This window comes from Ursus arctos, unplaced genomic scaffold (assembly GCF_023065955.2).
Source record: "Ursus arctos isolate Adak ecotype North America unplaced genomic scaffold, UrsArc2.0 scaffold_21, whole genome shotgun sequence".
In the NCBI taxonomy this organism is placed as follows: domain Eukaryota; kingdom Metazoa; phylum Chordata; class Mammalia; order Carnivora; family Ursidae; genus Ursus; species Ursus arctos.
Genome location: NW_026622886.1, coordinates 23,016,330 through 23,225,243, shown reverse-complemented (window position 1 = coordinate 23,225,243; position 208,914 = coordinate 23,016,330). Strand labels below are relative to the sequence as shown.

General features: G+C 39.6%; 1 protein-coding gene across 9 annotated transcripts; it reads right to left on the bottom strand.

The window, feature by feature from the left end:
* Positions 1-53,899: 53,899 nt before the first annotated feature.
* ATP2B1 (ATPase plasma membrane Ca2+ transporting 1) lies at positions 53,900-179,257 on the bottom strand. 9 transcript variants are annotated; one of them, XM_048217792.2, is made up of 23 exons: positions 179,104-179,257; positions 172,991-173,099; positions 123,118-123,543; positions 104,982-105,179; positions 99,119-99,373; positions 98,903-99,028; positions 94,966-95,106; positions 92,440-92,478; positions 91,524-91,685; positions 89,383-89,597; positions 86,709-86,951; positions 85,099-85,340; positions 82,373-82,610; positions 77,723-77,902; positions 76,984-77,071; positions 76,458-76,564; positions 69,578-69,769; positions 69,108-69,321; positions 68,454-68,665; positions 64,638-64,745; positions 62,524-62,706; positions 62,051-62,137; positions 53,900-57,170 (listed from the first exon to the last, which is right to left on the bottom strand). In XM_048217792.2, the coding sequence occupies exons 3-23, from the start codon at positions 123,323-123,325 to the stop codon at positions 56,859-56,861; spliced, it is 3,750 nt and encodes a 1,249-aa protein (XP_048073749.1). In that variant the 5' UTR covers positions 123,326-123,543; positions 172,991-173,099; positions 179,104-179,257; the 3' UTR covers positions 53,900-56,858. The 9 variants fall into 9 exon arrangements, with proteins under 9 accessions (XP_048073749.1, XP_048073750.1, XP_044240478.1 ...); XM_048217793.2 differs by lacking the exon at positions 179,104-179,257 and adding an exon at positions 178,489-178,756; XM_044384543.3 differs by lacking the exon at positions 172,991-173,099.
* Between the last annotated feature and the right edge of the window lie 29,657 nt (positions 179,258-208,914).

The following is a 208,914-nucleotide window of genomic DNA, read 5'->3' as shown; positions in this document are numbered from 1 at the left end:
AAGGAGGTTAGATTGTAGGGCTTCCAGACACACGATGAGGTGCCCTAAATGAATTGCATGAATTACATGGGACATACGTACACTAAAAACGATACAATAAAACCAATGTTTATCTGAACTTCAGCTTTAAATTAGACATCTTGCATTTTTATTTGCTATATCTAGCAACCCTAGCTACCTGGGAATTAGGGAAAATGGGAAATGCAGACCTCAGCTAAAGGGGGAGTCGCTACGCAGTATCTCAGGAATTGTTTCCATGAGGAATGCAGCCCCAGGGTTACCAAATCATTGAAATTATCATGGTAAGCTGGAAATCTAGAATTTCAGTTAAAATCTCCCTGATTTTAAAAGTTGTATGCCGATTTGGAAATTTTTAAAGACTCATGTGGGCAAAAAAAAAAAAAAATCTCTACAGCTTGAGATGGTGTTTAAGTGAGCCTCAAATAAGACCTCTCTTTCTCACCCAAATGGAGAAGCCTCTGAGTCCTTCCAGACAGATGCAAGTCAAAGTGTCAGCTATGATACTGGTGATATAACAATGAAGAATTTGGCTGAAGTGTACAACCAAGCAGACCTGCTAGCAGGCTCCTGAATTGATCTAACCCTCCTCTCCCCCAACTCAGCTTTTCATCCCGAAAAAACTGAGTTTACTCTACAGCCAAGAGAGCAAACCAGGATATTCCCCCTTTGCAGACAGAAGGAAGTGAAGAGAGGGGAGGGTGGCAGAGGCTGAGCTGAGTGGGCCCCATTTCAATTACCTTTTCTTCTCAACTCTCCAGGAAACTCCACCCCCACCCTTCCCAGCCCCCCTCAAACCCACCCCCATCCCAGGACCGGGAAAGCAGAAGAAGAGAGTCCAGAAGTGTTCCCCCAGGGCGGTCCCTCCTTGTACGGAAACATGAGCTGGAGAATAAGGTCCCCAGTTCCCTCAGCCAGTTGGATTTGGTCCACGAGTCTCCAGTTCTGTTCACCTGACTCAGTCACTGACTTTCAAAGTTTATAGCTCAGTAGGAGAATTGATGTAATCAAGTACATTGGTGGACGACCAGCACTTCAGCGAACATCTGTACAGCACCTGTCTCTACAGCAACGGATTCTAGAATTCTACCTGGGGTAAAGTGCGTGTAAAGGTTAGGATGTTACAGAGGTATACTTCCCACCCTTTCCGTCTCCGTTTCTGCTGAGGCCTCAAGACAATAGGTGGTAAGCACCCCACATTCTAATGGGACGGGCTGGAACACCTGTGCAGGACTTGCAAAGAGGATGCAGTTAACCAGTTGAGTGACTTTCAACAAACATCCCTCTCCAGGTTGAGTTTGGAAATAAGAGGATTTTTGTGGAGAGAATATCAGTGTGATTGTTCCTTAGCCCCCCTTCCCACGCCTATGGGGGAAGGGTAGGGGATATCTCTCCCTACCCTCAAACCTGCCTAGAGGAGATTAGGCTCTCTTCCAGATATGTTAACTCTTGGGGGCTGCTGAGCACAGTGATGCGATGTGACACATGCCTGTAAAATCAAAGGGCAAGAGGCCATGGTTGGCTGGCTGCTCTGAGGGCAGAGACCAGGCTGCCCTGAGCAATTTTCCCACTGTGGGCAGGGATACAAGAGTATCTTTCTAGGACAGGACATGACCTGCGTGGGGGAGGGAGGGGGTGGGCAGAACTGCAACCCAAGAAAGCCTGAAGTTTTGCCATAAACCCAGTAAGAGGACAGACTGCCAGAGTCCTGGGAGCTGGAGAGGACCCGAAAGTGACACACAGAGAACAATGCATTGCTCACATCACAGGGAGTCCAGCCCAATGTGTCAGTGAGGTCCTCAGAGAACCCGCAGAAGTGCCCATGAGGATAGTTTTTTTTGGGCTCAAACCCAGGGAAAATTAGTTTTAAACATCTGAAGAGCAGGAACCATCACCATATTACTTTGGAGTGTCCATACAGGTGATATCTTCCTCGTTGCGCCCCTTACCTCTCTCCCGCACTACAACCCAGGAGCCAGAAACCTCTTAGCGAATGTGAAGGAAGGGGAAACAGAAAAAAATCCACCATTCCCAATGTTGGATGGGGGAAATAGAAACATTCCCCTCCCTCATCCGGCACCCACTGCAGCTTCTAGGGGTTGGAGTTTGGGGAGCGGAGAAACTTTATATTGAATGAATCACAGAGGTTTAACTAGCATATAGAAATGGGTATTTTAATTACTGAAATAAAACTATTTTGTAATTAGAAGTGGCTAGAAGATATGTTGTTATCAGTAAAAGAACAAATAAGTCATAGAGCCTCCCCCACCTTGCGCCCCACCAATATTTCATCCAGGGACAGGTGAAGAAGTAGCCCTTAGGGTGGGTTTGCATGAGCAGAAGAAGAAACAAATTGTTTTCTAATTGCACCCTGTGAATTTTGCTTTTTTGTTAACACAAATGCTACAGATATTTTTAGTTTGTATAACTGAAACCCCCTTTCAAGCTGGCATAACAGATTTGGGCACAGTTTGATCAAAGCTACAGCTCTGTTTCTCAGTGGTTCTCTTGACCCTGCCCTCCCTCCATGGTAGCTTCTTGCTCAGAATAGCATTCTCCTCGGTTACAAGATGGCTGCCAGTAGCAGATGTAACTACAGGCTCCCTGTTCACTCTGATGCGGAAAGCATCACTTCCGGAAACAAACAAACAAAAACTCCTCAGTTTCCTGCTGAGTAGAACACCTGTGAAGACATCCCTATGGCCAGGGAAGTGTCATGTACTGGGTGGATCAGATCTATATGAATCAATTCAGTCAATGCCTTGTAATTACCCAGGATCCTCCACAGACACTAGAGAAAAGTAAATCCAACCAAAGTGGAACGCTGTTACCCAGTAGGATAGAAATGGCGGGATGCCAGTGAGATGGCGGGGGGGGGGGGGGGGGGGGATGGGGGGGTAACCATGCGCTACAGGAGATAAGGAAGGACCGAATAGAAGACAAGGCCATTGAACCATGGCCTTTAGAGAAGAAGAGCCCCTGGGATCGCATAGGAGGCAGGGTGGAGAGTGAACGGTAAGGGGGGTGGACAAGGAGTATGTGGGGGCACTGCAAATGGATGAGTTAATGTGAGCATCCTGTGGCCGAAGCCACGTGATTATATCACAGAAACCCGAAGAAGCTGGTTTGTCGGAATGCAGCGGTCGGGAAAGTGAGGCAGAGATGAGACCACCAAGCCAAAGAATCTGGACACAGTATGAGTAGAATGTGGCAGAAAACAGATGGCACACTCAACTGAGGAGACCTTAATAAAGGGAGTATTTACAAAGATGTGGGCAGGATTAAGGGAAGCGGGTGAGATGGTGCTGTGTCCTGGGGCTCGCGACAGCGGGGAGCCATTTCCACCCTTGGTCTGAAGAGATAAAGAGGCCAACACCAATACCCAGAGATCTAAGAGTCTGCTTGATAGGAGCTAAAGTCTTTGGTAGAAGGATATTGTCAACTCTAAGCAAACTCAGCTGGGAGGGTTCTGAGGAAATAATAATATCCCAGTCTCTCTCTCTTCTTCCTCAGTGCTGGTGATTTCCACTGGTTAAAATAACCTGGAAGTCAGTGGGCAAGGGAGCCCCCGGATGCAGTCCATAGAAGTCAGCATCATGGGACCCAGAGCAGAGTGGAAAGGAAGGGAGAGTAGATCCGGAGGGACAAAGAGAAACACCCAGCACAGAAGGAGGGACTTGGGGGAAAAAAGAGTATCAGAAAAATCCTCTGGGTCCTGGGATGTCATTGGAAGTCTCAAAGTTGGAGCTCCTCTGGCCTCTAGAGGGAGCCCAAGGATTTCTTTTCTTCCACCCCCTCTGCTGAGAAGGAATAGATGCAGAGGCTGAGGGCAAAACAGACCCCAAGACAAGAGCCCTCCACTAGGAATGGAACTAGCAGGTGTCACGAGATTGCTCCTGGGATGAGAAATTTCCCCGTTGCACTTAGATTTCTACACTTGATTGATTTCTTTTTAAGTAGCCTCCATGCCCAGTGTGTAACCCAATTCGAGCCTTGAACTCATGACCCTGAGATCAAGACCTGAGCTGAGATCAAGAATCTGCTGTTTAACCGACTGAGCCACCCAGGCACCCCTGGATTGATTTCTAATAATAACAGTCAAAATAACCAAAGCTAACACTAAATATTCACTGTGTGCCAAGTTCTTGGCTGTCATTAGTACACAATCTCATTGGGATAAATTCCATTGTCACGGCCATTTTATAGATTAGGAGACTGAAAGAGTCTGGATTTGAACCCACATGACATTGGATGGGTCTCTGCTCTTCTGTCTTCTGTCCTTCTGGTTTAGCCAGCTGGGTCAAAGGTTGCCCTTACTTAGAAGACCCAGGGCAGGGTCCACGAACAAGGAGACCTGAAAAGAGAGGAAACTTACCATGTTAGGATTTGTCTGTATTTAACAACTTTAAGCACATATTTAACGATGAGCACTGGCTAGCTGCCAAGCATTGAGCCAGGTGCCAGGATCCCCAGTGGCCAAGACGAGAGGCACTACAGTGCAGTGCCTAAGAAACTTCCGAGCCAGACTGAGCAGACTTGAGTCCCGTGCCTACTCCACACTACCTGGAGCACCCAGGGCAAGTCGCTTAGGTCCCTTCACTTTGTTCCCTGCTCCCTAGAGTATAAGTCATGAATAAACACAAAGCACTTGGAGCAAATCCAGGCATGTTGTTAATGTTATAAAGGTATGATGTGCTGTTCTTACAGCCCACACTGTCAGTCTTCGAAGCTGTTACATTAGATGGAGAGACACCAAGAGACACAAGGTCAGGTTCTTGGTCAAGTACGAAGGAGCCAGAAAGTCCACACTGTTGGCAGGATCCAAGGTTATAAGGGCAAAAGGAGTTCCAGAGGCTCTCCTTGGTCCGGCTCAGCCGTTAGGTTCAGAGTCAAAGCTCTAAATCAGAGCTGACAGGTTCTTTGGCATTCCGACTCTGATCAGTTCATACTGGCTGCCTGAACCGCTGTGTTAAGGGGGATTCTCAGACTGCCTGCACAATTAATGAGAAAATGTCATGAGAGATAAAAGTATCTGCCATTGATAGAAGATTGAGAGGAGTCAGCACATGGTTCTAGAACACTGGAATGTCTCTCCAACAGGAGCGTCTGAGCAGGACTCAGAGGTCCTAAGTATAGTCACAGACTAAGGTAACCAGTGTCAGTTTGTTCAGGATGGTCCCGATTGTAGCATCAAGGCCCCACATCCCAGGAAACCCCTCAATCTTGGGCACCCCCCAATTTGTTTCACAAGCTTTTCTACCTTATGACACCTTTTTAAAAATAAACAAATTAAGTAGACTATGAACTCTGACCAGTAGAGATTATTGTTTGCTTTTTAATCTCAGCCAATTTCAGCCTGTGAAAATGCCTTGTATTCCGTCCCCTTGCCGTATGCCAGCCCGAAACCCTCCAGTTTCCCCCCACCTCACAAGAGCAGATGGCATAGCCCTCTCCTTTCTCAGCACTGTTCCCTGCTATATCCATCGAAGTCTCCCCAGGGAACAGATGGCACCCCAAAAGGTTTTAACAGAAAAGCATTTCATGCAGGGATTATTTACAGAGGCATGATCAAGGTTAATGGAAGCAACAAGCTCTAGGGAGAAACCCAGGGATTAGCCCTCAGCCCTGGAGACCTGCAGGGACAGGTGAGCAAATGCTGTTCCCAGGCTGCTCAGACGCGGAGCTGAGCCAGACAGGCCTGTGGCTGGGATTCGCCTGGGATTTGGGGCCTGTGCTCAACTGTGGGGAGGCCAGGAAGAGAGAAGAGGGAAGAGGAAAAAATCCCTGACCTTGCTCTCTTCCTGCCCGCCGGCCTCTTGCCAGGGCCTCCCTGCCAGAGGACAAGGCAAAGCAAGTGAAATGGCATGTTTAGGAGGCGTCAGCCTACCAGGCCACAGCGTGTGGCGAGGAAAGGCAGAGAAGAGAGCTGAGAATAACCAGCCCCGGCCACCCTGTTGTCACCCAGCTTCCATTCCACTCCTTTGCTTAGCTGAAGAAACTCAGCTCCCCAGCACAGGAAAAACAACATGTCATCCACCACAGCGTCACTGAGGGGTGTCAGAGTTCAGTCATTCTCCTTCCTGGAACCTCAGCTGTACACGGCAGCCACTCCCAGGATGTAAATCAGCAAGGACAGGGAGAAAGAGAAACGCTGCGTAAAATAGGTCTAAGTCGACCATTCTGACTTCCTTCTTCCACCACTCATCCCGTGACTCCCTCACGTTCAGCCAGCACCCCAGCAGGGAAGATGTTCTTACCTCTTGGGCTGAGCCCAACCTTCGCTCCCACGGGACGCAGGTGCTTTGTGGCTCTTTATCGAGTTGCTGTTGTTTTCCATTGCCCATTGCTATTGGACACGAGAGTACGATCAATCCCATGGGCTGTAGACAATGTTGTCCCCATTCTGCAGCATCAATCCAGTTTCTCCTCGATTAGCAGAATCAATCAGGCTGCCCCATAGGCATACCCAATGCACTGTCCTTGGTTAGTGGCAAGAACAGCCCGAAATGTCCAGGGGGCATTCTCAGTGTTGTCTGGTGGAAATAATCCTCTGTTTGGCAGGAGGACCTCAGACTCACTAGATACAACGTTTCAGGGACAGGAAGAAAATATCCTTGAAGCATGTTATTAAGTATAACTGAGAGAAGCCGCTTCCACCTTCACTCCTGGGTTTCCAGAACAATGTATTCAACACCCTATAGTAACCACTGACCTGATCATTTAAAGAACAATGTCCCAACCTCACCAGATGTTGTCTCCCAGCTGGCACTGTAACTGAGACTTCAGGAGGTCATTCCATCAAGCCAGCTTCTTTCAAGTGATGAAGAACAAGGAATTCCATCACTTGAGCCCAAAGCCATAGTTGTTTCACTGCAAAGGAGTTCCTCAGTCAGAGGCAACAACGTGTGTGATAGTGTTAGAAAGCAAGAACGTCCTGTCCCCTTTAAGGTCCTTCCAGCTGGACTGGGAATCAAATCGGCATGAGACAGATTAACAGGAGAAAAGTAACTTCAATTTCATATGTACAGGGAATCCACGCAGACACTGAAATTCAAAGACAGTCAGGCAAAATGAGATATATATGTCATTGTGCACGAAGGAGAAAGAGGCAGGGATCTGGGACTTCAGAGAGAAGAAATGCAATTCACAGGGAGATGAAAAAGAGTAAATATTTAGTAAACCATTGTTTGCTGGGCCACTCTTGCTAGATTTCTCCCTTTCCACCATAACTAGCTCATAGTATAATGTAGTTATTCATTGCGATATCTCTCTTCTTGGAGCAGGTCCTCTATCGAAATACTTTTTAGGCCATTGTGGGGGACATAAAGAGCTTTTCCTGAAACTGCTGGGTTTTAATGGCTTTTTAACTCAAAATAGTCTTCATGTCAAAATAGTCCATCTTGGGGCAGCCTGCCCGTGGTCGCTACAATACCTGGATATGATGAGACAGTTTATCAACCATATCTGGTGGTGTTGGCAGAAGCATCATGGGCAGTAAAGGGAAATCACTCTCCAGAACATGCAGCTATTCCCATGAAGGCAAAGTGTTGCCCCTTCTCTAATGGAGCCGTCCAAAACAATTAACCTGGAGGGCTGTGTCCCTGGGAAATGGTACCAAGTAAGGGCTCAGTGTGGGCTGCTGTCTTAGAAAACTGGGCACTCAGCACCAGTAGAAGTCAGAGTAACTGTGATAAGAGGAAGTCTACATTTTTATTCACATTTATTGCTTCGATCTCTGTTTCCATGGCCATTTTGTACATGGGCCATTTGTGCAAGCGTAGAGATGGCCAGAAAGGATGCTCACTGATAAGCAATATGGGTCATGTTGACTACCTCATTCTATCCTTCTACACAGTGGATGTACCCTGGGGAAATATTTCCATGGAGCTCAAATAGCTTCAAAGACTGTTGGCCTTCTCAGAAGTCCGTGATATAATTTGTCTTTAGGTGATCTTGGCAAACATCTTCCAATCATGTTTAAAAACTTCCAAGTCCCTGGTAAGTTGACCAACACGTTAGCTTATGGCCCATGAATCTGTATATTTCAGATAAATATAAACTCAGTTATCTCTTCTTTCACGTCAAGTGGCCAACCGGATGTAGCACCTGAAAGTCTGTCCACTGGGAGATTTTCCTCTGACTTGCACAGCCCACCCCATACAGATACATCTTTCAACCAGACAGTGTCCCTGGTCTTCTCATTCATTGGTCATGGGGAATTCCCTGGGAGGCCAGAGGGCTGGTTTGAGGGAAAGGCGGGAAGCAGTAGGAAGTCTGAGTCATCCACTTCTGCAGGGAAGAGAAGTGCTGAGAATAGAGCTGGCTTATGAGGGAGAAAGAATAACAGCTCACCCACGCACGTTAAAGTTCTTCACCCTGAAGTTTAAATGGAGTGATTCTTCAGCAAGCTCCTCACTTTCTGTGAGAAAATCCTTACTGTTATAACAGCATCAATATTACAAGCCAGTAAGGCAATAAAGAAATATCTTAGTGCTTGACATATATTTCTGGCAAATGTCATATTTCACAGTCCTTCTTTTTTTTTTTTTTTAAAGATTTTATTTATTTATTTGACAGAGATGGAGACAGCCAGTGAGAGAGGGAACTCAAGCAGGGGGAGTGGGAGAGGAAGAAGCAGGCTCATAGTGGAGGAGCCTGATGTGGGGCTCGATCCCATAACCCCGGGATCACGCCCTGAGCAGAAGGCAGACGCTTAACCGCTGTGCCACCCAGGCGCCCCTCACAGTCCTTCTTAAATGTGCATGAGGTAAAGGAAGATGCATCTAACATCTATGTTTAATTGATTTTTCCCAGAAAGTCTATTTTGAAATGTGAGCCTCTGATAATTCCTTATGGGTGTGCTTTTTTTTTTTTTTTTTTAAGATTTATTTATTTATTTGAGAGAGGGACAGAGAGAATGCGGGAAAGAGGAGCAGAGGGAGAGGGAGAGACAGTCTCAAGCAGACTCCACACTGAGCGTGGAGCCCGATGTGGGGCCCCATCCCAGGATACTGGGATTATGACCTGAGCTGAAACCAAGAGTCAGCTGCTGACCTGACTGTGACCCAGGCTTTGCCACCCCATGAGTGTGCTTTTTAAAACAAGTTCCAGGGGCACCTGGGTGGCTCAATCAGTGAAGCCTCTGCCTTTGGCTCAGGTCATGATCTCAGGGTCCTGGGGTCGGGTCCCACATTGGGCTCCCTGCTCAGTGGGGAGTCTGCTTCTCTCTCTCCCTCTGCCTGCTGCTCTGCCTACTTGTGCTATCTCTGTGTCAAATAAATAAGTAAAATATTTTTAAAAATAAAACAAGTTCCATTTTTATCTTTTCTTTGTCAGTGAGGGGAGAAATCAGATTAATTCTAGTTTTAGCCTCGGGGCACCTGGGTGTCTCCATTGGTTAAGCATCTGACTCTTGATTTTCGCTCAGGTCATGATCTCAGAGTCCTGAGATCGGGCTCCTCACTGGGTATGGAGCCTGCTTAAGATTCTCTCTCCCCCTCTTTACCCTCCCTAGTCTCCCCACCCCCCATCCCCGCTCATGCTCATATGCTCTCTCTCTCTAAAAAAAAAAAAAAAAAAAAAAGATTAGTTTTATCCAAGCATTATTGAAATCATTGAAATCCCAATATGGAGTCTTTAAAATGTGTTCAAACTAACCTACAAAGTTAGAATTCAGGAAGGGAAGGAAGGGAAGCATGAGGGAGCATCTAAGGGCTGCTATTGTTGTGTCTTCCTCTGGGTATCGGTCCCATGGGAGACTTCATTTTGTGAAATTACAATAAGCTGTGCCTTTATGATAGATGTATTTTTCTATCTGTATCTTATATTTCAATAAGAAGAAAAAAGTGAAATGTGTTTTATATAATAATGACCTTCTTGCAAGTTTCCGTGAACTAGAAACTGTATTAGAAAATTTCATGAACTACTGCACAATTCAGGCTAAATAGTCAGCCCTTCCAAAGCCGTTATTAAAGGCCTGCAATGCAAGGAATTGCATTAGATACAGATTGTAGTCTTGTAGTCACAAAGCCAAGATTTATTGAGCATCTATGACATGCCAGTCACTAGCCTAGATGCCTGAGATGCTATGAGTGACCAAAACAGGCAGAAGTCCTCTCCTGGTGGAACTGAGGCCTGCTAAGAGGAGACTGCCAGCAATAAGTAAGTTGCAGAAGCCTTGAAACTGAGTCGAAGTCACCCTTTTGTAAGAGAGTTTCCTAGTATAAGGGGAACCCCCTTTGTAAGGGTGTCTCCTTCTCTGCACCAGGAAGACAAGGATGACCAAATCCCCAGAAACTCTTATCAGTGGAGAAGGTGTGGACTTAAATCTGCATAACAACCGTGTGCTTGTTTACTTGGCTTTGCCTGAAAACCTAGTTCATCTGCCCAACAACATCTTCCGTCCTTAGCTAGAGATGTATTTAAGGTGGTGGCTGGGGCCATTTTAAGGAGTTACTTAGTTTTCCTGGATATCTATCAAATACACAGTATATCTACACGTTGTTAAACTTCGGTTTGTTTTTCTCCTGTTAATCTGTCTCTTATGACTGGGGGTTTCAGACAAGAACCTACAAGGGTAGAAGGAAAATTATTTTCCCTCATCTGTGACAGCAAAGAAGCCATTGTGATTAGGAGAGCAAAGGGGAAAGGGGAAAGGAGGTCAGGGAATTAATGAAGGGAAAGATAATTGGTTAATTGTAAGATTTTGATTTTTACTTTCAATGAAATGCGGCACTGTTGCAGGAATTTGAGCAGGGGTGGGATAAGCTAACTTATATTTTCAAAGACTCTGGCTGTCATTTTGAGACTAGACTGCTGAGGATGAAGCGTAGTAGCAGGGAGATCAGCCAGGAGGCTACTGCAACGATCCAGGTGAAAAATGACAGTGGCCTGGACCAGGCTGGTGGCAGTGGATGTGAAAATAATTGTCAGAATATGGGTATATTTTGAAGATTGAGCCAACAGAACTTGTGGAAGGATTGGTTATGAGAGTCTAGAAAAGACAGGAGTCAAGCACAATTTTGAGGCTTGGGGCCCCAACAAGGGTTAAGCTGTCATCAGCTCAGATGAAGAAGACTGTGGGTAGAGCAGGATGGGGAGGAAGATTAGCAGTCCAGGGTCAGGCACATTAGATTTGAGGTGTCTATTAAACATCCTAATGGAGAGTCAAGTAGGCATTTAAGCATATATGAATTTAGAGTCCAAGATGAATGTGAAGATGCAAATATAAATTTCAGATTAATAGGCATAGAGATTGTATTTATAAGGCTGGATGAAGTAACCAAAAAGAAAGCATAAGATAAAGAAGAGAACCAATGATTAAAGCCCGGAGCCCTCTAAGAGAAAGACCCAGTAGTAGAGAAAAAAGGAACAGCGCATTCTGTCCTAGGATATTCCAAGCCTGGAACAGGACTAGTTGACTTAACACCACTTCACCACTGTAATAGTTACCTCCCAGGAAAATAAGTCCAAGGACATTTTTCCAGTTTCTATGTCAAGACATGATCATGAAGAATTGCACAGTGCCTGGCACATAGTACGGGCTTCCTAATTATTGCAAATTGTTGAATGAATTATTTCAGGGCTCCAGAGATTGGCCAAATCCCTTGAGACTTGACTCTTTATTAGAAAAACCTGGTATTATAAATACATTTAGACTTCCTTCCCTTATATACCCTCTAGGCAAATTGGGTGCTAGATGGGTAAAGGTGGTTCCTACTGGGGACTTAGCTAGAAACCTATAGGCTATTCCACGCAAAGCGTCTGCTGTTCATCCCTGATCAAGTCTACCTGGATCCATTTTTTTTTTTTTTTTTTTTTGTCCTTAAACATCTATCCTGCTGCAACCAAGCCTCTTTCTGCCCCAGAGCCTCTGTCTCACTGGGTCTCTCAGTCTGGCCCATCACAACATTGAACAGCATACTTCACTGAAGCCTCTGCTTAGAGTCACCTCTTCAGAGAAGTCTGCTGTCACCTTTCCACCTCAAACTCACTAGTCTCTTCCACTTCTCACTCTCTTTATACCACTCATTATTCATTGCCATTATATAATACAATGATTTTGACTTTTTTGGTTGGTGCTATGGATTGAATTGTGCCCCACCCCCACTAAAATTTGTATGTTGAAGCCCTGACCCCCAGGGAGCTATATTTAAAGTAAGAAAGGTTAAACAAGGTCATGGGGGTGAAGCCCTGATCCAATAAGATTAGTGTCCTTATAAGAAGAGACACCAGAAAGTCAGCTCATTCTCTGCCATATATGGACACAGTGAGAAAGTGGCCATGTGTAAGCCAGAAGGAGAGCCCTTGCTAGAAACCGAATCAGCTGGCACCTCAATCTTAGACTTCCCAGCCTCCAAAACAGTGAGAAATAAACATCTATTGTTTCACCACCTTGTCTATGGTATTTTGTTACGGCAGTCCAAGGTGACTAAGACAGTTGTTACCTTCTACCTCTCCCACTAAAACAGTCTCTTTAAAGCAGGTAAAGTCTTTTGTTCTTTCTTTTTCCCCAGTGTATAGATCTAGAACAAAGCCGTGCCCATAGCAGGCAACCCATTAAATGTTGATGAATGAATCCACTCTCTCAGATCTGGTCAAGATACCACTTAATTAAATAATTATATGGATTACCCACCATGTGGAAAGATCTATGCTCAGCATTAGTGAAAGTGAAGAACATGTGATCTCCAGCCCTAGAAAAGTCTGCAATCTGGTTGCTCTGGGTGAGGTTGTTCTCTTGGGGTGACAGCAACTCACTTTCTTAACTCCAAATTTTGTTTCCCGCCAGGCTCCTGAGAAGAGGGGCAGCTCTTTGGGGAATAACAACCCTCATGGTAGCCGAGATTCCAGGGTGTTTTCCGTGACAGTCATCTCCGGACAAACAGAGCAGGTTTTCAAAGTAAATTTAGCTTCTCATTTGAGATGAATCGTCTGTATTTTGTCTTATAAATCATGCCCAGCAATCCTCTTCTCAACCTCAGTCCTTGAAGAGTGGAAGAAATGGTGTTTCTGACCAAACGAGTTACAAGACGGGAATCTATTATAAAGCCACTCGCAGGGAAGGGTTTGGAGGAAAACCTATGATTCCCTTGTCAGAAGACTCTCAGGATCTTATATCCTTGGTTCAACTCTGCGTTTGAAAAGTTCCCAAAGTACACACACACACACACACACACACACACACACACATTACTGTGTTCAGGCTGAAACCAGCTCACACAGTGGCACATTGTGTAGAGGTTGATCTTTATTGTGCCCTAAGTCCATGGATGTGGCTATAGAGCCCAAACTAGCTATTTGTGTGGGAAAAGGTAATGATATTATGGATCCAAGAACGCATAAAAGAACAAGAAGAAGAAGAAGAAGAAGAAGAAGAAGAAGAAGAAGAGGAAAAGCAGTAAGAAAATCTTTCAGAGTCTCACAGCTCAGTCCCCTGTGAGGAGGTAAAGGGTTTTATTTCTGTCTCAAGCGTAGGCTTAGGCAAACCCAAGTCTTGCTCTTTGTGGTGGGCTTCTAAGCAGGGTAAATGGAAAAAGGGAAATTCCTGGCAAGCCCTGGCTTGGAGATGGTACAAAAAAACCTCAGTAAGTATAGTGTATTTTCTTCTTTCCTGAATCCATACTAACTTGCCCAGCAAAACTTTCTTTAGTCCTTTACTGATTCCAAAACTTATTTTAATTCTTGCCTTTCACTTCTTATTTCCTTCCCCACAGATGGTACTGGGTAAAATATATGCCTGTAAAAAAGTAAAGCTTAAAAGACTTTCTTTTCTTTTTTTGGCTTTGAAATGTTTCACATGACTACGAGATAGTCCCACCTCATCCACCCCCACTTACATTTTTCCTCTTCCTAGCATTAATAGGTCTAAACATTTAGTTAGGCAGGAAATTCAGAATAAGGAGCTCTGCCTTATTCTCTTGCCTCTCGAAGGAGTTTTTAGAAATATCGAAGAGTTTCAATCCTAGGTACGGTGGAGTAAACACATTCATTCCGCCCTGTCCCTCCTGCTAACTGCAGCTATAAAGCCTGGACAGAACACATGGGTCATCTGAGGACTCTGAAAGTAAATAGTAGTAGGCAGATTGGAAGAGACAAAATGGTGAGTTTTTCACTTTTCCCCCTCTGATATCCCTTGAAATGAACTCAGGGCTGCGAAAGCCCAGAGTGGGCACCAAGGCACAATCAGAGAGAGCTTCTGGAGAAGTCCTCTAATTCTGGCTCAAAGAGTCAGAAAGGGATTTCCTAGTATTCAGAGATACTAGAGGAAACCATTGTTATATATATTTTTTCTTTTCTACCTTTTTGCTCATTTACTTGTGCCTCCAAGAAATCCTGCAGTAGTGACAGTAACAGGACCATGCAGGAACCAAAACTCTGAGAAAGGAGCACATTCCTCTCCAGTTAGAGGAGCTGTGATCCCAAGGGGATGAGGCAAACTACTGTGGCTTTGTCTGTCTCTGTGTTCTCTCATCAGTTGGCCTTAGATGTGGGTCATTTGCAGGAAGTGAACAACAGAGTAGAGTTACCAGAATCCCAGCTTTCTGGCCAAAGACCAAAGAAGAGAGCCCCAGGAATCCAGAAGGTACCAAGGAGATCACAAAGAGAAAAGAGTTCAGGACTGCAACTCCTTAAAGTTGTTTATGAACTTCTGAGCTTACTCCTGATTTGCGTGTGGATCTGACTCTAAACTACAGGAACATTGAGAACCAAGCAACAGGATTGACTGCCCAGATCCTGGACTGGAAACCAGGTGGCACATACATGGGACAGTTCTGAAGAGTACTGAAAGGTTTTATAAACTGGACTGACATTGGAATCATAAAACACACATGGCTGGTTGGAATTTGCCACTTAAACCCAACTGTATCATTTGCCGGCTAAAATAAAAATATCAATATTCTTTGTAAGATTTATCCAGAATCTCATAACGTAGTAATCAAAATATCTAGAATACAATTCAAAAGTATGCAGCATATAAAGAACCAAGAAGATCGTGACTCATTCAGGAAGAGACAGTTAAGAGATGCCAACTCCAAGATGACATAGATGTTGGAATTATAGAAAACTCACTAGTGGAGCTCTTGCGAAAATGCTCTACCAAGTAAGGATGTAAACTCTTATATAAATGGAATGATAGAACGTCTCAGCCAAGAAATAGAATATATAAAGAAGAACCATTTGAAAATGTCAGCACCGAAAAATATAACAACTCAAAAATAAAAATTTACTGGATAGGCCCAACAGCAAAAGAAATTAACAAAGAGAAAAGTGAACGTGAAGATAGATCAATAGAAAGTATCCAGTTTGAACAACAACAACAAAAAGATTGAAAAAAAAAAAGAAGAAGACTTTTTTTCATTGAAAAAAAATGAAGAGATTCAGGGGTCTGTAGAACAAAACTCAAAAGCCTCACATTTGTATCGTCAGAGTCTCAGAAGGAAAGCATGCTGTGCAGAAAAATATTAGAAGAAATAATAGCTGAAAACTTCCTCAATTTAGCAAGAGATGAAAGTTTACAGATGCAAGAGCCTCAGCACACCTGCAAAGAGATAACCTCCAAGAAATCCACCGCCAGACCCAGTAGAATCAAAAAGCTAAAGCTTTTGAAAAATCATAAAAGCTAAAGACGACGAAAAAATATTGAAGGAGATCAACGGAAAATTGATATACATTACTTCTAGGGCAATCATGATTTGAACGACTACAGATTTCTCACCAGAAATCACGGCGGGGGGCGGGGAATGGAACATTTTTAAAGTGCTGAGGGAAAAGAACTGTCAACCCAGAATTCCATAACTGGTGAAAATATTCTTCAGTAATTAAGGGGGGGGGAGACATTTTCAGATGAAGAAAAAAATATGAGAATTCCCTGAGTGCAGGCTGGTTCTAAAATGACTGCAAGAGGAAGTTCTTCAGACAGAGTGGAACGATACTTGAAGAAAACTTATAACATCAATCATGAAAAAAGACCAACACAGATGGTAAATATCTTGAAAAATATATACTATTCTTTTACTGCATATTTCAAAATATGCTTGATGGTAGAGAGCAAAAATGATAATGCTGTCCGATGGAGTTTTAGTGTACATAAATGTAATATATAAGACAGCTGCAACATGAAGCAGGAAAAAAAAGGGATCTATACAGTGGAAAATGTTTTATATTCCACATCAAGTAGTAAAATATCGATTCTAAGTACATTTTGAAAAGTTAAGTATGTGTATTGAAATTTATGAGGCTCAGCAAAAGCAGTGCTTACAGGGAAACTTGTAGTAGTAAATATTTATATTAGAAAAACAGAAAGGTTTCAAATCAATCATCTAAATGGCTAATTCATGAAACTAGAGAGAAGAAAAGCAAAATAAACCCAAACCAATCAGAAGGATGAACATAAAAATAATAAAATTGAAAACAGAGAAACAATAGAAAAGCCAATAAAAACAAAACTTTTTTTACAAAGACTATATATATGTATATATATGTATTTAGGTTTATATATATTTTTTAATTTTTATATATTTTATACACACATACAAACACACACACACACACACAAACACACACACACACACACACACCCTCTAGCAAGACTGAAAAATGACACAATTTACCATGATGAAGTATGAAAAGGTGTAACGCCAGACTCAGCACACATTAGAAGGATAATAAGGGAATCATATGAGCAACTCTACATGTATAAATTCAGCAGCTTGTAAAAATGGACTAATTCATAGAACAACAATGAGAAAAACACAAAACAAAACCCAATACTCAGCCAAGAAGAACTAGGTAACTTGAATATTCCTATAACTATTTAAGAACATAATGCCTAGCTAAAAACCATCCAAAAAGGAAATTTTCAGGTGCAGATAGTTTCACTGGTGAAGCTGCCAAACATTTAAGGAAGAGCTAGCACACAACAATCACACAAAAATCTCCTCTGGAAAACAGAGGAGGAAATAATACTGCCTAATCGATTTTATGAGGTCAGCATTACTCTGATTGAAAAAGAGAGACAGTTCATGAAAAGAATACCAGAGACCAATATTCCTCATGAAAACAGATACAAAAATCCTCAACAAAATCAAATTCAACAATAAGTAAAAACAATAATATACCATGCCAAGTGGAATTTATCCTGCAGATGCAAGACTGGCTCAAGGTGAATATCAGTCAATACGATCCACCAGTCCACCACATTAACAGTCTAAAGAGTAAAACACACACACACACACACACAACACACACACGACACCAAAACTATGATCCATAGAGAAAGAAATCGATAAATTGGACTTTATCAAAATTAAAAGCTTTTTCTCTGCAAAGAACATTAAAAACATGAAGAGACAAACCACAAATTTGGAGAAAATATTTGCAAATCATGGTTCTAACAAAAAAATTTATCCAAAATATATAAAGAACCCTCAAATACCAACAATAAGAAAACAATCCAATTTAGAAATGGACAAAAGACTTGAATAGATATTTACCAAAGAGGATATATGCATGGCAAATAAGCCCATGAAAAGATGTGAACATAATTAGCCATTAAAGAAATACAAATTAAAACCACAATTACACATCTATTAGAGTGGCTAAAATAAAAATAAAATACCAAGTGGTGACAAGGACATAGAGCAACTGAAACTCTTCTTCTTTGCTGATGGGAATGCAAAATGATACGAGGAGCCTGGAAAAGAGTTTGGAAGTGTCTAATAAAAGTAAACATATTTACACCCACTATATCCAGCAATCCCACCCCTAAGTATTTACCATAGAGAAATAAATACGTTTCCAAAACAAAAACAAAAACAAACCCCTTTGTACATCATTGTTTGTATAGTGGCTCTAGTCATAATCATCCCAAATTGGAAACAACCCGAATGTCCTCCAACTGATAACCAGATAAACTGTAGCACGTTTAAATAACGTAAGACTACACAACAATCTAACTCAACCCGCTGCTGAATCAGGCAGCAACTGGGATGGATCTCAAAGGCATTAAGCTGAGCGAGAGGTGCTGGTCTCAAAAGTTACCTACTAAATAGTTCCATTTATGTGAAATTCTCTAAAGGACAAAATCATCCATGATGGACAACAGATAAATGATTAGTGATCTTTTAGGGATGAGGGGTTGGGGGAGACAGTGATGGCAAAGGGATAACACGAGGGAGGTTTTGTGTGGTGATACAACTGTTCCGTATCTTGATCCTGGTGGTGGTTGCATGAATTTATACATGAGTTAAAATTTATGGAGTTACACATATAGAAAAGGTAAATTTTATTGTGTGGTAATTAAAAATAAAACTAGAAAAAAATACAGATTAGACACCTATTAAAAAACAGGCAGAAAATCATCATTTTACTCAATTTCCCTTTTCCATTTCTCCTGAATAGAAAACAGTTTAGGCAACGTACTTTCAGATTTAATACTCTACGTGTTTGTTCATCCCCAACTTCCGTCAAAGTATCCATGCAACTTGAGTCACCAAGTACAATCTGGAGCAGATAGCTGGGGGAAAGGACAGGCTATCAGAAAGTTAATGACTTGGCCTAATGCCATCTTTTAAAGGAATAAGAAGGACATTCAAACTTAATGGAAGTATTCAGTCCATGAGACAAGGAGACATGCTTTAGCTTTAATCAGCCTTCCTGCAATACGTTCCAAGAGATTGCTGGGTCTGCAAATGACCAACTTCAAGTTCTTAAGCTCACAAGGAAGAAACTATTACCTTTCCATGTTCCTCAAAGCAAAACTCTGTATGCAACAGAGCTGTGCCACCGGACGAAAATAAGACTAGAAGTTCAGTGATTGGTTTTGATAGACAAATGCTCCCTGAGATCTTATCTGCCTTATGCGTAGTTGGTCCCATATCCAGCACATAATAGATGTTCACTTAGTGTTTATTGGATTCAGTTGAATATTAGATGGTGGTTTTAACTTGCTAGGATTATCTTAGGATCCTTAGTTACAGATTAGGTTAGTGGTCACAGTAAAAATAAGAGCAAGATACTTGGTAGAAAAAAGAGGGTTTGGGTGAAATGCTTTTCGCACCTTCCAGGTCAGAAAAGGGAGGCATCATGTAGAACCCCACTGATGTAAGTCTGGGGAATTGGCCTTGACTCCGGCCTGGGGTCTGCTCTCCAGCACACACAGAGCAGACAGCCCCGGGGCTAGCACAGGCTGGAGGAGACGGAGACTCGCCTGTGCCGTGGGGAGCAGTGGTAGCTTTTTTGAACACGTGGAGAGTGGCCTGAGAACTTGCTTTATCTTGGCTTGACTGGTGTTTAAGTCACTTCAGGCGGGGACACTTTTGTAAGAGCACATTGCGTTAGCTCAGAGAGCAGTCAGCTAGGCATGGAGGCAGCTCCAGCCTGGACCAGCCCTGTGCCGGCATCCCCGCTGTGCCTGGCTCTTTGCCCCCTCTCTCTACCCAACAGCGTCCTCTGCTCACGCATTTGCTCCTGTTCACGTTACTGTCAAACAGATCTCTTCGAATGGTCTAGTCCCCGTGGGTTACAGAATATATCTCTATATTACAGAATGTTATATAGAGATATATACTGCTACCGCAGTATATCGCAGCCTGGCCAGTGGATGGGCTAGCCTTGGGTCATGGATGCCTGTATCTGGGATCACAGGGTGCGGACGTGGCACCAAAAATCAGTGGCTGGGAGCGAAGCTGTTTCCTTCACCAAGTGTGTGTGGGCGGCAGGAGTTGACATTTCAAGGACAGTTTCCTCCACAGTTTGGGGCTGGGGCTGACGGTGCTTTGGTGCCATTCTTATTCCTTTGTATTACCCAGCAGGTAGAGGGGTGGGCAATGGAAGTGGTTCCCCTCAGGCTGGAAGGACACACTCACAAAGAAAGATGCTAGCGCATAGTTCCTGTTGACTCTCAGATCCCACAAAGAGAGAGACTGTTGCTCTCCTGGTGACTGAGGCGCCCGATGCTGTATGCATCCTCGGGGGGGAGACAGCGCATGTGTTGACTGAGAATACAAATGTAGGCTGTCCTGGGTTCCAATCCCGGGATGGCCACTTGCTCTGTGATTATGAATAAATAACCTTGCCCTCTGAACTTCAGTTTTCTTAGTTCTAAAATGAAGATAGTTATCTCTCAGCTTGTTTAAAACGAAATCCTGACCATCTTACTCTACTACCTACAAAGCTGCCCGGTTTTCCATTGCTTGGAATCACATCCCAAGTGCTTACTAGCTGCCAGGGCCCTGAACAGTGTCTGCAACCTTCCCATTTCCAGGCCATCTTGCCGTCTTGCCTCCTGGCTATTCCTCATACGCTGCGAGTGTGCCTCTGCCTCCGGCCCCTTGCAATCGCTGTACCTTCTATCTAAGAAAAGCCTCACCCTCAGAGCTTCAATGCACTCCACGACCAACTTCCAGTCTGTGCCGGAACAGGACGATCTCCGTCAAGTCTCCCCTGACGACTCAGTTTACAATTGTAACCTCTCATTCTTTCCCCTGCATTCTAGATGCCGCTTGCCCAGCTCTAGTTTTCCTTTCTAACACAGCGCATAATTAATTATTGATCTTGCTTGTTTTCTCTCTCCCTCAGTAGAATAGAAACCCTGGAGAATGCAACTTTTGTCTGTTTTCTTCATTGATCCGTCTCCGGCACCTTGAACAGAGTAGGCACAGGGTAGGCACTCAAGCAATCATTTTGAATGAATGAATGTGTGTATGTCAACTGCTTTCCAGCTTCATTTCCTTCCACTGCAAACTTAACCACTGATAATTACTCCAATCACCCCCTTCATTTATTCATTTGTTTGTCCGACAATTATTTATGCGTCCGTTCTGTACCAGACATTGGAGCTAGAACAAGGAGCACAACGAAGGAACTGCCTCCTTACTTGCCAGGAAGGCAGGCAGAAAACAAACAAGTAAAAATGTACTAAAATGGTAGGGCTGTAGGATACCGGAATATGCCATCCCAAAATATGACTTTAGGTGACCAGAATATGCCCCCAAATGTGCCTTTTTGGCATAAGGATTATCTTGCATTTTGAAAAACAGCAGATACAGAAGAAGCTTTAAAAACAGAATAGAAGCTATCTTCTTGTAAGAGAAATTTGCCTTTGTAAAATACATCGCCATTTGTAAGGTGTCTTCCTCTCTGATCCAGAAAGAGAAGGATGAAATCACAAGATTCTACTCTCATCCAGGCAGAGAGCACCAACAGAACGTGCATAACAAAACCTACCCTTGTTTACCATACTTCTCCTGGTCACTTTCCCATAACTTGCCTCCCCCGCCTCCACACCTTTCTTCCTTTGTGTTAGCTGAGGATGGTGTTTAAGCCGAAATTCCAAACCACCTCTTTGAGTTACTCTTCCCTGAGTTTCTCTCGTGTCTGTGTGAGAATACATGTTAATAAACTTCTGTTTGTTTTCCTCTCACTAATCTGTCTTTTGTTACCGGACCTAGAAGGGTAGAAGTAAGATTTTTTTTTCTCCCCTGGTGCCATCGTGTGCTAAAGGAAATATCAAGCAGGGTGGGGTGGAGAGTGCTACTCGGGGTCCGGCGGTCACGGAGGCATTCCTGGAGAAGCGACATTTGAGGAAGAGTCTGAGTGAAGTGAGAAGGTGAGCTATGTGGCTACGGGGAAAAGGCGTTCCTGGCAAGAGAACAGGAAAGGCAAAGGCCCAGCAGCGGCGGCATGAATGGCATGTTGCTGATGTCACCCAGCCCAACATCAGGCGCTACAACCTGCCGTCGCCACACCTATACCTGTTCAGTTGAATTCTGCTGGAGGAACTTCCGCCAACAGGCCGACTATAGATCTCTTGTCTCACCTCCCAAGTGGGTTCTCAGCACTGCCATGGCAGCTATTCCAAACATTCACACCTCACTGAACCAAAAATAATATGAACAACAATAGCAACAACTAACCTTTATTCACACATTCTATAGCCCAGGCCCACGTGCTAAGTTATTTTTCTTTTTTTCCCCCTACATTCACTTCACTTAATCTTTACCTCAAACACAGGAGTAAGGTACTGTTCTTTTATAGACAAGAAAACTGAAGCTGAGAGAGAGAGAAAGCAACTTGACCCAGCACCCTGCTGGTCACTGATGAGCTAAGAGTCAATCCACAGCCACGAGTGTACTGACTGAGCCCAAGTTCCAGCCCCACCCCAACTAGCAAACTATGTCATCTCATCCCCTATTTCATTTGCTCAGAAAACTGAGAGCAAGGATGTGCTCAAGCATGAAAGCCCTCAGATTATGGGCATAATGACTGGCCACATTTCATCAGCTCGAGGAGATGATGGATTGCAAGAAGCATCATTATTTCGCGCGACCCTAAGAAAAAAACATTGCAATTAAATTGTGAGACAATATGAAGACAATTCCTACAGAAGAGATGTTTCAAGGCAAAAATAAACCTTTTCCAAGGTTCAACACATCCACACCCATCAAAACCTCTTTCCTTCCCATGTCGAAAGATGAGCTGCTTCTCCCCAAGACTAAAACCCTCTTCCTACATTCTTTATTCTTTCTTCCTTGACTTTTTCCATTGATTTTTCCTTTCTCTCTGGTATTTTTAACTCTACCTCTACCCCATTAAAAACATCTTCAGGTCTCTCGTCCTGAAAATCGTCTTCTTGACTCATACTGTGTCATCCTCCAACTTTTATTCCATTTTTCTTATTCTCTTCATATTTCTTTTTCCTTCCTGTCTTGTATTTATGTTGATCATGAGAGAGACATCAGATATTTGGGTCTTAATTATAGAGCCTAATATTTATTTGCAACATCTTTGGTGCGGGAATATGTTGCTGTGGTTCTCTGCCCAGCAAACGTTCCAGTGGGATCCAAATTTCTCCCACATCAACCAATAGAAACGCTGTTGAGGGTATATGTTTCCAGAGGACTGACCCCCTCCCCCCAGTTTCTTCCTCTAGGAGGGGGCACATGATCCAGACCTGGCCAGAATATTATATCAAGGTTGGCATTGGCCTCAGCTTGCAAGGATAAGCAGATCACCTAAGCTAGGCCTAACAGAATTCTATCCTGAACTTTCTCCTCAGAGTTCTATGAAAGATGGACTCTTTCTGCAAGATCGCTCTTGCACTGCTTGTGGCCATGTTGTTTTCACGAGGAAGTAGCCTGTCTAAGAAATGGGCAGGGTCCCTGTCCTAAGATATGGGTCCCTGATGTCATTGCTTGATCTCCTAGATCCAAAAATGCCAAAAACCAGGCTATTCCTAGACTTTTCAGGTTCATAAGCTAATAAATTATACATACAAATAAATTTTTGTTCAAGCCATTTGACTTGTGTTTCCATCACTTGAAATCAAGAGTGCTAACGCGGTGGTCTGTGCTCTTTTATGCAATGGTCAGTCAAGTACAGCCACAAAAGGAAACACAGGAAAGGCGCAAGAAAATGAAATTTATTAGAGTAGAGTATAGCAAGGTCACCTCTTGCCACATAGGGTCACAGAGTGATCCAGGTTTGGGTCAGGTGGCGGAAGACAGGAGCAAAGGGAAAGCTGAGGCTCGAGCCCTTTTGGGCTTTTCATGAGAAAGGAAAGGCAGGGGAAAGTGAACAGTCTAGGATCGGCTACAATGTTTGAATAACTTCAGCAGGCTCTAAACTATTTGGGTGGTCTCTAGCTGCCTAACATCTGGCCCTAGGATGATTGAGGCAAAAGAATATTGTCTCCTACGGTGTAGGGCCAGATAGAGGAGGTGTGGCTCTGGCTTGGTTAGTCTGTGTATCAAAGGCATGCTCCCAGCTGGGTCCTTTGCTATCTCTAAGAACTGGCAGGCCTCAGAGGGGAGAGGCTGTCCCCAGAAAGGTGTTGTTTTTGTTTTTAACATGTCAAAACATCACAATAGACAGAAAATTAAAAATACATACAACAGCTAAAGCTTTACAGTTTTCAAAGAGCTTTGATATGCACCACTTTACTTGATCCTATGTTTTGGGGGACAGAGTATATGCTTGTCTGGCTCGTGAGTAAATTCCTGGGACTTAGGACATGCTGGGCATATAACAGGTATTCAAAACTATTTATTGAATGAAGTGAGCAGCATATGTGCTAACACTTAGCCCATTTTATAGAGCAGGATACTGCGAGGAGAGAGCCAGGTGGATTGTAGATCTGGGTTGGTGTGGACTAAGTTAAGAAGCTATGGAGGAAGCCTAAATGGGGAGGGGCAATGTAAACAGGATATATTTGAATTACAATAAGGGTGTCAAATCCACTTTAGTCTTTTTTTTTTTCTGGAGTCTTATAGCACTTCTTAGCCATGTCTCCCATCAACTTTTGCTCCCCTACAATCCACTATCCACTCAACAGCCGGAGTGATCTTGTTAAGGCATCAAATCAGAACAGATCACTTTTCTGCCTTAAGCCTTCCAGTGGTTTCCCTTTACTTTCAGGGACTCAAGTCCAAATCCTCAACATATCATGCCAGGTCCTTATGGTCTGACTGACCTCCCACCCCCGCCCCCCGCCCTGATCCCAGGGGTTCGTTTCCTCCTATCCTTCACTCTAGCCGTAATAGACTTCCTTCCATTGTAGAAAAATACAGCTCTCTCCCAACTCAAGGCCTTTGCCTACAACACTCTTCCTCCTCTAATCTTTGTCCAGTTACTTCCTCCTCAATATTAAGTTCTTAATTCCAATATCATTTCCTCCGGAGCCTTCCCTGCGTTCTCTTTCCCCACTCATTCTAGATCAAGCTCCTTGTTATCCACTCTTGTTCCTGTGTTTTTATTTCATGGTACCTCTTCAGTTTTCAGTGATTATTGACTGTAAACTTTCCAAAAGACCACAGCATAAGCTGCTGATCAAGTAAAACTTAGAAATATCTCAGAAATCAGGAGCTGATATTTACAGGGTTTTGAGGTCTAGACTCAACTCTGTTTTAAGGGCATCTGACTGAGATTAGGCAAAGTTCTTGATACAATAATTTAGGATTGGTGAATTTAGGGTAAGATAAGTCTTGAAGCAAATCTTGGTAAGTAAACAGGTGTTTGATGACTGAGCAGTTTGCCAGTTAAGTGATCTATTGTCCTAAGAAACTGTTGGAACAGCTAAAGTTCAGATACATAGGTTTTAAAAAGTTCCTAAAGCAAACAATAAGAGTCTTTACTAGTAAATAGCCTTGGCTCCCTGGACAAGCATTCCTGGAACAAATAATGAAGCCATGTTGACATAAGTGATCTTAGTTCTTAGTCCCCATTGAAGGTGCATGGATGCAAGCAATCTCAGATCTCACGATATACCTATATTATGTCACCCCTTCCCCAGTACCACTTGGGCCAATGCACTTTACATCTGATTAATGTCCATTTCTGCCAGTAGACTGTGTGCTCTCTGAGGGAAGATTCCATGCCTGTTTTGCTCACCATTTTATTCCCTGTGCTGATTACAGCACCTGGAACGCAAATGTATTCAACAAATATTTGCTGAATGAATGAGACCTTGGACAGGAGCCTGGGTGAGAGGATGGAGAAGAAATCATAGATTACAGTTGACTCTTGAACAACGTGGGGGTCAGGGGCATGACACTCCCGCACAGTTGAAAACCCACATATAAATTTTGACCATCCCAAATGTAACTACTCATAGAAGCTATTATTGATCAGAATCCTTACCAATATAAACATTCAAAGAACACATATTATTATAGATACATACCGTATCTATAATAAGCTAGAGACAGGATAATCATTAGAAAGAGAAAATGCATTTATGGTATTGTGCAGTATTTATTTTTTAAAAATCTGCATATGAGTAGACAGTGCAGTTCAAACCCACACTGTTCAAGGGTCAACTGCATTTTGTCTTCAGTCCTGTTAGAGTGGGAAAGATGAGTAGGAAAACTAAGTTTCAACAGGAAATACATATCTGGAATTCAGGAGAGATAAAAGCTAGGGCAAGATACGTACATTTTGTGAATTTAGTTTAGTCAGAATGACTTCAAAATCAAAGTAATGCAGAGCTGTTGCATGACTATTATTACTATAAAGCTGACTTTATTAGAGTAACATCCTCAAAAATCCATTTAGATTGAAAGTCTGCCTCAGTCTGGCAAGAGCAAGACTAAATAAAATGTCCTAGGTTGTAAACATGATGATAAATACATACGTAGCGCCTTCTGTGGGCCAGGCACCCTTCTAAGTCCTTTACCGCCATTAATTCATTAAACCTCGTAATAGCCCAGTGAGGTAAGTGTTATAATCATCTCTATTTACAGATAGGAGACATAAAGACCTGAGCAAAAGCTGCTTGCAACTACATGAAATAGGACTGGCTACCTTAGCATAACTTTCTATGATGGGAAGTTCTTGCCCAGGAGGATAAAGTTGCAAAATATTTGTTTCAAGAACATCTTGAGAATTCATTTATCTGAAGAATAGACTGTTCAACTGTGAAAACCAGATTGCTTATCAAAGTGTTGTTTACTTACCAAGAGTTCCTTCAAAATCCAAGCTTTGCTGAGTTCACCAATCTTAAGCTATTATATCAAAAGTTGGCCCAGTCACAATCAGGCCCCCCACACTGAAAATCCCACCTTAAACCAGATCGCCTAAACCTTATATCCATCCTTGAAGTCTCCCTTCTGAGACACACTAAAACTTTATCAAGATGGTACTCTCCCTTACTGCAATAAGCAATGAACTTGGCTTTGCTTGACCAACACGTGATCTTGGTGGGCTTTTCAGGGAGTTAGTAGTTAACAGAACCAAGGGATTAATGCTTCATGCCCGGTGCTTTACTAAGGTGTCCACTAATTTTGTATGGAGAAGGAAGTAAGGCCGGGATTTACTGTCCAAATGGACACCCATCTCACTTGGTGAAAGAAAGTTAACTTTTTAAGTTTTAAGTCAAACTAAGAGCAGAATTCTTTGTGTCTATTACATAGCTCAGCATAGCATTAAACTGAACTAAATATGAATGTAGACTAAAAGACAGAAGCATATACTTAAATGAGGATAGCCAAAGACATCCTCCAAACCGGCCGGGTGACAATGAAGGTTCGGGCGGAGGAAGGTCCCAGGCAGTGTTAGGTACAGAGATTAACTGGCTTTGGATTCAGAGATGGGTTTAAGTTCTGGCTTCACCATTTGCCAGTGAATTGATGAATGACATTAACTTCCCTGACCCTCAGAAGCTCACCTGTAAAATAGGAATAATATTCGTACCTACACCATCGAGTTAATGTGAGGACTGAACGGGACAATGCATGCCCAGAGTTTATCCCAGTGTAATTGGTGGTGCTTATTGTTATTAAACCCACTGCAGGATTTTAGGGCTTGGGGAGAGGGAAGATTAGGTCAGTGGTATACCTGAAAGAGAGTGGAGAATTCAAAGAGAAGAAACAAAATGTCTTACAAGCTGGGGATTCAGGATTGGGTTTTTCTGTCGTTGTCTGGTATTTTTCCAGGACGATTGGCTACCGAGGCCAGCAGGGCAGTGTCCCCACTAAACTGTCTCTCCGTTTATGAAAGCACTGTTTCCCTCTCCATAGGGCTGCCTAGGCAGAGTTTAGGACTGTAGCAGAAGCTTGACCCTAAAAGTTTAAGAATTTAGAACCCTGAGAGAGAGATGAAATCTGTCCGTGAGAAACATCTAAGTGTTTTCGCGGGGATATGTAGGAGGTGACTACTGTTGTTTTTTAGATGTTATCACGGGTGATGCGAAAGAACATGAGCTTACTGAGTCCAAGGTTATTCTTTTCCAGACTTGCTTATTCACCAACCAAGCCAGTCCTGCCCAGAGGTATAGAGGGAGGTGTTAAGTGATCCCAGGGCTTACTGCTTGCCATGACAATTTTATGTCTGCTCTCCACTGATACATGCTCTTGGGGAAGGAGGCCATATTTCTCATTATTTGTAGAACTACAGAGCTACTCTTTATTTTGTATTTACCTTGTATCCCTAGGGGCTGCTGCTTCTCATACCTCACCGTATTTTATTTATGCATTTATGCATGTATTTATTTACTTACTGAGGAAAAAGAACCAAGTTTTTTATTTCTTCGTCTCTCGCATCGGAAGTATTCCTCAATGACATCCTTGGCCTGAGACTCTTTGCCATCGTCTTTAACCACCACACAACTGGGTTTTCCCTCTCAGTCAGTTTTATGGAGGCCTGCCCATTGCCCTGGTTTCTTGTCATCAACTTCATTAGCTTGATCTGCTGTCAGCACAAAGGGCCTCCACCAACTTGCTCTACAGGGCCTCATCACAGCTGGGTGCAAGCACTCGAAGAGGGGCTGGGCGTTGTCTGATGCTAGGCCGTCATGGCTGAGGGCGGTCTTCCTCACCTCTTGTAAAGCAGTGTTGATGTCCATGACACCCCCAACAGCAGTGCCTTCCTTGGCCATGGCGGGGGGGGGGGGGGGGGGGATGGGTGGAGCCGAATCTTGACTGCTCCCAGCCTCTGCCGGTGCATGACCCGGGGCAGCAGGGAAAGAGTGCATCATCTCATTTAAGCCTTCTCACAAAACTTTCCAGGTATTATTACCCCCATCACTGAACTCCTACCTGATGTCCTTGTGGTTTCTTATTAAGTACTCCCAACTTGGTGAAAGAGACCTGGGGTCAAGACAGTTCAATAGCTTGTAACTGGACAGGAGAGACGTGTGTGGTGTTTGATTGAATGCGGGAGCAGAGAAGAGCAGAGAGAATCAACACCACTGAATTCAAAGCAGAAGTAACAGAAAGATGGCCCGTTGGACAAGAAAGGCTAAGGGCTTCTATTTTAATAGTGTGGCCTTAAATCCTAACTACACATTCAGGGAAGGGTCTGTAAGTATAAAGACGGAGGTCTCGAGGGTGACCTTGAGACTATGAGACTGGAAAGGGTGAACTACTGTCTGATTCTAATGTCCCACTTGGAAAGCTGGGCAGTTTTCCGACCCTAAATGAATGATTGGAATAAGGTTAAAAGGTGTAAAATAGAGTATTTTTATATTCATCTTCAATTTTATCCTGGGTGACTTGACTTTTAAGTTCATACCATCTTAAGATGTCATTAACACAGGTTTTAATAATTTAAATTCCATCTCTTATCTCTTTATAAGAAACAGAAGAGTGATTCATTTCTGTGTTACTTAATATCCATCCTTTCTCAGTAGTAGTTAAAATGTAAATAATAGTTCTTCAAGAGTAACCCAAGGATAACAGCTGAACTGTGCCAGCGTCCTGAGGTAAACATAAATCCTTTCACAAATGTTCTAACTTGCTGAACTGTGTATTTCCAAGTTTCAAACTTAAAGGATCCAGTAAGCAATCTTAAAAGAAGGGATGCCGCCCTAGAAAAAATAAGATTTGCCAAACTCTTCATACCTCTTTCAACAACTCACCTGACATTCCTGAACGTCTTCTATGGGCAAAGGTCTGTGCAAGTCTCCATAGGGATACAGAAATGAACAAACACGAACCTGCACAAAAATTATAACACAGATTAGGGAATGAGTCAGTGCCAAGCTATGCAGAGTTTAAAAAAATCAGAGAAGGTTAGAGAGTGTTAGTTGGAAGGCCTTAGAAAGTGGGCGGGATTCGAATCTAGTCTTGGATGGGTAAGTGGGGTGAGGTGGTGGGGGAGGGGCTCAAGGGGTAGGGGTTTGGAGTAAGTAGAATGGTCAATAGCCTATTTTGACGGAAGTGGAAATTACAGCCGTCTGGCCTCGATGATAGAGTGACGCTATAAACTCAGTGGTTTGCTTTCTACAGAGAGCCGTTGAAAATCAGGTAGAGTGATTTTCCTTGCTGCCACTGAATAATGTGAAAAGTATCAGTGCCAGACATATCCTCTGCCCCCAGACACACCCTGCACCTTTCTTCTCCTCCTCTCCGCCCTGGCAGGAAGGCCCGTAGAGACTATCTTTCCTTACCTATTGGTTTGCCCAGTGGGGTGACCTATAAGAGACCCAAGGAAAAGGGTGCACGAAGCGAGGGAATTTATTTGCCAGGCTCCCTTCTTGGAGGGTCCTCCCATGCGATTGCAGCCCACACCAGAATTTCACAAGGCCTTTCAGCCTGTGGGTTCTGATCTCCTTCTCCTCTTCTGGTGGGGTCTATGGGTGCAAATAGCCTGGCTTGGGTATGACTTTGACCCTATTTGACTCTCTTCCCTACACCCCGTCATGCCTTTGTAAAGAATCCTTTTATTATATTTTCCTCAAGTTATCCGAAAATGAGAATACTCTCTCTTCCCTGGTGAGACCTCCACCAGACCTGAGCTAGGGATGTACCCGTGATCTGCTCACCTCTGTCCCAGAAGGGGCACCAAGGGCCTCTCTTTATGCTATGGGGTTCCACACTGTAAGCCAAAGTTTATTAGAAAGATGTTTAGACACCTGAGCAAAGTTAGACCAGTCAGATAGTCTGGAGGAGTCTGCATTAAGAAATTGTTCGTATGGACCAGAAGAGGTGAACTCGGGAGTTGTGGTGCGCCATTTTTGCGCAGTAAGTAGACTGCGAAGCAGAGAAAGTTCGTCTGTGGAGACGTTCACTTATCGAAGTTGTGTGAGTTTAATGGTTTTTCAGTCCTTGGGTCCAGTGCCTCCTGAGAGCCAAGTAATTCTTGTCCTCAAGTCCTGTGAGGTAACTCGGTTTTCTTAAATAAGCAGCACATACACACGCACGCCGGCATGCACAAGCGCACAGTTTTGTCGGTTTAAGCATGTTCAAGCTATTTTCTGTTACTTACATCCAAAGACGCCCAGCTAATAGAAGACCCAGTACCCATAATCCCAGGTACCACCGAGAGTCGTGGTGTGTGTGTCCGACTCCGCAGGACTTAGCTTGTTTAATGTTCTCAACTACACTGAGAAGTTGTTTTCTTGTGACCCAGATTTTTCTTGGCTTTAAAATTCTTTCCAGTAACTCCCTCTAAGTGTCCCTCAATTTCTTTCTGGGTGTTCCCCCAAGGGGGTGTCTCAATAAAGAGTTTCTGATTGCCAACTTCCTACAGGGGAGGTTTCCCATATCACTAACAAGCCCTTCTGGGACACGGGCTGGGTGTCCTACAGTGGAACTCAATTCTGACACTACCTACCCCCAGAGATAGCAGCGGATCTCACAGGTAAAGGCAACCTGCAAGATCGCTCTCTACCTCAGAGCCCCATAGCAAGTCCGGGTAGTTCACCCGTACTTCTGACCGACCAGCTATAAATCAGAGGTTCCCACTGCTCCCTCCTTGGGTTTGATTAATTCGTTGGAGCAGCTCAAAGAACTCAGGAAGCCCATTTACTCACCATATTACCAATTTATTGCAAAGGATTTTAAGAGGGGCAGATGAACACGAAGAGAGGCACGAGGCAAAGTTTGGGCAGAGACCACAGAGCTTCCGTGTTCTCTCCAACTGCACCACGTCCTCAGTCTCGTGCTCGCCGACGCCGAAGCCCTCTGAACCCTGGCCTTTGGGGTTTTGTGGAGGCCTCATTACACAGGCGTGATTGATTAAATCGTTGGTCATTGGTGAGGAACTCAATCTCCAGCCCTTCTCCCCTCCCCTAGGTGCTTTTCAAAAGTCACCTTATTAACATAAACCCAGCAGTGGTGGAAAGGGGCTTCTTAGGAATAACAAGACACCCATTTCACCTTTACTGTCGGAAGCAGTTTCAGGAACTAAGGACAAAAGGCCGAATATTATGACAAAAGATGCTCCCACTGCTCTTATCACTCAGGAAGTTCCAAGGATCTTGGTGGTTGTGAGCCAGCAACCATGGACAAAGACCAAATATATATTTCTCGCATGAGAAATATATATTTGGTCATTCAGATGACCGAATTGTATTTCTTATGAATCACAACATTGCACTCATTTTTCCTCATTACTCAGTCTGTCGGCCCTGGTCATCGCACAGTCTATTCTGTTCTTTTTCTTCATCACAGATGTCACTGCACACTGTGAAATGACAACAGCTACTTCCAACATTCCATCTGCCGATGCTTCCAAACCTTCTAGTCCTCGGGGTGCTCAAACATCTCTAAGTTTGATGAAAAGACAGAGTCTCCTCTCCCTCCGTGTCAGCTTGGCTCTTCAGCAGCTCTCCATGTGGCCAAAGGCTCCGAAAGTCTCCTGAGGAGATTCAGGAGCTAACGACAGAGCTTCCCAACTGTGCCCCGTGGCACAGGTTATGTGGCACATTGATGCCCCTGGCATCAGCCTGGAACAGCCTGCTGGGGCCCGGATGACCAGAGCCCTAGCTCTGCCATGCAACATTGAGCAGTCTTATGTCATCATCCCCAGTGTGGCCTACAGCCAGTACCATTTTCTGTAAATACCACATCATGGGTCTTGCCATGGCCATGAACCCCTGACCCCATGCAATCACGGGAGATACAAATCCAGTCTGGACCAGGTCAACAATAGCCATTATGCTGTTACTCAGTGCTTGCCTTTTCTGTTTTCTGGTTTGTCTTCCCTGCTAGAAAATGAAACTTACATCCAAATGAAGAAGCCCTGGGGCGCCTGGGTGGCTCAGTCCTTAAGCCGCTGCCTTTGGCTCAGGGCGTGATCCCAGTGTCCTTGGCATTCTTTTTTTTTTTTTTTTTTTTTAATAAGTAAGCAGTTTCACATGGTGGCAATGAGCAGTCTTCTTATACTAGTTCTGGGGAAACACTGGGCCCAAAGGCCCAGAATGCTATCGGTTAGGAAGGCTTCAGAGCATCAAGCCATCCGCAGAGTTTAAATGAGGATTTCGGGGTCTCCTGCTCAGATTTTGCCTCAGTGGTACGTAGGGCAGGACACTTCAGTTTTAGCAAGCACCCCCAGTGTGTTTAGAGTGAGGCGTCCTCAGAACTTACTTGAGAAACATCATTTTTGAGAGTGACTACACAACTCTAAAGTTCTCCCCTTTCCCCACCACCACCATGTTCGGTGGCATCGGTGTCCCCATGAATTTGGGAGACTCATGGCATAGTCCAGGATCAGGGCTTTTCTTAGCCACTGGATATGTTCCAGGCTCCATTAAAACCTGAATAGGTCCCCAAGGGTGGAGTGTAAAATTGCCTTGAACCTGGAAGAGACGTGAATTGTCAGTACTAGCAGCTGGCATCTGGGTGTGCGAGCTGGGACCGTGAAAGGTAAGCAAAGCAGTTAGCCTCAGGCTAGGTACCTCGCGGCTCCCTGACGTGTGAGTCACTACGGATGGAGGAGTTCAGTCCAAGCCCACTTGTTATCAAAGCAGAATGTCTTCTGTTCATCTCTATCCCTCCTTCAGAGGCAACCTCAAATGGCCTTTTCTGACTCCTCCAAGAGCGTACCTCCTTCCAAAATCCCCTGCCTCTCCTACTTCCTTCCACAGCACCACGTTATATTTAAGTTGCTTACTTTATGTGTCTTTCCCACCCATTCACCTGGAAGTTTTTTGGGATTGAAGTACGTTTCTTTTCATCTCTTCATTCCAGTGCCTACCCCAGTACCTAGAAACAGGACGAGTTCAACTGACGGGATGGATGGAGGGAGAGCGGATGAGAAAAAGCAAAGATGGGAGGATCAAGCAGGAATGACCTCGATGACCAGAGGCTTCATCTCAGCACTTCATCTGACTCTGCATCCTACGCCCATACCCGATATCTCATTAACTTCAAAAACAAATGACTGTGAAATATAGATTTATTTTCTTTGTGGTTTCAACTGATTTAAATTTACTTTAACTGACAATAGTTGTGAGGACATTTTTAAAAAGTAAAATAAAAAAATGTCTAGTCAGGATGAAACTTTGGATTATAGGAGGTAGTGTGATACGGCAGGCTTTGCAGTCGGGTAGTCTGAGGTTAAAATCCCACTCGGTTCCTTACTTACATAGCTTCAGTATCCTCATCAAGAATGTTTATGCCACAATAGTCAGGGAACCCTAGCAAAGTGCCTGACACGTAGTAAGGACTCAATAAATATTAATTACTTTCTTTTTCTTGGCAGTACTTAATAGAATCCTTGAATTTGGAGATCAAATCCATTTCGTCATTTTCAAAAAATTTCTAAATGCATACCCATAGATTGGGTGCTCATAAGTACATGTTACATGAATGAGAAAATTGTTGCATTGCTTCTGCCTTATCTCGAATTCTAATTTTAGTTCACTTCAGTGTTAGGAAGCGAATTTAAAAGGATGGCAACATGACTCAAAAGATTAAGATTTTCTATCCAGAAATCTTGATTTAAATCTTTAGCGGTTGACTCTTGAGAAGAGTGCAAATGTTGGCATTATCTTCTTTATTAGCAATTTGTAAAGAACCAGGATCTCACACAGCTGTGTGCAGCTCAAAGATGTACCAAGCGAAGAATAAATTTCCTGCCCACGCCAGCTCAAGGCAAAAACCCACACGCTGTCTTATATTATTCTGACAGCCTGAGCAAGGTTTCTTATTTTTCTCATAAAGGAACTCAACAAAATTACAAGAATTTTCCACTATGTAGAATTTTTACCTTGTGGGATTGTTCGAGCTGATGATATATTTGTTTTAGGAGAGACTAAAGGGTTGGAGTTACAGAAATATATAGATTTCACTCTAGCAATTTAGCAAATAAAAATTCTCCTTTTAAGCCTCAAGGTGACCAGTGGTATGCTCTGGACGAGGTCCAGTCATGCCCTCTCCAAGTTGCATTCCAAAGGATACAAGTGTTTCGTACTCACAATAGTAGTGTACTCAACATTTTGGCCCGGGTCAAAGGGGGCCAGGCTTCCTTGAAATCCTGCCAGAGCCCACCCTTTCTTTCTTTCTTTCTTTCTTTCTTTCTTTCTTTCTTTCTTTATTTATTTAAAAGATTTTATTTATTTATTTATTTGACAGAGAGAGAGACAGCCAGCGAGAGAGGGAACACAAGCAAGGGGAGTGGGAGAGGAAGAAATGAGCTTCCAGCGGAGGAGCCTGATGTGGGGCTCGATCCCGTAATACTGGGATGATGTCCTGAGCCAAAGGCAGACACTTGGCAATTAAGCCACCCAGGTGCCCACCACCTCTTCTTTAAAATGGACACCACTGGAAACAGGGGATACAACAGTGGTCATTCTGTTTACAGCGCCATTTACTGGAATCCATCCGTGTAGAACACAGAGAGGACTGCTGACATCTAATATTCTCAGTAAAAGTAAGTACCAGGCAAAGACCAAGGTAACTCATCTACTAGCCACTAATTCTCTGAGAAGCTCCTAATGTTGTTATGTATTTGTGTATCTATTTCATTTATACTTCTTACATTCTGAAATAGATGTCTCCAGGACCACTTGTATTTTCCCTACCCTATACCCTAATATCAGTCATTCCCATAAGGAGCCTGGTTCCTTTTATTGGACAATGTATCACTTTTTATGACCTAGCCTCAAGTCACATAGTTTTCTCTTTGCTGGTTGAGTCACAAAGGTCTACCCAGGTTGAAAGCGGAAGGGACATAGACACCATATCTTAATGGAGGAGTAGAAAGGTGGCACCGTAAGAATTTCAGGATGAAAGTATTGTTATGGCCATATTTGGAAAATACAAGCTGCTACAGGTGCTCAGGTAATGAGAAGGTAAAATTTGAACAAGAACTTAGAGGAGGTGAGGAAGTCAGCCTGTGGGAGCAATGTTTCAGAGGGAGGTAACAGTTGTGCAAATGAAAAAGCCTTACAATGAGACCATACTTGCTGGTTCAAAGGCACAGCAAAGGGGCCATCATAGCTAATGGAGGAGTGGTTTGGGCAGTCATAGAAGAGGAGGATGGTGAGGTAAAGGGAGGATAGATGGGATCGATTAAAAAGAAACCTGGAGGACTTGGTGAGGATTTGAATGAGCAACCATTGCCAAGTATAGAGTGATGGCAGGATCTGACTTATATTTTAAAACAATCACCCTTAACAGCAATACCCTGTTGAGAATGGACTTCAGAGGACCAAGGCAGAAGGAAGTAAACCAGTCAGGACGCTGTTGCAGTAATCTGCTACCCAGAGGTGATGGTGGTTTGGACCAGGGTGGTCGCCGTGGAGGTAGTATGGAGTGGCTGGCTTCGGAACATCTTCTGAAGCCAGAGCTAACAACATTTCCTGCTGGGATGAAGATGGAGTGTCAGAGAAAGAGGAAAACCAATAACGACTTCAAAGTCTGGCCTGTAAAACCGCAAGGATAAAGCTGTCATCAGTTGAGATGACTATGGATGGGGGAACGATCGGGAGCTTATTTTTGGAAATGCTGACTTCCAGATGTCTATTAGACACCTAAGTAGAGATGTCAAGAAAGCCTTGGGTATACACATCTGGAGTTCAGTAAAGGAGTCTGGGCTGGAAATACACATTGGGATGTGATTGCATGTAGATTTGTATTTCAGGTCATAATGACATTGCCAAGAAAGTGAATAAAGATAGAGGAGAGAATTAGGGACTGTTCCCTTGGGTACTCCCACATTAAGAAGGAACCATCAAAAGAGACACAGAGGAAGTAACTAACAAAAGGGAAGGCAATGGAAAAAGCATGCCATGGAGGAAAGAGTCATCAGTTGTCAAATGATGTCACTCAGTTCAGCAAAATAAGGATCCAGAATCTGACTACTGGATTAAACAATACGGAGGTCATTGTTTTTTCTTGACAAGAGCAGTTTAGATGGAATCATAGAGCCAGGGTAGTGGTTTTAAGAAAGAACGGGAGGAGAGGGTTTAGAGATGGTATAGATATCTCTTTGAGGATTTTTAGTGCAAAAAGGAATAAAAAGAATTTTGTGGTGGGGTGCCTAGGTGGCACAGCGGTTAAGCGTCTGCCTTTGGCTCAGGATGTGATCCCGGCGTTAAGGGATCAAGCCCCACGTCAGGCTCCTCCGCTAGGAGCCTGCTTCTTCCTCTCCCACTCCCCCTGCTTGTGTTCCCTCTCTCGCTGGCTGTCTTTCTCTCTGTCAAATAAATAAATAAAATCTTAAAAAAAAAAAAAGAATTTTGTGGTAACTATCAAGGGAAATGAATTCAAGAGAAAATTTACATGCCAAGGGAATAAGCCAGTAAAAAGTAAAAGACTGATGATTTAGGAGGGAAGTGGCAAACTGCTGGAGTCCTGGCCTTGGGTAGGTGAGGGGGACGGAGTCTGGCGCACAGGGGTTTCCACAGGAGCGCATGTAATTCCTCTGATTCCAGGCGGAAAGGCGCAGTGTGTGGGTTGCAGATGCTGGTAAGTCAACGCAGGGCAGGCGGTCAGTTGAAATTCTCTTCCAGTTGATTCGATATTTCCAGTGAAGTAGGAAGCCAGGTCATCAGCGAAGAGTGAAAGTGTGGGTGGGTGTGTTAGAGGTTTGAGGAAAAGGAAAAGCTGTAGAACAAGCACTTTACAGCATGGGAGAATGAATGGATTGGGGACACACAGTGTGAATTCCTGGCGGCACCTTGCGGCCCTTTGAGGGTTGTTGTCTTACATTCAGCGACCTGCGCTACAGTCAGCACCACCTGTCTGATGGTTCCCAGCCTGCTTCAAGGGCAGGCGTGCGTCGTCGGCAGAGAGGTGGATTTAACCAGGGTATGATGGAGAGAGAGATGGTAACGTGGACGAAGATGTAAGCAAGGGGGTGATTACGACGACTGGCCGTGGAATTCAAGCTGAGCAGGGGGGATAGTGAGGACACATCAGGGGGGTGAAAGTGCAAACGTTGTAGGGTCATGGTACTGAACGTTTAAGCGGGTGAAAAGCAGAAGAGTGTTATGCCTGCGGGCTAACGTTTACACTCCAGTGACCCTGCCCACTAGTCAACTTCAGCTTAATAAATACAGTAATCAATAACTAATTCCTACTTTGTTGAGCTGGAAAACTTCCTAGGGAAAAACAGAAATTAGCCTGAAGTGGGAAGGAAGACAGAACTACCTCCCTTGACAATAATATTCACAAAAATTAGACAACGAGATAAATGAATTTCTCTGTGTGTGCAGTAAATGCAACAAGGAGTTTCATATAGTCTTTTTTTTTTTTCTTTTTCTTTTTAGAAGAGCGTTTCATGAAGCCTCCTGGCTTCACACCCTAGGGCTCAGTGCTGACATTTCATACTGGACTGTGGTCGTCCCATGAAGGGTGGGATCCACACCACCTGCCCCAAAATTTGTTTGGATGAGATGATGCCACACGAACACCGAAATATGAAGAGATTTACTACTCACACGCTGAGCCCTTCTAGGGGGGTCAAGGCAGCCACTCAAGCTGGGCTAAAACTGGCTGGAGAGAAGCAAGGACGGAGTGGCTTTCGGGTGTGTGATTACGAGGTCGGGTTGGGGCGAGGGGAGCTCCCCGCTGGCACCGAGAGAGGAAAGGGGCACACTTCCACATGGGACTTGCCCAGATGTGAGGCAAAAAGAAGCAGGAAGGCGGCGCCTGGGTGGCACAGCGGTTAGGCATCTGCCTTCGGCTCAGGGTGTGATCCTGGCGTTATGGGATCGAGCCCCACATCAGGCTCCTCCGCTATGAGCCTGCTTCTTCCTCTCCCACTCCCCCTGCTTGTGTTCCCTCTCTCGCTGGCTGTCTCTATCTCTGTCAAATAAATAAATAAAATCTTAAAAAAAAAAAAAAAAAGAAGCAGGAGGGGTGGCAACCTGAAATTGGCCAGGTGTCAAACATCAAAAATGAAGCCAAAGTCTTTATTACAAATACATGCCACAAAGCTATAGGCAACATGGTTCGCATGTGCTGAAAATCTTAAGCCTGGAGTCAGGCTGGCATTTAAATCCCGGCTCTTTGTGTGATTCTTAGTTAGCTCTTTGACTTTAGGCGAATTAGGCAAATTGCTTAGCTTCTCTGCTGTGTCTCAGTTTCCTCACCTGGCAAAGGGCCACAGAAGTACGTAACTCCGGTTGTTGCGAAGCATAATGATGTCGGTGAACTGCTTAGCGTGGCTTTGTGATTTAGCAGACCACAAACCAATTTCTGAAAATTCTGTGATTGACGTATCTATTTCAGGTATGTGTAATCTTCATAGTTGAACCACGTCTTCTTGCCAGTGGCTCTGAATGTGTTATTTTTTGATAATTTATTTCCTTTAATTTTGAAAACATTACATATTCACCACGCAAAAACTTTCCCCTCTGTGCTCTCTTCTGTTGAAGTTCCTCTAATAGTTTCTAGTTAGAAAGCAAAACTTAACAGTAGAAAAATAAGGGAAGGAATCTTGGGTGAGTCCGTTGGTGAAGGAAAGGGCTCTTTAATTTAGATATCATTATTCATTTATCTCCGAAGTTCAGTTTTTCCTAGATCGATTCTCGTAAATTAGAATTAAAATTAGAATACGTTAAGCTTGTTTTGAGAAAGTGCCGTATGACGTTTCAGGCACTGTTGATTGGCATCTCCTATCTGCTCAATACTCATTCATTCATCGAATAACTTTTGAGCACCGAGCTTGCTTGAAACAACGGGACAGGCCCCAGGATTGCGCCGTGTGAACGACAGCACGCAGGCTCTCTGTGGCGGGACTTGGTAGTTGGGTGGGTTCGAGGGATAATCAAATAATCCCATTGTAACAGTCAGGGGTTTTATTTGTAAAAGACAAAAACCACCTCTGGTTGCCCCAAAGGGACGAGGCAGTGTCGGAAGCAGGCCGTGTAACCCGGGTGACCCCAGGCGCCGGGGAGAGCAAGCCAGGGAGCCTCAGCTCCTGAGCCGGCTCCAAGCCTGGCCAGGGCCGTCCTGCGAGCCCTCCGCGGCCCCGGCTTCCTCGCGGCCCCCGCCCCCCGTTCACCCCCAGCAGAGCAGACGCCTCCACCGGCCGCCCTCGCGGCCACAGCCTTGCCGTGGACCTGAGCAGCTCGGAAGAAGACCTGTTGTTTTCTGTGCTGGGAAGTAGGAAATGCGGGGCAACCGATCAAATAAACAAATCCTCTTCCCATCGACGGCACATGTAAGTAAAAGGGCGTTAACAGTTGTTCAAGTGCTTTATACAAGCTCACACGACATTCTGGGGGCTTCCGGTCGGCGCGAGGGCTAGAGCTGCTGGGGAAGCCCCTCATCCAGAGCGGCTCCCGCACCTGTCAGTCCTCGGCCTCCCTCCCCACGTGGTCGTGTCTGGGTGCCACCGGCGTTTGTAACCACTTCCTGTTCCTGAAGCACATCTACTTTATGTATTACTCCTGTAAATGGAAGGTCAGCCTCATTTGCCATCAAGAGAAGGTTAAAGTAAGAATAAATACAATGAAATGGAACAAAGCTACGAGGATCTGGCTGGACATTTTGCTGGAGGTTCGGCTGTGGCTCCCTTCACCAAGTGTTGGGTATTCAACGTGTGGTAGCACCAGTCAGAGACGTCATACTTGACCTTATTAGGAAAATTAAAAGAGGGTAGAAAAGGGACACATCTTTAAACTTTGTATTTGTGTGTGTGTGTGTGTGTGTGTGTGTGTGTGTTTTACAATGCTCTCTGGGTGCCATTTAAAATTAACTTCCAGGGGCGCCTGGGTGGCTCAGTCGTTAAGCGTCTGCCTTGGGCCCAGGGTGTGATCCCAGCGTTATGGGATCGAGCCCCACATCAGGCTCCTCCGCTGGGAGCCTGCTTCTTCCTCTTCCATTCCCCCTGCTTGTGTTCCCTCTCTCGCTGGCTGCCTATCTCTCTGTCAAATAAATAAGTAAAATCTTTTAAAAATAAAATAAAATTAAATTAACTTCCACAAATTCATAATCTATGCTTTGGGTGATTAATATTAGAAAGAGTGTGGGCTTAAAAATGGGCAAGGTGTGAATTTGAATTTCAGCTTCTGCACTTGTTAGTCCTGTGATTTTAGGCACATTTATAACCTCTCTGAGCTTCAGTATATCCATCTGTAAAATGCATGCAGTAATACCAAATTTCTTGGTTGTGTTAAATAGATCAGTGCTTTCCAAACTATACTGTGCATACAGGTTACCTGGGGATCTTGTTAAAATGGAGATTCTGATTTGGTAGGTCTGGGATGAGGCCGGAAATTCTGCATTTCTAGTAAAATCTCAGGTGCTGCTGCCGCCGTCATTCTGTGGACCACACTTTAGCAAGGTTATCGTGCGGTGCTGTCGGTATGGTCGCCCTTGCAATGTGGGCTAGTGAGCCTAAGGAGTGGAAGGAATATTTTTATTTAATTTCAACTAACTTTTGAACACGGATACTTGGTTAGTTATTGGAAAACGATGTCTACTATACTTGGAACAGCTTGTAAATCTATCTTTTCAACTGTTAATTTTATGAAACGTACTTAACTGGATACTTATTTCCAATGGGAAGTTAATGTCTGAATTGAGATAGGCTCCGAGTGTAAAATAAACGACAAATTTTGAAGACTTAGTTAAGAAAAAGTAAAATATCTTGTTAATAAATTTGCAATTGATTTCATGTCAAACCGGATAATATTTTGGATAAGCTGGGATAAAACATATTAAAATTAATTTCATCTGTTTCTTTTTATTTGTTTTGGACGTAGCTACTAGGAAATTTAAATTTACCAAAGTGGCTCATGTTTCATGCCTATTGGATAGTGCAGCCGCGGAGCAGGGAGCACAAGGCCCGGCTCATCAGCTCCCTTCCTCCGTCTCAACTGGGCGGGTGACCTCTGGATGGAAAGAGGAAGTGAGGTGGTGGAACGAGACAAGGTTTCTTCCTTCCTAGCAGGAGGCTGTAGCAAAAAGCCAACATTCACAGCAAGGTTTTAGGCTCACAGACTATTTCTTCTGCGGTGGGTTATTTCCACTACGTTCCAAAGCAGGCTTTGCTTTTTGCGGAGGTGAACAAGGAACATGTCAGCAGTGCACAGTAAGCGGCTCAAAGCCGGCTCTCATAAGAAGATGCTCACTTTTCAAGAGTGAAGGGTCACGGCTAAGGGCTCACTTGACCCAGCATCCTCTGTGACATTAAGGGGAGTTAATTAAAACAGCGTGGGCTCCTGTTAATGTGCTGTGTTACTTCCTGGTTGACTCAGCAGTTCCAAAGAGGCTACAAGTTTAACGAAAAGCAGTAACGAAGACATCTGCAAATTTGACGACAACCAAGAAATTAGCATAAAGAAGTGGGTAGAAATGAAAGTTAGTTTTCTCATATCATAAATGACATTATGGTAACCTCCCTTCCCCACTCTTGTGAAAAAAAATTTTTTTTAAAACTAATTCAGGTAAATATTTACATGTAGAATCAGACCTGGCAGCAAATTCAAAGAAAACTATTAAGGCCAGAAAAAGCTGCTTCTGTATCAGAGGCTTAGAGACTCCAAGTCTCAATTAACCTTTCTAAATAGGAACTGACAGCCGTGGATGGAAAATGTCGGGGGGGCAGGGGGAGACTAAAATGTTTCTGAAGAATGTTTGACTACAAAGTAAACAGCCTGAATAGAAAATATTAAATCAGATGTTGTCTCCACATTCCATAAAGCTGCGTGTGCAGTAAAATGTACTGTATAGTTAAACTCCTGGATAAAAGAAGTCATGGAACAGTTTTAGTCTAGTGATAATTCACTTCATGGAACCAGTTCTGTTGGCAGAAGACAGAGAATTTATGTTTTGTATTTATGTTAGATCTCAGCACGAAGTCGTACGGTTGGCAGTGGAGGAATAACTTTAAAGATGTTTATCTTTAAGCCTTCTTGTCCTTTCTGTCACCAGATCAAACCACGAGAGAATATTTACTAGGTAGATTATTCGCTAAGAAGCAGAATGTCCTTTTTGTAACCCCCCAAATTTATTGTTTTCCACAAAATTGTACAATAAGTATTTATTATTCCGACCCAGGATTTATTTTGCTTTAGATGGTAGCAAAGGAAGGTGGGTTTAGCAAATTCATAGTATAATCAAGATTGTCAGGGGAAAGGTTTAAATAGTAGAAAAGAACACATTAGAAGCACACATTTATAAGCCAATGTTTCATTGTCAGTTTCTTAAAAAATCTATTATCCAACAGTTATTCTCATCTGAATGCCTTTATATATTTAAAAGCAATACAATCCCACATCTCGAAGAGTCTAGTTAATCACGATAAGCCTTCCCCATTAGCCTGTCCTAGGGAGATTCTTAGTGTATTTTAAACATCTATAATTCAGTGACTCTTAACGGGTGGTGAATTGAGAACTACTGCTTACCTGATGAGCTTACAGATCATGGAGAAAGTGTCTGTCTCCCCTGCTCCTTTGCCCCCAGCTGTCTTCTCTGGATGGCCTGTCTCTCTGGCAGAGCCCTGTGCATCTCTCAAGTTCCCTCCCAGTGGTGTCTCTGCTCAGCCTTCTAAGCCTGGATTAACCCATTCTTGCCGGAGTCCATGCTCCAACAGACCCTGCCTGGCATGGCTCCTGCACTTCCTGCGTTATTATAATCATTTCCGGGTCAGTTGCAGGTACTGGGGATGGTGTCTTTTTCATTTTGGTACCCGATCTGCCTAGTAGAGTCCTTGCAGAGGGTAGACGCCCAGTGAGGTTTCTCGACCAGAATTGAAAGCATGACTTCGGCTGATTCCTGTGACAAGCCTGCTTATTGCTGTAAGCACTGCTCTGCTCTGCTCTGTTCTCCCACTGTTGCTCAGACTGGGTCTTCCACACTTGCCCCTTGGGACTATGACCACTTGAATCTTTCCCTATAAGCCTTCCTCCATTTCCCTCTCTCTGACTGAGGGAGAAATGGCTCTTTTGTTTATGTCCTTCTCTCAACTTCTGAAGGTCTCACAGAAGAGCAGCTTGGGCCATCGCTGTTTGACTCTACCGTCCTGAGGGATGCCCTTTATTGCTTCATTGCCGGGCCTTTGATGACACAGCTCTTTGCACTTTTACTTCCTTTTTCCTCAGGGGACCCTCCTGTGAACCGAAATCCTCTGCTCCCTTCCCCTCAGCTGGCCTGGTCAGTGAGACTGATGGGCCATGCCTCACACCTTCCTCTATGGGGACTGTTTTTCTTTTTAAATCTGGGTGATGGGATTAAGGATAGTTTTCCTTGTCACTACATACTTCCCTTATTTAATAATGAGAGTGGATTATTCTCGGAATCTAAAAAGAAAACCAAAGCTATTTATATTTGGGGATGTTTCATAACAAATACCATCCAAAATCTCCCATATACGTTTGTTTCCAATCCAGTGATAAAAGGTAATGTTCCAAAGGGAAAAGTCTAAGTGCTGTTTTCTTACTAACACTACCAGCCGTCATTCTTTTGTTCTGCCTTCAAATTAACTGAATGAGTCACATGATAAATCAAAAAAGATCTTTATATTTTTATACATACTAATAATGCCTCATTTATTTAGTATAGATCTGACTGCGAATTACCCATGTCATCTGCTTTCCAACTCCTTTGTGTTATCTCCCTTTCCAGAAACTGGAGAGGAGAAGAAAAGAGCATCAAAGTATAATGATTTAATTCAGCCATTTGTTATTTATATTAAGTAATGTTTTGGAGAAGCTTGAAATTAATAGTTAAAATAAATTTTACATATATCCGTGGCTCTATTATTCGTGGGTCTTCCAGTTGCACAGGTAATCAAGAGCCCCCTCAGGCTTTTCTGGATAGACTTGCATGTTTCCAGGTTGTGTGGGCTTCAAGGGACAAGCTCTGTCCACGTTCTCCATTCTTTAAAAAAGGAAAACCAGTATGCAAAACACAATACCTTTCAACTGGTCTCTTTAAATAGGCTACAAGCATTGTAGCAAAACTTAAGCTTATGAAGACAAAAAGTTGTTTGAGGCCAACAGGATATGCTAAAAGTCTGCATTTAGAAAGCTGTGAATTACATGTTTTGTAGAAAGGAAGAGGTTTTGAGGGTTTGTTTACTCTACAGGTAATTAATTTACACTCATTTCCATTATTTAAAAATTAAGACAAAAATAAAACTTTTAAGAGCCCAATATTAGAGAGAGAACACTTTACAGCTAGATTCAGCCTCAACTTTGTTTTCAGCCAGAACCTTGGACAAGTCTCCATCTCCTGGGGGTCTTAACTCACTCACGTACACAATGAAGAAGAGATACAATCGTCCGGCCCAACGTGCCGTTCCCTTATAGCTCTAGAAGTTGAGAGAGGCTATGGGTCCCACACCAATGCCTCTGGAGCAAGGCAGGTAACACACAGGAGTGAAAAAGACTGGAGTGAGAATTTTTCTTGCAAGTGACTCCTGATAGTATCAAGCTTTCATTATTTCACACTTGATAGCAATAAAAATATTTCACTTTCTTCTTAGTTTGGCTGTAAGAGAAACAGTAATAAATGGTCACCAGTACTAGTAAATGACAGGGGTGTAGAGACCATAGGGATTGGTGGGGACTGTGGCAAACTAGAGAGGGTAAAGCACCAAACTATTATCATATGGGATGGAGGGTCTAATGTTGCCCGATGCCAACAATTTGGGTGTTTTTAGTGAAATCCAACGGTCAATGCAGGTTATCAATTAAAAACATTAAACAAAACAAAATACCCTGTGGGCCATTACCATTGGTCAAACAAAACGCTTTGATGGGTCAAATGGGGCTGACAGGCTACCAGTTTACAATCCCTGATCTACTTTGCCTTCCTCATTGTACTGGGATCAGCCCATACTGCATAATTTGCTAATAACACCACTTCAATGAAAGTTCTTACTATTATAACCCACAGAGTATTCACCAAATTCTTTTCTACAGGTGGTGCTCTGTGCCCAGGACTTTTTGACTTTTCATCTTACTTGACTGTCACAATAACCCTGAGGGATAGGTAAATATACTGCTATCCCAATTTTACAGAATGAAGTAAGGCATATAGAGACCAAATAACATGTCCTACTCACACAACTTACTTTTTTACAGAATTGAGTCTAAAATATGGACATGGAAACATTTACAGTATTAGGCTGAATGAAAAAAAGGCATATATATGTAATTTATATTAAATATTTTTAATTTTAATTTTAAATATATAAATGTTAAATATATTTATATTAAGTAAATATATATAAAATGTGTATGATTTTTAAACTTTTTAGAAACATGTTTAATGATTGAATATTCTATCCTGAAGGTATTTTATAATATACATAAAGAAGCCTCTATTATTAAACACTTGAATTGCTATTAAAATCATGTAGGGAAATATATTTTTTTAATAACATGATTTCATTCATTTATTTAGGATCATCAATTGACAGCCTATATGTCAGTCACTTTAGTAGATGCTGTCCTCAAAGGGGAGTCTGATTCATAATGTGTCTGGTAAGCAAGTTTTACTATATATATATATAAATATATATAAAATATATATAAATATATATATAAATATAAAAATATATATATATATTTTTTAAGCCACAGATCTTCTTTGAACTTTATGTAGGCATTCAGATCAGCTATGTGAATTTTGACTATATTTAAGCAATCACCCCTGCATCAGCAGTTAGGTCCCAAATGACACTCTCAGCCTCCCAGGTGGAAATAAGTCAGCCCCCCCCCCCCCGTAGCTTCGTTTGAAGAACCGCATGATGCAGAACAGAGGGCTCTTCAGCTAGAAACTAGAGACTTGGGGATCTATGAACTGAACCTTGAGAGCTGTCCTGTTAGCGGGATATACTTCGGAGTCCCTTTGTGATCTCTGCAGATGACAAAAGATGGCTCTGCATCTTTTCTCAATCGTCTACTTGTCATAGCAGCCGAATCCCAAATAACCCAATTTCTAAATAACAGCAGCCATGCTGCAGACCCAGACGGATGTAAACATTAGAGGGAAAGGACCAAGATGATGATGTGCCTTGAAAATGTATAATTTTTGATCGTTCAAGCCAGAACACTTTTGAGTGAGAGGGGGAGCTCTTAACACCGACCCTGGGAAGGCGAGCTCATGCACAGACTGACCCTGGTAAAGGGGGGTGTACACGTGGTCACCCTACTGTGAAGAACACTGCTGGAAACTGGGGACGGTTGAGCAGGGAAAGGCTGGGGAAGGAGTTTGGAGGTGAGGGGCATGCAAGCCGCCTTCAGGCATCTGAAAAGCTCATGAAGAACTGAGGTGATAGGATCCTAATTCCTTGACCCTCAGAGTGACTGGACCCTGCTGAAGAGGCTTTACAGTCTCTGTAATGGTTTGTGCCTGGTTGTCAGCGGTTCTGCATTCAAAACCCAGATGATGCTAAGTAGCTGTGTGGCCACTGCCAAGTTTCTTAACCTCTTTCTTATACAAGGGGGAATAGAGTTGTAATGATTTACTGAGGTAAATAGGAAAGTGAGTGACCCAGAAGACGGGCTCAGTAAATGTTCAAGTGTATGCATTGTAACGAATGCTGGAAAGACTCAAGCATAGGAACAGACCACCAGTTGGGTAATGTTATGGGATCTTTTAGGCATTAACGAAATGATGGTTAGAGGCAACCTTTTTTGACTAATTTAACTTAGAAATTGTTTTTAGAAATAGAAAAAAGATCAATTAGTAATTTTTCCAGATATGAGATAAGGTGATTTTATGTAAATCTGAAAAACGTATACTCCTAAATATTGTATTATAAATTTAATATTCATCATAAATGACATTTACCTGTCAAGTGATACATGCTGTTTACTTTCAACTATGTAAAAAAAAAAAAAAGCATAATGCGGGAGAAATACATTTTAAAATGACATATTGCTTGATTTTGAGACTATCTACAAATATAGACTAGAAATTTCAAGAACAGGTAAGCAATATGACCTAATATTTGAAATCCTTCACGTGGCTTTCACAAAACCAACTAGATTATTTTCGAATCTGTTATAATTTGTTTTTCAAATAATGAGATAAAGAGGTTTTAGCTTATTAGTAAGCACATTTCCAAAAAAATACATTTTATGATAGTTTTTAATCAAACTAAATTTAAAAAACTAAACTGAATATAATCTATACATTCTTTTCTAAACGTTGACTTCCAAAGTATTAGAGACAACTTGACTTTTTAAGTCCAAGGAAACAGACTCTGGTACCGAATATCATCTTAATAGGCCAATTTACAAAATTATTATGTTTTTCATTAACTACTTGCATTTTAGTATCATCGTTCTCAATGCTTCCCTCTGCTTGACCAGCAGTTCCCAAACTTTGGGCTGCATATTAGAATCATCTGGGAAGTTTAAAAAAAAACCCTATGGCCGGGCCACATTCTTGTCCATACTGCCTGGGGTTGGAGTCTGGTGCTGGTGTGTTTTGAAGCTCCTCACGTGACTCCAATGTGCAGCCCTTTGGGAAATAAGCATTCCTCCCACGGTCCAGTCTAGGGGTACAGATATGACCAGGAACACAGAGAGCAATTAAAACGAGGTCATAGTCCTGCACCCTCGGAACATCTAGCGGTGTTGCTGAATGACCACATAGCTTCAAAAACCTGAGCGACTGGGTCACTAGCTCACTCATCTGGGCTCCACTTCCCAGATGTGCAAGAGGCAAGCAAGCTGCTTCTCTTTAAAAGGAAAAATGTTTCTATTGACTGAAAACACAGGGAAACAAGGGAACCAGAAGCAAACACTTCTTTCTAATGAGATGAATCTCCAGGGTAATCTTCATAAAGCCTTGGGTGTTTACAAATCAGCTGGGGCTTAAGCGTCCTTTTGACTTGAAAATTGTCTACTTCAACCAATTGATCGGGGAGGGCAGGAACAGGTGTTGCCAGGATTGTTTCTGTTGTTATCGTGTGAATAGTACCATTTTGCATTGCCCTTTGTAATTGTTAAAGTGCTTTTACTGTTTCCAAGTTCACCTGAACATCGAAAGCTAGGCAGGAATTGTAATACAATTCTGTTGAGGAAAATGAAATTTCCAAGTATTAAAACCTGGTACAAGGTGGAGTTGGGACCAGAACCCACGTCTGCTGACTCACAGGCAAATGCCTTTGGACATAACACTGCCTCTACCTAAAGGGAGACCCACTGTTGGAGCCTCAGCACTCGGTCCTGGAGAGGCGATTTTCCTCTGAAAATAGCGCATCACCCTTTCTCCCTTCCATGTCGGGTGTGTAGAGGGAGGCTGCACGGTGCATGCCCCGTGAAGAGGGAGCAAGTGCAAGCAGGAACAGGGGAGCTTCAAGGAGGAATTTACAGGAGAGGGAAGAACGGAGAGCATGCTCATGGCGGAGGAGAGAGGGGCGGGCGACAACTAGCTGAGGCCGAAGAGTTTGTAAGAAGCAAATAAAAAGCCATTCAGAAGTTTATTATTTACTCATCTATTTTTTTGGGGGGGGATGATGTGGGCAAGTGGTGATTTAGGAAGGCTTGGATTATGGACTGGTGATGGGCGAGGTGGAAGGAGGGATGTAGAGAGAACCACTGAGAAACCAAAGTGCATCTGAGGTAAAGAGGGAAGAGACTAGGATAGTAAGAGTGAAAAAGAAAGGAAAAGAAAAAAAGACAGCAAAAGAGCACCTGAAACCAAGGAAGAACTGTGTATAGCAAAATAGGAAAGGCAGTAGGCAGCATTTCAACAAGACCTGTTTCTGGATCTGATGGCCATTTGTGTGTAGAGTGAACATTTTAAGTAGACTCCATGCCCAATGTGGGGCTCAAGCTACGACCCTGAGTTACAACACTTACTTAGTGATCCCTACTTGGTTGACTAGATTAAATGTACATTGTTATATATTAGTAGGTAGTACAAAGTGCAAAGTAAGGCAAAGGGTGGTTGGCAGACTGTCCTGTTTATGTCTTTCAGTTTTGTTGTGAAATAGTGGTTTCCATAGAGGGGGAGAAGAAAAGCGAATCACTGTCTTGGGCAACATGAAGCTGGGAGGAGTTGAGAATAAACTAGATGATAAAATTATTAGTCAAATAGGGGCTAAGACAATAGTTTAATATATATATAAACTCTTGTTCTTTGGGACCCAAAACCAGTAATAAAAGCACAAGGAGAGGCAGGTGTCTCCTATAAAACATGGGAAAAAAACACGGGACTGATTGACCGTGAGAGGTGGAATGGAAAAGGTGTGTCCTACAGAGTCAGACAAACCATCTCTCGAATCCTGGTTCTGAGAAAAATGCAAAGGTTTAGAATAAATGCAATGAAGAATGACCCTGAAGAGAATGAGAGACAAATTAAAGGTTTGGCTTGAACATCCCTGAGGAAAGCCAGCAAACGAGTGTGGATTTTGGTCACCAGCAAGTTTGTGAGCACACTCTGACGCTAAGGATATGAAGTTAAAGGTGATTCCGATTTAGGTACCAAGGTAGTGAAACACTCAGGAGGCAAAGCCATCAATGACAGAGCGGAAGTGAGGGGGCCAGCTCGAGTGCCTTGGTTAGGATGGAATCGGTGAAGGGTAGTAGGCTGAAAGACTGGAAGATGATGGAGGAAACCAAGAGACTAGCAATCGTGCCGATCAGTATAAAGAATAAATTAGGATGTGTAGAGAGCTTTTCAAGGTAAGGAAAATTTAGAGTGCCAACTATACTCCTAGAGAGCAAATAGCTGAGAAATGGCCATCTTCTATTTGTGACCATCGCTGCTGAGTAACACAGAGCAGAAACAGCGGCTATTGTGATCCACGTGGGAAACTGCATAGAGCCTGAAGCAAATGAGAATATATAGGTTCTTCAGGGCTGACTGTAAAAATGATGTCAGTCTTGTGTCATCTCAAAGAGCAGGACGAGCATAAAGTTAGAGCAGATAAAGGGGTCCAAAAGCTCTTTAGAAACGGGCTACGAAAAACACAGAAGAGACTAAATTGCACGAAATGAGTCTGGAAAGGTTAGCTTCCTAACTGGTTTCCTAACCTCCAATTTCTCTGTCTCTCCACAGCAGCCACGATCCTTCCGGAGGCCCGATTATGTGGCCGCTCTGTTCAAACCCCCCCCACTGGGCTCCCACTTCACTCGGCATAAAAGCCAGAGTTAGGCGAAGTCTCCCATTACGTCTCTGAGCTGTCTCCTACTACTCTCCCACCGGTTCACTACCCTCCAGCTACAATGGCCTCCTTGTGTCCCTCAAACGTGCTAAACATTATTTACGGGAACCTCTCTCTGGAAAGATCTTCCAGACAACCGAGCAGTTGGCTCCTTCACTTCTTTCAGGCGTCTACTGAAATGTCACCTTATGTAAGAGAACCTCCCTCACCGCATTATGTAACATTGCATCGTTCCCTACCAGGTGACTATGGCTCTTACTAGAACATGAACTCCATGAGAGGAAGGACTTTGCTTGGTTCTCCCGAGTCCAGAACAGCATGAATTCCCTAGGCCAGGTACCAAGCATTTGTTGAACGAATTAATGGGGAACAGGAGATGGAGGACAGACGCTAGGGTAGTGTTCATTGGAGTCTCAGACTCCAGCAACTTGTGTGGCTGCACCTGTTACCGTTCTCCCTCTCGCCCATCACACCTCAGAAGTTGAGAACTACGACCCAGTCTAAGTCTATAGAAGTGAGAAAGTAAAGATTAACACTTTCAGATAGTACATACCGTCCTCAGAGGGTCTGAAGCTAAATGAAACGGCAGGCTTATGGTTAAAAGATTTAGAATACTAGTTAAAGTAGAAGCATCGTTATTTGAATTGCTAACCTCAGATACCACAGGTCTCCCTAAGGTCCCACTCTTACTTTTTTACACTCATTCTCAAGCTATTCATGAAGGTATGACTTAGGCTAAATATTAATGGTCTCAAAAGTAGCCTTACAGAAAAAGATTGCTTTAATATATTTTATCTTCATTCACTAAGATAAATGTTACCTTAAAGATCAGCAGGCATCTCATTTTTAAGACTATGAGGCCAGTTGACTATTCATAAACCATAAACAACATCAATGTAAAATGGTACTAAAACAGTAGTGAAATATTGGCTGCAATTTTTATTTTAAAGATTGCACATTTAAAAAGGACAAAATAATTTTTCAAAAAATACAAAACTAGGTAGGTCATATTCTTTCACAAATTTCAACAAAAATGCAGATTATATCCTCAATGTGATAAATTTATTTTCATTCCAAATTATTCAGGAAATAAAGCAATGACCTGTTAAATTAATAGGTTATCTATAGAACTTAGAATAAATATATCTATCTTAAAAGTAATGAACCACAGAATTCTCTAATCAACATACGCTAGTAAAAACGCCCTTCTACTGAGTTTCACCGTGGCTCTTCAGTTACGGGAGGTCTAACGAAAGCATGGGTTACACGACTTAGTCAGGGACCCTCTGCCTCAGTCTCTGGTCTTGAGCTATCCTCCAGGAACCTCATGAAGATTCTTCAGATTCTCTCTGAAGCATTTGGTATCAGAAAAGGACAACAAAGGAGACTTCAAGGTTAAGCACAGATTTTTAGGTATTGGGCCCTGACTCAGGATGGCGAGGTGCTTGTACTGCAGAAAAGACCAGCAGCTACCAGCCTGGGCTCTTGAGAAGGTCAGCCGTAAGTGTGACTCCCCAGCTTGCCACGTGACCTACAGCAAGCTACGTAAACTTACGCCAGTTTCCCTGTATGTAAAATGGCAGCAGTAGTAACAGAGAGCTAGTCACATTATCTACACAAAGTGCTTAGCATACAGCAAGTACTCTGTAAATATTAATTTACGTGTGACGATATTCCTCTTAATGCCTAAGAAAAGCATCAGTGCTTACACTTAATTATCTGAAAAGCAATTCGGAAATTGTGTGGTCCTTGTAACTCTGACTTAAAGAGAATCTCAGGGTCTTCCTGCGTGGAACCCATACCCGGACTTGGGTTACTGATTTTGGAACTAGTTCTCCTCGGATACAGTGGTTAAGAAAGCTGCGCCAAAGACGGATACCGTATAAGCACATATGCACGTTTCCTACTTTAATGCCCGGTTTGCAGCTACTCATATGATGAAGCTCGACACGGCCGCTTTGAATTCAGAGAATACAGATCAAACATGCCGACAGTTAGTAGGACATCCGTAGGCCGAAGTGCTTTTCTAACAAAAGGGGAAAATGTTAAAGTAGTTAAGACAAAAAGCACAAACGTGAACTCCCAATTGAGAGTCTAAGGGACAAAATTATCAGTCTGTTGAAAAGGAAATTACATTATAAGGATAAAGACAATTTCCTTTTTGACATGTACTGATGGGAGAAATACAGGAATACAGTCACAACTTCCCTTCCTGCATGAAACACTCTTTATGGGATTATAATGCTTATTCTTTAGAAGATTATTTTTCAAGAATGGTTCAAAGATTATTTTTAGTTAGATGGTATTAATTATGCCAATAAAAGGTTGTGTTTTTTTTTTTTTTTTTTTTTTTGTCTATGAGCACAACATCGTACTTTGAAAACATAAAGGTTGATATGGGATTTGGGCAACAGAGTCTGGACAGAAGAAAGCAGCAGCTGCAATGGGACAGTTCTCTAACCACACGGGGAAGGAAAAATGTCAACGAGCAAAGACTTACAGAAACTCTCCTCTTCTTATTCAGTTAATTTTACAAAGGGAACTTCATTCAAAATTTAATCCTAATACATAATACGTATATATAAAATCTAATGTGAAATGTGGTACTTACACAGACTCAATAACTTACTAATAATTTTTACGAAATGGAAAAATACGGTACTCATAATCACTTAAAAGTTCAGTCAGTATTTCAACAAAGTTGCTAATTTATGTTAATAATTTATTATAAAAACCAACTAAGGGTAATCTAATTCTGTTACCACAGAGTTCAGATAATTGCTATTGACAAGTTTGGATCATTTGATGAAAAAAAAAAAAGAAGTTCTAACAGTTATTGTGAAAAACTAATCTTTTCTAAGACCAAAATATTACATGCTCATCAGACTGCTGAAATGATCTAGGGTTGCTGTACAGATCGAAGACTGTGGGTAGGAGAGTGAGGACAATATACCCACTTTCAGTCTAGGGGCAGGATCATGCATATTAGAACACCAAGTCACTGTAACACAGCCATAGCATTTCAAGTACATTATAGAATTTTCATCAACCGGATTTTTAAAATTTCAAGTAGAAAAAACTAATTCCGAAATATGATGCTCTGATCAACTTCAATATTCAAGAAGTTCAGTCCCCATTCAGAAACAGATAAACAGGATATTTATTAAATGAGTTAAGACAAATAAACTTTACAAATAGACAAATAATAAAAGGCTCAGTGGCTAAAAGAGATGGTAAGCATCATTGAAAGAAATCAACACCATCACGGTATCTCAGTTGGCTTACACGTGTAAAAAGAAATTTTCAAAGAGCAATTTCACAGAAATGAAGCCAGTTTTTTTTTTCTTATAAACAAATCACCATTTCTTGGTTCAAAACTGACATCTGTTATGAAAATTACCATATCACATATTTGTAAGATGACAAGGAGTAACTCATCTTCAAAGTGCAAGTAAGTCTATTTACAACCACAAAAAAGGCAATGATGAGGAGAAAAGGATTTTTAAAAAATATACAAAGATTAAAAACATTTGGGATGCAAAATTAAACAATTTTTTGGTTAGAGGATAAAAGAGAAAAAGTGATTGAATTACAGATGCTGATTTCAGCTATACATACTATATCATGGGGTCCAAGATCTTTAACAGCTTGCTTGCATTTTTTTCTACTTACATAATGCTCTGGAAATTTCTGGTAGAAATTACAGTGTCTCAAAGAGAGAAATACACACTAAGCATGTCTTGCTACTACTTCATGGACGTCGTAAGACCCGTTTATGGATTAGAGTTGGTGTAAAAAGCCATTGCCTTGAGTTGAAAAATGAATACTGTAAAAGCTCGATACAAACCCTCCAAAGCACATGCACGTCTAAATCTTTTGGAAATTACATTCATATTTAAGCATAACCAAAATAAAAAAGAAAACTGAAAACATTTCCCTTTTCTCTATTCCCTATGCCTTGTAGGCTTCTCCAGTTGCTAGGGTCAACTTTTAGAGTTGAAAGGGTTCTTCAAGATAGTCTAGTCCACCACCCTCATGAAGGGTAAATGATTTTTCCAAGGTCATGCAGCACGTTAATGGCAAAACCAAGACTAGAAACCAGGTCATGACTCCTAGCCTCGTATGCTTTCGAGCATATCATGCTACCTCTTTTTACAGTATGATTTGCTCTAAATACCTGATGAATAAATGTACAATTACCAACGCTGACAGAGCCCATGTGTTCCTAAGACTTGCAGAGGATTACTGCAAAGGATCGATGGAGAGAAAAAGATCTTCCCCCACCCACCAAAAATATCAAGCACCATCGACTGAACGTTTCTCTGCTAGGTCAGCGTGCTCAGATGTCGTAGTCCGCGTAAACTTTATGTCAGCCTGAGGAGCGTATGCCTGGTGAAATCTGGGCCCTACACATTGCCAGTTCCTAAAAGGTAAAGACAGGGCAAAAAAGGGGAGAAGTTCGACAAAAGAAAGAAACAAAGACTTAAATAATCCAAATCGCTTAGAGATGGGCATTCCGAAAGCATACGGCTAATTATTATATCTAAATGTACGTATTTTAGGACCGTTTCCACCTTTTCATAGGATCTCATTTTACCTAATTTGTTATTCGGCCACTTACAAATTAAAATAAATGTTATCAAAGATAATGGTGATTATTATTTTTTAGACTGTGAGACTATTTTAGACAAACCAAATTCTGTGAAGAATATGTCAAATGGTGAAATTGCAACGATTTTCTTAATGTGATTCTATTGGGTTTACCCCCGGGGGATTAAAGCGGTACCTCATGGGGCTGTTACCATCTTGAAACTTATTCCAATGGTGGTTAAAGAGAACAGACTGATGTACCGTATATGCAGAATTAAGTAAAGAAGCTGAAATTTCTTTTTAAAAAAAAACATTGCCGTGTATTTATTTAATAAAAGGGCATATTTATGTTTACAAACAAGTTTCAAAAACAAAAGGAAAACATGTATGCTTCTACCTGTTAACCTTTTTCAAAATGCCAACAGCCCTCATGCTGTATGGAGGTTTCTAAGGATTTATTAGAAAAATCAATACAGTTCACTCACAGTTCACCAAGACATCACTGAGCTAACATGTTTAGACAAAAACAAAAAGGACTAAGGTTCTCTTGTAGTTTGATAGTTTGATTTAATTTGATTTGCCTGAAATAACAAAAGCATTTCAAGCATCTTTCATTATGTAGTTGATGTCCCACATTAAACAGTCTACTAAATTCTGAACAAAGGTTATTAGCAAGTTTTCAAAAATTTTAAAAATTAAACAGTTGTTTCAAAACCATTAAGTAGTAAATGTATTTAAGAAACTAATTAGGACAGATGCCATAACTTCATTAAACACCACTGCTCATGTTTTTTTGTTTTGTTTTGTTTTTTGTTTTTTTTTTTTTAAACAAAGCATTAGTGTTATCTATTTGGCTATTAGTATTAGCAATTTATCTACAGTATTTAACAAGGTAAATTGTAGGCAAAAATTTAGTACAGTTTCAATAGAAACACCCCTTTTTGTTTTCCTGAAAATACAGCAGTATTTGAAGGACTAATTTTTCTCTGCATCAGTTATAAGGAAGCTTCCCATCTATGAACAGGAACAAAAAAAGTATCTACAAACCTTGTAAACAGATCTGTATCATTTATAAACATAAATAATCCAAATTATTAACAGCCAACAGCAGAAATTAAAGTATCAATTCAATGATCCAGGGCTCTTCGCTTGCTTGCCCAGCTGTCCTCCTCCCCCTCTCCCATCAAGGACTGAGATAAACTACAGCTCCGCTAATACACTGTTCAGGACCATTCTTAGTACTACTGATGATCCACAGGTCAGCATACGCTGAGTTACTGTTTATCTGTCAGTTCATTTCTCCCACCCCCCAAAAAGCACCCTCAGTCTGGCAGAAAGCTTTGCTTTTTTTTTTTTTTAAAAAAATAAATCTACATTCGTACAAGTGTGTCTTCTGTTGAAGTCCAAAGACAAGAATACGATCTTGTCCATCACAATATGTGAAAAGACCCAGTTTCAATTTGTTTCTTTACAATGCAGCTAGTGTGTTAACATTCGGCTTACAATCAGAGTGATGTTTCCAAACTATGTAGTGGGCTTCCTGGGGATGAAGAGGTAGCAGACTTGTTCATTTCTATTGTAAGGTGAATCCCGCTGTCCACAGCGTTGTTATTTTTGTTGGGAGAGGGGGGAGGGCTGGAGTTACGTTTCGTAGGAGCGTCATCTTCAGCATCAGTGTCATCAATAAGGGGGATGTGAGGCTCTGAATCTTCTATCCTAAACTCAGGATGTGTCATAAAGTTGTGAATCGAACTTCTTGATTCCGGTTTCTCTAACCCTTCATACAAAGAACTACGAAATGCATTCACCACTCGAATCTGTAAATATCAGAAAACACAGAAAGATGTCAGTATACTGTTAGCTTAATTTTAAAATGGTTCACTTATGAGTTTGAATCCACAAACAGCTAGGTATGAGTGAATCATATTTGCATGTAATGCAGTGGAACTTGCAATACACTGTAAAAAAAATGAATATTTTTAGTAGGACACTACAGAACAACAAAACCACATACTCTAAGAATTAGGAGTTATAGAATTCAAAGTAATACTGAAAAAAATCTCATTGTCACTGGCTAAAAATTTAATAGCCATTTTCTAGGACATTTTTCCCTAAGAAAACAAAAACAAACAAACAAAACAAAAACTTAATCATACACAAGCTTTAGCTGATTTTTAAAATAAAAAAATGTAATTTTTGAAAACAATTCAAATAAGTTAAACAAAGTCAAGCACAGAGGGTTACTATTTATCATGCTAGGAATTAGGGTGTCACCAACTATGAAAAAGCCAAGCAAATATAAGCTGAATGCCACAATGAACTCACATCTACCCCACTATTCCCTTGATTAAAAAATAAAAAAAGACAAAACCCAAATAAATATCTATAAAATGCCATTAAACAGCTATAAATATTTGAGTATATGCCACTTGTCTATAAAGCATTAGTGTTTTTCTCTATAACACATTACAACTTAAATCACTTTATATACTAGGAAGTATATCGTTCACTGGGAAGAACAGATTTAAAACAAAAAACCCAAACCCTCTGGGATTCTTCTGTCAACAATTTCGCAAAACACAAGGTTTTTTGGTATTTTTGCCCTTAAACATACAGCCCAACAAATCACCCCCCTATACAGAAATCTGCTGTATAGATGAAAAGAGGTTAATGGGTAATGAACGCAAAAACACTGCTGCACACATTGACATTAGGTCTTATTAACCCAGTGTCGTACAGGCTTTCAAAACAAAAAAGGGGACAAAATCCAGATAGTTGAGCATCTACTCGATATCAATTCAAACATAGTATCTGCTTCTGCATTGATCCTAATGAATCCTGTTTAGTAATGAAGATACCATTTATCATACTGTTAAGAGAAATCACGAATACTGACATTACAGGAAAAAAGAGTCACCAAAATCATCTCGTACAACAATGATAATGAAAAAATTAATAAATCTTCAAATGGAAATCTGAATGTATTTTTAAAAAAGGTAACATTCATGCCCACTTCTTTAACTGTATACATCTAAGATGTGCAAGCTGATGATCTGGTACACACATACACACTGTGAAATAATCATGACAGTCAAGCTAATTAACATAATGCATCACCACGCACTGTCACATTTGCGTGTGTGTGGTAAGAATAGTTAGGATTCTACCCTCTTAGCAAATTTCAGGTATATAAGTACAGTACTGTTACCTAAAGTCATCATGCTATGCATTACACCTCCAGAACTTCTTGCATTAACTGAAACTTTGTACCCCTTCACAAACATTTCCCTATTTCTCCCTACCCCTAACCACCATTCTACTCTCCATTCTAGGAGTCTATTTTAGACTCCCACTTCTGGGAATTTATCCAGAGGATTAAAATCAGGATCTTGAAGAGATACCTGCACTCCTTTATTCCTTCCGGCATTATAAATAGCCAAGATATGGAAACGAGGTTAATAGTCCACTGACAGATGAACAAAGAAAATGTGGCATATATACATATGAGGAATTTTTTTAAAATTTTTATTTATTTGTCAGAGACAGAGCACACCAGCAGGGAGAACAGCACAGAGGGAGAAGCAGGCTCTCCACTGCGCAAAGAGCCTGATGCGGGACTTGATCCCAGGACCCTGGGGATCACAACCTGGGCCGAAGGCAGATGCTTAACCGACTGAGCCACCCAGGTGTCTCTGCATACAAGGAAATATTATTCAGCCTTAAGAAGAAGGGAATTCTGCCATTTGCAACAACATATGCTCAGTTCTGATGAAAGCTGATTAAAATCTCTCTCCTCAAAGCTGTCTTCCTGCACTTACCAAGCCCTGCCTGCTGTAGGCTGCTTTACTTCTGGCTCACTTAGCTCTGTAAGAGTATAGCATGGTGAAGTCAGGAAGACACAGGTTAAAGGTCTGGGTGTGAATTCCAGCTCTGCCACCTGCTAGCTGAGGAACCCTAGACAAACCAATCTCCTCAACTATAAACTGGGAAATCACAGTGGTGCCTGCCTTATAGGATTGTTATGCGAGATTCATTAGTGAGTTAATACATGTGCAAACTTAAAACAGTGTTAGTTCACAAGTATCAATGTCATGCCAGGGCTTGTCACACTTTAATGTGCATGCAAAGCACCTGGGGATCTTGTTAAACTGCAGATTCTGAGTCAGGAGGGGCCTTCAGTGGATCTGATATTTAATGTAAAGTCTGGAACACAATTATACAGAAATATAGTAAAGATAGCATACCGAAGGTCATATGACAACCTCCAAATGAAGAGTCAATTATTCAAAATTTTGCTGAAATAAAAATGAATACACACCACCCACGATATACATCTGTCTAGAAAGTTTAACATGAAACTAATCATGAGGAAACAAGTAGACAGATCCATAAAGTAAAATGAGACAACTGGCCTGTTTTTTTTGTTTGTTTTGGAAGTCAACGTCATAACATAATAAATAACTGTAGCAAAAATGGATCAAAAATGCTATAATACAGGACATTTTGGGGGCAACTGGAGAACCAAATAGGGACTGTATACAATAGAATATCAATATTAAACTTCTTGGATGTGATGATACGGTATGATTATATAGGAAACTTATTTTTAGGAGGTACGTGAAGTATTAAGAGATGAAATGTCAGGATATTCGTCACTTTCAAATGGAAGAGAAAAAATGTATATACTAATATAAACATATAGAGGGAGATAAAGCAGACATCATAAACTATTAAGAAGTGGTAAATCCAGGTGAAGGGTATTCTCATTTGCATCCTTCTTACAGGATACAGAGAGCCTCCTATCCCTACCTGCCACTCCAGACTCATCAACACCTGACGTTTTATTACTTTTAGTACCTGTCACTGAGGCCTGCTTTCCTCAACTGGTAAACTTCTATCAAAGGTCAGCTTGAGAGTTACTTCCTTTGGATAATTTTTCCTGACTTCCCAGAGTGGGTTAAGGACTCTGTTGTAATATCCCATGCTTCGTTACCATGTATAAATTTGCAACTACTTGTTTGTTTCCTGAACTAGACTGCGAAGTCTGGAGCTTCTAGCACAGTCCTGCATACGGAAGGTCTTCCTCAAGTGTTTACAGATCGCTACTAAAGAAACATTAATTAATATAGGAGATGAAAGGATGAGTGGTAATAAGACCTCAAGAGCCAGGAATGATGCAAAATCCATAGATACAGGGAGGAAGGGATGTAACTGACATTAGCTGTCCTAGGTATAATGCCAGGCAATTTACATACACCATTTCATTTAGGTAGGTGCAGAACCAGGGTAATTTTTAAATGAAAGATTCCTATCTGTCCATGTATGTAAATTTAACATCCTGTCTAACTTAACAAGAGTTGTTTTGTCCTTACAGTACTTGTTTACTCTTCGCTCTATATCATGCTGCCTCTGCTTATTAGCCGTGGACAAGTCATTTAAACTTCAAGTCAGTTTTCACACCTGCAAAATGGGATACTTCCTGTTCTGCCTGTTTTACAACACTGTCAAAAATGACAAATGAAAATTACTTAAGCAAACAGTGAACAAACAGGCACTGAGTAAACTGTCCTCCTTAAAATAGCACTGTTTTCTTCTTCAGTTCATCCTCTCTCCAGCTTTCTCATGTTGCCTAGACCTTAACTGGGAGAGGACCAAATGGGTAAGATGGGTCTCTGCCCAAATATAAGATTAAGCACAGGTATTCCAGCCGATTTCGGGGATGGGCTGAATGATGGGGTGGGTTTATATCGTTAGTACCTCCAATATTCTGAGAGTCCACCATGAAATCAAGACTGTAACGTACAGTAAGGATGACAAGAGGTTAAAAGGCTTTTGGGGAATTTACCATTTACTAAAAACCTGAAAGAAAATGTATTATTCTAGCCAATTAATAGAAACTACGACATGTAATGGTGTAAGAACTAATCAATGGTACACTTTCCCTACTTCCCTAGAAAACTTAATAGAACATTTCTTATTGAGGATGCAATTTTACACTCATTATAGAAATGGAAAAAAAAAACCATAAATACCACAGAACTTTGAAGTTTACACGGGACCCCTTCTCAAAAATAAATAAGTAAATAAATAAATTCGAAGCAAGGCCACAAAATCTAGGCTAAGAAGGCAAACAACTGGCTATATACTAAGCTCTTTTCTTCATGGTACAAACTTAACTTTGCCAACCGAACAAGATAAACGTCAAAATGTTAGATTCGTTTTCAGCTTTAAAAATGTAATTTCTTGGTTCTGTTAGATCAGTTTCAAATCACATGCTTTTGGAAACCATGCACTATGAACATGTTTAAAGGCATATACTCAAAAATTTATAGTAGTTTCACAGATTCTAAGCTACAATTTTATTCCCCGTATTAGCTATCAGAGTTAGCACAGAGACAAGCTCACGTATCTCCTATCTAATCTTTGGTTGCAATTGTTCCACCTGTTATCTAGCCCTCTCAGAAATAAAACAACAACAACGACAACACTTTGAGGTCTCAATCCACTTTACGAAAAGAAAGCTTTATGAAAAGCCTGAACAATGAATTTAAACATTAAGGAGAAAATGAGAAACGTTAGGTGTGTGAAGTAGGAAATGTTAATTTCATGCACTTAGGAACACACACTCACACCCCACAGTAGTAGAAGCAGTAGAAGAGGAAAACACTACATGTGTAGGGGTAGAAATATTTGTTACATCATGATGCTGGCTGGCGATGGAGGGTTGCCGCCTTAGAGCCCCCTGAATGGAACTTCCACTCTGGAAAGCATTCACTACATCCATCTGCAAGGAATCAGAGATTGTGACAGCTTGCTCAGCAAGAGAGAGAGAGAACAAGAGAAAGGACCATTCCATCTATCAACATACAAAAAGTAAAGAAAAAGGCACTTTTTACAGAGCAGATAAATAGGCAAGAGTAGCATTTTGAGATGAAGGGGGGGAAAGCTAGGAAAAAAGGAGCTGAGGGGCATATAGACATTCCTTCACCATCAGTTAAAACCTTCACTCATTCCAGGCACCGGTATTATTTTTCAAAAGAGTAAGTTTTGTGGGTTGGGAAGGCTAGAAAGGAAGTTAAGGAGCGCATTCAAACCTCCTGCCCAGGTCCCAGAGCCCTCGGCCCCCCCCCCCCCCCCATCACGGCTCCTACCTCTCTAGCAGGTGCATACCTGCGTTTGGATTCTGTTCAGACCTCTAAACCACAAGATCTGGCCGCGGCGCAGCTCCCTCTCCGCGTGGTCAATCTCCTCCACGTCCTCCGCGAGCTCCTCCTCCGGGATCTCCTCCTTTTGTGTTCCATGACCAGCTTCTTTCAGGAATTTTAAACGGCTAGTTGGAATTGTTGAAATAAGCTACAACACAGGGGAAAGAGCTCAGAAATAAATCAAAACCGAGTAAAATTAAACCAATCAACTGTCATACAAAAGGTAAGGAGTCACGAGTGTGCCCGACTATCGTCACCAACGAAGCAATGAGATCCTGTCCGTCAGGCTTCCTTTCTCAGAACAACAACAACAACAACAACAACAACAAAAATATGCTCTTTCCTTAGCTACAGAAAATATTTTAAGTTTGAATGGTAAAAAAGTTCTCCTGAGGGGAAATAACCTGATTACGGCTTTCATATTTTAAGTAAGACATTCAAGACTGTAAAGTACACGAACATGCTCTGATAAGACATATTAACTTAAACTCACACTAATTACATTTATTTAAAATAAAACAAAAATGGCAGGTGGTCTTATTGGATGCAAAACAAGTTCAAGTTTCATTAGTGCTGCAAGAGTTCAATGAGAAAAAACATACCAAAATCCAAAAAATCGTCAAGGTTAAACTGAAAATAGTTTTTCGTTTATTAAATGTATTTATTTTTACAAAATGAAACTCTTTAAAACTGGATTAATACTGCCTGATTATGACACCAAACAGGAACAGATGCCCCAGGAAACACAAAGAGGACAAAAAAATAGGAATAAATATGTATTAAACTACAAGTGTTAACAGCCGTTCCTTCTGGAAGTCAGGCTTATAAAGGAGGAAACAAGCATGCGGTCAGTCAGAACTGCTTAAGGACCTTCTAGTCCAACCACCTCATTTCACAGAGGTGGGACAAGTCTGACAACCGAAATCAGTGCTCCTTCTACCAGGGCACACGTAAAATCAATAGAGAATGTCAACCAAAGCCAGGAGCTGGTCCTCGTTGGGTATGTTGGCTGTACTGAATTTCCTCTTCCTGAAATTAGCCAGATGGTCTGGGAGGTTGTGGGGTTCTGTTTTGCCTATGAGGGAACATCAGGAAATAACTAGAATGGTAATCAATAAAGAAACGTGGCCCGAGTATGGATCCTAATACTTAAAAGAAGATCTGTATTAATGAGTCATGCAACAGGAGTAAGAGAAACCTCAGAACCTAGAAACACAATTAAGAAAAAGGTAAGATAAAGACTGAGTTAAGTTTCAGTAAAACCTGGACTTTTGCTTAGACTAACTTGTGGAACGACAGTACATTAGCTCGCACTGGTTACACATCATAACATATGTTAACTTTCATTCATGAAAATGTTAGTACAGACTATTAGTTACTTTTACAGTAATGGTAACGGACTTAAAATGAACAGTGCACACACCATCACCACTTATCTTTTTAAATTAATGACACGCCTTTGTTAAGTCAGCTGCCTATACCAAACATGAAATCTATCTCATTCTTCAGGCATTGTATTTTATACATACATTGTTAAAGCCAATCATAGAACTGAAAATGTCATTTTGTGGCCCATTTATCCTGGTACCATGATTTTTTATGGAAACATTCTCAAAGTGAACTGAAACTTGAGCTTTTTTTCTTAGCTATACTTTCAATTAAAGTACATAATAAAATGATGAAATGTCTAAAGTACATAATTCTGTAATATTTTTGTAAAAACATTTAATCTGAAAATGCAAAAACAGGTCATAGAGCAAAAGATACAGATACCAGCGTCTCAACCAGTTAAAAATGTATCCTCTTAATAACTGCTGTAAAACTTGTTTTAAAAAAACAAATTAGAAAACTATGTAAGAAATTTAAAGTGTTTTATCACATAGGCATAACCATAACAAACAATAACATGAGAATACTACATTTTAAAAAACCCCCATATCCCTGAACGCCCTTTCTTGACCCAGAATGGCAACGACTTAGAATTGAGTAAGAGAACTGATGAAGGAAAATAAACACTGGAAATTAAACAAAAAAAAAAAAATCACTTTAGGTTTGAACAAAAAATGATGAGCTTTTTACCTGGCCCCAGAGTAACGTTCCCATTCCTAGGAATATTGACCATAGCCACTGTTCTATTGAAAGTTCTGAACAACTGAAAGGTTTTCCACCAAACTGCACAATTATTATCTGGAGGAATAATCAAGAGTAAATTTATTTAAATCTTTTAAACTTTACATTTCATACAATTCAAAAATTACCCAAATCTGTATCCTTTAAAACTCAAGCTGAATAACGATTATCCTGGTGTGATGTGTATTATCATATTCACAGCTGAAAATGAGACAAGTGAACACAAACTGACATCTCTGCTCAAAATGTAAAATGCATGTCTATTTCAAGTTTAAATTATCTTCAGTAAAACCAAAAAAAAAAAAAAAATTTCTCCTGATCAGGAATATAACTTAACACTGTTTCCAATATGATCCAAGTAACTATATTCCCTTGTATTTAGTATCACTCTTTGAGTAATTTATGCCTTTCCAGAAGAGATAGTGTACTTTTGTGGAAAAGACCATATATTATGAAAAGTGAACATAATATTCAATCCTTCTTGTTTTCCTCCTACACAGGTGTTTGTTCTTAGTTCACATTTACATGTCAGGACGAGTATGAACAGTAACAGAAGACAAGGAATTTGCCAAGTTTTATGAGATACGGTGCTGACTTAGGCGATACACCCTCACGAATTCGCTCTCCTGTATAAATAGAGAAAAGTCCAATGACCGGCATAAATAAAATCCAGTGCTCATGCTTCTCTCCTGTCTTTCAAGGACCTAAAACCGTACATAGGAATATTAGGAATTAAATATCAATATTCACCTTCTTGTGAGTCTGAAAGGTTTCTCTTTGATATGGCAGTCAGTAGCTGCCCAATACTGAAGTTAAAGAGAATCAATGTGTATTAACATTTTAAAACTTTTTAAGGTATGAACTCTGTTCTTTGTAGCTGTACTAGGTTCAAATTCAAGTGAAATGTATTTGTCAATTCCACTGTTCTTCAAAGTCGAGATTACTTGTACACTTGTACAGATGGAATCCCAACTGTGTTTTCAGTAACCTAACCAGTCAATTGTAACTAATTTGGCAGTCTTGCTTAGATTTTAATAAAGATATTGAACTAAAATAATTTTCTTTGGTAAACCAAGAAAACAAACATGAAAACTCAACATTTATTTCTGTGAACGTTTTCCTTTTTTTTTTTTTAAATTTAAATTTAAACTTTATATTTTGGTATAATAAGAATGTGAAAGGCATATTAAGATGCTGGGCGAACAATCAATGATTAACATGATTGGACTGATTCAGTTTTGTAAGAAATGATCATCTTTCACTTTACAGTTGGGAGGAATAAAACTGTCTAATGACTTGCGGCATTTACTTCTAAGAACAAGAGACCAAGTTTCCACATACCCTTTAATAGATACCTTAGAGCAACATGCTACTACGGAACCGTGTACCTGCACACATGCATTTCCAAAACGTGTGCTGAGGGAACCCTGAATTAGGTGCTATCTTCTAAAATTTAGAAGTAGCTGCATTAAATAGGGTTCAGCAAATTTCTTAATTCTAGGATTTCCCAAAGCCTTTGAGTTGTTAATTAAAAAAAAAAAAGAAAAAAGAAAGAGAAAAAAGAAAAAGAAAAAGAGAGAGAGAGGAAAAAAAAAGAAAAGCAGCATTTGAGTACTTCCCTTCCAGGGAGTGAGCTTGGAGCTTCAGATGCATGGTCCCTCTTAATGCTTCAGTAATTCTGTGATGTGACCTCGTATTATAATGTCACAGATGAAGAAACTGCAGCTTGTCAGAGTCACACAACTACTAGAGGCAATGGTTTGACCCCATGATGACTGAGTCCTAAGTTTATACTTGTAACTATGATGTTATGTTGCTTTAAGAATCTCCCAGAGGTAGTAAAAGAGGCAGTACTTCCTATACTTATCTGAGGGTGTAAGAGCAAGTGAGGGGACCGATGTTTCATGAAACATTATTTTGAAAACACTGATGCTGTGTTAATTGCTACAAAGTAGAAGAGAGGTAAAATATTTACAAAGAATTAAGGATTATTATGTACTTCATGATCTGTCCAAAAAAAAAAAAAAAAAAAAAAAAGGTAAGAAGAAAAAACAGCTAATAAGTGAAAGAGACAGAAATTAAATTTAACACAATTTATACCCTTCAGGTACTCCTGCTCTACAATCAAGACTTCAGCTAGACTGCTTTAGAAACAAACAAAATGCGATACGTGTAAATCAAGGGCCATGGTTTCCTACCCAGCTGAAACGGTCTATAGAAGTGCTATTCCAAGCGCTGCTCCGTGATGAGAAGGTACGGAGCAGGTACCAGGGTACAAATCAATGCACGTGTGCACAGCAGAATCACCACTGCTACGACTACACACACACACGCCTCCAGCAACAACACAAAAACCCTCCCCGGAAACAGTGTGACTAATGACGCTGTTGATTTATATCCTGACACGTGCTCCTTATCTCACCGTGGACTCGCAATAAATGGACCAGAAGCTGGTCCACAGACCACACTTGGAGCAGTACTGGCTTATTTATTAGGCACTGAAGAACGATACCTGACATTAAACTGTTTCGGGTGTATCAATCTCTGCTGGGAACCAAGTTACCAGATTTGCTTGATAGAGAGCAGTTAAGTTTTCTGCAGTCTTCGTATATTAAAAAGATAAAATAAATCCAATTTTATAGCAAGTAAAAGCTAAAATTTTAACATGTCATGAACGATGCTTTTTTATAAACCTGAATAAAATATTTCTAGAAATACTTGTTGCAAGTAAGCAACCTTTCTCCTAAAGTTTATGGAAACTGAGAGCTAAAACAGAAACAATGATTACAGAAACAATTAGGTCTAGGGTTTTGGTACCTAGAGTACACTAGCTATGGCTGAATAAGCTGTTTAAAATTCTTCAGTCTTCACTTCGAAACAAGCTCCATCACTGTCTGATTCCTTTGTTGAAAAAGCTCACTGTTTAATTTTACATCTTGTTTTGATGGTACAGGTGACTCCTGAACAACATGACTTGAATTGGGTCCACCTATACATGAATTTTTTTCAGTAAACACCGTACAGTACTGTAAATGTATTTTCTCCTTATGATTTCTTAGTAACATTTTTTTCTCTAGCTTACATTATTGTCAGAATATATATAACATGCAAAATACGTGTGACTATGTCACTGGTAAGGCTTCTGGTCTAGAGTAGGCTATTAGAGTATTGGGGGGAGTTCAAAAGTTATACTCAGATCTTCGGCTGTGCAGGGGTGGGCTGGGGCGGGGAGAGGGTGAAGTTGGTGCCCCTATCTTCTGTGTTGTTCAAGAGTCAACTGTATTACAAAATCAAAAACTGGCATGTACCAACTCAGGAAGCAGCATCCAGAATCACGTGAATTTTAGAATATTCACGTCACGGACTATTATTTTTAATAACATTAACCACAGACATACAATTACTATCAACTGCTTGAAGCCATTAAAGTGATCACTCTAGCTAGACTAGAAACTGGTCAACAGGAAGATTTACCTTAAATAACATTAAAATTATAATAGTTTTGGTAATGATATAGAATGAACAATCAGTAGTGCAATTAAAATAGTACTAGCTGAATGTACTCTGCTCATATGTGGACCTTCAGAATAGAGCGTATTTTCACTTGAGGTATGGTATTTAAAACTCTTTTTTTAGGTGTCATTGAGGCAGCACACAGAAGACCCACACACGTAGCAGTCGAACAATTTCTGGAACAAGCTAACTGTTTATCTAATATCTCCTACATGAGTGTCAAATTTGAAACTATCTTTTCCAATTACCCACCTGTACCACAAAAGTGCCTAAAACAATTGTGCAGAAGATGGCATTATTAAAGATTCCTTCGAACACATTTCTTTCACCGTGAATTTTCCGGGCATTTATTTCGTTGAAAAGTTGCATCAGCACAAAGGTATTAAAAACAATAGTATAATGTTCCGAAGGAGGAGCGTGCAAAGGAGCATTTCTTCCACTATCAATATCAAAAAACTTTTCTCCTGAAAGAATGAAAAAGTATTACTTTGTACTTATCATACAAAATAATTGAACATTTCTAAAAAAAAAGTATGCAATAGTACAACCTAGCCAGACCTTTATTTGATCGCGAATGACAGCATAGGAAAAGTTGGAAGAAACCTGGGGTTATCAAGTACGACTTTCTTCTTTTATAGACATAGACACTGAAACCCCAAAATTACGATATCTAAGTCAGTGGCCGAGCCAGGACAAAAAAATCAGGACTCTTTTGACTTCCTCCCACTATCTATCACAGTGCTTCCCTAAGCCACATCCACTGACAAACAGGAGAAAGTAAAGATAAATGGGCAGTCAGAAACAGAACAACTTATGTTCTTGGAGAATTTGCAACATTACAACATCTGGGATGATACTAGCTTGGAACAAAAACAACCGAAGCTTTATCAGGCATTGAATTCTTACCAGCAAATAAGAGTGTAAAGACTACTACAAGTTGATAGAATGCATGACCCAAAATATTCTTCATCATCGTGCGTGAGATGAGAGGCTTATTTCTACCATAAGGCTTCCGAAGCAAGAGAGATTCAGTGGGGGGTTCGGTTGCCAGAGCCAGGGAAGCGAGCGTATCCATTATGAGGTTTACCCACAGCATCTGCACAGCCTTAAGCGGTGAATCCTAGAAAAGATAGGTTTCCTAATAGACATTCACAACTATTCAGGGACTCAGCAATTCTCAGGAAGCCCTTTGTATTTAAAAACTCAAAAAGCAGAACAGGATTACATTTTCATATTAATTAACCTACAATTTTAAGCTTCAGGTTAAATATCTAAGTACTTTAAAACAGCAGATTATACACACATTTTTGCTTTAAAACAAAACATTATTAAAACAAACATGTTTTAATACAAAAAAAACAAAACTGTGAACCTACTTGAGTAATACAGGCGCCCGTGAAAGCAACTATCACTGCTACCACATTAACAGTGAGCTGGAACTGAAGAAATTTTGAGATGCTGTCGTAGACATTTCGTCCCCACATAACTGCTTTAACAATGCTTGTAAAGTTGTCGTCTGTGAGAATGATATCAGATGCCTCTTTAGCTACGTCAGTTCCAGCGATACCCTAATAAAAGAAAGTCTGTGAGTTAGACTAAACGTTTAAAATATAATTTTTTTTGAAAGATTTTATTTATTTATTTGACAGAGAGAGACAGCCAGCGAGAGAGGGAACACAAGCAGGGGAGAGGGAGAGGAAGAAGCAGGCTCCCAGCGGAGGCCCGATGTGGGACTCGATCCCCGAACGCCGGGATCACGCCCTGAGCTGAAGGCAGACGCTTAACGACTGAGCCACCCAGGCGCCCCTAAAATACAACTTTTAAGTATCCAAAAGGGTAGTATACGATCAACCAAAATTTACCATTATACTTAATGACTAATGACGTAAATCTACTGTAAAAGAAGGAAATAGCTATCCTACAATATCTCTCAGAGAGATAACTCCATCAAAGCAAAAATCAAAGAATAAGGGACTGAAAATAAAGTTCAAATTGGGTTTAACAAAAGGAAGAATGCACACAGGCATAACCCAACTTCCTCCCCAAAAGTCACACACAAAGATATATTAAAATAAAAACTCACAAAATCAAAGTTAGTGGCAAAGGAGATACTGCAAGGAAATCTTAAGAGGCTGGAAAGGAGACAACCAAATAGTAAGTAGGCTGGCAGATCCCAGAGTGCTGAATCCTAAGCTAACAGTAGGGAAAGCAGAGAATTAGCTTCTTTTGCACAACAGACTCTCCTACATAAGGCTCAGGACTTGGCAGCACCAGGTAGCACTGGAAGGAGGGGTAAAGGTGTAAACGAAAATAGAAGGATTTCTTGGAAGTCTACCAAAGACACTTAAAGAAGTACCTAGAAGGTCCAAACCAAAAACAACTATGTCCATGAAGAGTAGAATGGGATGGATTAACAAGTTGTGGATTAGCAAAAATGAGTGAACTAGATACACAACAACACAGATGAATCTCATAAGCATAATGATGAGTAAAGGATGCTGGACTCAAAATACATATGTAAGATTCGTATGTTCACAGTTTGGAAACAGACAAAAGTAATCTTCAAAATACTAGTTATCTTTGCAGAGAGACAGGGCAATGATTAGAAGACAGTGTGACTGAAGCATCTGGGGGTACAGGTAAATATCTATTTCTCGCCTTGCATAGAACAGGTCTGCTAACTTGTGATAATCCATTCAGTTGTACATTTATGGCTTAGGCGCTTTTCTGTATGTGTGTTATATGTTAATAACAAAATTAAAAGAAAAGGCAACTAGGGGCGCCTGGGTAGTGCAGTCGTTAAGCGTCTGCCTTCGGCTCAGGGCGTCATCCCGGCGTTCTGGGATCGAGCCCCGCATCAGGCTCCTCCGCTGGGAGTCTGCTTCTTCCTCTCCCACTCCCCCTGCTTGTGTTCCCTCTCTCGCTGGCTGTCTCTCTCTCTCTGTCAAATAAATCAACAAAATCTTAAAAAAAAAAAAAAGGCAGCTAGATCCTGAAGGCCTCTTCCCAAGTCCATGCAACCAAGTGGCAATTTGCCATGCTCTCTGACCTGGCAGCAGACTGCCTGCTAATTTATCAAAGACGATATGACAAAGACAGTCCAGACTGGGGGGGTACCAAGCACTGCTGAGTATAGGGGTGCTATACTGAAAAAAAGGGATTAAGAGTAACTCTGTTTAATGAGTGTTGAGACCACCACCCTCTTTTCTCTACTTGTTTCTCAGAACACCAGTATTCAGGAGTGCCCTCTAGGTAGCAGATATGAAGGTTCTTTTCTGGGAAATCTGATCATCTGAAAAGACCTAAAAATCCTTCAATTCAAGGTACACTAAGGAAGTAAAATAGCCAAGCCAGGTCACTTTACTGAGAAGCTTCTGATTGACAAAATCCCACCCAAAGGCCCAAGGCTTTCCAGCTTTCCACCGGTAGATACGCAGAGGCAACCAAGAATCAATCCCCTGACATCTGAGGAAAGACTAAACCAAAAGGCAGATGGAGACACAGACTCTGCAGAGACGAAAGCTTATTTTAAAAAGTCAAATCCTTAGAGAGGTAAAAAAGGTGCATCAATGAAACATGAATAGAATGTTACAACAAGACAAAGAAGTTGGAGATCTTAGAAAAAACAAAACAAAACACCCAAACCCCAGAAACTGAGGGAACATCCCTGAAAATAAAGCAAGATGACAAAGATATGGTAAATTGGAAAAAAAGAGACAAGATAATAAGTCCAAGCAGTTCAAGAACTGGGATGGGGGGTGGATGTTCCAAAAGAAACGGAGGAGATGAAATAAGACTAGTATAAAAAAATAAGAGTATGAGTTTATTTCATAGTACAGAGTTGTTCGACGACAAAACATCATTACACTTCAGAAGACTGGAAACTAAGGAAAGACGTTATTTATCTCCAGAAAGGGAAAAAACAGACACACACACACCACAAGAGGTTCACAATCCAAAATGGTATGGAGGAATAAGGAGGAATGAATTGAAAATTCTCAGTGAAAAACTGATTTTCAAATGAGACTTTTGTACCAAGTCAGATTAAGACTCAAGAGTGAGAAGAGGGTGGAGATTTCAGTCATAAAAGTCATGAAACAGCTTAACTCTCATAAACTTTTTTTCTCAGAAAGCTGCTGGAGAAGACAGTGTTACTCCACGAGGGAGTAAACCAAACAGACGATGACATCGAGTCCAGGAAATACCAGGTCCAACATGAGAGAGGAAAAGGAACTCCTTAGGTATGGAGAACGAGACAGCTGGGTAGCAGGCCTGGCAGAGTCCACACTCAGGCACGTCGGAAGGTCTGGGAAAAGGTATCTCTAAGAAGGTGAAAATGTCAAAGTGCCAGGGGATTCTGATGTAAAGGACAGAGAATCTGGTGATGAATTTGTTATTAAGTACCTAGAAAAACTAAGCACAAACGTGAACGCATTTTAAAAAAATAGATTTAAAATTAAAAAAAAGACTTAAAAAGTGAATGAAAAAGACAATTTATAAGGAATACAAAAAGTTGTTCAAGGAAGTAAGAGTCATGATGGCAGACTACACAGCTCAGCTGAGAACAAAAGTCACAATAAGGACTGTATACTGGTCTACCCGAAATTATGACCTAATTCTGGGGGGAAGAATGACAGGACAGGTAGCGTGCAGTATGCATTATGGAGGTGACAGTGGTGTGCGTCGGGTGTGCCTGTAAAAGTGTGAAATCCTTATCTTTCTCAGCGAGAAGTCAGTAGCAAGTGCTTTACATCAAACAAATAAAAAAGCACCATATCATTTAGATATATAGAGGCAAACAAGTAAGGGAAACAAACAGCTAAAACAGCTGGTTTCCTTTTGTCAAAAAAAAAAAAAAGAGCTGGAAGATGTAATTTGTGGTAGGGGACTTTAGTAAGTCATGTAAAATGACATGACTTTTTAAATGCATTTACTGTGTTGATAAACACAAAAACAAAATTCCAATCAAGTTTTTCTCAAAAATATTCAACAAGAGAACAATCTTAATTTAAAATTTTAGCCTCTAGCTTCTAATCGGAATATTTTACTTTTAATGTGCACCACATTTAACACATCTAAGCCTCACAGGTTTTCCTGCCTCTAATCATTCCCCGTCTTTTTCAAATGCAAATCTCATTGCTCCCTTGTTCAAAATCCTTCAAAATTTAAAAAGTAATTTTGAGACGTTAATTGGTGTCCAAATAAAAATGAGTTCCACTGTCAAGTAAGTTTGGGGAACTTCCAACAGAAAAAGTTAAACAGCTTTTTTATGAGCTGCTCTGAGTTGGATGCTGCCATGCGTGTGAGTCTCCAAACTTCTTTTCACGCCCTCGGAAGTCAGCTTGGGAAGGGCTGATCTACTGGATGGAGGAAGAAGGCCTCGGTATTCAAGGCCCTTTGCAGGTGCCCCCTACCAATACTCCCTGCTCCATAGCCCATTCTCCTCCAACAGCACACCCTCTTCCAGACAAGTTCAACTTCTTGTCGCTCATGAGGGTCCCTGCACTGTCCTTCCCCACCTCCTCTTCTCCGTCCCGCAACTCAAATGGCCATTTCTTTCAGAAAACCTTTCCTAGTCTCTCCAGGCAGTCTTCCTCCTTGATACACACCTTGTGTAGTGTTTGGTCCTTCACTGGTGGCCACTACGCTCTGATTATTTACTTCCCTGTGTGCCGAACCTTTAGGAGACAACTACTCACTTCTAATGTTTCTGGACCAGAATACTGAAAACAGCCTCTTAATATTTGGAGAATAAACAAACAAATCCTTTATTAACCTAAAGTTTTTTTTTTTTTTAAAAAGGCAGTATCTTAATTATCTTAGGGAAGATTTGACTACCAAAGATGTATTTGGTTATAGAAATCCATCATGGCATTCAGGCTTTGAAGACAGAGATATCTGTATGTTATGATTTGCTGAATTTTGGTACGAATAATGTAATATCATAAGATAATATTATATTTTAAATGTACCATGGAGGCTTGCAATCGAAAGGACTCTATGGACAGTGGCTATATAGAGAGAAAGCCAGACCTCTTCGCAAGCTAATAATGTACTTAGAGTCCTTTTGTAAATCTTATTTTATTGTTGTAAATTTTATTTTAATGTTGACTTTTCTAAATAGAGTGTGTATAAACACACACACACACACACACATATATATATATAGAGAGAGAGAATAGAGAATATATAGATAGTATTCTAAAATGCTATTTCTGCCTGCAAAGTAAGAGACAAATTTAACAAGGACTAATCAATAGCAATTTCTTGCAGGTATCTATTAAAAACTCAAGCCAAATAATTTTTTCAGTTTTAAAATACGAAATTGGAAAACTGAATACATAAACAAAGCAAACTCAAGCCTGACTGAACAAAAGTGCTTTGAAATTCAAATCATTCTTTGGTCTTTTAAAACAGATTTAGATTTTTGATGTGTACCTTAAAAAAAAGGTGGTACAATGGGCCTAAAACCTTCAGGACTTAAAAATGAAACAAAGCAGCCACTGTACTGTGCCTCTATCTGTGATACTATGTTTACCTGTGTGTACTGAGAGCCCTTGGCATCTGCCTTAAACACTGAAGTCTTGGGAAGCAAGCTTTTTATTTTTTAAAATGCACTGTAAGTAAACGCCTTCCTGGTCTGCTGTCTGATGAAAGTCACAGTCAGAGTCCTGCTAATGCTCAGAGCAGCAGAGAGTGATCTTGTGTTCCTCCAGGAACAACCATCCTATTTGCCCACAGCCAAAGGAACAGGACTTAAATATTCCTTCTCCCTTCAGCTACTTTTCACAAGTCTTCAGAAGTTCAGACAAGTGTGCTGCCAACCATAATGAGTCTGGAATAGGGTAGGGCGGGGATCTCTGGGTTCACAGCTATTGGCTGGGAGCACTTCACCGACCTAATTTCCTCTTTCCATCCCTCTCATGCCTGCTGAAAGGCTGCCACCATGGCGGTTCTGCTAAACCCCTATTTTAGCAGCACAATATCAAGGGGACAAATTATACGAACAAACATTGGTATACATAAGTATTCTTGTATCTGAAACCTGTGGGGCCAGACTATGTTTCAGAATTCAAGTCTCCCACATTTTAGAAAGATAATGAGGCACTTATCTTCCATCACAGATTTTCCCAGAGGGGTTAGCACCATAAAAACATATTAATATCTATGCAATGTCTATGATTGTTCATGTTGAGTGGGACAAATAACTTCCTCACATCCGTTCGGAATAAGTTTTGGAGTCAAATGAGTCTGTTGCAAATTTAGGAAAGAAATTTCAGTTTTCAGATTTTTAGATTTCAAATTGTGATTATGGACCTGTGTTTTCAAAAAATTAAAGTAAGTGAAAATTAAATAGAAGACTTAAGTTTTCTATGGCACTGAAGGTACAAAGATTCATTCCAACACTGAAAAGCTGTAAGGAATCGATTCAGAGATATAAAACAATCTAATTTCAATCATTAAACATTTATGTAGCATCTGTATTTCATGGTATCAATTTTATAGTAAATACTTCATTAGTACTATGGCTAGAGTTTAAGAATATAATAATGAAATGCTGACATTTTCTAGCACTTTAAGTAATCAAATCTAAACTGAAGAATTGTGGGGGAGGGAGTAGATTTTTTTTCCAATCAGAAAAGGATTACAGCTATTATATACGAAATGATGACTTTCAGTTCACTCTTAACAGACACCTTCAGTTGAAAGAAGATTCTCAATTATATTTTTAACTAAACACACACACACACACACACACACGTGTACATTTTCTCTCCCGTTCAAAAGACTGTCTCCTGCTTAAGAGGACTGTTGTAAGGTTCAGATCAGATGACAGATATTTATATATTCTGTGGCGTACAAAGTAAATGTATGATGTTCTAGTTCTTCAGGAGTCATCTTCTAGCCAGATTTCACTGCATCAAACGAACATGGTTACAAACTACTCAGACTTACAAACCGATTTAGCACATATATTTTCACTCAAATCTTGAAGGACAGTGTTTAAAATCAATAGTGGGGCGCCTGGGTGGTTCAGTTGGTTAAGTGCCTGACTTCGGCTCAGGTCATCATCTCAGGGTCCTGGGATCCAGCCTAGTGTCAGGCTCCTTGCTCAGCAGGGAGTCTGCCTCTCCCTCTCCCTCTGCTCCTCCCCCCCCACGCTGGCTCTCAAATAAAAAAAAGCCAATAGCAATCTAGTAACAAACAATTCAGCCAGTAAATGACATCTGAATGCTTAACAGGTTAAGTTCCTACCATCGCAAATCCAACATCAGCTTTCTTTAGTGCTGGGCCATCATTTGTACCATCACCAGTTACAGCTACAACCTGGCGTTGTTCTGACACAGTGCTATCAATTATACCTGAAACAAAAGTAAATATTTGTGCTGTAAAAATATCCCCTTTAATTAATAAGGTGATTCTGCAGAGTATCCTGACCAGCCAGTTTTACAGACTTGAGGTTAAAAATAAACAAACAAATATAGAGAAATGGAAACTGCTGAGATGTTGGATAAGGACCAAGTCCAGAAACTAAGGCTACCCTAGGAACAATATCCTGTTTTAATGAAGATAAACACAGTTCACGGAAGGTGTCAAAAGGAAATGTATTTAGATTTTATAGGAAAAGATAATATCCAAGATCAAAAGGAAATGTATTTAGATTTTATTGGAAAAGATAATATCCAAGATCCAATCTATTATTTAATATCTATTACTACTTCAGATAACAGAACACATTTCTGTATCAACAAATTGTGAAGTAACTGTAAAATCGACTCACCTTTAACCAGTGTATGTTTGTCAGTAGGAGATGATCTTGCAAGTACTCGAAGCTTTGGCCAAATCTTGTCTATCCGCTCTTGCTCAATCTATAAATGTTTGTGAAAGTTAAAATATATCCAAACCTAGTTTTATAATTCCCAAAGTAGCTATCTGGCATATGTATCAGCAGTTCTCAAGAGCGTGGTGAACAGACCAGCACCATCAGCAATTCGAGGGAACTTGTCAGAAATGCAAATTTTTTTTAGCAAGGCCCCAAGCCTATCATCTTATCAAGTCCTCTGGGTTGGGGGCCTAGCAATCAACGGTTTTAAAAGGCTCTTTAGGTTACTCTAATGCATACTCAAGGTTGAGAACCACTATTATATACACATATCATTATAAGATCAAATTTTAAAAATCTTCCCACTGCCTATGAAAATAAAAACTCCTTAACGTAGTATAAAAAGCGCAGTTTGAGTAGCCCTAAAATATGGTCTGTATCAGCCTTTTCAAACTTCCTCCCACACTCACTTGTACGTATTCTACTGCTGAAACCGGCCAAGACGAGGGGAAAAAAAAGAAGTGCTCACTCCCTATAGAACACATTTCTTGATCACTAGTCTCTTTCACTTCCATAACGTTAGTGCTTCTGCTTCTTAGCTGCAGGCGCATTTCTTCATGTGCGATGCCTAACGCACAGGGCATATTCTAAATGTTATACAAAAAATAGATCAACAAAAAACTAAAGAAACCCTTACCTCTCCTTTTTCATTTCGTATTCTTCTGTTGAAATCTTTACCTTCGAGGCACAGAAAATCTTCACCGGGATGTAAAATACCACATTTGGTGGCAATCGCCCGAGCAGTATTAATATTATCACCAGTGACCATCCGCACAGTAATTCCAGCCCTCTGACATTTCTTTATGGCCTCTGGTACCTGGTTTACAAAGAAAAATTCATATTACGAAAGAAAGAAAGAATTTCCAAAGGGGGAAAAAACCTCCACTGAACAAATAACGCATTACTGCACAGTCCCACAAATAATGACAATTTTATTTCATCTAAAGATATTCAATATTTAATTACTCCCAATAATCTCTTCTTTCCTCTCCCACAGCCACAGTCCTAGTTCAGGCTTCATTTTCAGTTGTGATCCTACTTAATTTGTTTGCATTATTTATATACCAAAGGCTTCTTAAAATGCCCCCCTCCCCAACCATTATGCAATTCTTTTCTGGTTGGCTTTCTACCCTTCTGGGTTCACCGACCAGACAACACGGGAGTAAAATGTTGGTGTGTTCCTTAGGATTATAGGTGGCTCACTTTTTCTTTCCCCCGACTCCGTATCTTTTAAGGATTACTTCACTTATTCTTGTACTTTTAACTGTCATGTAAGTGCTAATAATTTTCAAACCTACATCTTTCTCCTACCTCATTGTGAGTGCTGGATTCATAATTCCATCAGAGAAGTGGACAGTGGAATCTGGGTGTCCAAAAGGGGGACTATGTTTTTTAAAACCTACCTAACAGAAACCTAGGGGTCATCTGTCCTCTTCCAATCTCTCTTACTCTATCCATCTTTAAAGGACAATGAGTCCTGTGCATCCTACCTCAAACCTTCCCTGCACCTTGTCTCCCCTGCTTGTTGCCTGACTACTGAAATAGCTTTGTAATTGGTATCCCTGTCTTTACGTTTGTTCCTCCTGTAAAACATCTGAAATACCTGATGGTAGAATTATTTTTCTAATAGATTTTCTTATGAATACATGACGATTCCTCTACTGTTACACTATAAGCCGCAACATTCTTAGTATAATAGAGTATCACACCTGAACTTCAAAATAGTTTTCTAGATTTATGAGAAATTTTTCTCTATGACACAACTTGATGGATGAATAATCTATATATTGTTTCTGTGTCTCTGCTTCTGGCAATTCCCTTTGCCTAGAAAATACTCCCTGCTCTTTTCTAACCAGGAAATCCTTACTGATTTTGCCGGAGCAGAGGTTGCAAACACAAATGCCTTTAGGGCCATGCAGGTAACATAAATGAGAAAAACACTGACAGTTACAAACCCAACACTAATGGAGAAAGCTATTTGGCTTCAGCCTATTTTTTTTTTTTTACTATGGTGGAATAAATGCCCAATGTTGACAGAACCGACCACTTTAAGATTTAGAAAGCAGAAGTCTACATTTGTGTATGTGCTCTCAATACATAATGCTTTAAACACACACCCCCCCCCCCAGGGTCCAAGGAAAATTTGACTGAAGGCTAAATTTGGCCTTGCAGGCTGATGGTTTATAACTTCTACTGTAAATACAGTTTAAACGTAATGTCTCTGGAAGCAGCTTTCATGGCGTATCTAGACAAAACTGTGTCTTCATATAGGTGTCTATTATTAAAAAAATCAGTATTTGATTTTGAAAACATTGGTTTGCTGTATAAATGTAATATATATCCTGGTATCTCATTTGAGATTAAAAGTAACCCAAAATTGTCCACCCACGCATTGTCTGGGTGGTATCTGAGATCATTTGGTAGAGAGACGATGAGTAACAGGGGGAAACTGGTCTCAGGTTCAAACCATGTGGCAAATAATATTTAAGAAGGACAAACTAAAAGGATGTACTGTATGGTGACTAACATAACATACTAAAAAATTATTATTAAAAAAAGGGCAACTTAACATTTATTAATGGCCCACTAACCCCATCAAATACCTCCAGATAAAGCTCACAAACCGCCCCCCCTCTTACAGATGAGAAATTGAGGAGAACCCAATTACCTTGTTCAAGTACCTATGCAGATTCCATAAAGCTGGATTTGTTCTAGATATCTAATTAATCAAAATTCTCTATATCAGAAATGCACAGTCCAGAATACCGACTCAGAGAAAGCTGCTTTGTATTACATTATCTCACATTAGTCTCAAGGCATCCATCTCATTTTGTGATAGTAAAAAAATTAAGTGCCACTTTCATGTTTAAAAAAAGACAAAACTCTCCATCAATCTCAATGCCAAGAACATGGTAACAGCAATCTATTTTCCAAAGGACAAAGGTGTAGACACCCTGACCTAATGCTACATTTAGGTAAGAGTTAAGCCATAAATCAATGTATAAAACTTTGGCTTCCTTTTGACCAAAGGTTGGCAAACAGTACCCACCTGGCTATTTCATCATTTCTAAATAGGCTGCAGCTTCTGATTCTCTTATTCCATTGGTAGTATCCTCTACCACTCACCTAGTGATGCAAGGAGACTGACTGTCCCTCCTCTGTAAGACATCTAATTGTGGAGCTATTCTTTCCTCAAGAGCTCTCCTGGGGCCCCTTGGGTGAGTATGCCAGCCTAGGCCACTTTCAGGCTACTAAGTCCAAATGCCTACATGACACACATTTGGATGTTTCAGACACTTCAACAATGTCAAGAATAGTTATTTCCAAACCCAACAGATTCATTCCTATTGGTTCTGCCTCCATTTACTTTGAAATCATTCCCTCCTTTTCATCTTCCCTGCCACACTATATGTAGGGCTAAGACCTGGGATCACTGCAATCACCTCCTGGCTTCCCTGCTTTACTTCCTCTTTCTATTTCTTACACAGTACCCAAAACAGTAGTTTAACAACACAAATTGTTACTTCCCAGCCTGAATTTGTTTAATTACTTCCCACTGAGTTTTAGAATAAAATTCAGAACCCTTATTGTTTTGTAAGACCAAAGATAATCTTATCTGCTGCCCCTTCTTGTCCACACCATACTGGCCTCCTTTTTATCTTTGAAATAGCTAATACTTTCTCACCCTCAGCCTTCTCTCTGAATTTTTTGTTCCATTTGCCTGGAATATTCTCTTGTAACTGTTATATGGCTGGCTCCCTTTTAGCCATCAGATCTCAGCTCAAATGTCATATCCTTGGAGTTCTCCTAATATGGTCTAAGTTACCTAATTTCATCACCCTGAGCATATCCTTCATAGCCCTTTTCACGCTTGTAACTGTCGTATCTGGTATCACCCTCCCAACTCCCCCCATATGCCAGCCAGAATGTAAAGCCCCTGAGGGCAGGGACCAAGTCTTATTCCTTACAGAATATATTTTCACTTGGCATACTGTCCAAGTACCTATCATTTTGTCAGTTTGGTTGTCTTACTTCTCTAGAAGATAAGCTTCATGACGATTTTGTCTACTGCAGTATTTCCAGTTCCTTAAAAAAGTACCTGGTACCACACATTGGGTGTTGAATCAATTAGCTGATAGTCATTGAACAAAAGCTGCTTTTGCCTTTGTGCTTTTACTCATGTTGCTTCTTTGCTCAGAATGTGCTTACAACTGCCCCTTGAGGTCCAGCTAACATTGCATCCATTAAGACTCAGATCAGGTAATTAACCTCCCAGAAGTCTTACTTGACCCATTCAGTGGTTAACAGAGCATAGCAGTCTTTTAAGTACACATGTTTTAGACAAAGCCGGATTTGAACACACTAGTTTAGTTCTTTGGTCTAGAGCTAACCTCTATACATCTCGATTTTTTTTTTCATCTGTTAAGTGAGAGTAGTAAGTCGCAGAGGTGAACATTAAATGAAATAACAGATGAGGGCAGTTGGCATAGTAACCGGCACACAGTAAGAATTCAAAAAAAAGATGCTACTGCTTTAAACTAAGTTGGGGGCTCATGTTCTGTGCCCATATAACATCCTCTGGATCAATCTAACAACATACTAACATCCGGGGTTATATTTACATGTTTGTCCATTCCCACCCAAGAGTGACCTCTTTGAGGCCAGGGAATAGATTTCAAAAATCTTTAGGTCTATGGTATCCTAGTATAATGCCTGGCACATAGCAGTTGCTAAATAAACTTTAAAAATTTAAAGAAAACAACCAAAGTGTATAGATGCACACTGTTAAATATGGGAACAGGATGTTTAAATTCAAATTAAGTAAAATTTAAAAATTTCATTTTTCAGTTGTACTAGCCACGCTTAACAACTCAGTAGTCACACGTGGTGAGGAGCTACTGTGGTGAGCAACATACAGAAAACTTCTATCATCACAAGAAAGGTCTACTGAACAGTGCTGCTCTAGAGATCATGAAAATGAGTAACTTAATACACCTATTATTTAATATAAACATCAACTGAAAAATCCACCCAGCTCAAGGCACTGTGCTAGTTATGGTGCTATCAGGACACAAGATCCCAAAGAAAAGCGGCCTAATTAAAAACCACCAATAAATAGCATATACATCCCAAGCACGATTTTTTCACCTGTTTTAGATTCACCCAGGGGGGGAAAAACACAAAACCCACAGCCACCAAGAATGTTACTAGAAAGCTGGCTCCAGTCAGTGCCTGGATCCTGTAGGGTTAAGATTCTGCACATGCAGAGCACAGAACGTTTCACCACCTCAGGTCTCACAGGGTCTTCGATCCCCACAACAGCAATGCACGTAAGGCCGGTGACAATATCATTTTCATTATCCCACTCTGGTTCGGGCTCTCCTGCTGGGAAATCTCTGAATGCAAGACATATGGTTCTCAAGCCTTCTGATGCCATCGGTTCAATCACCGTTTTTACAATATCATCACGGTCCCTTGGTCTGAATACTTTTGCCTCACCATTAGCACTCAAGATTTTGAAACACCTAAAAGGAAATGTTGAATCCAAACATCAATAATTAACAAAAATAATGGGTAATGCCATTTAAGTGATCTGGAAGGGCTAGAAATCATGGGCTCTGACATCCGGAATTTAGTGAATTACATGCATCTCCACAGACCTAAATCACAGTGGCTTTTACCCTTCCCTTTACACAACAGTTCTAATTTTTCTGGTTCTCATTTGATACCTCTCCACTTTATCAGTTACTCTAGATATTCTCTAAACCTTCTCTTTCGGAAATGCAATGTTCTTAAATTTTCACAAAGAACCCCCAATGGCAGAGGAGAATAAACTACACACCTGTCCATTCTGGTACAGAATTAGGCATTAACTTTCACACAAAATTCTTCTTTTCAAGTAAAAAGTCAAGTGCAATCAACCCCTTACCTGAGATGCTGTTTCATCACCTATATATTGTTTTAACCATGAAAGAAAAAACGTAACTTCTTGTTAAAATTAGCATTCTACTGAAATGAGAGAGATAATGCCAAAATAGTTTTGTTTTCAGTGACACTAACTACAAAATTTTAATTATGTGGTAAATGAAAGTCACACTGTGTACTTCCCTATTTAAAGTTTACTTTTCATGACTCCTTTCTCTGCTCCTCTCCCTTGGTGAGGCCAGCTCCTCCTGCTTCTAGGCAGGTGATGGCCAAATCCACATCTCCTGTTTTGATGCCTTTCCCAAGCTCTCCATCACTGCTGAGGAGCTCCACTGGATGCTGCAGCAACGCCTGAGACCTACTGCGTGCAACTCTGAACGCTGCCCCCTTGGCCTCAGCGTCAGCATCAGCCCCAGTAATTTCAATGGCAATCTAACAATCTCACCTGAACACTTCCTTGTCCCACACCACCTGTACGGTATCAGCTCCTAGGTCCCACAGAGTGGTCCTCTTAACAGTCTCCTGCCTCTCCTTTCTGTTCCCCTGCTACTGCCTTCTCCTGGCTTACTTCAAGCCAGAGCTACTGTAACAGCTTTTTTAATTATTATGTCTCCAGTCCATCCTTTCTTTCCCTCCAACCCACCTTGCTTCCTGATGGAAGAATGATCTTCAATCACAGATTTGATCATTCTACTACCTGATGAAAAAAATACTCCAGTTACAGCCTCTGGCCCACTTAATTTTTCCTGCTTAGCCTAACGTGTAAGAACCCCTACAACAAAATGTAAATATTACTGTGGGACTATTATCTATCCGACTCCAAGCTCGATGTTTCACGTGCATCATTTTATTTCACTGTCGCAGAGTTCGTGGTCAAAAACCTTGATTGGTTTAATTCAAAAATCTTTCCTGTATCACCTATCTGCTATTCAGCAAGAGGTGGATGAGGCGGATTTCTAATCTTTCACACTGACATCAGATAAGCAAGTTTTCAATACAAGGAAGAAGGCTCTATGTGGCCTGTGTACCCCAAAGGCCCATTACTACCCAGCTAAGCTATGCAACTAGCTACCTCCCCGATAGGGCCCGTGAATTCCCATCTCCTTTCCTTTCATGTGGCTTCCTTCACCTTGATGTTCTTACTTTATACCAAAACCTATCTGAAGTGCCACATCTTTCATGTGACAATGATCTCATCTTAAAACTCTGTAACCATCTGTCATGTGCTGCCGTTTCAGTAATTTATTTATAGACCTGTCTCTTAAAGCTGTTAGAATATAATCTGTCAAGTGTTCATTAAGATAACACTGGATTATAATCTACATGTAAGCAAATTAAAAGTAAAAATACTTTAAATGTTAGAAATTCAAACGAGCTCTAATTCTCCAAGGCTGCTCTTAAATTGTGTTTTTAAATTCTCTACTGGAATTAAGGAAACCAAAATAATTTCAGCACCTATAATAACATAAACATTAGGGAAATTATACATAAGTGTGTAATGTCAAAATTGAAACTACCTGTCTGTAAGAGGACAGTAAAAGAGAAAGACGACCATTCAAAATGACAGGAGATATTTAAATACCACAATGCTGCAGCATAGACATAAAACCTCACTCTGATATAAAAGGAGAATTCTTAAGACCTAGTGTTAATGCTCTGCTAGTCTAAAAACTTATCTATAATTCATTCATCACATTTTTCGAGCTCACTATCTACAACGTAGTGTTGAAGATCTAGACTTGAGCTTTTCTTCCCAGGAGGCCTTTATTTTTCACGATCCTCTGTAACAACGGAATCAACATGTCTAAAAGCAAAGATCAAGGTTTACTTTATTAAGTCTACCAGATTGAATGTAATGGGCACATTTTCCCTACAGCAAAACACTTGAAATAAAAGCAGCGGAAGTACAAAAATGGCAGAATACCATGGGTAAATATCTAGATACCATTAAAATATACCGAAAAGCTCTGAGGTCCTATCAGATGCCTGATGTTCACAAAAAAGGAAATAGCAACAATAACAACATAGTAGGTATTCCGTAAAGCAACTATAGTGAGCAATTTATTCATCTAAGCATTTTACTCTTACTTTTTCAGAATTATCTCAGATGCACCCTTGCTGAATATTCGATAACTTCCATCTGAATTTTTCAGGACAGTACTCATGGATTTCCTAACAGAATTGAAGGTGTAGACTTTGTACAGTGCTTCTTCTGGTATTTCATTTCTAACATCCTGATAATCTCGTTTTAAATCCAAAAGAAGTCCCAACAAGGCACATTCAGTTTTATTACCAACATGACGAGGTAATCCACCCTCTTTCTCTGGTGGCTATAAGAGAAAAAGGTTTAGAAGCTAGTATCATCTTGTTTCTCTATGACAGTTTAACTTATACTGTAAAATAGAATGCGACATTCTAAAACAAAACTATATAGGAAACTTCTAGTAATATCAGCATTTCAAAGAAGGACACAAAAAGGTATGGTAGGAAGGATCTCTGGGGGCGAGAATGACATGGATTCCAATCTCAGCCCTGCCAGTTACTAGCTACGTGAATTTCTGGCAAGTTACCCCACCGCTGTGGTCCTTGGTTTCAGCATCTGGAAAACAGGTGCATTTATGACCCAAGAATTAAGTGAGATAAGGCATGTAAAGTTTAAAGTTGGTTCCTAACACATAGTGAGATTTAATAAATTTTAATTCCTTTCCTTTGCTCTTCCTGTTTTCACTGAACATTTATGTTAAGTTAATTCAAAATTAAATCTACTATACAAGTTTTTAAACTTAAAGGTGTATGTATTAAAATAAAGCACTGTTGCCTTAAATATATATAAAAGCTTTATTTCCTTCATCATATCTTCACAAATACCATCTTATATATAATTATCACTACAGTAATAAGGCCAGATGTGATCATCTTTACTTAACAATTGAAGAAAGTAAAGCTCAGACTTTCAGCTAGTAAAAGGCAAAGCTAGATCTAGAACCAGGATCCCATAACTTTTCAGTCTAATAATCCAATTCATGCATACTTTCACTAGACAACCTGTTAATATTAATTCTGTTCATGGTCTTCATCCATAAATCACTAGAACACATACCAATTCCAGCAATTCTATACTTTATGTTGCAAATAAGACTTTTAACTTACAAAGTTAAAAATATTTTATTCTAAGGCAGCACAAAGTCTAGAATTACTTTACTGAGTTAGTTTCAAAAGGTCTAAGGATGACCTCATTGGTAGGATCTACTGAGAAACCAAACAGAGCATATAGCAAGCATATATAAGAACACATTCATTTAAGTTGAAATGTGGCTTCAAAATTTTCTCTAGAAAATGGAGAGTTGACTTTCTACAGTAAGATAGCCTGGTCTTTCACAAAATAAGCTTAATAAGAATTTAAAATTAAGAACTTGTTATAAGGCTTGAGAGTTTCTAAACATGGGAAATTCAAAATATAGGAGGAGGAAAATGCAAGTCAACAAGGTATTAGTTGATCAACAGGTCGTACTTGTTGACACAAATTGTATTAAAGAAACTTACATACATTATCTAACTATATGACTTTTAAAAACTTAACACATCCAGTTCTCCAATTTACATATAATAAAGGTAGGTCTGAAGAGCTATGTATAGTCTATCATTACACATGTAAAAATTAACTTTCATATATAAATTAATTATTAAAGAAACCTTACCAATATTTTTGATGTATAAGCACAATTCACAGAAATTCCTGTTACAAGATAGGATAAAATATTTGGTGGAATAGCTTCTGGTTCAGGAATCTTTTTATAGTGTTTTTCATTTATGTAAGCTTGAACCACCGTCATTCTGTTCATTGTCAATGTCCCTGTTTTATCTGAACAAATAGCTGTAGCGTTTCCCATGGTTTCACAAGCGTCCAGATGCCTTACTAAGTTATTATCTTTCATCATTTTCTATGGTGCAAAAAAAAAAAAACAAAACAAAAACCAAGTAGTTAAACTACGTACAAAACCAATCACCTCATTATATAAAATTGTAAGTGCTTTAAATTAAGAATTAAACTCCCAACTATATACAGATACATAGTATAAAGCACCAATTTAATACTGGAAGAATTTTAGTATATTTGAACCTATTTGAATAAGCGAAAGAACATACTAGCTTTCTGTGGTTACATTTTTTTTTTTTTTTACCAATGCATCACATAACCCAGTAAATGAACAGAGATACCTGCACTCATCTGCAAATCATGTTGACTATATGCCTCCAACAGACTCCGTAAGTGTCTTCAAATTATATAAGAGCAATGACAATCTGTATTCTAAGTACAGAGGAACTGACAGCATTGTAAAAGTATATGACATTTAAGGATTAAGTCTCCTTATAAAGTGGAAAACAAATCACCAAGGAAAAAGTAGCTTTTATCAGTGAAAATACAGAGCTTGTGGGCATACAGTTGTCTGATTTTTTTTTTTTTTTTGACTGATAAACAGATAACGTACCAAAACCAGAATGGGTCATTTTTATCTTTTCCACATGCTGGTACACCTGGCATTCTCATCCTTAGGATAATCTCTTTCTCTTAATTACAAGAACGAAAACAGTTTCTTAAAAACAAAGAGTTTTCACAATAGCCCCAAAAGGCATTTGAGTTAAAATGCTTGATAAATCAAAAAAGTTGAATGGGTTAAAAACTACACAGAGCTTTTTTATAAAGTGTTCTGTGACTACTAATATGAAAATTACTGCAAAAATTGGTTCCTTGAAGAAATAAATATGAGGAAGAGGTTACCCACCAACTTACTTGCAATTTGCACGAATATTGAAGATTAAAAGAATGAAGTTCTACAGTGAAAAAAAAAGGTGCTCAATTTCGCAAAGTACTAGAAAAGGATCCGAAAGACTATACACCTCCATGAAAAAGAACAGTAACTGGTAACATCTGGCCAAAACATTTAATAAAAGCTTAAAGAACAGTAGTTAAAATGCTCTTAATCATTTTCCATTAACGTAAATTAATTCTGCCTCTATCTTTTTGATCAACTGAAAAATTAATGTTACTGATGACTATTCAAGATGAACTGACAGTATTGATAAAATGATCAGTGTCTAAAACTTGTTTACCCCAATTATTTCTAATTATTTCAAAACATAAAAAAAAGACAGGTGATTACACTGTATTTCATCACACTGAAACATTCACCATTAGAAATGAAAGATGTTAAATGCCTGAAAAGAAAATACACTCAAACAGCAATCAAAAAATATTCTTATCATGATAGGTTAATTGTAAAATCCGTTGGAATACTGAGGATCAGAAGGCTCCAGCAGGAAGTATGACTATATTGCTCACCACCATCAGCAATACTACTTAAGAACAGCTAATTTACTTAACACCAGAAAACTGACAAGAGCCACACTCTTGCCATTAAGTACAATTTTATCTGCAAAGCCATTTTTGAAAGATCAAAACCGCCCAAGCTAAACCTTTTTAAAAATCCAATTCGCCTTTTCCATATAACGTATAAAATTAATTAAAGTAAATTAATAATCTTCAACCAGATTACAACTTTAGGTAAACAGTAGTGAGCAAAGGCATCGAAGCTCATTTTTAGCATTCTACTCCAAAACCGGGAACTGAGCTACTTACAGGTGACACTGGAAAAGACTGAGTAGAGTAAGAGCAGATGACTCACAGGAAGGAGGGAGTGGGCCCTGGATTAGGTGACAAGCTACAGGGGGCCTGGTGAGGCTGGACCAGAAGAGCACCGAGAGGTCAGCAGGGCCACACTGGCCGCGCCCTGCAGACCATGGGGAGCTTGGATTTTTTCTGAGTGTGATGAGAGGCCACTGGTGTTTTACACAAGGAAATAAGACAGCCAGATTCTATTTCAGGAACAGGAGTCTGCCCACTGTATGGAAGCTCGGCTGTGCTGCCATGAGGGTAGAAAAGTGGAAACAAGGAGGCCCGAGAAGACTGCACTTGAGAGAAGCCTCTCTGCGGTCTTCCCACGGGTCAATGACAAACGTTCCTGCTTTAATTTAACAGATGGGGAAAATGGAGGTGATGTGACTTGTCACCTAATGACCATACAACAAAACTTCAGCCAGAACTTTGCCTGGCGGGGCTGTGCTTGGTTTTGTGTCAAGGCTGCCCCGTGAAAGGTATACGTCTTGACGTACAGAGACCTGCAACTTTGAGGGGGGTGGGTGTGGGAAGAGGAGGAGGAAACCTGTGACAGCATTTCTAAAGGAAACTAGGAATTTCTGGAAAAAACTCCTACTTTTAGAACCAGAAAGAAAAGAGTAAAACCACGGGTGTGAATTTTCTCCACCAACGAAAGCTTTACACTTTGTACATCGGTTTGACCCTTTCCCGCTTACCTTGACTGAGTAAGCCAGGGAGATCGTGACGGCAAGGGGAAGACCCTCTGGTACGGCAACCACCAGAACCGTGACTCCAATGATGAAGAACTTCACAAAATATTGTATGTAAATCGGGGTGCACTCCGCAAGCCACGGTCTCTTCTGAACCCAGAATGTATCAATGACAAAATACAATACTAGAATGATAACTGTGATGGCAGACATCAACAAACCTTTCCGTATATAAAAAAAAAGAAAAAATGTCATTACTTCAGTAGTCCAGACACTACCCACTGTCAGTTACATATTAGCCACCGAAGAAGTTACCACTGGTTTGAGAATACTTACTTTCATTTTTAATTTCTCTGAGAAACTGTTACCTTTTTTTTTTTTTTTTTGCACCTAGCTCATCATTTGGCATTGTCACATTTAACTTCTGCTTCCGAGTATAGCCCTGTACCCAGGAGAACTGGTAGAAAAGTGTTTATGATTCTTTCCTAGACTTAATTGTATCTTCAGCCTTCTACTAAAACTAAGACAAAATAACAGGCAACGACAAGGAAATACGAGAAGCTTAGAATAAGTGGGTACTTTATACGTTGGCAACTGCTTACTGCTGAAAGAGAAGCTGGTAAAAATCTGATCAATGGGGAGACTTGGAATTAAATACTCAAGCCTATGTTTTTTATTAAAAAAATAATTCTCTCAATTGTTATTTTTTTCATCTTTCCTTAGTGCTTCCTGTTTTACAAACCATTTACCTATTCTGTCGACTAGTCAGCCTTTTACAAATGAGTATTGAAAAATAAGACGAATCCACATGTCTGCACCTAGTAATCTAACCATCTTAAATCCACCCCTTCCCCAACACGGAGGCAGTATTACCCTCCGGCTACATATTACAAAAAGCAAATAAGTTTATCCAATAGCAAATAAACTTATTCAGAACAGAAGCAAAAACCTCACTTTTTCCAACATACTCCTAAGAAGTAGAATTACATAATTTAAGTGATTTTAACAGTATATGCTGATTCACCCATGTGTTCTTTCACACAGATGATACTGCTGGAGGGCACGCTCTTTTTAGCTAAGACCTCTGCTTCTTTTCTCCACGCTGAAGTGGTTGCATTAACAGGTGTTTTCTAGTGAGAAGAGCAACTTAGTAACTTCCGCTCACCAGGACGGTGCTCCAACTGATCCATTCAATTCAAGTAAACTGTAAGTTTTAGAAAAACATATACCTAATTTTCTTCAGAGTCAGTAAAAAGATGAGCAAAATGTGTGGTGAAATTTTTATATTAAAATATAGCTGGGGGGGGGTGCCTGGGTGGCTTAGTTGATTAAGTGCCCGGCTCTTGATTTCAGCTCCAGTCCTGATCTCAGCGTCCGGAAATGGAGCCCAGGGCAGGCTCTGCACTCAGCAGGGAGTCCGCTCAGGGATTCCCTCCCTCCTCCACGTCCTCTGCCCCTCCCCCTCACTTGCACGCACTCTCTCTCTCCTTCTCTCTCTCCCTAAAATAAATAAATCTTTCAAAAAAATAAAATAAAATAAAATATAGTTGGGTAATCTGCTCTGAGTAACCACACTGCTGGCACTCTCTCTACTGCTCCCAGAAATCCTGAGAAATTCAGAGATGAGAGTATGGGCTTGTGAACTGGGCGGTCTTTTTTTTTTTTTTTTTTTTTTTTAAGATTTTATTTATTTATTTGACAGAGACAGAGATAGCCAGCGAGAGAGGGAACACAAGCAGGGGGAGTGGGAGAGGAAGAAGCAGGCTCATAGCGGAAGAGCCTGATGTGGGGCTCGATCCCATAACGCCGGGATCACGCCCTGAGCTGAAGGCAGACACTTAACCGCTGTGCCACCCAAGCGCCCCCCCTGAACTGGGCAGTCTTTAGCACCAATTCTAACCTGACCACTTACTAGCTAGTTCCTTCCATGTACAATGGGGATAAGAGCCCCTAAGCTGCAACGATATCATGAGGATCTGCAATAACTCAAAGACCTGGTATACTGTGGATAAAACTGAAAATATTTTTAAACCCCCTTCCACTCACAAAGCAACAATTTGCAGCCTTAAGTGGGTCAAAGGCCATTTCAAGCAGAAGATTAGCATATTTTAAAAGCAAAACACCTTACTTTCTTCTGTATGTCATACCTGCTTTGCCAATTTGAACAGCCAGCTTTGTGAGTTTCCCTTGTAAGACAGATTTTTCCTTTTTTGGCAAATTTGCTTTCTTTTTGTCTTTTTCATCACCATCTCCACCGTCTTCACTCTTCAAAGGCTGCATTTCCATGGCTGCACCATCCTGGGCTTTTGCTACATATAAGAGCAAATAAAACCTCACTACATTTTTAAAGGCACACAAAACTATTAGTATTTTGAAACGGTTTTTGACACAAATCAGTTTCTTATAGAAACTAGAAAAGATTTAAACACTCAGCTTTGTGTGAGCACTGGTCTATGTCTAGCCAAAGAATAAGACAATAGTGACACTAGGTTGTGAATCTTTGTACCAGATTTGAGAATGTTGTGCCAGGTAATAGGGATGAGGCAGAAGAAACACGGGATCTTAAACTAAGAACTAAATACCAAATCATTTCTCTCCCCCCATGTTGTGTGTGATAATATCCATTTCCAAACACTATAAATTCCTCCCGCATGTGACCATAATGTAGTCCATTATGTGTAAACCATACATATAGAAAAATGTACATATGTTTACAGACCTAAATAAATGCAAAAAACCACTTAAAGTGTATATTGTGTCTTACACATTTTTCCTAGCAATAATATAGTAACCAGTGTTAAAAAACGTGACGTGCTTAAGCTGAAAGTTACCTATCTGGATTTTTCTTAGCTTACTAGCACAAATCGTAGTTCAAATCTTATTGCCATTGTAAAGGCAGCATGACTAAGGCACTGGCAGGAAGAGAGGCTAACCCAAGTTAACATAAACTGTTGATTTCCCCTGCTACATGTATCCTACTTTTGGATGAATACAGTACATAGGAGATATATTTTTGGATATAATGAAAACAAGCTAACTGTACGTTTATCCTTGTGAACTTACCTTTGTTGCGATTCTCAATAGCTCCATCTTGTTTCTTATCTGTAGGAACAAAATAGGAATTAAAGCTTTCCAAAAGAAACAGACGGCCATGCTAAATCATGCAGACGTAGCTCACATTTCTGTAACAGAACTGTTCCACAATGGTGTGTGCCTGTGTAGATGAGAAAGCATCTGGCCTGTAACGACCTGCTGGGTCAATCATTCCCTAGGTCTTCACCAGGGGCAATACTCCAAAATAATCTGGGGCGTCTATACTTATTTGATTTCTCCATAAGACTTTACTCTTTTATATGCTGTAATGAGCCCAAATATGGTACAAGAGGTTCTCAAACTAAATACACATGTAATTCTAAGAAAGGAGAAAGGGGCAGGGGTAGGGAGGGGGGGAGAAATGTCATAAAAACAACAGGCACACAGGAGAGCTGTGTTGGGAAGGAGCAAAACCCACGTAGAGAAGACAGGAGGCGAGTGACTAAAATTAGAATTAGAATGGGCCAGTAGGACTACCAGTTAAGATAACTCACCAAATTAGTTTCAATTTGGAGAAAACAAAGATGAGAATGTCTAAAGCAATAAAGTAATCAAGGAGGGACTAAGTCTATTGTTTGGAGCAGGCAGTATAATTCTGCAAATGAGAAAGCGGGGGCAGAGCCATACAGCAAATTTTTCTTCCACCTTCTCTATCTAGAAGACCTATCTTCAAACTGGGAAACGTGGAACAGAGTCAAGAAGGAACAGATGCTCAAGACAGATGAGGAGAGAGTAAAAAGAGTATCTAGCTACTTTCAACAGGCTCTGAGTTCAGAGGCATCAGACAGCTACATTCTAGGCTAGGAAGGAAATGAGAAAGATTACCCTGAACTGCTTCTGGGTAACGGCCAAAGCAGTCAAGGGAATGAGAGAAGGGCTGAAATCCACAGATGGAAAAATGCCCCATTCTACAAAGAAAAAACAAACAAACAAAAAACAAAACAAAAACATAACCCCGGAATAAAAAATGAGAGACAATGAGCTAGATGTTCATTCCGGGGAATATTTTTGACTGGAATAATAAAAACAGAGGTATAAGGTTTTAGAAAAAACAGTGCTTGTTAGAAAAGACACTGTGGGGTCAACAAGAATAAAGTCATGATGCAAACTTCCCTTCCTTTTTACATAGGGTCCACTGACCTTGGACTCCTATAAATTAGAATGCAGCACAGTGTATGGTTAAGACCATAGACTCTTGAGTCAGACAAGCAGGTCTGATCTGCCACTTACTAGATCTTTGACCTGGAGCAAATATATAATCTCCATAAGCCTCAAGTTACTCATCTTTATGTCCTAAGATTTTAAGGATTAAGGGGCTAATTCACCTAGCATTCAATAAGGGCATCATTATTATTGGTTTTCAAACTGCCTTCCACTCCACCTTAAGAAACCTAAGAAAGCATGGGGAGGGAGGAGGACAGGGACAGGAGAACTTAGAATGGGGGTCTTGCTACCTTCACTTACAGTCAGAACTTTTCAAGTATGTTTTTGGTTGAACTAAAACAACTGAAGACAAAACCCCAAAAATAAAACAACCAAATATTAAAAACATGGTGGTTGTTACAGCAAACCAAGATTTTAGCAAGGTTTTTATTTTAGAAGATCTCAAAATACTTACAGGTAAGAGAGAAATACAGGCTTACTCTCCTAAGTAAAATTAGGTAAATCCAAGCGGTTAAACCACAGTAAACTACTGTCACCCTAAAAAGAAAGAACTGCGGAGCGGCAAACCCCAGCGAGAGAAAAGGGTGGTACAGCGGATACTGAGAAACAGGGTGGAGAGGGCTTTTTTAAAAAGTAACATGCTTCCAGCTAAGTAATTCTGAGCTGTCTCCCTACCTATGACAGTTTCTGGTAAGATCCTTGTGGATAAACTACGGTCAGCAATTTTTGCTGAGGATAGATCACTTCTAGGGACAGCAGATACAATGGGTCAAGATCAAATTTCTAAAATCTTGATATTGAATACTCTGGGCTAAATGTAATAGACAGAATAGCTGTCAACGGAAAGTCTTCATCTTATGTCCAGAAACCAACTACTTAAGTACAGACTGGGAAATGTGACTAGTAGAAAACCTGAAGGAGATGGAAAGCTCAATGAGACCAAAATGTAGACCAAAGTGTGAAATGCTGAACAAAGAAAGCTACGACTGGAGCAGCAGAAGAGATAAGCAAACAGGAAGTGAGAGTTTCATTCACTTTGCTGGCCAGATAACGGAAGGATGCTAAAACTAAAGAATTAACAGAGTAAGTAAAGCCACTGCAAGCGCTCAAGTAGATGCTGGATTTGGCTACAGTGGACTGTGACCTCCACAAAAACTGGGAAATGGAAGGGACTCCATTAATTTCACCACCTGAAAGTACCATACTGAGTAACTTTCTGTAGAACGTTTCATATCAGAACCTCATAAAAGAAGTGCATTTTTCTGTGTCAGTTCTTTTAACCAGGTGCCAAATTTGCAAATGCCAATTCTCACAGACAGTTGCTGATCTTACTTTTCTTTTCCTTTTTCTTTTCATCTTTCTTTTCTTCCTCTTCACCTCCAGCTCCAAGTAAGGTAAAAATAATTCCAGTTTGAGAATTAACACCTACAGCAGTAACGACCATTCTTCCGGAGCCTTCCATTACATGGGTACCTACAACAGAAAATATGTTTTTTAAAATTGTTATGGCTTTTTCCTCCTACCTTCAAATTTCAATCTTCAGCCATATTGTCTTTAATATCCAGTACTTAATAAGACAAATTCAGTAAGACATTAAATAACCTAAATTCTTATCCTTAAGGTTTTAATTCTGTAATCTATCTCATCTGAATTCAAAGCTCACTCCACTACTCATTTATCATGTGATATTGGGCAAATTATAACATCTCAATTCCTCACCCATAAAATGAGGATAACAGTACCTACCCTTAATAAAAACAATGAGACTCAAATAAAGGTACAAATGTAAAGTGCCTTTGCACACTGCCTGGAATTTGTGGGGGTTCGAGGAATGCACATTAATTTTAATTAAAAAATTACTATCATGACCATTTATTGACATTTCTGAGAAACACATGGCTTAAAAAAAAAGAAATGTGCTTTATAACCAAAAGGATTCCACAGCAACAAACGCCCCACTTACCACACCCAAACCCAAATTTCTACCTCACCCAGGGTTCATCCCAGCCGGCCTAGATTACTGCGACGCCTCCTAGCCAGTCTCTCTTTCCAGTTTGTCCTTCCTAAAATGTGAATTTTCTCACAAGTGCCTCATGGCTCAAAAACCTCTGATTCTCTGCTCCTGCCGCCTTGGATCAAGTCTAACATCTTCACCTCGAGATCAACCAACCCTTCACACTTTTCGTCCACTACCCCAACATAATATTCCATGACAGAAAGCTATGGAACAGAAATGGGAACGCTCATTGTATTCTGACTGTCCCTTACAACAATCGTGCAAGTTGGTAGGCATTATTTTTTCTTATTTTCTAAAAATATGCCCAAGGTTACACAACAATTAAGTGGCAAGACGAAGACTCAATCCAGCTTGGTCAGGGGACAAGGGGCATATTTTTCTTTAAATACAAAGTCAGTAAGTTTGCTGACTGTTCTCCAACTTGTACATACGTATCTCTGCACCTTTCCTGATTAAAAGGCTTCCCATCTCTCTACTGTAATATTTTTGTGAATTTTAAGTGGCTTTCAAAAGCAACTCTTTTTTTCTGAACTCTCAATAAAATCTTCTTTACAGTTATCATGTTTATTCAATCTCTTAGTTTACAACCATATGGGGGACACGTTCTGTTGCCCCTACCATCTTATATACCAAGTCAATGCACAAAGGTTAGGTGCTAAATAAAATCATAAAGCATCTGTACTTATTCCAGTAGTTAAAAGCTTATATTTGTCTACTAATTACTGGGGAACTTATCCAATGTGAATATTTGAGGCCTTTAATTTTCTTGCTTTTATTCTTCATTTTGTTGTTGTTGTTGTAAGTAGGCCCTGGCCCCAGCATGGAGCCCAACGCGGAGCTTGAACTCATGACCCTGAGATCAAGACCTAAGCTGAGATCAAGAGACGGATGCTTAACCAAATGAACTACCCAGCTGCCCCTGATTTTCTTGCTTTTAAAAAATCTATATTCTGAATATTTCACTAATTGTTAGCTTCTCTGTCAGTGAAAAAGCAAAGAAAACAAGAAATGAAATTCAGGAGAGTGAAACAGTCTTTACTGAGCAACTTCTACAGATAAAAGGCAATTTCTTTAATGATTCTGGCTTTTGGTAAATTCCAATTTTTTTTATGTTCTATTCCTCCCCACCACAGGTAATCAGATGCTGGCGGTTAATGTGCTCAGGCAAACCAAACAGTTTTTGTTCTGGTCACATCCCCACTGCTAACTGAATAACTGCTTTTAAAAATCTAAATTTAAAAAGCCAAGAACAGCAGTGAGAGATGGCATCATGAGAATACATTTAAAAATAAATGCATTTTATGTTTTTTAGTACATTTTTGGAATAGGGAAATAAATGCAGAAAAACTTTCCCACCCACATTACGATAAGGGACACTGCAAAGTTATTTCAGTCTTTTCTTAACCATGGAAAATTTAGAGTTCTTGCGGTACACTTGGTGTGTTAGGGACCTGAGTCTACATAAAGCTTACTAGCAATCTCTGTTAAAATAGAAAAGGACCAAAGTTCAGTGAAAGGACATCAACCTGAAGAGCGAAGCACTAGGTAAAGCAGCTAGATGTACGCAGGAGTCCATGCAGCATACACGGCAAAGAGGCAAGAGAATACCACCTCAGTCGGCCAAATATCGTGGCCCAGACAGTCTGTGGTGGTTAAGGTATGATTAGACTCCTTCCCCTCCTCAGAAAGACTACAGATTTTATCCGGTTAACAATTACGGTTTCTCAGAAGTATGGCAAGGAATAAGTAAAGTTAAGTATACGTTGTACTTAAACATATCATACTTCTTTATCTAACATATGTCTATTTGGAATGAATTACAAGTACATCCATGTAAAGAAAAAACCAAACAGGATGTTCTTGGTAGTGTAGAATTTTGAAGGTGTATAGATCCCAAGATTTTTCTGAAGAACTAAGTCTGTATTATTTTTGGGACCTCCACCCTTTAATAATGGTGTTTATAAATGCATACATACGTAATTACTCTGATCTTTAGTGGTGCGATGTTTTGCAAGCAGCTTTTTAGCCACACATTTGCAAATCTTAAAAAGGTAATAGTTACACTGAAGTATATGCCCGGAAGTTGTGACTCTCAACTGACTTGTCACACGTTTGACTTTGGTTTCAGTAAAACCATATTCAATCAGTTAAAATATAAAGTTCACAGAGAAGAACTGAACAATTAAAACCACCAAGTTATTACATAGTTAAATCAGCAGAAATGTCCTTACAATGTGTAAAATGTTAGCATTCCATTACCATCTGAAAATGCTAACAGAAGACGAACAGGCAACATTATGCTTGCTCCAAGCTCTGGTATAATTCAGTCTAACAAACATATGTAAACAATGGTCTTAGAGGCAATTTTGTAAATTCTATAAAGAATACTAGAAAATTAAGAGTAAAAACCTGGAACTCAAACATGAAAGAACTGGCATGCTTTTGGAGTCAAGTTGTGGTACTCTGGCTTCGTCTCATTCAGCATTTTAGAAGGCCGCGTGTAAACTTTCCCATCATCCCTTCCCTTTTATTTCCAATTAACCTCAGGTCAAGCTACCCCAGTTATTGTTACAAGAGCCTCCCAGGTAGACAGCCAGCTCCCCATGTCCAACAGTCCCCTCACCCGAACAAATCCTGCTCTTCATTCTCAGAACATGTCTCACCTGTGCGCAAATCCAATCCTCCCTAGCAGATGTGGTGCCAGTGCTAGGCCTCCCGCTGATTAGTCATGTAATCTTTGATAAATAATTTAGGTCCCAGATTTATTCCTCAGCAGTTAAATGAGGGAGTTGGATTAGATCAATTTTAAGGATTCTATCAGTTCTTAAAAAAAAACACAACAAAACCCAAAAACCTATCCTTGGTACTTCATCATAGAGAATCATTCTTTAATTTTATACATCAACAGGCCTTAAGAATAAACGTAAGACAGAAAAATAGAAAAGTAGCAATCATTAGGCATATATTTTGGTTTTACCATTACACTAACACTGACTCTCAAAAAAAATTTTTTTTTTTTTTTTTTTTTTGACTGAGGCTCCTCATTTGTAAAATAGGGCTCTGGATTCAAAGATCTCTAGTCTCTCTGCCAACTTAAAAAAAAAAAAAAAGTCCCTAAGGATTGTAAGGGTAGAAGCTAACATAAAATACAGAATCCTTCACACTGTAGGCTCTTAGGGAAACTGTGTTTGCTGACCACGGTATACAGTCGTGGAAGAGAAAAGAGTGCAAAGATAAGAAAGAAGTTCATACCTGATAGCAGTAAGGGATCCTTATCTAACGACTTCTTAACATGATCAGATTCACCAGTCAATGAGCTTTCATCAATTTTAAGATCATTGCCTTGAATCAGAATGCCATCAGCTGGAAGAAGATCACCTAAAACAGAAAGCAATGGTACGCTCAACGGTAACCACAATGACCGTAACTCTGCCTCTGGCCCAAGAGGTATTGCTCCTTTCTACTTACCGTATTTCACCTGAGCAATATCTCCAACGGTGATGTCAGCTACAGGTATCTGAATGACCTGACCGCCCCTGATGACTGTGAACTTCTGTTCTTGTTCAATTCGACTCTGCAAACCTCGAAACTGTTTCTCTTTACTCCAGTCATTGAAAGCTGTTACTAATACCACACACACTACTGACAACAGGATGGCAGCGCCTTCAATCCAACCGGTTTCACCTTCACCTTCTTCCTCTCCAACAGAAACTTCTCCACAAACTACATGGAAAGAAAGAAAATGCTTATCCAAAAAAAAAAAAAAAAAGATTCTGAATTGATGACAATGGACATTCGATAAGTTAATTATGATGTTTACATACCTTGTTAATTTTAGTCTAAATACCTTCCTGAATGCAAAGCATTCCGCAATGGGAAGAATGCTTACTAGGTCAAGTTCCCTGCCACTGAAGATTCGCACCCTCAGGACAGGGAGGCAGTCTAGGGTTCTAGTTAAGAGTAAGGACACTAGAGAAGACAGCACAGCCTCCAGGCAAGTTACTTGTTTTTGAGACTCCGTTTCTTAATCTGCCAAATTAGGATAACATCACCTAGTCCACCAGAGTTGTGAGGATTAAATGAGAGAACACTGTAACATAGGCAGAGCAGTGGCTGAGAATTCCTTTGCATTTGACCAATGGTTAATGCTATTATTACATATATTAGACAAGATATACATGAAAACTTAAATGCTATGTGCTACCCATGAATCATGAATTTACTGTATCAATTTTACAGGAGTACAAGCAAAACTTGGTTTCCATAACATGAAGAGGTAAGCCAAGTGCTACTCATTAATCCAACTATTGGGGCACCTGCTCCAGGTGCCAGACACTACTTTAGGAGCTGGGGATATAGCAGTAAATAAGACACACAAGCTCTCTCTTCGCATGAAACCCATACTCAGATTGGTAGGTGCAGATGGTGTATGAAGGATTCAGATAATAAAACAAATAATTAATTTCAGATATAGTAAATGGCATAAAGAATATAAAGAATGGTGATGTGCTATCAAGTGAAGAAAGGGCTGACTGCCGTTTGTGTGAATACAGAAGGCCCCGCTGAGGTGTCCATGACACTTAGGCCAGCAGCCAAATGATAAAAAGGGAACTAGCCATACAGTGGCTTTAGAGCATTCCAGGGAAAGATTAACATCAGGACAAAGGCTCTATGGCACAGGAAAGTTATAAAAGAATGAGGGAGGAAAGAACCCCAAAAGCTCAAAATTGAAGGTCAACAATATTGAAGAAAAAACAACGAAACAGTACTGTTTAGACTTTGGGCTATAATCTATTTGTGAGCCTAAAATCAATTCCGTGGCTCATGACCAGCATTTTAGAAAAACGAAACACAACAAAATAAAAAGGATATACACAGAGTAAAAGTAAACATTGTTTCTTAAAAGTTTACTTTGGTTATTTATAAATTCACATGAAGGAATATGTTCTTCTGTATATTCCTATATAAATTCCTTCCTTCTAAGAGTTGAATTGAAAAATCTGAAAAAAATCAATGGTTCTCTTAGGACAGGTAAAGCAGGAAAAAGATTATTCAAAGAAAAGAATGAGTAAATGAATGATACTAGCAATGATTAAAGCATATTCCAGAATAGAGAGCATGAACCAAAGATATGATTTGAAGTATAAAGATGCTGAATAAAAATTAATCCTGGAGAGGTATGTGGGACAGATGAAGAGAGAGAACACAGAGACTGTAATGAAATCAACTGGTGGTGGTGAAATAGAAGAGATGATGTGAAGAATTAAAAAAAAAAAAATCCCAAGGACCATCGACAGGATTCAGCCACCAATGGGTACAAAAGCATGTTCTCCAAAGGTGATGGCAGGACAATCCATCGAGAGTGCTGGCTTCCCCATCCAAATATTAAGACTACTCTTTGAATTACATTTGAGCTGAAGAAATGACCCTGTATCACTGTACACAGTAACTAGTTAAATGAATTTATGGTTAACAATGTTCAAAACAGTAGAAGCAGTAGGACAGCTTCTCCTGCCCCTTCCCCTTGTCCAGAAGATAGATTTGCTCTCTGAATTAGGTGGAACAAGTCTGGACTCAAGAACAGATGAAGGTTGAAATACAATGTTGACCACTTTTCCCAACTTGAAATACAGGTAAAATATTATCTTCCAAATGAAGCATTTCAATGGATTTTTATCTCATTGGTTAAAAATGTAAAAATGCAATATGTTATTAATAGTGTGCAAGAACAACAGACTGAAAGCAGAAGATGGAATTTACCAGTCAAATGTCAACAGAAACGTTTATGTAACTGGTAGATGGGAGTGAAAATAAATACCATTAGTGAGTACACTTCCTGCATTTGGATTTACATAATACTGTAAGTTTCTTTTCAGCTGTGAGAAACATTAAAACCAAGTTCTGAAATAAACCAAACTCAGACCCAAATCAAGGGAAATCAAGGTTAAATCAAAATTACAAAATACAATAATGCATACTCAATCATGCTATCAATAATGGTATTTTATGGTTATTAAGTAACATCAAAATTTTAAACCTCATTTCATCTTTTTAATATATCAATGTATATTTTTGCACATGCTTAAGACTATGCACATTATAAAAATACAGTATACACATTATAAATATACACATTCTGTAGACAGCTCTAAATACATATAATTCACAAATGCATCATTTGGAGATATATGTTCAGAGATCTTCCCAATAAGGTATGTAACCAAAAAGTTTAAAGATCAACACGCCAGAGATTAAGAGGAAAGGAATTATGAGACAATTATATCATTCTCAGCTTTAAATCTCACATGCATACTTAGAACTAGATGACTGAATATTTCAAAAGAGAACATGAAACAAGTTCGTGCCATATTTCATTTCATATATAGTTCTACTTTAGATTATATAGATAAAGTTAGAATGATCTTAAAACAGATGGTAGTAAAATACTTCTAGAAAATAAATCCTTTTCCTACTGATGATCATAACAAATTTTTAGAGCAGCTGCAATGAAAAGAATAATTACAAAATCAAAGTTACAAAAGGATTGTAGTTTACCAGTTATATATATATAAAAGTATTTTAATAGTGCTTTCAGTAAGGTCCAAGTACAAATATAATTATAAAAATCTATTTCACCAAAAGTGTTTCCCTATAAACATATTCACTAGAGAGAGATGTACAGTCTAAATTCCGTCTTCGCTCTCTACTGCAAGGCAAATACTCCATTCTTAAAAATTCTCCACTTGAGCTACTTCTTGGGTGGTGCATCAGGTGTTTACATTAACAGTCTAAAGAAGCAGTTCTCAAAAGTGTGGTCTAGGAACCCCAGGAGGAACCCCCAAGGTCAGAACTATGTTTATAATAATACTAAGATGTAATGTGCCTTATACTTCAGAATGCATAGTGGAATTTCCCAAAGACTACATTACATGTGCTAACACAACACACTAAGTGCAGAAGCAGAAGACAATCCCGTTATCTTCAATTATGCCAGACATTAAAGAGATACAAGGACATGAAGAACACTACTACTAGTCTTTTCGTTATTTCATTTAACATCTCATTAATAATAATTTCAGTAATTATAATTTTCTATTATAACAACATAGCACTTAGTTATAATTTTTAAATGCAATAATATTTCTAAATTTCTCAATTTTAATTAAGAATACAGTAAATTTCCACAGACATAAGTCATATAATCAAAAGCTCTTTGGAGTTCTTAATACTATGAGTGTGTAAAGAGGCCCTGAGACCAAAAAGTTTGAGAACCATCGGTATTACACTAGTGACTAAAGATTTGTCTACAGTACGGGTTATAGTGCTTATTTTCACACCAAACAGCACTAGTAAGAAATTTTCAGAATTTGGATTTCTAGGACTGTAGATTTACAATTAATGGATTTCCTAACTTAGTGTTAAAACATAACATGATGAAAAGATACAGGAGTACACTAATAAATGTTAAAAAAATGCAAACACTAACATTTCACCACCTTCTAGTAGATTTTAACTCTTTTTTTTTTTGAAGTGTCTTATGACACCAACAACTCTAGAGTATCTTCCAAGTTGGACCTAATGCCAGTATTCTTCTTAAGCAAATTTGGGAAAGGCTTGTCACTAATATCCTACAAATGAAAGCAGTCCAAGTTCCAAAAAGATTTGTCCTTGTAACAAAATCCACTCCCACTGAAAATATTTTTCTTTATTCTTCTTATAATTTTGAGGTAAAAAATGTTAAAAGTAAAAAAATAATCTGCCGACTCACTGAATTCTAGAATACCAATTCCCAATATTCTATAATGCTAAGTGGGTAAACTGAGCACTCCAGAACTCAGCTATATGTTGCTGAATATGGTACAACCTTTCTTTGTCATATAAAAAGATACACACATTTACACACCTTCAGGCCTACCCACACATGCACACACATACCTTCAAGAGTAACCCACACAAAACATACTTTTAAAATCTGGGAGAACACATATCAAAATGGTATAGCAGTAATCTCTAAGAAGTGAGATTTTGGGTGAATGTTATTTCCTATGAATTGTCACTTTTCCCTCTTCCTCTTTCTACAGCAAAATATGTATTATTTATTTAATAAAAATAAATACAAGTCTCAAAAATAATTTGGCTCAATGTTGACAAGAATATTGCCTAAATATTTTATTTAGATCAGTGATTCTCAGTCACAGGCAATTTTGCCTCCTAAGAGAAACCTGGCAATATCTAGAGGCACTTTGGTTGCTTCAACTAGAAGGTGGTATGATGCAGGGCAACAAAGAATGTTCTCGTGAAAAACAAAAACAGTACTGCTGCTGAAAATTCCTGATCTATACTGGTCTCAGATAAACTGACCTATTCTGTGACCAACTGTCCCAAACAAACAAAAAACCTAAAAAACCAACACAACTCTCACATAAGCTCCAGGCATACGTTTAATGGAATTAAATCATTGCCTAAGCCAATGTTTAGAGAATTAGCAAATATTTATCAAACTCTTCCTAACTTAAAAGGCATAAGAATAAAGTTTTACAAACAGAAATATTGGTGCATCACTCTTCTGATATATAAACTACTATTGGTTCACTCAATAGTTATTTAAATATAGTGAATTTAAATATAATGAGCAAAACCCAAGCTAGATTTCTTAGCACTTATAGAATGTACTGTCAACGAATATCCATTTTACAATAAACTTATTAAAGAGAGAATAAGAAATTTAAAAAAGAAATGAAGAACATACAAAGGTGGGAGAAAAACAAAACCATTTGTAGCTACAAGTTAAAGTAGATATACCATAGTACAATGTATTTTCCACTGATCAAGATACACTGTAGTAGAAACATTTCTGGAATGGCAAGGCAATTACCAAATCATGCATATAATGACACAATTTAAGAACTTGAAAAATAATGGATTAGGGAGAAGAACAGAATTATGCTTTCATAATGCTTTCCAAAATAATAAAAAAACCCAAAATTAAAACTGTAATTATTTCAATATAGTGTTAAAAGACCTTAAGAACTGTGATGGCACAAACCCCATTGTATATATGGCTTAGCTCCTTGCCAACACATGGTATGCACATTTTGGCAGGTTTTTTCACCTCTGTATTTCACTTGGAGGTGCCACTATCTCATAGGGTTACTGTGAAATTACCCGAGATGGTATATGGAAAGAACTATTAAAAGCCTTACTAGAATGATGTCTAGCATGGTCAATAAATGCCAACCTATTATTATTACATTTTAAATAAGCGAATGAGCTGAACTTACTAACATCACACATAAAAGTCTTTTTTCTCCCCCCTCCCCAATTTACTTACGTGCATTATCCCCTTCTGGAGGTTGATAAAAAGAAAGGCCCAATGATACTATGGCTGCGATTTCTAGTATAATTAAAGTGACATCTTGTAATGCTTCCCATACTAACTGAAGAAAGGTTTTTGGCTTTTTAGGAGGTATAAAATTCTTTCCAAACACTGCTTCTCTTCTCTCTATATCTGCAGGGTTTCCACTTAAACCTAGTGGAAAGAAACAAATTTCAGTGAAAAGTTTCACTATTTACAAATGAAAATACCTATTTTATTCAAAACATATTCATTACACTTTAGATTTCAATTCGTAAAATCCTTTTGATAGGATTTTTATGCATTAGACCAAATGTGCAGAATTTAAATCACTGAAAACTGTGTATAGTACTTTGAAAGGACATTTCAGGTCGATAGCTCAAGACCGGATGAAGAATTTTCACTTTCCCGCACTGCTTATTTTTGATCTTACTACCTTATACCATCTTGTAGACTGCCAGAGACCAGAACTGATAGGACAGCGGGATGGGTTTTACATTGGCACTGAACATTTCCCTGACCTTTATTTATGTGTTTTCCCTCCAAAAATGGGGAATTATGTATTTATTTGATTTACTTACAGCATCTTGGTTTGAGTGAAAATCTTTGATTTCCCTCCTGTTTACCGAAGAACAATGAAAAGTTACTTTATCACAAACTCTAACACGTCTCTACTAAAATGTCTGTTCTATTTGGACTGATAAAAGACTTGAAAGTCACAAAAACCAGGACACTGAGGATGACTTTTCTTTTGAATTTTATTTTTAGGGTTTAGTTCCAGCTTGGGAAACAGGTAGTGCTACTGACTGCACCCACTGTCACCGCAAGGGAAAAGGCGCAGTGCAGGACTTAGCATTTATCGCCTGGAGTGTGGAAGCGGACAGCCGCGTGAGAGGAGGTTAAGAGATGAACATCAATTTCGCCTTGCCTTCACCCCATCTAGCAGGTCCTCCTCTCATTTAACCCTGCCAATCCTATCAAACCTAGATATGTTCCCATTAGCGAAAGCAAAGTATCTACACATTTACATTTTTGGGGGGGGGGGGGCGTATGAAAACACAGGTAGCGGTGACAAATGACTGGTTTCCTTAGTCTGTTTAAAAATATCAAAAAAGAAGACAAAGGTGCCAGAATGATACAACTTTCAATTTATCATCATAAATTTAAATTTATAATTAATTTAGTTAATTTCTCTCGCGGGTGGGTGGGGAAAGAGCTCATTCTAAGAGAACAACAAAGAAGCAAGACAGGAAAACAGCCAAGCTCTCGGTTTTTAGTGTTTCAGCTAGGAATCTCAATGTGGAGGGAGGCAGAGAGCAGAAGACAGAACAAAGTAAGTATACTGCTAGAATAAACAACAAGGAATGAATATAAATTTTTTAAAGTAATTATTTACTTTGTTAAAGGTATCAAGAAGATTCCAGAGACGTTTTCATTAGCAACTGTTAAACAAGATCAGTCCATTCTGGGCAGAAAGCATTTTAGATTTTCTGATGACAAAACTCACCACCTGAAAGCTTCCACAGAGCTCCAGGCTTTGAGACAGAGTTTAACAGAAAGAAAGGAATCAAAGGATTGTACTAATTGTGACCAGGGGAAAAACAGTATGAGAGAAGAAACTTGCAAATTATAATTTAGGATCTACACAGTTTCTTCAGACTAGGGCAATACTCCCCAATCACAGCTGGCTGCAAGCAGTTAGCGCTGGTCCATGGTTTAACTGAGGGACAGGACAAGCCATGTAGTGACGTTTTCCACAAAACAAAATTTGTTTTGAAGAACTAAACCTTGCAATGTTCTGAGATTATATGCTTGCTGCTTTTTGAACTAAGTGTCCCTTCTTTTATAAAAAGATATTAAACAGTAAGTTTGTTTTGTCATGTATTTTAGTGATCTTACTAGCAAGAACCAAAGATTGCATTTCTTCCCTGCGTCAGTCTCCAATTTTTTTTTCTAAGAAATCGTCTGAAGATATTGGCTCTATCAGTTTAACTCACACTTACAGAACCTATCATTAATTACATATATCTAACAACTAGTAGTTTTAAAGATCACCATTATTAACTATAAAAATAACTGATCAAAACTTACATTGGTTAGAACAAAGGCCAATATTTTATGTTAATGCTGATAAAAATGGCCATAGAGCCAAAGACAGCTTAAAAATGTAATTGGAGGGAATTTAGAAAATAAAAAAGCAGCTGGTCCTAAGGGTTACTGTAATTCTTCTATACCACCACCAAGCACACACCTAGGACGCAACATCAATAAAGTCATCTGGTTTAGGAACCAGAAGACTTAGATTCCAGTTCACCTACTGAAATTTTGCACAGGTGACTTAACTTCTGTGGCAGTTGGGGAGGGGCATTAATATTTGTTGGTGTAACTTATGAAGTTGTTTGGAAGGGCCTAAGAAGGCACAAAATATCAAATCATAAACTATAGAGTACTAGCTGTTAAGTAAGGGGATAAGTTACAAACTGAACACTATAGGTTTTACTTCTATTTGAGGGGCAATTAATTTCCATTAACATAAAACAGTAAACTTACATAACCTACATATAATGAAGTCAAGAGTTTTGTAACAACAGACAGTTCCCCACCAGGTATTTACTACTTCAAGGGACTACTCTACATCTGCGGAATCACTGTGAATACAAGTTATACATTCAGCAAGCTTATCGTATACTGGAAGGTAACAAAGAAACAAAGTAACATAAAGAAGATTAGTATTTATTCTAAGGGTAACAGAAACCTGTCTAAAACAGAATGGTTTTAAAGCACTGCAGTAACTGATCTCATTTTAATTGTTCTGTGAAGTATAAACTGAAGAGTTCAAGAGTGGAGGGAAAAGACCATTAGGAAGGCCATTACAGTACAAAGTAAGAGGACGGTGGCTTGTTTCTGAGTTTTTAAGTGGCTCTGCCAATTAACTTGTAAAAAGATCAGACAGAACTTGCTAAAGGACTGGACTTGGATGAAAGAAAAAGAATAAAGAACAGTATCAGATTGGGGGGGGGCATATACATTTAAATGGATGGATAGTAAAGACATTTACCAAGATAGAGCAGGCTTTGGGAATTACAGAGTTAAGTGGGAAAAAAGAGGCAAGAATTAATGGTTTTCATTTTCTAGATTTACACAAGAGATGCCCATTAAATAACTAAGTGGAGTTGTCTGTAGACAGCTGGCTAGCCATATTCGGAACTCAGAGAGAGGTCTATACATCATCAATGTATAGATGATTCTGGAGCCATGGGCCCAATGAGAGCTCAAAGAAAACAGACAAGAGAGAAGGGCTGAGGCTAGAGCCTTGGAACCCTCCCAACATTTGAAGGTCAGACAGGGGAAGCAAAGGCAACCCAAAAGAAATAGGCAGGGATTGGGGGGGGGTGCTCAAAAACAGGCTCATATAATACTATGAAAGCCTAGAAAAGGAGAGCTTTGTTTTGTTTTAAAGATGAAGAAAATGTGGATCATTATATCAAATGATTAGGATGAAGACAGAGAATGGACAACTGGCTTTCACTAGATGGAGGCTGATGACCTTGATAAGAAATCTTACAGTGGAGTATTGTGAAGAAAGTCTGATCAGAAAGAACTGAAGCGAGAGTAAGAATTAGAAAGTGAGTGGAAACTATGATCATAGAACTTCTTCTAGGAGTATGACAGAGCAGAGAAAAATAAAGCAGTGAAAGTGAATTAAAGTGGGTAAATAAAACCCATTACCCTTTTTAAAAGATGACTGATAGATACTAAGGCAAGTAATTCACCAGTGGAAATAATTAAATAGAGAAGACAACACAGGAAACATAGGCTAACACTAGAGTAAAGCCTTTGAAGAGCCAAGGGGAATGGAACCCAGGGTGTAAGTTTTAACCTGCTGTTAAGTGCAGGAAGAGGCTTCCACTGTTGGGAGAGAGAAAGCAAAGCTCTTGGGGGAAGGGAGATAGCTAAGCTGATGAAACTGGTAATGAGACTACATGGTCCCAGTTTCAAAAATAGAGTACATATGACATGAAATCATTAAGTATAACTTATGAATAAATATAATGACAGATCTTCTGCCTAGGCCCATTGGCTCAGTTGATGGTAGTGTAGTGGCAAAGAGGCAAAGGGAATATATAGCTTTGATCTCCTCATGGCCTAGTTAGCTTCACGAACAGAAAATACATTTTTAAAAACCATCAAAAGTAGCTATAAAAATGAATCAAGAAAACCTGATTTTAAATGGAGCTGGGAAGCTACAAAGGGAGAATTCTCATACATGTAGCACTCATGTCAACTTAAATGACCAACAGGAAGACGATTTCTACATGCCTCGGTAACAACAGACTGCCCACCATTTGCAGCCAATGAGAAAATGCCACAGCCTTGAGTTCTTGCTCTTCTTCAATGAAGCTATATTCAAAACAACTCGCCCCATCTCATCTCAGAACCTAATAAAAGCTAGCCTCCCCACTGTCTCTTCATACTTGCCTATGGTTCACCATAGTCTGCCTGCCCTGACTTGCAATGCCACTGTTATTCCTGAATAAACTTATCTTTGTTTAATTAAATTACCATTTGTTTCATTTAAGGTTGATATTACCTAGTGTCAGAAGTGGGATTGGAAGGCGCTGAACCCCTAGGGAACTAATGACCCTCACAACTGTTTTGTGGGTCCCACTTGAGCCCCTTGCACTCTTCATTTCTGTAAGTTGTCTTTTTTCCTTTTGGCTTAGTGAGTTTCCTCTGGGATTCAAGCTCCCTCCTTTTGGTTCAACTCCCTGACTTTATCTGGGTTCTGCTTTTAAGGCATTACCCCTTCTTGGTGAGTATTCTTTTGTTTTCTGTACTTCTACTTTGAGTAATGGGATCCTTAAAATCCAAAAAGTTAAGCAAGCCACCTTCTGGGATACCTGCCTATTTTCTGTCTAAAAATTATGGTTCCAGAAGCTATAAATATCTGTAAAAATGGCAAAATCTCACTAAAAGACAACCCAGAATCACAAATGGCCATTATGAGAAATGTTACAGTTAGATAAGATCATTTAAGAAATGAACTTAAAAGCAAGGACTATCAAATCAGAGAGATACCTATTTTTATTGGCATGCAGACGCCTCCAAACTTCAGATCTGTTTTAAAAGGCTAATGAAAAAGTGAAGCTATAAGAGGTACCTAAAACAAAAGGCTGTAAGACTGACATAATACTCATACTGCTCCCTCTTTCTTCCTTTGAGTACTCATTCTAGTAATCCTCTGTCTCAACTGCCTTTCCAGTCTGAAGAGACTATTAAACAATTACCTTTTCAAATAAGACCACCTGAAGCTACAGGCAATTCTCCTCAGGTATTTTTCATTTCTTGGTTGAAGGCCACACTAAAGACCAAACTAAAGGCTATAGTTATTTACCTTCTTAAACTCCGAGAAAATCCTCTAACATTTTAATAACTGGATTAACTCCAGAGATTAGTGGATACAGAAAAGGGCAGAAAATAAGACCAGAGGCACTGGTCAATGCCTGATAGGAAATTTTGTTAAGGCGCTCTCCTCTATGCTAAGGAAAATGTAGCTGGATGGGTGGATCAAGCTATGATGTCATTTAAGTTGCAACCCAATTCTCTGAGGAACTGAGAGCAACTATCCTTATCTTACAAATCTTTGTAAAACTAGAAATTCAACTCTAAAAGCAACTCGAAAGTTTGCCCAATTCTTTTTACCAATCCCAAAACCTCCCCTATTAATCTTTAAAGGCTTGTAACTTGCATCTTACAAATCTTTGTAAAACTAGAAATTCAACTCTAGAAGCGACTCTAGAGAAAGTTTGCCCAATTCTTTTTACCAATTCCCAAACCTCCCCTATTAATCTTTAAAGGCTTGTAACTTGCATTCTTCCTTGTGCCTCTGAGGGTGTAAACGCTAAAGTGCAAACTTCAGGGAAGTAATTCTTATCAGAAGAAAAACAAAAGGGGGAAAGGCTGTTTAAAACTTAGCTTTAGCCATCTGAGCGGGTAGCCTTAACTTACTCCATCTACCAGAAAACTTAGATCTGACTTCTACAATGAGTAAAGTAGAAACCGTGAGGTCTCTGTTTATGTCTGTTTATGTTTCAGCATATCTATATTATATGTGTGTTGTATATATGTAGCATTTTCTACCTCCAATAGTACTACTAAAATTAATTTGTAAAGGAGTTTTATTTAACTGACTCAAATGTGAATTAAGTATTCGTAGAAATTCTCAAAAATGTAACAGAAAGTAACCCATATGCTTCTCAGGTTTCCATGATTTGGGACAATCTGTGGCAAATAAAAGCTAGCTTAAGTTTGGTTTCACTAAACCAGGCATGTCTTCAGAGTTACCAGCATTAAATATAATGTAGACATACAACTTCTATTCCACTGGTTTTACTAATCGAATAAATTCATGTTATGTCTGTTACAAAATTTGTCAACAAGAATAATAGCTTGGGAAAATGGCTGATTCTGTCTACTGTCTCATGAAGCTTTTGAGGGTAATCTATACGTAAGTGTTAAGAATGAGTAAACTAAATAGATGTATGTAGGATAAAAAGGTTTTAGGTGAACTTCTCAAATACTCTCCCCAAATCTTTTGGTAACCTGAAACCTTAAAGTTTTACTAAGTTATGTGATGAGTTAAGCTAAATTCATTAAACAGATCATTTCCAAATAAGATAAAATATTGAAACACAGATTACTGAACATATAGGCTTTTTTGCTTCATTTTACAGAGAAACTAAAGATATTTGGGTCTAATAACAAACATGTTTTAGGCATGCTTAAAAATATTCTATGAAAAAAAAAAGTTTCCAGCAATCATAAAAAGTATTTTAAGTCTGCCAATTCACAGAATGCTAATGTAAAGGCCAGTTCAGAGTTGCTTACTTCTTAATTAAGGGTTAAGGGTTTACTTCTTGCTAAGGGTTAAAAATTCTAATTCATATGTGTGCTTAAAGCTACTAGAACTAATAAGGGAAACATCTCCATATGGAAAAGAATTCGGATGTGGGCTTTTGGTAAAGGAAGGTAGAAAGGAACAGACATGAACTTTTTTTAAAAAAGATTTTTATTTATTTATTTGACAGAGAGTAAAAGAGTGAACAAGGGGGGTGGGGGGCACAGGGAGAAGGAGAAACAGCCAGATGGCAGGCCTAGATCCCAGGACCCTGGGATAATGACCTGAGCCCAAGGCAGACATTTAACAGACTTAGCCACCCAGGTGCCCAGACATGCACTTCTGTTGAGGGAAAGTTTGTTATAAAGTGAGACCGGTTTTTTAAAAAGAGAGAAGAGGCTGGTTATTTGAAAAGAGCAAAGACAGGATAAAATCTGAATGTAACAAAGAAAGTTGTACGTTTTTGTTAAAGGAATCTTTGAATGGAGATTTTAATGTGTGGTCAAGGTGGTTAAGATTAAAATAAATTTACTTAAAAATGAGTTTCAGGAGCGCCTGGGTGGCGCAGCCATTAAGCATCTGCCTTCAGCTCAGGGCGTGATCCCAGTCTCCTGGGATCGAGCCCCACATCAGGCTCCTCCGCTAGGAGCCTGCTGCTTCTTCTCCCACTCCCCTTGCTTGTGTTCTCTCTCTTGCTGGCTGTCTCAGTCTCTGTCAAATAAATAAATAAAATCTTAAAAAAAAAAAACAATGAGTTTTAGCATGGGGCGCCCGGGTGGCTCAGTTAAGCATCTGACTTCCGCTCAGGTCATGATCTCAGGGTCCTGGGATCCAGCCCTGCGTCAGGCCCCTGCTCATTAGAGAGTCTGCTTGTCCCTCTCCCTTTGCCCCTCCCCTCCGCTTGTGCTCACTCCTCTCTCAAATAAATCTTTTAAAAAAATGAGTTTTATTTTTTTTAAGATTTTATTTATTTATTCAACAGAGATGGAGACAGCCAGCGAGAGAGGGAACACAAGCAGGGGGAGTGGGAGAGGAAGAAGCAGGCTCATAGCGAAGGAGCCTGATGTGGGGCTCGATCCCATAACGCTGGGATCACGCCCTAAGCCAAAGGCAGACGCTTAACCGCTGTGCCACCCAGGCGCCCCTAAAAAAATGAGTTTTAATATCAAAAGTACAGTGGTACGAAATTAGATTTTTTCCTCTGTTAAAAGAAAAATGTTTCCTTACATTATTGATCTGCCTTGAATAAGATATTGTAAACAAAGGTTTTTTAAAATTTTCAATGTAATCTGCCTAGACAAAGAAAGATTGTGTGCTTTGCCCTCATCAGGTCTTTGATTACATTTTAAAAAAAGTTGACTCTTTTCAATATTAAAGAAGCTACGGCTTTTTACAACTATTTAACTTTCTGTATTTTCCTGCAAAGTCTTTGTCACTTTGGTTAAATCGATACCTAAGTATTGTTTCACAGTGACCTATCATCCTAAGTGTCCATGCCTTTTGATATTTTTAACAAACTTCCCAAAAATCAAATTCTAAAGGAAGTATTTTGAGACCTTGAATTAACTTAAGGTTTTTACAGATGGCCCTGGAACATGTCAAAGAATTTGTTCTCCTTATAAAGACAGAGATGTTAAACTAATTAGACTTATTTGTCATGTTAAATTACATGGGAAGTATTGTCAAACAGATGATATTAAACCTTCTTAGAATATATTTGTGTGGAAATATGTTATTAACGTAAGCAAAAATAGCGTGAAATTTCTAAAGATCTCATATGTCCGTATATCACGTTAACACTTGTAATTCTAGTTACTACCTTAAAGTGTATGTCACAAAAATAACCAACTTTCTTTCTCTGTCTGCATTATAATGAACTCTCACCAGGTCTTTAGCCATGACCATTTTTAAGTCTTTTGGTCATTTACAGACAGTTACAGTTTTACTCTCTGATGCTTTTAAAGAGTTCCTGCGAAAGTACTTTATCTTCAAAGAGATTCAGGAAAGGATAACTTTAAGACAATAAAACTGAACTGGGTAAGAACTTCCAGAACTAGTGGCAAACTGAATTCAACCAGAACAAGAACTAAAAACATGAGACTGGATGAACTGAGAAGGATGATTATAATTTTTATGACTTCTTGTTTAAAATATTATTGGTTCTCCTAATGTTTTGTTTCTTCAGATTTTAGGAAACCTTTTTCTCTTTCTCTTAAGCTATCAACAATTTGGTGATTCGCACCTTTGTCAATAAAGATAAAACACTTAGCTTTTTCTCTTCACATGATCCCTCCAGAATTTGGAAACTCTTACTGAGTATTTTTATCTTCATGACAATTATCTGCATAAATTCAGTAAGAATCTGTTCTCCTTGTATCAGGACAGAGAAACATTTGTTATATTACCAAAGCTTTGACTGGAATATCATGTTTGAGAAATGGGCACAGATTCGGATAGAAGAAGAGAGTTTTAAGGAGCGAAGTCTCACTTTACAGAGCCAATAAAGTCCTTCGAAAGAAAAAACCCAGTACCTTGCTTACAAAATTCCAGCAAAGCAGTCTTAAAAAGAGCTTTGATGGTTAAACACTATTCTTGCACGCTAATGTAAATAATCAAAGTTTAATGCAAAGAAATAGTTCTATTATAAAAAATGAGGGTACTCGCTGAGAGAAGAAATTATGTTTACCCCTTTGTCTACTTTAGATTCTAATCCTGCTAACTGTCTTTGAGTTTCTGTTATAAACCTGTAAATTGGACTGGATCCTGAATTCTGGTTTCCTCAAAAATCTGGCTACAATTCTCCAAAGTACCATCTCCAATCTTCTCTCACGCTTTTGATTTGGAATCAGTAAGAACAAAGACTGCCCATGAATGTACTTGGAAGGGACTACACCAGGTCCTCCTCGCTACCCAGATGGCAGCCAAACTTCAGGGACTTCAACCTTGAATATGTATGTCACAGGTGAAGAAGGCTCCATCTGACATCTGGTCCTGCAGAGACGCTAGAGACCTCTGAATCAAACAGACTAGAAAAAGAAGTAGCTGACAGAAAGGCTAACTGTGTCCTCCCCTGATGCCGAATCAAGACTTCACAGTTTAAACATGAAACTTTCCCCCCCTTCTCTTTATTTTACTCTGGCACTGGCCTGGAAAGAGAACACCTTCATCCATTTCTCCAAGGCCACTGCTGAAGGAGGGGTTTGCCTTTCAGACTGGTGGACTTACCATTAAAATCTCTTACCTGTTAACGGTGTCACCTGAGTAAGAGTGATTTGTGCCCCAACTGGATTTATATTTGTCTGTGGTGGTTATCATTGTCCTTGGGCCTACAAATGCCTCAGCATCTGGTGCATATCAGGGCAAGGCCTTTTAAGTTCTCTGACCCAGCGGCTAACTTTCCGCAAACCAACTAAGGCACCTTCTTTGGCCAGATCCCCTGTATTGACATCGTCAAATGAGGAAGGACCTAGCAGGAGGCTTTCATGATTCAGGATTCACTTCCTTTGGCAGGGCCATACTTCCCCAGTCAGGAGTAAATGTAAACAAGAATAGGATCAGAAACTTCTTCTTCACTCTTGGAGATATTGCAGAATCAGTAGCCAAGACAAAATTTGCCCAAAAAAGAGACTCTCTGGCCAAAGTTGATAATAGGACAGTCCCTGATTATCTTTTAGCTGAGCAAGGAGGTGTCTGTGCTGTGGCCAACACCACCTGCTGCACCTGGATTAACACTTCTAGGGAAGTTAAAACTCAGTTACGTAAGATCATTGAGCAACCCACTTGGCTTAAAAAGCAAGTTGACCAGCCAACCTGGAATTTCCTAGTCAGCACTAGGAGATTTGGTGGCAACAGAAGGACCAAAGGAGATTTCCAACAGCTCTGGGGACAATGAAAAATACAGGTGTGGTACCCGCAAACCCCTTTCTGAGTTCAGTCCTTCCTGCTATTTCTGAAGGCCATGAAAATAATGTAGCAAACAGAACATTAGCTCAAGGCTTTGAGATGATCCAATGTCTATAGTCGTGATAAGATATGAATTTATGAATGGGAAATACCTGAGAGCCCCTCCTTCTACCTTCCCTGTTACTCAAATGTGGCCTCCATGGTTTCCACTTGCTACTTAGTCCCCACTCCTCCACTCCCATATGGGACATGATGCCTGGAAATGGTCCTTCCAAGCACCAAAAGACACAAACAGACAAAAATATTTCAGTCAAAAAGAACAACCTGATGCTTAATCAGTGACGCTTTCTGAGAAAGATCTTAATCAAAAGGGGAAACATGAAAATGAATCAAAGAAATCTAATTTAAAATGTAGTCGGGAAGCCATGAAAGGAGAGTTCTCATGCACGTAGCACTCATCTCAACTTACACGACCAGCAGGAAGGAGGAAGATTTCCACATGCCTCAGGAACAGCAAACTGTCCACCACTTGCAGCCAGTGAGAAACCACCACAACCTCGAACTCCTGTTCTTCTCCAATGAAGTTATATTCAAAACAACCCTCCTCAATTTCCTCCCAGAACCTAGTATCAGCTAGCCTTCCCCTTCTGCCTCTCAGACTTGGCTATGGGTTGCCATAGTTTGGTTGTCCAAAATTGCAGTTCTCCTGCCACTCTCAAATAGACTCATCTTTGTTTAATTAAACTACCATTTGTTTTATTTAAGGCTGACAGTCTCAGAATTATGTGCTTTTGGGGTCTGGATTCACCACTGTAGGTAGTAAGGGGGAGGGGAGCCTATTTTCATTCTATGAATAGACAATGGCTTAAGAGTAGTGTCTATATATTTGAAAAAGACATAAAATTCAAATGTTACCAATAACTTGATGCTGTGTAAGAAAATGTAGCACCACAACTGCTGCAACTAATAAAATCACGTCTCAGTTGAGGAAATAAAGAGGGGAAAATATTGGAATGAAGGAAGCAGGAGGGCTTAACGGAAAATCAAGGCTATGACACAGCAAATGCAGTCTTACCAAGTTCTGTACCTCTGTCTGCATGTGTGGGTGTGGGCAAGAGAGGGCGAGAGTGCTGGTGGTACTACAGCCACCCTAAATGCTCTACGTGAAGGCTGCGGGAACACATGCAGACCTAGAAAGCATGTGAAAATTTATGTTTCTGTACATTCTTCTTGGGAAACAAACTAACACTCTCAATTTCAAAAGGGGAGGGTCCTCCTCAATTTAGGGATCACTGGTCTAAAGGGATCACTTACGCATTCATTTCCATGGCCAGTGTGATGGGCACTTAGTAAGCGTACAAAGGCAATGAGTCAGACAGCATGCCTTTCTCTGGCACTTGCCCTCAAAGGACTCATAGTTTAGTGGGGCAAGCTGACAGGGAACCAGTTAATCATGGCTCGGTGTGTTAAGTATTATGATGGGGGTGGTGAGGTATTATGGGAATATACAAAGGGAACTGGAATCCAAAATTTAGGGGGTGAGGGTAGATGAGGAAATTCTAAGGTATCTAATTTGAGGTCTTAAGAATGATTAAGAGATAAGGCACCTGGCTGGCTCAGTGGGTAGAGCATGCGACTCTTGATCTCAGAGTCATGAGTTCAAGCCCCCCACTGGATGTAAGCCTACTTAAAAAAAATAATAATAAATAAAATTAAATAAATGGAGTAGTAAGAACCCCACTAGGCTACTCTGCACCTCTGTTCTTAAAAAAAAAAAAAAGAAAAGAATGATTAAGAGATAAAGAGTCATAGGAAGGATGAGGTACAGTGTTTTAGGTGAAGAGATAATATAAAGAGACCCAGAAGTAAGAGTGACCTTGGCACAATAGTATTTAAGAAAACTGAAAATTCTGCCATGCCTCAAATATTGAAGAGTTGGAAAGAAGAAACGAGATAAGAGAAGTAAGCAGGGGTCAGATCCCCAAAAGATTTGTTAACCTACGCAAGAGGTCAGAACTTCACTCTAAAGCCAATGCAAAAACACTGCCAACTTTAAGCAGGAAAAGTGACAGGCAACATACAGGGAGACAGGAAAAAAACACCAGCGAGTATGCTGTTACCTCAATTACTATAAAAGAAGTCAGCGGCCTCAAACAGGGCAGTGGGGATGCCGAGAGGCAGATACCCTTGGGCGAAGACCAATTGGGAGTTAGAATCTCCAGGTGAATAAGAGCAGGTGAAAGCTTCCTTTCAAAGTCCCAGGCCACCCAAAAGATAGATAAGGGTTTCAATGGAAACAGGAAAAAGAGAGTATGCGTTCAGAACGGAAAAGTCTGGAAAAGTTGAGAAAATAAGATGTCTATAACCAATCAAGTTTTCAGACCCAAAGTTTGTGGTAAGAATCTGGACTGGAGCTACAAATCTGGAAACCACCAGCATCCAGACGACGTGTGCAGTCTTAGGAGTACATGGCATCACCCAAGGAGCACAGATGAAGAGGAGCGTGTGGAGACGAACTGAAACCTGAGGCCCACCAACATCTAACGGCAAGCACCGAAGGCCGATACACAACTGTCCAGATAGGAAGAAAGAAAGCCCTAAGAATCTAGTACTACGAAAGGCAGAGCGGAATAGTTTAAAGAGGAATCACAGGGGTGCCTGGCTGGCTCAGTCGGAAGAGCATGCAACTCTTGATCTTGGGGTCATGTGTTTAAGCCCCACATCGGGTACAGAGATTACTAAAATAAATAAGCTTTTAAAAAATAAAATAAAAAGGAAATATGTCTACTGCACTCAGAAAACCAAACTTCAACTCTAACGTTATGCTACTTCAGATTCCATCAAGTACAACTTTAAGTATATGCAACAAAGTTAGGAGAAGCAGTCAGTGTTAACAACCATCTTCAAAAAATTCATAAGCAACGAAAACTAGTGACCTGAACAGGTACTAAATTAAATGTGTAATTCTCTATTACAGCACAATAAATTTCTAGGACAAGGTCATGCAGGATTATCAATATAAAACCCTTGTTGGTGACTCTATACAAGTATTAAAATATACGTGGCCGGCATACGGTGGCGATGGAAATCCTTGCTGAGTGCCTGAAAGATCTGTGCCAACCTGTATAACCAAGCACATCCATCAGGACATCAGAGGATTCTTGCGGTAGCCTTTAAGTCAACAATGATTCACGCTGGGCGAAGGGCTGTTTTTTTTTTTGTTTTTTTTTTTTTTTTTTTACAGAGTCAAAATATATTTCCATGTGTGAATATTAGTTTTCTTATAGTACATCATGAAGACCTGGTCAAGGCACACCATTACTAACAGCCTTACTTCCAGGAGTGCAAATATAAACTGAAACACTATGGAAACATTAGTCAGCCAGGGACAATTACTGTTGACTTTACCCTGCTTCCTACCACATAACTCTTGTTTCTTTCTACCACTGTTTCCTTTTCTTATTCCCTTTGCTTTTTTTCCTCTTGCACCTAATTTTAGCAACTACCACTTAAAAAGCTTGGTGTCTCATTTACTTTCCTGCCCCTTTAGAAGGCCATGAAGCCATCCATGCCTCTTCCAGAATACCACTCGGTACCTGTCTTTAATTGGTATGCATTCATGGTTATCCCTTATTTAGTGCAATACTACTGAATGATAAACATGATACCAGTGTAGAGATCTGCATTCTAGAAATCTCATTATTAGACAGTCGGCTCTACCATCCAATATAAAACATAATATAGATAACACAGGAACACATTAAAATGGAAAAGATACCAAAAGCTAGTTTAGAAATAAAAGGATCAAGAAATACGATTTACAACAGGAATAAGGAAGTCAATATAGGAAAACAATAAAGATAATGAAGAAAAAAACCACAGGGAAAATTGCATGCAGTTAGGATGTTATAAGTAATTTTGCCATGGATTCTGACATGGATACTCTTGGATTCTGAGGACTCGAAGATAGGTGCTTGCTCTAACAGATAAAGATGAAATATGAAGTGACAAGTCTCGATTTCAGTTAACCCCAAAATTTAGACTTCCAGTTCTTTTAAGAGTAAAGATGGTTAAGTTTTTAATATGAAAATCACATGTGGCTTAAAACACTTCTATTGATCAGTACACATAAAGTATACTTCAAATCCACTTAAGGGAGTACTCTGTGGGAAGACGAGCAGCACATAACACAGGTACCTTTTTCTCAATATTCTCAACTTTTTTGCAAGTTGCATGAACTGAACTTTTCTAACAGGCAGTACTATATAAGGGTTAAAAGTATGTTCTCTGCAGCTGGAATGTCAAGGTCTGAATCCCTACTCTGGCCCTTAAGAGCTGTGACACTCTGGGTAAGCCGATTAACCTTCCTGTGTTGTGGATTCTTCGGTTGTAAAAAAGGGTAAGGTTGTTGTGAGGATAAAATGAGTTAATATTTGTAAGTGCTAGCCAACAACCAATCGGACCCAAAAAGTGTTACCTATGTGTTACCTTATTTTTGTTGTAGCTGCTTTTAAGAACTGTCCTAAGTTGTTCTTCCTCCAGACTTCACAGCAATCTAACAGCCACATCCCCAATATTTCTGATTTCCCTTTCTGCTCATTTTTCTCTTCAGCACACATCACTAATATTTTACACATTTCATTTAGTTGTCCTGTAAATTTGTCTCCCCCTTGTAAAAATAAGTCAGGGGTTGTTTTACTCACTAAAGTACATGCCCTTCTGAGAAAAGTAACCGCTGCTGAGCAGAGAGAATATCCCCGCAATTCTAAGGTGCACATGTTCTTACGCTGTATTAACGCTGTTGAAATCGGGATGTAATTTAATTATACACTTACAATTATCTTACAATTAAAACTGCCAACACTAATTCTTTTTTTTTTAGAGGGTATATACAACATATGGCAATTCACAACCTAGATCTGATGAAAGACTATATGTCAATGCATGAATTAATGAATGAAAGAATTAAAGAGACAGATGAACTTCAGTTTTAATCAAAATGTACATTTGTTAAAGAATCATTTCAATCTCACTTTCCCTGGCTATAAGCAGGTTATACTAACAAAAGAGTACTTATTGTCTGGATCATTTTCTTGGGCATACAAATTCCTAGCTGATTATCCCTGATGATGATTTATTTATTATCATTTGCCTAGTTGATCAGTGACAAAATGTTCATTAGCTTTCTGAGTAAATTATTTCTAAATTAAACTAAAACTATTCCTCTGGTAACAATATTCCTACGAAGACTGTGGCTGTTTTTATTTAATCTTACAATTGTAAAGACAAATATAATGCTTAAAACGGCTTTATTGCATTCTTTAAAGGAATATTTCAAAATGACAAACTGTTCACCTATAACCAGTGAAGACAAAAGTTTGTACAAATTTCAACAAAAATTCATAATACGAGGAAGAAGATGAGCAAGAATTTTCTAAGAATAAAAGAGAGAAAAATACTTCATGTATTTATTTGATAGCTCAAAGCAGCAACAATGAATATCAAGTTTTGAGCAGTAAGAGAATATTTCTAAAGATTATCCGCAGCTTCCATCATGCTGTAACTAAGGTTCAAACCATCCCCTCCCCCAATTTTAAAAGTGTACTGTAGTAAATGCAAAAATTTTCAGTTAACTTAATAAACTTCACTAATTAAACCAAAATCAGTGTAAGCAGTACTGCCCAACACAAAAGAAACTGCAGCGCAAACTAATGAGAATCATGTCTATTAAAAATAAGAACAGATCATAGGGGTATTTAGTTATTAGAAGATAAGAATTTTGAATAACTAGTACCAAAGCAATACAAAGACACGGTTGAGGGAAACGCAGTTAAGTGATTTGAAGCTGAAGTTCAGTATCACTTTTTATGAACGAACTATGTTGTTATTTTGAGGGCTTTTTAATGGTACTGTTTCCTAACAATTTGGTGAGCATGAAACATCCAACAATTAGGTTTTAGGTTAAATGTAGAAAGTACACACAGTTGAATTAATGAATCTACCAGCTGAGAAAAGCCTATCAAAGTACAAATCTCTAAAAGGGATACAAAGTGAGCTAATTATTTCAAAAGGGGTTTGCATAATGAGCAAGCTACAAATTTTGTCAAATTACTATCTGTTAAAAGATACTATATATATACATATATGTATATATATATATAAGTTTACAGAATTTCTGATGTGATTTAAAAATTTTTAACGATTTCAGAAGTAACTCTTTGCTGTTACTTTAAATTTTATCAGAAGTAGTATGGCATGGTATAAGATGTTTCAAAAAAAATTTAAGAAAAACATTTTTGGGGGCAGCTGGCTGGCTTGGTTAAAAGAGCAGGCAAACTCTTGATCTCGGGGTTTTCAGTTCAAGCCACACGTTCGGTGTAAAGATTACTTAAAAATAAATAAATAAACTTAAAAAAAACCCATCTCTGCATAATTTCTCTGGAACTCACTTTGGAATATATACTAATATATTTTAACTTTTAACATTAATAATTTCCCATCCTTTTAAAATAAAGTATAATCACCAAACATTCATCATCATGGATCCCCCTCCTTCCTTTGTAATTTGGAAAAGCCTTTCTGAAATTTCCTAACCGTAATTTTCTATTCAACATGATGAATGTATAAAAGGTCATCTATCTCAAACCATTTCAAAGACCATAATGCAATGAAGTTATAATGACTTTTCCTTTCTTGATTCTCAAAAAGAAACTTACTACAAATTGAGAATTATGAAACCAAAGACTTCTTTGAACACAGGGAAATTGAACATAATTCTAAGACTGAAAATTAGTTTTAATCAAAGGAAATGTCTGCTAGGTAAAAAAAAAAAAAAAATTGCCATCTAATCTACTCCATTTGCTTTAGGACCTTCTGAACTAATTATTAAAGTTTAGGCTAAAAAGAACTTGGTCAGCTACTGGCACTGACAACTATTTCAAGCCACCTTATAAAAATGAAGGATAAGTGAGCAGGGTTTAGTTCCACTGAATCCCCTGGGGGCTACCCAGCCTGGTTCCATTCTCTATACCTCCAGTGGAAAAGCAATCTTGTTACTGTAAACAAGCAGCAACAATATGCACCACAGTACAAAGTATTTCCTCCCACCAACCTAAAATACATAAATTTGCAATATTATTTCTTGATCTGGAGTTACTTGAAGTGCACCAATCTGATAGCTACCCCACCTTAATGTCACTAAAATTATGATATAATCATACAATAACCAAGACAATACATACAGCTTTCTTTATAGCCAAATTTACAGCGCTCTTCATAGAAGGAGCTAAAAACAAACATAATACAACTCACCTTCATTGGGAGATGTTTTCAACCTGCTGCAAATTCCATAGACGTCTCCATAGCTTTCCTGTATTTTTCGTAATGCATCCGTAGACCTGAGCTCCATGAGAGCCCGCAGCTCTGCGAGCGTGATTCCAAAGTCTCCGTCATGATTAGCTTCCTTCAAAGAGTTTTTTACTCCACTATATGCAAGTGAGTTGTTTGCCATGTCGCCCATTACAAGTATAATTTATTAGGAGGAAAATGTTTCCCAAAAGACTCTAATTTTCACTTGATGTGTTTCCAAGATGAAAATCTTTTAAATATGCAAATCTCTCTTCAACGAGACACTCATTGTACGACTTTGTGGAGCAGCGTCAGCAGCATTTCCCGGAGAAGTATCTTGACCTTTGGCCCATGACTAGTTTCTTCCTATCAGTCGTGAGAGGTACACATCTGTAAGAAAATATTTACAAGTTAATAAAATCCCTCTTTTCTAGCATTAGGCATACAAGCGTATTTTTTAAATATCGTTTAGTAGCGAATCCAAGTACATCATTTAATTATAAAAATATTTTTAACGGTAGTCTCATGCTTTAAAGTGTTTTGCATGACAAAAGAACAAAGTATAATTCCTAAATAAAATTGTATTTCAAGACATCAGATCTCACCATTATTAAATGAAACTGCATTTCACATGACTGAATTTTATGTTCCATTCAGTATCACTGTTATTAATAGTTATCACTAAGCACTTATAGTCCAACCACTATTTCTTTAAATTCATTCTCTCATTTAATCATCACAATTTAATCCCATGAGGTATTATTACTCCTTACTCTACTGAGAATAAGCCTCAGAGAATTTGAGGAGCTTCTGCACAGCTAACAAATGCCTAAAAAATGGATGAGCTGGGATATCTCCAAACCCATGTTCCTTTGAATGCACAGACCCTTCTCTCCAAACCTTTCATACGATAGACCCTGAAAGGGCAAAAAACACAGCAAACAATATGCTTTCCTGTAATTCTCCTTGGCCACTCTGTAGCACCACCACCTTTCTGGCTTTCTAAAACTATCTTCCACCATGACTTCTGTCATATGTCATTACCTAAGGTCTTCCCTTGACCACTGATCCCAAGAAATTCTCTACCCCTTATCACTCTTTGTCATTACCCTATTTCTTTGCTGGCCTTTAGTATTATCTAAAATTACCTTGTTCATTTATTTGCCAGGTTTGCCTGTTAGTATATTCTGGGAATCTAGAACCGTGCCAGGCACATGGTAGACATTCAGTGTTTAAGAAAAGCAAATAATGGAACCCATCCTAATCCTACTGAATTGAAACTGGAGGTGAGACCCAGCCGTCTGTATTTGAATCACATATAGGTGATCATTACTTTAATAAATGGATGCATTAATTTTCCCAGGTTCTCCTTGTGCTCTGAGCCACCTAAAGATGAATGTTTTCAACTCTCACCTCCATCTATGTCCTTTAATCACCTCAATGTTAACACGCCCAACACTGGTTTCATCTTCTTTTCAAAGATTTTATTTATTTGACAGAGAGAACGCGAAAGAGCACACATGTTTACATGTGGGAGTGACAGAGGAAGGGAGAAGCAGGCTTCCCCTGAGCAGTGAGCCGGATGCGGGGGCTCAATCCCAGGACCCGGTATTACGACGTAAGCCGAAGGCAGACGCTTAACCAACTGAGCCACCCAGGTGCCCCAGCAACACTGGATTCATCTTATCCCCTAAGTAGAGAACCCTCTTCCTCAATCACCATTATTCTAATCACCTGGGCTTGAAATTCTACGTTACCTCTGATTCCATCCACTTCAGCTTCAATCATTTGAGTTTATTCTTCCTTTGAAAATATATAACGTTCTTCTTTCTGATCTTCGAGTCCCTCCTCCACAAGTTATAATCACTACCCCCAGGTTCTCTCTCATTCTAATTTCTCCCTTATCCAAAGGTGTGCATTTTGCTGTTACAGTTAGTTTTTAAAACAGGCATCATGCTACGACACCTGAACTTACAGGGTGAAAAAACAGTCCTATTGCTCATGCCTGTTTAGCACTCAAACCCAAGCTCTATTTTACCTACTCAACCTCTCTCCTTCCCCAAATACCCCAGTCCCCCATATTTAATAAAACGTTCAATGACTGGAAACTAGAATAGATTACTGGCAAGCACAATTAATCTTCATCTATTAAACTGTCACGAGGATGTTTGCACATCATGGTATGTGGTTCTCATACTTCAATATGCATCAAGATCAACTATATGTGATTCAAATACAGACGGCTGGGTCTCACCTCCAGTTTCAATTCAGTAGGATTAGGATGGGTTCCATTATTTGCTTTTCTAACAAATTCCCAGGTGATACAGATGCTATCAGTCCAGAGAGCACACTGTGAGAATCAGTGGATAGGAAAATGGGTTAAAAACTCTGAATTCATACCAGGTGGTTGAGGAAAATTTGCGTGCCTTGGGTTAAACGTGCAAGGATGTGATAGCTATAGATTCTGTAATTTTTTTTTCATTGCCTGCTTCCTCCCACTTCACAAATTCCTCTTACTTGCCCAATTATTACCAATTTTACTCATCTCCGAGGCAAAGTGGGCTCCCTCCTACTCACACATCAATTATTATAATAACCTAACTCCAAAAACCAGAGAGGGTGGTTATTTGATAATTTCCCTGAGTTTCCACATCCAAAATTTGCTAGCATCTGAGTATCTCACCAATCCTAAAATAAGTTATTATTGTTCAAGAGAAAAAATAATTAAGATTCCTAACTAAGTCTTTGTGTATGTCATCAGTCTTCTGGTTTCCTCCAGAAAGAGGAATTTTCCTCAATGGTAGCTTCCTATCCCATCAATTACCACTGAGGTAAAATAAGCAACATCCCAGATTTTCCAAGAGCGACTAGACACATGTAGTTTCTTCACCTTTCTGCCTTCTTTTGGGAACCAGATTTCTACAAAACTCGTACATTCTGGTCTGAGTTATTAGGGTGGGAGAAGACCCCCGGGTTAACAACAACAACCACCTGCTACTGTTCAAAGTGCCTGGGGTGGGGGTAAAGAACCAATTGGTTTTGGGTCCAACTGTAGAGCTTCACTGTTGTCACACAAAAAACCCAAATCCTCCATTTCAGCTTCTGTCAATATTAAAACTCGTATTTTTATTCCTCTCTGCCAGTCATTGTCTCTTCATAGAATGCAAGCAGGAGAAACGGGTGTTACTTATGGAGTTCTCTTCAATTTCTCAACATAGGATACATAACAGAGCTAGGATCTGAATTTCTGTTTGTGACTCAAAAGCCATGCTCCTTCCACTGTACTGCCTCTACTTGATGTCTTCATGTTTATTAGGTTCAAACAGAAAGTGCCATAGGTCAGAAAACAGTCAAATAATACCAAATGTGCCAATTTATACAGTAAAAGCAGAATTCAAGACACTCTAGTGGATATTTGTTATTTGCCAACTCAGCATCCCTTCCCCCACTTTTCAGCAACGGCCCCCAGTTTTTGTTTAGGGACCTGCCCTTCTCTGACTCTCAATGTAGTCCACGTGAGGTTCCCTCCACATCCAAGCATTCCCCTGGCCATAATGATAACTGGTTCAGGAATGTGCATATGACCCAACAAAGGCCAAGAGGCAGGAAGGTGGCTCCCGCTGTGACTCTGGGGCAGAGACCTGTCTCTTCTTACTGAATTTAAATCTGAGATGTGGAAATCCTCTGCGAATGGATCCAAAAGGGAAGGAGAGACAGAGGGAGGAAAGGAGAGAGGCAAGGAATGTGTCGTCAGTGCTGGATCACTTGAGTCCCTTGGTAAATCGGAGTCTCAAGTCTGTCCTATCCCTTGATTTTCTTGGTAATTTTTCGATAAATTCCCTTTTGGGGCTGAGTTTTCTACCACTTTGCAAGCCACACAGTTCTGATAAGCACATGATTACCAATTATGTTCAGTTGCCCCACTGTTTAAAGAAAGAGAAGTCCAAGCAAAAGCACCAAATGCAAACGAGCCACTTTCCAAAAGTGGACTATTTGAATTTACAATTACCTACAAGTTATACATCAGGCTGTTGTGTGTTTCTGGATTGTCTATGGCCTCCTCCACTATTTTCCTCCCTATCCACTTTCACCCCTCCATTCACTGAACTAGTGGATTTACAAAAATGCTTAGGACAATAAAAGGTTTTGTTTTTTATTTGTTAGCCACAGAATGACAATCAAGATGGGGACACACTATTTGGGACTGAAATATAACAGAAAGTGGATGTTTTTGCTTCTCTGTGTTGTCGAAAAGATTTGGATCTTCCATTTGAAAAGTTTAGAATTAATCTTGTTATGTAGAAGCTGAGCCCCCCTGAAGAGGGGGATTTAAAAAAAAAACACACAGCTATTCTATGGAGGCCTCTTGGTCTACGTAACATACCCCTGAATCCCTACATGACATCTCTGGTAGTCTTTGAGGGATTACAGAAAAACAAAGAGGTAGTTTCAGACTGGAGTTAGGCAAAAACAGTTACAGTCTTCCAGAAGAAGGATTAAGATGGATTCCAATGGACACATTAGCTTTACTAGGAATGAGCCCTCCACAGAAGACCAAAAAATGACTGCAAGGTCCCAGCAATGAGTGAAGCTCCTAACAAGACAGTCTGGTTAATTACAATTTCAATTCCTTCTTTCACAAGAACACATGACTTGTAGATCATGAAATGGTTGTATGGACGTTATCTAGACTCAACAATGATAACCACAAAAAACTGCATATCAGAAAAACTCAAAGAAATGCAGGGCAACAGTTAAGTAAATTATGGGATGAAATACGAAGCTGGATGAAATTCAGAGTTCTAAAAATATTACATAGTAACATGAGATTCTTGCGGACAAGATACAAAATATACGCTCCTATAACTAAACATATTATAACAAAGAACGACAACCTGGAAGACATTACTTGGTTCCTAATTCCTGACTTCTAACCACTGTTGGTGATTTATAAACACAGAGGTTATGTTTCTCCAATCTGTAGATGGCTTGTAGCTAGGTAAGCCAGCAAATGTTAAGATGACAGAATCAGGGTCCAGAAAGACAGGTAGGAATGAGAGGATACACTTAATTGTTACAAAATGCACTAACCTGATGCTAACATGATATAAGTGCTTTCCACTGAGCCTGCAAAGAGAGTATGTTCTTAGGCAGCAGTGACAGGAGTCTAACACCTATAAAGATAGGTAACAAGACTACTCTGCTTTGCCTTGGACAAACACAGCAAAAAGATTACCGGCTCATCTATAAATACAGATACAAAACAGTACCCACCTCTGTAAGTGTGTTAATCTATGTGAAACCATTTGAACTTAGCCTGGCACACAGTTAATGGTAAACACTTTAGCCGTTTTTTATTGTAAGAATATTTGCAGATACATTCTGCGGAGAATAACCCTACTCTCCTCAGATAAGGACTGCCCAGCCATTTCAGATGAGGAATCTTTAAAGAAGTTTTCTAAGCCTGGAGGAAAAGAGGATTCTGATCATAGTCTAATATAAAAGAAGCTCTGCTATACAGATAAAACATATGATGACTGAATGTATCAAAGAGAGTGATGAATGAAATACTTTTATTTGCATTACACATAACAGTCCTACTAGGCTTTGCATTGGTCTGGTGTGAACCACACGGACTATGTACTGCAAACAGTTAATAATAGAATGTTGAAGAGCCCTGAAACGAATACATTGAAGGAATGGAGGAAATTTAGTCTGGGGGAGGAATGACTTGGGATAGCAAACTTAAGACATTTGAAGTTTTATAGTGTAGACAAAGCACTAGATGTATTTTGTGGTGTACTGAAGGACACAAGTAGAATGAAAGGAAAGAAAGCTGCAGAGAGGTAGTTTTGGCTACATAAAGCAGACTCTGTAACAAGTTATCAAAATTTGGAATAGGTGTGTAACAGTTAATTTTAAGGTAACATGACTGGATCACAGGGCGCTCAGATATCTGGTTAAACATTATTTCTGTGTGTACCTGGGAGGGTGTTTCTGAATGAGATTAGCATTGGAACAGGTGAACTAAGTGAAGCCGACTGCCCTCCCCAGGGTGGGCATTGCCCAATCCATACAGGACCTGAACAGAACAAAACACGAAGAGGGAATTCATACCACCTCTGGGCTGAGACATCAATCTTCTGCCCCCAGACTGAAAAAGTGACACCATTGGCTTTCCAGGGGCTTTAGTTTGCAGAAGGCAGACTGTGGGACCTCTCAGCCTCCATAAATGCCTGAGAAAATTCCTCATAATAAATCACTGTATGTATCTTATTTCCGATTGGTTCTGTGTCTCTGGAGAACCCTGACTAATAAAGGGCCTCTGGGTCAGCGAGAACTGCTTAGCTCTGGAGTTGATCACGCAAGATACTAAAGGAATTATAAGGAAGAGTGCTCAATACCTGAAGACAGTCCATGCCCTTTTTGTGACAACAGCAATCTTTAAAATCCCATTCCTACTTTAAAAGGTGACTCCACTGGTCTAATGCAGTAAGCATGCTTTATACACATACACAACTGACTTCCGGTTCAGCACTCCATTCTCCATTGACTCTGTTTAGCTTTTAAAAATAAAGACTCCTTTTAGGCAAGATTACTTCAAAGACAACAAACCCCGGGGGGGGGGGGGTTCTTCCTTGTATGTAACTTATGAAAGATACCATCTAATTTGAAGATCTGCTAACTGTGGTCATAAGCTTAGGAAAGTCATGTGATTAATTTCAACCCTAAATTTAAACAAATTGGTTATAAATCAAAAGAAACGTATTTGTTCGTAGCCAATCCTTTTGTTTAAACTTTCATTCGTCTCTTAAAATGTCCTTTGAATCAACTAGCTACAGATTCCCAAGTAATCTTAATTTTTTTCAAATCACTCTCAATTCACAATGATATTTCAAAACATAAAAAGTCGCAGTCCTAAATCTTACTCTTTTCTAATACTTACAGATTTTGTAACTACTTCAGTACATGAAGTTACTTTTGATTTCATATACTCTTTCCCCAACATACTCAGTTTTCTTAAGGTATCCATACTGAAATGGCTCAATGAAATGTCTTTGCGTTTTCATTTGATATACTAAAATAACTTAAATGTTAAGTCAAATTTCTGTTTACTAGCTCTAATACATCTCAGTAAATTTTGAAAAATAAATATTTACAAAGGTTCTTAACAGCTGGTTTTATAGGAACATAAATTATGGATCTGGGGTTTAAAAAAAAAAACTAAAGCTGAAAACATTATTTTCATTCACTTAGAATAACTGTTTAAAAATTTCTAAGTCAAAAAAAAAAAAACTAACCATAAATAAATTTTAAAAAGCTAACATTCTGTTAAAAAATGGTTACAAAGGAAAGAATCATAGAACTGAATGGCTGAAAGGGAAGTCGATCAAATCCAATTGCTCATTTTATAGCCAATGAAACCAAACATACATAATCACCTACTTCCAAAAAGAATAAAGATGCTTATAATAAAAGAAAGCAAATATTAAATACTTACAAAATCATTAAAAAGAAGAGGAGAAGACCAAAATTTAAGTCATGGGATAAATCATAACGTACAGGTTGTAAAGAGGCTACTAATCCAAAGATGTCACTGCACTTCAAAGTAGACAACATCGGACTGTCAAAAAGCTAAAAAATTGCTTTTAACTGCAGCCTTTCACAAAACAACACTCAAGAATCTCTATTTTCTTAGTTTCTTTTTTTCTTTTAACATAAAAATTAACCCAACTTCCTTTGTACACAAGTAGTCGTGAGGCGAGGGATAACTAACTTTCATAGCTGTTTCTCACTGTGGCTGCTATTAGCCTTCTATTGTCAGCACTATCTCATAAATTAAGAAATCCAGCCGGGCCCACACTGCCCCACCCTACCCCATTAGATAATAGCAGTGACCTTCAGTCCTCAGGCAGGACAACCTAAAACTCGCCACCTTAAATGTCCCCTGGAAGGTTCAACAGTGTAACCACTACATAACTAAGCCTAAATTTAGGCCCATTAAACTTAAATTTACTTAAAGACAAAAACCGTGCCTTATTCATCTTTGATCCCTGTAGCTTACCAAGAGGTGCTATGATCATTCAAAACAGTCACTTTCTACAGAAAAAAAAGAAAGAAAGAAAAACATTATCCTAATTCACATCCCACAAATGTAAAGTCTTCCAACAATTAAAACAATTTTTAATTAGAAATGATAAAAATGTAAGCTACTAAACATTAAAGTGCTGACGTGTAATATCAGATTAATGGCAGAGAAAGAGGATGGGCTCTCAATACCATGCATGTCAAAGAGCAGATACCTCAAGATATGACTGGTCAGGTTTCTTTCACAAAGTTTTGTTATGCTCAAGTTATTTCGTTAAAACGCTCCGAAGAACCAAGGGATAACTCAATTTGAATATTCTCTGAACTCACATTTTTTATTTTTTAAGAGGCTTAAAGAAAGCATACACACTACACAAAGGAACATAAAGACTATAAAGCCTGTTTAGAAAAGTAATTTATATCAGGTGAGTAAAGAATGATACATAAACAAGACTAAATTCACCAAACATGATTTCAGTTTTATAGAGCTGATAAAACAGAAAATAAACATCGTCTACAATATCTGATTTATTAGTCTCACAGGATTCATAAATACCGTCGCTGTATCTATCTGCATTGACTAAAATTAGTCTCTCTCCCCTCAGTAAATGACTTACCATCTACTAGACTCTTGCACAGGCAGAGACTCAGTACAGCACTTTGAAGGGCGAGCCACAGCTGCTGCCCGTGATAAATGCAGCACCACCACCGTGGCAAACCTCTCGGGTGGGCCACAAGTAGATCAGAATAGTGGGGGCACTAATTTGTTCTTCTGTTACAGCTTTTACTGCACAGGAGCAATGATCTGTTTACCTCTCTGTCCTCCCAATGAACTGTGACCTCAAGGCAGGGTTTGGGGCGTTTAATTTTAACCCCTAGCACTGTCTGCAATATAGTAGGTGCTTAATGTCTGTGTTTGATCCTCAAGCTAAACATCAATTTGAAAAACAGGTTCTGTAACAGTAAACGAGGACAATTTAAATAGAGCAAAATAAAACCTCATAACCCTATGTTTAAAATGATACGATAGGCACGCAGGGCTAGTCAAGAGAAAGTCACAGCATTCAAGGACTTTTCAAACCACCTTGATACGTAACATATACAACGTAACTTTCCTTTAAATCCCCTCAGACAATATTAGTTAAAAGGTATTTAAGATTTTCAAATGAGCTATACAATGACTGCTACATAGCAATGACTTTTAACCAAGGTCCTAGATCCTCGAGGCTATGAAAAGTAATAATGCTGAGTTTCAATATTTCATAAAGCCTGGAGTAAATGATACATTTACTTGAGAAATAGTCAGGATTACGCATGCTAAGTTAAAGTTATACCAAATCAATATGGTAAATCAGGTTAGCAACTAGATCTAACTAATCCATAAAAATCTTACCCAGTTAGGGTCACTGGATAAGAAAATCCTCAACTCCGAATCTACCATCGGTTCTGAAATTTGCTATTTCTACTTCATCTTCAACTCAAAGATCAACCAGGAGCTTCTTCTCCTGGGCTGCACTGAAAGGTGACCACTAACTCCTCTTATTTTAAATCTAAGGGGCATATTTTGTCCTTCTGACCTAACCTACCAACAAACCTTTGCCACCCCTAACCACTCCCTCACTCTGGAAATGTTCTGGGGCCTTCATTTCTCTGATGCCCCCACCACACCGCCATCTCTGGCTGCTTGTTTTCATTTTCCACTGCTTGTTCCTATTCTTGAACAACTGTCAAGGGAGTCAGTGGGGAGGGGCTGGGTGGCACTGTGAGCCTGACCATAATTGTTTTCATCTGTTTTTAGTGAGAGCATTAGATCAGTTTACAGATAATAGTTAAAATTTATTTGCATGTGCATTTACAAGGTTTATTTTTTTCTGTCTCTCTCATATTTTGGAATTTCACAATTCAATTAAAATGGTAAAACCACACTATAGCCGTCTGGCTCAGTGCAAGTGTGAATAAAATCACCTCGTTTCCTTTTCCTAGCCTGAAACATAGCTCCTATTCCCCACAGCCTTTAGTTTATAAAGAAATATGTCAGCCCAAAGCAGAAGAGAATCTATAAATTGATGATTCATCTCCCTCCCTGGGGCTGTAAGACAATTACTCCTGCTTTTGATAGCACGGATTATTTGTTTATGCCAACAAAGTACTTAATTAAACAGAGTATATGATAAAATGTTAATGTGAATGATGCCAAACACAGATATCTTGAAGTTCACTCTAGGCATTTTTGCTTTATGGTCAAGTCCGTTGGGAGTCATCTTATCCCAAACTCTGATGATATCCGTATTTCTTAAAAGGTTGTTCTAGATTTGCAAAGTTGTACTTCCACAGTCCAAAACCACAATCCTTCTGGAATGTACCACAACCAGGATAAACTGAAAAGTGCTGGGTCACATATTGGATTATTAAAATCATTTATATACTAATTCCACAGACTTCAGATCAGTGGTTCTCAAACTTCAGCATGCATCAGAATCCCACGAAGGACTGGGTAAAACACGATTTGCTGGACTCCACCTGCAGAGTTTCAATTCAATAGTGTATCGGGGTAGGGCCCAAGAATTTACATTTCTAGTAGCTTTCCAGGCGACAAGGATACTATGCTACCGCTATTGCTGGGGAGAACCACTGCTGTGGATCAATGTGCCCTGAAGTTTGGCTAAGGAACAAACTGCTGGATTATCACCTTCATCCAAAGTTCCCTGTCAATTATATAAGCAAATTATTCATAGCTCCTCATTATGTTATTCTCAATTTGCATGAATAATTGAAAGCAGACCATACTCTAAAAATATTCTGGGAGCTGTTACTTTAAATTGCTTTGATTTTTAATACCAAGTATACTGACAAACACTAAAAATAATTTCTTTCATTCAGAGAAATATGGAGACTTATAGTTTCATTTGGAACATGTAAAATGATTTTAAACACCTAAAAGTATTAGATTTTAAGAAACCTACCAGAGAAGTATAATTTACATACCTACCTTCCAATGTCCTCCAAAATAAACTATCCTTTGTTTTCTCCTATTCTACTGTTCGATTTAGGCATTTCAAGAACTCTCATCCCAACAGTGACAGTTTCCTAGTAAAGGTAAGCCTTTGAAAAGCTCAAAATTAAGGAAAGTTAATTTTCCATAATCCTGTACAGCTTACCATCAAATGTAAGAACATATTATATCTCCAGTTACATATGAGAACGATATGTTCTATCATTTTCTAGTTTCACTGGTTTTGAGAATCTGAGCTATAGTCAAGGAAGAGATTTCTAAATTAAAACACTGCCCCCCCCTTCTGTTCAGGAGCGAGAAGGCAGTATGAACACTTGCATGTCACACCAGCTGCTCTATCAGCCTACTCAGTCCTTAAGAGCTTCTATCCTGTCAGTTCACAAGAGCCTACACTAAATGCTTAAGGAGACAGGATGCTCATTATGTCACTGAACGAGCTCACAAAAATAAAGTCGGCAATATTTAGGGAGGCAGAACTCTTGTCTGTAAATTTAACATGAGCTTTCTGTTTTCTTAATTAAAAACTGTAAATTTCAAGGATTTTTTTATCCCAATATTTAAACAACTGAATGCAGAAATAAAGGAGAGACAACACTTTCCCATTTCTTTATCTTCTTTCTCTTTATTTACATGGTTTGACGGCTGACGGTCTTTTGCAATTTCCAGCTATGGTTACCAAAGAACAGTGCAGTAGATCAATACCCATTTCCGCAACGCATTCAAAGATTCTGGCTGAAAATAAGGTAAGCTATATTTTAAGAGGATGTTAGGCCAGAATCTGTCTTAGAGTTAATTCACCAAAGTGCAAAGAATAATGGAGATCAGGGAGTGTGCTGAACCATAACCACTCCATCCCATCACGCTCATGATCCTTCAAACTGGTTTCACACAGTTCCTGACCTTCATTCCAAGACTTTGATTTGTACTCTGTGACTGCTCGTCAAGGGTAGAGCCACATATTAAAAATCATCATCGTCCGGAATTGTTCTATTTTCAAGATTCCTCTCTAGTGCAACTTATCTCTATTTCTCTTCATTTACACAGAACCTTCTGTATACATTCTGACTTCCAGGCTCAAAGGCACTCAAGACCCCTTCGGATCATACTTGCCTCCCTAAAAAAGCTAAGTTCCCGATGGTCAGTGACTCCAGTTTTGCTCTCATGTCTCACTTGTTCTTTTATCCTCCCACTACTCCCATTCAGTTAATTAGCTACCCCTGAACAGACATACTGTCTGGCTGAACAATGCTGCTTGAAATTTTTAAAACTGAGCTCTTAGTTCCATTGGAAACTTACTTTCTCAATCACATACGATCCGATCCTCTGTCTTCCTAGCATATTCCTTTTTTTTTTTTTTTTAATTTTACTTATTTGACAGAGAGAGAGAGAGACAGCGAGAGAGGGAACACAAGCAGGGGGAGTGGGAGAGAGAGAAGCAGGCTTCCCGCTGAGCAGGGAGCCTGATGCAGGACTCGATCCCACGACCCTGAGATCATGACCTGAGCCAAAGACAGACGTTTAAGGACTGAGCCACGCAGGCATCCTGTATGTTCCTCTTTCTATTCCAAGTCTCCTCAATTACCCCAGCTCTTGTCTCTAGCCAGGCTACCAGAGGTCTCCTCCAACACCGTCTCCTTGTCTTTGCAAGCCGTGGCCACCACTTTGCACTTTGCACTTTGCACCGGTTCCTTCACTTAGCCTAACCAATATTCAGATACATCTGACCACATCAAAGGCTCTTCCCTCCTCATCCCCCAAATAAGCCTCTCCTGGATTCCGTTAACCAAGCAAGTTATCCTTCCCCACCCCACCCCCTTGCCACACCTCTTGATAAGGTCCATTCTTACTGCTTCCTGGTCACCCTTTCACCTTGAAACCGGGCAAACGGAATCCATCCTCACAGTCCTCAGCTGGCTGCCTGTGGTGACTAGATCTCTGGCTTCCTCTCAGTCCTCAACCTCCTACACAGCTTTGTGTCATTTGCTAGTACTCTTCACCCTTGTCCCTTCTGTTGCTTACTTAGCTCTCTCAGGCCCCTGAGAAATACTCCTCAGCCCACATTCCCTGGCTTTCTTTTTTTCCCAATGGCTGGATGAATGATTAGTCTTTTCTGTGCAGAAAAATTAGGCCAGATCTCCTCATCTACTGCTGGTTCAAGTCTGGCCAAAAGGCCAGTGCCATGAGATGGGGCCATGATGGCAGGCTGATGTTTCAAGCTATGGGAGACTCAAGCCATGGCAGTTTGGGAGACAGAATCCTTCCCAGGATCAGTGCCCTGACAAGACTAAGGGCAGGGCACTCACTGAGCTAGGAAGGCTCATCCAGCCCACCACCTGTGACACCCTTGTTATCAACTTGCCTGTTGTCTCGCCAGGAGGTGACTCCTCCCAGCAGAGAACCGGGGGCACTTTTTACCTCTGGATACTCAGCACCCCCAACAGAGCCTGGCATGGACGACACATCCAGTGAATGACTGTGGGCCAGAACTGCACCCAAACTCGGGTGTGAAATTCTCAAAGACTGTGATTAGTTGAGAAGGAAGAAAAAGGCCGTTCCCGCTGCCAGAACAAAATGCCACAGACTGGGTGGCTTAAGCGACAGAAATTGATTTCTCACAGTTCTGGAGCCTGGGAAGTCCAAGATCAAGGTGCCAGCATTTGGTTCCTGGTGGAGGACCCTCTTCCTGGCTTATGGACAGCTGTCTCTCAAGAGCTGTGTCCTCAATAGTCTCTTCTGAGCCTCAGTCCAAGATGCGCTCACTTATAGGGGCTCCTCTAGCTGCAACTTGCTGTGATGGGGGGGAGCCTCTTTCTGTGCCTCAGTTTCCTTTCCTCTCTTTTAATTCCTTCTCATCGTTCCTTGATCTCTTTCTCTCTGCTGAAATTGGAGGTGCCCTGGGCCTTCTGGACTCTGGAGTGAAGGTCAGCTGGGAGCCACACCTGCCACAGGTGGTTAGGGGAGGGATCTCCATGAGTGTGAAAAACAGATTCTCTCACTTTCCAGGGGAGTTTCCAGACCACGGGTTCAGGATGAGGGGCCCTGCTGCTCACTAAGTCAGCTGTCCTGTGTTCCCCAGTCCCCTGCCCAAAGACAAAGGTCCCAAGACAAAGGTCTGTCCTTGGCTTTTTAAAATTACTACTATGCCTTAAGTGAGGTTATCAGGCAGGGATCTAGACAAAGACAAAGGCCCAAGACAAAGGTCCCTCCTTGGCTTTTTAAAATCACTACTATGCCCTAAGTGAGGTTATCAGGCAGGGATCCATCTGAGACCTTTCTTCCCTCTCGGCAGCTGATACCATGACCTACATCTAAGGCCTTGATCAAGCTCTCCGCCTATGTTTTCACCTGTTAACAGACATCTCTATCTGAATATCTTACAGCACAAACTCAACCACCAATATTAAACTTATCACAGTCCCTCCCAAACCTGTTGTTCTTCTCTGTGGAGTTCCCATCAGTCCCAAACATGTCTCAGTAAGCCCTATGTCCAAGGCTCTTTGTTCAAGGAGTTTACAAACTAAATGAGGGATAAAGACAAGTATACAAGCAAATACAATTAAGTGTTATAGAGAGCATCACAAAAGATTTGGTGAACACACAAAGGATAAGTGTTAAATGGGTATGTGTCCTCAAGAAAGGCTATACTGTCTAGCATACATCTAAATTGAGGCAGAATGGGGCCGGGGTGGGAAACATGTTTAATTTTCTTTTGTAGCAACTGCAAAAAGTAAAATGAAGGAATGAAGGAGGAGATTAGAAGGAAGGAGTACTTTCAAGACAGTGACAGATCCCGGACGGCATTTAGTCTGTGAGCATCTCCCCTCTGCAAAGGTCCTCAAAAGAAGAGGCGTGGAAGGCGACAGCTTCAGCACGGCTGTCATGTACCAGGTCTGCAAAACTCCTCTCACCATTTGTTGTGGGACTGCCCTCACACTCCCTACCTCCTTTTTTCTTTGGACAGGTTTCAAATAGCAGTCTCTTACTGTCATTTTCCCTAATGAATTTTCCCTAATAAAAGCTGGCCTCTTTCCTTGGCCTTTCTATGAACTTCTCCTTCAAGGAACAGTTAAAATGCCCTCTCTACTCTGATCCCATTACATGAAATTAGCCTATTTCTCTCTGCATCTGCAGTCTTTTTCGGATCCTACAGCATTCAGTATGTACTATCACAATTGCTTGTGTGCATAGCTTTCCTTCTGACTGCATGGTAAGCTCTGAGGACAGGATGGTCTTGCTCATTTCTGTATCTCCTGATGACCACACTAAGGCAACAGCACCTTGCCATGGAAACTACTCCTGCAGGATAAGTAACTAGACTGGGCACACGCAGCACTGCACTGAAGACAGTGGTCCTTTAGGAAGGCCCATGTGGGCGCCAGCAAATGAGAATGTCCATTCCAGAGAAGCAGAGATTCTGCCAGCACTCAAGTGGATGCCCAACCCACCACCAAACAGTAACTATTCAGCAGGTCCATAATGTCTAAGATATTCATTCCAGCACTTTCCTGTCCTTGCTGAGTGACCCTGGGCAATTTACCCACTGTTTCAGCTTCCTCATTTGTCAATGGGGATAATACCATCTACCCTTCTAATTTTTTAGAGCTTTAAATGAATTAATATATGAAATATCTTAAAATCATCCCTGTGTCTTAATACCTGGCACTTAATAGTAAACACTCAATAAACTATAACTATTTGTTATAATTAGCAGTAAGAGATTTTAAATTAGTTTCCAATAAACTGTCATATTCAGCACGTATTATACAATATTTAAATTAGCCTACCAATACAGAAGACACATAACAGATATCTGTTAAATGAACAATGACATTTAATTCAATATTTCAATGTGATATCCTTATATATAATGACACCTAATGGTATTTAAGAATTAAAAAGCAAGAGGGCTGTATCACACATCCAGAATTTTATAACAGCTGATCTACAAACTAGATTGGTCTTTTTTTAAAAAGAATAGGACAGGGACACCCCAGAGAGAAAAAGGTTTTCTTCTTATAATTAAAATTAGATGATTAACTGTTGAAGATTCTTACAGACTTAAAAGTAACAATTAAGAAAATTAAACACCAATCTGGAAAACTCTTTGTGACACAATATTCATGGAGAAACACAAAAATACACATCTATCCCGTTATTATAAACATGCAGAATTCACATACTGTAAATAGACATGAACCAGAAAACAAGAAGAGAAAATGAGCTAATTTGTCAGAGTAACCTACAGATTATTTTCTTTATTTATTTATTTATTTATTCGACAGAGATAGACAGCCAGCGAGAAAGGGAACACAAGCAGGGGGAGTGGGAGAGGAAGAAGCAGGCTCATAGCGGAGGAGCCTGATGTGGGGCTCGATCCCGTAACACGGGGATCACGCCCTGAGCCGAAGGCAGACGCTTAACCACTGTGCCACCCAGGCGCCCCTACAGATTATTTTCTTTCCTAAATGCTTTGGGTGTTATTTAAGAATATGAAACTGAAGAATTTCTCTTCAACTGTTAGGCATTCTGACTTTGATCTACCAGCATTATACTGAAATTCCAGGGCAACAAAAGAATTTGCCAACTCTGATACTGACACACAATGTCCTTACCAAAACTAGGAATAGCTTTTAAAGTTAATACCTATGATCTAGGATATATCATGCACAGAATGTATACTGAGTAGCAAACACTGGTTTAATAATCTCAATGACTTTAATTTAAAAATGCACTATGAAAACGATCCATCAAGTACAAATGATCATTCTCATACCTTCAGGGCTGGCCTGAGCAAAAAAAAAAAAAAAAAAAAGCCTAAATGCAAAGAGAAGAGGAAAAATGGCACACTACACAAAAGATACAAGCACACATACAATAGAAGAACTTTCTCAGAACTTGATCACCAGAAAAGGAGCCTTCTGGTACAGCCCTTTGCACTCAAAGGAAAGGCTTCATGCATTGTCAACAGACTTAGCCTCTCATAACAGGAACTGTTGGGACCATCTGGGAGGAATTAAATTTTAAAACTAGTAGATTAGATTAAGCCATATAAGACTGCTATTTTTATGGATGAAAACCAGTAGAGTATCAGCAAGTTCATATAGATCAACCTAATATAATTGATCAAGCTGAGCATCCACATCAAATATCCTAAAAAGAGCAAAATGGAACCCAGAACTCAAGATCTGACATTAGCTAGACAGAATGAGTCAATTTCACTTAATGCAGGAAAAAAACAAAAACAAAAACAACAGAACAGTCAGAAACGGACTGGTCAACCAGGAAAGCACAGGCAAAGGACAGCCATCAGAGCAGAAAAAGAAAATGTGGCCTTTCTCATTAAGCACTGTTTAGGAGAGAATATTCTAAGCCACAATGAAATTCTAGTAGCATTTGTATCCTGTGAAGAATTACAACATTGATATTAGCGATCATAGTTAAGAGTAGAACACCCGTGCTAGGTACCGAGCTAAGTAATTTACAGAATAACTCTACCTAATCCTCCCAAAACCGTCTGAACAAGGTACTATTATTGCCCCCAATGGCCAGATGAAGTAACCGGTCTGTGAGAGGTTAAGAAAAGCCTGACTCCATTCAACATTCCAAACATCCTATACTCCTTGTGCTGCCTATATACTCACTAAGCAACCTTCTAATTATAATGTGGCTTCCCATGTGGCAAATCTATAGGGAAGGGAACTTGCCAGCCAGGACTCGGGAGTCTGTTTGCCAAGGCAGGTTTTGTTTTGTTTTACTGTAAATTAAATAAATCGACACTGTGGTTTTTGTATCACTCTCATGAGCCTGACCAAAAAATCAATTATTAGAGTTTAGATGAACTGGGTTTCAAAGTCTGAGACTCTCAGACTCTTTGCCATGGTAAAACTACTAAAGGATACAGTCTCCATTCTGGGAGGGCCCTTTGGGGGACAGTCAATCCTCATTCTCCCAGGAGGAGATACCTCACCATCATCATTAGCAGTCTCTTCCTTTTTGAAATCTCTAGAGTACAAAGAGGCAAAAAGGAAGGGACAAGAGTCTAACCCCGACTCTGCTGTGCTAACATTTAATCCTGAGCAAATCACTTCTCTCATTTCGTGGGCTCATTTTTCTTATGTATAAATAGAGTTGTTATGATCTTATTCCTTTCTTACTAACACCTATGGCTGCCTATCAATTTTTAGTTTTCTCTCTCTCTGTCTTCTGCTCTGACCGGCTCTGCCATTCACTTTCTGCTTCTGCACCCATCCCAGCAAAGGCTGGGGTCAATACTCTTCTTATCTCACCAATACTCACAGTTATGACTATAGATCTGTAATTATGAACACTGCCTGTGTCCTCGTTATCTGATTACTATGGATTATATAGAATCTAGTATGATACTTGTATATACCTGATATATTGAAAAGCTGTGCTGTTATCTGAGGCCCTCATGAAATGCAACAGTCTTAGGGTCAGGATTACAACTGGTTACTAGTGTTTTCTTTTCCAAGTTTTGTCTCCTGCTTCCACTCAATATGCGTATGAAACTATACTTTGAAATCTCATTTCTCTCTCATCTCCAAAACCTTGATGGTAATTTAATTTTAGTTCTAACCTCAAGCTCAAACCTCAAAACTCCATTCCTAATACCAAACACCAAATTCCTCTAGACAAGCCTTTCCCAAACTGGTGTCTTAGGGAAGGTTAATTTATAGTATGTTAATAGTTATGATGTGAAAAGGTCAACACAGTACATAAGTTTCTTTAGTCAGACTTTTCAGAGCCTTGCACATTTGTGAATTTACAAGAGGGAAATATTATATGTAGCATTTCCTGAACTTATTTTTAACTACTCTTTTTTTCCATGGAGCACCTATTAATATCTCCTGGAACCAGTGTTTCACAGAATACTTTAGGAAACACTGTTCTATTCTTTCCTGTTTCAAAGTGTCAAACACTTAAGCTCAAAAGCACCTCTGATTCTTACTCTCTCCCCAATATCCAATCAGTAGCTATTTTTTTTCCTTCCAAATCTTATCCTATTTATCCTTTCTATTCCCTCTATAACACTGGATAGGAGACTCTGTCATACATAAGAGTCAGATCATGTCTAGAAATAAATATTAGATATGTTGCTATCAACTCCTTAAGGCTGCCATGAGGACTGAAGAAGAATGAATGTAACATCCTGCAAAACACACCTTTCATAAGCATTACACATTTCTCCCTAAAAGTTAGTGGGAATTTGGTCTTTATTATGGTAAATTTTAATTCAAAGCTTAAGGAAATCCATCTCCATGATTAAGGGCAGAACCGGCCTCGTAAGTATCAGCCATGATTGGGAACTTTTTAAAAAAGTTTTTATTTAAATTCCAGTTAACATACAGGGTAATATTAGTTTCAGATGTACAATATAGTGATTCAACACTTCCATACAACACCTGGTGCTCATCACAACAAGTGCACTCCTTCATCCCCATCACCTATTTCTCCCATCCCCCCACCACCTCCCCTCTGGTAACCATCAGTTTTGTTCTCTGGTGTTGAGTCTGTTTCTTGGTTTGCCTCTTCTTTTCCCATTTGTTTTGTTTCTTAAATTTCAAATATGAATGAAATCATACGGTATTTCTCTTTCTCTGACTTATTTTGCTTAGTATAAATGATTGGGAACTTCTAAATGACACGTATAAGAAATGCGAGTAGTATGAATATGGCATGAGTAACAACAGTGGCACAGTGGGTGTCGTATCTAGCACTGGATCGCCATGCCCTTGGAAATATAACTAGGAGGTACAGAACAGGTAACAGCTTATACCTAGTTTCTCATTTATTCAAGCACTCCAAGTTGGGTCTTTCTAACTCTGTTATCCATAAACTGCATAACTCCTCAATGAGCCTAGTGACCATTATTCAAGTACATTTACTTGTAATCCCTTACTGAGATTAGCATGAAAAGAACAGACACTCAACACTGTTTCCTCATTCAAGGTGATTCTAAGTGATACGAGTTGAGGACACAGTAGAGGACAAGACAGAATCATCCCTTTGTCCACAGAACACATTCTTCTGCAGGAGATATATATGAAAATATAATTGTACAATTATTTAATTATAATTGTCATAAATATACATCATTTGATTCTTTTTGAACCTTTGGTTATTCATAATTTGGTAGGAAGGAGGGAAAAAAGGGAGCATTAAGCTTATACAGGGTTTAAACTGCATGTCTCATTAGAAACTTTCAGAACTGGCCAGAAAATGCAAAATGAACATAAAGTATTTGGGGGAAGACAAGAAGGGATGGTCAAGGGTGGAAGGGAACCTTTGGCCACAAGGTAGCATTAAAAGCAAATACTTTGAAAAGTGTAACTGAGAGCAAAAACATTTCAAAGTATTGCCTCTTTGGCTTGTTGCCAAATGTAAAAGAAAAATCACCTAGTTCTGAATGTTTACTATATAGAGAACATTGTGCTATCAGTTTTACATGAAGTTGAATGATTATCATGAAGACAGTAACAATAACAACTAATATTTCCATAGTGTTTTGGTTTACTACGTGATCCTATGAGATCGGTACTATTACTTTCCATTTTTCAGCTGAGTAAACTGAAGCGAAGCAGATTAAGTAATTTGTACAACAAAGATGGAATTCACACCCAGCCAGTGTGGTTTGCTTCTCACCACTCTACACTGTTTTTGCATATATATTCATGGAGGCATGGTACCTGACTTCTCTGAGATGTTCACCCACTCAAAAACTCAGCACAAGGGGCGCCTGGGTGGTGCAGTCGTTAAGCGTCTGCCTTCAGCTCAGGGCGTGATCCCAGGCATGGTACCTGACTTCTCTGAGATGTTCACCCACTCAAAAACTCAGCACAAGGGGCGCCTGGGTGGTGCAGTCGTTAAGCGTCTGCCTTCGGCTCAGGGCGTGATCCCAGCCCCTGATCGAGCCCCACATCAGGCTCCTCCGCTAGGAGCCTGCTTCTTCCTCTCCCACTCCCCCTGCTTGTGTTCCCTCTCTCACTGGCTGTCTCTCTCTCTGTCAAATAAATAAATAAAATCTAAAAAAATAAAATTCAGCACAATTATCTGTCATTAAAATTCTCTGGGAATTTTAATTCTGAAGGATCCTATGTTTAACAGATCAGGAATTTTCATTATAATCAATATTCACTGAAGCTCATTATATGAAAAGCATTCTATTATGTTATAAAAATATAAAAACAGGCTTAAAAAAGGGAAAAGGAAATGTCCAGATTACCTACCAAGAGGGTAATTCTTCAAACAAGACTAGAAAACCTCAACTTATTCCAGCAATTAGGCTTATGTTCTCACTTTTCACAATTAAGAGATATATGTAACAGCATACGGGGAATCCTATTACACAAAAATGCCAATTTATCTCTTTCAGAGTCAAAATATCCAACCCATTTATTCTGAAGGATGACATACTTCTATTCCAAAAGGAGCATTACTAGGAACCCACTCTTTTGAAGATGTTATTTTGAACTCTGAGAATATATGTATTACTGTTATATTAACAACGAGCCTTCTAAGAAGGGCATGCATCTTTTACCTATAGAGCGGAGTGTGCAGTGTGGCACAAGGTAGGTGCTTAAATGTGCACTAAATGAACAGAGTACTATTTAACTATAATGCTAGGAAAAGTTTGCAAATATTTAACTGATAGCCCTCCCCAACCACTGTTAGACAATTTACAACTGAAGCAATGAAGTACTTTTCACTACATTCCAGACAAGCGGCCACCACAACTCAGGTTTGTGATCATCAAAATATATCACATGGTCCAACCACTGACCACCAATATTACGAACAGGTAAGAAAAGAGTCCTTTCTAGGCTGCCCAGACTCCATTACCATTCCAGTGGTGGTGGGTATACTATTTATCTTCCAGGGGAGGATCCTACTTTTACCTCAGAAGCCCTAACTAGCCAGGACTCATTTTTAGGTATAATTATCTCACAAATGATAAAAGGTCCTCAGAAAATAATGTTACTTGAAGAACACTTAAATCTATACAGGCTAAAATAATTATTTTTACACCTCAGAGATTTACTGTCATCAAAATGTTTCTTCACTGCAGGGAGGGGGTTAATTAATAGAGTGGTGGTGACTTCTAAGGCAGCTAACCCATTGCTTGTGGGTGTCTACTGGGGATACAGAGAGAGGAGGACAGGGATGGAGAAACCACCCAATCTCCCCTCTCCCACCGCAGGAGCTCTCAGGAGGTTCCAGGAAGTACCGAATAAAAGGCTAAAACCAAAGGTGTTCCATTGACGCTCAAAGACAAATATTTCCTGAATTCACCTGGGATGTGCAGAACCATAGAAAGCACTGCAAAAGAAATACAGACACGGTTTATACAACTCCTGGTCGGCAGAATGACTGGTCATCTGTTTTGTTAGACTGCATGTGTCAGCATCAGATATAAGTGCATATGACCTAGGACACTCATTTAAAAATTATGATGTTCTAGAAAAGACCTGGAAAATAAGCATTTATTACACTTCAATCTTTAAGTGAGAAGAGTGTTTCTACTTTGCTGTTTTTGTAGATGTGATTTACATCAAGAGAATAACAAGGTGGTATGCAAAGTTTGGGGAACACAGTCTTCTCTAAGACACCACTTTAGTTAACCAGAGGTATAAAGTTGCAAACACATGCAGCTCACTCATTTTTATACCTGTTGCCACATTCAGATAAAACAGAATTTTCTGGCTCCCTCATTTTTAAGGTAATTACCATTCTAAATTCACATTTTAAAGCAATTATAATTCCCAGGCTTACAAAGTAGTCATTTTAAATCATTATTATTATAGAACACAAAAGTGTTTTGTTTTGTTTTTTTACAGTTTTGAATCACGATCTCTCCTTAGAAGAAAACTCCATAGGAACTAGTATCCATTATGGATCAAAAAAATATTCAGAAGCACCCCTCTCAACACCAACCACCACCACCACCACCAAACCAAACCCCCCAATCACAGCGCTAGTCCGAAAGTATTTCATCATTTTGAAGAGTAATAACTACTTCATATACCCAATAGTGCCAGGAAAGCAGCACAAGAACCAGCAGAGAGAAGCTTTCTTCATCACTGCCAAATGATACTGAATACAGACCCCGCAGGATATTAAACACCTTGTATTTTTCATGGACTCAGGGCCCAGCTTCTGAGGTACTCCTATGCAGAGCCCAGCTGTTTTGAGTGATTTATCCACAGGAGTTTAATTTCAATTGTGTGCTGGGAAGTGGGAGGCAGTGATTATACCCTCCCCAAATCTTTCTAGCACACTAATGAACATTTTAAGAAAGAGTTTCCAACTGAGATTAATTTGTCCTTCAAATATTCTCCTCCTAACTCACTAATGGCAATATCTGATTCACCATACCTTAAACGGAAGAACACACAACCCAGCTTATAATGAAACTTACGCTTTATTCATTTTAAGACTGAAAATGCCACGGAACAAATGTACTTCCTCCACTATCTTCAAAGGAAAACTCTACTGGAATGAATACTATTTACACTTCCTTGAAAATACATGAAGCGGTTCCTTCAATTCTTTTTGAACTTGTTTATTTCTCCTGGTACCAAACCGCACCAGTGTTCATTTCTTCTTCTCTACAATATCAGAAAATCACATGTGGCTATTCATAATTTCACCAGGAGGAGACTACCAATTAAATTATATGTGCATCCTGTTCATTGTTTTTCCATCAAAAACCTAAATGAAAACATAAAAGACACACAATTTTCAAATGCCACAACTAGGGGAGATCTCATACTAGATGGCAGACTACACGTTCGATGCATGGGACAGAAAAGGGAAACAAGGTGAAATTGTATAAATGTTAGATCCTGTGCTTAGATTTCTTTAGGGGGGAAAATGCCATATATAAGTACAGAACATCCTAACTTTGCCTGGCTCCATGACATTAAGTCATTCGGGAAGGCAGCAGCGGATCTTCAAAGTTTCCTGGAGAAACTAATTGAGGAAAAGCATTATTTGCCTGAATAGGTCTTTGATACTGAAGAAGCGGCCAGTTTTAGAACACTTGATTATATATTCATGGGACATTGGGGGTTCAGTGCAAGACTGAAAGCACCAGAAGAGCTCCCTCTGTGTGGGTCAACAGCCAAGGAAACTTCATGGTGAAGTCATTTCTAAAGAAATCTAAATTCAGACACTCTTATGGGAAAGCACACAAACCATCCTATTAAAACAAAAAACAAAAGGCATCTTCATGTTTTCTGGCAATCAAACAAAAGCACAGGTAAACGCCAACTCTTCATTACCTAGTTCAGAGGACTGAACATTAAAAATTTATTTTAAAAAGGTAACGGATTAGAAAACAATTTTCCTAGTCACAGTGACAGAGAGACTTTTATGTACTGATCCTTACGCTGAAATGTTCCTCCTTTAAAAAACTTGACTTCTACAACCCACGGTCAGAGACCCAGTAGGTAAGAGGTGCCACCAGCTACATTTCCAAGTCCAACTGAATTAGCCCTTAACGAACGCTGAGAGGAGTGGAGTGGGGTGGGGGACTTACACTACTGTTCATATTAATAATGAAAGAGATTATAACTGAAATAAAAATTATACAGACTGGCAAACACTTTCATTCATTCCTTCAAATAAGTGTTTACTGAGTGCCAGGCAATATTTTAGGAACCCAGAACTCAGTGGTGCGTACCATGTTCCTGCCCTAATGAACCTTGAATTCTAGCAATTATCTGTCTCCTCTGTCTTCTAAGAATGACAGATACCTGAAAGAAAGTGTGCGAGGAAGGGGCATTATTTTAGTGTGGATAGCAAGTGGTATCTGAGAGTGTCCTCAACAATGACAAGGCAGCAGCTTCAATTCAACGTGGAGGAAGAACATCCCTCGAGGAGGGAACAGGAAGGTCCTGAGGTAGGAGCAGGGTTGAAAGGCCCAAAAGAGAGAGAGGGAAGGCCAGCGCAGCTTACGCACACAGTATGAAGCAGAGACCCGTGGTGGATAAGCTAGGAGAGCTGGAAAGGGCCAGACAGGAGCGAGGGCCCTACAGGCCATGGCAAAGAATCTGATGATGGATTACAATGTGCGATGGTTTGATTTGTGTTTTGAGATTAGTCTCGCATCTATGAAAAACGGACCCTGGTGCAGGGAGAGGGAATGAAGCTGTTAACTAGTTTTACCCATTTTTCTTGTCAGGTAAGAAAATGAAAATCAGAACATCTCTAAAACAGCAGGGGAGTGAAGGACATTGCATTAGGCAAAATTACTAACTTACTAACTGCCCCACCTTCCTGCACAAAGTAAGAGTTTATGTGAAAGACTTTTAAACAGTGACTTCATCAGTGAATAATGTAGATAAATAGGGTGACTTGTGACCAAAAATAAAGGTGACTAAAAGGAGTGCCTTTTTTTTTTTTTAACCCCATGTTTCAAACCAAAGTGATTCTACAATGGAAATCAATCCCTTCATGGAACACAGAAGGATTAAATGATGTGACTCAAGAGGTTTAACAAAGCCATTTTTTTAAAAAAAGTGGCCGTTTGACCTCCATTTCATGTTTCCTTCTAGTGAGTGGAAAAAGAACCTGTCAGTGACTGACATTCAGAAATGGCTCAATGAATAATGAGCCTGCTAATTAAGCCCTACTCCTCCTCACCTCCATGCTGTTATTCATATTATTTACCTTCCAGAATGATCTCTTTGCTCCTTCAGTGCATCTTACACAGCAAAGCCTGTTTAAAAGTACTGCTGGGGAATCACAAGTGGTGAGGATACAGTAAGATTTCATGCATCTTCTCCAATACATTTAGACAATATGGTAACAGCCGTAAGACTAAGAACATGCCCTCCAGTCATGGGAAATAGGAAGCTACTTTGCGTCTGTCTTACTAACACAAATCTAGAACTGCCTTAACAAGCCACTGAACCTGTATACTGCCAGCAAAGCTCAATATCAGCCGTGCAAAAAGTCAAAATAATTTTGGCATCAATTCTTAAAATTCAAGTAACTCTGGAAAAACATTTGCAATTTACGTATTCTTCAGAGGCTCCTCATTCCCATACTTACACACGTTGTGGTCGTCAGTACACCAGGCACCTATCAAAGTGCAGTATTTTGCCAAACCAGGTGTTTTACAGAGATTATATAAAGTTCTTTCACTGGTGAAGCAGCTACCCAGCACCACCTACAGTGACACGTCCCACGGCACGTTGTTACTTCCACGGGAAGGCTTGCACTTCAGCCCCTATCTTGGTTTACACTCCTGAGTAGATCCAAAGCTGCTTACAGCATTAAAAAAACTCCTTGTTTCAGGCTCTCAGAAAAAGGTAAACATTACGCGAACTTTCAAGCCAAGTTCAGAAAAACGCATTTGAAGATGTTCTTAAACTGGAGGTAGCCTAAATTGCCCACAGCCTATTTTCGCAAGGTCTAAGGCTAAGAATTCTATCTTTTTAAATAGGTTTAAGGGGTTTAAGAAAAAAAGAAAAGAAAAAAAAAAGAATATGCCATAAAGACTAGTCATGCTCTCAAAAGTCTAAAATATTTCACATCTAACCCTTTACAGAACACATTTCTTGATCCGTGGTCTAAAGCAAGCTGTTCCCAAAACTAGCTGTGTAACCAAATAATATAAAGAACTTCAAAATAAATACAGAGTCCTAGGCCTCACTCCATACCAAGAGAATCAGAGTCTCCAGGACTAAGAACCTTAATTTTAAAAGCTCCACTAGAATTTCTGAGTCAGGAGGATAATGGTAGCAGCCTGAATACCAATCTCTCTCTCTCTCAAAATACAAAAATCACATAGTGCAAATAAAACCACACATGACCCCCAGCATTACTAGGAGACAGAATACCACAAACTTCAAATTACCTACAAAGTAAAAAAATAAACACCAAGTCCAACAGAGCTCCCACTGCCTTGCACATCTAGAGCTGCACTGCACAGGACAGAAGACGCTTAAGAGACTCAACGGGAAAGAAAAGGGACCAGAGGACACAGATGAAGTACAGAAAAAAACCACCCAGAGAAAAAGAATGCCCAACATCATCAGCTACCCAGGAGGAGACTGAATGGGACCAGCAATGGAAATACAGACTCAAGCAAGCAGTGCTTCCGAGGATGAGGCAGAGAACAGAGAAGGGAAGTGCATCACAGAGAGATGGCAATGAAGGAAAAGAAGGGAAAATTAAGGATCCTGCAGAAACCAGAGAAAAAGACATATAAATTCCCACCTAATTTCTCCACTACTGCCATCATCCATTAAAAATAACAACAACAAAAAACCCAAAAAAAAACCCCAAAAACAAAATTTCACTATTTTGACTTGAAGGCATTTATGAACTAAGAACCCTGTCCACAAAATGCCTAGGAATAGGGAGGGGGAAAAAAAAAAATCAAACCAATTCCATACAAAGCTACTGGAGAAGGAAAACAGAAAATGCAAATCACAACATTTCCATTGACAAACATTCTCTCCATAAAGCAACAATGACAACACACACCAAAAAACCGCGAAACATTAGAAAACTGCAAAGCAATACCTCAAATTGAGTTAAATACCCTCAACCAAGTATCTGGAGATATTAAAAACAAATATTACCTAGAACGAAAAACACAAAAACTACAGACAGAAATGAAACAAAAATCCAGTAAGAAATGCAATGACAACTGATCACTCTCAGAAGGAATAAAGAAAAGAGGACCAATTTTTGAAATTAATAAGTTACAAAATGTTCAAGGAAGAATGGATGTGAATGAAAATCTAACAAGAGACACTGAAGAAAGGCAGGAAAATAAGAGAATGAAAATGAGATGAAGGAGTAAAAAGCGTCAAAAGAAAGTGTCTTAAACATAACACATGCAAGAGATCCGACACTGTGTAACCGGAGTCATTTAAGAAAAGAAAGGAGCAAAATTAATATTTAAAATTATAATTCAAAAAATCTTTCCGGAAATTTAAAAAAAAAATCTAAATCTGTATATAGAAGGCATTCAATGTATACCTGGGAAATCTGACCCAGAACAATCTACTTCAAGACATGTCTTGGTAAAAATACTCAAGTTTAAAGACAAAGGAAAAATCCTTGGGGGGGGGATCAAATTACTTTAAAAAGTAATAAAATTAGACTTCAAAAACAATGTACAAAAAATAAACAGTGGAGAAACATTTTCAAGAAATTTAACAATGTGGGAGCCAAGCTTTCCTTCAAATATTAAGCCAACAGAAAGAAAAAAAAAAAACAATTTTAATTGTAGAAGAACCCAGGAATACTATACACACATGTCCTTACTGAAGAATTTACTAGAAGATGGAACTTCATCCAAGAGATAACTGGAGGAGTTTTAACAAAAGAACTAATGGTGAGCGTTCAACAGATTTAACTGTAGAACAAAGACAAAGGTTAAGAACATGGTTAAAATAACAGAATGTATGTGTTACACATGCTGACGAAGTAGAAAAAAATGCACAAATACACTAAATAAAATGACAAAAAAGGAAACAATCTTAAAACCTAGATGAAATGGATACTTTCTCAAGAAAACACAGCTTACCAAAACTGACCACAGCAGACATAATGAAACAGAAAGTTACCAAAAAAAACCTTGCACAAAACAGCACCAGGTCTGGAGGGTTTCACAGAGCAATCCCACTAAACTTTCGGAGATCAGGATCCCAATACTACGTAAATTGTTTCAGAGAATACAAAATAAAACTTTCAAGTTTCTTATGAAGCAAGTGTAACACTGATATCTAAACCTAATAAAGACAGAATAAGACCACACACTAATATCACAAAAACTGATTCTATTTTTTTTTTTTTTTTTTTTTGAGAAAGAGAGCAGGTGAATGCATAGGGAGGACGGGCAGGAGGAGGAGAGAGAGAATCTTAAGTAAGCTCCATGCCCAGCGCTGAGCCCAATGCAGGGCTCTATCTTATGACCCTGAGGTCATGACCTGAGCCAAAATCACGCTTTAACCAACTGAGCCACTCAGGCGCCCCTGATTCTAGTATTTGATTTAGGACTTCTTCGAACAGACTCCAACTCCACATTAAGGGAAAAAATACACCAAGATAAAATGATATTTATACCCAATGCAAGAATAGTACAATATTAGAAAAGCTAATAGTAAGTAGAAACAAATGCATAATTAACATATTATATATATAGATTCTAAGGTCAGTTAATTGATAGGGAAATACTAGAGTCATTCAATATATGGTCAAAAACAAATGCCCACCACATCCATTACTATTTAACATTATTTTGAAGGTTATCAGCCAATGATTTAGACAAAATAACCAAACAACGAGAAAAGAAAAATAAAACAAATCCCTATAGATTACATGACAATATATCGGGAAGACCCTAGACTCCAGAACTAAGAATCAATGAAAACTAACTTAATGGGGCACCTGGGTGGCTCAGTCAGTTAAGCATCTGCCCTTTAGCTCAGGTTATGATCCCAGTGTCCTGGGATCGAGCCCCCTTTCAGGCTCCCTGCTCAGTGGGGAGCCTGCTTCTCCCTCTGCCTCTACCCCTTCCCCTGCTGATGCTGTCTCTCTCTCTCTCTCTCAAATAAATAAAATCTTTAAAAAAACCTAACAGTGAAACAAATGGATATGGTTTAAGGGTTAAAATCAATGCCCTCCACATACATAACTAATAATCAAGGAGAAGATGCAAGCCCCGTTACAATAGCAACCAAAAAAGATTGAAAATATTTACAAATAAACTTAAGAAATGTTCAAAATCTACATTAAAAAAAAAAATCCTGTTAAAACACTCCTGAAAGACAGCAGTGTAGACTTGAACTGGAGAGACATCCCTTATTTATGATTAGGACATCTCAACATCATCAAGACGTCAGTTTTCCCTAAATCAATTTGTAAATGTAATGTGATCCAAATAAAAACAGCAAGCTTTTTTCTGGAACTAGACAAACTGATGCTAAAGTTTATATGGAAAAATAAACACACAAGATTAGTCAGGAAACTACAGCTAAGGAAGAACTATGATGGGGAGATCAGCTCTACCAGATAGTAAAACGTACTGCAAAGCCTCTATGAATAAAGAGTGTGGTACCGATACATGAAAAGCCCAAAGGACTAGAATACAAAGTCCAGAAAGAGGCCTAACTACACACTGAAATTAGCATATAATAATGGTAGTAACTCAGATTACTTGACAGGGAGGGGAAGCCGAGATGAGCTGTTTCATAAATTGTATTGGGACAACTGGACAGTTATTTAGACAAATGTGAAACTGTATCTATCCATCCCTAATACCATATAAAAATAAACTCCAAATGAATCAAAGACATAAAACTATACAAAAACTAGAAAAAACATAAGTGAATCCCTCCACAACTGGAATGTAAGGAAAAGTTTTCTGACTATGACTTAAAAGTCAGAGGCATTAAAATAAGAATGATAAATACGACCACAAAATTAAACTTCTACATGGCAAAACACAACTTAAGCAAAGTCAAGACATAAATAATAAATATGGAGAAAGTTTCTGCAACATCACAGAAAAAGGCCTACTTCCCCTAAAAGAAATGTTTTAAGTGGAAGACAAAAATAGTCCTATAGAAAAATAAGCAAAAGTCAGAGACAATTCCCAAAAATATAAAAAGAGCCTGTAAAAAACAGGAAAATGTCACTTCTAGAGAAATGCAAATGAAAACTCTTGTGAAATACCATCTCTTACCGAACATATTAACAAAAATTCAAAAGCTGGAAAATATACTATTTAGTCAGGCTTTGGGGAAACAATGGATTCACCAGCAATGTATGCAAAATGTCATGGGGCAGTTCTAAAACGCAGTTACAAATTTCTAACACTAGTCCCACGGAGAAGTGGGGTCTACATTCCTACCCTTGAACAGAGGGCAGACTTTGGGACTGCTTCCACTAATAGAGTACCACCAAAGTAACATCAGTGGACTCAAAGCTAGGTCATAAAAGCCCATGTAAGCTTCTGCGGCTGTCTGCAACACTCACTCTCGTGACATACCCTCTGAGAACCCAGGCTGCCAATTCTGTGAAGCAGCTACAACTGCATTGAGAGACCATGTGTACAGATTTTGGCGGACAGTCTGAACTAAGCCCAGCCTCAGTCATCTCAGTCAGGGCTGAGTGAAGGTGCTGCCATATAATCGTAGTCCCTATCTCCCAGTGATGTGAGACCCCCTCCCCCGCCCCAGTGGACCCTCCAGACACCGTGGGCAAGAGCCAAGATACCCCGTTCTCCCCTGCCCAAATTTCTCATCCAGAATCTAGGAATATAATAAAAGGATTGTTCTATACAATTAAATTTGGTGTGAGTTTGTTAAACAGTAATAAATAACCAGCATATCCCTATGGAAGGGAATCTGATAATAGCTAATAAAACTACTATTATTTACCCTCCATCTCAGCAAATCTCGCTTCCAGGAGTTTACTTTGAAGATATATCTTAACAACAGGAAAATACATACACAAAAAACTACTCACTGCAGCATTAATTGTAACTTCAAAATGCTGGAAACTACCTAAATGTTCAAACATAGGAGAGTGGTTGCATAGAGAAGAGCACATACAGCAGAATATCATGCAACTATTTAAAAAAAAAAAAAAAAAGAGGAAGATTTCTGTAAGCAATATGGATGTGCAAGATCTATCAAGAAGGGGAAAAAAGCAGAGTGCAAAACATACAAAATGTTTTGTATTAAGAAAGAAGAAATAAGAAAACATACATAAGTCTGTTAATTTTGGGAAAAGAAACAAACAAAGAATACACCAGAAAACAAGAAAATTAATTACCTGCAAAAAGGGCAGGGTTGGGAGGGCTGAAAGGAAAAAAAGAAGGGACAATTCTGAGTATACCCCCCCCAAGATTTTATTTATTTATTTGAGAGAGAGTGAGAGAGCAAGAGAGCACGAGCAGGGGGAGGAGCAGGGGGAGAGGGAGAAGCAGACTCTTCGCTGAGCAGGGAGCCAAATGTGGGGCTCGATCCCAGGACCCCAGGATCATGACCTGAGCCAAAGGCAGAGGCTTAACTGACTGAGCCACCCATGTGCCCCCTGAGTATACATTGTTTATGTGTAGTGTTGACTTCTGAAGTCACACGGACGTTCTACATATTCAAACTATAAAATTGAAACAAAAAGGGTTGGGGGGAGAAGCTAAAACTGGAAACGTAATTAAGGAGCACCCAACTCTATTTTTTTTTTTTTTTTAAGATTTTATTTATTTATTCGACAGAGATAGAGACAGCCAGTGAGAGAGGGAACACAAGCAGGGGGAGTGGGAGAGGAAGAAGCAGGCTCATAGAGGAGGAGCCTGATGTGGGGCTCGATCCCATAACGCCAGGATCACGCCCTGAGCCGAAGGCAGACGCTTAACCGCTGTGCCACCCAGGCGCCCCCACCCAACTGTATTTCAAATGAATAAAATGGCCACACTGAAGGGGATGGGGGAGAACCTAATGCAAATAACTTTTAGACAAAGTTTTATTTTTACTATACAGCCTTAGAGTCTTGGGGGAACGGGAATATAAACAAACCTTAAACTTCTCTTAGTAGCTCTTTTTATCATCGTGGCATGAAGATAGAAGTTCTCCAATTATATCATGTGTACGACAAGACTAAGCAAAGTGTTAATATCGAAAGCTACAGTTCTCACTGTGGAAAGAGAGACCAAAGGAGGAAAAAAAAAAAAAAAGGAATGGGGGAAGGCAAAGAAGAACAATGTGGACTGGACTGGAACGGGAGCTATCAGTATGAATTTCGTACATATATACACATACGTATTCATATATATGAAATACACCAATAACGTGTACATGTTTATACACTTCTTAAAATACAAGAATCTCTAAGCATGAGGGAAACACTGATCATTCACATAAGAACTATAAAATGAATGAGGGCTGTTTTTGATATCCAGCAAAAATCAACACCACCAAGAGGAGAGCACGTTTTCAAAGAAACTGGAGATTTTGTAGCACCTAATGATAGAGTGGTGTTCGTTCCGCAGAGCCTCATCTTCTGTCAGTCCCTTTGAGACTGGACGGGAGAACGAACTTGGTGTCCCACCCTCTCTCCTTCTTGCTTGCTACCCTGCATTAATGTAAGGGGCTCCCACGTCTCAGACGCGCAGTACTAGCACCTGAGCTTCATCTCAGAATTCTGATGACCAACTGGTTATAACCCCATTTCTATGGGAAAGTTTGTTTCAAGTTCTAAATCAACAAAAATGAACTTTTGAAGCATAACACAATTTTCCTCACTGCCTACATTTTAACACAAAAGCTTGTTTAAAGTAAGTAAACATTAAATTTTGAGCTCCAGGCACCACTCTACCTAATTTCGATTTTTCATCATAGTGTCTGCCCTCTTTTGGGATAGTCCTCCAAATTCATAGATAAAATTTAATAGGTAAGGAATGCCTCATCAAGAGAGAGACATTTCAGCAAAGATTTGAAGGAGATGATAAATATTCTGGGAATTGAATTTCTTACTAACGAAGTCTGAAGTCAGTTTGCCTCCAATAACAAACAACGAAGTACTCGCTTTCAACCTCCAATCAAATACCATCTCTTTAACTCACTGAATTGAGAGCAAATAGAATAGCAGATAAGCAAAACCAACAATACTTCCTCAACATTCTCACTGTCTTCTATTTCCCCCTGCAGCCCCATCTCATCACTCCCATCCCCAAGGAGATTGCTCCCTCTATCTCAGGGGCATTCTTCAGCAATTTCTCTCAACCCAAACAGAAGATAGGACATCAGATATTCTCAAAGTACCGTCCCCAGACCAGCATCATCAGCATCCCTAAGAGCTTGTTAGAAATGCAAATTCTCAGACCCACTCCAGACCTATTAAATCAGAAATCCTGGGGGTGGGGCCCAGCAATGCGTTTGAACAAGCTTTCCAGGTGATTCTGATGCATGCTGAAGTCTGACAACCATGTCCTCTTTGACTAAAATAACACTTAACTGTCAATTTATTTGTGTTCCCTGTTAGGGACGGAATTGTGCCTCCTCAAAATTCATTATGTTGACTCACTAACCCCCAGTGTGACAGTCTTTGGAGATAGGGCTTTTAAAGAGATAATTAAGGTTAAATGAGGTCATAAAGGTGGGAACCTATTCCAATAGGACTGGTATCCTTATAAGAGGAACAGACACCAGGGATGTGAGCACAGAGGAAAAGCCACGAGAGGAAACAGCAACTCGGCTATCTACAAACCAAGAAAAGAGGCCTCAGGAGAAAACCAAACCTGCCGACACCTTGATCTTGGACTGCTCGCATCCAGAACTTTGAGGGGGGAAATGTTTCTTAAGTCGTCCGGCCTGTGGCATATTGTTCTAGGAGCCCTAGCAGACTAATATATTCTCTTTTACTTCAAGCAATATTTAATTTTAATGCTTTTTCTCTCTAGGTATGAACTGAAAACACCGGCCACTGTTAGAAAATTCCCTGAAATTCCCTTAAGCATCTGTAAAACTCATTTTTCAACTCAATCTTTCACCCTTTTTAGATGATAAGGATTATTTTATACCCTAACTCTCCTGAGAAGATAAACCAGAGGCATATACCCGCTTAAGCTGTTAGAAGTCTATTTCTAAGTACAAAATGGTGTGCCTTCCAAGATCTACAATCCATCCCAGTTTGACTTTGGTCTACTCTTTACTGGACCCCTTTCTCTTGCCCCCTATTCTCCCCCTGAACGCCTGATAACTCATATGCTTTTGAGGACATTCACTTTTAGTTTGTAATTAAGGATATAAAAATCACAACTGTATTTCCTCTTTTATCCAATGTAACGGAGCACATAATTAAACCTTCCAAATAATCTCCTAAAAGGAAACTTTAGCAAAAATGGTGCTACACTGAATACATTCTTTATTAAGAACTACTGACATGTAATAAAGGAACATTAGCTTACCGATCACATTCATCGACACCTAACCAGACTAAGAACACTCTCCAGGCACAGGCCACTTCCACGGGCTTTACTACGCCTACACTAATGCACAGCGTATGTGCGTTCAATCCCAACACAAAACTACATGATTGGGAAGGGTTTCGTGTTCCAAGCGTGTGATGTGCGTGGGAGGTGTGCGTGAGCGCGCAGATGCATGTAGCAGATGTACATTAGCTGAACTGACAGTAAGTGTCACTCTAGCGGCTGCACAGATACTAAGATAAAACAACTGAATATCCAAATAAAAACATAACCCTCGCTACCATAGGTCCCTAATATCCCTAAGTACTTTAACATTATATCCTTTGGGGTTACTTATGTTTTCTAGAAATACAAATTAGCCTCTGAACATATTAGGCAGTGAGGTCAACAAAGTGGCCAATCTAATCACCTAGTCCCTTCCCCATCTACATAATACGAACAGCACCATTTTCCTATAAAGACACTACTACACAGAATGCCTTTCTAAAATGATATAAAACTCTCATTAACTAAAACTTAACCTGAATATTTACTTAATGAAAAAATTTCTGCTCCAATTTAAAGAAGCAGTCAAGTTTATAAATGAGACCTCCTTTAAAAATACAGTCCAAATATTCTTGAAAAGCATAAATTCAGCTCATTCTTCCTCTTAATGTACATGATCCGATGAAGACTTGATGGTAAAAATTATAAAACTGGGGTACCCGAATAAAAGAAATGTTCAGTTTTATCCCATACACTCTATCTGCCGAGAGAGAAAAATATTAATATTTTGGGGATAAATTTCAACAAGGGATTGAAATAAATGTTACCTCGCAATTTCATTCGCTAGATTTTGTAAGTTATCATAATAATTGCTTTTACAACGTTTAAACAAAAATGCTTCATGTATCTGGAAGTCACTGAAAGATGTCAAAATAAGGAGGTAAAACTCATACAGTGCATGCAAGATCATTCTTTGTATCAATTTAGTCATGTGAGAATACTAAGTGAGATGTGTTAAAAAAAAAAAAAAGTTTAAAAACCTGTAAGAACACTGTTCTTCCAAGTATTAGGAGAAGAAAACAAGGACCAAACTGCTGACCAATTGAGAAGCTCCGATATTAGCCCCCAAAGGCACCCACCTTCTTATAAATTAGACATGATCAGATCAAAATCTTTGGCAAGCATCTAATCCAAGGAGAAGATGAGGCCCTCAGACAAGGTCATTTCTGTATGTTTATTGTACCAGAGGATGAACTTCTAGCACTTTCTTTCATTTAACCACCGAGCTATCATTTTATGTTCTTCTTCATTACTGAGGATAACTGAGTGACCCATAAAGGAACAGTTAAGGCCTATCAGTTGCACAAATCCTTTAGATTATAAAATATCTGGAGGTTGACATGAGTTTTTGCACAACTATTACAAACTGCAGAACAGAGAACTGACCTACAAGGATCAGAGGTCAGAGGTCAAGCTCTGGACTACTCAAATTCATGAAAGCATTTAATCCTAAGTCTTGCTCATTTAGTATCACTATTTACAATAAATAAATGGAAAGACAATACATTTCCATTTATATAGGACCGAGGCTACCTACTTTAACCAACACTGACCCCTGCACCCACTGCAATACTTGAAACTATGCTGACACAACATAATTTTAATCCTCACCTATTACTCTACTATATTTGTACTTAAATTCATCTGTCTTACCTAGCTGTTCATAAACCAGTTAAGGAGATACTTCTTTTGATCCTCATCTTCATCTCCTACCCTTTCTCCTGTAGTGTACACAGCGTTATGCACACAGAAGTTAAGCAAGTGTTTTCTAAATATTAAGTGCCACTGTAGAGTAGTATAAATACAGAAGTTGTGACAGTCTGCACTGCATTTGTACCAATCCTATGACAAACCCGGAATTCACTTTTTGACTTAAATTCATATTGGCTACTTGACTTTCTACAGTATAAGCATAAAATGGCTAGGAATTCCAGTTATGAACTTTGTGAATACGTGGATTTTTTTCTCGTAAGCATTTACTGAAAATCTAATAAAACCAGACTCTGCCCTAAATACTGTTTACTATTCAGTATGCCCATAAAATAACTGATATGTCAAAATACGTATCAGAACACATATAGCCTAAAAATATTTATTTTTGTACCAAGATTTAATAACCTTATCTCATCCTAATAAGGCTGCCAATGCTAAAAACATTTCAAGCACTCTTATTCTGAAATGTCCTTTAGAGCCTAGGTCACTCGTTAAAGAAAATATCCTCAATGGCAGCAAATCTTTATTTTTTTGAAGATCTATCATCAAGAATAACTTTGTAATAAATTTCATTAATAAGGTGGATGGCTCACACAGTGTTTGTTCTAGGGATACTGGTTGAAAACTTGTATCACAGAAACTTGTCTATTGAGGCAAGTGTCCATGAAAGTTATTTTTTAACATGGAATTTCCAGTATCAATTCAGAATGTCAACATCCTGAGCCCCAATGAGTTCCTCAAATTCATAAGACAAATTCAACAGAACTATGCTTTTTAAAAAATGAGTAAACATGTATTTTGCCACTTATTATTTATCACTTATTAGTTCTGACATCAGCACTTTCTTGGATCTTGAGTGTTAATGCTTTTCTACTACAGACCATCACTTTTTCCCCTAAACAGATCAGAAATACCACATTCCACCAATAGTTACTCTTTCCTCCTACTATTGCTGGCAGCATAAAATCTCCTGTTAAGGTCAGGATGATATCAAGTCTTCATTGTTTGTCACTTTAAATACGTGGCACAACCTTCCCACAACTTAAGCAAACTAGATTTAAATGTGGCTTTTTGCTGTCAGTATTTAGAGTATGAAGAAATCAAATGCCTAGCCTCCTGTACATTTTTCATCAAACCTTAGGTGAACAGATAAGCACTTCAAGATTCATCCAAAAAAATTTAACCCCCTCCCCCAAATGTACCTCTTGATGTCACTTTAAACTTCTGGTAATAAGTCAGAGGCCCAAGAGTGCGTTACAGCAGAAAAAGAGGGGACCAGGGAGCTGGAGCTGGGCCCACATACCTTCTTGGTCATCAGCATTTCGGAAGGTAAATTGACTCACGTCTCTACCTTACAGGGAGTCACCACCTTATCTGGAGGGCTGCTATTCAAAGTAAATGATACCATGCTACACGCAGCACACTTCTGACACAATCTATCCACTTAACTATGAAACGAAATCAGATGCTGTTTTTTTTTTTTTTAAGATTTTATTTATTTATTTGAGAAAGAAAGCGAGAGACAGAGCACAAGCAGAGGGGGAGGGACAGAGGGAGAGGGAGAAGCAGGTTCCCCACTGAGCAGGGAGCCAGATGCGGGGCTCAATCCCAGGACCCTGGGATCATGACCTGAGCTGAAGGCAGCTGCTTAACCGACAGAGCCACCAGGCACCCCCAAGATGCTTTACTTTCATGACTTCAAATACAAAGCCAGTAAGCCAAATCCATTTTCCTTAACTAATGCAGTGGTCTCAAGTCTGTGACTGTTCTGGGTGCTCACACGCTTCATGTCAAAAGCCCTTAATTATGCAGCAGAATCAGGTTATGAGATACTTGCCCTAAGCGGAAACTTAGCCTTAGAAAGAAAAAACTTGAAATATTTTACATAAAACCTTCCAACAACATACCACAAAATTATCTTGGACAACTTTAAAAAGTCAAACATAATTAAACTGGCAAGTAATCACTGAAGAGTACTGTTCATTTTTTTTAAGACCTGCAATGTACCAGGCACTAGTGCTGGGAAGGAACTAACCCAGACCTTGTTTCCTTGAGGAACTCTATCTATGGACTTGCAAACAGATATAGATAATAAATAATACTTTAGAAGTGCCATATTTTCGGGGCACCTGGGTGGCTCAGTTGTTAAGCATCTGCCTTCGGCTCAGGGCGTGATCCCAGGGTTCTGCTTCTTCCTCTCCCACTCCCCCTGCTTGTGTTCCCTCTCTTGCTGGCTGTCTCTCTCTCTGTCAAATAAATAAAGAAAATCTTTAAAAAAAAATGCCATATTTTCCTGGCTCAAATATATTTCGGGAATCATGCTTTCCACTTCCCAGCATTTTTAGCCCATAAAATAGATAATTCCACCCTTTTTTCCATGTTGAGTTGATGGGAATTTGAATCTCTAATTTTTGCTTTTTTAAAAGATCTTTCAAAGTTCTATAATTAAAAAGTAACGCTGAAACCAAAAGCTAGTTTATACAGACTGCTTGTCACACACCAGGCAGAGCAATTAAAAGGAACAGAATTTGCCACCTCTCAGAAAAATCACACAATTATCAAAGAAAGGGTAATGTTTCTTTTTTATGCATTAGCACTCCAAGTTACTATTACATGAAGGCCAAAAAAAAATTAAAAAACATAAAGACCATTAAAAAAAAATCTTGAGTTTAATCAATAGGAAATGCAAACAAAACCTATATACTAAGTCTCAAAGTTACAGGTCAATTGCAAAGATGTTAAGGAGGCTAAGATCTTAGAACACAGGTTATAAAAAGCAACATGTGACCATGCTGTTAGTTAGTTAGTTAGTTAGTTAGTTAGTTTTACTTTTTTAAAGAGAGAGAGAATCTTAAGCAGGCTCCATGCCCGTCGACGAGCCCAAAAGGCTCCACCTCACCACCCTGAGATCATGACCTGAGCTGAAACCAAGAGTTGGATGCTTACCTGACTGAGCCACCCAGGTGCCGCCACCATATTGTTATTCTTAAGCAATGGCTAAAATGATTTACATGACTTGTAACTCAGAAAAGGCTGGAGCTCAAATTTTTCTATATTGAATAAAGTGCAATATTCCTATAATATGCTTCCGTCAGTAAGTAAAGGTGTTTCTGTGTATTTTTCATTTTACTCCCCACAACTATTATTAAATCAATTTATTTCCTAACCCGTGTTTCAGAATCAAGGAAACATTTACTTAGTACAAAGTAATGGCCACAGACATGGAAAGGACCTTGCCTAGGGAAGCTGGGGGAATGCTTCATCAAAGAACTGACTGAAGTGTGTCCTGAAGGAAGAGCAGTATTTTATAAAGTGAGGAATTTAGGCAAGGGGAACATGATGTCCAAAGTATGTCACAGAATAATGTGCAGGCTGGGCATATCTGTAATACAGTAAGAACTGCTGGGATGACTGAACGTGACCACTCTGACAGCAGAGATGGGGCAGCATAAGGGCTCCGAGTCCTACTGGACACACATGAATTCAGCAGGTGCCAGGAAAGAAGCATCTAATTTTCTGGGCAGGTTGGGAAGGCTTCATAAAGGAGTTTCATGAGGAGTCCTAAAAGATGGGAAGAGCAGCACAGAGCTATTGTTTTTGAACCAAATTTTCCATGACTCTTTTTTCATAAGTTTTGTGAATTCTTATCTTTGATTTTAAAAATCTCCTTTCCACCATCAAATGTCAATTTTCAATTCTTTCCTGAGATACTTGCTCCTGCCTCTGAACAACCTTTCCCGTTTCTCCAATTTTGTTCTCATTTGCAGTGTTCTGGGAAACCAGTTATCAAAATGTTACAGGAATATATGTAAAATGCTAGGGAACACACCTAGTAAACACCTACAAGGGAGGTGAGGCACTGGGAGTTTTGATGCAGGGACTTCTGGCTTCTACCACGAAGTCCCTGCCAATTTCCTGGTTCTCCACTTGTTTTACATGGTTCAGGAAGCCAGATAAATAATAGCCTTCAGGCTAGGAGGGAAATGACTCCACACCTCTCCCCATTCTTCTAGTCTCCTTCCTCTTTCATTCCTTCCCCTCTCAGAGGCATTCCGGACAGCAATTAGCCCAGTGATTTGCATTCCACAACAAGACTGCCATTACTCACGGAACTCGACACTATAGAATGCCATGATAAAGTTATTTTGGTACATTTTATCCTTTTACACCAGTAACTTTTCCAAGTAATTAAGAGATAGTACTTAAAAGAAAAAAAAAATAACACCTGCTTTTAATACTCAAATACATATAGACAGATGTATAACTACTAAACATTTAAAAGTTACAATCGACTGTCCTATTCTCCCTCCTCTGTAGACTTCTGTAGCTGTCATCTTAAAGTTCTTAACACCACCATAATCTAGCATCTTTTAATGATGACTCCAAAATTCTTTGTGTACAGATACAACTTTCAGCTAAACTATCATCTGTTTAGACCCCCAAAACCACTCAAAATGTCTTCCTTTTTAACTCCCTGGGGCATCTGCTTTATGGGGCTACCTGGTGTTGAGAACACTGGAGAGGCATGGCCAAAAAAATGTCAAAAAAAGGTTTCCCGCTTTTCAGGACAAAGACCTTCACCAATACAGCCTCCCTTGGTGAAACATTCCATCTGAATGTACAGATACCCATCAAGAATGGAGACAGTGAGGGCAAGTCCAAGATTATGACACAACTCAAAACTGATAGCCTGGCTGTATGTAGAATTACAAGCAGAGCTCAGCACAACTCAAAAAAACCTCCAAAAGTGATAGTGACACCAGGACAGAGATCGCTAGCAAGAGTTCTAAAAATAGCCCATGATGGCAGCAAAACTACTGAGGTTTGAAAACATGACAGCGGGCTCCAAAATGCCTTTCTTCTTTGTATAAGAATGACTGGAAACAATATATCCCCATTCATTATAGGAAGAGATCAAAGACCAGGAAGGAGACATGTGCACACACTTACATGGGTTCCTTGGAAGCACACGGCACCTGATGAATCACCGCATAAAAAAAGAAACCAAGAAGGAACACTGGACACTGACTGAGGCTGACTTAAAGCTCTGCATAACAGCCTCTCTTCTTGGCAGGTCACAGTTGTTATTATCTAGCACAGCGATCACATAGATATTTTTTGAAAGAATATATTCATCCAAAATCTTAAATTTTCCACTCAAAATCTGAGATTTAAAAAAAAAGTCAGATACAACGTCATAACTTGAGCTAGCTAGGACGCCCTCCCAAACACTACAGAACCTTCACTGCTGGGGATTAACTCAACACCCATTTGCACTTAAAACTTTAAGGTTAAACTTCTGTAGTTTTCTCCTCTATTAAAAAAAAGATACACTAATCTGTAAAGAAGCCTTTTAGAAAAAGTTTATGTATCAATGGCATTTTGAAATAGAAGTAACATCCATTTCTATGGGCTTCTTAGTATTCTATTCCACTTAGTAAAATCTATCTATCCTACTCTTTAAAAGCAGGGACGGTCGAACTGTTTCAGAAAGAATTAATTTATATAGTACAGTTACAACAAAATATTTCTCATCTTCAACAGTGTCATTCAGCTGACATATTATTTTGCTGAACTTAAAAGAACGAGTGTCTTGTGATAAAATCTCACCACAAGCATATTACAGTTTCTAAGGAGAAACAAAACAAGCATTTTGCTGGAGCCCAATGTCGGTGGACTGGAGCTCCAGAGTAGACACGAGGCGCTCATTCAAGAGTCACGATGAGCCTCACAGGTGGAAGGTACTGTGCGAGAGCGAGCAACAGGAAGTTAACAGTTCCTGCTCGCACACCGAACATCACAGAGAGGTGTCAAAAAGGAAACAACAGCAAAATATGAATTTTTTAAAGTGTTACGAGAATTTCAAAAAGTAAAGCAGAGACCTAGGAGTCAATGGCATTAACTGTACGCATAGTAAGAAAAGACAAAGAATCCCAGATACCCAACCAGCCTCACAGAAAGGAGGCTAGAAGAAAAATTTTAATGAAGAGATAACAAACTACCAGAATCCTTTAAACCCAGTAATTACAAAGGATATAATGATGGATGAAGATAAAGGTGTTTATTGGAGAATTTTTTTTAAAAGATTTTATTTACTTATTTGACAGAGAGAGAGACAGCCAGTGAGAGGGAACACAAGCAGGGGGAGTGGGAGAGGAAGAAGCAGGCTCCCAGGGGAGGAGCCTGATGTGGGGCTCGATCCTAGGACTCTGGGACCACGCCCTGAGCCGAAGGCAGAGGCTTAAGGACTGAACCACCCAGGTGCCCCTATTGGAGAATTATTTAACATAAGAGAAAAATCTCAAAACCCAAACATCTAATAACAAGGAAATTAGACAGAGAATGGAATATCACAGTCATTAAAATGATATGAATGAAAAAAATATAATGACATGAGAAAATTATATAGTTTTCTTAAAAGCACACAATTATACTTACATTATCTCAAGCATGTTAATATGTGTACAAATTTTTTAAAGGATCAAAATTAAACAGAAGTAGATCAGAAGTGATTCTGTTTCATTTTTGCATTAGTCTATACTCCCCAGACATTACACCTCAGTGTTGTTACATCTTAAATTGGTAAAAGTTAAATTGCTAATAAGTCACTGTATTTTAGGATTTCCCTTTAAAACCATTAATAACCCTTTCCATTTTCAGTAGGGAATACCTTGCCCCCAAATCCCACAGAACCCAAGCATTTAAACAGGTTAATTTTTATAAATTGTGTAGAATAATACCTGGTGGGTAGAAAGCAATTACACAGGTGTTCATTTTATTCCATAATTTTAAATTCCCTTTATCTAAGTCAAAGTCACTACTGTGTTTTAGAGCTGGTCTATTTTTCATGGCACCCCAGCAAAAGAACATTAGCTTTTTGGTTTTCTTTTTTCTTTCTTTCTTTCTGAATTCTAACATCTCTTAAGAGACGATTGCTATCTCCCTCTGAGATTCTACTTCCTTCCCCAAAAAGAGCAAGAGGAAGAAATTCAGTCAAATATCGAGTTCCTCAAAGGGAAGACAGGAAATTAAGGAAGGGGGCAGAATTCTGAAACATGGTTAATTCTTAAGACACACCTACAAAAGTGTACTTCTTAACAGATTTTATTAAAGAGTCTCTCACACGTCAACATTTCATGGGATTGCACTCTCAACACTAAGAAGAACATATATTTATCCAGACCAAGAAATGGAGAAATCACATACCAGACTCTTATTAGGGAGAGCACTATATGTAATTATTTGGGGGAAAAAATGTCTTTACAGGTTTTTACGAGCTGCTTGGGGTGTGTGTGGAGGAGTGGTGGTGGTGTGGAAGATCCCAGGAAAACTCAAGAAACCAAAGATGGCGACCGACTACTCTACATAATAAAGGAATGAGAAGAAATTTGAACTTGCAAAGTAGAGGAAGACTTGCAGGAGAAATAAAGGCCCCTGTTTTCTTTTCAGTCAAGTCCACACTGCTCACTTATGTTTTCGTAAAAATTGCTTCTTTTACCCAAAGTAATACTGAATTCTGCATCTAAGCCACACAAGATGGTGAACAGACACAAGAACTGAATTACAGGTGGCACACCTGGGGTATCCACACACATAAACTTAGTCCATGTACGTATTCGTTTTTAGTTTTGACAAACATGTATGTGTGTAACATCCATGTAGAGAAAGAGATCTACAAGACTTTTTTTTTTTTTCCTTTTTAATATTAGCATCTGTTTTAGCTCCCCTACTCCACTCTCCACTCGGAGGCACTGGGGAATAGGTATCATTCGTTTTAGTTCCTAAGCCCACCTCCACAAATAATACTGCAATGCTCCAACTTGCTTCTTCACTTTCAGGTGTTATCACTGGCAATCAATACCATTCTTCCTCCCACTCCCAACACAAACAGTAATATTTCCTGAAGAACTTTTATCTAGAATATATAAAGAAACTACGACTCAATAAGAAAGGCAAACAACCTAATTAAAAAGTGAACAGAAGATCTGAATGGACACTATACATTACTGGAACCCAAAATGTCCATCAACACGTAAATGGACAAAGATAGTGTGGTATAGCCATACAAGCAAATCCTTGTATCAGTGATAACAAAAGCTGAGCTATTAAGATATACAGCATGGGTAAATTCCACATAACTATGCTCAATGAGAGCCAGCCCAAAAAGAACGCATACTGCATGATTCCGTGTACTAGAAAATTCAAATTAATCTCTAATGACAGAGAGCAGATGAGCGATTGCCTGGGGAAAGGAGTAGATAGAAAAGGGGAAGGGAGGGAAGATTACACAAAGGCACAAGAAAATTTTTAGGGGAATGGCTGTGCTCATTAACCTGACCATGGCGATATTTTCACGTAACAAGTTTTTCACTTTAAATTTCTGCATTTTACCGCACGTCAATCACTCCTTAATAGGGCTGTAACGATTTTTTTTTAATTATGAAAGAAAAAAATAGGACACAAACTAAATAGGAGTTCTGAACTCACATGTGAGCCTTTCTGACTATGGAGTTCACCGTAGAGTGATCAGACTGGGACTTTTTTTTTTTTTCCTTTTGGACAAACCCCTCACACAAACACAGAGCCAAGGCCAGAATCTTCAGGTCCTTTTCCCTGAGCTGGTCAGAGTCCTCAGAGAAGACACTTCAACTCTGGAGACTGAAAGCTAAGAGAGGGAAGGCAGCTGGGAATCTTTAAACTCAACACATTCTCACATTCTAGTATACTTTTGGTGGGGAGCAGAGTTAAATGCCAGTTATATTCCACTTCTTTACCTGGAAGTCTTAAATAAATACATTTATTGAAAAGCTTTAGATTATTTTCATGAATGAAACACAGCATATCACAGATGAAACATCAAATGATGATGAACTAGTTAAAAGACGAAATTAGAAAGCAAACCGAAAAGAATTAAATGGCTGAAAATTTGGTGGCAGAGCGGGGAAAGAAGATCTACAACAGCCACAAAATTTTTTTAAGTCAAAACTTCCAAGAAAAAAAAATTAATAAAAGTCCTCAACCTTGTATTTTGCACTTTTTTGAGGAGGTAACAAACCCAGTGATTAACCCAAGGCCACTTGGGGAAGGTAAAAACTCAAGGTAAAACTCAAATTTAAATCTGGAGAAATCTGAACAAAACATCATAGAATAAAAACCCAAATCAGAAAATTTGGGTCCAGTCACACATAGCATAAAGACATAGGAATACCGTACCACAAGACACACAGCTCCTGGGTGGCTCGGCTGGCTGAGCATCGGCCTTCAGCTCCAGAGTCCTGGGATCGAGTTCCACGTTAGGCTCCCTGCCTCCCTGCTCAGCAGGGAGTCTCCTTCTCCCTCTCCCTCTGCCTCCTCCACCTCATGCTCTCTCTGTCTCTCATATAAATGAATAAAATCTTAAAACAAAAAAAAATAAAATAAGAAAAATAAAACACACAAACCCAGACACACAGGCTCTGAGAAAGGCAGGTATTCCTAGCAAAAGGAGTGAGGCAGCAAGAGGTCCAGAAGCAAAAGCGGATCAGGTAGGTTCCATCATTCAATTACATATAAAAATACAGCACAGTTTAAGCCCAAATGCAGGTGAATTGAAACTTAACCCTAAATCCACTCTGCACAAAGGGAAGGGCTGCCGGATTGATGCTCGTTTTTCGGATACCAGACATTCAGAGAGTTCGATCCTAGGGGATCTCCTTTTCCTAGACATCGCCATCATCTCTTTCCCACGGCACTGACTGATCTTCCTTGTATTCAGTCCTGTACTTGCACTGCCACCCTTAAACTCTATAGCTCTCCACCAGGTATCAGTTGTCAGGACCGTCTAAAGACCCTGGTTTGTGATTCACTTTGTAAACAAAGAGTACTTCGAGCATCACTCACTTAACTTTAGGACTAAATAAGGAAGAATGACAGCAAAGAAACCGAAAATCTCGCATACGTCTCGGTGTTAGCAGGGCAGCACGGAGTATGTGCCAGTGTCATCCACATTGTGTCCCAGCAGGAAAAGATCATGCCCTAACCCATTTCAACTTTTACTGGTTTCATGGATTTCTGCCTTCACAGATTTCCTTTTATTTTTTTCACTGCCAAAGCCATTCTACGCTCCTCTTTTGATCAGAAATTTTAGCATGATTACTACTGCCATGTTAAAGCAGAAGCAAGTCTTAGAATTCCTTCTGCAGTAATACCTTACCAACAGTTAAGTCCATACAGTTTAGAAGAGCTGGAAGAACAATCACTGGAAAATGAATGAGCTTTGGAGAGCAACTTTTCTCAAGTGTTTTTTTAACATAACAGCTTATATACAAAATCTATGTAAATCATTAATTGCTTGAATGTTTGAAATTATGACTCATGTATTACATGAGCATTTAATATATATGATAAAGTCAAGTACAGGCTTTCCTTTCTTGACCTAAGAAAGGCAGTTAGAAGAATAACCACATCATACTACGCTTTAAACTTTAACAGAGACCATATATCTACACTTCTTCCTGACGCCTGCAATGATCCCACACCACGACGTGAGCAAACAGTTCATTCTCAGTCCACGGAAAAGCTCTCTTGAAAAAATTAGAACCTTCAGCAAACAAACATTTAAGAACTTAGTTCCAACAGTATTTCTATCAATAAAGAGCAACAACAAGAACATCACAGCTTAAATTTTAAACCGTAATATGTTTCAAATCACGGCATTTTACATCATGCAATACGTTAACGGACTACAGATCCAACAAACGCATCTTAAGAACCTCCATCCTGACGGAAGAAAAGATGTCACAGAACTAACAGAAAAATGAAATTGGTCACTTTAAGATATAAATTTTAGCTAGTATAATAAATTTTAGCTAGTACAATGACTCATTACAATCAGAACAGAACCTAAGAGACAAATTAATTACTAAACTGAAATTAACAAATGGAAGACTTCCTATACAGAAGCTAAATTCTACTGTCCTAGCAACATTCTATGGAATACAGTTGTCTTCCAAAAGTAAAACAGGTTGTCCTATGAGTCCATATAAGTTAAAACTGCCAAGGTAAAAAGGCTTCAGAAATTCATCAAGAAAAACTCCTCAACCTTATCTGCTTTACCTTAACAACCAAGCCATACAATATCTAAGTCCTAAATCAATACGCCAAAAAACACTGACTGGACATTTGCTAGATAAAGTTCTATATACCCTCAAGAACCCACGTGCTTATCTCAACTCTACTATATTATCTCCAAATGAAATTAATGACTAAGAAAAAAAGATTTATAATAAATGGAAGTGTATGACCCAGACTACAAATACAGAGAAATTCAGACAAGGAAGTTAATGAGTGATGACTGAGAAATGTAGACTAATGGTAAGTTTTGAAGGATGGGACCACTTACAAAGACAGACAAGATCAAGGGTCCTATCAGGCGAGAGGAAAAAAATAATGAAGTCACAGCAAAGGGAATGAGGAGAGTGCATACAGAAGACTGTCACGCAGCGGGCAGTCACCGGCACGAAGGTACTACAGCACTGCTCTCAACTCCAGGAACCGCAATTCACAGTTTGACCGACGTGAATAGCACCCCCTGGAGGTGTGCAAAGTGGTGACCCCATTAAGTAATATAGAAAAGTGGTGATCCTGTTAGGTAATATAGAAAAGTAACAGGTGGGATGATCCAAGAAAGGGGCTTCTGTGAAATAAGGGAGCAAAACACTAAACACATTTACATAGATTCCACCCATATTACTGTTATCAAAGGATGGGAGAAGAACCAAATGGGAAAACTGCATAAACCAGCAATCTTGGATTTTAGTTTTGCCCGTCTTCCCCTAAAGAATCCCCTATTAATATTTCTTGAAGCCGGTGTTCTAAAACACACTTTGGAAAATACTGAGCTACTTTATAAAAGGCCTTCAGAGTCAAGTTGCATGTTGATAAAGAGAAAAATGAGGAACCGTTAAAAGTTTTAGTGAAGAAATGACAGCAGGAAAGCAATTTAAAAACAAAAGAAAAAGTTCTGGCACAAATATGAAAAACAGATTAAAGCAGCAGATCTGAGCATTATGAGAGTAAAAGACTGTTTAATATCCTTCTGGGAGCAAATTCACTGAGTTAGTACAGTGAACAATAAATCCACACTGTTAATAATCAAGTTATTTAAAAAGCATCTTTTAAACAATCAAATCCTTTTTCAGATCTATTTTTCAGAAAGTACAACTTTTCCTTCTGACGTTACCAGGTCTTTACAGTAGTCATACCAGCTTACAGTTAGGCAGTACAATCTCAGATTTCACAATGTAAGCAAGCACTGGTCCATTCAAAACCATCTTTATTCTTTCCCCCAGAGGCCCAGGTGACAATAATATTAATACAAAGCAGCTATCCCAGAGGCTGAGATACCATATTCTTGGAAGTTATTGCACTTAGAAATACCAAATAATGTTTCTACCAAAGAGTTAACTAAAGACACTGCATACTGTTTAAAACAGTTAACACTATCCCAGGAAAAATTTAATAAAAAATATTTCAAAAGAACATGCTGAAAATTTTACCCATAGTGTATCTGGATCTCTCTGCCAGAAATCTTTATTAGTTTCGATTTCCATAGTCATTTGTAAATTATAACCCAGGAGTCCTAAATATATCCTAAAGCACAGCCAACAAGCCAAAGCTTTTGGAACAAACAACAAAAAAATGTTCAACACAGTCTTGAAATGGATTTACTTCGAAATTAATTTCATCATAAAATGTATTTTAAACACAATACAGGCTATTTAGTATCCTGTTATAATGAAGCAAAAACTGGTCTTAAATAATCTATATGCAGCATAGAGTATTAAATAAAATAGTTTAAAAAGTCAAACCAGTTCGCATCAACTGGACCTTATAGAAGACTGTTATACAAACTGTTATTTAGCATGTAAGTAAAAGAGCAGTAACTTCTGTTTCAACACACAGAGTAGTAAATTAGCAATTAGTCTTAGATCATTAATATTATTGAAAAATCATTAGGCACTAACCTGCTGCTTTTGAAGGAACAGCTGCTTGTTAACTGAAATTGGTAAGGACCACCACTTATCCAACAATTTATGTCCTTTTAGTCTGAAGGAATATCCCAAGTTTTTCCTTCTAACAAAAAATAAGAGCTAGAGTAAAGCATAAATACTCAGTGCTGTACTGACATAGAACGCATTATTTTTACCAAAGTAAGTCCCCATGTTCAAGTCATTTGGAAATGGCAGACACGGGCATGAAAACAAAAAGAGAAGAAAATTCTTTGTCTAGTTCATGACACTTAATAAGTAACCACAGATGGATGTTCTGAAAGAAGACAGTGAACACAGATAACAGAAGTATTTTCAATTTACCAGGTTTACAACTGTCACAAAAACCACCAATCCACAAATCAAGCGTGGCTTGATTTGAGTCAAAACTATTTGAAAAGCACTAACTCTGCTATGCTCGAAGTCAAATAAATCAACGCTGTTATAAAGGCATCTCTACTACATAATATAATTTTAACCTAGTTATAAATTTAACATGTTTCTCAAAATGCAGACAGCTGGGCCCCACCCCAAATCTGCTGAATCAGAGTTGCCGGGGCCATGCCAGGGACTCTGCCCGGTCAGTAACTCCCCCAGGTGACCCTCAGGCAGACAAACGGGGAGGAACCGCTACCTTCCTTGTGAGATTTATAAAAAGCTTTTGAATTTCAGGAACTAAAATCTCCTCGTTTGGGACCTTTGTAAACTAAATGTCATTACAAATTAACATTTCAAAAAGATTGATGGAATACATATGTTTGGCAGAAAAACAAGTGCATTAAAAAAATTATAGCCGAAATGAAAAGAAGAAACTTTTAGGATAGGCCTTTTTGACACAAGATTTAAGACAACCCCAGTCATTTCAAAGACCAACAGGTCTTTGCAAACAAAATTCCTTAAAGATAATCCAATCCACGATATTAAAAATATAGTATTTCAAATATGTTCAAATTCATTTTACTCAGCTGTTAATAAGTAGATCAGGGTATGAACTGTTTACATTACACCAAATATAAGCACTAGATTATATTTACACAGTTAAACCCAAACAAATCTGTTTATATTCCAGTATAAAATTTACCCTGGTCAGAAACTGATTTTTCATAAAATTACATAACTTTCACAAATGCACATAAAAACATGCATAATGGAAAGAGCAATGGAGTAAAAACAAGAAGCCACCTAGAGTCCAGTACTGGCTAATCTAGCTGCTAGCTCTGTGACCTTAGGGCCTAAAATCATTTTACCTATCTGGGATGGATAGGGGAAGGTACAACTACCTATTTTACTAATCTCACAGGTCCTATTTACTGCGAGACTCAAATGAGGTAGTATGTGATATATTCCGAAATATTGCAAAGCACTTTATAAATCAAAAGCATTATTACTAAGAGAGCAAAATTTGAGAGACACTATCTTTAGGAGCCTGCTGTAAAACAGACTATTATAGAAACAATGAAGAACATAAAAATTACCTTTCAGAGTCAATTACATATTAGACATTACCGCGTACTTGTAAATTACAAATAAAATACACATGAATTCACTTCAGTTACCTGACCAATGTTCCCATTTATAACAGACCTATTTCACGCATAAAGACAGAAATGAAATCAGATGGGCCACCAACTGATAACTGTCAAAAACTAGTCACTAAGTATACTATTCTCTTAATTTCCATAAATAAAAATTTTTAACAAAACAATGTATGTGTGTGTTTATGTAAAACATCTGTAAAAGCTAAAAAATGAATCTTTTAAAAGTTTTTTTCTTAAAAAAAATTTTTCCCATAACAACCACTGAATCATTTGCCTTCAATGTTACCACAGATTCTATATATTCCAAAATAACCTACTCACAGTACCCTTTTTTATATCACGATACCTACTAGAAAATAATATTCCCCTCCAACTGGACAAGTAATGTTTTAATCAAGGTGCAAAAATTTAATTCTTAAGTTTCTGCTTCCTGATATTTTTACTCCTTTATTGTGTTGCTCATTCATTACAAAATTCAAGAATTAAAAAGTGAAAACAACCAATTTAAACTGCTTGTATATGTAACAAAGTAAGAAAAAAAGGGGCAAATACTTTTGTTGTTGGCAGTACATAAAACACTGATAGCTGTAATTGGCCATTCCTCTTAAAACCTGTTGATCTAATACAACTCTGTTCACATGGTAAGAGACTGTTTCATCCAATACGAAGTTAACATGTGTGTCAGAAAAAGGCATTTAGTAAATTTAACCCCCAAATCAAAGATTCTATCAATTATGCATAACAATGTATAATTACTCTGCATACATCAACCTAATTCAAACCTAAAATCAAATAATGTCCTTAACATGGGGCCATATTCCACAGACTGAAAAAGCATAAGCCACTCTTTCATCTCAAGCAAATTTTTTTTTTAAGAATTTATTTATTTATTTGACAGAGATAGAGACAGCCAGCGAGAGAGGGAACACAAGCAGGGGGAGTGGGAGAGGAAGAAGCAGGCTCATAACGGAGGAGCCTGATGTGGGGCTCGATCCCACAACGTCGGGATCGCGCCCTGAGCCGAAGGCAGACGCTTAACCGCTGTGCCACCCAGGCGCCCCAAGCAAATTTTTTATTCAATTTTAACTTAGTAAAACATCCATAACGTAGTAGCTTATGCTTTACAGTGGTCTATGAAGAAATCGCAAGTGTTCAATTAAAACGTAAATGCAGACAGAAGGGAAATACTATCTTGTGGTCAGTAATGAAAACTGTATTTGGTAACTTGGACACATTCATTCATTCATTCCTTGAGAGCTAAATCTTTGATTCTTCATGTTACATCTGTAGTCACAATTATCAAAAAGCATCCTGTGCCTAAAGAGATAGTGTACCTTAAATTTTTTTATTTGGGAGAGAGGGGGACAGGAGGCAGCATGTGGGCAGGGAAGAAATTCAGCTGTCACTACAGCATTTATTTTCTAAGCATTAAAAACTCCATTTATTTTTGTATGAGATGCATTTGAGAGGAGCCATATATAGAAACCACCTTTCCCAACCTGGTCTTTAATAACTTTGAATGTACCTACTCCTGCTGCAAGTCCTCATTTGTATCATCTAAAAACAAGTAATTATAAAACTCGCAGTAAAGCCATAAAAGGAAAGCTGTTGGAAGATGAAAAACAAACCAAATTACTATAACCTTACTCAAGGTTAATAATTTTGGATATTTTGCATGTTTCCTGTAGAATCTGTTAATAGCACAAAAGCTAAAAACAAACTGTAAAACCACTCTCATGCCAGTAGGTACCTTGATTTGGCGGCAGTACATAGTTTTAAATATCTATTTACAATGCAGCTACTTCCTTATTTCTTTTCCTAAGTAGGTCCAGACTAACATTACTCCCATTATCATAAGCACAAATCAAAACTAGTTTCCCACCTCATCTCAGAATCCTACATTAAATCTCAAACTTTAATGAAAAAACCAAGACTTCCTACATAATTGCAGGAATTCCCCATTAATACAGAAAAACAGACAATTTCACCTTATATGTCTAAACGGGGATGTCATAATGATAGCCACTGCCATTAAAATCAAGAAGGCATACTCTGAATTTTTACCATTTTAATAAAAAAAAATCACGAAATTTTAAATTAAAGGTGGCGCTCTGTCCTCAACTCACCCGATTGTGACTCACTTTTGCAGACTATATGGTAGGAAATAACAGTTACTTTTCAAAGATCTTTGCAGTTACACCCAAACCAAAATCAGGACAGAGATCCACCCTTAATTACAGCAATTTAACTGTCTCATCCAAAGCAAGGTAGAAACTAAAACGTCCCCCTGAAATCATGGCTAAATAAGCCCATTTCACACACTAGTTTTTAAAGGTTCCCTGTAAGAAAAACGTTTCTATCTACTTCAAATCTGAACGCACCAGATGAAAAAGAAAAAAGGGGGGGTACCCCAATGAAACACACAAGTACAAAAAGCAGACTCTCCTCCAATCCCTCTAATTCCCCCAATCCGCCTCTGCCACACACAAGGACAGGGAGTCTGGGGAAGGCTAGCAGCAGGGCAAGCGGTAAAGGCCCTTTATTGACTCACGTGGGCCACCATCCAAAGGGTTACACACCCTCTGCTCGAGGACAGCCTCATACAAAGCAGATCCTTAAAAGTACTTCTTATTATAAAATACACCCACGTTGAGCAAGAGCTTTATTTTAAAATAAGACTGTCCTCAGGTGGGGGAGGTTATACACAACAAAGGCTTCCATGTTGAAAGGCAGTCCAGATATATCCATATACCTACACACGTAAGAAAAAAACATCCATATAACTAATTCATCATGAATAGCAATCGATACCAATAGGAGCCGTTAGATTATTAATAAACCCATAAAAGTAGCATGCATAACAGCTAAAGGTGATTGTTTGCTGCGCTGTAACCCCAGGAAAAGGTAAAAATAAGCGTGTGGAGTAGGATCCAGCCCTCCCCAGACTTAGAGACCCCCTCAGCCCTCTCTTAGTACCCCCTGCCCCCCGCTCAGTGCCAAGCACCGCGGCACCGCACAGGATGCGAGCATTCCCAGCGCTGCCGAGTCCCGCAAAAAACTGGTGAATGAAATGCGCACGGAGACCAACCTGGCTAGTGACCGCGGCGCAGAACCAGGGGTCGCTAACTAGCTTAGCCACAAGATTCTCCAGCAGGATGGGATAAAGAGCACACCCCCCGCCCCCGCAACTAGAATGCGGTTCTTTCTTATTGACCCTTTCCAAAGAGGCAGTGGAGGACCGCACGGTTTTCTGGTTTTTTTTTTTTTTCCTTTTCAACTAAGTCCACAAATCTGAATCGGAAGCAACCGTGAACATCCTGGGGGGCCAGGCAGGAGACACCGGAGAAAAGCGAGGCGACTAACTCCCGCGGAATCACCGTCCGGTGTGACAACGCATCAATCAACCAGCCCCGGCCAGGGGCCGACGAGGGGCCCCCGCCCTCAGCCCGCGAAGCTCCAGTGGGGCCGAAGTCGGGGATTAGAGGGTGACCCTCCCGGGGCGCGGGGAAAGAGTGCCGGGCACCGCTGCCCTCAAGGTCACCACACGCCGGGGCGGGGGCGGCCAGCGGCAGGATGGGCTATGGCGCGGCCGAGGCGGCTGGAAGAAGCCGAAGAGCTGCGGGTGTAGACACGAAGCCCCACCGAACCCAGTGCCCTGGTCTCTGGGCGGGGACTCCCGGCCGGACCCGGCGCTGAGGCGCACGCCGAGGAACCCGCTCACCTTTATGCTCTCCCAGGGCGGGCGCGGCAGGAGACAACCTGCGAGGGGTGCCCCGAACGCCCCCGCCAACTTCTTCGGACTGCGCCGCAGTCCACTGAGCACCCAGCGGTCAGGACCCCCGCCGCGACGCCCCGACCTCGGCGTTCCACCCGGCCTCCCCCGCAGGTGACCTGACCCGCCGCCACCGCCGCGGGCGGGCGGCAGCCGCCACTCACCTCGCCCGGCAGCAGGAACCATTTTCCGAGGGGGGGGGAAGGTAAGGGAGGCTGCAGGAGGGTCAGGGGGTGGGGGGAGCGGTGAGGGGCAGCGGGAAGCACGGAGAATGGGGGCTCGGTCCTCCGATCGTCCGCAGCCGACTCGCAGGGCTCGGGGCGCCACGCGGAGGTGCGGCTACACCTCGAGGATGAGGCGGCCGCAGAGCCCAGAGGCTCGGCGTCCACCAGCCGGGGCTCCCTACTCACGCTGCACTGCGAGGAGGCGGCGGCGGAGGAGGAGGCGGCGCCCAGCCCGGCCCCCGCCCAGAGCCCGGCAGCCGCCGAGTGGCCGCCCGCGTCCCCGCAGGACCCGCCTCCTCGGATCCGCAGAGCCGCACACAGGGCGCGCCGCGCTCAGCACGGGCAGCTCCGCCAGCCTCACGCCGCCGTCCTCAACAGCAGCGGCGGGCGGGGTGCAGCCCCCTTAGTGAGCACCGCAGCACGGTCCGCTCCGGGCGGGGCCGCGGCCACCCGAGAGCGGACGGCCGAGCACGAGGGGGATGCGCAAAGCTTCGGGGCAGGGGCCCCGTTTGCACCGGGTGGCCCGCAAGATTGCCGGGGTAGGCGAACGCTCACCCGTTCTGGTCTGGCGCTCCCTTCTTTCCACACCCACACGCCTCCCGCTCCACGCTGGCGGCGCAGCTGCTCCCACTGCCACTGCCGCCGCCGCCGCCGCCGTAGCTCGCGCCGCCGCTGCTGCCGCCTTGGCTGGGCGCGGTCACGTGACGCAGCCCGCGGGGAGCCTGGGGGCGGGCAAGCGCGCGCGCGCGGAGGAAGCGCGGCTCGGACGGGGACTAGGAGCCGAGCGCCGTGGAGAGGGCGTTTAAGGGGAGGACCCGGCGAGCGCGTCCCCAGCTGGCGAGCGCGCGCCCGGCGATTAGAACTTGCCGCGCGGTCGGGAAAGGGTGTCCGGAGTGAGGGGCGGGGGACTCGCGCCTCCACGCGCCCCTCCCTCTCTTCCTTCCCCGAGAGCCTCGGTTCGCCTCTGCCCCCGCCCCCTCCCGCTCGCTCCTTTCCTCCTGCTGCTGCCTGCGATTGGCTGAGAAGCTCTGACGTCCGTGTTTCCATGACGTATCGGGGCGGGGGAGGGGCGGCGGGGGAGGAGGGGGTGGCTCGGGCGCGCGGGGCGGTGACTCCGTCAGTCACAGCTGCCGTTTGGGCGCGGGGCCGTGAGGCTGCCGCGAGTGTGGAGGCAGGACAACGATGACTGCCGCAGGCGGACGCGGGCACTCTTCACCTGGGGGCCCCGCCCGAACCATCCTCAGGCCTGCGCCCCTCCAGAGCCTGGGAGCTGGGCCGGCGGACGGGCGAGGGCAAGCGCTCCTGGCGAGGACAGGTTGAGGCTGACCCTGCGCCAGCGGACGTTTGAGCGGCTCCTCGTGCGTCTCGGTTCCACTCCGTACTGGACTCGCTGCCTGTCCCGGATCGTGACGCACGCGCCGGACGACAAAAGTGCCTCAGCTTACTCCCTCCTTGAGGAGGAGAGCCCACTCCCCCCGACGGGGGCGGGGCGCCTGTGTTCTTGTCCGTGGGGCCCGAGACAGCGGGGATCCCCACTGCAGCGCCCAAAGGGTTAACGCTGGTGTGCCTTAGGATCCACGCTTAAAATCCCCATGTTTTCGTTTTGGGTTTGCTTTTTCTTCCTATAACCAGCCGTTGGCTCTTTTAGTTCACTTCGTAGCATCTCGACCCTGCACCCTTCTTTCGTGTGGGTGAAAAAAAAAAAGAAAAAAATACGGAGTAACGTGCGGGATTTAGATGCTAAAAGGTAACCTGCTTTGCTCCAAACTTCGAGAGCTTTTGCAAGTTAATAAAAAAGAAACTATCCGTAGAGACATCTACTTAAAAAATAAAAGGTGTTTTTCTTCTTCACAAACATGCGCACATGGATGTAAAGATTTGGTTGCTGCCTAAGACACCGTGTTCCATCTTCCTCCAATCGCCTCTACTTGAACTAAGCATCGACGCTCGTTCAGAAACCTTATTCGTGTTATTTTCAGTATCACTTAATCAGAACAAAAAGAAAAGTTCTGAAGAGTCTCCTCCCTTCTCTAAATTCCAGGACTGGAAAAATTAATATTTGTAATGTCTTCTTAAAAGCAGACAGGCGATGCAAAAGACTTTATTACTTATGTTCACTCTCTGGTAGCATTTATTTTGAAATATTTTAAAGGCTTAGAAACAAAATACATAAAAAGTTTCAAGAGCAAAAAACTCCAAGTTAACCCTGTTAAAAATATTTTTTTCATCAATTTATATATCTTACCAGGTTAGACATTACCTTTTGAGCTGTGCCCTTCACATGCAAAATTAGCACTTGGGCAAAATGACACAATTTTTCCTCCCTTTAATCACTGTTAAGGAATTGGTTGGTGTGGTACCAATAGCCCTTCCTGACACTATTTCTAGACTTCTTAACAGAAGAACAGATTAAGTTTTCAAAATGGCTTGGAGAAATTTAAGAATCATTGGCTTTTGTCCAACTTTTCCTCCAAGGAAGTTGCAGTAGAAAATTGAATTATGTATCCTACTTTAATCAAGAATTTGATATTAAAGTAATATATGAATCATTGGTACAGTACACTAGCAAAATGGATAATAGATTAAACTAGAATCTGTTTACTTTGTGGGTTTGTTGCAATTCCAAATAATAAAATATATGCTTTTAAAGTGCTGTGGTCATGAAAAATTACTCAGCATCTTCATTTTAAGACATGATTTCAATAGAGTTTTCATTTATGGAGATTATATACATATATATCCTAGAACATATTTACATGCATTTTAATGAAATGTGAGTCACACACACTGATATACTTTCACTGTCATAGTCAAGACGATTGTACTGTGTAGTTTGGTTTTTATATTTTCATTCTTCAAATAGCAAAGCCTGAAAACAATATAGAAATAACTGCACACATTACATAAGGAAATTCATTTTTTCTCCAAAAGGTTTATTACTGAAACCACCTTAATTACAATTCTCAATGTAAAAATCAAGAAAATATTGCTTAATTAGCACTTCCTAAAAATGGAACGACTTGGAATTCAAAAATGCTACTGTACAAGATAGAGCCATATTCTCTAATCTTGGACCTTACTTGTCCCATGGATTTAATTGAACTAGAGATATATCAGTGCATAATAACAATAAAATAATGCAATTTTTGTTGAAGTACTTTTACAAAGTTCTTTTAATACACTTTGAATATCTAAATATCTTTTTTTTTTTTAGTTACAACGCAAAATTTATAAAGGTATTTAAATTCTATGGCAAGTTACTATTTGGGATATTAACATTATTTGAAGATAGGCCATGTATTCAAAATAGTGTATTTTGCAAACTATTCAAGTGTATTCCATTTAGTGGAGCAAATCTAAACTATTGATTATTTTCTGATAAGTTGACCGATTCAACATGAACTAATCAAGTATAATCCACTGAGACAGTTTTCTAAAATCTTCAATGTAATTATGTGTAAAAGGAAACATTAAGATCTTTATCCTCAAGAATTCTGTCACATGCATCTAGCAGTAGGACAAAATAAAGACATACCAACACCAGCATATATTTAAAACCATATAATTTCCCCAATTTATACATATGTGAATATATCAGTTCCGATCATTGCAAAATGCTAAAGACAATTGACACATGTAAAGAGGCAGGAAAGAAATATTCAATACTTCATAAAAAGTAGTTGTGTATATTCTCAAATGTCCATTAACCTGGATCACCAGAGAGATGTCGAGAGAAACATTACTTAGCTGAAAACCACAGAGAACTGTCATCTGTTAGTAACAAATTAATTACATTTGCTGAATTAAATGAAGTATGATTTTGGGTATGCCTAAAACAAGCATTTTCAAGTCACATAATGGAAAATTTTCATAGGTGAAAAATGGAAAATGGTTAGTTGTCATCATTTGACAGGAATTGTTATTTTTTAAAGATTTTATTTATATATTTGACAGAGAGAGCCAAGCAGGGGGAGAGGCAGAGGGAGAAGCAGGCTCCCCATTGAGCAGGGAGCCTGATGTGGGGATTGATCCCAGGATCCTGGGATCATGACCTGAGCCAAAGGCAGATGCTTAACTGACTGAGCCACCCAGGAGCCCTGACAGGAATTATTTAACACCCTGTACTCTTTTAGGTATAAGGATTTTTTCTACCCCAAATATTGTATAATCTAGGTCATAGTGTATGGTCCTAAATTTAAATTCCAGAGAATCAAGAGGGAAAGCTCATACTTAAATGTCGAGGAAGTTTTCCTAAAAGAGGATTTTGACTTGACTGGTGCCACAAAAGACATATAGGATTTAAATTAATGCAAAAGAAGATGGGCAGGAGAAATATCCAGAAAAGTACCTGGCAGTTAACAAGTTCACTACATCCATTTTCCTATCCTTTCATTGCCCATGACACATATATTTACTACCTTTGATATTATTTACCTCCATATAAGGAACTCATTTATTTTTCCATTAATAGTGGTGAGTTATGGTGTATCATAGTGCTGTTGTGAGGTTTTGGTGAGATATTTATACAAAGCTCTCCACGGAATGCTTATGCATAGCCAATGCCCAATAAATGTTGTCATTATTACTCATGAGCATTCATTCTTTATCCCTTACTACTAAATAAATGTAATACAAATTAAAATGTACATTTTCACTTTACTTACTTTACTTTGATGAATAGGGGTTTATTATTCTCACATGAGAAGTCCAGAGGTATATGATGGTGTGACTGATTCAGCAGTCCAACACAGCCATCAAGGATCCAGGCTCACAGCTTTCTGCTCTACTATCCCTGGTGTATTCTTACTTCACTTTATTTTTATGCCAACAATAGGAAAATCAGTTGGATTTTTTCACATTCAGGGAGAATCTTACATTTTTCAGTTTTTTAGTGCTTATTTTCTACAATTTTTCATTGTTGCTCACCTTTTCTTAGACACTCTTGTTTTTTGTGACATTAGAATGTGCAGAAGAGTCACCTGTAGGAGCTTAACAATGCAGATTCCCAGGGCCATACTCACAGACCTTCTGACTAAATCTGTTCAGAGTGGATCCAGTGAAAACACAATATGGACAGTTCCTTTGGGGGCTTTTGAAGCCCCTTATCATCTCTTTCTCTCCATTGTTACAATGTTCTTTTGTTGTGTCCTTCATTAATTCTTCTTTCTCTTTCCCTGGCTAGTTCCAATACTAAATTCCTGTACGTGAGCATTTTTCTGTATCCTAACTTCTATCAAGCTCACCTATTTTCATGACTTCAGCCCCTTGAAGACAAGACTAATGTCACTTATTCATTAATTCATTAACCAGTTGTTGATCCTGGCAAATGCCCGCTCAGCTTACTAAAGTAGGAAAACAAGGAAGATGTCTATTTAGGAGGCATTGGCATCAAGGTGATAGCTCACCTACCCACGTGTACAAACAAACTCACAGAACCTGGCACATAATAGGTGCTTAAAATAAAAACATCGACATGAATGAATGAACAAGTGAACTATCACCTCTCCAATGATGAATTCTAAATTTAAATCCACTGCCTTGCTCTTTTATTCCGGTGACCCCAGGGAACTTCTTTCAGTGTCATTTTTTTTCTCTTACTGATAGAAATGTTGGAAAGAAGCCAATTTATCAGTCATCAAAAACCAAGTTACTGAAAGTCAATTTTTTTTTGACTTATGTATATTTTATGGCAGAGAAAAGGACGGCAAGGGAGATAAGATGAAAATGCTGGGGAGTGGGTACAGAGGTCAGATGAAGGTAGGATCTAAAGTGAATAGAGGCAATTTGCCTTAAAAATAAAAAGAACATCTCTTTCTCTGATATAGAAGAAGGCATAAAAAAAAGTGTGAAGGAAAGGTAAAAATTGAAGTTTGAGGAAGGATGACATAGGCATATAAATGGCATCTTAATATTCCTTATATAATAGGTGCTTATGGTGATCAGCCAGAATTGAGTAAGACTAAGGACTGGATTGGGGAGATTAAAGAAACTAAAGGATGAGCAAAGGATAGAGAAAATGTTATCCAAGGCCCCAATAAATGTAGAGTATGATTTTACAGCAATTGAGGTTTGTATGATATTGTCTGGTGACTCAGAGTTGGGGTTTCCCATTGCGGTTACAGTTGTTAAGAATTCAAGAGAATCTGGCACAGAGCTTCTCAGTAGGGATGGACATGGCACTGATACCCACACTGTATTAGTCCTCTGGGGCTGCCATAACAAATACCACAGCCTGGTTGGCTTAAACAACAAAACTTTATCTTCTCACAGTGCTGAAGTCCAGAAGTCCAAGATCAAGGTGCTTTAAGGATTGGTTTCTGGTGAGGCCTCCCTTTCTGACTTGTAGACAGCCACCTTCTTGCTATGTTTTTACATAGCATTTCTTCTGTGCATATACATGGAGAAAAAGATCTTTGGTGTTTTATCCTTTTCTAATAGTGACTCTAGTCCCATGGGATTAGGGCCCTACTCTTAATATCTTAATTACCTCCCTAAATGCCCTCTCCAAATCCAATCACCTTAGGGGCTGGGGCTTCAACAGAGGAATTAGGAGGGGACACAAGTCAGTTCATAACACAGACTCATCTGGTGAGCATTTTTCAGAATTCACATCTCAGGGTCTTTCTTCAGATCTACTGGATCAGATTTCCTGTGTTACACAACCCCACTCCTCAAATGTGTGTGTATGTGTATGCATGGCAGGGGGTGGATATAGCCAACCAATGCTGGGGGAAATATAGCCAACAATGTTAATATACAGTACAAAACAAGTACAAAAAATAAAAGAATACCAGAAAGTACCAAAAGAAGAAAAAGGAGGAGGAGGAGGGGAGGAGGAAAGAAATCTACAGTGCTGGAAATAGAGAACTCATAGGTAGAACGGAGAGTATGCAATAAGCAGATGTCAGCCCATGGGGACTACTCAACCTGGAAATAAGTCATCACAGTTAGTGTGACGTTTTAATGATAGGAGATATGGCTAGACCTGAGTGAGGCAGGGAACTGGAATTGAACCCTATGTAAAGCCCCAAATCCTGCCTTCTAGACAGTGATGTGCTAGTACTAGTTCCTACCACTGGCCTTGCTGGGCTTTTCCAAAAACTCCCACATGAACCTAAAGAGAGCCAGTATTTGGATACCTGCCATGCTAAAGGCATCAGCTGCCAAAGAGGCTTGCAGTGGAGTCCAGCCAAGAAAAAAGATTTTGTCCTTTCCTTCTCCTCCTTCCTCCTGTCCTCAACACTGAAAGAGCCATAGCTTGGAGAAGGGAGACAAGAGGGGAGTAAAAGTGCACAGAGTTGGGGAGAGGGAAAATACCTTTGACTCAGATGGAGATTCAACTTTGTAATGGTAGTGGACTAAGTGTTTATAGTTGAAAGTTCCCCCCGAAAGTTTTAAAAATCTGCCTCAGATATTATTTAGGAATAGGTATGGGGGATTCATTAGATCACGGTTTAAATTAGTTCAAGAAAAATACCTCATTGAGTTGAGTTGAGGCCATAATTGAGTAGGTAGGCAAATGTCATCAGAATAAGAATAATCAAGTGAGGGAGTTGAAAGAGAGAAAGCAAGTTCAAATCGTAGTTAAAGGAAATGAAAAATAGCTTAGGTTGTTTTCCAAGATATAGGCCTGAGGTGACAGGTAAGGAGTTGTTTTGGGGTGGAGACAGGGAGGGAGCACCAACTTTGAAATTTTGTAGATAAAACTGCTAAATTATTATCACCATGAAAACTTGGCAACAAGCCGCATCTGGTCAGATGCATCTTCCTATTTCTACTCTTGAGACCTAGAAATACTTAGATCTTTATGGAATTTCTTTATGGTAATGATGGAGAAACTTCTGGAGACAACTTGACACGGAATCAAATTGTTCTTTCTACTCTACTTGCCTGGTTATTGCAACTTTTCTGGTTCCAGACTACCAACCACATGCAGACTAATTGCTTTGCCTTTCTCTCTTGGAACTTATGTGCTCAAGGTTCTCACTCTTTGCCCTGAACTCTAGTAACTGTGTCCTCTTAATCTGCTGTTTGCCTACTAATTTCTGACCCAATGATTAGACTTACTTCTCACATCTATTTATACTCACTTCTGCTTGCTTGTTGCTTAGTTTCTGACCTCACCAGCTCATCTTGAACTTTAATTATGCCTGTTTCTGGAAAAAAAAAAAAAATGTCCTAACGGCTGATTCCCTTGTCTTGTCAAGATTCTCAACTCGTCTGCAATTTTGACTTTCCCAGTTCCAAATTCTAACCCCTTCATTGCTTTGCTTCTATCATACAGAATCCCAGCATTTAGAGTTCAGTGTGTTTGTCCACTATCATTTTATTTCTTATTTTAGTCACCTAATTTTTTTTTACATTTCCTTGTTTCAATGTAAGCTATATGAGTTCACGCCACCACTGAACAGAGTTTATTAGAGCAAAGTTGTTTTTCCCAAGTAATAGTACCTTGTTTATAGGACCTCAAGAACATGTCTACACTAAATCTGCCAAAAAAGGATGAAGATTTAATCATTTTGATTTGGTCATGTTAAATTCTCTTTGAGCCACCATTATTCTACTGATAAAATAGCATCCATGTATGACTTGCATTTATGATAGTATTTTGGGGGGTAGTTCTAGTCTAACTACAGATTGTAACACTTTTAGTTCTCCCATTTTCTTAAATATGATGTATCTTTGTTTCCCATCATCCTGTTAATGCTTATTTTCCATACATCTTGCTATCCCTTTCGGTGATACATATTGTCATTTTCCTTTACAGTTCCTCTTCATATCTTTAAAAATAGAGTGTTAGATATTTAATAGCTTCATATTCTTCCTGTTTCAAGCCTTAGTCAGATTTTCCCAGTTATTTGGAAACTTATGCATTACTATTATAAACAGAAAAATAATTAAGCTGCTTCTCCCATTCAACTCTTTCTAATCTGTAAGAATTCAAAAGGAAAACCAGATGTAGTGTCCTATAAGTGTGTATATTCTTTATATTTTTTTGCCTAATATCTTCAATATTGGACATTTACCATTAGATTTTTCTAATACTAGGTATAGATAATTATCTACAGGTTCCTTTCTTCCTTTCTTTCTCTCTTACTTTTAAAGTAGGCTCCACAGCGGTCCCAGGGTGGCTCAGTAGGTTAAGATGAATCAAATAAATAAATAAAATCTTTAAAAAAAATAAAGTAGGCTCCACATCAGCACGGAGCCCAATATGGGGCTTCAACATATGACCCTGAGATCAAGACCTGAGCTAAGATTGAGTTGGACACTTAAGGGACTGAGTCACCCAGGCACCCCTGTATATTTCCTTCTAATTCAAGCAATAAGGATAAGTATAGTATAAAAAGTGAAAGAGGGACACCTGGGTGGCTCAATCAGTTAAGCAACTGCCTTTGACTCAGGTAATGATCCCAGGGTCCTGAGATCTAGCCCCTCATTGGGCTCCTTGCTCAGTGGGGAGCCTACTTCTCCCTCTCCCTTTGCCCCTTCCCCCTCAAATAAATAAATAAAATCTTAAAAAAAAAAGTGAAAGATTGTGTAATCACACCCTGACATAACCAGTGTAAAAAGTTGTATAATTTGTCCAGAGTCGTTCTTGCTGTGAGGGCATAAAAGGAAGTAGAGGATACAGCGCCTGGACTTAGGGAATACAGACATCTAGTAGACTGGACAAGCTGTGAAATAGCAAGAAAAATAATTCCAAAGAAATATATAAACATGTGATGGTATAGTACACACTGCATAAATTCATGCTGAAGGAATTAAAATTCACTGGAAAGATTATTATAGGAAAGATTAATCTTAAACTTGGCTTTGAGGAGGAGGTGATATAACATTTAGAAAATGCCCAAGCTTTGTTGTAAGGCAGGCCTGGATTCAAACCCCAGTTCCGAATTTTACCAGCTGTGTGATCTTGGGCAAGTTCCTTAACTGCTCTGATTCTTTTGTTTTCCCCCTATGTAAAATGGGGATTATCTTTTAGTGTTGCTATGAGGATGAAATTAGATCATATGGTTTTTCATAGTATTCACTCAATGAATGGGTGTTTAATAGTCTTCATTGTCCCACATAATCTGCTACACTTTCTATTAAGTCTTCATATTCTCTAGGGTATACAAAAATAATACAATTTACTAGCAAATGTAGAAAATATAGTTAAAATTTATACAGCTTCAAAAGAATTTTTAAATTTTATAAGCCATCATTTAATGATATTCATCATCAAAAAGGAGATTTTAAAAATGTAAAGAACTTTGAAATGCTTAGTAAAAGAGCTCAGATTTTGGTTTTATTTGTGTGACTTATATACTAGTTAAATAGCTCAGATGATTTTTTTGGATCATACAGAATCCCTCCATGCCTAGAAGATTGCCACCATTTGTTATGTTAAGGCCAAATCAATGGCTACACAGTCATGGCAAGAACACTGTAAGTGTTTCTGGGTAATGATTAAGCAAAGACATATGGTCTTTCCCTGAAAACAAAGACAAGCAATTCTTTAAGAAAGCTTAAAATGACCACTGAACTCTGAACCAGAGCCCAAATAATGAATACCAAGCTACCTCCTCAACAAGAAATGTTATCCCGGCCGTGCAGCTGCGAGCTAATTACAAAGCCCAGACCGCTGCGCTGAACTGTAGTACTGCATTTACAGAATTAATTCAGAGGACATGTTATTAAAGTCTGGGGTTTATCAGAAGAAGGCAGCCTCTTTTTTTGAGCAGCATTTAAAAAATTAACATACTGGATAAGCCGCTTATTACAGATGGAGCCTATGAGATCCTTCGTATAGATGCAAAAACTAAGCCACAAATTTCTAAGCAAAATAATGAGGCTATGGCACTCTGACATTAAATCCAAAAATAGCACTGTAGATAGCCTGAGAGCACTTTCAAAAATAAATTTATATTCTATATGATGATTTCTAAGATTCTAAAAGACAGATTGGTGACCACTAATACACTGGGAGCTAACAGCTAGATAGGTATCTAAAATATGTAGCAATTCCGTACTTCAGTAACTCAGAAATAAATCAGTAATAATTGGAATTTGTAAGAAAAGAATAGTTTATTTAAATATTTTACTGTAAAGTAGAATACTTTCCTTCTAATTAATCTTCATAACTGGGCTTTAAAATTTATATCTAGAAACCTAAATAATAAACAGAAGTACTACTTTATCAGTACATTTTGAAAGCTGTCATTATTTAAGTTATTACATGTGGGCAGTAAGCGTAGAAGTAAGGTATGGAGACATTTAATGACCGGAAACTTTTTGGAGGCCATAAAATCTGTTACATCATTTCAGGCACCTTATTGTCGCGATTTAAGAAGACACGGAACAAGTCTGAATTCATTACAACCCTATGGCTCCAGTCTAAAATGGAGAGAAGAGCACTTACTTTACATTCCTTTCGGTGTTGTAACAAAATAACAGCTTTTGAGTAGCTGAATAGTTGGCGTATCTATGATGTAACAGGTAAAACTCAATCTGAAAAAAACCAACAGGAGCCTAGGGAGACGCTTCATACTAACAAATAAATGAACCTCCATACAATATATACTCCTATTTATAAATTCAATCGATGCATAATGAATTAAGGAGAGCAGTAGGGCAATGTGAGGGAAATTTTCTACATATCTTTTAAAAATTGTTTTTAGTTTTCATTTTGGATTATGAAAATTTTGAGCATACAGATAAATATAGAAAATAATATCACGGGTACCTATGTACCATATCAGCTTTGAAACTGGGGAGGCAAAGGAAATCTGATGGCAACCTCGTTAACACGGTTGACTTATAGGACTTCTTTAAAAAGCAGGTATACGTATCTGATCTTATTGTTCCATACAGGTTCTACCAGAATATTACTTTCTAGATGGAGGAACAAATCTGACTCTGCTATAGGAGTTCCATACTTTGATCAAATAGTTGATTTCCTCCCTAGATCCTCCAAATACCTTCCTAAATAATCCTAAGCAGGAATGAAAGACCTTTGTGAGAGTTGGTAATTTGCAAGAAAAGCTAATTAAAGGAAAACAAAGAGAAAGTTTATTAGCTTGGTAGATTTTCCAGCCATCTAAACTTTTTGACCGAAGACATGGAATTTTACAAATATCATTTTACAGCTCATCCAAGCCAGATACTCCCTTGGTAAGACACCATGGTAAGCTCCTCCCCTCGTCCCTCTACTATTGTTGGAGCCCGTTGAGCTAAATGTCTTGCCACATTTAGGATGTAGTTCGGAAGAAGGCTCTGAGGCAAAGATTTGATGACTTGATAAAATGCAATATCAGCATTTTTTCTTGGTGGAAATAGCTTTAGGAGTAAGAGGTGACGGAGGAAGTGAGTTGTTCAGAAGATATCTAGTTTTACTCTTAGGAAATGAATTGGATAGAGTTTAGATGGTATGTTAAGAATTTTTGCAAGTGGAAGGTCAGAAAGCAAGATGAGATTAGATAGGAAATCTGTTCAAAAGGAGTTTCACCAAGGTAAAGATGATCAGGACGTGGATACTGGTGAGGTTGAGAATAAGAAGATACATTTAGACATTGCAACTATCTTCAAATATTAAGGTTATTATCTGGAAAATGTAGGAGACCCATGCACAGGTGTTTTTTGTTTTTGTTTTTGTTTCTGTTTTGTGTGTGTGTGTGTGTGTGTGTGTGTGTGTGTGAGTAATAGAAGCATCTCTCATGCACATTCAACACTGAGTACCTAGTTATATTTCAGGCACTATACCAGTCACATGGATACCGGGGATATAAGGCTCACGGTCTAGTGGGAAAAATAAAGCAGAAAACAATTTGAATTCAGTGTGGTATGTATCAGGTATGAATGTGTGCTGTGGGGGCTTCTCAAATGAAATGAAGCCCAAGCCGAATTTTTAAAAATTAGCTTGGCCATAGGAGGCAAGAGGAGAAGGCTTTCCAGGTAGAAGGAATAACACATACAAAGATAGGGAAGTGTGAGGAAATGCTACTCTTTACAAATTACAGGTTATTCATAATGGCTGGAGTTGGATATGAGAATGAGATTGGCTGGGATCAGAGCCTTCAATATGATGCCAAGAAGTCTAGTTTTAAGCAGTGGGTGACAGGATCAGATTTGTGTTTTAAGAAGTTACTCTGACAGCATTATGGGTTAATGGTTGCAAGGAGTGGAGACAACTCTCCCAGAAGGCTGGACCATTTCAGGAACACAAGTGGAAGTGATGAGAACACAAACCAGGAAAGTGGTGATGGGGATGGAGATGAGGGGAAATATTAAGGAGCTGGACTCTATAGTACTCTGAAATCAATTGAATTGGAGGGGTAGAAAAATAACAGAAGGATTCAAACTCATTCCTAGTTAGGCTTGGAATGCATCTGCTTACAAAACAGGGAGTTCCTCATCTCTAGAAATGAGAATCCTTCAAGCAAAATCTGCATGATTATGTCAGAGACTTTTGCACTCAGTGGGTACTCGGAATTCCATGATCTCTAAGGACCCTTAGAACTTAAAGTCTTATTTACATTTGTATTAATAGAAAGTTAAACTATCAGAGAATCATGTGAAATGAATAATTTCTCTAAAAATGAAATCTATAGGTTTCCCCATATCTCTTTAGTAACTTACACAGGCCCGTGGGGATTTTTCAATAATCCTGTAGGTATAAGTCCTCATCTAGACAAGAGTAGCCATCTAGGCAGATTGTCGTAAGATGTTAAATTAAATTTCAAAATGTACATATGCATGTCTTTGTCTCTTTCTGTCTATCTCACACATATACATATATTCATAAAACAAATTTTGAAAGTTCTACGTCTATAAAATTTTCTATAGTATATACGCATGGTTCTAATATCACTCTCTGTGAACTGAACTCCAAAGAGTTAGATAAAAATATATTGTGGATTTGATATAAATCTCTGTGGATTAAAGCATTTACTCCATCTAAAGCTGAAAGTTGTCAAAGTCAATAGCTATTAATGGCGATTCGAAAGAATTGATCTGGAAAGGAGCCAAACTGCAAAATCACTTTCCAAAAAGAAACAAAACCTTCATAATAAATACACAAAACACAACTCTGGCAGTAAAAATAATTGAGGCCAAAATGGCCAATTCAGTGAGTAAGATAAAAAGCCAAAAAAAAATTCCAAACTCCTGCAATGGGTAAAATAATAATAATAAATAAATAAGATAATGTAAATTTACCTCAAAAAAAAAAAAAGAGAGAAAATATCAAACTCTTATTCCCTTTGGACCAAATTCTTGGACAATATTAAGAAGAACTGTTTGGGGTACCCTTCCATTCCTGCCTGCTGACCCTTCTGTATCATCTTGCATCCAAAGCCCTCTGTGCTGCCCAGACTCCCTCTTCCCGGTGTTCCGCCCTTTCTTCACTTACCCACAGACCTAGGGTCTTCCCTTCCGCCTGTAAACCTGAAGTGGTAAGTGATGGTGTGGACTGTACACATCTCAATAAGTTGGAGACAGTTTTGGTCAGAGAGCAGGTGGGTTTCAAATCACAGAGCACTCGGAGCTGCAGACGTTTACATTCAAAACACTTCCCTCTCAGGGGCGCCTGGGTGGCTCAGTCTTTAAGCGCCTGCCTTCGGCTCAGGGCGTGAGTTCCGGGATCGAGTCCCACATCGGACTCCTCCGCTGGGAGCCTGCTTCTTCCTCTCCCACTCCCCTGCTGTGTTCCCTCTCTCGCTGGCTGTCTCTCTCTGTCACATAAATAAATAAAATCTTAAAAAACAAAACAAAACAAAACACTTCCCTTTCAAAACTGCCTGCTATAATATTACACCTGAGTTGCCATTCATTATTTGCCCCTGTGCAAACATGTGTCACTCTCCTGGCCCCATAAAAAGAAGAAAAACAACAACAGCAGAACCCCACCAGGATGTGTAGCAATCAGCTGGCTTACGTTCTTGCCACAATGATGACTCAGGGTATGGATACACATGTGACTTTCAGACTTTCCCCCTGTCACTTTTCCACTGTATCTCATTTAGCGTGTGAGCTAATCACAAAAATTCTTAGTGCAATCATTTGTAAAATTTTCCATGACTGTAAAGAGTCATAGAGTTTTATAGCATTTGAATACCATCCATGATAAAAAGTCCAATTTCTTCTGATTTTTACTTTCTTGTTTGGCTGCCAAACTTAGTGATAGCGACTTAATGGGCAAAGAGTAAACGATTATCGCTTTAACTGGTCTCCACTGGTTAATTCATAGGAGGCTTTTAGAAACGCACTTATTAGGGCGCCTGGGTGGCGCAGTCCTTAAGCGTCTGCCTTCGGCTCAGGGCGTGATCCCGGCGTTCTGGGATTGAGCCCCGCGTCAGGCTCCTCTGCTGAGAGCCTGCTTCTTCTTCTTCCACTCTCCCTGCTTGTGTTCCCTGTCTCCTAGGCTGTCTCTCTGTCAATTAAATAAATAAAAATCTTAAAAAAAAAAAAAAAGAAATGCACTTATTGTATAATTAACAGAGATCTGTGCCGCCTTTGGAAGTCATTGACCATGGGAGCCTTCATTTCCTAATTGCCTGTCACCCATCCTATTGCTGTCAACAGACAGTCTCACCTTCAGAGACTGCTTTCTCTGAGTCAAAGCAGTGTCCTTGATCATCCGTGTATTCTCTTCAGGTTATCTCTGAAATCTGTTCTCTTCAAGATCCCAGGGCTTCTACTGGTCTCCTCATTTGTAAAAAAGTAGCTTCAGAATTTTCAAGAAGATTGGAATAATCAGACGTTTTTCTCCACCCATTTCTCTTACTTCTACAATTATCCTATCTTACTGCTTTACAGTAATCCTCCTACCCCAAGATTCAAAACTCTAATTTTGTCTCTTAGGCCATTATAAAATGAAAGCTAGAGAATAGTTCTGGTCTTCAAATGAGGTGCTTGTAAATATAGCATTATTAGAGTTCAAGAATGTCTTCATCTTTTGTGTTTGCCATGCATTTGTCCAGGCTCTATGCTAAACTATTCTGCACTTGACCTCCAGCTAACTTTCCCTCCTCTTCCTTCTAATAGTTACAAGCTTTTCCCATAGGTTACCACAAGCTGTTCTACTTCTTCCGTACTCTAATGGTGCACTTATATTCTGTATACTGGGGTGGGGTGCTTGCACCCAAGCTTATTTCTCAAAGTTTTTCAGAGAATACGGAATTTGAGCACGGTAAATGCAATCGATTTTCTTTGTTATTTGTCAGGCAAGTAGCTAATGTAAGCCTTAAAATAGTATTGTAAATTATTATAGGTAACCGTTGTAAGTGGCTGAGTGCCAATCTTGTGCTTTTAGCTGTGAAGAAGAAAATTTTCTTACAAAACTGTGACTATATACTATTGGTAATAAAATACATTCGTGCTAACAATCGTGGTAAGATTGGAAAAGTTAGAAATGTTGATGCCCTTAATATCACCATCCTCCGCCCCCCCCACCCCGTGATACCGCAGCAGAACATGGAACTGGATATTAAATCTAGAGCATTTTTCTTTCCAGTATTATTTTATAGGCCATTCTAATTCTAATTTTAACTAAAAAGTCAGCCTTTTCCAAAACTATTTCTATTACCAGTGAAAAATTGTGTTGACAGCTCCCTACTACTTTGTCAGTGGTAACCTTGCTTTTGTTAGAATTGATTCTATTGTCCAAACTAGATAGGGCAGAGACTGCACCAACTAAGGGAGATAGATAAATCTAAATTTCTGGAGTATCTCTTTTTTTTCCCTCTTGGTATAAATATTTAATTATGCCAGGAGAAATTCTGAAAAATTGCGACACACAATGGGATTGATTCCCCTATAAGTAGGGCACGCGTTATGTAGCTGAGAAAGGAACTAACACTTTTAAAGTCTTTCTAAGTGATGGCTCTATTCTAGGTACTTTAAAATATTCACTTTCATCTTCACTGTATCCTACAAACTAGACATCATCAGTCCTATTTTACAGATGAGTAATAAGGGTTAAATAACTTGCCCAGAGTTGCACAGTTATTAGTAGTAGAAGGTAGGGTTATGACATGGTTGATTCTAAAGCTCATGTCTCTTTCACTTTCTTAAAATAGTTCCCTCCTTTTCATTCTTAGGGAGAAATATCAGCCTTGCAACATATTATGATGCCTACTTCAAGAGCCCTCTAGTTTGAGGGATAAGATTGTGGGCTTTGGAGTTGAACTACCAGGGTTCCTATCACTCACTAATTGTGTAATTTTGACCACTTACTTGTTGTCTCTGTGTCTCAGTTTCTTCATATGTAAAAATGGGGTGATTACAATAATATCCATTCAGTAGTGTGGTTTGTGTATAAGAATGCACATAAAACTCTCAGCAGAGTGGTCGATTCATTGCAAGGTTTAATAGATACTGTTTTCCAGGAGTTTGATCTTTCTGTGGGTAGAGAAAAGAAGTCAGGGCTGTAATTTCTTCTTGGCTACTTATGTCTGGTTCATTTGGTAATCAGTGTTTTGTTTTAGATCCTTACCCAATTTTACATATTAATTTTTTTCCTTCATGCAATATAGAAGGTGAAAACATGGCCATAAATTCCTTGCTAAGCCTCTCTTTGAGAGATGGAGTCTAATTCTCCTTATCTTGAACATAGGCGAGACTTAGCAACACGCTTGGTGAATAGAATAGGACAGAGTGGGACTTTTGAAACCAAGTAATAGGAAGTCTTATATCTTCTGCCTGTCCCTCTTTGAACACTCACTTTGGAACCTCTCAACTAGCAAGTAAGAAGCCTGACGGCCTTGGCACCTCCATGTTGGAGAGGTCACGGGTAGGCACTCCAGTCATCATGCCCAACATAAGCCCGATCTTCCAGTCATCCCTGCCAAGGAGTCAGAAGTGTAAATAAAGCTGTCTTAGACACTCCAGACCAGGCCAACCACCCGCTGAGTATCAGTGAAGCTCCTCAGTCGTCAGAAGAATCTCCCAGCTGAGCCCTGCCCTAATTCCTGAGCCACAAAATCACAAAATCGTAATACAAGGATCATTGTTTTAAGCCATTACGTTTGGAGGTAATTTATTACATAGCAATATGTAGCTGAAACATGTATTTATTTATTTAAAAAGAAACTATTATACTAGCCCCTGTTCTAGGCACTGGGGAATGTGTCTATGAACAACCGAGGTGAGGCTGCTACTCTCACGGAGGTTACATTCTACTGAGGGAGACACACGACAAAACACGAACAGGTAAGTATATATATATAATTTCAGATGCATACAAATACTACGGAGAAAAAATAAAACAGAAGAAAAAAAAGGAGACTGACAGGGGTCGGTGTGTGTGGCTATTTAGGTAGGCTGATTAGGAAGGGTCTCTCAGAGGACAGTTCATTCGAACAGAAATTTGAAGTGTTAAAATTATGCATTCACTCAGTCACTCATTAACCTGTCTACCTCTTCAAAAAACAGGCAATGATGAACCAGTACTTTGTGTCAGGCATTGTGCTAAGTGCTGAATAAGACAATCCTAGTGTCTTGTGAGGCAAACAGACATGGGGAGTGACGAACAGCATCCCACGAATATGCTGCCAAAGAGACATGCATGTGGAGCTTTGGAGGCACAGGGAGATAGAATACTTTTTTAAGTAATACGGTTTTTCAAAGGAGTCAACTGTGGAAACTGAATACTTATTCAAATGATGCTTATTCAAATGTGCTATTGCTCAAAACCCATCAGAAGCTTCCCTTTTGCTATTGTGCAAGTAGGAGCACAGTGCCTGGCCCAGAGATGCTGCAGGAAATATTTGTTGAATTAAAATTGCTTCAAGATACAGGTCTAAGTCCTATAAGAATCTTTCTTGCTACTTGCTACTCTTCTCGTTTGAGCCCAAATGATTTTATATAATATGATCATTCATTCCCCTTATTCATCAGAGTTGGCCCTGAATTTTGTTTTGCTCCCCCCCTCAAATTTATCCTGAAACATTGAAGACTTGCCAATACTGAGGATATTCAAAAGAATATCTTGTTCACTTTCTAAAGGATGGGCCAAAAAAGGAATGTTGAAAATATTTTTAGCAACAGTAGAAGCGGAGCCAGCATGAGTGCAGGGCCTCCTGAGGTGACTCATTTGAAGGAAGCATCATTCATTTGGATATTTAAGTGATGCTGGTTTTTTTTTGAAGAAGCGATCGTATTACTTTATAGTCAGGCCATGTTCTTGTGGATGTTCATTAAGTTGAGCCTGATTTCATTTGTGCCCATGTTTTCAACCATCTTTGTTTTCATAGATTCTCTCAAATATGTCTTCCGCTTCAAACTTCTGGTTTCCTACCCCTATACCCAAAAGTTTCCCCAATCCTAAAACTCTGTTTCTACTAAGCTTAGCTAAATTTCTAGTCTTCTGAAACATTTACTTCTCTTTTAATCCCTACTTAATAAATAGTATTATCACCAACCTAGTTGTAGAAGTCGTCTCCAACACCTTCTGCTTCCTCAACATTCATAACCGATCTCTCAACAAATCTTGTTGATTCTACTTTCAAAGTATATCTTGAATTTCCAATCACCCTCTTCCACTATAATTGCCTTGATTCAGGATTTTATTAGTTTTTTGTTTTGTTTTGTTTGTTTTTGTTTTGCCAGAGTATTTCTGCTTGAAATGCTCTTACTCACCTTGACTACCTGGTGAACATATTTTTTAAGACTCAGGCTAACCTCATCTTTTTTGTATTCCTTAGCATCTTACTCATGCTTCTGTAGTATCCTTAGTCACACTGTAGTATTTTCTTTTTTCACAGCTTACACAGTATTCCATTTATCCATTTGAATGTATATATTAAACATAGGGCAGGCAGTCTGCTAGATCTTGCTATGCAAAAACAGACATGATCTTAGACCCTGTGGGGCATATAATAGAGTGAGGGAGATGGACAATAAAAGAAATAATTATAGTAATGTACAATGAACATAATGATAGGTGGATGACAGGCAGCCATGAAAATATATAATATAATTACATAGGGTTAGAAAAAGGGTTTCCTCAGGCAATAATATTTAATCCGAAACCTGAAAGATGACTTAGAGTCAGACAGATTTAGGGATGGGAAAGAAGGATTGGAGGGGAGAATATTCCATTCAGAGCAGATAGCATGTGCAAAGACCCAGAGGTCACAGAGAAAGGCCACTGAAGAAATTGAAAAAAAAATACTGTAAGGCTATCAGTAAACATTTGTTAAATGATACAGTCTGGGGATATGAGTCCATTTGTTATGCTGAGTTTTCTGAAGAACACAGAAAAACTTTTAGTTTAATTGTACAGAAAACTTTTAGTTTGTGGACTTCCCTACATTCTTAAACAGAAACCATCTGATTTCACTTTTATTTGACAATTCAAGATAATCAATAATTTCGGTAATTGCATTGATGTAATAGTCATTGCTAGTTGCCTCTATTCATATCCATTGCAACCTCTCTACTCCCCTGTTAACAAAACCTGATTTCATTGGGCTGGCAAGGAGCTCTGCCCCAGGCGATGGACCGTGATTGTTCTAGAATTGCTCTATCCATTATGGGAAGTAGCTACTGAACACCAGGGCTACTACTGAGGCTGGTCCTAACTGATGTGCTGTGTCAAATATATACTGAGTTTCATTTACTGTGAAATCTTGCTTTGTGAAATATCTCTGTTAATCATCTCACAAAACCAACGTTTCCTTAGCATATCATATGGGTAAACATTGATCTGATTTTACAGATCATAATGTTAAATCTTAGAGAAGTTCCCTGATTTGCTCAAAGTCTAAAACCTACTTAACCACATAATTGCAGAGTGTAGGCTGCTGTCCTCAAAGATAACGAAGGAACTTGAGAGACAAGTGTCTCCCAGAGCTATTGGTAAGCAATTAGAAGATACACCAGCACATTCTAGGGAAGAAGAGGTATCAATCTTTCAGAAGGGTTGAAGCAGTTGAAAGAGGGGGGATACTGGATAAATTTTCTGAGCTCCATGGTGTTCAGGTTCTGAATCTTTGTGCACTTCTTGTGAGTTTGGGCTGTGGCCAGCTGAAAGAGCCTATGAGAGCAGAAACATTGTTCTCACCACATAATTTCCTATTCCTTTACCTCCAAAATCCTACAGCTTTTCATCTAGGTGTCACAAGAGAAGCTTTTAAAAAATAGAAGCACTGGACAGGGAATAAGGGTCTGGGACATGAAGGAGACAGTATCACTTTGTTCAACAGCCATCGGAAATCAGTTTGAACTTTTCAGATCTAATCATATGGAGAGACTTAACCCACAGTCTGATGAAAGATTCAACCAGTGTGAGATTTTGGAATACAGAATATCTATGAGTTAGGACACATAGACCTTCTAGGACCCGTTTTGTGGCTAGAACTTTAATTCAAAGTAGAGACAGTTCATTGAATTGATCTAATTGTGCTTCCTCTTTCCTTGGAATAATGGCCCTGGAGAGTAGGAGAGATAAATAAGGGCTTCCAGTGTCTGACTTAAAAGTCCACCTATGTCGGGATGCCTGGGTGGCTCAGTGGGTTAAGCATCTGCCTTCAGCTCAGGTCATGATCCCGGGGTCCTGGGATCGAGCCCTGGGGCTGGGCTCCCTGACCAACTGGGAGACTGCTTCTCCCTCTCTCCCTCTGCAGCTCCACTGCCCACCCCTCCCCACCTCTACCCCTTGTGTTCTGTCTCGAATAAATACTTGGCTCATGCCATGTCCCCAGGGGCTGATTGAGATTTGCTCCTGTTGCAGCTCTCATTCCCAGCTGGCTCTGGTCCTTCCACCTCTCCCCTCACCCAGCTGCTAGGCTTCTGTTCTCATGGGTGTGGAGGGGTTCCTCTTCACCACTGCTCATAGCTCTGTTCTGAACCCCAGTGTAGCCTGACTCTTAGCTTATGAGCACTTCTGCCAAAGAATCTGGAGCCCTTCCTAGAGACTGGGAGGAAGTAATTTTGAATGACACAATCCTATGTCTTTCTAAACAGTTTTCTTCCTCCCTACTATTAACAGGTATCACAGGATAGATTTTAGACATTTTGACCTTTTCTTACTTTAGGTTAGCAATGGTTGTATAACAATAGGAAGGTAGTTAATATGACTGAACTGTACATTTAAAAATGGTTAAGATAGTGAATTGTGTGTTATGTGGATTTATCACAGTAAAATTTAAAAAACCCAACAAAAATAAAAAATGAAAACATACCTTTAAAAAATATATGAGCAAACAACAAAAAAACTTTGCCTCTATGGAGCTTATAATCCAGCAGGGAGAGCTGGCCAACATATAATTAAATTATTCCTATGTTAGAAGGTGATAAGCACTATAGACACAAAAAGTAGAACAGGGTAAGGGGGGTTAGGCAACACGAGCTGGGTTGCTATTTTAAGTAGGATCGTCAGAGTAGGCTTTACTAAGGAAGTGACTTGAGCAGAGATGTGGATGATGGAATTAGCCATATGAATATCTGGGGAAAAAGCATTCCAGGGCAGTGGGAACAGCCAATGCAAAAGTCCCAAGGTGGGAGCACGCCTGGTATGTTGAAGGGACCACGAGGAAGCCAGTGTATCTAGGACAACGTGAGTGGGTGGGGGTGGTGGGAGAGAGTGGTAGGAATTGAGGTCAAAGAAGTGAGGGGACGTCTGATCATGTATGTTCTTGAAACTATTTGAAAGACTTTGGTGTTTACTCTGAGGGAAATGGAAACTACTGCAAGATTTTAAGGAGAGGAATGACATGATGTAACATATGTAAAAGGAGAACTCGGGGCAGGAGGAGGTGCAAGGAGACCTGTTAGGGGGCCGCTGCGTCAGTGTCTGCGTGGAAGGGGATTGTGGCTTTGGCCAGAGTGTCTAGATTTTCAGATGTATTTTAAGGTGAGAGCCAAGAGAATTTCCTGCAGGAGCAGAGGTGGAGTGGAGAAAAGAGGAGTCAAGGATGATTCCAATGTGTTTGACCTGAGCACCTGGACAGAGAGAACACCATTATGGGAGAGGCTTTAAGTAAGCAGACTTTTTTTTTTTAGTCCTGGTGGGAGACCAGGAGTTCCGTTTTGGATACATTGAATTAGCTGTGTTATCGTTACAATCTATATTTTTAAGTTGCACAGATGAGAGCCACGGAAAGCATGAATCACTGATAGAGCATCTGTCCCATAGTATTGGCTCAGAGTAGGTGTGTCTTTTTGGATGTGGAAGGAAAAAGCGGATGCAGGATTGTAAGAGCTCTGTGACTGACTCACACTTCTCATGACCTTCATTTGTGCAACTTAAAAAAAATTAACCATAATGATAACAGAGCTAACATTTGTTGAGTTCTTACCATGTATTAGACACATGGCATATTCACTCATGCTTATGTGGAGATTTGGAGGAAACGTTACATTCAGTTAGAGCCTCCTGAATGTAAAGGTGTAGTTTTTCCTCCACAAATTCATGGAACCCTGTCTTCTATCCTTGGACTCAGGGTAAGAACCCTGAAGTGCTTTATAGTTTACACACACCCCTTTGTGTACATTATTCATCCTTACAACTATCTTATAGGGTAGATCAGTAAGTTTACCCTTCTCATGCTTGGAATAATTTGCCCAAGGTGAAAACACCAGCCTGAGATTCTAGGTTCTCTGACTTCAAGGCCAACAATTTTCCAATTCCCCCCCGCCCTTTTTTACTTAGAATATTTTTAAACCTCCAAAAATTTTATAATAGTGCAATGAACACTTGTATACCATTTACCTACTCTACCAATTGTTATTTTGCCACATTTGATTTATGTCTTAAACGCACATGCAAACACACACACACACACACACACACACACACAGATTTTGGTGACCTATTCTGAAAGCAAATTGCAGAATTCTGTCACCTCCAACTATATTGAACCTGCATTTCTTAACAATAAGGACATTCTCCCATGTAACAAATCTTTCACACCTAAGAAATAACATCATCTAACATAACAGCTACACCTACATTTATGTAACCGCCCCCCCCCCCAATATTTTTATAGCTCTGGTTTTTTGTTTTTGTTTTTTCTGTCTAGGAACTGAGCTAGGGATCATGCCTAACATTTGAGGATTGTATCCGTCCTCTCTTTGCACAGGACAGTTTTCCCACTTTTTGTTTCTCATACCATTATCTTTTTTGAAAAGTCAGGTCACTTGTCATGCAGAGTGCCCCAAATTCTCTATTTGTTTAATTGTTTCCTCACAACTGGATTTAGGTTAAAATATTTGGGGCAGAAATAGTACAGAGGTAAATGTCAGCTTGCTCCACTGTCAGAGATGCTTCGTTCAATTACTGGACTAAGATGGCGACCGCCAGATTTCTCCACAGTAAAGATGAAATTTCTCCTTTTTAATTAGCAAGTGATCTGTGGAGTGTTACTTTGAGACCAAGGCTTTAGCCTCCATCACTGATACCTGCCTACATTAATTATTGCACTGATGGCTACAGAACTCCCATTTTCTCCCTCTGCTACCTATAGACCTGGACTCTTCTACTCCTGAAGCTGTATTTCCAGTATTTGGAGACCACTCTGTCCAGTATATTTCCCTGTACACATGGGCCATGAAATGATGGAAGGATCAGGAAGTGAGCCATGGGATCACAGAGCAGATCAGATAGCAGATAGGGTGATCACCATGTTCTAGAAATGCCTTGCAGGGCATATTACTGTGAAGCAGAAGGGTTACTTTGGTGACAGAAAAGTTTCAGTTCTGTAATTCTTGAGTGGTTACAGTTTGTGTTTTACATAATGTAGCCAACTTTTTCTTCAAAATGGTTTCTTTTTCTGTCTTTCTGTCTTTCTTTCTTTCTTGAAGAAAAAAGAGTTAAGACAACATATATTTGATAAAGATCTATTTTTAATCTCTTTACTTTCTCTATCCTCCTTCCTTTTCTTCCTCCTTATTTTCTCTTCTCTTCTCTCTAGAAGACTTCTTCTTTTTAAAAATCTGCTTTAAATTTCTTTCTGAATTTTTTATTTTCTCAGTTTGCCTCTTCCAATTGATCAGTCTCTACCCTTTCCTTCCAGTTGGTCTATCCCTCCTATTCTTCTAGGTAGAGAGAGGGATTCAGAAATTAGAAAGCAGTTTTAAATTATGACATAACAATGCCAGAGGTTCAACTCTTGATATAATAAAATACCTGATTTTAGAAGATCCTCATTTAAAAAAATATTATAGTACATTCTCAAACAGCCACTGATGGATTTAGTTGTCTCAACAATATTCTGGTTACTTTAGAATACATTATTTTGTTAATCACACTCTTTCTCTTATAAAACTGAAAAATAGGAAGTTTTTTTTCATGTTTTCTTTGTAATTTCTAACCACATTTTTACACAGTGGTTTCATGTAAGCAGTTGTTGATAATCAACTGACAAGTGTTGTTGTGTACAGAAGCCATGCTTATAAGGGATGGAAATGAGTGAAACATTTGAGAAAATGTATATTTAACTTTCCAAACATGAAGTTCCTATGGCAAGACGCACAAATAGGTTTTTCTCTAATCCACTTACCTGTCCCACAAACAGCCCTATGGTTGTTCAAAGATTATTTTAATGATCCACTCCATAATTTAAACAGAGTAAAGATTTTGGTTTTTTCCCCTCAGTGTGCTTTAACTATTATTCTTAAAAATCCCAGAGGTTCCAGAAATTCTTTCCTGAATAATTTATAACTCAAAATAATAATAACACTACTATAGTGTATGGCGTAGTTTCAAGTTGATAAACATAATTTTATTGATTCATATGATTTTAAACTCAATTCTCTGAAACGAAGTTAGGGATGAGGCTGAGGCTTATGCGCAGGGATGGGAGAAGATCTTCTGCACTGGCAGCTCCCAATGTACCTGCCTGTGGATCTCTGTCAGTAGTTTGGAAAGAGAGCTGTGGGAGATGTTTGCTCTGCCCTATAAGGACATCATTGGCCCTGCATCTGTATGTGGTTTTTCCAGACAAGGAATGTTGCTTTCTTCCAAATGTTAACCCATTCCCTACATAAACCTTCTGCCGCTAGAAATTTGGGCAAATAGAATAAATTATATTTCAGAAGAATAGGTTATCTGAAAATCAGCTTTGAAACCTGTTAAAGATTAACCAAGATTTTCCAAATTTAGTTGACCCTGGAAATTATTCCTCTTACTGAATAAATCAAAACTACAAAAAGCATGTGTTTTTTTTTTTTAAATAGTGGCACTTGTATTCTGCAAATACACTTGGGAAATTAAAATTTAATGACTCTATATTGGGGGTTAAGTCCTAAACCAGATAGCTTTTGAAGGTTCCTTCAATTCTTATAACAATAAAACTCCAGTATAATGTGTTAACAAGATCTCATATTCAACCTGAAGTGTTAATAAAACATTATAGATTTTATAAATGTATAAAATGAAAAAAAATAAATGTGTTGTTTACTAATGTAAGTGCAATTTTAAGGGGAATTAAAACGAAGAGTTTTAGCTACATGGCATTTTATTGTATGGTTTAAAATGACATTTTAAATTGAAAGAATATTTTATTATAACCTAAATATTTATTGGGTTTATGACTCATGTTTTGATTATAATTTTTAAAAGCATTCTTTTGTAGTCTTTTGTAATAAAAAAACAACAAAGGTCAAAACCTGCCATTGCAGATTTTCTGATGTCTAGATCTTACCTTTGAAATCTGTGGTACCACTCAAATGAAACATTAACAAATATTATTGTGACTTTTTTATAATCAGATGCCAAAATAGGTTCACTATATAATCAAAATATACAAGGAGCTGGTAAGGGCATAAATGATCTAGATTAGTTGAAAATATAAAAAAAATTATTTCAGTATTTCTTAGAAAAAGATACATTTTTTCCCATCAACTCTTGTTGCCTGGGTTAAACGAACCCAAGGACAAGAGTGAGATGACAATAACAGTCATAGAACAGGAGTCGTCTGGTTTTTTTTCCCCTTCCTTCTTTGTAGAATTCCAGTCCTCACACATTTCTTCAAATAGTCCTGGGCATCCCTAGGAAATGTTTTCACGTGATACTGGGAACTAGTCCTCCTGACTGCCATGGGGGGTACTCCATTTTCTCTCTTCTGGGCTCACTGGGATGGTGACACCAAAAGTGGCAATTATGTCACCCCTACTCATAAAGTCACTGGTGGTGAAACCTTACCATCCTATTTGGGTTGCTCAATGTTGTTGTTGTTCAATGTGGATAGCAATGGCTGTGTTGTCCTGCTGTTGCCAAAGCCACCAACAACCACAGTGAGGTTGATCAGTACTCTCAATGACCTGTAGAGATTTCGGTTAATGAAATGCCTCTTCTTTTTAGTTTTTACCCTTCACCGTATTCAGGACTCTGTGGGGCTGACCTGGAGGAAAAGTGTTAGGGAGCACTGCTATCTGCTTGGTCTTGATTTTCTCTGCTCTTGGGTTGATTTCTTTTCCCAAAAACTTCTCACTTCTCAAATAAATAATCCTCTAGAATTTCTGCCCTCCAAGTTCTCTAGGTATGTCCAGATACACCTGAATCCTAGGATGAAACTACCTTATAGTCAAGCCTGGAGCTCTATTAAAATATATTGTCGTATGAAAATATAACAGTTCCAACTTGAGAACAAGAATTTGGATCCCCAGAACCTATATGGATATCCGGTAGATGGGTCTGAGGTTGAACCAGAGACACAGCTGGCACTAGGGACTCAGATGCCATCAACTCCATGTGTTTCATTTCTTGTGCAAGTTAGTTTTTGTTTTCATTTTATTAAGAAGGAGAGAGATAGCATACATGCAAGAGAGAGTAAGTGGGGAGGGGCAGAGCGAGAGGGAGAGAGAGAATCTTAAGCAGGCTCCATGCCCAGTGGGGAGCTGACATGGGGCTCTATCTCACGACCCTGAGATCATGACCTGAGCTGAAATCAAGAGTCAGAGGCTTAACCAACTGAGCCACCCAGGCACCCCCTGTGCATGTTAATTTTATTATCTCTTGCTGCTGCGGAGACTTTTCTGTGTAGTGGAAAATATGTTTGCCAATAGCTCTTGAATTTTACGTATGATCCCTTCAGCCATCCAGACTGTCTAAACTCTATTTCTAGATTAGTTGAAAAATCCCCAGAAAGGACTCTTGTTGGCCCAGCTTGGGACACATTGGGACCTGTTATTTGTTGAATTGTGTCCTCATAAAAGATGTTAAAGTCCTTATCCCCAGTACTGGTGAATGTGACTTTATTTGGAAATAAGGTCTTTGCAGATAATCAAGTTAAGATGAGGTCATCAGGATGGACCTAATCCAAAAGGACTAGTGTCCTTATACAAAGGGGAAATTTAGACACAGAGAAACATGGGCATATAGGGAGAGCACCATGTGAACATGAAAGCAGAGATGGAGTGATGTATCTACAAGCCAAGGAATGCAAAGATTGCCAGCAAACAGCCAAAAGAGAGAGGCATGTCGCAGATTCTCCCTCACAGCCTCAGAAGGAACCAATCCTGCTGACACCTTGATCTTAAACTTTTAGCCCCCGGTACTATGAGACAATACATTTCTGTTGTTTAAGCCATCCGTTTTGTGATACTTTGTCACAGCTGCCCTAGCAAACTAACACAAAACCATTTAATGGTGGCTTGAGTGGGATTATGTAGCACCATGGGGACCATGAAGGTGGGTGGAGATTGATTCTCAGAAATTGGTACTGGGAAGACAATCTGACAGATTTGTACTATAGATCCCCCAAAGCACTTTATTATGATTTGGAACTCAATTGGGATCAACAAACTTGAAATTTTTGGCTGTGAAAATTTCCCATTGAATGAATTGTTTTGGCTAGGAATTGGGTAAATAATTAGAAATAACCTAAGAACTAATTAGCAGGTAGTTTTATCTACTGGTTATCTATGCCTCAGCTTACTAGCCACCGTAATTGTCTGGAAGTAACATATCTGCTTTGCTTAGGGCAGGCAGATATCTGTAGCAAAATGGAATTTACGTGAGGGAAACAATGATGTTCAAGAGCTGGCCGATGGAGGATGATGATATGCAAACTGGCGGATTCCTGTCTTGAAGTGGTAACTGCTCTGATTCTGTAATGGTACCCGTTCTTTTGCAGTTACTTATTTATGGTAGGTGTCGGTAAAGACCCAATCTTGTCACTACGGCACGCATCTACCTTTCTCAACCTATTCTTCTTTGTAAGTACTAGCATTCACCAGGTTAGACCTGATTAAAAGTAATTTGCTTCAGAGCAAGTAGATTATCTTCCTATGCTTATGTTTCCTACTCTGGGAATATGATACCTAAGATTCTGGATGAGGGATTGGGCAATCACAATCATCAGGCTAAAGCCAGCCCACCAGCTGTTTATGGAAACACGGTTTTATGGGATCCCAGCACATCCATTCATTTGTTATTGTCTATGGCTGTTTTCATGCCACGGCAGCAGGGCTGAACAGTTGTGACAGAGACTATACAACCCACAAAGCCTAAAATATTTACTACCTGGCTTTTTATAGGACAAGTTTGCCAAATTGCTAATCTAGATGGCTTGTGTGAGGGGGAAAAAATATATATGTATTTAAATTAAGTCTACCAGGGACAGATTTCTTCGTTTGTGGTGTAAAACATAATTCCCACATTACTAATGACCCAGACTCCACATTTCTGAACTGGCGCACATGGTTTAAAATGCTTCATTGAACTCAGTTCTCCTTATTTACAGTTGCTTGTGATTAGTAGTTATTTTGCTTTTATAATTACTTTTTTCTATTGCAAATAACTAGTTACAGAACTGACAAATGAAATGGTTGTCCAAAGGCATCATGTGTTTGGAATGTTTTTGACCTCGTGTTTCTCGAAGCCAGGAGGGTTCCCCTGTTTACCACCAGGGGCTTCATTTCCTTAAAGGAAATCACCCAGGGCACATAGGAGCAAGCTCAATATATTCTTGTTGTTTAATTGATTAATTGATTGATTTAAAAGGACAGAAATAATGAAAAAGATATTTCTGTTTGGGAAATGAATTAAAACAAAGCATTTATAATGTGATTTTAGAAAGTTACCTCATCTCTCTGGCTTCAGTTACTTTGGCCGTAGAATGGAGATAATAAAAGTACTCATCTCACAGGGTTTTGAGGATTAAATGAGATGGTCCATTTACAGTATCTGACAGGGCATCTGGGTGGCTCAGTCGGTTGGGTGTCTGCCCTCAGCTCAGTCATGATCCTGGGGTCCTGGGATTGAACCCCGCATCCTGCCCCTCACTCCCGGGGAGCCTGCTTCTCTCTCTCTGCCTGTCGCTCCCCTTGCTTGTGTTCTCTCTCTCTCTGTCAAATAAATAAATAAAATCTTAAAGAAAAAAATAAAGTGCTTGACAGACAATTTTGCATATAATTAAGGTATAGGATATTTAGCTCTTA

What these genes read in the sequence shown, in the direction of transcription:
- ATP2B1 (XM_048217792.2), bottom strand. Translation starts at nt 123,325, where the DNA reads ATGGGCGACATGGCAAACAACTCACTTGCATATAGTGGAGTAAAAAAC. An exon ending in TCTGAGATAATTCTGAAAAA is followed by an intron (nt 82,611 to 85,098) that starts GTAAGAGTAAAA and finishes ATTTCCTTTTAG; the next exon opens with GTGTTTCAAAATCTTGAGTG. An exon ending in TCGCCAGCCAGCATCATGAT is followed by an intron (nt 57,171 to 62,050) that starts GTAACAAATATT and finishes TGATATTTACAG; the next exon opens with ATTCGAGTGGTGAATGCATT.